At 54.6% G+C, this 281,939-nt stretch overlaps 1 protein-coding gene and 1 long non-coding RNA gene across 7 annotated transcripts; one reads left to right on the forward strand and one right to left on the reverse strand.

The window, feature by feature from the left end:
• Positions 1-31,950: 31,950 nt before the first annotated feature.
• Positions 31,951-197,351, forward strand: SEPTIN9 (septin 9). Of its 5 annotated transcripts, XM_027080813.1 has the most exons (12): positions 31,951-32,001; positions 48,037-48,093; positions 117,441-118,082; positions 183,565-183,756; positions 186,232-186,360; positions 186,742-186,823; positions 187,091-187,228; positions 189,059-189,176; positions 190,176-190,271; positions 190,569-190,665; positions 194,337-194,388; positions 195,478-197,351. In XM_027080813.1, the coding sequence occupies exons 1-12, from the start codon at positions 31,983-31,985 to the stop codon at positions 195,611-195,613; spliced, it is 1,758 nt and encodes a 585-aa protein (XP_026936614.1). In that variant the 5' UTR covers positions 31,951-31,982; the 3' UTR covers positions 195,614-197,351. The 5 variants fall into 5 exon arrangements, with proteins under 5 accessions (XP_026936614.1, XP_026936617.1, XP_026936616.1 ...); XM_027080816.1 differs by lacking the exons at positions 31,951-32,001; positions 48,037-48,093 and adding an exon at positions 56,392-57,212; XM_027080815.1 differs by lacking the exons at positions 31,951-32,001; positions 48,037-48,093 and adding an exon at positions 92,283-92,717.
• On the reverse strand, positions 88,982-92,225 carry LOC113606491 (uncharacterized). Of its 2 annotated transcripts, none has more exons than XR_003427576.1 (3): positions 91,716-92,225; positions 90,306-90,506; positions 88,982-90,168 (listed from the first exon to the last, which is right to left on the reverse strand). It is a non-coding gene; the product is annotated as an uncharacterized LOC113606491 (long non-coding RNA). The 2 variants fall into 2 exon arrangements; XR_003427577.1 differs by having other exon boundaries at positions 90,306-90,519.
• Positions 197,352-281,939: the final 84,588 nt, after the last annotated feature.

Raw genomic sequence — 281,939 nt, forward strand, 5'->3', positions numbered from 1 at the left:
CAGATGTTGGTTTCTATGTAGTGACTTTTGATTCATCTTCAGTGACTCTGTAGATTCAGCCGCTGCAGGGCCAAACTCGTTTCCAGCTCCTTGAGACACTCGTGAGAAATCCTTTAGGGACTGGTGCCGAGTGGCGGGTAGGAAGGGCGGGGAGAAAGAGGCGGACGGTAGCAGGTCCCCAGGGAGGGCCAGGGCTAGCTGGGCAGCCGCTTGTGGACAGACAGTTTGAAGGGTTGAAAAATCTCAGTGGTAATGCCAGTCGGCTCAGGTGTTGACCGTGGACACTTTCCATACCCAGCGGCCACAGTCGTGATCACCCTCACGTGGACACAAAGCTGACAGCATCCCTGCGTCAGCGCTGAGTCCCAGAAACAGGCGGCCAGATAACGAACCAGCTGTTGTCTGAGGACAAGTGATTTCCTTTACCGCCTCATTTTATTTATTTATTTAAATTAAGTGGTCTTTTTAAAAAAATATTTATTTATTTATTTGGGCTGCGCCGGGTCTTAGTTGTGGCATGTGGGATCTAGGTCCCCAACCAGGGATTGAACCCCAGGCCCCCTGCATTGGGAGCACGGAGTCTTACCCACTGGACCACCGGGGAGGTCCCTTGCCTCATTTTAAAACATTTCAGTATGCTTCCCAGGACGCTGTTTGGTTTGGAAAAATTACAAGAGAAAGCTGAAGAGAAAATGCAAACTAGAGACAAGTGGGGAAGGCTTTGCCCCGAAACCTTGGCTCTGCTCGGCTGTGGGTCACCTGTTAGGGGTCAGTTTTGCGCTTCTGGAGCAGGTGGCTGTTTCCTGGGCAGGGTGTGATTCCCAATACAGATCTGAAAGAGGCACATGGGCTTTTATCAACCAACATAAAGAATATTGCTTCCACTGCCTCTGGAAATAGGCAGGGAACATCTGTCAGGTTAAAGGGGTGCCTACCTGTCTCTGAAGCTATTAGGAAATGAACAAACGAAGGCAGGATGGAGGAGAGAGGGCAGGCCCAGGCCTCGGTCACCCTGTACTCTGAGCCCCGAATGTGACATTTTGACCCCGAGTTCCCAGGGTTCACTGTCACGAGCTCCAGGCTCGGCTGCCAGCTCCTCACATCTTCTCTGCTGCTCCCAGAGCTGGAGGGAATCCCATAGAAATGTCACCAGATTCCCTGGAAACCCTCAAGGACGGGGGGAGAACTGGGCAGTGAGCCTTCTCCGCCTCCCCGGTCGAGTCCTGCCTGGCCAGGGCTGGCTACGACCTTGGTCCTGCCCCGTCATCCTGACAAATGTCATCAACTTCGGCCCCACTGACATTCTGGGCGGGGTCATTCTTTGCAGTGGCGGCTGTCTGTGCACTGTAGGGTGTTTGGCGGCATCCCTGGCCTCTACCCTCCAGGTGCCGGTAGCATCCCCCAGTTGTGACAGCCAGTGATGTCTCCATACGTTGTGCACTGTACCCCTGTGGGGGTGAAACCATCCCCAGTTGCTGTTCTAATCCAACACTCTCATGAGTGGGAGGAAGAAACTGAGGTCCAGAGAGGTTAAGACATTTGCCCAAAGTAACACAGCGAGTCCATGGAGGTGGAGCTGGAGCTTGGCTTCTGGTCCTGGGCCCCCAGATTGGTGCTCTGCCCATTGCAAGTGCAGCAGCCGGTGCGAGGAGTGTGGGTTTTTTGTTTGTTTGGTTTTTTTTTTTGCGGTAAGCGGGCCTTTCACTGTTGTGGCCTCTCCCGTTGCAGAGCACAGGCTCCGGACGCGCAGGCTCAGCGGCCATGGCTCACGGGCCCAGCCGCTCCGCGGCATGTGGGATCTTCCCGGACTGGGGCACGAACCCGCATCCCCTGCATCGGCAGGCGGACTCTCAACCACTGCGCCACCAGGGAAGCCCAGGAGTGTGGTTTTAATGAAGGGTGCAACTCGGACTCCTCCAAGGTCCAGTTCTCCCACGGCAGTCACTGAGATTGCAGATGCTTGGGACGGGCAGAAATTAGTCTCCTTGGCTGGACCAAGAGCCAAGGGAGTTTGAATTCCAGGCCCCAACATGGACCCTCCCCTGCCTGATCCTGCACGAACACAGCCTTGCAGATCCAGGCCGGGACATCTGGACCGGACAGTAACGTGCTCACCTCCGGACAGTGCCCGGGCTGTTCTAGCTGTTGTGCTCAGCCTCACGGACCGTCTTCATCCTCCTAATCATCAGTAGCTACTCACTGCAGACTCCAAGGTCCAGACGTGACTGCAGGCTCCTCAGGAAACACCTTCCCAGTCGAGCAGATCAGATTTGAAGATGTGCTCTGGGAAAAGGGTGTAGAAAGGAGCCCCCAGCAAGAATCCTTTAGGGGCTTCCCCGGTGGCGCAGTGGTTGGGAGTCCGCCTGCCGATGCAGGGGACGCAGGTTCGAGCCCCAGTCTGGGAAGATCCCACATGCCGCGGAGTGGCTTGGGCCCGTGAGCCATGGCCGCTGAGCCTGCGCGTCCGGAGCCTGTGCTCCGCAACGGGAGAGGCCACAACAGTGAGAGGCCCGCCTACCGCAAAAAAAAAAAAAAAAGAATCCTTTAGTAATGCCAGATTCCCCTTGTGGTTACTTCCTGATTTTCTGTTTAATAAATGAAACTAGACACGGTGGGGAATTTCCTTAAATCACGAATACAGTTATTTGGGGGCAGCGATAGAAGTGTGTGCGTGTGCTGTGGGGGTCAGACATACCCTAAGGCCTGAGTCTGTCTGTCCTAGAACAGGGTGTGTGAGTCCAGGCACGCATTTGACGTTGTCATCCAGACGGGGTCAGCGGCTCCCGCACACGACGCGCACATCCGAGGGAAGTCGCCCCAGATGAGCAGAGCCTCGCTCCTGTTTTCAGCCTGTTCTCCCGACTCCCTTGGGACGGCCTCGGTCAGAGCCAGGTGGGGGTTTCTAATCTTCATCCAGGCACGTCCCACAGCCCTGGGGTCTGCGTGTGTCCCGTCTCACGCCTGCAGGCTGGACGTCTGCAGACCGAGACACGGGAGCCCAGGTGTCAGGGAGCCGGCGAGGGCTCGGGGACTGCGGGCCTCAGCTCTGCCACGGGCTACCTGTTCGGCATTGGGGAAGCTATGGGACCTCTTTAAATCTCAAGAGGGTTGTTCTCCAGGTGGAATGAGCTCACGTGCATGGTGTGCTTAGCCTCGAGCCTGGCACATACACAGCAAGTCTTTTACAAATATTCAGCACTGGAGGAGGCCCGTGATGACGCTGACTCAAGGTGACCTGAGGACCTTGTGGTCACACTCGGGGTTCGGTTCCTTCCTCAGATGTGATCAGAGCTAGTCCGAAACTTGCAGGGTCTCGGCTGCAGCAAGGCCCCGAGAGCCATTCCGGGCTCCAGCGCAGCCCAGCCGGGTGTTGTCACACACGGCCAGAGGAGGCCTGCTTGGTCTCAGAGGGAAGACAGAAGTAGGGGAGCAGAACACGGGGTGAGGCCCTCCACCAGGCTGTGCACGCCAGCGAGGGCCGCCGGCTGCTTCTGCGCCTGTGGTCCTGGGAACACGGCCACACAGCCCCTCGGGGTCCAGCAGCTGAGGCTCCTCCAGGCAAAGGACTCAGACCCACCTGAGGGTCCCCTGAAACTTGAGAGACAAGCTGATGAACATAATAACATGGTAGAAGTCTGCATTCTCCAATACCTATAGCTGGACTACGTTAGTTCTTAGATGTCAGCAAACCTGACCCCATACAGCAGCGCTCCTTCCTGGAGACCTTCCCCTTGATTTGGGCCGTCTCGTTATGCCTTGGGCCTTTCCAAAGGGCCAACTCCAGACTTGCCCACTCCCCAGGCGGCTGAGCCTTCGGGAGAATCCGGGTAGATGCATGGCCCCCGAGCTGAGCCAGGGCTGCTAGCGCGTGTGCCCACGACACTCCCGTCCTCAGATCTGGTTCCCGGGATGGCTGCCTTGGGGACAGCTCGCTGTGCCTCCACCTGTGGCCGAGGATGGCTGTGCACACTCCAGGGCAGTGACCTGGGGGCACCCACGGACCAGCTGGGCCGCTGCATTTGCCGCAGGGACCGGTGACCTTTCTCAGAGACCGCAGTTTCTCAATACTTTTCCTGGCGAGACTCCTACACCCCCAGCCCCCTGGAAACGAATTGAGAGGGTAAATAGCACCTCTTCCATGAAAGTGGCTCAGGGAGAGCCTGCAGCGCACGTCACCAGACAATCCTGCCAGCCTCACACAGGCAGCTCCCGTCCAGAAACAAAGCAAATCCTCCCAATGGGACGATGAAACTGGGGGTGAGTCAGGGGTGACCAGAATCCCCCAGGCAGGGCGCGGACTGGCCTGCGAGGGCCTGTGGCTCAAGGAACACTTTGAACTGGCCAGAAGCCTCAGCAGGTGCTGTGATTGGTCGGAGCGGAGGTCTCAGGTGGAGGCTGTAGTCTGAGCACCGGGGCTTCCCCACTCCCATGCGCCTATGTTGCTCCTTCACTACGTGTCCCCAGGCTGCCGTGCTCTCCAGTTTGTAAAATTGTTGTTCAACGCTCAGCTCCCTCCCCTACTAACGATGTGGTTTGTGACAAGTCATACAATTCCTCTGTCTCCACTCTGGCCGTGGGGTGTGTGAGCCATGGACCGGGTGCTGAGCCCCGGAGAAGGTGCCCCCGGGGCCCCCAGGGCTTTCGTCCTCTGGCACCTGTCCCCACCTCCCAAGCGCCCACGTGGAATTGCCAACACGGCCACTCCCTGTACGTCAGGGCCATCGACGGCACTTTATTGTTGCCACTATCATTGTGTGCTATCCAACGCCCACGTCCCCCATGTGATCTGTACTTGATCTTTATTGAAAGTTTAAAAAAGACTATTATGAGAAATTTCAAACGTATGGAAAAGTACAGAGAGTAGAATTACAAATGCCTATGCATCCAGCCTTTAGATTTAGCAGTTGCTAACATTTTGCCATATTTGCTTCATCTGGTTTTTCCAAAATTATTTTAAAGTAAGTTGCCATCTTTGTGACGTTTCCGCCCTTAGTATTTGAGTACACGTATCTTCAAAAAAGGACATTTTCGGGCTTCCCTGGTGGTGCAGTGGTTGGGAGTCCGCCTGCCGAGGCAGGGGACACGGGTTTGTGCCCCGGTCCGGGAAGATCCCACATGCCGTGGAGCGGCTGGACCCGTGAGCCATGGCCGCTGGGCCTGTGCGTCCAGAGCCTGTGCTCCGCAACGGGAGAGGCCACAACAGTGAGAGGCTCGCGTACCACAAAAAAAAGAGGACATTTTCGGGAATTCCCTGGCGATCCAGTGGTTAGGACTTGGTGCTTTCACTGCCGGGGCCTGGGTTCAGTCCCTGGTCGGGCAACTAAGATCCCACAAGTCGTGCAACATGGCCAAAAAAAAAAAAAAGACATTTCCTACTTCAACAATGCCATTCTTGGACTTCCCTGGCGGTCCAGTGGTTAAGACTCCACGCTTGCACTGCAAGGGTTGCGGGTTCGATCCCTGGTCGGGGAACTAAGATCCCGCATGCCACACGGCGCAGCCAGAAAACAAAACCAAGCAAAACAAGAATGCCATTATCACAGCTAACAAAATTAACAGTAATTCCTTAATGTCATTGAGCGCCTAGTCCATGTTCACATCTGTCCAGTTATCTCCCAGATGTCTCTCAGAGCTGACTTGTACAATCAAGATGTGATCAAGGATGGTGCCTTGCACTGGGCTGTTAAGTCTCTTATGTCACTTGTAACCTAGAACCAGATCCGCCTCCCCTTTTGTTTTTATGACACTGACTGTGGAAGAGACTGGGCCGGGTGATTTGCAGAGTGTCCGACCTTCAGGATTTGTCTGTTTCCTCTTGCTGTTACTCGCTTTGTCGCCCCACATTGGCTATGACATGGGTGTCAGATCTGAACGAGGTGTGAGCAGAAGGTTAGACGTTTGGCAGGAATGTCTTGTAGGTGATGCGTCACATCAGGACGCACGTAGTGGCCAGTGGTGACACCCCTCTCGGGGATTCTGAGGTTGGTCCCTGGGCTCGGGGGTGAGAGCTGGCCCTCTCCGTTCTTGAAACCACGGCTCCCCTCTTGGGGGCCATCGGGTAACCCATGGGGGACACTGTGGCACAGGGAGAACATGTAGTTCCCTGCCAGTCCGTCACCAGCACCTGCTGATGACCCTGCTTGAATCAGTCGTTTCATTCAGAGTTACAAAATGGGAATTTTCTAGTTGATCCCTCCTACGTTTATTGCGTGACGTTCTTCTGAAAGAAGAATTTGCCTCATCACCTGGACCATTCTGTTGTCCTTAAATGCAGTTCCTACTTGAGTGGCAGTGTTGACACTTGACTTGTTCTCTTTATATCCTGTTTTCAAATTAAGGAGTAAGTGTAATAATTTCCAAGAAAGGCAAGGAAGGTTTTATTTGTTTGTTTTGTCTTTGCTTTTGCTTTGTTGATTATAATGGACTCATGGATTTTTATATATCCGGTGTGTTTCAATCATTATTCTTTCTGATGCTCAAATGGTCACCGCTTTGGCCAGGGGTACCCTCTTGGAGCTGGTTCCTGTGTCCTTTTGACATGACCCTATTAGTCTTGGAAAGCTTCCTTGCTTTCTGGCACAAGATGTCCCATGATCACTTTGTACGTTCTCTGCCCCTAGACCTGGAATCAGCCATTTCTCCAAGGAGCCCTGGTTCCTTTGAGTAGAGACTGGTTTTAGAGACCAAAATCTGAGCACGGGGGTGCTCATGGTCTGCAAAGCATGGACACTCCCATCTCTCATCGATTCCTGGTAGTTGCACGTCCTTCTTGAGCCTGGGGTCTGGCTGCATCACACATAATGTCACTTTTCCAGACCCGAGACATTGGGCCTGGGGAGCTGGCTGAACTCCAAGCCTCTCGGCCCATGCCTGGGGGTAGAATGCTGGCCCAGAGCAGGTGCATTGCCCTAGGCAAGGAGACCCAGTCATAGGAAGAGTAGCAGCGGCGTGGTTCAAGTGGCAGTGCTGGTCACCGTGTGGCTAAGTGACACAGGACGGGTTTTGTCTGGCTCTGCGATCTTTCCTTCCCACCTGTAACCTGAGCTTCCCAAGGCCTCACTAGGCCAGAGTATCAGCAAAACCCCCAAACGTCAGAACCTCTGCCTCTGCCATAAGCCCGTATCTCCCAAGTGATTCATTCACACCTGTTTACGGCAGGTGTGCAGGTGCGTTCTGTCCAGCTCCACTTCTTAACGTCTGCAGGTGAAGGAAGGGGGCGCACACCTTCATGGCTGTGACTCACCAGACCAGAGTGCACTGCCCCGCTTGCCCCTAGCTGCGTCAGGGCCGCTCTGTGTGCCGTATGGAAATGGGAGACCTCCTACCCGCCGACGCCAGGGGACACTTCTCACCTGTGGCGGGAGCAGAACCATTTGTGCCCAAGTCTCACTGATTCCTGATGAAATCAGCTCATTCACCTTTGCCTCCAGCGCCAGGCTCTGTGGCCGTCAGACCCGGAGCCTAAAGTGTCCTCTCTGCGTCCTCACCCTGTCTCCCTGATTGTTTGTCCCTCCTGAGAGATACTGTCTCTGACCCCAAATCTATCTGAGGTAACACGGCTTCAACAGCCCCTCCCCTACACTCATCAAGCTGGGGTCTGAACCTGCAGACCCCCCACTGCATGGTGACTGTTCCCCCTGAGTTTTCTCAGCGGAAGGATCTCCCCCAGGGTATTGGCAGCCTTGGTTCCAAACCTCAGGCTAACCTGTTCATGATCTCCTGTAAGCTTGGTTCCTAAGAATCCACTTCAAACTTTTGTGACCCACTTTGGGTGTGAACACTGGGGAATCTGAGCCGATCAGAACAGTGAGAGTGGATGGTGGGCTGGGCAGGGAACTCAGCCAGGAGGGGGCAGTGACAGGACCCAGGGCAGGTGCTGAGCACCAGCTGTTGATTACAGGGCATCAATCAACCTGTTGATTACAGGGCAGCTGTAATCAACACTGTGCGTGTGTCGGGGGTCGGGGTGGGGGGTGGGGGGAGGAGTCTGAGGGGAAGGAGAGCGGAAAGTTCAGAGCTTTAGGAAGGAACTGTGGCGGGGGACTCGAGGCCTGAGGGGAGTCTGTGCAAGGGATGGGCGGTTAAACTCTGCAAAGTTCAGGGGAACGAGGGGAGCAGAGACTCTGAGATAGCGCATCACAGGGAGACAAAGGCCGCCCATCCCAGGCCATGATTTTCTAGCTGCGAGGCCTTGGGAGAATGAATTTCTCAGAAGCTCATGCCTCTTTTTTTATTTATGTTAAAAGTTTTAAAATATTTATTTATTTCGGCTGTGCCGGGTCTTAGTTGTGGCGTCCGTGACCTTTGTTGCGGCGTGCGTGGTCTTCATTGCGGCATGCACGCGGGATCTAGTTCCCCAACCAGGGATCGAAGCCAGGCCCCCTGCATTGGGAGCATGGAGTCTTACCCACCGGACCACCAGGGAAGTCCCAGAAGCTCATGCCTCTTCTCTACAAAAATGAAGAGAACAGTGTCCACTGGCCAGCACTGAGGTAGAAGATTACACTTGCCGATGCCTGGTCTCTTGTACGAACTTGGTTTTTGTGCAGCTCACCACACCAGCCCTGCTCATCAGCTCAGCCTCTTTGCAGACCCTCTCCCCTGCCTCCCTTCCCTCAAGTCAGGCTGGTCTCTGCCCCAGGGCCTTTGCACCTGCCATCTCTCCCCCAGGTCTTGGCCTGATGGCCCCATCTCTGACCACCTGATTTAAATGGCACTGCCTGCTCAGGTACTCCTGCAGTCTCCTCTGAAGTGACCCGCAGACTCGGGCCCCATGAGAGCAGGGGCCCCATGTGCTGTGTTCAGTGCTGTAGCCCCGGAGTCTCACGGGTGGGGATGGTTGAATGGAGGATGAAGATGGATCATCAAGGTCCTTACTACAGGAGAGGGCTGCAGGGCAGGGAGCTGGGGTCTCCAGGCCCTCCCAGGGTCTCTGGGCTGCAGACTGCGTGGTCGAGAGCATCGGGCTTGGGCTGGTGGGGTCAGACTTCCAGCCCTGCCTCCTAGTCACTGGCTGTGAGTTTCTCAGCCTCTCTGAGACCCGACCTTCTCACCTGCCTGACGAAGGCCTAAGAGTAGAGGGAGGATCCCTCTGAAGGTGAAACCAAAGCCAGCTGAAGGCACCTCAGCCCCGGATGGAGGGCACGTGCAAAGGTCAAGGAATGCCAGACGGTTTGTTCCATGTGTGAGACCTCGAAGGCTCTTCTCAACTCCAAATTCCATGGTCCCAGGATAATTAGAAACGAAGCACTTGAAAATGGGCTTGAATTTTCAGCTCCCTCTTATCTGTAGGGAGGGACGACAAACAATGCTCTCCCCACTTTGCAGATGAAGACAGGCCCGACCCCGCCTCTGTTCGGCTCTTGGTCTGGTCCGCGAGGAGGGAGCCCCGGGCCTCGGTCCGACGGGCAACAGCGCCACCTGCTGGAGTGAGGCCGGCGGGCACTGGGCCATCTCCCAGCCTCTGGCGAGGGTGCTAGGGGCTCACCTAGCCCTTCCCACCCGCAGACGCTTCCGGAAAGACCAAGGCCAGGAGACTGCGCGACACGGGGAAGCGTCTGACACCCAGAACTGGGCCTTGGGACCTTCAGTGGACATTCCAAAGGTCAGCGGGGACTGGGCCTCCCTCCTCCCTCGCAGGGCTGGTCCTCACTGAGCCTCATTGCACCAGGCGGATGACACTGCACTCCTCCCCCCTAACCCCCCCTCCCCCGTTGCTTCTCCATCTTAAAGACAGGGAAACTGAGGCCCAAAGAAGTCACAGCCTGTGGTTGGGCAGAGGGCCTGGGATTCCGACCCAGGCTGGTTGGCTCCACAGTCACCTGTGGCTCTCTGCCGGGAATGTTCTCTCCCTCAGCCTAACCTAAGGAACTTTACCTCCAGGAGGCCACCTCCTCCAGGAAGTCTTCCCTGATCATTCCACGTTAGGGTGGGTACTCCTGCTCTGTGCTCGCCTAGCAGCCTGTTTCCCATCCTAGCTTTCGCCAGGTTGGACCATCATTGTTCATCTGTCCCATGTTCACCTTATCCCAGTCTGTGAGCTCCTGAAGGTGTCACCACGTCTGTTTTGTTCACCTGTCCACTGTAATGAACCAAACCTTTAATTGCATAATTTTAACTTAATTACAAGAGGGTGGAGAACAGTGAAGGAGGAGGAAGGTCAGAGGACGCACCAGAAGCCCATCTCCTGCTGGGTTTGGCTGGGGGTACCTCTGGGGTTTGCCTCCAAGGAAGATGCTGAGCTGGGCTCTGAGCAGTGCAGAGGCAGGACCTGTGTCTGCCGAGCTCACAGATGGGCACCAGGACCCTTATCCCCCAGTGAGGTCCAGGGGCAGCCCCATAGCTGCTCATATCTCAGATTCGGTAGGAGCATCTTATGGGCGCTCCTTGCGGGGTGCTGACCTGCCACCCCAATTCCCATCCTCCTCTGCCCTCCCCACCCCCTTCTTTTTTTTTTTTTTTAATAAATTTATTTATTTTTGGCCGCGTTGAGTCCTTGTTACTGCACACAGGCTTTCTCTAGTTGCGGCGAGCGGGGGCTACTCTTTATTGGGGTGCGCAGGCTTCTCATTGCAGTGGCTTCTCGCAGAGCACAGGCTCTAGGCGCGCGGGCTTCAGTAGTTGTGGCACGTGGGCTCAGTAGTTGTGGCACACGGGCTTAGTTGCTCTGCGGCATGTGGGATCTTCCCAGACCAGGGCTCAAACCTGTGTCCCCTGCATTGGCAGGCGGATCCTTAACCACTGCGCCACCAGGGAAGCCCCCCACCCCCTTTCTAACAGGCAGCACCTCTGGCTCCCACACTGCTTCCAGGCCTGGTCTTCCCCCTCCCCCTGCCCCACTGAGGCCAGGGCTCCCACCTGACTCAGCCCCCACTGCCACACCCTAGGGCTTCGGGCCCTGGTTCACTGTGTTCCTTTCACCCAGATCCTGCCATCTTGATAAACAGCTTCAGTATCTGTGACATCTTAGCCGACACCCTCGGCTGAGTGACAACAGCCTCCTCCACTCAGTGACAGCTGAGGGCAGACTTCCAAGATGCCCCAGGATTCCCAGCCCCACCGTGTGCTCACACCTTCTCCCGGTGATTCGCTCAAATGCCAGTCTAGACGCTGCAGTGAGGGGATTTTGCAGGTGTCATTAAGGTCCCAAGACAGTTCACCTTAAGGTAGGGAGATTATCAGGTTGGGCTAATCCCATGCATCCTTTAAATCCGGGTCTCCACAGCAAAGGAAATAACCAACAGCGCGACAGAGCAACCTGTGGAAGGGGAGGAAATATCTGCAAACCACAGTTGCCTTGGGGTCAAGCCCAAACTCCTCACCGGTCTTGGAAGGCCCTTTCGCTCTGGGCCTGGCCCTGCCTACCACTGTCTGCGTGCCCTGGCCAAGCTGACTGGGCCTCAGTGGGCCGTGTTCGCCTTTGCCGGGCACTCCTGAGTGTCCAGCTCCCTGATCCCAGAGCTCCCCCTCCCCACTTTAGGAGTCTACCTCATCTACCAGACTCAGCTCAGGATCACCTCCTCTGAGAAGCCTTCCTTGGTTCCCCCAGCCTGGATTTGGCACTGTCTTTGCTCTCTTGGACCTCTGTGCCACCCTCGATGGAAGCCCCTGACCACACTGCATGTGAAATCTTTATGTCCTTGCCTCGTTTTCATTTGAGTTGTAAGCCCCTTGGGTATTTTTTCTTTCTTTTTTTTTTTTGGCCGCGCTGCATGGCTTGTGGGATCTTAGTTCCCTGACCAGGGATTGAACCCATGCCCTGGGCAGTGAAAGTGTGGAGTCCTAACCACTGGACCGCCAGGGAATTGCCCCTTGGGTACTAGTAAGCCCCACTGTCACCCCAGCACCAAGCACAGGACTCATCTTCATAAACACTTGATTTGAGACTCCCTTCTTTTTCATGTAAGCATCCAGGGTGATACATTTCCCATTCAGCACTGCTTTAGGTACATCCCACATGTTTTAGTATGTGGCATCTTTATTTTTGCTCAGTTTTATGTATTTTAAATTTCCTTCTAGATTTCCTTTTTGACCCGTAGATTATGTAGAAGTGTGTTGTTTAATTTCCAAGTGTTTAGAGTTTTTCCCATTGTCTTTCTGTTATTGATTTCTAGTTTGATACTATTAGGGTCAGAGAACATACTGTGTGTGATTTTAATTTTTAAAAATTTGTTGAGGTTTATTTTATGGTCCAGGATACAATCTATCTTGATGAGTGTTTTCTGGGCACTTGGGAAAAAAAATGCCGGCATAGGGAGAGAGGGAGACACTGATGAGGGAAACCCCACCACGAGAAGCACCGGCCCGGGATCCTTCCACCTGAGCAGAACCAGCAGAAACCAGCGGGAGCACAGAAGCACCGGATAAACCGGCCCAACCCAAACAGCACTGCCAAAGCTCTGAAAGTGAGACTGTCATTGGAATCATGGCCACAAAAGTACTGAAATAAAAGAACTGTCAACTGTGAATTTTAAATCCGGTGAAACTGTCCTTCAGGAATGAATGGCCTCCTCTGATAAAGGAAAACGAAAAGAATTTTTGCTAGCTGACAGATCTAAAGAATGGCTAAAGGAATTTCTTAAAACAAAGGAAATAATAAAAGAAGGAATCTTTTTTTAAAATAAATTTATTTATTTATTTTTGGCTGCGCTGGGTCTTCGTTTCTGCACGCGGGCTCTCTCTAGTTGCGGCGAGCGGGGGCTACTCTTCATTGCGGTGCGCGGGCTTCTCATTGCGGTGGCTGCTCTCGTTGCGGAGCACGGGCTGTAGGCGCGCGGGCTTCAGAAGTTGTGGCACGCGGGCTCCAGTAGTTGTGGCACATGGGCTCAGTAGTTGTGCCTCACAGACTCTAGAGCACAGACTCAGTAGTTGGGGCGCACGGGCTTAGTTGCTCTGCGGCATGTGGGATCTTCCCGGACCAGGGCTTGAACCCTTGTCCCCTGCACTGGCAGGTGGATTCTTCACCACTGTGTCACCAGGGAAGCCCCAAGAAGGAATCTTAAAGCATCAGGAAGGTATAAAGAACAATGGAAAGAGCAGAAATGTGGGTCCATACAATAGACTCTCCTCCCCACCAGCGTTCTAAATCAAATGTGATGATTGAAACAAAAACTATAGCACCGTCTGACACCTGGCCACTTAACGTCAGGGACTCCCAGTCGGTCCTCTTGCTGGTTCTGCCTGGGGGAGCTTGTGTTTTCTGGGACTCTGGGTCAGTCCAGGAGAGCAGTGAGCCTGCTGGGACTGCCTCCTGTTTCGCGGTCAGAGCTTGGGAAATGCACACCCCAGGTCACCTGCTTCCATTGGGTTGCGGAGGGGGAGGATCAGAGGTGCCCTGCTGTTCACTGTCCTGACCCAGCCTTGGGGTCCCTGACCAGCTCGCCTTCTCCTTCCACTCGTCAGAACCCCCTCTAGTTGCCTCCTGCATCATCCCAGGGTTTATAGCCGTGCTTAGCAGAGAGGTGCAGGAAGAGACTAGTCTGCACCGTCCTATCCAGGCTGGACGTCCCTAATTATTTGTCCGAGTGACGGAGCATCTGTTTGAAGGAAAGTGATGTGTACAGGACCTTGTCCCAGGCAAGACCTTCCTCTGTGAAAGGTGGACGAACTGTCTCCTGCGGGACCCATGAGACACAGGCTGGACTCGCAGGCTAGCCAGCTTCTCCCACCGTCCCACCCCCGGAGGGGCACCACTCTGGAGTGATGGGCGACGATCCCAGGCTACGGGATGTGTCCTGAAGGACCCGCTGCTCATCTGCCCTCCACTGAAAGGCACTGGCCGGGGGGAAGCAGCCAACTGCTCCCCAGCTGAGGGATGGAGAGAAGCAGGGAGAGGTACACCTGCAAAACCACCTCTGCCCCAGATGAGGGTCACCCTTTCGAGTGGAGGGTCTGTGAGGATGGGTGTGCAGCCTTTTGGAGTGAGAAAGAGAAAAGCTGGGTGGCAAGCCCCACGAGTCCCTCTGAGCCCAGGGACCTCTTGAGACCAAATCTCCTTTCTCTGCTCCTTTCCTACTGCCCCAGTGCCTGAGCCTGGGCTCAGGTGGGAGCTGCACAAACCTCTAGAAAGTTCTGTGGGCCTAACGAAACTCAGAGCTCCGTCACGGGCCTTTGTTCCAGAGGGAATGGCTGCTGCCTTTCAGAGCCCGCCAGCTTCCCAGCTCCTTATCGCGTGGAATTTTGGCCACTGAGTCAGTGTGTAAACAGCCCCGCCGGGGTGGGGGCCGGCGGGGAGGCCGTGGAGGCAGGTGACTTTGGGGGGATTAGGACAGGAGGAAAGGGAGACCCCAGAGGCCAATCCTTTTTCATTCTTTTCCATTTCCTTCCAGAAACATAGACAGTCCCTTTCTGTGCGCAACTCCGTGCTGGGAGAGAGGCAGGCTGTGGGGAATGGGCACACAGATGAATCAGACCCAGCCCCGCTCTCCATGCCAGTTCGCAAACCCTTAATCCACAGCCTAGCCCTGGAAGAGCAACGCAGGCTCAGGAATGCAACGAAGTGAGAATGCTTCCCAGTCCTGCCCTAGGTGGTCGCAGTTCAGAGCGCTGGAAGGTTCCAGATGCCAGCGTTCGGACAGAGCCAATCTCTCTCGGTTGCCACCTGGCTGGGCGAGGGGTCCCCTCCATCACTGAGGGGGAGCTGAGGCCCAGCCCAGCCCCCAGTCACTGCCCCCAGGCCTGTCCTGTGCTCCCTCCCCTTCTCCTGCTGGGGCCTGTCTTGCGGGGGGTGGGGGGTGGGGGGGCCCGCCCCCGGTCCTTACTGTGTTCCCGTCACCTCCCTTTGCTGGGGCCTGTCTGTGGCTCCCAGAAGGTGTGACCCGGGTCGCCCTCAGCAGAGGCCCTGCCCCACCCCGGCTCTGCCCCGCTCTCCTTCCCCCAGCCTGTATTTAGGCCCCTCTTGGGCCACCTCCTCCGACAGACGCCCACTAATCCTCGGAAGCCTGTAATTTCTGAGGGCTGAGTCACCGCCGCCTGCCCAGAGCCGGGTAAGCGTGCCGCCTAGCATGGGCGCTGCAGTGGGCCGCTGGGTCCTGGGCCTGCGGTGGGGAGCCCAGAGGCCTGTTCCCAGGAGGCCTTGCCTGTGAATAAGCCTTTAAATGCTATGAGTCCAGGCTGAGAATAGCCACTCCTTTATTCCCTCACCCCGCCCGCTCAGGCAGCGCTGGGCCCCCCATATCCACTGGGCTTTCCCCGATGCCCCCGGGGTCTGGATGAAGCCCAGAAGCAGAGAAGAATGGACAAAGCCTGCACATCTCAGATGGGGTGCTGGCCACGCCGTGCAGGACTCGCCAAGAGATGGCAGAGTGGTCAGCAGAGGGCCAGACAGGACAGCATAGTGCTTACGAGCACAGCGCCAGGAGGTGTGCTGCCTGGGATGGCGTGAAGGCTGCACTGCTGAGCAAATGTGTGGGTGACTTAACCTCTCTGTGCTTCTGTTTCCTCATCTGAAATGGGACTGTGATGAGGCGCCAATGAATTCGTGCTTGTAGAGCACAGACAGGGCGTGCCCGAGCCAGGGCCGTGAGAGCACAGAGGATGCTAGAGTCTGACGGTGGGCTTAGCTGGAGGCCAGGTTTTAGGAACAGAGGTGGGGAGTGGGGAGGGGGAGGCGTGCTCCCCCCACCCAAGCCGAGAGAGGGAGTCCTGAGGGAACCACGCGCAGAGGTCAGATCCTCAGCGGGGCGTTTGCTGAGCTTCAGAATTGGGCCCCGGGATGTGAGAAGTGGGGCGTTCCTGGGAGGCTTGGCCGGTGCGAGTGGGGCTCCTGTGTGCAGACAGGCAGAGCTGGCTCTTCGTGCGTCTGGAGCGATCTGAAGGCTGCCTGGGTGGCCACGCTCTACATTTCCACGATTCTCCTCGTGGCACCGCGGGGTGGACCAGGTGGGGAGTCTTTGGAGGGCTGGCTGCCTGAGTGCGGTGAGCCCCCAGCCAGGGGCTGCGGTGGGGCCTGGCGTGGTCCCTGCAGGCATCTGCATGTCAGAGGCTCTGCTGGGACACCCCCCGACCCAGGACTGGACGGGCAAGAGAACTGCGCCGGCACCAGCTGAGTGAGCCTCGGCTTCGCCCCCCTTTCCTTCTCCCTCCTGCCCCACCAGAGTGAGGGGAGAGGAGGTGTGTGGGGGGTGGAGGGGAGCCCGTAGGTGAAGGGCAGTCAGCCTCGGGCCCTGCGGCTTTGCATGGAGTGTGATGTTGACATTATGGGTTGGATCAGTCTGGTTATTTGAATATGCGACAGCGAGTCTAGATTAGCAAAGATGAGATGGTTCTTGGTACTGAAGATGAAGGAAAAGCTTCTCAAACGGCCTAGTGAACAATAGTGATGGAGGAAAAAATAAAGCGCTTTGCTTTATTTTCAGTAAGCTGGTCACCCTTCCCATGACGTGGACTTCAGCCTACAGTTGTGGCCTCCTTCAACTGCCTTCCCTCCATCCCCACCTCCTTCATCCTGTCACCTCATGCATCCCATCACCTCCACCACCCCATCTCCTCCATCCCATCACCTCCTCCATCATCTCCATCCTCATCACCTCCACCATTCTCATCACCTCCTCAACCTCCCCCATCTCTATGACCTCCTCCATCCATATCACCACCTCCATTTCCACCTCCACTTCCACCTTTGCATCTTATTTCTGGCCTGTTTCATCATTTCCTGAAACCATTCCCAGCTCTGTTTCCTGACCTTGCCATGCTCCTCTCTGGAAGGTACCAACCCAAACCATCTCCTAATTGGAAAAGTCAGATCAGCCCCAGTGCCTGTCCCTGCCACGCCTGACATCCTGGGAAAGGATCAATGCTCTTGGCCTAGGCGTGGGCTCCTGCCCCATAGGTGAGGGGTGTGCAGTGGAGGGGCAAGCAGCAGTGTTGCCAGGCAGGAAGGCGCCCCCAGGTCCCGAGTCTCGCACCATCACTGAGCACCTCTTACTCGGAGCCAGGCTCAGCGCCAGACCCTTTCTTGGTCCTTGAAGCCACGTTGCAAGGCAGGAATTGTCTTCTCAGTTGACAGCCGAGGCTCTGAGAGGTCCAGCAGGTCCTCTGAGCTTATTGGTCAGTGAGGAGCTGCCTTCCCAGGAGCCCCCCTGGCAGCCTGGAGACCCAGGCAGGGGCCTAAATAGGGGCTTTCTCCTTTGCCCACCACACTCAGCCTTTGCCCCCGGCAACAACCACAGCTGCTGAGTGGAGAACCATGTAACAAACGTGTGTCCACTGCCTGGAGCTAACAAAGGTGAACATCTTGCCATGTTTGATTCAGACCGCGCCTCTCTCCCTCCTTCCCCTCCAGTAAATGTTAACAATAAGATGTTACACATAAAATTGAAGACCACTCTGTACCATGTCTGGGACCCCATTTTTCCTGCTTTTGCAAGGCTAACTACTTTCCTAATGTCTTGACATTTATAATTTTATATATTTTTTAACATGTATAAATATCCGTAAGGAATACCTAGAATTGTGTGTCAGTCTTGCTGTTTGTATCCTTCTGCATTATTGATATATTTGGACTTTGTTGTTTAATTTTATGTTTCCTATTTACCGTGACACTTTGTCTCCCCTTCCTATCTTCTGTTGGATTGATAAGGGTTCCAACATTCTCTTTTTCTTTTCTGTTTGGAAGCTGCAGGAAGCACCCTTTTGGTAGGAATTAATTAATTATTTAATTGATTATTTTTGGCCATGCTGCACAGCTTGTGAGATCTTAGTTCCCCGACCAGGGACTGAACCCACACCCTTGGCAGTAAGAGCGTGGAGTCCTAACCACTGCACTGCCAGGGAATTCCTGCTAGGTATTTAAATATAGATATTTAACTGTAAATTTTTATAACAAAGTGGAAGGTTATTCAGTATTTCTATCCTTCTTTGCAAGCTTGAACTTGCCATTGAACATAATCCTTCATAGTCTTTCTTACTGTTTTTAGAATTTCAGTCCCACTGTTTATAACACGTGAAATTAGTTATTATTTTCACAATCAACATGTACTAAATCAACCAGTATGTTTCTGTGTTCACCCTTGTTTCTTGCAGTCTTCTCTTTCCTCCTGGGTTGACTTTTCTTCTTGCTAAAGTTCACCCTTTGGTAAATCTTTCAGGGGTGGTTTGAGGTAGGGGAACTCTTTCTTAGACTTTGCATGTCTGAAAATGTCTGTTCTCTACTCTCACTCTTGAATGATAGTTTAGCTGGCTATAGAATTCTAGGATGACGATTGTGTTCCTTTAGCCCTTGGAAATATTTCTCCAGACTACAAGAAATCTGCTGAATTCTATTCATTCCTTTGTGGATAATCTGTCTTTTTGTCTCTGATACCTTTTTGGATTTTCTCTTTATCCCTGGATGTGGTACAGTTTCACTATTCAGTATCTGAGTGTGAATTGATGTTTATTTATTATGTGCTGCATTTTGTGTTCAAAAGATTTTGGCTGTTATCTTTTAGAATATTATTTTTGCATCATTCCTTCTATTCTCATCTTCTGAAGTCCCTGTTAAACATGTTCGGAAGCTTCTTGATCCACCCTTGTGTTTCTTACCTGTAACTTCTTATTTTGTCTGTTTCATTTATTTATTTCTGGGCCACATTCTCAGTAATGTCTGCCAACTAATTCTCTCTTCAGTGTGTCCAACCAAGTGTATTCCGTTGAGTTTTTAATTTCAATAATCACACCTTTTACCTCCGGGATTTCTAGTTGATTCTTTTTCAAGACCACCTATTTTTGTTTCATTTAAGCCAGTTTGGGTTTCATAATTTAAAAATTTTATTTGATAATCCTACATATTTTTATTTGAAAATCATTTTCAGGTTCCTCTGTTATTTCCATTTCTCATGGAATGATTTCATGTCTCCATGGTTGATTTTTCTTGATTATCTTTATTACCATTAACTGTGCCCAAGTTTGGGGGGTCAGGTTTGTAGGCTCACCTTGAGCAGATGTTTCTTTCTCTTCAATCCTCCCCATTCCACCACCTTCCGCCATTTTCCAGTGGCCTCCACTTGGCCTCCTGGTGGTCACAGTCCAGAACAGCGAAGTCATTTCCTGTCGGCTCAGAGAACCCATCTCCTGGGGGGATGTTGGGCATATTGGAGACCCAGTCGCTAAGTCCCTGGGTGTCATGGCTTGGAAGCTAGGGTTGCCTCCTCCTACTTCTCCAGGTACACAGCTGAGAGCCCCGCTCCAGCCCCTGTGCCGAGCGTGGCTCCAGTCCCTGCTTCCTTTAGTGTCTGTTATGTGGAGATGGGTGTCTTATTTTTTATTATGGTTATGTCTTTTAAGTTTCTCTTTTTATAGTTTATGTGTCTTTCTCTGTCTCTTATGTCTATATGGGATGACTTGAAAAATGAACTTAATGTGCCATCTGGGTTTTTTTGAGCTTTAAATGTTTCCTTTTATTGTAAGGCCATTAAAAATGGAAAACCAGTGTAAATTTTTAGTGTCCTGGAATGTAATAGGTTTGAAGGTTAATTTAAAAAAATAAAACCTCATTAAACTGACCCAAATGTGAGCTCAGCTGAACATTTTTATTCCATAGTGGTGGCCTCTGCCAGCTACATGCAGGCAACAAATAATAAATTACTATTCCCACTTAAAAGTTGGAGGTAAGGGCTTCCCTGGTGGCGCAGTGGTTGAGAGTCCGCCTGCGGATGCAGGGGATGCGGGTTCGTGCCCCGGTTCGGGAGGATCCCACATGCCGCGGAGCGGCTGGGCCCGTGAGCCATGGCCGCTGAGCCTGCGCGTCCGGAGCCTGTGCTCCGCAACGGGAGAGGCCACAACGGTGAGAGGCCCGCGTAACACAAGGAAAAAAAAAAAAAAATAAGTTGGAGATAAGAACATTTCCTAGCAAGATAAATCGTGTCAGTTTCTCTCTGTTCGAAGCCTCTTTGCTAATTGAACTTAGTTGTTAATTTTTAATACGCGATTTTATTGAATTATAGCATCGACACTAGAAAAGTGCACAGATTATAAGCGTACAACGTGAAGAACACAGCACGTGGATACACCTGTGCAGCCTCTACCCGATCCTGAGCAACCCTGTGGCCTGGGTCATGGTCTCCATCCCAAGGGCAAGAAAGCAAAAGGTCAGAGGGGTCAAGGGCTTTTTCCAAGGTTCCCAGCTAGGAGGGCACAGCCAGGCCTCGTGGCTGGGGGGTGGGGGGGAGGGGGGAGCGGGGGGAAGGGATGGAAAGGTGGGAAGTGGCAGCTGCGAGCAGAGAAATGTAACTTCTGACAGGACCTGGGGAGGGGTGAACCCACCGGACTCTGGTGTGGAGACAATCATTTTACTGCCCCTGGCTTTGGGATTTCAGAGTCCAGTTTTGTTTGTTTTTTTAATTGGAGATTTTAAGATGGAGTGGCTATGTCTTCATTTTGCCAAAAAGATAAATTTTATTTTGTTTTATTTATTTATTTATTTATTTTGCGGTACACGGGCCTCTCACTGTTGTGGCCTCTCCCGTTGCGGAGCACAGGCTCCGGACGCGCAGGCTCAGCGGCCATGGCTCACGGGCCCAGCCGCTCCGCGGCATGTGGGATCTTCCCGGATCGGGGCACGAACCCGTGTCCCCTGCATCGGCAGGCGGACTCTCAACCACTGCGCCACCAGGGAAGCCCCAAAAGATAAATTTTAAAAGACACACACTACTTCCTATTACCATTATTTTATTTTTTTAAATTTATTAATTTATTGGCCACACCATGCGGGCATGTGGGATGTTAGCTCCTGGACCAGGCATCGAACCTGGGCCCCCTGCAACGTAAGCAGAGTCTTAACCACTGGACCACCAGGGAAGTCCCACCATTGTTTTATTTTTTTAAGGACTTTTTCTCATGTAGGACATTTATACACGTAGGAAGGGAAAATTTCAGAATAAAGACCAGTCCTTTGAACATCTGCAGCTTTACTTGAAAAAAAAAAGGCAAAAACCAAAAGAGCCAAAAACAAAGCCCAGAACCTCACCTCTTTGCATTGTGCTCGCTTGTCTCATTTTGCCTCTGACAGGTGAGGACTTGTCACAGGCTGGCTCCCGTCCCCAGCCTGGTGTTTGGGAACCCTGACTGTGGGGATGGTCAAAGCTCCCTTGCAAAGCTACTAGTCTAGGTCTGGGAGCTGAGGCCACAGTGTTTCCGGCTTCAGCAAGGAAAATTACAGGATGACCGGTTAAATTCTAATCTCAGATAAACAATCATTTTTTAGCATCAGTATATCCGAAATACTACATGGGACATACTTATACTACAAAAATTATTTGTTGCTTATCTGAAGCTCAGAGCTAACTGGACATCCTGTATTTTGTCTGGCAACTCCATGAGGGACACTTAGAGCACAAGAGGACTGTAGGTTTGCCAAGGAGAGCCAGAACGCACTGTGGGGATGGTCATGTCCCCTCCCCCACCGCCTCCCCTCCATGACCCTTGGCCATGCTCAACTGCAGCCCCTGAGGGCTGCCAGCTCTTTCCCAACACTCCCACTGGCCCTGTTTGGCAGGCCCTGTATTTATTTATGTTTTTAATGAAAGTAAATGAAGATTCGCTTACTCTGGGGAACTGTACCGCGATTGCTCTCATGATAAGTGGAGACACCTGGCCTTCCTCTCGGGTCCTGCGTGGGGTCCGTTCCCACCGGCTGCCCTTCACCCCACCATCAAATGTGTACCAAGCGCCTCTGCACACCTGGCTCACCGTCCACTTGGGGACGCAGGGGCATCACCCAACCCCAGGACGGTCCAGGACAGGCATCTTTATCCCCACGGAGCAGACGAGGAAACTGAGGTACAGAGGTTTGGGGTTGTGCAGGAAGGCATAGTGCTGAGAGCCAGCGGTGCTGGGATCTCAGCCCAGACCTCTGGCTTCCTGCCACCAGGCCCGCGGGCTCAGCCCGGGGAGCGTTGTAAAAACTCCGTCCCAGAGATTCCGATCCAGAGATTCTGATCGAATGGGCCTGGGGCAGGGCCTGAGTGGGTGGTTGTCAAAGCTCCCTGGGAGATTCCAACGGAGGGAGATAACTAGCTTCTCCCTGCGACAGAGATAAGCCCAGAGGAAGCCTCCCCACGGGAGGGGAAGCCCTGCAGAGGAGGCGGACAAGGAAGAGGAGGAACTCCATCCCGTTCCAAAGACCAGATTCGAGTCCCTGGAAAGGGTGTTGCCGGGGGAAGGGACAGCAGGAGCAAAGGCACGGGGGTCAGGGGGTGGTGGTGGGAATGTGCTTGCCGTTGAGTGAACAGGATGGGCCGTGAGGAAGACGAGACCCAAGATGGGGGGTTGCCTGCGCTGTCCTCTAGATGCTTCTCGGGGATTCCGAGCTTCCCCTTGAGCCAAAGGCGCTGGTGAAATGTCAGTCCCTCCCCTTCCTCATTCGTGGGATGCAGTTTTCCCATCAGAAAGGTCATCCTGACTCCTTCTCCTGTGGGATAGTAGAGGGATAGAGGAGGAGTAGGCAAGGCCAGCAAGAGGGGACAAGGGCCAAGGTTCAGAAGAGTCTTCTAAGGTGTGTGTCCAGCCCTGGCTGAGATGTGCCCTCCCTGCCCCCATCTGACCGAGTGTGGTGTACAAGCATCCTTTCCCAAAGGACATCCCACAGAACGGTAAGGGGCCCCGTGATGAGAGCCCTGGAGTCCAATGAGCTTGGGAAATGCTGCATGCTGCAACCCTGAGGTGGAGACTCGCAGCATCTATGAGCATATTAAAGGCTCTGAGAAGTCCTGCAATGAAGAGCAGCCCAGCAGGATTGTTTAATGTTAAACAATCAGAGCTTTGTAGCCTCAGAGCTCTCTTTTCTGTGAACATCATGGATTATGCCCCCTCGCACCACTGCCCCTGACACCCCCCCCGCCCCTGGAGGCAGGCAGTAGCTACATGAGGCTAGTTAGTGGTTGTTCCCGGGAGTGCCACTGAAGCCTTCCCTGAAGAAATGCGGGCAATGGGGGCGTCATCAGGGTCTGCGCTGCCCAGGCTGATCTTCCAGCAGAGCCGCCCCTTCCTCAGGCTGCTGGTGAGGGGGGGCAGCGTCTCCTCTGAGGAAGCCCTTTGTGTGAATCCAGGATGGAGCTCTCCCTGGAAGAGGCTCAGTCACTGTTTGAGGCCTGATCTGGGAGGCCAAGGGAGTCTGAGTCCCAGGATTTGGGGGTCAGCCCTGGCTTGCATGGTCTGTGGGACTCAGCCAATGACAGGCCCAGACCCCTGCTTCACGGGGACGGAAACTTACTGTGTGTGCACTGGGTAACCTCAGACTCCATGTCACGGATTCTCTATAATGAGGACTTACATGGGAACTGCCCATCTGAAATGAGTGGTTAAAGGTGCTTTGAAAACTGGCAGGCCAAATGGCCCAAATCTAGAAAAAAGAAGAACTTGCTTTAGGTCCTAATAACAATATGTTTAGTTGTAAAGGATTTCAAGATAAAACAGAGGCTTTTACAATATACCAACATTGACCTCAAGAAAAGGTGTCCATGGATAAAAATAATATTGTCCATTGATATGTTCCTGTCCATATGTGTATACATAGCATGTATATCTATTTTTTTTTAGATTATGAAAGTAATATATGTTCATTATGGAAAACACAGAAAAACGCAATAAAGGGAACAAGTCACCCACAGTCCCACGACTGACGGGCAGTGCTGTTGGCGCTCAATGTATTGCTTTCCTTTATTTTTATGTTTTTCTTTTATTATTATAAAATTATATGTTTTATGTTTCTGTTTTCTACACAAGTATAATCTTTATGTGCCTATAGCCCTTGTAGCCTTCATTTAAAAAAATAATTTCTTGGACTTCCCTGGTGGTCGAGTGGTTAAGACTCCACGCTCCCAACGCGGGGGGCCTGGGTTCGATCCCTGGTCGGGGAACTAGATCCCACATGCCGCAACTAAGATCCTGAGTGCCACAGCTAAGACCCGGCGCAGCCTAAATAAATATTTTAAAAAAAATTTCTTGAGGTGAAATTCACATAACACAAAATAACCATTTTAAAGTGAGCAATTCAGTGGCACCTAGAGCATTTACGGTGATGTGCGACCACCATCCCCCCCGAGTTCCAAAACATTTCCTGAAGTCCTCGTTTTGCACCCCTCAGAGTTGTGTCTGTTCTTCTACCAACTAAGAGGACTGTTATTATTTAAATCTCAACCTGTTCTTGAGCACTAGCTTGTTTTAAACTTCCCGGTATTGTCAGTAAGACTGCTGCCAGCACCTTTGGGTCTGCCTTTTGTTGGCGAGTCTGTTTCCATTAGGCAGGGCCTGGGCATTCGTGTCCCCTCCCGCACTTCAGTTCCCAGCTCTCCCCAGCTGAGACCCCACCTCTGACACCAAACCACACACCCTGAAGCCTTGGGTGCTTTGGTGTCTCCTCAGCACCACGTACCCAGAACCCAGCCAGTCTTCTCTCATTCTTTCCTCTCTCTGCCGAGGACACCACCTGCCAGCCTGCTGTTCCCGTCAGAATCCTGAGCCACCCTGTCACCTCCCTCCCTCTTGGCCTCCCACGCAGCCCGTCCCCAGGTCCCGGTGATTTTCTCTTCAGAATTCCTCTTGGATACTCTGGGATTTCTCTCTTCACATCTGTCCATCTCCCTATCACGGTCCAAGCCACCATCTCTTCGTGCTGGGAACACTGCTTTCAGGCACCCAGCTGGACTCTCATCCCCTCCTGTCGCTCCCCCGTTCGTCTATTTTTATTTTTTTATTTGTTTGTTTACTTATTTATTTTTTTAATTTTTTGGCCACACCGCGCGGCACGTGGGATTCTTAGTTCCTCGACCAGGGATCGAACTCCCGTCGCTTGCAGTGGAAGCGCGGAGTCGTAACCACTGGACGGCCAGGGAAGTCCTCCCCACTGTTCATCTAGAGCCGCATTTTCAAAACGCCAATCTGGTCATGTCAGCCCCACTGTTCCCCTCTCAGAACCTTTCCATGATTTCCCTTTTCTTTTAGGATCTTTATCCTAAAGATAAACCCAAGACCTTGATGTGCCTACCGGGCCTGGTTCCTCCACCATCTCTCCAGCCTCGCTGGGCCCCAGCCTCCTGGGTCCTCTTCCGGTTCCTTGTATGGACTATATTTCCTCCCACCACATGGCCTTTGCTGTTCTCTGCCTGCAATCTCTTTCCCCTTGTTTTTCCTGGTTAATCCCTGTCTGTTCATCTTCCTGGCCTCAGCCCAATCTGCTCTTCTCCAGGGAAGCCCTCCCTGACCCCAGACCAGCTGCGAACCTTTTAGTGTATACCCTCATTGTACCTTCTTATGTGGTTATTTGGTTCATGTTTGTTTCCCCTACTAAAGTATAAGCTGTAGAGGGCAGAAGCCATAATGAGTAATCAAGAAATATATGTTGCATCAACCAACGAGAAAACAGTGTAATTACTGGAACAAAGCACGTGGGCACTTTTTAAAAGCCATTTAAATTTTATTGCCGAGTGCTTTCTGGAAAGGTGGGAGCAGCGTACATTCCCACGTTACATAGGAGAACGTCAGTGCGGCCACACCTTTACCGTAAATTGTACACATGCAGCAAGGCCTCAGTCATCTGACAAGTTCAAGCTTGGGGACTACCGCAAGTCAGAGAACAGTCAGCAGAGATGCCCAGTCAGGCAGGGGAGAGAGCGGCTGAGCTGAGCTTAAGGAGCAAAGGTGGCCACACCCCCGGCATGAGCCGGCCCCTCTTGGGTCAGGAGACAAAAGCATTGCCCGCAGTTGGCCCACGAAAGCCAAATCTGACCATTCAGGTCTGGAAACCTGAGGGATCAGCTGGGGAAAGGACTAGAAAGAAGTGGACAGAAGAGAAAGAAGAAAAAGTGAGCCGAAGCAGCAGAGCTCAGAAACGGAGGCAGATGGCAGAGGCCGTGGCTGGGGCAGGAAGCCTCAGACCCGCTGACCATGGGAGAAGGTGCAGTAAGGGCACCCGGGAAGGCCCTCTGCTCTCATTTCTGGCGTCTGGGCCGGGACGACTCAAAGTCCAGGACTGCCCACCAGGGCGGCCACTGTGGCCTCCCTGTGGCAGGTTGCTTCTGAGATGGTCCCAGTGAACTCTGCCTCCTGGTACTCTGGGCTGCCACTTCCACGGTCAGGTCATGAGACTGTAATGTCCATTTTGCCAGCAGACCATCTTTCTTACTGGCTTTGATGTTGCTACGCCTGGCAAGGAACGGAGTTCTAGTCAGCTAAAAAGTGAGGCTTTCCAACTAAGAGCGTTTGGGGAGCTGAGTCTGCCAACAGCCATGTGAGCTTGGACGTGGCTCCTTCCCCAGCTGAGCCCTCAGATGAGACCCAGCCTCCGCCAATACCTCGGCTGTAGCCTGTGAGCTACTCTGAAGCTGATAACCCAGCTAAGTTGTCCCCGGATTCCTGACCACAGAAACTGTGCGACGATAAGTGTGTGTCGTTTTAAGCCACTAGGTTTGTGCTGACTTGTCATGTGGCAATAGATAACTAATACACCGCAGTGCCCTGGCTTCCTTGCAATACGGAGGTCTCTGGGTGATCAGACCCTTACGGAGTGGCTCAGGGCTCCAGGTTCAAGGGTTACAATCAAACAAAAAGCCCTCCCGGATTCAAAGGGAGGGAACACAGAGAAGCATGCCAAGCTCACGTGTGGGGGAGGAGGACGGGTGGGAGATATTGTTGGGACTGTTTAGGGAAAGCAGTCTGACACAGCCCGCCCTCGGCCACAACAGCTCACATCTCTCCCACGTGCAGAATACGCTCACTGGACTCCAAGACCCTGAAAGTCTCACCCACCGTGGTGTGCGTGCTCAGACCCGAGATGCAGGGTCTAGTCCTGTAAATCAGTGCAGATGGGTGCTGGGTGAGGGGCGCGTCCTTCAAGGCCTTCACCCCGGGGATTGTTCCCCCTGCCTCGGCTCTGCCTCTGAGTCATACTTCCTTTTTCATAAGAAAACGGAGTTTGCAACCAAACGGCTTTCCCAGCCTGCTTCCTTCCTCGAATAGTTCGAGTCCAAAAGCCTCTTTTTCATTTTGTCCTGTCCTGAGTCCAAGAACCTAATTAATTCCTCTCAAAACCTGGGGGGTGCCTATGCGTTCATTTAAAATCCGTTCTATGAGATAAAAACCTTACCCACAAACCTTTTTCGTTTTTTTAAATAGACTTTTTTAAGAGCAGTTTTAGGACTTCCCTGGCGGTCCAGTGTTTAGGACTTGGTGCCTTCACTGTGGGGCCCCAGGTTCGATCCCTGGTTGGGGAACTAAAATCCCACATGCCTCGCGGTACAGCCAAAAAAAAAAGAAAAAAGCAGTTTTAGGTTTATGGAGAGTCAGAGAGTTCCCATATGCACCGGCCCCTTGTCATCTCCCCTCTTATGAACATGTTGCATTAGTGTGTCATATTTGTTACAATTGATGAGCCAATATTGAGACTTGGTTACTAACTAAAGTCCGTAGTTTACATCGGGGTTCACTCTTGGTGTTGTACATCCTGTGGGTTTGGGCAAATGTTTCATGTCATGTATCCACCATTACAGTGTCATACAGAGTAGTTTCACTGCCCTAAATATCCCTGCTCTCCACCTCTTCACTCCCCCACCTCCCCCCACCCCTTGGCAACCACTGATAACTGTCTATAGTTTTGCCTCTTCCAGAATGTCCTATAGCTGGAATCATACAGTCTATAGCCTTTTCAGATGGGCTTCTTCCGCTCAGCACCACAAAACTTTTTGCATTAAGCCCTCTCTACCCTCACATGAGGACGCAGCAGGTGGATCCCCCTGAGAGTTTAGAATCTACTGCAAGGTGTGCTCTGAAGATCCTCAGAGAGCCTTTGTGAAAGCGTTTATGAGGCATCTCGACATTTTTCTCTGAAGTCTCAACAAAGGATCTTCTAGTCCCATTTGGACTTCTTTGTTCTGAAGCCTTTGACTTTGAGACTCCTTTGCTGGCTGAAAAGACTGTCCTGGTCCTTTGCATTCTCTCCTAATTCCACTTGGAATTTTGCTTTTAGCTCATCCCCCTCCTTTTAAATTTTATTACGGTGCCTTCAACATTCTGCCTGGAAACCCTCTTAGCTAGATCATCAGGTTTGCTGCATACACTTGGTGTCTATTTTCTGTGCTACTGCAGGCAACAGTTGTGCTAAACTTTCTGCCAACAAATTATGAAGGTTTCCTTTCTTCCCACGTCCAATAGCTTTCTCTTTGCTTCTCTTCAAGCTCTCGCCAACTTCCTCCAAGACAATCAGGCTTCTGCCCACCTTGCACTCTCACAGGCGATGCCACACGGTCTGAGCGACAGCAGCACAGCAAGGCACTTAATATACATCACTTTCCTAATCATTACATCCGCCTTGCAAACTGTGTAAGGGATTGTAATCCCCGTTTACAGGAGTGGAAATGGAGACGGAGAAACTATATGACTTGTCACAAATCACACAGTAGGTGAGGGAGCTGAATGTTGAAAAACAATTTTAAAAATTGGATAGCATGGTAGCCTCGGGACACTTAGTGAAGGAGCAACATAGTAGTATGTGAGTCTGTAATGGTTAAACATGTCATTTAAGATGATATTGGGACTTCCCTGGTGGTCCAGTGGCTAAGACACCGCACTCCCAATGCCAGGGGCCCATGTTCGATCCCTGGTTGCGGAATTAGATCCTACATACATGCCACAACTAAAGATCCCATATGCTGCAACTAAGACCCAGTGCAGCCTAAATAAATAAATAAAATAAAATTTTAAAAAAAATTTACTTTATTTATTTTTGGCTGCATTGTGTCTTCGTTGCTGCGCACAGGCTTTCTCTAGTTGTGGTGAGCCGGGGCTACTCTTTGTTGCTGTGCGCGGGCTTCTCATTGCGGTGGCTTCTCTTTGTTGCAGAGCATGGGCTCTAGGCACATGGGCTTCAGTAGTTGTAGCACGCGGGCTCAGTAGTTGTGGCACATGGGCTTAGTTGCTCCGTAGCACGTGGGATCTTCCCGTACCAGGGCTCAAACCCGTGTCCCCTGCATTGGCAGGTGGATTCTTAACCACTGCGCCACTAGGGAAGTCCAATAAAATAAATATATTTTTTTAAATGTGTAAAAAATAAAAATGATCTTGAGCCACGAGAAGAAGGGTCACTAACATTTGGTATACTCTACTCATTGAGGCAGGTGATTACATCATACAGTTTACAGAGTTGTCCATAAAATTAAAATTTCGTGCTTAAACAATTTACCTGCATGCATCCTGAAAAAGCACTCATTCCCCCTCCTTCCCTCCCTCTCTCTTGTCTTTCCTTCAGATTTTTGGCAGTTTTTTACGTGCAATATTACTACAACACAGGTGTCTTGATTCCTGGGTGCCCAGGTACTTGTGAATTACGACTCACAGGCAGAAATGCTAGCATTGAGAGGCCAACCAAACACAGAGGACACCCAAGGGTCCTCCATGACTCCAGGATCCATCTACTCAGAGGATGGAAGTGTACCAGAGCACCTTTGACTTGAGCTAAGTGAAACAACCAACCCCTAACGTGCCCATTAGACAGATTCCTTTTTTAAAATTAATTAGTTTTTTAGGGCTTCCCTGGTGGCGGAGCGGTTGGGAGTCCGCCTGCCTATGCAGGAGATGCGGGTTTGTGCCCTGGTCCAGAGGATCCCACGTGCCGCGGAGTGGCTGGGCCCGTGAGCCATGGCCGCTGGGCCTGCGCGTCCGGAGCCTGTGCTCTGCAGCGGGAGAGGCCACAACAGTGAGAGGCCCGCGTACCGCAAAAAAAAAAAAAAAAATAGTTTTTTGAATTTTATTTTATTTATTTTTTATACAGCAAGTTCTTATTAGTTATCTATTTCATACATATTAGTGTATATATGTCAAGCCCAATCTCCCAATTCATCCTCCCACCCCCCCATCCCCCCACCACCCCCACTGACCACTTTCCCCCCTTGGTGTCCATGCATTTGTTCTCTACATCTGAGTCTCTAATTCTGCCCTGCAAACCGGTTCATCCCGTTAGACAGATTCTTGAGAGGTAGTTGGGCCTTGGGAAGCTCAGGCATCAGTATGGGGCTGCTATCACCATGCCTACTGGCCAGAATGAGGACAGAGCTCAGCCTTCTGGCTTGGCCAGAGCGACATTTGCAGGAGCTGGTACGAGCAGCGCTTGGGGGGGTGTGTGTGAGTGTGGATATCCCAGAACCCAAGGACAGCTGTTCACAGTTCATCTCCGCTCCGCAGGCCTGTGGCTGCTCTCCTCCCTTCACCTCCTCCCCAGGTCCCCAGATAAGGAGTTGGAGGTTGGCCCAGGTGGAGTCCAGTGTCCACTCTGGTCCAATCAGCTCTAGCCAGGGGTTAGAGGAGGTCACGTGGCTGGGCTGCTCCCTCTGCAGGTCTGTGGCTGGACAGATTTCTTTTTTTTAAAGGAGATAATTTTATTTATTTATATTTATTTTCGCTATGCCGGGTCAGTTGCCGCTTGTGGGATCTCTGCTGCAGCACGTGGGCTCTTAGTTGCGTCATTCGGACCCTTAGTTGAGGCATGCGGACCTCTTAGTTGTGGCATGCATGTGGGATCCAGTTCCCCGACCAGGAATCCAACCTGGGCCCCCTGCATTGGGAGTGCGGAGTCTTACCCATTGGACCACTAGGGAAGTCCTGGACAGATTTCTTAGGAAGGGTAATAGGAGAGACAGACAATCTGACGGAACCACATGTGCCTCGGTTCTTATTTATACAGGTTTTCTACTCTCTGGCAGGAAAGGAAAATGCTGCTTAGACCCCCAAGGAAAGTAAAGGAGAAAGAAAAGGGAAGAGGGTGCTTTGGTGACGTTAAGTCTACTTTCGGTCTCCTGTACACTCTTTGGATTGTCGGGCAGAAGGCAGCGTTGCGCCCTTGCTGACAGTTTGCGGCGCTCCCCGACCCCTTTGTTCATCTAGGGGCCTCGCTGCCCCTGCGTATCTCTCTCCGCAGGTTCTGGGATACTAAGCGCCTCTGGCTCGGCCACACCCTTCCCTCTGCCAGGAACGGCCCGCCTCCCCATCACCTTGGCTTCCTGGCAAATTCCTGCTCATTCTTTAAAACCTTGTTTTGAATCACCTCAGTAAGACTCTGACAACACCCTCTAGACAAAATTCATCACTTTTTCCTCTGTACATTAAAAAAAGTCGTTTTATTATGGAAAATTTATTTAGGGTACAAAGGCAGACAGAATTCTTCTGTACAATTTTTGCTCAGGAACGCACACTCTCCTCACTGCTTATATTACCCGGGCTGTAAAGACGCGTGTCCTTGTATCTGCTCTCCTCGGTCGAGGCCCTGAGCGCGCACAGTACCCTGTGCAGGGGAGGTGCTCAATATTTCTCAGATGCAACAGAAATTATCATCTGGTCCAACGCACCCATTTTACAGATGAGTTACCCGAGGCCCCAGTTCAAGGAGTCAGTGCAGTCGGCCCTCTTGATTACCAGAAAAGTAGTGGGACAGATATGGTACCTCGCCTGCCCTGCTCTGCCCTTCCCTGGTCCACTAAGCCGGCGTCCGGGCTCCGACCCCCGGGCGTGTGCCGGCGCGCTACCGCCCGGCCCGGCGGCCGCTCCCTCCGCCCTCCTCCCGCTGCCACCTGGCGCGGCCCCGCCCAGCCCGGACTCCGGACCAGAAAGTGGCGGCGACGCCCCGGAAGGAACCATTCGCGCCAGGGGGGTGTGGCGGCTGAGGACGGCTGTCGCCTTGGCGACCCCCACCCTCGGACCGCTTGCGTCGCGGCTGCAGTGCAGGGGCCGCGGGGACTGGCCCGGGCCGAACGGGGTCGAGCGCAGGGCCGGGCTCAGGGCTGCTGCCTCTCCAGGCCGGGCGTCGGGAGGCGCGGCCCGCGGGGCTCCGCCAGGTATGGGGCTGCGCGGGGCGGGGCTCAGCGCTCACCTCCGCGCGGCGGGGCGGGGCCGGGGCCGGGCAGGGCCGCCCGTCCTCCCCGCCCCCATCCCTCCCTCTCCCGGCCCGGGATTTGCGACCTGGGAGCCCGCGCCCCGCGGCCTCGCCGCCTCACTTTCCTGGGAGCGGCAGCCACGGCGGCACCATGAGGAAGTCGTACTCAGGTGGGCGCCGCGCCCGGATTGGGGAGGGGTGTGTCCCGGGGCGAGCCCCTCTCACCTGAGCGGAGGCGGTCGCGGGGGCCCGAGTGGGTCCTCGAGGCGGGGACACTGCGGGGCTCCGGGCTCCCGGGGCAGATTTTGATGTGTGGGGCGTTCGCGCCGGCCAGTTGACGCAGCTCCACCCCGCATCGGGATCGCGGGGTCCTGGAGGCATTGAACCCCTCGACGGACTTGGCTTTCTCCTTTGCTCCAAGCCGCCGCTGCAAGGCAGCGGGGCCCGCGCGCTGGTCCGAGACCACAGGTGCCTGGGGGAGACCGGGTGCTCGAGACCTCCGACCCCTGCACGGTTGGGCCCCGATTCTGACCTTGGCCGAGGGTCTCCTGCCCCTGTATGTCGGCCACTACTCGCTCAGGTGTCTGGAGGGGCCACTCTGGGAGCCGCTGCCCTGGGCCGGCCGGCCTTCCTGTTCGCCCTCCTTCCCCCTTGCACCTTCTCTGGAATTGCTGACTTTACAGGCGCCGAGGGTGCAGGCGTTTTGTGGTCCACCCCCGCTCCCCGCCCTGCAACCTCCGCGGGGCGTAAGTGTGCGTGGGTGGGGGCTGGGTGGAGGATTTCCTTGGGGTCAGCCTCCAGGACTGGTGGTCCAGGTGACAGCATCCTTTCTTCCCGTGAACTCCTGTTATTCCTCTACCCAGTGGAGAATGGGAACTTCGCCAAATGGGACCATCCAGCTGCACCCCAGCTTGGCAACTCGGATTCACCTTTTAGGTATCAAGATGCCGTCAGGTGTGCTGGCATCCTAGGTCCACTAGCTGGCCTGACCTCACATAGGTGGAGGGGGCCTGACCAGTTCTTATCATGTGCACAGGATCCTTTGTAACCATTTTCCCCTTGGGTACTCTGAAGTTCCATTCTATGGATGGGTAAACTGAGGCCACGAGCCTTGAAGGGCAGGTTAAGGGTAATCCAGATCTCTGTTCTTTTTTTTTTTTTTTTTTTATTTATTTATTTTTGGCTACCTTGGGTCTTCGTTGCTGTGCTGGGGCTTTCTCTAGTTGTGGCCAGCGGGGGCTACTCTTTGCTGCACTGTGCAGGCTTCTCACTGCCATGGCCTCTCCCATTGCGGAGCACGGGCTCTAGGCGTGTGAGCCTCAGGAGTTGTGGCTCGCGGGCTCCAGAGCGGAGGTTCAGTAGCTGTGGCGCACGGGCTTAGCTGCTCCGCGGCATGTGGGATCTTCCCGGACCAGGGCTTGAACCCGTGTCCCCTGCACTGGCAGGCAGATTCTTAACCACTGTGCCACCAGGGAAGCCCTCTGTTCTTTTTTATTTCCCTTTTTTTCTTTGTGATTTTTTGCCCCAAAGGATCCAGGCAGGATCTTTTGTCTTCCTCAGTTGTCGAATTATAAACAGCATCTCTTCTGCTAACCCTGCAAAATTTCTCCTCATGTTCCTCCCCTTAATCTATTTGGACATGAAGTTTTCTGCCAAGGACTCATGAATTAATTTTTCTTCATAAGAGGACAGAGTCATGGTACTTAGTTGGAGCTGAAGAGGTCATTTGGGCCATTTTGGGGGTCATTTTTTGCCCCTTCCTTTGGGTCATTTTTTTCCAGTCTCCTCCTGCTTTCCACATTCAGAAAGGAAAACAAGAATAACTCGTCTCAAAGAGGGTTACTCAGAACTTCCCCTAAAATGGCCTTCCGGGCCAGTGGCATAGAATTTCAACTTTCACCCCCTGTTGCAAACAGCATGGCCCTCAGACACCCTGCTCACAGCTCTGTCTCAGGAGCGTGGGAGCGTTGATGTAATGGTGGGGGAGGAGGGGGCTTCCAGGTGGCATACGCTGGGGTTTGGTGCTCAGCCTCCCTCCCCAACATGCTCCAAATACTTGAGATGGTTGTGGGCATCACTGCCCCACGCGGCCCTTTCCCTGGGTTCTGCAGCCCAGTGTGGCCCAGGGACCCCAGCTGGCTCTTGCCTTTGGGTCTCAAACTTTGCCTCCTGCTGGTCAGTCTGGACAGTGGGGGCCACCAGGGGCCCCCCTCCTGCTCACTTGGCCTTTTCCTGGGGGGACTTTAAGACCCTCCTACACAGATGCCAGAGGGCCCCTGGGGCAGGCTCAATGTCTGTTCTCCTCCACGCCTGCCCCCTCCTGCCCTGGCAAATTAAAAAAAAAAAAAAAAAAAGAAGAGGAAGGTTTTTGCAGTAGTTAGAAGTAGAGTTCATGGGTGGGTAGGAATCAGCTCTTGTAAAGGCAGCCTCCGTGGCTCCAGTGTTTACCTGAAGGGGCAGGGCCCTGGAGGACGGGCCTGGAAAGGCTTGGACCTCTTCCAGCTTGTTCTCCTCCTGGCGATGGTCCAAGGCGAGCTGGGTCACTCTGTTGCAGTTGTATGGGGTCGGGCTGGAGGGGGCCGGCCCAGGGGCGGGGTGGCCACTTGGCCCCATTCTGAGGGGCTCCGGTTCTCTTAGTGCCCCCCCCCCCCGCACCGCCCGGTTCCGAGGAGAGGCATTTTGCAAAAGTCAGACTGACCCCTATGCAGCATCAATGCCATGAAATTAAGGAAAGCAGCAAACTGTGAAAATTTCCCAGTGTCAAAAATTCAAGGCCAGCCAACCAGGACGGCTTTTACTTTTCACCTGGGTTGAGTGGGATGATTGCTTCTGGACCTGTTTATGGGCTCCAAAATAAATCAAATATGTTCTCGGTAGAGCTGGCTTGAACACTCATGAGTCTCTGAAAAGCGGGGAATTTTCAAAATGTTTGAGGGGATCCCTAGAGCCTTAGGTCTACATTCACTGGACACACATTATGTGTCAGGCCTGTGCGGCCAGGGCCTCAACGGTACAAAGATGATGGAAAGACGTGGTCCTTGCTTTGCAGGGAAGCTGCATTCTCATTGGGGAGGCAGGATGCAGGGGGGGGCCCCGGCCGGTTCACACCCCCCAACCCCCTCCCGAGCAGTACAGGTTCCAAATGCCCAGGTGGGAGGTTTCACGGGGAGGCAAGATTGAACTGGGCCTTGAGGAGTGAGCAGCTCTGAGAAGGTGGAGAATAAAAAGGGCCCTTCTAGGTGGGGAACAGAGCGAGTGCCCAGCGGGGCTGCGGGATGCCAGGTGGGTGTGCGGGAGCTCTGTCTGGTGGCTCCAGTTCTGCTCCGCGCTCCTCCTGGATCTGCCTCACCTGATGCTCCAGCGGGGCAGAGCTGCAAGCGGCGTGGCCCAGTGGTTCATAGCACGGGCTCCTGAATTCAACCGTAGGCTGGTACCTCCTCGATGTGGGGCAAGGTGCTTGATCTCGGGTGTCTCCTTTGCCTCATTTGTTAAACAGGGACGGATGCCAACTGGTTGTAAAGATGAAATGAATTGCTGCGTAAAAGGCTTGAAAATGCCTCTCCATCCGTAACTTCCTGCTGTTGTCTTCACTGTCCTTATCAACAGCTGGAAGGACGCGTTACCGCCTTTGCCAGGATGCCTGGGGGCTGCCGGCACCCTCCCTGGGCCTTTGCTGGTTTGGAGGCCAGGAGGGTGGCCTCTCCCCCAGCCCCTTGGTGTCAGAGCGGGCTGCTCTCTGCACCCCTCCGGTGTCCTGAGCTTGGGGCTTCTGGTTGCATCCCAGCTCACGTGGAGCCTGCCTTTCAGTGGCCCTGGCTCTCCTGGGAATTCTCAGGGGCGCAGACGCTTACAGCCGAGGCCCCTGAGCCACAGAAATGGGGAGTAGAATCAGACCAGTGCGCACCTGGGAATTATTCGGAGATGCCTGGTGGCTTTCGGGAGATCCCCGAAGAGGTACCTGGCCTACCAAAGGTTAAAAAGCTCTTGCACTAGCGACTCAGAGGCCTGGGCAAGGCGGGAGGCTGCACCCAGAGGAGGCGGATTAGACAGATTAGCCAGCGAGAGGCCTTCCCCACGCCCGGCGCTCCGGGAGCTGAGTTCTGGGAAGGAGAGGAGAGCACGTCCCCAGAGCGCTAGCCCCGGGTGAGGGCGAGGAGGGGAGTGTGCTGTGCGAAGGCCGGTTCCTTCCCCTTCTCGCCCTGCGCCCCCTCCTGCTGGCCCGCCTCCCTCTCCTCATGCCCCAGCCTGCTCGCTCCGGTTCCTGCAGGGACCTGGGCGGAGACGAGGAGCCACCTGTGGCAGGCAGTCCATGGCCCCCTTGGACTCGTGCCCAGGATCGTGGACCTCGAGATCCCCCAGTTCTGGGGGAGCTGGCAGAGCCTGAATCCTTCCTGGCCTGTTGCAGAGGAGGGAGGCCAGCTCCTGTCTGCCCAGCCCTCCGGCTCACCCCAGACCACAGTCGCCTGCCCGTCAGCCTATCCCCAGCCTGCCCAGAGGGGTTCCGAGAACTGAGTGCTACGCACCTGGCAACGTGCCTGACTTTGAGACAGCCCACCTTCCTCCTGGAACCCCCCGGGTGACCAGTTCAAGCCAGGACAGGTGCAGAAGGGACACCGGCTCGCTGCTCAGGAGCAGCGGTCTGGAGTTTACGTCCAGGTGGAAGGGCGGGCTGGCCACGTGCCTGGAGCTCCCGTGTGGGTGTCAGCAGCAGAGGACATCTCCCCAGGGACCCCAACAGCAGGAAAAAGGTACTTCCTATCCTCCATCCAGCTTTTGGGGCTGCCCTCCTCTGAGACTCATCCCACATGGATGGGGCCCGGGAGTGGGACCTCGTTTCCGTACGCCCTGCTGTTTGTCCGTGAGCCGCGTTGCATGGGCTCTGAAGTTTGCTTAAGATGTACTTGATAAGAAGCGTTCAGCAAACAGCAGTGCAGGGCCCGGCCCTGGGACGACAAGTGAGTGCCAGTTCCTGGGCGGATCCAGCTGGTGGCCTTGCGGGGAGGGGGGCTGGAGAGAGAGACCCCAGGCCTGGGGGGTGTGAGCGGTTGGGTGGGGAGGGAGGTGACATGCTGAGCTCCTACACCCTTGTTGAAGCTATTACTTTGGGACACCCCGGCCCTAGGCATTGCTGGGGGATTTATGGGGGACCGGTGGGTGCTAGTGGCCGGGCGAAGCCCCCTGCGGACCTGTGTGGGCGTGCAGCGCACAAGATCACAGCCCCCACTGTGCTCCAGGAGAGACCTCGGCCAGAGAGTCCCAGTGGCAGCTGCCAGAGGTTGCCTGGTCCAGAAGCACTAACCAAAGGAAGCCTGTCCTGGTGGGCACAGGGCCCTGGGGTCGGGGGTACTGCGGTCAGGCCTGGGACCATGGCGCACTGAGCTTCGATGGGAGAACTGAAGTGTCCCCGAGGCCGCTGGGCTGGTTGTCCCTGCTCCTTCCCTGTTGGGCAGCTGTAACTGGGCCCAGAAGCTGCAGCAGCCAGGTTGAGCTGGGGGGCGCCCATCTCCCCAAGGTCCCTGGCCTGTTTTGAGTCTCCCTGTAGGTTCAGTCATTCATTCCAGAAGTGTCTGCCGGGTGCCCCTGAGTCCTTCCTGCATGCTGGTGGCTCTCAGCACTGCTCTGGAAGGGTGGCCTGGCCTCGGGTCTCCTGGGCTGAGTGTGGCACTCTGCTCCCAGCCCAGATTCTCTCTGTCTTATCTCCCTGTGCCCGCCCTGGGCCTGGGTCCCTTTGCAGCCCACGTGAAGGGGGGCATTGAGCCGCTGCCCACAGCGGGCGAAGCGGCTCCAGGTGTCCTGCTGTCAGCGGCCTCTTGGAAGCCTTGCAACAACTGAGCTTTGTTCCAGGCCTAATCTGACCTGGTTCTGCGAAGCGTGACTGCTGGCAGCCTGCAGGCCTCCGGGACGGGAAAAGGGGCATCGGCGGGGAGAGTAAGATGATCCCGGGTCGCAGGGCGGCCCTTGGCCCAGGCTGCCTCTGGCAGGAATGAGAGTCACGGTCATCCTCTGAGCGATGCTGGCTTTGTGATGGGAAGAGGAACCCTGAACTGCCGCTCCGGCCTGCATGTGTGGACCCCAGCTTCCCAGGGGCCCCTCGAAGTGCTGGGTGGGGCGAGAAGGGCCAGATCACTCTCCCTGGGGAGTAGTGCCCTCCCTGGCCCAGTGTTTCAGAGGCAGGGCTGAGGGAGGAGTCTTCCTTTCCTGGTGAGGGATGGGGGGTCCTTACCCTCTTTCTGGCTCCTGGGGAGGGCTTGCTTCTCCCCGGACTCTTAAAGGGCATGCAGTGAAGCCTTGGCTGTGACTGGGCCCCCCGGGCACCCCAAGGCTGCACCTGGGAACTGGGGGCTGGCCACATCCACCCTAGATCTCCCTGAGAGCCGTGCCTGGGCCCCTTGTCCCAGCAGGGCCAGGCGTGTCGGGGCAGCAGTGGAGACTGTCTGCCCGGGCTGGGGATCACTCCCAGCGAGCGTGGTTACCGGGAAGACCTGGGAAGGGGCAGCTGGCAGGCCGCCTCGGGCTTGTCCTGCAGATCAATCTGATGTGATCTGCATCCTGGGGCTTTCACAGCCCTCCCCGGACTGTGCCTTCTGTTTCCACCAGGATCAGGGCCCAGCGGGAGAATAATGCTTCTGTAACCCAAGCCACTTGGAAGTGGGTTAAATCCAGCCCCTGTCATCTTCCAGCCTGAGGACTAGGCTAATCCACCTGGAGGGCTGTGGAGGGTAGTTTGCAAAACTCACTAATGAGCACGTGACTTTGACTCTAGCTACGGGGTCCAACGTGTGTGTTGAAGGACAGGTGGTGGGTTTTTGCGCAGAGGTGACCCGGTATAGACACCGTGGGGACACCAGGTGGTGGAATAACAGCCGAGTACACGCAGTGGCGGCGGCATGGGACTGGAGGGGAGGAGGTGGTGGATCTCTCGTCAATGTTAGGCGCCTGAGGCGTGGTCAACAGACCCTCAGCAACGGGGAGTGGGTCGTCCTGGTGGCAGCGCCTTCCTGGTAGCTGGGGATTGACACTCTAGCCGCCAAGCCTGTGCTTTAGTTTTTAAAGGAAGGCTTTCTCAAATACACCATGTATCTCTTCTTTCTCTTTTGCCTTTATTTATTTGGTTGTTCACTTTGTTCATTACTCGTTACCAAACAGTGTGAACAGGTAACTAAAAGGACAAATTCTCCAGTCGCATCGGTTACAACATTGCTTTTTCTGTTCCCTTTAGTGCTTGTTTCCACGTGCACAGGGCGCATCATTTGATTTATCTATCAAAGGCGTATAAGTTTTTTTTTCACAGAGTTGCGTATTCTCTGTACACATCGGTTTTTTTTGGCGGTACGCGGGCCTCTCACTGTTGTGGCCTCTCACGTTGTGGAGCACAGGCTCCGGACCGGGGCACGAACCCGCGTCCCCTGCATCGGCAGGCGGACTCTCAACCACTGCGCCACCAGGGAAGCCCTGTACAAATCGTTTTTAACTCTGCTCTTTTCACTTGGAATCAGATCTCACACGTGGATTCCCTGATCACTGTTTGAACGGCTCTTCAGAGAGGATGTTCCCGAATTCACTTAGCCCTCCTCTCACCAGAGCTCTTAAACGTTCTGCTGACGTTGGCGCTCTTCCTTGGTGATGTGCACCCGTGACCCTGACGGAGGGCGCCTGCCGTGCTGAGCCGCAGGTGTTGCAGCGGCCGTGCTTATAGCTGTGAGACATGAGCTGGCTGGATACGTGTTCTTTTATTTTCTCCAACCAATGTTGTTTATTTATTTTTTAGATGTTGGGGGTAGGAGTTTATTAATTAATTTATTTATTTTTGCTGTGTTGCGTCTTCGTTTCTGTGCGAGGGCTTTCTCTAGTTGTGGCGAGCGGGGGCCGCTCTTCATCACGGTGCGCGGGCCTCTCACTGTCGCGGCCTCTCCTGTTGCGGAGCACAGGCTCCAGACGCGCAGGCTCAGTAGTTGTGGCTCACGGGCCTAGTTGCTCCGTGGCATGTGGGATCTTCCCAGACCAGGACTCGAACCCGTGTCCCCTGCATTAGCAGGCAGATTCTCAACCACTGCGCCACCAGGGAAGCCCCCCAAATAAGTGTTCTTAACACAGCATTCTATTAAGAGGTTTAAGGAACAGAAAACGCCATTTGCCCTGATTATCAGCCTGCTTAGAGCCACTGAGAAGTCCCAGGGTTTACTTGTCCTTTAAAAGATCTGCCCGTTGCCCACGGTCTGTGATTTCTCTCTCTGACTGGTGTGTAAGGCCAGGGGCTCCCCCCACCCTGCCCTGCCTCTCCTTCTCTCCCTCTCTTCTTTGGCCCCTACTGGATGCTCATGTACCCTAGGAGGTGTCTCTTTGCTTCCTTGGGCCAGCCTGAATGTTCTAGTCTTGGCGATGGGCCACCTGCCCCCAGGTGACCAGCCACCTCTCCTGGAGATCATTCGTTCTGCTGCCGGGTTACCTGGGCAGTGGTTTCTTCTGGAATCTCCAGGCTCCCCAGGCCAGTCAACAGTGCTGCCTGTCGGGCCGACCCTCCAAGGCCGCTATTTTGTTTCTCTCCCCTCCCCTCCCATCTTCCCTCCCAGGGCCTCTGCCCCTCAGTCCCTAATTGCACCTCTCTCTATGTATTAATATATCCTTGCATTATAATCTCACGACCGTCGACAGGTTGAGTGAAACACGTGTACCTCTTTGGCGACTTGGTGCCCATTAAACAGAAGGGCTTGAAGACTGATGCAGCCTTTCCCGTATTCTGGGGCGTCCCCTCGCGGCGCCCTTTGCTGTTGTCAGCTGTGTCTGATCGCTCACCTTCCTGCACCTTATCCACGATTTCCCCCTTGGTCCATTGGCCTTACTTTGTCAGTCTGCTCGTCTTTCTCACCTGTGCGGTCTGTTCATGGCGTGTGAACCGGGGTCTAACCAGGAAACAGAAACCACTCCAGGATTTAGAACAGAAGGACTCAAAGGTACAGATAAGAAAAGGTACAGATAAGAAAAGGTACAGATAAGAAAAGCCAAACCAAGCATAAGGAGGCAGCCAGGGTTGGGTGGGGTTTATACAGCTCTTTGAAGGTACGAATGGGATTATTTGTTACGAGTGAGAAAAGAAGTAACAGCAAATTATAAGTTTTAAACAGCGGGCAAATTTCATAAGCGTCCCCAAATCCAGAAAAATAACAATGTTTTTTATCAATCAACTACTTGTCCGATCTCCAAAGTAATTTTTTTCCCTACATTTTTTTGGCTGCATACTCTTTGATCACTTCTTTATATGATGACTATGTAATATCATTTTCTGTTGAACGAATAGAAAGTAAATTCATCTTCCTAGTTAATCAGAAGTTAACTTTTACTTTTGGTAGTTGGGATGCATGAAAAAGTGTGGCTTAACTCACGAGTTTGTGGTACTGCTGCTGGTTTTCACCCTACAAACACAAGAATTCTGGTAAATTCCATTTTATGTGATTCCCATCCAGAAAGAAATAGACAAGTATGGGCCATTTGTAACTGCACGTGATGCATTATTGCATTTCTTTCTGACCAGAGATACTTTCTGTTTTGAGTCGACATTGAAGAGAATTGAATTCTCTGCTTACAACTTTATATCTGGTGATTGGAATCATTTCCCATAGCCTAGCTTCTGGCTCCATGCGTTTCAAATCTTGCTGTCCCCCACTGCCCACGTCTTTCCAGCACCAGGTACTGCAGGACACGTTCATCTCTTACCCCTTCAGATTCTGCACAGTAGACAGATTTGGGAAAGTACATGGAAGGAGTACTCCTGGCCTTGCAATTGGGGCGACGAGCCGTCACTTAACTCTGCATGGAAATAACTGTGAACTATGTAAATAAAACCCAACTACATTCAAGCTAAATATCTTTCCAGTTCAACTTTTCCTTAGCAGGAGCCCCCAAACGCCAACAACCCCTCCACTGGTACCTTACACAGGAGAAAGGGTGATGGCCAGGAACTCAGGGAAGAAAGAGACAGCAATCTTAACTGATGGGGGTTAAAATATCTTCTGTGTTGCCAGTTTTACAAAAACGCTGTGGCCCTTCTCAGTGCCTTGAAACGGATGCACATGTGCCAAGGGCTCTGGTGCTTGAGGTTCCGTAGCTTCCCAGGGACGCCCAGAGATGAGCCTGGGGGAGCCACTACCGCACCCCACCACCTGCAATCAGAGGATCAGAGAGAGGAGGGCGTGTTATCAGAATCCAGGGACCAGGGTCACCCGACGGGAGGCTGGACAAAGGTGGGCCTGCCTGGCAGGAGCTGCAGCTGCAGAATAGACAGAAACTACTGCTGGAGAAACCTTCCAAGGCAGAAAGCGGGGGAGAGATCTACCCTGGTTCTCCCTGGCTCCCACCTTCCAGTCTCGTCCTATAGGTTGAATCCAGCCGAAAGGCTACAGACCTGGGGACCTGGAGACCTCAGCCTGCAGAGGTCCGCTCTTCTGCCACTAAAGAGAGCCTGGGAAGGGTGAGGAATGCGGGGTGCACTTATGCTTAAAATTATTCATTGTTTTTCTGGAATTCAGATTTACCTGAGTGTTGTGTATTCTAGATGGCAATGTCTTTTATGGGTGTGGGACCCAGAGTCCAGACGCCCAACTGGTGAACCTTCACGGGAAGGGCTCTGTGGGTCCTTGGTCAGCGTTGATGTCATGTGATGGACTTGGCCGTCTGGTGATGCCGCTGCCTGCTGGGCAGAGCCCTCCACATGCAGGAGCTGCTGGTGCTTCCCCGGCCTGAGAGTGGGATACCAGTGCTGGCTCCCCACTGGCCTCAGGAGAAAGGAGAAGACTGTGGTCCTGGTGGCAGCCAGAGAGGCAGGAGGCTCCTGGCCGAGGTCCTGGTGACCCTATCCTTTCTGGAGGGACTCTCAAGATTTTTAAGAAAAAATTGAGAATTGATTCCTTTCTGTAGATAAGCTCCTGTCATTACTGAAAATGGGTATTTGTGCAGGAGTTTGCATAGCACCCCTTCCTGCAAAGCTCCCTTTTGAGAAAATGGTGACTTTCTGGCTGGGAAGGGCTGTCCAGCACCACTCATGGCTGGCACAAGAGCAGAAGGGTGTGTGTGTGTGTGTGTGTGTGTGCGTGTGTGCGTGTGTGTGTGCGTGCACGTGTGCGCGCATGGGGCCGAGTCACCCTCCACTGGAGACCACCTGCTTCCTGTTCTGCCCCTGTCCTGGGGTTAAGATGTCTGGGCTGTGTGAGGCCCCAGGAGGGTTGGGGACGGCCACCCTGATTATGGGTGGGGACAGTGACTGCGACTCCAGTAGGAGAGGATGATGGTGCGTGGGTTCCCCATCATTAACGTAATAATAATAATCCACTAGCTCTGGAGTCTAGTTAGATTCTCAGTGCTCGTTTAACCTTGTATTTTACAATACCAGGATCTAGCATAAAAATTTGGCTGAAAGGAAAAGACAAAAGGTCTTCTCAGTAACAGTATCCTTCTCTCTCTTCTCCAGGCTCCCCAAATTATATGCTCAGGGGAACACCCATGAGCTGGGCATCCAGGCTCCTAGACGTGGGGCCAGCACAGGTCTGCCAGGCTCCTGTGCCTGGTGGGGCCCATCTGTGGCGAAGGGGCAGGGAGGGCATGGGACTGTTTACCTGGAGGTGGGCCCTGCCGTCAGGCTGCAGTGGTGGCTCCCCACCCCGAATGCTGGTTCTACCAGGAAATGCTCCCCAGGGCGTCCTAGGTCTCCTCCCCCTGCCCAGCATCATCCCCTTTCTCTCCAGGACCAAGGAGCCCCATCTCTTTGTCTGGCCATCTTCTTTCCTATTTGAAATGCTGCCTTTTCATTCTCAGTGGGACACCAGCCAGCAGGGACTCCCCACTCCCTTCTCCTGTCTTTTTTGCTTCATCTCATCTGAAGTGTGTTTTAATCTCGTGGCCTCCACGTGGGAAACCTGACTGGTGTTTGTCACTGGCCTGTAGTTCATGAATATTTGTGAAATGGCCTTTGCCCTGGCCTAAGTGAGCCCAGACACCAGTTGGGGAGTTTCTGGTGTGGCCAGGTGTGGGAGGGCACCGGGATTCTGAGTCCCCCCAAATCCTCACTGTTTTCTCTGGATTGCAGAAACTGCCCCCCACCACCCCCCATCTTCCTGTAATGTGCAGTCCATCCTGGAGGCTGGGAGGGTTTTCAGCTTCCCGTAGTTGGGAGGGAGTCCAATAGGACTCCTGGTAGCCTTTCTTGGGGTAGCAGCATCCTGGCTATAACATGCAAGGTGCCTTGGTTATAATTACATTTGGTCTAATGTGTCAGCACAGGGCAGCCAAGCTTTGTTAATTTCCGATTGTAGATCCCTGGGTCCAGGCTGGTGTATGTGGCTGGCGTATAATAATAATTTATATTAGTATGTAATATATAATATGCCAATAGTGATAATATCTACTGAGTGTTCATTTTGTGCCAGGCACTGTGCTACGTGCCTACCATGTGTGACCTCGTTTAGTCTTCGTCGCCTGTGAGTAATCCCCATCTCTGGCCCCATTCTGCAGATGGGGAAGCTGAGGCTTGGAAAGGGGAGGTCGTTTCCTGGGGCCTGCAGGGAGCGCCTGGCAAGGTCTGGATCGAACCCTGTTCATCTGACTGCAGGCTTTCCTGCCTCCTTGGCCTCTGAGAACTCCAATAATTTGGTCTGGGATGTCGCCAGAGAGCTGAACTTCAAATCATCTCCTCTCTTTCCGAGTATGTTTTATTTAAAAATCACATAAAAATAACTCCGTTCTCCACTGGAAGGACTGAGCCTTTAGATGTCTTGGAGGCTTTTCTGGCTACCTCTTCGCTGGTCTCCGACACAGACCTCAGTAGTTAGGTCCAAGGAACTGAATTGCAGCTGCTCTCGTTCTGGGGTTTCTCCCAGGGCTGCGGTGGAGGCGGCCCCGGGCGGGACGCTGGTTGGAGCGCGGGAACCCCGGGCGGCTGCTTCCCATTCTTTAGTAAGGGAGCAGGCTTGGCGTCTTCTCTGTGCCAGGGGCTGCCTGGCACCAGCTGCACGTTTTGGGAAATCTGAAAAATAAACAGTGTAAATAAAACTTAACTCGACCGGAGAAATCTGAGACACATGCTGTTTTCCTCATCACCGTGTCTCCACCCCGGCCGTGGCTTTGGTTCTTAGGGATCAGATGCCTGGGGTTGGGGTTTAACCTGAACAGACCCTCTTCATTTTTATCTTTGTCCAGAAGCCAGAGGCGGGGGCGAGGGTGGGCGCCCAGCTGGCCTTGGGGGGATGCGCGGCCGGAAGTGACTGGATCCCCAGGAATGTGTGGCCGATCCTTCCCCATTCCTTTGCCAGGCTGTTTCCATACTGGGGACTCACTGGCTTTATGGGCTCAGCTGTCGCTCACTGGTGCCACTTTCAGCCCAGACAGCTGACCCCTAAGTAGCTCATGGTGCGCATGTGTGGCGTCGGGGGACAGATGTTGAGGGTTCTCATGTATCATCGTATGCAGTGCAGATCCCAGTTAGGCGTGTGGAGGGAGGTCACAGCCATGGTGGAAGTGAGGCTGGAGCTGGGGCCGGGGATACCCACACTCACTCCTCTACCCTCTCAACAGCCCCGGGACCTGTGCCTGTCCCCACCTCCCTCTCCTCCCCAGCCCTGGGCAGCCCCACCAGAGCCACTCTGGACCTGCCCTCTCCTGGTCTTAAGGGGCGGTCAGTTCTGGGAGCTGGGCGCTGGGCCCTCCTGCCCCCCGCAGGTCTGAGGCTGTGGTCCATCCAGCCTGTCTCTCTGGCAGGACCAGCCTGGAGTCACCATCCTGGTCTTAAGGGGTGGTCAGTTCTGGGAGCTGGACGCTGGGCCCTCCTGCCCCCCGCAAGTCTGAGGCTGTGGTCCATCCAGCCTGTCTCTCTGGCAGGACCAGCCTGGAATCACCATTCTGGTCTTAAGGGACGGTCAGTTCTGGGAGCTGGACGCTGGGCCCTCCTGTCCCCTGCAGGTCTGAGGCTGTGGTCCATCCAGCCTGTCTCTCTGGCAGGACCAGCCTGGAGTCACCATCCTGGTTGGACTTTTGAGGAAGGATGGAGCTCTCATCGCTCAGCAGGGGGCAGACTTCGCATCAGTGTCAAGTGGGCGCTGGGGAAGGATGCTCCCATCTCTGCCGTGTGGGGCCGCTGATAGTCAGGGTTCGTCAGAGCAACAGAGCCAATAGGGGAGAGAGAGGAAGAGACTTATCCTGAGGAATTGGCTCATGAAATTATGGAGGCCGAGGAATCCACCATCTACCGTCTGCAAGCTGAACGCCCAGGGAAGCCGCTGGTGGATTCAGTCCAAGTCTGAGGACTGAGAACCAGGGGAGCTGGTGTTCAGTCCTGGGGCAGAAGATGGGTGCCCCAGCTCACGTGGTCAGGCAGAGAACTCTCCCTTCCTCTGCCTTTTGTACTGTTCAGGCCCTCCAGGGACTAGAAGATGCCCACCCACACTGGGGAGGTGACCTGCTTTACCCAGCCCACCAATCAAACGTTCATCTGATCCAGAAACACCCTCACAGACGGGGCCAGATGTAGTGTTTAGCCAAACATCTGGGCACCCCATGATCCAGTTAAATTGATACGTGCAGTCCACCATCAGGGTCCCCGTCGTGGCTGGGTGGGGCTGGGGGCTTTGTAGGAGGCTCGACGGCTTCAGGGCTTCTGAACCTCTCTTCCCTCATGTGTGAAATGGGGGTGGTGGCCCCTGCCTCATGGGATGGTCATGTTGAGTGAGTGGGAGAATGGATGTAAAGCCCGTGGTTGTCATGGAGCCTTGGCATTGGAAGTGGCTGTGAGAGCCCCGTGTCCACCTGGCCCTCCTTCAAGGGTCAGCTTGCTACCCCCCTTCCTGGCCCCCCGTCTCCTCGAAGCCTCGCCAGTCACCCCGGGCCCCGGTGTTCACCCCCCCATCAGAACCGCATGTCACATGCATCTCTTGCAGTGTCGTTTACATGGTGGGTGAGTTCAGCTAAAACTGGGGCTGTCTTGGCGTCCTCCCCAGCCTGGAAAGAGGCCAGGGCTTAGTGGCAGGTATCTGTCAATACCAGGCCCTGAAGGATAGACCTCTCCCGTCTTGTCAGCTGTTGAGTCATCCTGCAGATGTGGAGAGCACGTGTGTCCCGGGGGAGCTGGACGGGAAGACCGGGTCTGCAGGCTGCCCTGCTCAGGGCTCTGGAACCTTTTGAAACATAGCTGACTGCATTCACTCCTGGTTGGTCATAGTTTAAGAGTGGGTTTGTGGAATGAATGAATGAATGAATAATCTGTCTGGAGGACTGCAGGGGAGGAGCTAGCACAACTGACCCCAGCGTTCTGGGTGCATGTTGGATGACGGAGGCTGCAGGCGGGTCCAACCTGGGCCCCTCTGGCTCTGCAGGCTCTTCTCCACTGTGTCTTGCTGTCCATGGGGAAGGCCTCTGCTGGGCCAACGTGGGTGTCCCTGCCGTCCTCTGTAGGACGGCCTGGTCATCCAGGCAGCAGACCCTAGAGCACCGTGACCTGGCAATGATAGGACGGCCGCCTGCCACTCCCTCTTAGAAACCTCTTGAGTCTGGCCGGCTTAGCACCTCAGCAAATCTGCTCGAGTTGGGACTTGCCTGCCCTGAGCCTCCCCAGGCATTGAATGCTGGGCCGAGTGGTGTGTGTGGAGGGGCACGAGGCCGCGTTAATCTGGGGCTCCCTCCTGGTGGGTGGGGGAGAGAACGGCTTGTCCTCCATGTTCCCCAGTCCAGCCCAGCTTCCTCCATGTTACAGACCCCGGGACAGGGAAACCCCAATTCCCAACAAGGTGGATGCAGGTTATACGGGGGCTGGCCCGTGCCTGACCTGTGCCAGCACCTCTCCATCCCGCAGACAGTCCCGGCAGCCCAGCACGCAGGAGCCGAGCCCAGGTTTTGGAGTTTGAGGGACTTGTCTTTATCCTGGGCTCAGCTCCTCATAGCTGTGTGGCTTCAGACAAGTGACTCAACCCCGCTGAGACTTGGCTGTCTTATCTGCAAAATGGAGTACTGAGGGTTATGTTAGGTGGGGGAACGTGTGTAAAGGCTTTGACCCGGTACCTGGCGCGCATCCGGACGGCGGTGGCTGCCGGGGCCAGGTGTTACCTGGGAGGACTGGGGCCTCTGGCCCCACAGGGGACTGATTTCTGGTTCTGGAGCCCCTGGCAGGAGCAGAGGTGAGAATACGCCCAGTGGCCTCAGGTGACCTTTGCCCTCTGCCCTGTCTTTAGGAGTCATGCGGACCTCCGGCGGCCGTCTCCGGAAGCTTGGTGACCCGACTGGCCCGGGTAAGTGGCTAGGTCAGCCTTGGCCCCCTTGGTTTGTCTGGGGCAGGAGTTACTGCTCACGTGCTCCAAAGAGACTCTCCCGACCACAGCCTGGCCTGGGTGGGCAGAATGGGGAGGGGGTGTGGAGCTCTGCCTCTCGACCTTGGTGCCTCGGGGGTGGGGCCTGTGCAGCTCCTCCCCACCGGGCGGGCGGCTCTGGCCTCCCAGACCCCGGCGTGGCCAGCACGGGAGCCTGCTTTGTGTCTTTGTTGTCAGGTCCAGCGGCCAGGCCCAGGGGCTGTGCCTGGTCCGTGGTCTCTCGTCAGAGGACATTGGGGCCCAGAGGTGAAGGGACTCGCCTCCCCTAGGAGGTGGGAGAAGTGTGTTGAGGACCTGCTGGGTGTCAGACCCCGGGCTGGACGGGCAGAGGGGCATAATGGCGACGTAGCAGCTGTTCTACAGGAGGGGATGTGCCCACCCGGAGCCCACACCCCACCTTCTAGACCAACCCTGTCCAGTAGAACTTTCTGTGTCAGTGAAGTGTTCCCTGTCTGCATCGTCCAGTACGTTAGCCACTGTCCACACGTGACCATTGAGCACCTGAAGTATACATTGTCTATGTTATTTATTCATTCATTTGCACAGAATTAACTAACTTACGATTCCCACTTAATATCTACTTGTGGCTAGTGGTTATGAAATTAGACAATCCGAGCCCATGCTGGCTCTCTGGGACCCCAGAGTTCTGAACCCGAATGCCCCTGGGGCAGCCCGACCTCTCTCCAAGTGTGTCCTCCAGAGGCAACCCCCGCCAGTGGGCTGGGCACCCTCGGGCCCGTGTGGTGGCCGATGGTGGCTCTTTGCTGCGAGTGGTGGGGTGGGGGGCACGTGATGTGCAGGCTGGACGTCCACATGAGTGTGTAGGAGGCCCTTGCGGTACAGGACGGGCCGGGTGTGGGAAGGGAAGGGTGACGCCGGCTGGAGGCCTTGGGGTGGTGAGTGATTCACGTCCGTGGTTAAGCGGGAGCTCCGCCCCCTGCAGACACATTGGGCTGCTAACCACTGCGCTGCCCGGCTGCTGCTCTGTTCCTGGAAGCCTTTCTCGGAGCCCCTGGCCTCTGCCGCTGTCTGCCTCTCCATGTCCCTCCCTTTCAGCCGCTGGGCTGCGTCTCCGGGCCCCTCGGCGTGATGGGCTGGGGGAGACGCCTGCGCTCCAGGAATGAGGTCTCAGGAGGCCGGCGCCCGGGGCTGCAAGAACACAGCCTCCCTCTGGGCATTACTTCCCTGTGCTCAGAGAGGCCAGTTCTGTGCCATCAGCACTTGGCAGCCATGACCACGGCTCTGCTTGGAAGCCTAAGGCATAATTTGCCCAAGCTCAAAGCTGTGATCTGGGTTTCGCATGGGACCGCCTGCTGACACACGAAACCCACTCTCTGGGGGCCTCTGTGGGCTCCGGCCCAGACACCCCTCCTCCTCTTCCTGCCTCCCTTTTCCAACCCCTGCTTCCCTGCGGCCAAGACCTTGGTCCAGGCAGCCTTCTTTCCTGGACCCCCAGTCCCTCTGACCTCACAGAATGCCCCCATTCGGAGCTGCCGTCCCCTCCCCTCCTCCCAGACACCTCTGTCCCGTGTCTGGACCCTGCACCCCGTCTCCTCCCCAGAAGGCCAAGGGCCCTCGTCGTGGTGTTTCCTCCTTTATTTCAGATTTTCACGAGGCTGGGTTTGGGACTGGGCTAGAGATGGCCGTTTCCGCTGTGAGCCACAGTCCGTCAGCCCAGACTACACCCACGGTCACCCTTTGACCAGCTCACTCTGGCCTTTTTTTTTTTTTTCCCCCAGAAATAGAATTGTTAGACATATAAAAATATGTGAAGAATATAGTAAGATACCTGTACACCCACCATCCTGCTTAAGAAATAAGGTGTTACAGGTGCAGCCCGAGAGCTTGGGTGACCCTGTTCCGGCCGAGGTGAGCAGCTGTCTGAATGTAGAACTGCTCGCTGCCGGGTGTGTCTGTACCGTGCGCTGTGTGTCTGCAGACGACACGCCGTCTGCTCCTGACCCCGGCAGCATCGCATCATGTGTCCGAGGGGAGTCAGCTGCTGCCCTTTGCTTTTTCACGGGACGGGTCGACTGAGATGTATCCACGCAGCTCCGTGTATCTTAGTTCATTTGCTCTGACCTCGGGCAGGCGGGGATTCCTCTGCGCAGGGGGGCAGAGTTTTCGCCCCCTCGGCCTGTTGCTGGAGGCCCTTGGAAGCTTTCCTCTCTTACAGACACTGCTGGACCCACTGTCATGGGTCCGGGGCCTGTGTGTGTTCCCCTGGGCAGACTGCCTGGGCTCTGGGACGCTTGCCCCGGGCCCTCCCAAGTGACCTTCCTCTTTGCTCACCCACCCTCACCCCCTTTCCGTGCGATGAGCAGCCACCCCGGGCGCTGCTGGCCGACCTTTGCCCTGGTTCCCACGGCACCCATGGCATTTTCCCTGCATCTGCTTCCTCACCTCCTTGCTGCCCTGCCCAGCCCAGCCCGTCTGTCCCCTGGCTGGGATCCCTGGGGCCTTCTCCTTCTGCCCTGACAGCTGGTGTGTGGCCGGGTCCTGCTTTACATCCTTCAAGTACCTCTGGGGGGTGGTGGCCAGAGCCCCAGTCCCACCCTCATCCCTTGAGTGGTGGGTTCAGCAGTGCCGAACCACACCCCCGCCACCAACTCATATTTGCTCAGAACCTCAGAAGGTGACTTTAGCTGGACATAGGGCTTTTACAGGTTAGTTAAAGGCCTGGAGATGAGGTCATGCTGGGTTAGGGTGGCCCTAAATTCAGTGGCTGGGGTCCTTATAAGAAGAGAGACACAGAGGAGGCCACGTGAGGACAGAGGCAGAGATTGGAGGTTTGCAGCCACGTGCCACAGGATGCCTGGGGCCGCCAGAAGCCAGAGAGGCAAGGAGGGATTTTCCCCAGAGCCTCTGGAGGGCCCGCGGCCCTGCTGACACCTTGATTTGGGACTTCGGCCTCTAGAACTGTGGGAAAATCGATTTCTTGTTATTTTAAGCCCCTGTTTGTGGTGATTTGTTACAGAAGCCGCAGGAAGCTAGGGCCCCTTCCCTCTGTGATCGACACCCCGCCCACACAAGGAGCTCCCTAGTACGCTGTCTGCGCTGTGTCCCTGCCCTTACGGGGGGTGCCCCCGTGTCCCCCTTCCCCACCCCCGCCTTGGGTCCCGGCTCACACACCCCTTCCTTAGGGAGGGGCCCTGCTCCAGGCCCGGCTAGGGCCCCACCCCAGTGTCCTGTCACTCAGCTGTACTCATTGTCGTCCCCCGTGGACAGTAGGTGCCGGAGGAGGGGTAGGGCCCCTCCAGCTCGTTGCCCACCCTTTCTCCAGGGCAGCACAGAAGAGCCGCTTGCTCTGTCACTGAGGGAGGGAAGGGAGTGTCCTTTGTGGAGGAGCTGGTCCAGGAAGAGGCCGCCAGAGTTTTGGCCGCTGTGCACCTGACACCCGGGCCCCCGCAGGCATCCCCAGCTGTTACTCCCCCTTCCCACTGGCACGCCCCCTCCTCCACTTCTCTCACGTTTCAGCCTCGCCATCCACCCAGGCACTCAAGTGACAAGTCTCAGTGTCGTCCTTGACCTCTGTCCCACCCCAGCCCCCCCAGGTCAACAGGTGGCCAAGGTCTTGTCGACTCACCATCCCCCCAGGTGGCCCTGGGACGGGCCACCCGTGATCTTGGCCGTGTCTCAGTCAGGCCTCTGTGTCTCCCCTCACCCCCCACCCCCTTTCTCCCCACCAGAGGCTCTTCCTCCCTGTCCAGTTGGTGTTTGGGGGGCTTTACTCAGTCCCGCCTGTGTGCCTGGGCCTGGGTGATAGCCTCCACCCACGGGATTCTTTAAAACAGACCTGGTTGTCCTCTGACCAAAAGACCCCTTGCTTCCCTTCTCCTCATAGGATAAACGGTAAACCCAGCATGAGGCTTCCATCCCCTGTCTAGCCTCTCACCCCTGCTCTCCCCTCCCTGCTCGGAGGGGTCACAGCTCTGGAAGCCATTCTCTTTCCAGGGTGATTTGACCCAGACTGTCCATCCGTGAGCAGGTGGGTGGCGGGGATTCCTCTATCCTCCCCACCCCGTGCTCTATGGCACAGGGCAGGCAGCCAGTAAACATCGTTGAATTGAACTTGATAGGAGAAGCTGGGGGGGATTGGCCAAAAAAACAAGTTTAAAATAAAAATCCCAGCCTTCTTTTGCCTTGGTTGACAAGGAGGCTTTCTCTTTGCCTTCTGGGGAAGAAATTTATGGAGAACTCCGCGTCTCCAGGGAGGACGAGGAGAAGAGGCAGCCAGTAGGCACGGTGGTCTTTACATTTAAATTATTTATTTAATACAAATGAAAAACGCAGTTCCTCCGTAGCAGGGGCCCCACGGTAGGCTCTCAGCGGCCACACGTGGCTGCCGTATTGAACGCGGCAGGTCCACGGCATTTACGTCAACGCAGAAAGTTCTGCTGGGCAGGACTGGTCTGGATTGGCCCACACGCTGGATCTTCAGATTCATCGTTCATCCGGAGAGCCTTTACTGGGTGCCGCCGAGCAGACAGAATGTTGGGATCCCAGGAGGAAGTGAAAGACACCAGCTCTTCGGGGAGTTTTCGTGTATTCCGGAGAGTTTAAACCCAGGGGCCTTGGGGCAGACTCTATCGAGGACGCTGCTCTCCACGGCCCTGGACCCTCCTTGCTCTGTACGGGCAGCCGGGGGCCTTTAGGAATAAAGCGGCAGCCCCCAGCTCCGGCAGGGCCGCAGCCAGGGATTGATGGCTGAGCACGAGGGCCGTTAGCGGTGGAATTTGGCCCTGTCTGGGCCGCCTCTCTCCATTGTCTAGATTTCCTTCCACACTGACCTGGAAGAACTCCCAGAGCAACAGGCCGGCCCAGGCTGTTTGCACCAGTAAACCCTGCAGCAGTCCCCAGGGCAGAGAGTAGCTGGATCGTATTTATTTAGGAACAGCCGAAACTTGAGGCGCAATAAAAAGTGGAGAGAAGATTCCGGAGAGGAATGCAGCAGGCCCCGGGCCCGGAATTCGTCTTGCTCTGGAAGGCTGCTGGCGGCCAGACTGGGGCCGGCCCTGGAGGGTCTCGGCCGGCTGCCCGCCTTGCTGGCAGGTACAGTAGCAGTGACTGCAGGAGGGTCAGCGGGAGGGGTCTGGGGGATGCAGCTTCTTTATTTTTAACTCAGGGAAGCAAACTGTGTGGTGGAGTTTGGGGATGAGCAGGAAATGAACGGAAAAGTCTTTTTTTTTAGGTGAGAGGCGGGCATCCCCTATAGCTTGGAGCTAATTATGGAGGATTCGCAAGTACCTGAACGAGGGGAGGGGGAGGGGAGAGGTGGCAGAGATTCTGAGCTCAGAGCCTCAGAAAGTGTCCTTTCAGCCGAATGCCTCTTCCCCCACCTCCTCACAGGCCCCTCCCCAGAATGTACCCCAGGAACAAGGCTGTGCCCCTCTTGTCAACCCCTTCCTGAGGCCCCTGCTGCCTGTGTCAGATTCACCTGGAGCGCTTGCCCCCTTTCCGCATGGCTGGGCCAGCCCAGGCCTCCTGGCTTGTGATGGGAGTTCAGGGGTCACTGGGATTGCCTCTTCTGTGTCCCGTCCCAGCCAGGCGCTGGGGCGCGCACACGCACTTCGTGGAAAGGGGCATAGCAGTGTCTTTAAAGATAAAACAGGCCTCACTCTTCCTCCTTACCCCGCACTGGGCTCCTCGCTGGTTATGGTGACATCAAAAAGAAGGTGGCTGGGAGTATGCAGATCACGGGTACAGGTCTGTGGGGCTCAAGGGTAGAGATACTGCCTTTAGAACTGTCTGGAAGGGGCTGCTGGGCAACAGTACCCATCCCAGGACGTGGGCAGGCTCCGGTGGCTGGGGGCTTGCTGGCTGGCACGAGCAGAGTTCCCAGAACTGTGGCCCGGGGGGCGGGTCCTGCCTCCCCAGGGCATAAGGCGTTGGTCAATGTGGGGATGTGCTGAGTTCAGAAGCCAGCCCCCTCACTGGGGCTGCTCACGGGTTTACTATGCTAATATGCTTGTTGAAATCAAAGACCAGGACAGAGTTTTTCGTAACCACAGAGCCCTGTCTTGTTCTGCTAGAAGGAGAAGCCACATGGGGAGCCCTGACCTGCTGACCAGTTGCCCCCTGAGTGGCCAGTGCTGAAGCCAGGACTCAGTGAGCAGCGGGGGTCGGCCGCCCCCTTCTCCCACTGCCTGGCCTCACCCCACCTCTGTGCCTGGCCTCTTCGCGGCTCATGACTAACACGGCCCCGTCGGAGCCAATCGGTGCTGCCAGGTTTTCGGTTTCAAATTATCCCCCGCTTGGGCCAGAATGTTTGGAGTTTTAGGCATGGTTGGGGAAAGGACGCTGAGCCAGACTATGCCGGAGAAAAACCGAGGGTCAAGCTGTGCTCAGCAGCTGCGCCAGCCGCAGCAACAAAACGCACAGCGTGTGCAGCCGGCACCTGAAGCAGGTGGTCAGGATGGCTGAGGCCACGGCTGGGCTCCTCGTCCTGGTCCAGCCGCCCCCCAGCTGGCCCGGTCTGCCGCTCCGTGGGGCCTTCCTGGGCCTGCTCACCGCAGCGGGAATTGGTGTCGAAGAGTGCCCTGTGGCATTAAAGGGGTTTCTTTTTTCATACGTTTTCTGTAGTTGCTAAATCTAATACAATGAACATATAGTACGTTTATAATCAGAGAGAAACAATAAGGAATATTTTTTTCAAAATCAGAAAGGAGATTAAACAAACAAATCAAAAAACCTCCAAGATTCCCATTGTTTCCCACTGTTCTAACTTAATTGTTGGTGGTTGGCTTACTGTTATGTGTTAGAATGAAATATAATCACCAGAAAACATCGTTCAGGGAGCCCTGGCTCTTAAGTCTGTCTGTGGTGTCTGTTTGAGTGTCCTGTGGCTGATGTAACAAATTACCACAAACTTGGGGGCTTAAGTCAACAGAAATTTATTCTCTCACAGTTCTGGAGGCCGGAAGTCTGAAATCCAAGTCTCGGCAGGGCCGGGCTCCTGGGGAGCTCTAGGGGAGAAGCTGTTCCCTGCCTGCTCCAGCTTCTGCGGGCTGCCAGGCTTCCTGGGCTTGTGGCCGCACCACTCCACTCTTCAAGGCCAGCCTCTTCACATCTCTCTCTGATCCGTCTGTACATCCCCTTCTCTCTCTCTGTGTCAGATCTCCCTCTGCCCCCCTCTATGTGAGTACACGTGATGGCATTTAGGACCCTCCCAACCCCCTGATTCAGGATAATCTCCCATCTCAAGACCCTTCACTTAATCCCACCTGCAATGACTTTTTCTCCAAATAAGGTCCCGTTTACAGGATCCAGGGATTAGGGTGTGAGATCTTTGGGGCCACTGTTCAGCCTACCACAGTGCCCACCTTCCGTCACTGTGCAGGCAGCCACCTTTGGAGCTGTCCTGCAGACTCTGCTGGGGGTGGGGTGTTGCTATTTGGTGTCTCCCAGAAGGTGTCACCCCCCAACCCCCAAGAAGATGCCCTTGCTACCTAGGAGACTGCATTTGGGGTCCTGCCCTGGGCAGGAGGGGACGGGGACTTTGTGACATCCAGCAGAGAAGTGTGCATGGCCCTCTTGTGTTGACATGTGGCTCATGTGGCCCTGTAGGGCAGGATTGTAAACTCAGAGGTCACCTGGAGGAGGGGCTGGCAGATAACGAAAATGAGTGATGGGGCTGTGGGGACCACAGCAATCCAGAAAACGCGGTTTCATCTAAAGAGGGTAGCAGTCTTCAAGGCGGCCCCTTGGGCCAGGCAGGAAGGCTCATTCCGTGTGGCTATATGCCCTCCCTTTTCCGAGAGATGAGGAAAATCTGGAGTTCTCGGTGAAATTGCCCGTTTGCAACATTGGCACGAATACACATTTTCTTTAGACAGGGTCAGTTAGGCATACAAAACCTGCTTCTGTGTCTTGGGTAGAGGGCTGCCAGTCTGAACCCTTGCGGTGAATGAAGCTTAAAGGGCAGAGGAGGTGCCCCCCAGCCCTCGCTCTGACCACGTGCTGTCCCCCTCCACCCCTGAGTTGCCAGCTGAGCAGTTCCGGGACCCCAGGTGAATAGCAGGGAGCAGTGCTGAGCCCCCAGCCCGGCCAGGCCCCGTGTCCTCTCCCAGAGAGGCGCTGAGTCTGGGGAAATCAGTGGCGAGGAGCTGCGCTCCCTCCCAGGGGACAGCTGGAGACTCACTGACTCATGAGTAAGTGGTAGGACTCTTCCAGGAAGTCTCCATCCCGCGCTCCCCTCTCGGCTGGGGTGGGACGGCCAGCTGCCTCTGTCTCCGCAGGCGGACGGCACACCCGGGCGTCTGCAGGGGTGACTTCTCCGGGCTCAACCCCGGCAGGTGTTCCTGAACCTTCCCTCGGCCCCTGCCTGGGGCGCCACTGCCCCTCCTTCCGGCCGGGTCAGGGTGGGAGTGAAGGGCCGGCAGAGGTGGAGGGAAGGGAAGGCGGGCAGGCAGGAACCAGGATTTTCAAACGCTCCAACCAAAGGAAATCGCAGCATCGCGGGCCGGGGGAAATGAAAGACTCTGGAAGTCTCCAGGAATTTGATTCTGTGAGCTGGTTTCCAAGAGGCTAAGTTAAGCTTCTCCAAGTGGATATTAAAAAGGAGCAGCGAGACGAGCCCGGGCGGAGGGGCTGGAGGGGGTGGAGAGAAGGCACCGGAAGCCGCCGCACGCTGCACCTCGGGAGCCACCGCACAAAGCCCCGCCGGCCGGTCCTCGGCCCGGAGGACCCTGGGGACCGCAGGAGCCTTTCAAGGCCCACGTCCGGCCCTTGCTCCCGCCTCTTCTTTTATTTCTCTCCTTCGCTGCCTTTCCCCTCCCGATTCCAAGAGACAATGCTACTTCAGTTTGGAGCACAAACATATGATCAGCACATGGAAATGTGGTAATTTGGATGCATTCGTGATTGCAACAGATTGAAGAAATTAGACCAGACAAAGAGTGTTTTTGGAGGAGGAGGAGAGGAGGCAGAAAGAGGGAGGGCGACGGGGTGAGAAAGGGGAGGACGCCTCTGGAAAGGGGGACGCCGGGACTCCCGCCTGCTGCTAAATATATCCGTAGTGATGGAGAGAGACCGGATCACAGGTAGGCAAGCGGCCCTCCTCCCCCGGCTGCCCCTTCCCCTTAACTCACAACTTTCTTTATGCTTCGGGAAATAAGCACCCAAGGGTCACTTTGACTCATTTTTGTGGACATATTTCTTTTCCTCTTGACTGTTCTGAGGTCCTGGGACGTAATGTTCCAAAAGTGAAGCTTCGCTAAGCCGGGCTTTTATTTAAACTCGGCTCTCCGTCCCCTCACTATTTCTCTTTCATTTCCCAATGTGCCACTTTTGCATCTTAAGACGGCCGTGAACGCTGAGACTGTGGGCGCCGAAGTCTGGGAAAGGGTGGGGGGACCTGCTTCTGGCGCTGGGGTCCGGGGTGGCGGCACCGGGATGCCGACTGTGGTTTGTCCGCTGTGTGGTTTGTTTGTTCGCTGCCAGCCAAAGTCCGTCTTCAAGGCCGCCTTGGTCTCCTCCCTGAAATAGCATTTCGGTGCCTTCCCGGGAGTTGATTACAGGGCCGGGAGCTCCCGGTGCCCAAACAAGATGTGCAAATGCCTGTGTGTGTGTGTGTGCGCGCGCGCACGTGCGCGTATGCACACGTACAGCGGAGAGAGCTTATTCTATTCTGCCGGAAGCTTGGGGGAGTTGACCAAGGTGACTCCCACTTGGAGGTGCTGGTGTCATTGGGGTCCTGTACTCACCTGGGCACCGTGGACAGAGAGGGGGTAGCAATGATCGTCCACGTGGTTGGATGGGATTGATTTAGGACGGGAAGAGCGGAGCTGTGGGCTCTGCTCAGATTCTGGGGCAGAATCACTGATCAGAACATCAGAATGTCACGTTGGGGCAAGGAGTGAGGGCAGATGGCTGGTCCTCGGGCTGGAGGGACCTTGCAGGTCCCTGGATCGGTCCCCGCACCCTGTGTGGGATCGAGGCCAAGTGGGTCACTTTGGAGCGGGCTCAGACCCATCGGGGCAAGAACCAAGCAGTGGAGAGAAAAGAGGCCGCCCCTCCTAAGTCACCCCGGTTAGAAGCCCCTCTTTCTTGGGCTTGGTGTCCCGTGTCAGCATCTGATATCATCACGAATAATTCCCATTCATTATGGGGTCTGCTGCTACGGCACACCCCTCAAGCCAGGTGCTGGCCTGAGACGTCCTGGGGCATCAGCCTCTGGGCTTCAGGTGCTCCAAGATGACCCCTGGGTCAAAGTGAGGATAAGAATGTTGCTCCCCAAGTGCCACTGGCTTGGTCTGTTGTTTGCCACTGTGTGTGTTGCAGGGGGGGCTCCCCAAGAGGCCAGAGGGAAGGAAGGCGCATGTCAGTGTCTCCCCTGAAGATAGCCCCTTGCCTGCTGCTCCAGGGGCTGATCAGATCCCAGTGTGATGTCAGGGCTGACGGGGCAGCCACAGGCAGGGGAGCTGCCGGCGGGGTGCGTGTGTGCGCGCGCACGTCTGTGCTGCAGGGCACACAAACGGGCACTGCGACTGACCACAGGAGGTGGGGCAGCCATGGAGACTGGCGGAAGGCACGGCTGGTGGGACCGCATCTCATGTGTGTTTGAGCTCAGTGACGCGGGCCAGCTGGGGCGGACGGGGCGCTAGCCAGGGTGCCTTGCTCTCCGGCTGGCAAGGGCTGCAGGCTGTGGGACCAGGGAGGATGGTTACTCCATTGGCCTGGCTGCCAGGGGCCTCCGGCCCAGCCTTCATTTAACAGATGACCAAGCCGAGGCCCAGCTGGGTGACCACAGGGGACCAGAGAGCCAGGGCTCGGAGGCTGGAAGGGGGTCCTTGGGGGAATCAGAAGCAGTGGCAACGTCTTGCAACCTCCTGGGCTAAGTGAACTTGAGGAGCTTTTCATGAACTGAACAAACAGTCCGCTCTGTGCCTTTATAAGTGTTGAGCACCACGCCCTCGGCCGAGGACAGCACGGCGACGGGTGAAGTAGGGACCTTCTCCCAGGACGTGCCTGAGGAGAAATTGGTACTTTCTATGAAATCCTCATTTGGATGCATTTTCATTAAAAAATACTTCTTTCAAAGCTCGGTTAGAAACTGGTTCCAGAAGAGAGAAGTCCCCAGGCTGTCTCCCCATGTTTCTCAAACCTGGTTAGACCTTGACCTTCGTCTTTACTTGTAACTCAGAGCTTAAGCAGTCCCTGGGCAAGTCTCGCTCTGCAGCCCTGGGCTCAGTTTCCCAACCTGTAAAGGGAGGGAGTTGGATCAGCACGGCCTTGAGGCCGCATCCCCACAGCCAGCGGCGGGCTTCTGAGCCTGTTCTGGGGACCCCGCCGGCTGCGGGCCTGCTTCTCAAGGGCACTGCCCCTCTGTGACAGCGTAAGACAGTTGTGGCGGCCTCAGTCCGCACCGGGCAGCTGGGGGGCTGGGGGCCACGATGCTGAGCGTGTGTGTGGACGGGGACCTGTCTGGCCAGACGCCCCACCTGCCAGCTTCCAGAAGTAGCTGTCACTGCTCATGGCCCACTGGGCTGGCATTTAAGGCGTGTCTGGCTGACTCTGGGCCGCTGCCCAGCAGCTGTCCAGGAGGGGCTGGTGAGGAGGGGGCTTGGGGCAGGTGCGGGCGGCCTCAGGAGACCTCAGCTCTCCCTCCTCCGTCTCTCGCGAGCACCTAGCTTCCACTTGGTTTGGCACGTGGGCCCTGGGTCCTCTTCTGCAGTCAGGCAGCCTCCAGCCCTCTCGAGGCTGCGGCCTTGCCCTGGGAAGATGCCGGAGGGCTCGTCAGCCGGGCGGGGATGAGTCACGGAGCAGTGACTGGCCGCTGAGACACAGGCCGCTTCTTCCAGCCAAGGGTCGGCCTTTTTTCCTTGTTCTGGACTGGCTTTATGGCTTTTACAAATCGAGCAGTTTTATCTTGTTCCAAGTGCTTGTGTTTCAGCAGGGAGACTCTCCAGGAAGGGAACTTTCCACTGAGGGGCTGTGACTTAGCTCAGCTAGGCCTCGGGGAGGGTGGGAAGGGCCACGCGGTGAGCTGTCTGCAGAGAATGTGGATGTTTCTCCGCTCGGTCAGGAAGGTTGGCGCGGGGGCCTGGAAGGGCCGGGCTGCACTGCACCCGGGAGGAGAGAGCTGGCACTCTGCTCTGCTCGGGGGCGGGGGGGGGGGGTCCTGTGTCACGGTCATGGGAGGGCAGGGAGCTGGACAGCCCCCACCGTGGGCGGCGTGCCTCAGTCCTCACTCTGCTGCACCCTCTTGCCTCTGGGTCCCGGGCATTTCATACTCTTGGCCTGGACAGCTGCTGCGGTCATCAGCTTCCTGGACCCTCTCTGCCAGGGCTTCACTCTCCTCGTCTCCAAGATGAGAAGCTTGGCCCGAGGCCCTCCTGGCCCTCTGCCTCTTCCACCTCTGACTGACGAGGGCCTTGGTTTCCTGGGGCTGCTGTAACCAAGTACCACCGCTTGGGGAGCTTACAACGACAGCAGTTGATCCTCTCCCGCTCTGGAGGCCAGAAGTCCAAATTCAAGGTGTCCGAGGCTTGGTTCCTTCAGGAGGCCCCGAGGGAGCATCCCTTCCAGGCCTCTCTCCTGGCTTCTGGCGGCAGCCGGCGCCCCGTGGCATCCTCGGCGGGTGGATGCCTCTCTCCAGTCTCCGCCTCTGTTGTCACACAGCCTTCTTCTGTGTCTCAAATCTCCCTCTGCTTCTCTTATAAGGACACTTGTTCCTGGATTTAGGGCCACTCGGATAATCCAGGAGGACCAAAATTCTAGAACCGTATCCTAATGACATCTGCAAGACCCTTTTTCCAAATAGGTCCACATGCACAGATTCCAGGTGAACATGAATTTGGGGGGCGGGGCACCATTCAACCCACTCCAGTCCCCATGCATCCTGGATGCACAGGCTGATTCCATGTCCCAAGATCACTTGCCATCCCCCACTCTGGCCATGGGGTCCCCTACCCCTGGTGGGGTGTGGGAAGCTCAGCCCCATGAGAACTGCAGAAGCCTGCCCACCCCCCTTCCAGGCACCTTCTTGCCGGAGTTGCCTTGTGTTCCCTGCTGGTGGGGGTGAGGCCTGGGGCAGGCCCTGGGGACAGAGTGGACCTAGGATGGAGGGCTTTGGTACCTGGGTCTGCCTGCCCAATAAGGGCACCTTCGCCTGGTGCCTTGTAATTTTTTTTTCTTTGAGCTCCAAATCGGTCTGTCCAAAACTTTTCCTGATTAGAGGATTTATTTCTATGTAAAGTCTTACTAAGGAATGGCATGACAATCACGCTGTTACGCATTAAAGAACCACCTTCAATAGCATCATAGTGTGAGACTGGGACTGTCCTGAGTGGTCACTGCAGCCATTCTGTACTATAAGGACCTGGGGTGCCTGCGGCTCTGGACTCCTTTTTAAAGCATCGTGGTAAAATGTACACAACATAAAATGTACCTCTTTTAAAAAAAATTTTATTGGAGTATAGTTGATTTACAAGGTTGTATTAGTTTCAGGTGAACAGCAAGGTGAATCAGTTATACATATACACATATCCACTCTTTTTTAGATTCTTTTCCCGTACAGGCCATTACAGAGTACTGAGTAGAGTTCCCTGTGCTCTACAGTAGGTCCTTATTAGTTATCTGTTTTATGTATAGTAGTGTGTATATGTCAATCCCCACCTCCTAATTATCCTTTTCCCCATTTCCCCCCAGTAACCATAAGTTTGTTTTCTACATCTGTGACTCTATTTCTGTTTTGTAAATAAGTTCATTTGTCCTATATTTTAGATTCCACATATAAGCGATATCATATGATATAAAATGTATAAAATGTATCTTTTCTATAATTTTTAGGTGTACAGTTCAGTGACATTAAGTGCGTTCACATAGTTGTGCAACCATCCATCCATCTCCAGAACTTTTTCATCTTCCCAAAGTGAAACTCCATTAAACACTACCTCCTCTTTGCCCCCTCTGACCTGACCCTGGCAAACACCCTTCTGCTTTCTGTCTTTATGAATTTGACTATTCCAGTTTCCTCATACACGTGGAATCATGCACATTTGTCTTTTTTGTGACTGACTTATTTCACTTAATGACTTCATGGTTCCTCCATGCTGTAGCAGGTGTCAGAGTCTCCTCCTGTTTAAGGCAGAATAATATTCCATTATACGATAGACCACATTTTGTTTATCTGTTGATCTATGGGTAGACATTTGGGTTGTTTCCACCTTTTGGCTATTATGAAAATTGCTGCCATAAACATGTATGTATAGGTATTTGCCTGAGTCCTTGCTTTCAAATATTTTGGATATATACCCAGAAGCAGAATTGCTGGACCATATGGTAGTTCTATGTTTAATTTTGGGGGGAACCACCGTACTGCTTGTCACTGCAACTATACCATTTTACATCCCCACCAGCAGTGCCCATGGGTTCTAATTTCTCCACGTCCTCCTGAACACATGTTATTTTTTTAAATATATATGTAACGGCCATTCTAATAAGTGTGAGGTGGTACCTCATGGCAGTTCCGATGTGCATTTCTCTAATGATTAGTGATGCTGATCTTCCCATGTGCCTCTTGGCATCTGTATGTCTTCTTTGGAGAAATGTCTATTCAAGTCCTTTGTCAGATTTTAAATTGGCTTTTTGTGTGTGTGTGTGATTGAGTTGTAGAAGTTTTTAAAAGCATGTTCTGGATATTAATTCCTCATCAGACATACGATTTGTAAATATTTTCTCCCATTCCGTGTGTTTCCTTTTCCTTCTGCTGAGAGTCTCCTTTGATGCCCAAAAGTTTTGCATTTTGATGAAGCTCAATTTATCTACTTTTTCTTTTAGTGCCTGTGCTCTTAGCGTCGCACCCAACGTCACAAGCCTTTCCCCCTGTGTTTCTTTCTAAGAGTTTTACAGTTTTAGCTCTTGCGTTTAGGCCTTTGATCCATTTTGAGTTAACTTTGTACATGGTGTGAGATTAGGCTCCAAGTTTTCGTCCTGGGCTCTTGATTTTTTTTTTTTTTTTCACACCCAGGCTGGCTTCACTGGGTGAGGTGGCAGGAAGTGGGGAAATCCTGGGTTGGGCTGGCCTTGACCATCCCCTCAGGCTGGCCAGGGAGCCTCAGCTCCGGCCCTGGGCATGGCTGGACATGTGCTCTGCCCGGGGCAGCCCAGGCCTGTGTCCTTTTGGACTGACGAGGAGGCCAGCCTGGGGTCTCCTGGGGTCCACTCTCAGGTGGGCCTCCTATTCTCAGTGGTTTCAGTGCCCAGCCTGCGTGTGAGACTGACTGTCTGTGTGTCAGTGTCTGTTGGTCTGTCCCCATGCTGCATCTCAGGAAACCTCCTCCAGCCCCATTCTCCCTCTTTGCTTCTGCGATCCTAGACTCCGTCTGCCTCCTGCTCGGAGCTGGTCATCCCCATTGTCTCCCTTCCCATCCGGGCACAAACCTCTGTCCGGAAGCTACCACCTAAACCGCCTTGCCCGAAGTCCCCTGGACCACCGTCCCGCCTTCACCGCCCTCATGTCAGTTCTGCTCCCATTGGGCTGGGCGCGGGGTGGGGGTGGGACCCAACGGAGAAACTGGACAGATTTCCTCTTAACCAGAGGCTCATGTTTGGAGACTGTTTGGGGCCCCAGGCCTCGTATGAACTCAGCACAGATAGCAACGCAGATTTCAGCTCCTGGAGACCCCTCTCTGCCTGTGGGCTTGGGACCTGCCTTAGATCTTCTGATCTTCCCTCCCTCTTCTTTCTTTTTTCTTTTTAAGGTATGTACGTATGTATGTATTTATTTATTTTTGGCTGCGTTGGGTCTTTGTTGCTGCACGCGGCTTTCTCTAGTTGTGGCCAGCGGGAGCTACTCTTCGTTGTGGTGCATGGGCTTCTCATTGCGGCGGCTTCTCTTGTTGCGGAGCACGGGCTCTAGGCGCGCGAGCTTCAGTAGTTGCTGCGCGTGGGCTCAGTAGTTGTGGCGCGCAGGCTTAGTTGCTCCGTGGCACGTGGGATCTTCCCGGACCAGGGATCGAACCCGTGTGCCCTGCGCTGGCAGGCGGATTCTTAACTACTGCGCCATCAGGGAAGTGGGGCAGTAGTTAAGTTTTTTTTTTTTTTTTTTTTTTTTAGCAAATGAGGAAACTGACTTGAGCAAAGCTGAATAAACAAAGCAACACACCCCTTGGAAATTAGCAAAGAGGCACCAGCTCTGAAACTTTTCTATGAAAAGTTGAAAATGCTTTGGGGCTGGGCCTGTCTGCTGGAGCAGGTAGGTGGGTGTGAAGAGCCGCCCAGCTCTACGTGGCAGGAGCCCACACGCCCAGAGCCCGTTCCTCTGCGTGGTCCCGATTCTCCCTCCCGCCAGCGAGTGTGGACAATCAGTGACCTCTGTCTCTGTCCTCCGCTTTACGTTCACCTCAGGTCCTGATGTCTCCGGGTGGCTGTTCGCAGGACCACTAGACACCTGTCGTCCCAATTATCTGGCAAATATTTATTGAGGTCGTACTACGTGCAGCCGAGACGTCTCCTGGGTTCTTGACCTACAGTGAGGAGCCAGTACCCTGCTCCTTTGGGGCTGGCAGTCTGAGCTAGATGTCAGACAGCTAACCAATAAACACATCAATTGATGACTTTAGATGAAGAAGCAAAGAACAGGTGATGTGATGTGATTGTTGGTAGGTGTGTGTGTGTGTGGGTGTGGGTGTGTGTGTGGGTGTGGGTGTGGGTGTATGTGGGTGTGTATTAATGGACACCTTCCTTGAGGGGGTGACATTGAGCTGAAACTTACGTGTCCAGAAGGACCTGACAGGTCAAGATCCAGAGGAAGGACATTCAGGCAAAGGGAACAGCAAGTGCAAAGGCCCTGAGGTTAGAACATCACGGAGGTGCGAGTGGCTGGACTGCATTGTTGGAGGAGAGGGGCAAGTCTGAGACCAGCAAGATAGGCGGGGCCAGGTCATGCCAGGCCTCGGAGGCCCTGGCGAGAGTTCGTTTCTCTCCTCAGTGTGCTGGGTGGAGAAAGTGGCAGGACCTGAGTGCCCCGTGGCCACTGAGACTCGCCTGTAGCAGGCAGGGAGGAGAAGCACTGGAACCTGGAGGGGTGGCCATCACCGTCACTCTATGCAGCTGGAGAGGGAGGACCTCTGATTGCTGGGTGGACCCTGGTGGTTGAAGAGGCCGCTGGACGCCCTGACATGTTGGCCAGCCCTGCCCAGTCCTGCCCCGTGGGCTGCTATCTTTAGAGGGGAGTGCTTGCGGCCTCTGAGCACAGAGGCTGTGGTTTGGTGCGTGCTTGGCCGAGGGTGGGGTGGCCTGAGTCCTGGGAAGGTGACCCGAGGAGCGGACAGCCTCAGGGGAAGCATGACTCGGGGCCTCCTCGCTTTGTATCTCCTGGGTCCTGACTCGCTGGCAGGGATATCACACATGCCTGCTCATGCCCCCAGGTGGGGTAGTGGCCAGTGTGTCTGAGGACACCGTCCCATCCCACTGGGCCCTCTGAGCCTCAGGTTTCTCCCCAGCTCTGGGCCCCTGACTCTGGGGGAGGCCTGGAAGTACAGAATGTTTTCCAGGGCATCCCACTGGCCCTCAGAGCTGGGGTGAGTCAGAGCCTCTTCCCACAATGGAGCAGTAGCCGAGGCCCGGGGATTCTGGCCTGGTGCCCGGTTCCTGGGGCAGGAGAAGCGAGGTGGCCAGGCAGGCAGGGCTGGGGGCTGAGCCTGTTGTGACCTTGGGCTGCGGCTCCTCCCCTCCCGCTCTGTCCCAGCTCCGGGTCCCACTGGAGCTCCCTTTGTGCCTCCTCCACTCGCTGGCCTCTGCATCCCTTCTCTCCCCTCTGGGGCCAACCCTCTCCTCTGGCCCAGACTGGCCCTCCCAGCTGCTCTCCCTACCTCCTGCCTCTTCTCCTTCAGACCCTGCGCTGCTCCCCCGGGGCCCACCGTGTCCCCTCCGTGTCCCTTGCCACCCAGCGAGGCAGGTGCAGGGAAGTTCAGGACGCACGCACCGTTAGAGTGCCCGTGTGTGCCTCTCTGCTCTGGCGCTCCCTCGAGCTTGTGGCCCCTCCGCACAGAGCCTGGCCCTGTCCCGCATCCAGAGCTGGTGCAGCAGGAAGGAGCTGCCCAGGGAGCCTGGCCTGCTCTGCTGGCTGCAGCCCCCAGGGCTCGGGTGTCAGAGAAGAGGTGCTTCTGGGAACGTGTGACCATGATGTGGCTCATGGGTCAGGGCGCCGACCCTCCCCTCCTGCCGGAGTGGCCTGAGATGCTGCTTCTCCGCTCCCGTTTCCGGGGCATCTTGAAGTTGGCCCTTGGGCAGCCTGGATTCTCCCTCTGGCCTTTCCTGGCACTGTTTCTGCTCACCTGGAGAAGACTGGGTGGGGCTTGGGGACAAAGGAGATTCAAGGGCTTCCCTGACAGGACACCCCACCGCACAGAGGGGACGTTTTGGTCAAAGCCCCAAGAGCCCTGCTTGCTACTCAGAGAGCAAGACCTCAACCACCTGCAGGGCATCTGGTGGGGGCAGTACAGGTGTGACTGTCAGCACAGGGGCTCAGTGCACAGCCCGAGGCCTCCCCTTCCATGGCTCTGCTCAGGCCCGCGTCCTTCTCTGGCCCTGTTTTCCCTGACGTCCACAATGGGCAGCCCTCAGTCTGGACTTTGCCCCCCACCATCCGCCCAGCTCAGCTCTGGCCGGCTTGTCCCTCCCCTGGGGCCCAGGTTCCTTCTCCAGGTGGCGTATTCCATCCAAGGATGCAGGGCCCTCAGCCATGCCCGCCCTGGGAGATGTCGGTTTATTGTTATCTGATAATAACTAAAGAACTATAGCTTTAGAATGACTGTTTTCAATGTTTTTCCAAGTTCAAGGGTCTTTAGAGTGTCCTAATCCTGATGTCGCCGTGTCCGAGAGAGAGGGAAGGGACTGGGGGTGATTGCGGGCTGGGGGCTTGTTCCCCGCCTGGATAGGGTGGTCTTGGGCTGTGCCTCTGTGACGTGTGTTGGGGGGGGGTGCGTACCTCCAGGAATGCCCCGTAGCCCTCGCCACCCTCCAGCTTGTAGAGAGCAGCTGGGAGCGGAAGGGGAGCCTGCATCCATCCTTCTGAGGAGGTGTGGACAGAGGGGCCCGGGTTCTCGAGACGTGCATCCTCCATGCATCTCACCCGAGGATTTACTGCAGTTGGGGCCTGACTGAGCCTTGGAAGGGAGCGAGGGGACCGCAGTGAAGCCGAACCCCCAAAAGGGGCAGGAATTCAGGTGCAGGAAGCCTTTCTTCCAGGAGGTGGCGGTGCAGGCCCTCAAGAGCCCAGCGCCTGCTGGGTTTTCATTTTCGCTGAATTTGTGAGAAGAGGCTGCCCAGGTGTTATTTCCACTCACTGCGTCTGCTGCAGCGACGGAAGTGACAGGTGGGGAGCACGGGAAGTAGGTGAGGACGGCACCTCCCCTGGCACCGGGGCTGGAGCTCTGCAGACCTCGCCCGGGGTGGTCCTAAACCGGGCCAAGAAAGCGAGGTTTGGGCTTCGGGGAGGGGTCTCCTGCCACCTCTTCTTTCTTCCCTATTTCTGGTTGATATCTCTCAGTCTCTTTTAAAACTTCCCAAATTTTTACTATGAAAACTTTCAAACACACAGGAAAGATTACGGTGTGAACACTCCCACACCCACCACCTTGATTCTGCGGGGCACATTCTGCTCTCTGCGTCCTCACACTCCCCTCCCTCTAGCCACCAGCACTCCGTGTGGTATTTTTGCATGAGTTTCAAAATCAGTTGCTGGCATCTGTCCACGTTACCCTGTAAACACTTCAGCTTGCTTCTCACTAACCAGAGGCCAGTCTTTGTTTATGGTTCTTTTTCTTTCTTTGAGGTAAGATGTATGTACCCTGAAACGCACAGATCTTAAGGGTACCGCTCTCTGTATCCCGGCTCCTATCAGAGTGTAGAACATCACGATCACCCCTGCGTGCCCTTTCCCGATCGGTGTCTGCCTCCGCTGCCCTGGGAGCAACCAAATTTCTGATTTTTTTCTACTATAAATGAATTTTGCCAGTTTGACTACGTATATATTTTTCAGATGTACCCATGTTGCCCCAGGTAACAGTAGTTGTTCCATGATTGCTGTATAGTGTTCATTGCATGACCTTTCTCTGGGTTTTTTTGTTTTAGCTCTTCTCTTCATGGGCCCCTGGCTGTTTCCATTTTGGGGGTCTCCTGAATAAAGATTCTTATACAAGGTTTTGTGGACATATGCTTCCATTTCTCTTGTGTAGATACCAAGGAGTAGAATTGTCGAGCCAGAGGATAGGTATCTGTTTAGATTTGTGGGAAAACGCTAGCTCTTTTCTCCAAGCGACTGTATCAGACACTCCCACCAGCAGCGTCTGAGCGTTCTGGGTGCCCCGCATCCCCACCAGCGTTCGGTGCTGTCTCTTTCATAACGTAGTCACTCTGGTGGGTGTGTGGCGATCTCATTCTGGCTTCGATTTGCATTTGTCTGATGACCCATGCTGTTGAGCACATTTTCATGTTCTTATTGGCTTTCCGTATATTTTCCTTTGTGAAACGTCTTTTCAAGTCTGTTGCCCATTTTATTTTATTTTATTTTTTAAAAATCCCTTGCAGCTCTGACAATCTTATTCCTTTAAAAAAATTAATTAATTAATTAGTTTATGGCTGCGTTGGGTCTTCGTTGCTGCACGTGGGCTTTCTCTAGTTGCGGTGAGCGGGGGCTACTCTTCGTTGCCGTGCACGGGCTTCTCACAGCGGTGGCTTCTCTTGTTGCGGAGCACGGGCTCTAGGCATGCGGGCTTCAGTAGTTGTGGCTCGTGGGCTCTAAAGCGCAGGCTCAGTAGTTGTGGTGCACGGGCTTAGCTGCTCTGCGGCATGTGGGATCCTCCCAGACCAGGGCTTGAACCTGTGTCCCCTGCACTGGCAGGTGGATTCTTAACCACTGCGCCACCAGGGAAGCCCCCTGTTGCCCATTTTAAAATTGGGTTGTTTGACTTATTCTTTCTGGATACTGGTCTTTTGTTAGATACATGAATTGCAAATACTTTTTCCCAGTCTGTGGCTTGCCTACTCTTTTCTGAATGATATAGCTTTTGGTGAGCAAAAGTTTGTAATTTAATTTTGACTAAGTTTAAGTTAACAAAGTTCTTTCTTTGTGGTTACCACTTTTTGTGTTCTTTGTAAGAAAGCTTTGCTTACCCCCAAGTGGCGGAGATATTTTCAATGATTTCTTCTAGAAGTTTTACAGTTAGAGCTTTTATGTTGGATTTAGAATTGAATTAATTTTGAATTAATTTTTGAATTAATTTTATTAATTAATAATTTTGAATTATTAATTATTTGAATTTTGAATTAATTTTTCTGTATGGTATGATGTAGGGGGTAAGGTCTATTTTGTTGTTGTTTTATCTGTATGGACATTCAGTTGTTCTAGAACCATTTATTGAAAAGACATTCTTAACCCCATTAAATTGCCTTGGCACCGTTGTTGAAAATCAGTTAATTTTGTATATGTGCTTCTATTTCAGGACTCTTGTGTTTTATTAGTATTTTGTCTGTTCTTTTGCCAGTACCACACTAACTTGATTAATGTGGCTTTATAATACGCTTTGAAATAAGATATCCTAATATATCCAAAACATTGCTTTGGGTATTCTTGGTTCTTGGAATTTTCTTATAAATTTTAGAAGTAGAGTATCAACTTCTGCAAAAATGCTATGTGAATTTTGATTGACTGCACTGAATCTATAGGTCAATTTAGGGATAATTGGCATTTTAATAACATTGAGTCTTCTAGTCTTATAAACATGGTATGTCTCCATTTTTTAAGTTTTTTTTTTTTTGTATTTCTCTAATCTCTACAGAATTATGTTGTTCTGTAGTTTTCAATGAAAAGATATTCATGTCAATAGTTAAATTTATTTCTAACTGTTTTTGGTGCTATTGTAAATTGAATATGTATTTTAAATTTCATTTTCAATTGTTTGCTGCTAGTATATAAAAATTATATAAAAATACAGTGGGTTTTGTGTATAAATCTTATATCCCATGACCTTGTCAAGTTCATTTCTTAGTCTAGCACTTGTTTTGTAGATGTTTCATGATTTACTAAGTAAACAGCCACGTTGTCTGAAGATAGGCAGTTTGACTTCTTTCTTTCTGATCTTGACGCCTTTATTTTTCATGCCCTATTTCACAAGCTAGAACTGCCAGTACAATGTTGAATAGAAGTGGTACATGGACATCCTTGCCTTGTGCCTGAAAGTATCATGTTAGATATAGGTTTTCCATATATGCCTTTTGTCAAACTGAGGAGATTCCCTTCTATCCCTAATTTTCCAGTTTTTCATAAGAATGGGTGTTGACTTTTGTAAATACTTTTTCTGTATCTATTGAAATGGTCACTTTTCTTCTTTATTCTATTAATAAGGTGAATTACAATGATTGACTTTTTTTTTTTTTTGGCCGCGCCGCACAGCATGAGGGATCCTAGTTCCCCAACCAGTGATCGAACCTGCGCCCCCTGCAGTGGAAGCACAGGGTCTGAACCCCTGGACCGCCAGAGAAGTCACACAATGATTGACTTTTGAATATTACACCAAGAAATAAGTCCAGGAAACTCAATTTATCTATTGAGCTTCCTTTTTATATATTGCTGGATGTGATTTGCCTAGTTTTTCTGTTAAGGATTTTGTTTGTGTGTGTAGATTCATGAAGGATATTGTGTGGTATTTTCTGTTAGTTTGTTTTGCTATTGTCTTGGTCAGGGTTATTTTGGCCTCAAGGTGATCAAAGTGTTCCTTCCTCTCTATTTTCTGTAAAAGTTTGCATAAGATTGGTGTTATTTCCTTCCTTAAATGTTTGATAGAAGTCACCAAGGAAGCCATCTTTCTCTAGAGTTTTCTTCTTGGAAAGTGTTTTTTTAAGTTACAAAATTAATTAAAAAACGTGTGTTAGGGAATTCCCTGGCGGTCCAGTGTTGAGGACTCAGTGTTTTCACTACCGAGGGCCCAGGTTCGATCCCTGGTAGGTGAGCTAAGATCCCTCAAGCTGCACAGCGCAGCAAAAAAAAAGATGTATTAAATATATTAAATAAATATTTAATTAAATATATTAAATATAATTTAAATATATATTTATTTAATATAGAGAGAGAGCCATTCAAGTTTTTTACTTCCTCTTGTATCAATTTTGGTAAGTTGTACTTTGAAGGAATTTGTCTGTTTCATGTAAGTTGTTGAATTTATTCATATAAAGTTCATAATATTTAGTATCATTTTAATATCCATGGGCTTTTAGGGAGAACCCTTCATTCCTAATATTGGTAATTTATAGTCTTCATTTCTTTTCCTCGCTCTCTTATCAGTCTTGCTATGAGTTTGTTGATCTGTAGATCTTTTTAAAGGACCAACTTTGGGCTTTATTTTGCTTCTATTTTCCATTTCCTTGATTTCTGCTCTTATCTTCATTACTTCCTTCCTTCTACTTACTTGGTGTATCAGTCGGGGCCCAGGCAGGAAACAGAAACCACACCAGTAATTTGAACAGCAAAGTGAAGTATAACGAATTATTAACTGGTAAAAAGTGTTTACTGCAAGGGTGAAAGAGGACTCTGAGGAACACAGAAACAGCAAAGACGAGAAGTAACTACTTTAGAAGAAACCGTAGGGGAAAGCTTTGGAACGTTGCATTTGGCAGTGACTTCTTTTTTTCTTTTTTCTTCTTCTTTCTTTCTTTATTATTTACTTTTGGCTGCGTTGAGTCTTTGTTGCTGTGCACGGGCTTTCTCTAGTTGCGGCGAGCAGGGGCTGTTCTTCGTTGCGGTGCAGGGGCTTCCCATTGTGGTGGCTTCTCTTGGTTTGGAGCGCGGGCTCTAGGCACGTGGGCTTCAGTAGTTGTGGCACGCAGGCTCAGTAGTTGTGGCTCGTGGGCTCAGTAGTTGTGGCTTGCGGGCTCTAGAGCGCAGGGTCAGTAGTTGTGGTGCACGGGCTTAGCTGCTCCGCGGCATGTGGGATCTTCCCAGACCAGGGCTCGAACCCGTGTCCCCTGCATTGGCAGGTGGATTCTTAACCACTGCGCCACGAGGGAAGTCCCTGGCAGTGATTTCTTGTATAAGACACTGAAAAGCACAGGTAACAAAATAAAAAATAGGTAAATTGAGCTTCATCAAAATTAAAAACTTCTGTGACTCAAGGATGGCTATCAACAGAATGCAAAGGCAACCCACAGAATGGGAGAAAATATTTGCAAATCATATATCTGATAAGGAATTCATATCCAGAATATATTAAAAACTTCTACAACTCAATTACAAAAAACCAAACAACCCAATTCAAAAAGTGACAAAGAGCCTCAACAGACATTTCTCCAAAGAAGACATACAGATGCAACAGGCAATGGGAAGATGCTCGACATCACTAATCATTAGGGAAACGCAAATCAAAACTGCAATGAGATACCGCCTCACACTCATTAGAATGGCTGTTATATAAAAACAAAAACAAACCCAGAAAGTAACACGTGTTGGGGAGAACGTGGCAAAATTGGAAACCTTGGGTGCTGCTGGAGGGCATGTCGAATGTTGCAGCCTCTATGGAAAACAGTTTGGCTCCTCAGAAAATTAAACGTAGAATTACCACATGATCCAGCGATTCCCCTTCTAGTTATATACCCAAAAGAACGGAGAGCAGGATCCAGGGCAGGTGCATGTGACCGTGGTCACCAGGGGCTGGGGGAACGGGAAGGCGGGGGGGTTCGTGTTTAATGGGGACAGAGCTTCAGCTGGTAAGATGACAAAGTTCTGGAGACGGATGCTGGGGATGGTTGCACAACAATGTGAATGTATTAATGCCACTGGAATGTACACCTGAAAATTGTTAAAATGGTACCTTTTATGTTATGGGTATTTTACTGCACACACAAAAGAAGCAGCTACTCCCTCCGGGGCTGAGGGAAGGTACATGAGGAGAAATGAGGAGCTCGGGGTGTCATCCCCGCCTTGCTTCACCTTGGGCTCAGGCCTTGTTGGAAAGTCTGTGGCTGCCACAGACACCTGCGGCCTGCTGGTGGCAAAAAAGTTCTTGCGGGAGGGTGTGGATGGAGTTGGTCTCTAGCAACAGTTTACTGGGTGGCTGGGAAACTTCCGGAGGGGATGTGCAGGTTGGAGCTGGCGCACAGGAAGTGCGCTTGGACCAGGTGTCCCAGTGTTGGCTAGGTGCGGGGGCACTGGGAGGGGGGGATAGAGCTGGTCCACGGGAAGGGGCCTGCTGGCTGCTAACTCCGTGGCAGTTGTGCCAGAGGCCGAACAAGGCCCGGGACCAGGAAGAGAAGCCCCTTCCTCCGCTCGGCAGAGAAAGCCTCCCTCTCTGCTCCCCCCAGCGCTGTGCGCATGCGCGTGGTGCAGAGGAAATGGTTCACAGCCAAGTGCAAGGGTGACGGTCAGAGCAGGCGGCCCAGGGATGGAAGGAGCCCGGAGGAGGAAACAGGGTGGGGTGGGAACAGGAGACGCAGCAGAAACTGGAGAAACGCCTTCCACCCCTAGAAGGACCGATGGAGGTTGCCGGGATGCTCAAGACAGATCTTCAAATTCCTGACGTCCGGTCCTGTTTCCCAAGCCCGGAGATCCTTCGAGGCGAAAGGAAAGGAAGCCCTTCCCTCTGGGGGTGTGTGTGTGTGTGTGTGCGTGTGCGTGTGCGCACACGTATGTGCCCATTTTCCGTTTTTCCATCTTCCTGACACCAGAAAGAATTTCCGTGAGCTTCTCCACCCTTCCCCAGGCTGCATGGGGAGGGGGACACACACATACACACACACACACACGTGCACTCACACAGACTCACACACACACACACACACACACACACACACACACACACACACACACACGGAGCGCTCCTGCGGGTTGTACCTAGGCCTGACAGGAAACTGGACTCTGGGAAACTTCAGCCCCACCTTTGGCACAAAATCATGTTTTTTGTTGCTGTTCATTCAAAGGAACAGAAAGTGGGGTGGGTGGGGACAGTTTATGTTCAGAAGAGGAGATTTTGCCAGAAGTGTCCGGTGCAGTTGAGAGCTTGTCCTGGCGTTGCGTGCCCCAGCTCTGGGGGGCTCAGGAGACCCACCTGTGCCCCAGGGAGTCTCTCAAGGTCGGGAGGGTCCACACTCCAGGTCGGCCCTTGTCCTGGGGTCCTGGGCCAAGATCACCTGGTCCAGAGCCCCCCAAGCTGGCTGATGAAGTCACCCGGGAAACCTGCTAAAATGCAGGTTCCGGGCCTACCCCGGGGCCCCAGGATGAGATGGGGTGCAGGAAGGGCACTGGGCTGCCCAGAGTGAGCCGGATGAGGGGCACCAGGATGGCGGGAGACCCCTGACAGCTGGTGCTCGGTGAGCGGCTGGGCTGCCTTTACTGGGGGTGTGGGAAAATCCACGGATACTTGCTGACCGGAACTCGGGGTGAATGGCCGCTTGATCTTGCCAGTGAGACAAGATGACGGATGAAGACTTTGGCTGCAGGGGTTGAGGGGCGCGGGACACGGTGCCAACTGGGCCACCCTTGCTCAGGCCCTGGATCGGTACTGTGGCTGCCGTAACAAATGACCACAATCCAGGGACTCAAAAAGCCGAAATCAGGGCTTCCCTGGTGGCGCAGTGGTTGAGAGTCCGTCTGCCGATGCAGGGGACGCAGGTCCGTGCCCCGGTCCGGGAAGATCCCACATGCCGCGGAGCTGCTGGGCCCGTGAGCCATGGCCGCTGAGCCTGCGCGTCTGGAGCCTGTGCTCCGCAACGGGAGAGGCCACAACAGTGAGAAGCGTGCGTACCGCAAAAAAAAACAAACAAAAAAAAAAACAAAAAAAACGAAATCAGGGTTGATTCCTTCTGGAGGCTCAGAGGGAGGGTCCTTCCCATGCCTCTTCCTGGCTCCTGGGGGCTGCTGGTGCTCCGTGACCCGGGGCCACATCACTATAGTCTCTGCCTCTGTCACCACATGGCCTTCTCCCCTGTGTGTCTCTGGGTCCAAATCACCCGCTCCTTTCTCTTATAAAGAGACCAGGTACTGGATTTAGGGCCCCACCCTAACTCGGGGTGCCCTTATCTTGATCACATCTGCAAAGACCTGATTTCCAAATAAGGTCATGTTCACAGGTTCCGGGCAGTAGGGTTCCAACATATCTTTGGGGGAGCACAGTTCATCCTGCAGCAGGGCCTGCCTACAGAGGGGCGTCTCCAGGGCTCAGTCCTGAAGGAGGATGTGGATGGACAAGTGAGGGCCCCAGGAGAGGGGCCTGCATGGCGAGAGGGCTGGAGACGGGTCAGAGAAGGGGACTGGTGGTTGCCTGCACAGGAGACGCAGAGAAGAGGAGAGCTACAGTCACTGTCTCCAAATAGTTGGAGAGTTGTCACGTAGAAGAAAGAGAGGGCTTATTCTGAGTTCCTCCAAAATACAAAACCATAACCAGATACTTGGAAGGTAACAGAAAGTGGAGTTTGACTCATTACCTAAAGAGAAGTTTTTCTTGCAAGTTTCACTTTCTGACAGACGAGCGAGCTCTTCTGCAAAGTAGTGAGTTCCCCATGCCTCGAAGTTTTCAAACAGGGACTGTATGGAGATTGTTCAGGATTGCAGTACAAGGGACCTCAGGTTCTTGCCAATGCCAGGCGTCTGTTATTTTATGAGAACTTGAGTTGCAAAGTGTAATATTACTGAGACTATGTCTGTGACAAGGGCCCTCCACCATCAGGCTCCACGCACTCTGCTTTGTCTTTAGGGCAGGGGACCAGGCTGGGCTCGAGCCTACCACCCTTTCTCCCCTGCTCTTTCTCTTTGGCTTCCTGTGCCGACCAAAAGCTCGCTTCACCTGGTTCCTATAGAAATGGAGCCTCAGCCCTGTGGCCCACTCGCCTGGCCCCGACATCATGATTCAGAGCTATGTCGGACGGGTTCTGGGTAAGCACGTGAAGGGAGTCATGCGTATGTATGAACAGACACGCACCCATGCGCTTGGAGGCTTGAGGCGACTCTAATCATAGAGGCAAATCCCTCTAGGTAGAGACCCTCGTGTTCAAGGGTCCCTAGAACAGAGCTCAGCATGGCTTCTGGTTCAAGTGGGAGAATTCAAGAACGCCAGCTCTGCATGTGTAGGATATGCCAAGCTCTGTTCTAAGCACATAATAACACGTGTCTTTTGTTATTTTCTTTTGGCCGTGCCTCGCAGCATGCGGGATCTTAGTTCCCCGACCAGGGATCGAACCCGCGGCCCCTACGGTGGAAGCGCGAGTCCTAACCCCTGGACTGCCAGGGAAATCCCACATGTGTCTTATTTTTACTTATTCAGCAAACCTAGAGCAGTGGTTTTGTGCCAGGCCCTGTTCTAAGCATATTATAAATGTGAATACGTTTTCATTTCATGACAGCTCTTGGAAGTAGGTAGTGTTAGCCCCATCTTACAGATGAGGAAACAGAGGCATAGAGGGGTACAGGGCCTTACCCAGATTCTGTAGCTCCCTTACCCACACCCACCCCCCATTCATAGACACTCATACACACTCACACGCTCACTCAGTGGTTGCTGTTTCTCCTCTGATGTGAAGCAGGGCTCCTGCCAGCCAGGGCCCTGGTCAGTGTGTGGGTCTCTCTTTGGCCCTGTCGTGCTTCGGGCACTGAGGGATATTCCGGCAGCCTGGTCCCTCTGGTCTGGCCCAGCTCCCAGGAACTGGATTTCTCCAAATGCCTCTGCCCAGCCCGGAGCCTCCCTTCCAGCTGGAGGAAGGGCTGAACGACCCCCTCCTCCCTGGAGGTCACTGATCAGGTTCAAACCCACTCCCGCAAGCCCCTCCTGCCCCATGGAGCCGGCTGCCCGGCCAGTGGGCTTTGCTTGTGGATCCAGGCAGCTGTCAGGGAAGGAAATGGCACTTGAGGCGATAATTTCGCCTCTGGGGGAGGCTTTGGGAGAAGCAGCTGAGGGGCCTGGCCTGCCTCCTGCTGCGATTTCCCTGTGCCTTAGGACGGCCATGGGTAGATCACCCCTGGAGTATCTCCCACGGGGAGCAGAGCACAGCACAAGTCTTGTCCACAAGGAATGGATCTAGTCCTGTGACCCAGGCCAGTGCTGGGTGTGTGCAGACATCACATTTCTGACACCAGCTGCGGCAGGCACGGGGACTGTTTTACGAGGGAACAGAGGCTCAGAGACGTTGAGTAACTTGCCCGGACTCCACCAGCTAACAGTTTAGCCAGGAGTCCTCTTTAGGTCTGTGTGACACCAAAGGCCCAGTTCTTCCTGTTACAATTAGGCCCAGGAAAGGATCGAGATGTTTCTCATGAGCTGGGTTCCCCGGATGCTCTGGGCTGCTGGGCTCTTCGTAGTTGCTCAATAAAAGTGCTAAATGAATGGGTTTGTGCTCCCCCGTTGACCTGCGTGACTGACAGCTGATGGCTTTGGCCCAAGTGCCTGTCTCCATCCTCCGATTCGGCATTTCCCTTTGGGGTGTGTGACCTTGAAAACAGTGACCCTCTCCTTTCCACCTTGGACAGCGTCTCCGAGTGGCGTCAGGAGAGCAGCTGGGGATTACCAGCGCCCTGATGCTGGTGGGCTCTGGGCCAGACTCCGCGCCACGGACGTGGGGGTGATTGTCAGCCGCATGTGTACGAAGAGCTTGTGCAAACGCTCCCCATCCCCCGACCTCCCCCAGCCCCGTCGGCGGGGGTGGGGGGGGTTGGCTGCCAGGATTCTGTTCTGGAACACTAGCCAGTGGGGGGTCTTGCCTTGTGTCCTGGCTGCTGTGCCTGTTCATTTGTGTCACACAGTGTGTGCAAAGAGCCTGAAGGTGGCTCGTGGGTCACGTGCCCACCCCATGTTCCTTCTACCTGGTAGGTGGAGACCCGCGTCCCACGCACAATGGCTGCTGCGTCTGAAAGGCCTTCACAATGAGGGATGTGTCCCTGGAGCCTTCAGAAGCACTCCAGGCTGCTTCCTCCCATGTCGAGGTGCTGAGTTTTCATCCTCAGAAGAAAACCAGCATCTGAATCTTCCAACGATGCAGGGTGGGGTCCTCGCAGGGTGGAGGTCATTTCCAGACCTAGAAGTACTGCCGTGAACAAGGACCCCCATCCTGGGGGACTGGAGTGCCGGCTGCCCGCCGTGGATCGTTTGGGGGAAGCCGTGCTGCCTCTCGGCCCGGTTATCCCTCTGCTGCACAGACACTCTGAGCACCCACCACACCCCCTCACCCCTCCAGCTTCTCCGGAGCATTGCGGGGACCTTGCACCTGGCCTGGCCTCCAGTCTGCTCTCCCTGGCCTTTAGGACCTCCTGCAGGGGCTCAAAGCCATGGCCCCTGCTGCCCTGGAGCCTTTTTAGGTCCACACGGATGGATGTGGGAGTCGGACAGGTGGAGCCCATGTCCCAGAGGCCCTACTGGTACCTGGCAGCCTCAGCAGGCCCCCATCCTCCCCGCACCTCCACTCCTGTGCAGAAACGGGGTACTGGGGAGCCTACCTCCTGGGGGTTCGTGAGGATTCAAGGAGATAATGAATGTAGGAGAGGGCTGGCTTTCAGAAAAGGTCCTCCTCCTGTTTTTCCTCTTGTTCTTATTCCCCCTCCATCTTTTTCTCCCCCTCCAGTCTCACTTTCAGAATTTCTCACCGATTACCTAGTCTTTATACTCATCCAGGACAACATCTTACACAGCAAGGGCACTGCAGGAGGAGTAGGGACTCTGGGTTCTAATCCTGCCTCTGTCAGTAACAGCTGTGTGACCCTCAGCAAACCACTCTGCCTCTCTAGGTCCAGTTTTCACACCCATAAAAAAGAAAGGGGGTTAAACCGTATGTTATAGATAATAAGAGCTACACTGACCAAGCTCTTGTTTTATGTCAGACACTTTCCACTTATGATCCCTAATCCTTTCAATCTAGGTATTGTTGTTCTTAACATAGTCACTGGGAGCTCGGAGAGGTGAAGTAACTTGCCCTCTATCTCATGGCCTGGGGAATGGCTGCCCTGAGTCTGCACCCACCGTCTGGCCGGAGCCCAGGCTCAGCACCCCCTGATGTTCTGGGCACGTGCTTTGTTCCTGACGTGGCTGGTTCCTTTATTCCTTTGCTGCTCTGTTCTGTCCAGCACGCGTCTGACTGTGTAGGTGACTTTCAAGATCTATCCCAACATCTAACTCCCTGGAGCAGTCCCAGCCTACTCTGGGCATGTTTATTGGGTGTCCTCTCTGCTTTATGTTAGCTAGTGTACGTCCTCAGATCTTCATGTTCCAGTTTCAAGTACCAAAACAAGCCAACAAAACAAACCTTGGGTGAACTAGACTGTTCATCGTGCTTTAACTACGCTTATCGTATCAGACTCCGCTAGGGGCTCAGTGCATAATGCTAAGAGCCTTGCCCTGCCCTCTCCTGCCCAGATTGTTGGGATGATGGGCACATACCTTTTCAGTCAGGGTGCCGTCTGGCTGCATAACAAAGACTAACACAACAGAGGCTTAAGCAGGAGAGAAGTTCATTTCTCTTCCACTTCCTAATCCAACTGTGAGCAGTCATGGTGGCCCAGAGCAGCAGGGACACAGTTTGTTCCTCCTTTGCTGCTCTGCCATCCCCAACAAACAGCCTCCACCTCATGAAATAAGATGGTTGCTTCAGCTCCTGCAATCACATCTGCACTCCAGCCAGGGGGAGAGGAAGGGGCAGGAGTACCTTAAAAGTTAAACATTTCAGCTCCCCTCCCGATGGGCAGAACCTCGTTACATGACCACTCCTAGCAGCAGGGGTGGCTGGGAAATGTATTCTTTAGCTGGGAAGCCATGTGCCAACTGAAACTTTTGTTACAGTAGAAGAAAGGGAGGTCAGATGCTGGGGGAGCAGTTAGGGTCTGTGCCACACACACCAGTAACTCCCTTTGTATGTACAGAGTGGTAGTAAATTCTGCAGTAGGGATTACTCAGGAAAAAGGTGAGACTGGGAAAGAGTTCGCCAAGGAGGTGACCTTTGCACTGAACTTTAGAGGAAGAGAAATGTCTTAGGTCAGGAATGGCAAGTGGCAAATACGTGCACCAATCTCCCATGCTGAGGCTGGGGCAGACATCATCAGTCAATTATCATCGCATTCTTTCTCCCCGAGCACTGAGGCAGCCTCAGAAACCTCCCTCGCATCATGATGGTGGGCCATTGATTGGGTTGGCCTGCTGGTTGAACCCTATTTGCTGTTGCTGTTCTGCCTAGCAAAGGGCTTCCTAGACTTCTCACCCTCCCAAGAAGAAAGAATAAGCTGTAGTGATCTGAGAGTTTCAGCTAGTGGTGTGCACATCTCTTGCCAACTCTGTGCTCAGGGAGGTCATGTTGGTAGCCTGAACTCAGCCATGGTGGGAGTATTGACATCACGGCAATTGGCAAATGTTATAAATCACTCTTTCCCTCGTCCACCGGAGCAGGTTGTTAAACGTTTATGAGCACGCCACTGTTTCAGCCTGGTCTTTCAACCTTTCTTAACAAAAATCTTGCTGAAAGTTGAGTACTGATTTCTGTTTTTATGAGGGTTCCTACTGAGCCCTCCTTGGAAGATCTTGCTTTGTCTTGGGGTCACCATTCTGAACGTCAGTCCCTGCTGAGAACTAAAGGTGTAGTGACAAACGGGGGAGATTTGGGAGACCTGTAGGATTAACAACGGTCGTTGCTGTGTTGTGTTCTGGACGACTGACGCTTCGGTGGCAGATGGGATGAGAGGGCGGCGCTAGGAAAGTGACATGGTTCTGCAGAAAGGGGACATATGTTCTGAGATTTTAGGTCACCAATTGGACAATGCTGGACTTTTTCCTGGATAAATGTTCTAGATTATTCACAATCAAGTGGTCAAACCTCTCAGCTGCTGGGTTGCACACCCTGCTGACCCAGAAGACCACATGCACCATATGTAAGCTGCGTCAGTTTCCTTTTCTCCAGTGATGGGGGATGGGCCCACGGCCTGCCCAGATGTGCAGACATTTGGTGATTCACTGGCCTAGAATGTCTTCGTTCACCTCCTTGGAAGTGATGCCCGGGTACCAGAGTCTCCACTTGGACCTGTGAGCAGGTCTATTCTCCATTTGTGTGGCGGCTTCAGCTAACCAGGCAGATTCCCTGCCCTGCCCTTTGGGCCGTGCAGCTCCAGATGTGTGCTCACTTGGGCAGAGCCAGGTCCGTGGCCACGTGGATGGAAGGAGCCACGGAGACCCAGACTCCATGGTCCCTGTTGACCAGACGAGGCCCCATCTGGAATGTCCCCACCCTGTTCCCGAAGGGGAGAAGTTTCTCTCTGCTGAAGAACAGCTGTGCTGAGAAGGTGGCCCATCTGGCTGGCAGGACCGCTGGGGCGTGGGAGGGGCGATGCTCGTGGCTTCCTTCCTCCTTGGGCTGGGGGCTCCCCGTCTTGCTTCCTGCCCTGCAGTGTCACTCCCTGGTGCTGATTCTCTGCTCCGGGAAGCCCACCTCCTGATCCCCGCTGCCTGGCTTCCCCCTCCAGCGAATGGTCTGGGTCAGAGGCTGACCTGGCCACTGGGAAAACCCACAGTAGGGCCTAGAAGGGAGTCCCCCCCACCCAGGGGTTCCAGGGAAGCTCCCTAGAAATGCCAGGGAGGCACCTGCAGAAGGACTGAGAATAAGCCAGGTCGAGGAGGGCGGGAGGGGCCTGCCAGGCTGAGGGAACAGAGTCGGACAGTCGCAGAGCTATGACGCCCGGTGCGTCCAGGAACCGGGAGCAACTGGGCATGAGCAGAGGCAGGGGTGGCCGCCGGAGGTGGAGGCCTGGTTGTCAGCCCTGCCGGGCTCCCACTGTATCTGGAGGGTCGCCGGTCACATTTGCATTTTAGAAAGGCTTCAGCTTGGGGGGAACCAAGACCCCGGGCAGGGAGGCCAGCTTGGAGTCTCCCTCCCCAGAGCCTAGGGCTGAGTGGGTGAGAGAACCTGTGTGTTTAGGTTAAGAAAAGCCAGGACACAAACCCCCAGACCTGCTTCTCAGAGGTGGGAAGGGTGGTAACTGGCGCTCAGCAGCCTCGGCATTCTTGCTCCTGATCACTGTGGCCGGTTCCCACGTGAGTTAACCTCTCAGCTCCCTGCCTGCAGCAGTCTGCCGGAAGACGGTCTGTCCGCAGAGGGGAAGGGGCATGGCTGCCAGGGTCCCCAGGCACCAGGGAGGCACAGAGGGACCTACCCCTGGCTTCGGGGGCCCGAGGTATAGACAGTCCCCGGGAAGCTGTGTGAACCCCGGGCCACTGGCCTCCGGCTTGACAGCCTTTGTCCTCTGTGTCTCCCCTCACACGGCCCGGCCAGAACTGACAAACCCCTGGCAAGGGCCCTGCCGGGCCGAGTCATCTAGGCGAGTGACTCATGCTGGAGGGGGAGAGGGGAAGAGCGGAGGCGGGTGAGTTAATAGGAAACCCATTACGTCCCGGAGGTCACTTCACATGAGGGACAAACGGTCCATTGAGGTTGGTTGGCTGCTGGCTGGCTCTAGCAGCACTTGGGGTAGGAGAGTTTATTATCCAGAAGAGCAATACCAGATTGTCGGGAGGGGCCCCGCCAGCACGCCCCGCTCTTCCTCCCTCCCTCCCACGCAGAGCTGTCTGTTCCCAAGGCTGCCGGCCAGGACCCGGAGCCTGCATCTCAGGTACCCTCTCCCGTGGGGGTCACGGCGGGCCAACGGGCATGTCCAGGGGCACAAAACATCCTCTCGAATTCACGGTGGACTGGGAATGGGCTGGAAAAAAATCCGGCCCCCAGGGAAACTGCACACACATTTTGGCCATGAAGAGGGTGGACACCCCTAATTCCAGGCCCCCAGAAAGATCTCGCAGTAAAACTATAGTCCATGCCCCTACATCTCCTTTTCACTTTTGTATTCTGGAGAAAAGTAAAGTAGATATCTCTTCCATGGGCAAAAGCTGTGGTCAGGCAGACTTTAATTCATTCCTTCCCTCCCCCAACCCCATCTCTTTTAAATACCCCAAACTGGCTAAAGATAGAGTGAGCAGCATTGATAGGTACTGAGCTCCCCGTCACTGGAGGTTTGCAAGGGTAGGTCGATGAGCATTTAGGGGGCAGGCATTGGAGGGGATTCCAGCAGGGTCTGTGGTTGCAAGATAAGCCTTGAAGACACTTCTGAAGTGTGCAGAAGAGGCGGGGAGGGAACCTGTTTCCCTGCCCTTTCCATGCTGACCGGCCACCGCTCCTGGCAATGGGCTGGGGCATTGTCAGAGCATGTGGCCGCAGTCCAAGGGGCCAGGCCGGCTGGCAGCTCCCTGGGGACAACGTAGCCTTGGTCACTGCGGTGCTTTAAGCGTGGCCACAGAGGCACTGTTGTCCCCTCTTCTCTGCTTAGATCCCGCTCGGATCCCGTTGTTCCCGCTGATGTGGAACTAGGGCAGGCTGGTGACTCAGCCTCGTCCCCACACTGCAGCAGTGGCAAGCGGCCTTCAGCTTTCGAGCCCTCGGAGCAGGGTGCCTGCTTGAGAAAAGTGGCGAAGAGACCAGGACAGTGATGGCCCCTGGGGACCTGGGAATGTCCTGTCCCCCGGGAAGGTGCCCTGGCCAAGTCTCCTGGCAGCCTTGGGGGTGACGAGTCCACAGCCTGGCACAGTCACTCGCTGCTTTGAGGCTGGGTCGGTACCAGGCCGGCCACTCCCCTGGGGCCCCTCGTGTGACTTTGCAGAGCCATCGGGAGGGCCCGAGGGAATTTCCCATCAGCTGGGGTGTGTGGGAGGCTGAGCGTCCGCCACCCCATCTCTGTACCTCCAGCCTCTACTGGTTGCTAGGAAGTTGGGGACTTCAGTCCATTCCAAAGCCCTGTCTAGGGGGCTTGGAGTGGGAACGGAGGGTTGTGGGACTGTGTAAAGAGGGAATAATCAGGAATAAAACATGAGTCATCAAAAGAAGAGACTTCCTCCTCCCCCATCGTATCTGGGTGATCACTCACCAAACCAGAGTCCCAGACAGCAGCCAAATTTGCCAATCAAAAGCCCATTGGCCGCAGGAATAAACAACTGAGTCTCCAAAGCCACAGCCGGAGTTCAGCTGGTGAGTGGTCATCTTGCAGGGTCCTAATTTCTGCCCTGTCCTTCTGCCTTCTGTGTTAGGGGCCGCTTCCCCCTGCCCTGGCTCCCAGGGTCCCGTAGGGTTTAATATCATCGCAGTAAAGTTTGCAGCGAATCTGAAAGATGGGAGGGGTGGGCAGTGCTGCCCCCCTGGTCATGCTGTCCTAGGACGCAGGGAAACTGCAGCTGATTCAGGCCTGAGCGTCTGTCAACTGGAGTCCAGGGCTCCGGCTCGCTGGGGGTGGGGAAGCCTGTTGGCTTGGGGCCCGAAGGCCAGGAGCTTCCTTTGGTGGCTCAAAAGCATGATTTAGAAGAGAAAGATTTTGTTTAAAAAGTCCCCTGCCTCCGAGATAAGGGCCAGGCCGCTGTGGTCAGAGTTTGCTGTAAATGTTCCGAGCAGAGCAGGCTGGAGCGAGAACTGGGAAGTTTGGGGAACAGATTGATCACGTGCTAAGAGCACGGCATTCCCCTTTGAAGTGGAACCTTCTGGCTGCATTTAAGCAGCCAGGCAGATGGCGTAAGGGTGTTTTGTAGCCTACGCACCGGTTAAATGTCAGCCGTACCCAGACGGGCTTCAAGGGAAGATTCAAAATCAGGCTGCCTGAGAGACTCAGTGGTCTGAAGCATGGTCGCTGCTGATTTCACAGGGTGATAAAGGGACACGGGTCCTGGAGGCCTGGTCCAGTACAGGCAACGCCCCTGCCTGTCACCCTGAATGCTGGGGCTGGGGCTGGGCTGGTCTGTGTGAGGCTGGCAGGAGCGCAGGGAGTCCAGGGGAGTCCCAAAGGGCCCTCTGCCCCTTTGGGCCAGTTCCCTGTCAGGAGTCCCCGTGACCCTGCCATCCCGCAAAGGGAACTGAATGAACTCTGTCATTCCACAGGCTCTAACAGGGCCTCAGGGGAGTCTCAGGGAGTCTCCATTGCAGGCCTGGAGGCAAGGAAGCAACTGGCTCAAGGGGTCTCCTGGGGGGCCTTGGGGTGGTCGCTCTGATATTTAAACGGAAAAGACAGGCAGGGAGCCATCAAGGGCAAGACCTGGGGGAGGCCGTCCAGGCAGAGAGGACAGCTATGCAGGAGGAGGCCGGGGGCGCCGAGTGAATAGGTGAGGCTGCAGCGGCGGGTAGAGGCCAGGCACCTGGGACCTCGGCGACCTCGGTAAGGAATCTGCACTCGACCCTTAAGCTGTGGGAGGTGACGTAGTCTGATCCCACTTTTAAAGCCTCGCCGTGATTTCTAGGGCGAAGGGAAGTGAGAGCAGAACAAGCAGGTCAGTTGGGAGGATTTGCAGGAATGCAGGGGAGAGGGGACCACGGCAGGGCACGAGCCAGTTGTTAAGCACAGTCATTATTAAAATTTTAATTATATATTAAGTGTATACAATAGAAAATACGTGATTTCCATTTCATACAATGTATGTTTTATGAAAAACATATGCTCGAAAATAAATTATTTAAAATTAAATTCTGTGGAATTATCGTACAATCCAGCAATTCCATCTCTGAGTATACCCCCAAAAGAATTAAGTGCAGAGACTCAGAGACATGTTTGTACACCCATGCTCGTAGCAGCATTATCCGCAATAGCCAGAAGGTGGAAGCATCCCAAGTGTCCATCGATGGATGAATGGATAAACAAAATATGGTATATGCGTACCATGGACTACTATTCAGCCTATAAAAAGAAGGAGTTTCTGACACATGCCAAAACATGTGTACCTAGGATAACAAAAGTTGAAGACATTACACTAAATGGAATACGCCAGACACAAGGACAAATATTACGATTCCACCTTACATGAGGTACCTTGTGTAGTCAAATTTGTAGAGACAGCAAGTAGCATGGTGGTTGCCAGGGCCTGGGGCGAGGAGGGGGAAATGGGGAGTTACTGTTTAATGAGAGTAGAGTTTCCGTTTGGGATGATGAAGACAGTTTTGGAAATGGACGGGGGTGATGGTTGCACAACAGCGTGAATGCACTTAGGGCCACTGAACTGTACACTTAAAGGTGTTTGAAATGGTAGTTTTTTTTTTTTTTTTTTTTTGCGGTACGCTGGCCTCTCACTGTTGTGGCCTCTCCCGCTGCGGAGCACAGGCTCCGGATGCGCAGGCTCAGCAGCCATGGCTCACGGGCCCAGCCGCTCCGCGGCATGTGGGATCCTCCTGGACCGGGGCACGAACTCGCATCCCCTGCATCGGCAGGCGGACTCTCAACCACTGCGCCACCAGGGAAGCCCCACATTTTATATTATATATATTTTACCACAATAAAAATGCATCGCTCTATTAGAAAAAGTTATAAAATTAAATCGTAGATGTATATGGTATGAATTAAATTACTTACAAGTAATTATATTAAGAACAAAGATAATACACAGAGCTCACCCCTTCCGAAGTATCTTACTGCATTTAACCATCATCTTTGTTCTTTTTTTCTTTTTGAGTTAATTTATTATTTATTTATTTATTGGAGTAAAATTGCTTTACAATGTTCTGTTAGGTTCTGCTGTACAATGAAGTGAATCAGCTATATGTATACCTATATCCCCTCCCTCTTGGACCTCCTTCCCCCCACACACACAGCCCACCCATCTAGGTCGTCACAGAGCACCGAGCTGAGCTCCCAGTGCTGTATAGCAGGTTCCCACTAGCTATCTGTTTTATACATGGTAGTGTATTTATGTCAAACCTAATCTCCCAATTCGTCCCACCCTCCCCTTCCCCCTCTGTGTCCACGTGTCTGTTCTCTACATCTGTGTCTCTATTTCTGCCCTACAAAGAGGTTCATCTGTACCATTTTTCTAGATTCCACATATATGCATTAATATATATTTATTTTTCTCTTGCTGGCTTACTTCACTCTGTATGACAGACTCTAGGTCCATCCACATCTCTACAAATGGCCCAATTTTGTTCCTTTTTATGGCTGAGTAATATTCCATTGTATATACGTATCACATCTTAACTCCAGATGGATTAAAGACCTAAATTTAAGACCGGACACTGTAAAACCCTTACAGGAAAACATAGGAAAAACACTCTTTGTCATAAACCACAGCAAGATCTTTTTTCACCCACCTCCTAGAGTAATGAAAATAAAACCAAAAATAAACAAATGGGACCTAATTAAACTTAAAAGCTTTTGCACAGCAAAGGAAACCATAAACAAGACGAAGACAACCCTCATAATAGGAGAAAATATTTGCAAATGAAGCAACGGACAAAGGATTAATTTCCAGAACACAAACAGCTCATGGAACTCAATATCAAAAAAACAAACAACCCAATTAAAAAACGGGCAGAAGACCTAAATAGACATTTCACCAAAGAAGACATACAGAGGGCCAAGAGGCACTTGAAAAGATGTTCAACATTACTATTAGAGAAATGCAAATCAAAACTACAATGAGGTATCGCCTCACACTGGTCAGAATGGCCATCATCAAAAAATCTACAAACAATAAATGCTGGAGAGGGTGTGAAGACAAGGGAACCCTTTTGCACCATCGGTGGGAATGCTGATACAGCCACCATGGAGAACAGTATGGAGGTTCCTTAAAAAACTAGAAATAGAACTACCATATGACCCAGCAATCCCACCACTGGGCATATACCCTGAGAAAACCATAATTCAAAAGGACACATGTACCCCAGTGTTCACTGCAGCACTATTTACAATAGCCAGAACATGGGAGCAACCTAAGTGTCCATCGACAGATGAACGGGTCATCTTTGTTCTCGAGTTCTTCATCTCTGCTGTATCTCTATGGTAGAAACACTGTATAACGGCAGCTACTGCAATCTCTTCCCAGCCCCAGTTTCTTTTTAATTAATTTTTATTGGAGTATAGTTGATTTACATTGTGTTCGTCTCAGGTGTACAGCAAAGTGGTTTGGTTATACATATACACATATCCACTCTTTTTTAGATTCTTTTCCCGTACAGGTCATTACAGAGTATTGAGTAGAGTTCCCTGTGCTATACAGTGGGTCCTTAATAGTTACCTATTTTATATATAGTAGTATGTATATGTCAATCCCAATCTCCCAATTTATCCCTCCCCACCCTTCCCCCAGTAACCATAAGTTTGTTTTCTACATCTGTAATTCTATTTCTGTTTTGTAAATAAGTTCATTTGTACCATTTTTTAGATTCCACATATAAACGATATCCAGCCCCAGTTTCAACGGTGTCTCATTGGTAGCCCCAAACTGGCCAAGATGGGAATACTTAACACCACAGAAATAGGCCAATGCTACACATCAGGAAGAGTTGTTTTGCCGGTTGTTAAACCTTAGGCAGCATACCTCTGGCAGAGGGGGTGGGCTGGAGAGGGGGAACTTGAGGAGGGACGTAGACTGATCCACGGATATTTGAGGCAGACACTTCCTGATGGCTTGGACGTGGCGGGGAGGGAAAGGGAGAACTCGAGGGTGACGCCTTGATATTTGGCTTGAGCGGCTAGGTAGATGCTGGTGCCGTTTACCGAGATGGTGGGCTGAAGGGGCTTGAGGGCTGTGGAAGGCTCAGCAGCTGATGGACCCGAGGCTCTGGGGCTCAGGGAGGCCCTGAGGGGCGCTAGGTGCACGTAGAGCTGAGACCATATGGCCCCTGCCTCAGAGGAGCCAGATGGTCCACTGCATGGGGTGTCCGGTCCAAAGGCCTGGTTTTGCTGGGCAAAGAGCCACCATCCTCCCTCTGCTCCCCATGCCACCCCCCTGGAGCGTGGGGTCAGGGGTACTGATGGGTGAGCCAAATGGCTGTTTCCGCCCATCTACTTCCTCCTCCCGTTCTCCCCATGCTTTGCAAGGGTCACTCCACCTGGGCTGGACCTGTGGGGTTTCCCTTCAGGCCTGCTCCTTCCATCTCCAGAAAGGCTTCATATTTATACCTTTCTCACCCAGCCCTGGCCTCCAGCTTTTCTGATGAAAACTTGCTGAGTGCCCCCGAGCCCCCTCGGGACTGCCACCTGCTGGCCAGCGTTCACTGCCGACTGCAGGATTTGGGGCTTTGAGACATCTTTGGGAGAGGCAGCTTTGGCCTGAAGGGATGATTCAGATGGGAGTTTAAGGTCTGTAGGAGTGTCCTGGGGCTGCCGTAACAAAGAACCACAAACTGGGAGGGGCTTAACAGGACAAAAAATTATTCTCCCTCAGTTGGAGACCAGGAGCCTGAACTCAAGGTGTCAGCAGGGCAAGCTGTCTCCGGAGGCTCTGGGGAAGCGTCCTGCTGCTTCCAGCTTCTGGGGTCCCAAGTGTTACTTGATTTGCGGCTGCGTCACTCCCATCCCTGCCTCTGATTTCACGAGGCCCTTTTCTCTGCGCCTCTGTGTCTTCTCCTTTTTGGTCTCTATAAGGACACTGGTCATTGGATTCAGGGCTCACTCTAATCCAGGGTGATCTTGTCTCAAGACCCTTAGCTTCATTCGTCTGCAAAGATCCTTACACCAAGTCAGGTCTCATTCTGAGGTTCGGAATGGACATAGCTTTTGGGGGGCCCACCATGCACCCCACTACATGTCTTATGGTGGACCTGTGAGGTAGGTGGCCCCTCTGATGTTCCCCTGATCACACCTTCCCCTTGGGCCAGGCCTACAAACGGTCTTGCCTTCCCCCGTGGCCTTGGGAGAGCGCACCATCACAGAATTTGGACGCATTGCAGTTCTTTTGCTCTCGCCAAATTTAAGCTCATTTTCTTCCCTTTTCTGCTGCTGCTGATCTTATCTGCCCAGCGCCCCTACCAGGATTGTCTGTCCAGACCCCGGCCCTGACTGCTCATGCCCTGGGACAGGGGGTCAGGGCACCCTCCCCATCCTACAGGGATCAGGCCTTATTAAAGTCCTGGAGCCCCACTTTGGACACAGTCATCAGAGTGATCAAAGGATGGGGGATGATTAAAGGGCCGGGGACAGATGATTTAAGCTGAGGAAGAGAAGGCCAAGGAGCAACTGGATTGTCTTCGAGTTTGGAGGAGGTAATTATTACTCGAAGGGTGGTGCCCAGCTGTTTCCCATCTCCTCTGAGGACAGAAAAAAAGAAGAAATAAATGATGTACAATTAGAGCAGTTGGTTAGATACAAGGGTGAACTTCCTGGCTGGGAGTGTGGCCAAGTGCCGGGGTCGGTTTCCTCAGGGAACAGGGGGGAATCTCCTTACCTGGAGGTGTCTAGGCCTGGCAACGGCAGCCTCAGTGGTTAAGTGAAGGGGGGCCAGAGGCAGGCAGGGGGATGGACTGGACGGGGTCTGGAGCACAGTCCGGCCAACGTTCTGGCCTCGGAGGTCCGCTCCCTCCTGCCATTGTCCTTTGGGTTCCCACAGGGGAGCATTTTGGTGAGGCATGCACCCTGGCTGGGCTCCCTGAGGAGATAAGCTTCAGTATGTTTAGCTCCACTGTGAATGGAAGTGAATAATGCACAATAAGCCAACCTATTCGAATCTGGTAGAACTCCAGGCCAGCGCCCTGGAAGAACAATCGCATGGGTGTGTCTACGCGCACCAGGTGCTTTTTATAAAAACACTGGAGAGAAATGCTGTGGCCCAGGCTGGATGCTGTCCTGTCTCTGAGACCCAGCATCTTCCCAGGGGGTTATGGCATTAGGCTGTTTCTTAGAGGCAGTGGACCACCAAACCCCCAAATACTGGGTGGGCAGGTGGCCAGAAGATTGGACTATCGGGTGGGCCCAGGTGCTGGTTTTCAGACAAGAAATGCCCCGGGCTGGTGTGGAAGCCACCAGAGGTGCTATTAATGACAGTGGCGACTCCATTTCTGAAACCCCAGCTCCCAGGCAGAGGGTGTGTGCACATCTGAAATGTCTGTGGTTTTGCAGTTCCTTGTCCACAAACTCACTTGGTTGAAAATAGTTCAAAATATCCAAAGCATGGGGGAGGGAGAGACTGCTTTTCTTAAAAAGGAAGGACTCGATTTCATCAACTTAAGAAATCTCCTCATGCCCAGCGCATTGCACTCTCCGCAAGAGGCCCTGATTAACCGGGATGGCGGTCAGGCCTCAGCATCCCCTGCGCATTTGGGATCTTTCAGAACTGGGGGCGTGGGGGCTGGGAGGGGAGTGGCAGTGACCAGTCTGAGACCCAGGACGAGCTCTCGGGCACTCGCATGCCACCCGGAGGGCACCGTATTGCCGAATTGCCCACCAGCTCAGAGAGCGTCTTTCCCTGCTGTTCTCACACAGGCCCCCGACTTGGGGCAGAGGCCCTGGGTCTAAGAAAATGGGAGGATAGGCAGGAGTGCGTAACTGGCTGGGGGGATTGGAAGAGACCCCCTCCCCCCATTGTTGGTGCCAGACCTGGAGGGCCCTTCCTGGCTGCTCTTCAAGTTCCAGCCCATCCTTTTGTCCCCAGCCCTTGGGACCTGACTGCCTTGTAGGTAATAGGGCTTAATCAATGTTTGTCGAATGTACGGAGAAGGGTAGAAATTAACTGGCCGGGAGGGCAAGGCCAGGCCTGAGGTGTGGGCCAGATGGGGCCGAGCCTCACCGGCAGGCCCCTTCCTCCCCGTCCCCTCCCCCAACGCCTCCCTTCAGATACTTTGAAATATCTGCGCCTTACCAGGGAGAACACGGGGTCTACGCTCTGCCTTCAGGAAGCCCCTTGTTGTGCAGCGTTGGAGTGGCACGTGTCCCTGGCGGTTCTGACAAGGGTGTTCCGTCCCTGCCCCGCGTCCCCGGTGGGCCAGCGCCTTTTCTGACACCGCCCCCGAGGGTGCAGCAGCGACCTCGGGGGCGGTGGGCTGGGGGTAGGGAGCAGCTGGAGAGGTGCCCCAAGAGGGTAGGATTTGGCGCCCCCCTCCCCGCCCCGGGTCACGTGACTGGCGCTCGCCCCTCGGCTCTTGGCCAACAGGCTGGGCTCCTGCCGGCCGCCAGTCCGAGCGCTTAACCCTTGGAGGCGCTGCGCGCGGGAAGGCGGCGGCGAACTTTGTTTGGCTGCGTAAATAAAACCTCCCGCAGAAGGAACCCTGCGCCCCAGGGAAGGGGAGGAATCTCTTCCCCCCTCGGCGCCGCCCCCGCGCCGCCGCCCGACCTCCACATCCGCCCACATCTGGCCTCAGCGGGGCGTCGAGGGGGGAGGGCGCCGGGGCCGCGTCCGTCGCCGTCCCCTGGGCGCGGGCCAGGCGGGTAGAAGGGGGGCTCTCGGGTCGGGCGCCCGGGACTCGGCCTGTCCCCGCGGCGGCCGCTCGGGTCCCAGCCCCCCAGGCCCAACCTTGATAGGCGGGCGGAGCAGCCAGTGCGAGAAGTGGAGGCCGGGCCGCGGGTGCGGGAACCTGATCCGCCCGGGAGGCGGGGGCGGGGCGGGGCGGCGGCGCGGGGAGCAGGGAGCGCCGGCGCCCGCCCGCCTCCCCCATTCATTCAGCCGAGCCCGGGGGCCGAGGGGCTCCGGCGGCCAGCTCTACACGGCGGGAGCGCGGGCGCGGCCCCCCAGCCAGCGCGCAGGGCCCGTGCCGGCCGGGGCGCTTCATTGCCGCCGCCCTCCGCGCGTCGCGCCGCCCGCGAGCCACCATGTCCGACCCCGCGGTCAACGCGCAGCTGGACGGGATCATTTCGGACTTCGAAGGTGGGTGCCGGCCGGCCACCGCGCCGCGGGCGTGCTCGGGGGCCCCTCGGGGCGGACCTCAGGCGAGACGGGGGCGCGGACGGGGAGGGAGGACCCCGATGGGGTGCCCTCCCGCCGCGCCCCCCGCCCCGCGCCCGCGTCGCCTCCGTGGAGCACCCCGTTAGGGGGACACGGGGACCGCGCGCCCTCGCTGGCCCCTGCGCTCGCCCTGCGCGCTGCCGCTGGGTTTCCTTCCTTTTATTGTTGTTTGTGTTTGCCGAGCGACGACAGTCTCCTCGAGGGTTCGCGGGGCTTCCTCAAACGGCCCTGGCGCGCGGTTTCCCTCTCAGCTGTCGCTCAGTCCTATCCCTCCCGCGCTCCCCGTCGGCCTCGGGGCCCTGGCCCTGCGGCGGGTTGGGGGAGTTCGCTACCCGCCCCCGCGTCCCGCCCGCAGGACAGCCTCCTCCCCCACACCAGTTTCGGAGCCGGGGCTGAGCCGAATCCGGGCTGGGCAGGGACCCGAGTGGACACGGCCCAGGCCGCGGCGAGTGTAGAGGAGGGCGTCCCATCGGCCCCCATCCGGGCCTGGGGACATTCTCCTCGTCCTCCCGGAGTCCGGCTGTGGGGGGAGGAGGGGCCTGCTTGCTGGTTGGGAGCGCGTTTTGGTCCCCTCTCCCCTCCTGGGTTTACAAAGTGTTGAGAGACTTGGGGGGCTTCTCCCGCCGGGTGCGGGAGGGCATCCCGGTCCTGGGCTCGTGTGTGTGGCTTTCGTGCGTCCTCGTGACTGCCTGTGGCCCTGCGTCCTGCGTCTTGGGGAGTAAATAAAGCGGTCGGAAGGGAAGCGCACACAATAGTCTCCAGCACTTAGGGGCCGGATTTCTGAGGGGCGGGTCTGCCTCTGCTGGGATCTGGAGCCCCCGCCCCTCGGAGGGGCTCCCAGGCAGCCTTGGGCAGAGCCCTCTGGTGGACCTGGCCTTGGGAAGGCTGGGTCGAAAGGAGTTAACAGACGTCCAGGTGCCAGGCCTTGCGGGGAGGTGCCCCTCCCCCAAGGGCAGAATCAAGACTGGGATCTTCTGGGGGTCCAGAGCCCAGCCATGCACGTGGCCCACCGGAGGTCAGCCCCATCTGCGCGGGGCACTTCTCCGGGACCAGAGCTTGGCTGCGCCCCCAGCAGAGCCCCAGAGGCGGTGATTCTGGGCTGGGCCTGGACTGGCTTAGCAGGGGGTGGAGAGACAGGAGGGGGTGGGGTCAAGTGGCCGGCTTGCCCTGTGCGAGGGATGGGTCTGCTGGGGGCTGGCTCTGTGGTTGGAGCACTTTTCCGACTCTGACACTGGGCACTGAACAAGGGGAGTGTGGGTCTGCAGAGCTGTGATGGCTTGTACCCGAACATCAGGACCTCTTGGGGCGCCTGCTCATACCCAGCATGTTCCCCGAGTCTCCTTCCTTCTGTTTCGCCTTCTGCTTGCCCCCAGCAGCCCTCCCGCAGCTCCTCAGGGGCCTTTCATCTCCTGAGTGTCCGAGCGGGAGAACTGGCCCATCTGGAGACTGCTGCCGCCTTCAGGTTCCGCGCTGTGTGTGCTTTTCTCCTGTGGCCTGTGGGAGTTAGGCTGGCCTGCGGTCCCTGACCTGGAAGCGGAGCTTTCTGGGGATGAGATGGCAGCCCTGCAGCAGGATTGGCAGGAGGAGGTTTGGGGGTTGTGTGGTCTGTCACAGTTCGTGCCACGTAGGTAGTTAGTGCCCCTCCCTCCCGGCCCCGCGTGCGACTCCATCCTCACCCCGAAGTGCCCCATCTGGAGCCGCTGGTGGCCTCTGCGGCTGCTTCCCAGGCGGCTTCTCCAGGCTGTCATTTAGCTGGAGACAATGGCCTCATTGAGACTGTCCTGGTGCAGCAGTTGGCAGCCCTGTGCCTTCAGGGGGAGGTTTCTCACTCTTAGGGAGCGCGGCCTCGGACCCCCACCCCCACCCCGGTTCCCTGTGTGTGTCAGCCTCTCCGTTGTGTGCCCTGGAGAGCCGTTGTGCTCTGAAGACAGGAGAGTTAGAGCCCCCCAGTGCACCTGGGCATGCGCGCGCGCGCATGTGTGTGTGTGTGTGTGTGTGCGCGCGCGCGGGCTCCGCACGGCCAGCTTAGGGACCAGAAAGGCGGCCTCCCTAAGAGCCCCAGGAACTTGGAGTGGAGTTGGGTTTTGGGGCTGATAGCCTCAAACAGAGAGACGTGGGAAGGAGCGATCAGGAAAGGAGGCGAGTGTCTGACCCAGAGCAGCAGTGGGTGATACAGGCTGGCAGAGCCAGGGCAGAGGAAGGTCGTGTGGAGGAGACACAGTCTGACTGCAGCAGAAGGAGGAGCGCGTTCAGGCAGCGACAGAAGCGGGGGAGGCCGGAATGAGCTGGTCCATTAGGACTGGGACATAAAGAGGGGCCAGCTTGCCACAGTCGGACGGTGAGGCCACGGAGGCCCAGGTGTGCCCATCCCCCGGGAGCCCAGACCGTCCTGGGGAGGCAGCCGGAGTGATCGAGTTCGGAGCCGAAGTGCTGGTCTGTTTCTCTGGGGCCAGTGGGGGGCCTCGGCCCGGGCTGCCCACTCCGCGTCTCAGTTTCCGCGAGGTAGGGTCAAAGTCCCGATAGTTCCTGAGGCTGGCGGACTTGGCCCCGTCTCGAAGCACGTGTCGATGGCCGAAGGATGGAGGCCCCAGGGGCCACCACCAAAGCCGGGCGAGTTCTGAGCCACGGCGTTGCTGGGGATGACAGTACGTCTGAGCAGACTGGAATCCTGCAGCGGGGGTCGACGGGCTCTGATGGGGTGTTTCCTGGAGGTTTGGGGCGACGGCAGTATCCAGGCTGGAGCAGCGTGCCCTGCAGGGCAGACAGATAGCTGCCCCGGGTGGATATGCATGTGGGGGGGATGGAGCGGGCGCCCACCGTTAAATTCTGCTGATGCCCCACATCCCGGGCACATCCACCCCCTTCCTTGAGGAACGCTCTTCTCTTTTCGTCCCATTATTCCTGCCCATCTCCTTCCCCACCCTGGAGAATTGAGGGCGAGATCTTTAAGCTTCATCCCATCACCGAGGTGGCGCGGGGATTCATCCTGTCTTCTATTTTGGACACGTCTGTGGATTCAGGTCTCCCGGGGGACTGAGAGGGTGGCAGTGTCCTCCATGGATGCAAACCTCCCACACTGGTCTTTGCTCTCGCCCTAAGGAGGATCTCAGGGCTCCGTGGAGACCCTCATATTAGGGGCAAGAAAAGTATTTTGTGTTTTGCTGATGCGATTTTTTTTTAGAGAGTCTCCTTTTCCGCTTCCCCCTGTTTGAAGATGGGCCTCAGGTGGCTTCCGCGCCCGTCACTCCCTGGGTGATGGGGTGGCCCGAGTGGTGACGTAGTCCCCTATCTGGCTGCCAGGCACAGAGCAGTGGAACGGCGTGTTCTCTAGTGAACTCAGGCCAACTCTGCTATCGCAAACGCTATTACAACCCTGGTCTTTGTGTAACAAAAGCCCTTCCAAGTGCTAGCTGTTGGCCTACTTTCCCTAGCAGTGTTTGCTGTAACCAGATTTGCACACGGAGAAAGAATCCTAAAAGTCCTTGATGTTGGTTGAAACACAGTCTGGCCCAGGACCCAGGAGCTCCGGACCCAGAGCCTTGTTCTCCCGCCTAGAGGACATGTCTGCCTTTCTGAACCCTCTAATGTCTTCTCGAGGATCCTGCCAGCCAGGTCCTGGAGCCCAAGCAGGCCCTAGGCCCCAGAGCATGAGAATGGGCAGAGAGCAGGGAGAGGGGTCTCCTGGGGAGACGAGACCATGCAGATGCACCTGCTTGTCTGGGAGCCCAGACACCTCCTGGACAAGGGCTCCCTCGATGGCTGGATTCGGGGGCCCGTTTCCTCCCAGGAGGACAAGGCCTAGCTTTGTGACAGGTGCAGATCTGCCCCTAATTAATGCCAGTTGGCCTCTTGAGGGATGAGTCCTGCTTTTCAGCAAGACTCGAGATCTCTTGTGAATTCAGCCTCCCGCAGTTCTCATCTGGTGGCAGGAGACAGGATCTATGGCGGCGTGAGGTTCCTTGGTGGACCGGAGGAGCCGGCCTTGCCGGCATTCTGCTGGACTTTGGGGGACGAGTCCCGCTTTTCAGCTACGGGGGGACGGCTCTCTGATGGCTCTGACCACCACCGGCTTCGCTGGCCTGCTGCTCTCGTGTCCCGGGCCTGGGACTAGGCTCACCCACCGTCCTGATTGTGAGGCAGAGGGCGGACACACACGTGCCAGGTGGCAGAAGCGTCCCCGTCATCGGCTGGGCTGAGGGTCAGACGTGGGCCAGGGAGGTGGGTCCAGCAGGGAGGACACCCCGTGCTGTGGGGCGTCAGTCTGGGAAGGCTTCCTGGAGGACATGGATCTCTAGGAAGGTATTTTGTTGTTTTGGTTTTTTTGGTTGTGCCACGTGGCTTGTGGAATCTTAGTTCCCAACCAGGGTTCGAACCTGGGCCCTCGGCAGTGGAAGCGCGGAGTCTCAACTGCTGGACCGCCAGGGGAGTCCACGTAGGAAGGTTTGAAAGCGACAAGTGGGCAGAGTTTGCCTCCAAAGGGAGAGGGCCTTTGGGGGAAGTGATGGGTAGGGCAGCTGGGAGCCCCGCGCGGTGTAATGCTTAGGAGGGCAGGCTCGCTCTGCCATTGGACAGCTGGGTGGTGGAGGGTGTCTTGGCCCCTGAGCCTCAATTTCCCCTTCTGTTGAATGGGGTCATAAACACCACTGCCCACGGGTCGTCTTGGGGAGACAGCCGACAGCCTGAGCCTGGTGCCTGCTCGCGGGAGCAGAGCTTGAGGTGGGGGGTCAGGTATTTGCAAGAAACGGGTGGGCGTGGACGCCTAAATGCAGGAATCTGGGTGACGGAAGGGAGGGGTTCAGAGGCCACCGGCAAGGGTCTCCCTGAGTGGTGACGGGGCGGTGAGTGAGACCGTGTAGCATGGTCAGCACAGCAGATTCGGAGCCTGCCGGGGGGTCCCCCTGAGTCCAGCAGATACTTGGGCTGCCGGCCAGCGTGGGAGCCCTGGCCCCGGCCCAGTGGACATCCCATCACGCTCTTTCACTGTCAGAGCTTGGAGGCTTGGGTCAGGTGGGCTGCAGGGTTCCTTCACTGGGGAGGTCATTCCAGTCTCCTCTGCATCCCCCCACCCCAGAGCGTCCCAGATGGGTGGACCAATGGCCCATTCTACAGACAGCGACACAGGCGTACGCTGGACGATCTGACTTTGAAGACAGTGGGGTGTGGCTGCCTGCCCATGGCTCTGCTGGCTGCCAGCCTTCCTGAAAGGGAGTTGTAACTGGGAGCTGGTTGTGTTGCAGACCAGGAGCTAGGAGGATGATCCCATCTGGGGCCGGTGGGGAGAGCCAGCGCTCAGAGGCCAGAGCTTTGTGACTCGAGCTCGCCCTGGGGGCTGGTTAGGTCTGCACCCCTGCACCCGCTGAGGCTGAGGGCCGGGGGCAGGGTGCCTGGGCACGGGCTAGGGCTTCTGTGCCTGGAGGAACGAGCCCACCAGAGTGTGAGCCCCCAGGCTCAGTGGCAGCCACGGCCAGCACTGTGCCCAGCACATGGTGGGTACTTGCTCAGGCCACGTGTCTGGGCGAGGCTGTCCTGCTCGTGGAAGCAGTGGCCTGGCAGCTCATTCGTGCTGGGACGTTGCCAAGGAAGTACTAACGTGCAGGTGGCATGCTTGCCCTGCAGGGGCCGGGGACTTCGCAGCTCGGTGACTGTGGCCTTGGCATGCCCCTCAGGGGTGCTGCGGCCCTCATCCTGGCACTGGCTGAGCAGCATGGGGCCTCCCCTTCTCTTTTTCCTTGAATGTTCAGAGTTCAGGGGTGTTGTCACATTCCGAGATCAAGCCCCCTACCACGGTTCAGCTCAGCCATCACTATTACTGCACACCCCCCGCCCCCCATTTCCCAGCTGAATGTCCCTCACTCGTTGTGCTGGGGGTGGGCTGGCTGCTATCAGAAGAGTCTCCTTGGGGTACAGACAGGACCACGGGGCCAGCAGCAAGGATCCGGGGGCCAGGCTCAAGGGACCCATGATGGCCCCCAAACCCAGGAGTCCCACCTTCCTGCCAGGCCAGGCACTCCCGATGGGCATGAACAGTGGGTGCATGGTGCTGTAGACCTGGTGGTGTGTGTAAGAAGGGTGGGCTGGGGTAGGGGGTAAGGGGTGCCGGGCTGCAGGTTTACCAGAGATGAAGGCCTCAGGGGATGTCAGAAACCCAGCCAGGAGACCAGTCCCTTTGCTTTTTCTTGACAAAGCCACTGAGGAAAAATGGTCCCACAGTGGCTATCTTTCCAAAGTTCTCTCGGTTTTTTCCAAATTTGGAGGGTGAGTTGTTATGAGACCAAACAGGCTGGAACTCTCTGGCACATGGTTCCAGAGGGCTGAGGACTTGTCATCTCTCTGGCCAAACAGACCCAGCGCTTGGCCCCTAGACACCCCCGGCGCCTGGGGCATTTCTGGGCTCCGGCTGTTTAATTTGGTCTGGACAGAGCCCGGAGGGCTCCGTTCAGCCTGGACCAGGAGATGGTCTAGAAGCTTCAAGTTTGTTGTCGTTTTTTAAAGTGCTGCCAATGCCCAGAAATTTAGGCGAAGGGTCAAGAGGATGGTGGCCTTGGAATATACACAGCGAGCCCCCCCACCCCCCCACCATAGGACAGAGCAGGGGCTGCAGGGGAGGCGGGGCAGCCCCTGGGAATAAGGCTCCAACCTGCCTCTGTCATCTTTGTGTTTGGTGTTCTTCTCTGTTGACGCTCTGTCTCATGTTCCTGAGTCTCTGACAGCCCCTCCCGGGATGCTGAGCGCCCGTAGTCTCCAGCCTTCTCTGCCCGCCAGGGTCTCTGGGCCAGCTGGGGAAGCCCATGTCCGCCCCAAGTTGCAAAATCCAGAGATTTTGCAAGGGGCCTGGCCTTGAACACATTAGTGTGCCCTCCCCACACACGGCTTAGAGCTTCCTGTGTCCCTGTCCCCAAGAGCGGGAGCCTTTGCCTTCAAACACTGGGAGGGCCAGGTGGCATGGGGGAGGGGAGGCAGGAGAGGTAACCCCCCCCCCCCACCTCCTGTCCATTCTACTTGTCCTCTGGCTACAGCCTCCAAGGGACCATCTGGTTGGGGGTTCGATGGGTGTTCCCTGGGTACAGATGGGGGGCAAGTGTACCTCCAGGGCCTCAGGAGGGTCTTGCGGGGGATGGGCCGGGGTAGGGAGTCGGGTTTGCCTTGCCTCCTGAGCCTTTAGAAGACCGAATTGGGAGTTCCTGCGTCTGGTTTTTCCCTCTCTCAAACAAGGAGAGATTGGAACTCTGAGCTTTTTGCAGCCAGTGACCGGTCATTTTTGATAGTTCTGTCTGGCTTTCTACCCCTCCAACCCGCAGCCTTCCCCTGCCTTACGAGGAGCGCCGGCTTATGGCTCTGCTGGCCGCTGGGGCGGCCTGGGGATCCCGGGCACCTCCTTGTGGGAGGTGCTGTGGCTGAGGGTCCCCCTGGGAATGGGGAAGGAAGCCACTGGAGCACAGACAGCCCCCTCTCTGCGGGACATTAACTGATGGAACTTTTGGGCAGGAAGGGGGCATGGTGTCCTAGGCAGAGTGGGGCAGAGTGGGCCTAGATCGGGCTGCCTCACCGTGCCCCCTCCCCCGTCTCCTGTGAGATGGAGATGTTTCTGGTTCTGCCCATCAGTGACCAGCAGTCTCTGGCTCTGCAGACTCTCCCAGGCAGGATCTCAGCCTGGACCCTGCTGGCCCCTCCCTGGGCGCAGAAAGCCGACCTTGGGCAGGGCTGTCTCTCTGGCCCTCCTTTCCACGTGGGTGGGCAGTTTCCCTGTGAGGGGTAGGCCAGGCCTCTGCCCTGAGCCCCCGGAGACTGATATTATCTACAGTGAAAGCATACCAGTTTTCCTGGCTCCATCCCAGGCCCGGAGGGGTGGCCTTCTCTGCTGTCCCCTGCCTCCTGTCCCCCATCACAGATCAGGGGAGGAGTGCTCCGTGGAGTAGCTGGGTTTGGGTTTTTCCTTTCAGTTCAAAGTGAAGTAAGTGCTGGAATCCCTCTGTCTCTGGTGGGCCAGGAGGAGGGTGGCCAGGGTGGGGGAGGCAGCTCATTCGTCGGTTTATTTAACAGCTGTTTGTGGGCGCCAGCTAAGTGCTAGCTCTGTTCTACGTTCTGGGGGTCCAGGCATGAGCCCAGGAGAGGGGTAGGTTCAGGAAGGCTTCCTGGAGGAAGGGACACCCAAGCAGAGTGCTGGGTAGGAGTTTACTAGGTAAGGTCTCCAGGCAGATGGTGCTGGCTGGCTCCCATTGCAACTTCTGTCAACTTGTAGTTTGTTTGGAAGACACTGTTATGCCCACACCTGGCACAGGTGCCCTTGGCACCGAGGTGGAAGGTGGTGGGAGGGGCCTATGCTTTCAAGCATAGGTTGGGGCATGAAGAGGCTCCAGACTCCATCTTTCCTCCTGGTCAGAGAGCTGGGAGGGACTTGGGTGGTGCGTATCCGGGTGGGAGAGGGGCCCGTGATGTATTCCTGTAGCGAGGGTGGAGTGGGTCTGGAGTGGCGAACTTTACTCCCCAGGCCTCCATCAGAAGACCTAAGAAAGGGCTGCTTTGCTTTTCTGCTAAACTACAAAAGAAACCCTGGGGCCCCTTGGGGGTGAGAATGGGAAGGCCCCGTTCATACCTTTGCAGGTGCAGTGCAGAGGAGAGGGGAGAGGTGGGGTTGTGTCCCCTCCCTCCCTGGTAGCTGTCCCCACCCCGGCTCCTGGCCCTGGAGGAGGAGTTTGAGGGCAGCTGGGGGAGGGGTGGGGACACTGGTGAGCGCAGAAATCTTGCCCCTGCCCTGGCTGCAGCTCCAGTGAGGCTGGGCTTGGCGGGGTGGGGGGCAGCGGAGGAGAGTGGCACTCAAATATTTACATCTCTCCTAATATTTAGAAGATGGAGCCAGGCTCCTGCGAACAGCTGCCCTGGAGCCAGCTGGTGGGCTCTGGCCTCCCTCCTGAATTTTTTATCTCTGACCCAAGTCCCAGCCCTTCCAGCTGTTCCCCCTTCTCTCACAGGTACTTCCTTTGACTGTGCTGGTTCTTGCTCTTCGTAACCGTCTCCTTATTGAGCACCTACTACATGCCAGGCCCCGGGCTGGGCACTTTGTATCAAGGGCTCTTGGTCCTCCTGGAGCTCAGCAAGGTGGACAGGTCATGCAGGTCATGGCTGGCCCGAGGCCACGCTGGAAGGCAGACCCCGGTGCACCTGCCCCCGGCCCTTGCCTCTGCCACCTCACAGGGCTGACCCTGCCTGGCCGGGATGGAAATCTCAGTCTACCTGGCAGTGGTGGGTGGCGACAGCTGTTTGTCCAGAGCCTGGGGTCTGGCAGGGGTTCCCTCTGCTCCCATCCCTGCCTCATTGCTTTCCAGCTCCATGACCACGTTTGTGACGTGGGAAGCCCAGGGCCCATCTTGCAGGTGTGTGTCTGGGGCTCAGCACGGTACAGGTGCAGTGCTGGTGTGTAGCAGGCGCTGTACGATTTTAGAGCCTGGCTTTTAGGGGGCGGGGTGGGGTTTGGAGGCAGTGCGGTGGGATGGTTCAGCATGCTGGCTCAGTTCGGCTTCACCCTTGCCCACGCTGTGATGTTGGGCTGGTCGTTAGGCTCTCTGTGCCTCGGTTTCCCATCTCTAAAATGGGGATGAGAGTGAAATCTCTCCGTCTCCTGGAGATGATGGGAAGTGAATGAGCTAATGTAACAAAAGCCCTTAGGGTGGTGTCGGGTATGTGGTGAGCACGCAGTAAACATTGACTATTAAAGATTCAAGGCAACAAACACTTTTTAGAGACTCATTGGACATTCCAGGCAGGGCCCAAGGCCCTAGTGGAAAGTGGAACTGTCTTCGTCTGTAGCAAAAAGACCACGGACTGGGCGGCTGACACAGCACACGTGTACTTCTCTCAGTTCTGGAGGCTGGACATCCGAGATCAAGACTCCGGCAGATTCATTTCATAGATGGCATCTTCTCACCGTGTCTGCACAGGTCGGAAGGGGAGAGAGAACTCTCAGGGGTCTCTTTTATAAGAGTGCTAATCCCATGACGAGGGCTCCACCCTCGTGACCTAATCACCCCCAAGGCCCCCACCTCCTAATATCATCACCTTGAGGGGTAGCATTCAACTTGTGAATCAGCGGAGAGCACGTTCAGTGTGTAGCAGGGGCCGACCTGGACGAGCCTGGCTCCTGCCCTCAGGCGGGTGAGAGCCTATTGGGAGGAATGTGATGGCCATTCTAGGGAGGAGGGGGAGGCTGGCTGGAGGCTGGCTGGGGCACTGGACGCTAGCGCTGGGCCTCTCTCCTGCCTGTTTCCTGGGGCAGGTGAGTTAGCCTGGAGGCCCTGGGTGGCTTTGACCTTCTCTAAGGTGCACGTACTGCGGGCCTTGGGCAGGTTTGGGGGCCTTGTGACTGACATGCCCCCTCGTCACACGGGCCTTTGCCCCAGCAGAGCCCAGTATACATCCTTTGGTCTCTGACCGACCCAGGGGCTGAATGTGGCAACCGAGGCTGGACCTTGGGTGCCTTGGGGGAAGGTGGGGCGGGCAGAGCTGCTGGCCTGGGGTGCTTAGGGTTTCCTTCTTGTAGGATTCTCAGGAGGGGGATGGAGAGAAGGCTTGTGAGCCCACGGGAGGGCAGAGGTCCTCACCCACCTGCCCCCCAGACATACCCTGGGGTGCCAGGCCCACCCATCCTTCCTGACAGAACCTCCAGGAGGCGGGGACAGTCTTTTTTATTTTTTATTATTATTATTTTTTGTGGTACGCAGGCTTCTCACTGTTGTGGCCTCTTCCGTTGCAGAGCACAGGCTCCGGACGCATAGGCTCAGCGGCCATGGCTCCCGGGCCCAGCCGCTCCGCGGCACGTGGGATCTTCCCGGACCGGGGCACGAACACGCGTCCCCTGCATCGGCAGGCGGACTCTCAACCACTGCGCCACCAGGGAAGCCCCGGTCTATTTTTTAACAAGCTCCAGGAATGATTCTCATCATCAGTTGGAGCTGAGAATGATCTGGAACCAGAACTTTAGAACCACAAAGGAATTTGGATAACGAGTGCAAGAATGTATAGAGATGTGGGCTGCGGGATGCTGCAGGAGAAAAGCCTGGAGCCGTGTCTCCACGAGCCTGCTTTCAAAATATTTATATATATCCTCAGTGAAAAGATTGGAAGGACGTTTGCCAAACTATTGATGGTGGTTATCTGGGTCATGGGTTTATATACGTTTTTCCCTTCGTTTCTCCGTGTTTTGCAGATTTCCTGCATTGCACATACATTTTCTGTATTGCTTTTAGAGTCAGGAAAAGAGCAATAGATATTAGTTTTTAAAGTTCATTGTCAAAAAGAAAAACAACTCACCCAACCCGATCTCCCAGCCCAGTATGAGAGACTCAAAGTGACTAGTCCCCTGGCCGATGGTGGCCGAGCCAGGACCCCTGGGTCCCACTGGCTCTTTCCAGCTCTGGGTTGGGGTGCTGGGTGGAGTGAAGCTTTTGCCCAAGCGTGCAGGCTGTGGGACCACCTCTGCAGGCACCGCCGGCAGCTGCATGTTCGGCTGCAGAGGAATGTGGCCAGAGCCTTGGTCCTCGACCTCGACCCAGATGGGAGGTGGGCTGGCCGGGCCCCTCCAGCTCTGCTGAGTGTTTGGAATTGCTGGGCCTGTGTCGCAGGAGCGATGAGAGAAACTTGGAGCTGGTGGCAGACCCCAAAATGGCCCTCATGGGGTCATTCGGTGTCCCAGCTGGAAGAGACCAGGATGCTGAGGCCGGAGGGGTCAGCTGCCTGGCTCGGGTGGGGCGTAGACGGTACTCGTGACAACTCTGCATCGTCTGGCAGCCCTCAGCTCTGGGCTGTCTGCAGAGCCCCCCGCGCACTGCCCCCCTGCCCCCAGACCCTCCTACACCTAGCAGTTCTGCTGAGGACAACTTGGCTGAAATTCTCCATTTTTTGTTAAGAAAAGAATTACTCCCACCTGCAGCCCTGTTTCCTGAAGGCGCTTTCTCTCTGCTGCTCCGGACCTCCCCCACCCAGGAGCTTTCAGGCTGGGGGGTTGGTTGTGTCCCTGGTGACGTAGGGGACCCGGGCAGTTTCCTGGTGTGTGTATGAGGGGCGGCTTAGCCCTCTCTGCCCCGTGGCCCCTGCAGCTGGTGGCCGGAAGGGCCTGGCTGTCCGGGGGCTTTGCAGGGTGGGAATTGGGGAGGTGGTGATTGGCAGCTTGGGCCCCGCGTGGCTGGCAGCCAGGTCAGAGGTTATGGGGCTGAGTTGGTGGTACTGGGTGGTAGGGGCGGGGGTGGGCCTCTCGGAGCACTCTGTGGCACAGCGGGTTTGGAGTTTACTGTATACAGCTCTCATCTTTTCCCTCTCCCTCAGGCCAGAAGCAGAACTGAGAGGTGGTCAGTTTGGGGCTGTGGCTCTGCGGGGTGTGGGTAGTTCACCTGTCCACCCGCAGCTGCGCAGGCCGGTGGCGGAAGGCTCCCACACTGCCTGCCCCGGAGGCCCTTCCTCTCTTGGGAAGAAAGTGTGGGTGGACCAGAGGCCACCTTACAGGGTCATACTTAAGGCTGGTCACCCTCCGAGAATGGTCGGGGCACAGTGCCCACCCTGCCCAGAAGACAGGTCTGTTCTGACTTTCGGGAGGTTTTTGCCTAAACCTGTGGGGGGCAGGTGGACACTCAGAGGCTCAAAGAACAAACGTAAAGAGAAAAGAATAAGTGGGTCGCTGCCTGGAAGCCGCGGCTGGGTGGCCCCTGGAAGGTGCAACAGAAAAACAGAACAGCTGTGTGGCCAGTTCAGAGGCGGGGGGCAGAGGTGAGTGAGGGGCTGGGAGTCCGAAGGAGCATGGGAGTGTCCTGTGGCCGCAGCAAAGACCACAGGCTGGGGGCTTAAAGCACAGTTCTGAGTCCAGAAAGTCCAAGTTCAAGGTGTGAGTGGGGCTGGTTCCTCCTGCCCAGCCTCTCCCCCCAGCTCCTGGAGGGGCTGGCGAACCGTGGTGCCCTTGACTAGTAGACACATCCCCCCCAGTCTCTGCTCCCTGTGCCTCCGTGTCTCTCTCTCTGCCTTTTTTTAAAAAATAAATTTATTTATTGACTTATTTTTGGCTGCATTGGGTCTTCGTTGCTGCGCGTGGGCTTTCTCTAGTTGCGGCGAGCGCGGGCTACTCTTGTGTGCGGGCTTCCCATTGTAGTGGCTTCTCTTGTTGCGGAGCACGGGCTCTAGGCATGCAGGCTTCGGTAGTTGTGGCACGTGGGCTCAGTAGTTGTGGCGCACGGGCTTAGTTGCTCCGCGTCATGTGAGATCTTCCCGGACCAGGGCTCAAACCCGTGTCCCTTGCATTGGCAGGCGGATTCTTAACCACTGCGCCACCAGGGAAGCCCTGTCTCTGCTCTTATGAGGACACTCACTCTCAGATTTTGGATCCATCCTAAATCCAGGGTAATCTAATCTCAAGGCTCTTAATTATATCTTTAAAGACCCTATTTCCAAATAAGGTCACGTGCACGGCTTCTGGGGGTTAGGACACGGAACAGTCTTGGGGGGCCCCATTTGCCCTCTGCATCAGCCCTCCTTGGGGGCAGCAGAGTGTCTGGGTGTGAGTCGGGAGACCAGGCTTGGACGGGCTTAACGGCGTGACTTTGACCGATGGTCTCCGCGGGCCTCGGCCTCCCCGTCTGTATCCCCCGAGCGTGAGGGTGCCCCGTCTCCGATCCTCTGCCTGGTGGTGCAGCCGGGCCTAGAGGCCTTGCCTGGCTTGCTTTCGGTTTCCAGGGTTCTCCCCGAGTTCCAGGTGGCTGTGTGGAGTCGGCCAGGATCTGGCCGTTCCTGGTGAGAGCCCGGTAAGGCCTCGAGAGGAGCCCTGGAGGTGGCCTCCCTCAGGCCCCACCAGGGCTCTTTGGAACAGCTGGGCAGCCCCTGGGAGCCCCTTCCAGAATGTCCTCAAGGTCCGGCCGTGGCCTGTGTCACACAACAAGCCCTCTTCCTCCTGTCAGGTTTCTGGACTCTTCCTTCTCTGCAAGCCCCCTCTACCCCTGTGTCCTGAGGGTAGAGACCAAGCCCTCCTGGACCCCCGAGTCGGCCTTCGTGCCTGCAGGGCTTTGCGGTCACGGAGGCTCCGTCCTCTCGCCCAGCGGAGCTTGGCTACTTTGGGGTCATGCGCTGTGACCCGCTCCATTCCTCGGGAGGCCTGGGGAGCAGCTGGACTCCTGGCTGCTGCTCTGACCGGGGCCTGAACTCTGCTCTCTAGGGTCACCGTCCCCTGTAATTAGGCCAGAGCTCATATGGGCCTGGGCAGCACCCGCCTGCGCCCGCCCTCAGGCCACAGCGCAGAGAGCTGCAACTGTCCCTCTGGCGTGATGAATGGAGGGCTCCAGCTGGGCCCAGCAGCCCCTGGTATTAGGGTTTTGTTTTGGGTGGTTTTTTTTGCATTTTTAAGTGTTTCTACCATTTCTTGCAGCAGTCAGCAGGATGGTTCCTCTTCCTGGTGGATAGGGAACAGCCGCCACCCGCTACGCTGAGAACAGAGGAGGGAACAGCAGCTCCACCAGGAAGGACTGTCACGCTGACCAGCAGCCTGGCAGCCCAGCCCGGTGCCGTGGAGCTGAGACCACCGGGTGCACCCGGGGGCTCTGGGCCCTGCTCTGCGCCCAGCTCAGTCGTGTGGGAAAGAGCCAGCAGGGGCGCGGGCGGCTGAGAGCAGGCCAGCTTGTTCGCAGAGTCTTTTCGTGGATGGGATGATCCTTGCTCTGTGGTCGGTGGGGGGGCGGGGCTGGGGAGCGGAACCCTCCTGTTGGGGGAGGGGCTGTGCTCCAACCTGGAGCCAGGGCTTCCGGGGCAGCCCAGAGGGGCGTTGCGGATTAAAGGGCCCTGTAACCTTTGAGCCCTCGGAGCTGCAGCCTGTGGCTTTGGTTTCGAAGTCAGTCCCCTCCCAGGGGCTCCCTCCTGCCCTCCTTCGCTGCCATTTATCAGGGGACCTTTGACCCTCGGAGGCCAGAAAGGTCCTCTGTCCCCTCCTCTCCCTGCAGGCTGGGCTGCACCTAGGCCCTCCTCCTCGGCCTTTCAGGAAGCCTGGTCACCACCACCCCCAGCGTCCCCACCCTGGGTCAGGAAATTCTTCCCCTATCTGGCCCGCATCTCCTCACACGCGGCCCCGTTCCGAAGCCCCGTTCCGTCTGTCCTTTTAGTGGAGAGAGCCCACAGCTGGCCTAAGAGGGGGAGGACAGATGGGTCTAAATGTGCTCATGTTCCCATAACTTTAACTTCATCAAGGAAAGAAGGAAGTCCAGTGTCTTAGGGTGACTGTTAAAGTCTGCCCGGAATGACCCCGGTGTCGCCAGAACCAGGGGGACCGGTAGATGGCCGGAGCGAGAAGAGGTCCCAGGCTGAGAAGTGGCTTCCTCGGAGCGTTTGCTGTGGTTTTTCTCTGTGTTGAGAGATTTCCTGAAGCAGAAGTTGCTATGTGGCTGTCCCATGGTGCCTGCCAGGGCCTCCACTGTCAGGTTGCTCCCTGACCCTGAGAGCCGTCACCCCAAGACCCTTCTCTGACGGCAGGGAGGGGAACACGGGTAATGAACCCGCCTTAGGTAGGCCGACCAGATAATTCATTGCCCCGATGGGGACCCTGTTGGGAATGAACAGGGCGCCCTGATGGATGACAGTGGAACAACGGGTGTGAGCTGGGACGTCCCAGGTGGGCTGGACGCAAGGGCCCTGCCCCAGGAAGATGGGGGCGAGGCTCCGAGGCCAGCGGGCAGCCAGTGGCAGGAAGGGGCTGCTGGCCCAGGCGTTGGCAGCTGTGAAGGTCTGGGGTGACCTGATGGCTGACGCAGGCTGAGCGGGGAGAGGTCCTTCCTGCCAGCCAGCCCAATTCCAGGGCACCCATGTGCCCCTCCCCGAGCTGGTGAGTCACTGCGGAAAGTAGCTTTGGCATCAACAGAGGCTGAGGAGGCTGAAGAGAAAGGCCACGGCAGCCGAAAAATCTGTTCTCTTGATGCGTGAATTTCCTGCGGCTGCAAAGTGCCGCAGACTGGGGAGCTTCAAACATAGCAGTGTGGTTGGTCGCTCCCAGGTCTAGAGGCCAGAAGTCGGATGTCGGGTGTGGGCAGCGTTGGTTCCTTCTGGGGACTCCGAGTGAGAGCCTCTTCCAGGCCCCTCTCCCAGTTTCCAGTGACCCGAGAATCCTCGGCGTCCCTTGGCTTGTGTACGCGTCCCTGCATCTTCACACGGCCTTCTCCTCTGTGTCTTCCTTTCTGTCTCTTACGAGGACACCTGTCATGGAGTTAGGGCCCACCCTAATGGGGGATGATCTCACTTCGAGATCCTTGCCTTAATCACATCTGCAAAGACCCTTTGCCCACATCACGTTCACAGGTTCCGGGAGTTAGGACTCAGACCATTTTGGGGGCCACTGTTGGACCGGTGTCCTCTGCAGACGGCATGAGGTCTGGAAGCCCTGGGAAGGAATTGGACAGGACCCATTCTGGGTGGATTACACTGTGTAGCTGGGCTGGGGAGGGCTGGTTCTGCCTGTGTCCTTGCTAGCCAGGGCGCTAGGGAGCTTTTTCCAGGGAGAAGTTAACGTAATGAATTTGGGGATTAAGAGAAGGTCTGGAATCCGAGGGCTGGCTGTTGACCACAGCTGCCACTGGGCTCCCTGCTCGTTGTGAGGGGTCTTGTTCGTGTCCTGAGTTGAGGGGGCCAGGGATCACCTTTGCGCTCTTTTTGTGCCTGGAAATGTCATGGGCGGGAAGGGCTGCGCGGAGGGTCCCCCTGCGGTGAGTGGCAGCCTGGGAAGGGAGGAGGGGGCCTGTTGCTTTCTCTTGGCCCAACTTGGGAACCCAACTGGCAGGCACGGCAGACCTCCTTCCCACGTCGCTGTTCCAGGGTGGGCCGTGGGCCAGGGCTCCTGAGGGGGAGGCTGTGAGAAGCAGGAAGGCCCCCTGGGGTGCCCGTGTCCTAACAGCCGAAGTAAAAGACAATCCTCAAAATAAATTGCAGGGTGGAGGGATGACCTCACATCTTTCACCTGGGCGCTAAGACCCCCCGGGGAACCTCCAGTTCTCAGGGACACTGGACGCGCCCCGCACGGCCCCTCAGGGCCGAGTGAAAGTGGCTCATCTCAGTGCTGTCGTCCAGAGCGCGCCGGCCATCCCTGCGGGACTGTGCAGGGTGCTGAGATGCAGGCCTGCGTCTGGTCAGGGCCCGGAGCAGGGGCTGTGTGCCGCCTTCAGCCACGTGTGCAGCTGAGCCCAGGGCGGCCGGTGCCCTCGGCCAGCACGCCGGGACCCGGAGCCGGAGCGGGAAGCAGGACGGGGCTGGCACTGGACAGGGTTCGCAGCCCAGCCAGGCCTGCCCAGGGAGGGCAGGGGAGAGGCCCAAGGGGAGGATTCTGAGCTGTGAGTGCCAGGCTGGGCCTTGTCTCTTCCTTTGTTTGGGCTTTGGCTGGTTTCTTGTGTTTCTCAGTGGGAAACCCAGGGCCACCCGCTGACAGTGCTGTTTACTGGTGTCCCTGTCCAGGCTCTGCTTAGCCACTGTGTCTATTTTAAGCCCTTCCTTTTGGACTATTTTTCTTCCTGAGGACACCCCCTCCCACTTTCCCCATCTGCATCCTCTTCCCTGCCCTGAGCCTGCCGCCCCCCACCTGCTCTCACCTGCCCTCTCAGCCCTGCCCCTCCTCCACTGCCCACCCCCAGGCAGTTCCTGAGACAAGGATTCAGGTGGGAGGTGATCCCAGGTGGTCCCCAGGCATGGGAGTGCTGGGGGACCCTGCACCAAGCCCCCCAGAGTGTTGAACCTCCAGTTACTGCCTAAAGGCTGTGTGCCAGGGAAGCACTGTTAACCCCTTCCTGCCTTCCGGGCCTGGGCACCACGGGGGGCGCCGGGGGAGGCCCTCGAGCACAAGGGAAGATACTGGCCGTGGGTGTGATGGACACGGGTAAGGCACGTGCAGCCTCGGCCACCAGTGGGGTGACCACACATGCACGTGTGCACACCCACCCCCCGGGGTGCACACACACAGGGCAGTTATACCAACAACAGTCGTGATAGCTGCCCGGGCACCACTGTGTCAGCGCCTCAGCACCACACGTGGGGAAGCAGATGCCCGGAGGTGGCTGTGGTTGTGCCGCCCCCTGTTTGAGCCCCTGCATTAGGCCCTGAAAGTAAGAGTCCGATGTGCATCCAGGCTGCAAGGCCCCCACGTCCGGCCAGCTCTCGGCTCATCCGAGGCCCGCAGGGCCTTTGTCCTGCCCTGCCCTCTGCCTGGGATCGTCCCCCTTGCCCTGCCCTGCCCGGTTTTCCCCAGTGAATTTGTTCTTTCGCCTGGACCAGATCTTGCTTTTGTGGCCTTGGGCTCCTTTCCTCTGGAGGATTGTTATTTCAGGGACCGGCCCGTTGGCCCACCGATTCCTGTTCCATCTTCCCTGCTGCCCTGGAGGGAGCTTGTCCGCCCAGCTGCAGCCCCAGCTCCCTGTCCTCACGGGAGAGCAGGAACTGGGGGGGTTGCCTCCAGCCCACCCCAGGGGTCGCACACGCTCCGGACTCATTCTGTGAGTCTGATGGCCCGTGCACTTAGCTTCGGGGTTGACTTTTCCTGTGACCTTTCCCTGCAGCCTCAGGCCAGGGAGCAAGGAGGTGTCCTTCGCCTGGCACCCTGTGTTTCCTGGGTGTCTCACCCTGGCTTCCAGGTCGCCATTGTTTCTCAGGACAGAACCTGCTCTGCTGCCGCCTGGAAGAGACTCACTTTCACCAGGGCCATGCTCCTGGAGCCTGAGCCCAGAATCAGACCCCTGAGCTGGGCAGTGGCCACGTTGCTCCTCCCACTGGAGCTGACCCTGGCTTTGTTTTGACCTTGTTCTCTAACGTTTCTTTGCGTGACATTTGTCCCAGGCTGGAGCAGGGCTTTGTGGCTCAGCTCGTGTCCCCTCCCCAGACTGAGGCCCGCGGTGTGATCCAGGAAGTGTTCCTGGAGCGGGGAGAGGTTTGCGGGCAGGCAGCGTGCCTGTGGTCAGAGCGGGGGCCCTCACAATGGCCTCTTGTGTGCGGCGCATTCCTCCTTAAACAGGCCCAGATCCAGGTTGCTCCTGCCTCGACCCCCATGCGCACGGACGACGGGAGGTTTGCATCTGGCCAGGCGGCCTGGCCTCTGCAGCGGCCGAGACTGTAGGTGTTTGATGGACCGGGAGAGGCCGGGCCGGAGGTGCAGTTATCCACACCCTCCCCCTCTTCGTAGCGAGGTTTGTTTTTTAAGAGCAGCGCTGATGGTTTTATCCCCTGAAAATATGAAGTGACCCACATTAGCATAGGCACCTTGGGAAAAGGCAGGAAAGTGTAATGAATTAAACGGCCACCTTAATTCCATCCAGAGGTGGCTGTTTTCCTCGAATGTGCGTGCACCCTGCACATGTGTGTGTGCGATGAATCCAGGCCCGTGCATGCAGCTTGGATCCTGCTATTTTTACTTAGTATTCTCAGCATTTCTCAGCTTCAGAACCGTGATTTTGATGACTTTGCAGGACTCTGGCATATGGGTTCAGAAAACTCTACGTAAACTCGAATTGTTTCCAGCATTTGCTGTTTTAATGCTGATGCAAACATCCCGTACATAAATCTTTCTGTACGTCTGATGATTTCCTGGGGGTAAATTCCCAGCAGTGGGCCAAAGGGCACGGCAGTCTTCAGTCTCATGTGCTCGCGGGGAAGGGCTGACTGGGGCCGAGGAGGGCTTTGGGGAGCAAGCGGTGTTCAAGCCCGGCTTTGGGGGTTCTTGACTTCACGAGAGGGAGAACGGGGGCGTTCTTATTTGGGAAATGGTGTGAGGATGGGTGGGCCCCCCGTGCCCTGTGGGAGATGTCAGTCCTTTTCCCTCCCAGCGGCAGTTCGGGGACCCTCCCAGTACAGCCTGGTCCCATGTTTGTTTGGTGCCCCGCAGCCATGCCGTTTGTCCTGTCCAGCTTCGGGGCGGGGGTGTGGGGGTCTCTTGCCTGCCCTCTGAGGGCATCTAGCATCCTGCAGACAAAAGAGGAAGCAGCACAGCGCCACTCTCCACTGCCCTGGTCCAGTGAAAGGCCACTTTTCTGCCCGTCGGTCCCCCATCAGATGCGGTTACGTAGGGGCCTCCAGTCTGCACTCTTGCCGGCTTCCTCGGCCGCACTTGGACCCCCTGGGCTGCCTCTCCGCAGGGAGAGGGGAGAAGAGTAAAGTGGAAAAAAGCACCCACTGCCGTGGTGGATTATAGCCATTCTCCACGGAGGAAGTGGAAGGAGTTTCCAGGGTGAGTCTGACCCTGGAAAGGGAGGGGTGGCTGTGCGTGTTGGGGCAGGACCTGGAGCGTGTGTTTAGGACTTCCGTTGGGGGACGGGATGCTGGAGGACCCTGTCCTGCCAGCTTCGTGACAAGCCGTCTCCTAACTCTTCCCAGCTGGGTGCTAATTGTGTCATGACATCCTCTGTATAGAGGCGGCTGCTCCTAGGGCATCCCTCGCACAGCCTGCCTTAAAAAATGATCTTTGGTTTCATCACCAAATATTCCGGTGTAAATCGAGAGCAATGTTATTCTCGTGACGACTTCTCCCACCGTCTGGGGTTTTGTGTGATTCCTGAAGGAGTCAGCTTTTCCTCCTCTGGGTGCCTGATACAGCAGTTCTGGAGCTCGGCCACGCTTCCATTGGTCCATCCGTTGGACGTTTCTACTTCTTCTTCTTCTTTTTTTTTACGTTTTGGCCACACCTCGCGGCTTGCGGAATCTTAGTTCCCTGACCAGGGATTGAACCCGGGCCCACGGCAGTGAAATCGCTGAGTCCTAACCACTGGGCCGCCACGGGAAGTCCTTGGACATTTCTTGAGTGGGGCTGGGTGCAGAGTGGGCGTGACAGCACCAGCGGGAAGGGCCCCAGACAATCTTGTAGCCCAGAGGTTTCATCCCTCCAACGGTCCCTGTGTTAACTCCCTGTGGCTGATGTAACAAATGACCACAAACAATGTGGCTTAGACAACAGAGATTTACTCCCATGGTTCTGGAGGCCAGATGTCCAAAAGCAAGGTGTTGGCAGCACCACCTTTCTCCAAAGCTTCTAGGAGAGAATCCTTCCTGGCCTCTTCCAGCTTCTGACAGCTCCAGGCATCTTTGGCTTGCGGCTGCATCACTCCAGTCTCTGCCTCTGTTGTCACATGACCTTCTTCTCCGTGTCTCTCAGATCTCCCTCTTCTTTCTCTTATAAGGACACTTACCGGACTTAGAGCCCACCCTAAATCCAGGCTAATCTCATCTTGAATCCTTACCTTGATTACATCTGCAAAGAGTTTTTCTAAGTAAGGTCACATTCACAGGTTCTGGGGCTTAGGACTTGGACGTAGCTTTTAGGTTGGCGGGGGGACACTGTTCAACTCCCTACAGAACCTTAGAGGAAAGTGAAACTTCTCAGGCTGAGATGGGGTTGAGGGCCTGGTACCTCCCTGCTCTGGGCCCACAGTTACAAACCTATGATCCGGTCTGGCCTTTACATTGTGAAGAAGAAGCACCCGAGGCCCAGGAAGGGCTGGAGGGCTGGCTCGTGGTGTAACAGAGGAGAGGACTCCGGCTCTCTTCCCAGGGAGCCCCCCTCCCCCGAAGTCAGTCCCGGCAGCCTGGGACGATCGGGATGACACGGGAGGGAGTGGCGTGAACTGCACGGGGCCACCACGGCAGGCTTTGGGAGGAGGCAAGAGTGAGCCTGGCTTTGGGGGGGGGGGACTTGAAATCCTTGGGTGGGGGCAGCGCTTGTTTTTGGGGATGGCGTAAGCCATCCAGAACCCCCAACAGCCCTGCATGTTTGCTGAGCAGGGACCGTCCTGATGGTGGGAACAGCCCTTGTCCTCTCAGAGAGAACTAGACAAATGGGGGTGTTGGTGCTGGCCGGTGAATGCCTGGATAGACGATACAGCCGAGGGCTAAGCATGCGGACAGTGTGGGCCCAGGGGGTGGCATGTGTCAGGAAGAAGCACAGAGCAGCCCAAGAGAGGAGGGGGTGGCGGATGGGGCCGGGTTTGTGCGTTCTGTGTAGACTTTGTGTTCCGGGGAGCAGTGATCTGTGTGCCGGCCAGTCTGGTTCCAAGTCATCGCCGAATCGGGCCTCCCGACTCAGGGAGGCCTTTGCTTTGGCGCAGGGTCTTAATTCATGAGTTGCAGTTGGAGGTTCATTCAAATGGGCTCCCCAAGAAGGGGGCTCTCCAAACAGGGGCACAGATCTTGTCGGGACTCCCAGGAAAAGGTCGTCTTATTCCCGTGGGGCAAACCTGGGAAAGAGCCCTTACCCACCTAGGTCCTGTTCTCCCAACTTGGCCCCAAGGAGCTAACACCAAGTACTCTTGGACGTGCACATGCCTAGGCGGGTGGGGTGTGGACCCCTCCTCGAGGGAGCTCACAGACAGACAGGAGCCACTATCGGGGACAGTTTGGACAGTGCTCTCGGGGCGAGGGTAGACCAGATGTCTCGGGAGGCCCTGGGAACCATGAGAGGACAGAGTTCCGGGCACTCAGCCCTGGACTTTCTGGCCAGTTTAGCAGGCACTTGACCTCTCCCTGGGCACTTGAGGCTTCTTTGGACGGGCAGTTTGTACCCTGCGTATCTTGCTGGACAGCCCCCGGTGAGAGGCAGAGCTGCGCCAGCTGGGGTCCTTGCACAGGCACACCCCTGCCGCGCTTGGCCGTCTGCCTTATCAACCTGAGGTCACGGCAGGGCCCACTGGCCGAGTGCAGCCCTTGGATGTGATTTCCTTTGACCGCACAGTGTTTTTAAAGGGGTTGTTTTGCTTTGTTTGTGCCAGCATTTAAAAATCAGGAGATAACATATTAAAAAAACACAGATTTTCAGATTCTCTTGAATCCGGAGCTCTGGCCACATTGCACACACATGCCTGCTTGGCCGCAGCGAAGCTGGACAGCAGGTGTGTCCCTGAGTCAGTGCGTGGTGAGGCGCCCGCTCCCGAAATCTGCACATTTCCCATCCCTGCAGGGCCTCTGGGATGGTCGAGCTTTGTGACCCGGGGTTTTGTGAAGGAGGTGTGCCCAGGGCTTAGACAGGGTCCCCCAGGGGTGTCACGTTTGGGAAACTGGTAGTTCCGGCAGCCAGGTATCAGGGTCTGGGGTCTCCTTTGCTTCCCTACATCCAGTGCTTCAGAGCACACATGCCCCTGGCCACCCACCCACTCAGCCACCCACTCCACCCTGGTCTTCTGAAGGAGGTAATGTCCACGGGGAAGAGACGAGGGCTGTGTTGGAATTTGGAGGAAGGAAGACTGGAGGGAAGGGCTGCTCAGAATGGCCCTGAGAGCTGGTGTGGGGGGCTGGGGAACAGCTGCGGGCTGGGGGAGGAAATTGTGGGGGGGATCCCTATAATCCTGGGCTCCTGGGGCTGTGAGGTGAGGTGGGGAGGGGGGTGGGAGAGACACTGTGGGTCGCTGAGGGCGCGCCGTGGGCCCGGCTGGGAAGGAGCTGGGGCATGTTCCTGCCCCACGGGCCCCTTCCCGCTCTGGTCCTTATAACCGGGAGCAGCTGGTTCTCGTTTGCAGCATGGCTGCAGGAACCGTGGGGATAGTGGCTTCTCAGGCAGTGTCCCCACCGCCTTGGAGGGAGCAGATCCTGGCGGAGACGGTGGGTGGACGGGTGGAAATGCTGGGCTGTGGGGTGGGAGTTGGGTGGTCAGTGTGCTGCGTGGGCCCAGGTCCGGCTGGGGCAAGTGGTATAGGATGGAGGCAGAAGCAGCCGGTGTGAGGACTAAGAAAGGCAGCGGTGTGAACTTCGCCCAGGATCTCCATTATTCCACCAGAAAGGAGTAAGAACCCTGGGCCTGGGAGTTAGACACATCTTCCGGCTCTGCTACTCACCCCACGCCACTGGGCACTTTGCTTAAGCACCTGGGCCTCAGTTTTCCCATCTGTATCAGGGGATTATAGCCTCGTTTACACCATGGGGTTGGGGGGGGTGGGTAAGTGTGGTTATGCACAGTAAGCCCAATGCCTTGCCTGTGTTAAAAGTTCCAGCGTTGACTGTCCTCGCTGTTACTGATATGGTGGTGACATTCCCATTGAGATTCTTTTCTTTTTCTCTCGTGAATTTTTGTATTTATTTATTTATATTTATTTGGCTGCGCCGGGTCTCAGTTGCGGCCCGCGGGATCTTTTCAGTTGCGGCATGCATGCGAAATCTGGTTCCCTGACCAGGGATCGAACCCGGGCCCCCTGCATGGGGAGCGCAGAGTCTTAACCACTGGACCACCAGGGAAGTCCCCCCATCGAGATTCTGATTGGTTATGGTTGTGGCTGTTATTACTGGGGACGTCTCTCCACCGCTGCTGCTGGTGGTGGTGTTTGCTGCTGGTGTCTGGGTTGGGCGGAGGTGAGGAGGGAAAGAAATCAAAGGCCCCTCCCTTGAGCCAGAACATCCTTATAGAAAATGTAGCTGGCGGGACCATGGCCACGGCAGGACAGAGAGGACAGAGGGCGTCCTCCAAGCTCTGGCCTTTTCTCTCTCTCCCAGAACACGTGGCTGCGGGTGCCTCAGTCCCTTCGGACAGTGGGGCTGTCCTCTCTTCTTCCTGAGAGGTGAAGGGCGCAAGAGTCTTCCCGGGGGCCCCTTGCTGTAGCGTCCCCGCCAGCTGCCCTCTGGTGTTCCCCGTGAGCGGGATGTTCCCAGGGGCTCTACTTACCACGTTCTCCTCGCTTTCTCTTTCAGCCTTGAAAAGATCTTTTGAGGTCGAGGAGGTCGAGACGCCCAACTCCACCCCAACCCGGAGGGTCCAGACTCCCCTGCTCCGGGCCTCTGTGGCCAGCTCCACGCAGAAGTTCCAGGACCTGGGTGTGAAGAACTCAGAGCCCGCGGCCCGCCATGTAGACTCCCTCAGCCAGCGATCCCCCAAGGCTGCCCTGCGGAGGGTCGAGCTCTCGGGCCCCAAGGCCGAGCCTGTGTCTCGGCGCACCGAGATCTCCATCGACATCTCGTCCAAGCAGGTAGAGAACACCGGCACCGCCGGGCCGTCCCGGTTCGGGCTCAAGCGGGCCGAGGCACTGGGCCACAAGACGCCAGAGCCCACCCCTCGGAGGACGGAGATCACCATAGTCAAGCCCCAGGAGTCAGCCCACCGGAGGATGGAGACCCCCACCTCCAAGATCCCTGAGGTGCCCGCCATCCCCACCGCTGACGCAGCCCCCAAGAGGGTCGAGATCCAGGTGCCCAAGCCAGCCGAGGGGCCCGCCTCCCCCATCCCACCCCAGACCCTGGAGAATTCGGAACCCACCCCGATGTCTCAGCTGCAGAGCAGGCTGGAGCCCAAGCCCCAGCCGCCCGTGGCTGAGGCCCCACCCAAGAGCCAGGAGGGTGAGTAGCAGGTGCCGGTCATCCGTGCTGCAGTGATTTGGGGGGTGGGGAGCTGGCTTTGCCCTGGAGTCTTGGAGGAAGAAGCTGAATATTGAGGAGGGGGGCGCGTATACTTCCGAAGGCTCAGGGGAGGGGACTGGCAGCTCTTTCTGTCCACGGGGGATGGACCGAGATGCAGCAAGTTGGATTTGAGTTAGACTTGGCAAAGAATCTCTGGGTTGTGGAGGGCCCCTGTTAATTGGTCCACAGGGCCGTGGTGTAACCTCTGCTGTGAGCCCAGGACTTGGGAGCAGGAGCCGGGGCAGGCTCGTGTCGGGGCTGGATGGGTTTGAGACGCTAGCACAGGCTGTCACATTCTTGGTGGCTGGCGGTCACTGGGCCGTGGGGAGGCAGGCTCCTGCTCAGGAGGGGACTGTGACTGCCCTGCTGGTACCCCCGGGGCAGGGGGTGAGGAGGGGTTTTCTGCACAGGAGGGTCTTCCTCTTCTTCCTTCCCAGGTAGGGAGGGTCGTGGCCAGATGCAAAGGGAGCATGAGAACGCCTCATCTCTGCATGCTAATATTTTCAGGGCTGCCTGGAGGGGGTCCCAGGCCAGGGAGCCCCGTGATTCCTATTCACAGCTCCGTTTGGGGGTGTTCTGCTTGGCTACCATCCTCGGAGGGTCCAGACCCGGACTTGTGCTCACAGCGAGCTCACAGGGGAGGCAGTGCCAGTCCCGTGGGACGCTGTTACTGCCCCCGCAGGGAGGCTCTTGGCCCCATGGGCTGTGTTAAGGTGCCGGCTGGCTTGTAAGCCCAGTGGAAGCTGGGTCCAGTTCTGATCCCGGGACTCGGAGCTCAGTAAATGTTCAGTAAGTGTCCTTTGGGTTGAACAGGCAGAACATTCTGGGATTTTGATATACCTTTTAAAAATGATTTTTAATGGTGGTAAAGTACACATAACAACACTGACTGGTGTAGCCATTTTTAAGTGTACAAGGCATGGGCGTTAAAAACATGATGTTGCTGTCAGCTGCCACCGTGATCCATCTCCACGACTTTTTCATCTTCACCACCTGGAACTCTGTCCCCATAACGTACTAACTCCCCTCCCCCCATCCCCTGGCACCCACCATCCTACTTTTTGTCTCTATACATTTAACTACTCTGGGTACCTCATGTAGGTGGAATCCTAAATATTTGTCCTTGTGTGTCTGGTTTGTTTCTCTTTGCACATCTTCAGGGTTCATCCATGTTGTGGCAGGTGTCAGGATTTCCTTCCTTTCTAAGGCTCAGTAATATTCCATTATGTGTAGAGCTCACTTTGCTTATCCATCCATTGTTGATGGGTACCTGGGGTCCTCCTGCTGCTTGGCTCTTGTCAGTGGAGCTGCTGTGAACGTGGGTGTGCGAGTATCTCGAGTCCTTGCTTTGAATTCTTTCAGGTTTTCCTTTTTGAATGAGAGTTTTCCTGTGGTCCGTGGACTTGGGGGCTTGGGATGGGGTGGGGTAGGGGTGGTGGTGGAGCAGCTGCGTTCTGCCCAAGTGCACATCTGACCGAGCAGGTCTGGTGGGCCGAGGGGCTGACTGAACTTCCTCTGACGCTGGGCCACGCTGTGGGCAGCAGGGGCCAAGAGGTCCCTTCCAGCCCTGGTGTGTGAATCTGCATCTCCCCAGACGTGACCCTGCAGAGCCACGCCACCCCCCAGGTGCGCTGGTGCCAATGTCAGGACGCATGGCTGGTGTTTAGGGAGCGGCCAGGAGGCTGTTTCCTCATGATCTTCTGCTGGTCCAGGGCTTTTGCTGCCGGATACGGCCCCGTCACAGGGGTGAGGTGTTCGCGCTCAGCTGAGTCAGACGGCATGTGGCTGGGGAGACGATCGTCACCGTCCAGATCTTGATGACAGTTGGCACTGCATGCCCGAGGAGGTGGTCCTGCTCTGGGGGACCGGCAGGGGGTGTCTGCTCAGTGTGGCACCGCCCTGGGTTGTCAGGGCGGGCGGGGCGGGGCGCAGCCTCGGGCATGTCTAAGAACATCTTCCTCCAGCGGCAGCCGCTGGTCGGGTCGGACCGTGGGGACTGGTCAGGTCAGCTCTGCCTCAGGAGCGGGATGTGAACAGCGGCCGTGGAACCAAGTGGGCGGGGCTGTGGGAGAGCCCCCGGGGGCCCGGGCCTCAGCAGCTGAGTTTTGGAGAGGGTGGGATTTAACCAGGGAAAGACGGGGGAGGGAAGAGCATTCCCAGCTGAGGCCGCAGTCCAGAGGTGTTGGGGACCCTGGTTTTGGGCCTGTGCGGTTTTTCCAGGGAAAAGGATTTCAGTGTCTGAGCTGGGCGCCAGCACCGTGGACCCGCAGCCCCTCTGTGCAGATGGAAGTCCAGCTCTTCGTGGAGAGGTCCACGGGCCGGGGGGGAGGGGTGTGCTGCCTTCCCACCCCTGGAGCACGAACTGGGGGTCGGCGTATGTGGCAGTCATGGGTGTGCACATGTGTGAACTCACAAGTGTGCTGAGCCCGCCTCCTGTAGGTCCTATTGGCTGGATGGGGAGGGGCTCTCTGAGACCAGGGCTCACAGGTTGAGAACCTTTGGGTGCATTTGAACCAGGCGGGGGCGTTGGACAGAGACTGCAAAGAGGAAGGATGCTCGGGTTTGGAGGAGGTGGGGGCTTGGATGACTCTGGGCGGATTCTCTTCATTTAAAACAGAAGTCACTGTGGGCTGAGCCTGGAAGTAATGCGGGGTGAGAAGCGGCTGGGGGGGGGGGAAGGCCCTCTGTGGGCTGGGAAATTCGGCCTTCACCTGCTCGCCTGCACGTCCGGTCCTGAGGTCCTGGGCAAGTCCAGGGTCTTCCCGATGGAGGGGTGTTCCCTGCATCTATTGCAGTGGCTTCTGCAGAGCCCCGGGTCTTAGCTCCCCCCCACCAGCCCCTGTTCTGAGGCTCCATCCGCTTCTCCCTCCCTCCCCCTCCTCTGGTCTCGGCCTATCCAGCCCCTCCAGGCACAGATCGGTTGTCCCTCGGCCTCATTTCCTGTCCATCTTTCCTGCAGACCTGACACTCCCATCCCCTTCCGCCCTTCCATGGCGGGGCTGGGTTGGGAGCTCCCAGGAGCCCCCCAGCCTGCAGGGCCTGCTCTGACTGCCCTCCATGGGCTCACTATCCCTTACCCCTGAGGGCCAGCTGGCGCTGCGGGGTCAAAGGATCAGGGAGGTAGGGAGCTCTGTGCCCTCTGATCAGACTCAGCCCTTTGCCTCTACCTCCAGGAAGCCCTCCAGACTGTGACCGTGGGCACAGGACAGGGTGTCCTGGGACCTCAGCTAAGTTGTTCCTAGATTGACCTCCCTAAAGCACAGCACTGATGAAATCCATGCTCACTATGAGCTTTCACTGCTCACCCGCCGGGGCCCCCGCCCTCCACGGTAGATTCACCCTCTTGTCCAGCTCATACCTCCCTGCTCCCCAGCCCCTCCTGCTCTGGCCCTTTCGTGGTCTCCCACTGGCCACCTTTCCTCACAGCGGTTCTGCACTGATCTCCTGATCCCCAGCCCCGCTCCTCTTCACATCACTGCTTTTCAAACTCCTATGCATCCTTCAAAGTCCTGCTCAAATGGCACCTCTCCCACTAACTGGAAGTAGCCTCACTTCCTCTGATTCCCGTGCCTTTTTGCATCTTTCTCATGTATAATATTGTGTGTTTGTCTTGGAATGTAAATTATTTGTGTATGAACCTTCTTTCCTCTGCTAGATGTTTTTTTTTTAATGCAAAAACAGTTTTTCGCAGTACTGTTTCTTTAAAATTTGGAAAATATAGACATTAGAAAGAAACTATAATTCACCTGTAAGCCAGCGATACCCACTCTTAACGTTTGCTATGTCTTCTTCAGAATTCCTTCCACGCCCTGAACTGGATTCCAGGTTACTTGAGGCTGGGGCTGTTGTCTTTTTTTTTCTTTTTGAAAGACTCTCATGAGATACCGAGTGACTTGGACATAACAGGTGCTCAATAAAACAATGTTGGAGGAGTGACATGGGGATGGCTTTGTGGTGGCTCTTGTAGGCAGATGCAGGGGCTGCAGGGACCCCATGGGACTCTCCAGGGATCAAGCAGATACTTTTCTGGTCAACCAAGACCCCACAGGTCTGATCCGCTCACTCTGGCGTTCTGGGTTCTTGGTTTCCAAGGCCCCTGGACCTGGCAGCCTCCAGCCCTGCTCCTCTCTCAGGCTCTTGCCTCCCCTTCCAGGTCCCCCTGCCCCCACCTGGGTGGCTCTGGGTGGGGCTGGGCTGCAGGACCCAGAACCATGTCTGTGTGGCAGGCTCGTCGCTCTCCCTCCCCCCGGGAGCCACCCCCCTGGTTCCACCGGCCAAGTTTCCCCGAGGCTGCCTTATAAGGCGGGCGCTGGCCGCTCACTCGTGGGTCTGGTTCTTTGCCGTCTCTGAATGCTCACTGGAGGCCGTGGGGGAGGCTGGGGTGACCGGGCCATGTGGCGAGCGCGGTGTCCCCGGACTGGCGCCCAGCTGAGTTCTTGGGTGTGTCCTGGCTCCACCCCACTGGCCGACTGGTTCTGAGCCATCGCTTCGCGGCCCCCCCAACCTGCCCCCCACTCCCCAGCCTCAGTTTCTTGATCTGTCAAACGAGGGAGGCGTTGGGCTTGCTGGCCCGAGGCAACAATGGTGGTAGGGGGTCTGAGCTGTCCAGGTACAGCTGCACCTACCCAGCCCCCAATAACCAAGACAGGTATCCAGTCCACGGTGGTGCCTGGAGTCCCTGGTGATGTGGGCGTGACATTGGGGTGGGGCAGACGCAGTGAATGTCTTCCTCCGGTTTCCCTACGGCTAAAAACATCTAGAGATATCTTTGGTCGTGGGTAGAGCCTTGAGGAAGGTGGACGTCAGGCCCCCTTCGCCTCTGGTGGTGAGCGTGGCTTTTTGGCAGACGAGGTGAGCCTGCCGTCTTCCGGGTGTACCTGGGTGCCGGCTGCACAAGGCCTGTGTTAGGGGCTGGGGCAGAACAGGGAAGATGTCACTTCCACGGGGAATCATGGGACGCTACAAGCACAGGGACATGGGGACAGAGGAGGCTGGGCAGAGAAGGCTTTGGGGAACGTGAGATCTGAGCTGAGTCTGAAGGGTGGGAAGGGGTCAGCCAGTGAAGTGGGGGGACCGTGACGTGCCCCAGAAGTGTGTGTGGGGATCAGAGAGCGTGAAGAGGGGGGAGAAGGGGACCGCCATCTGCTTAGGGAGGAAGGGCCAGCTCTGCAAAGGCTCCCTAGACACCCCCCGTGTTCGCAGGACGACTCACTAACCAGGGTCCGCGCTGGGCCTGTCCCTGGACTGTGAACTCCCCGGTGCCGGGCTCTGCACCTTGTCTGCCCTTTCATCCCAGCACCTGGCGTATGGCAGGAGCTTCTTACATGTTGAGGGTCTCGTTTGTGTCTGGCCAAGCAGAGCCGTGAACTTGAATCTCTCTGGGCCTTTGGGCCCTCAGCCCGGAGAGTTTTCTTCTGTGTGGGGCTGCGTGTTTCTATGCTGGTGGGAAAAAGGCTGTACCTCCTGCAGGGATGCTCCCACCTGGCTGCCTTGCCCGACAGACCCCTCTGCTCTGGGCTCCTCCCCGTTCCGTCGTGACCCCAGAGGGCATCCAGGCACCCTCTCACCTTTGGGGATTGGGTCCCTTTCTCCTTCCGCCTTTTAAGAACAGACGCTCTTCTCTGGGTTGACCCTGAGGCCCGTGCACACCTCGGTCTGAAGCAGGAAGTCCCCATGCATGGGGGGACAGGAGGATGTGGTGGAGGGGTGGCCAGGCCCAGGTGTGTCTCCTTCAAGGTGGGGCAGAGTAGGGGGCAGGGAGGACAGAGCGTGGCTCCAGGGCCCGGGAGAAAGCACTCACCGCCCCCGCTGGCCCTCCAGCTGTCTGCCAAGCCCAGCCCAGTGGTGAGGAGGGAGGAATGTGGGCCCATCCAGGGAATGCAGCCGAGCAGCTGCGGAATGCCTTACATAGAGCTGGGCACAGCTGCGGGAGCGGGCCGGGCCGGGCAGGGAGGCCGGCGCTGCAGGCGGGTCCCCGCGCTGCCTCCCTGCAGCTTGGGGGCTGCAGCCCTGACCAGGGACAGAGCCCGGGCCCCAGACACGTGGTGCTGGGTGAGACCTCCTGGGTGCCTGACCTGGGAAGCCGAGCAGCTGCCTGGAGAGGGGCTGTGTCTGCAGCCGCAGCCTCTCCGCCCAGGACAGCTGCTGGCAGCCAGGGTCGGCACAATGGGGCTGCTGTCCGGGGGACACGCCTGTGCGGACAGCCACGCTCTGTGGACAGAGGGCACATTCAGCACTGGAGGAGCGGCTCGGACCCCCGCCTGGCGCCCCGAAGTGTGGGCGGCCCTGCCCAGACCCTGGGTTCCAGCAGGCAGCCTGAAGGATGATGCCACGTGGTTCCCACTGGCCTGATGTGGCTAAATGTGGACCTGGGGCCGCATGTCTGAGAGCTGTGGGCGGTGAGGAGGGGACCCTTCTCGGGTCCAGGCATGACTTCCTTTCCACGTTTTATCCACTTTGGCTTTCCCTGGCCTGGGCCTTTCTGTGGGTGTCACAGACGCCCCCCCTGGAATCCCAGGGGCTCCCAGAGTTACCAGTTGTAGCGAATGAGCAAAGGCAGCTCGTGGCCAGGACTGAGCATCCAGTTCTCTGAGCAAGGAGGCCTCCTGTCCCCTTTCCCATGCTGTCACCGGGCACACCGCTGTGGAACCCCAGGGCCTAGGGAACCTGGTTTGGAAATCCCTGGTCTGTCCAATGCAGTTCAGAGACCCCAGCGCTGGTCCCAGCAAGGAATTGGGAAGTGGAAGTGGCCTTGGAGGTCACCTCTTCCATCTCCCTCCTTCTAAAATATAACACACAGAGGGTACAGCTCAGAAGCACAGAATGTTCCAGCAGGAAACCACTCGGGAGGCCTTGCCCACTTGTTCGTGGGGGAAATGGCCCTCAGACTGCCCTGGCCTGATGACCTATGCTCTCTGAGTCCTTCTTCTCATCATCGCAATGGACCTCATTCCTCCTGCACAGCGTTGTTAGAACGAAAGTGCTAACATGTGAGGACCGCCAGGGCAGGCCCAGCACCCGGGAGGTTTTGTTAAACAGGCTCATAAATGAAAACCAAATGCAGCCTTATTTAACGAACGGGCTCAGCTTGGCCATTGCACGGTGCCTCTCCCTCCCCGCGCTTGTAGTCTGTATCCCTGACTCCCTCGGCCCCGTCTGCCCCATTGCCTTTTTCTCTTCTAATTCTCAAAAGCAGTGCGTGACCATTGGGAGAAGAGAAAAAATGCAGGTCACATGAAATGTGAAAAGGAAATCTGTCTCTCCTGATCTCCCAGCCTTTCCCCAGGATAGCCCATGCGGGTGGTAGGGCGCGCTGTGTGTCCTTCTGGAGTCTGCGTGTGTGTGTTTTCCCCATTTAACGACACTGTGGATGTAGATCGGGCACATTCCTCGTAACAGCTGCGTCCTCGGCCCTGACATGGTCCTGCCATTCTTGTCCGGCTTCCTCTGTGATAAACGAGGCTTCCATGAACATCCTCTGGCTTATGTATGTGCACATGTTGGATAAACCTTTAGGAGTGGAATTTCTGCACCAGAGGATGTGTGCGTTTAAGATTTTGATCCGTGTTGCCAAATTGGCTTCTAAAACAGCTACATCAGTTTCTGGTCGTGACAGAGAGAGGTACTGTGTCCCTTGCCCTGGGTGGAGAGGTAGAAAGCTATCTGATGGGTGTTTTATTTTGTGCATCTCTTATTAAGCTGCGGGGGGGGGGGGGGGGGGGGGGGGTATCTTTTCCTCTGTTTACAGGCCAAGGGCCCTAGGTTCCCTGGGAACTTCTCATTCCTGTCCTAGGTTCCTTTTTTCCCCAGTTGGGTCGTTAATCATTTTCTTGAATTTTTTTGTTTGTTTGTTTAAGAGTTCTTGGTACACCTTTGTCGTAGCTGTTACAAGTGCTTTTTCCCAGTTGTTAACTTTTCATTGTGTGTCTAGTGTGTTCTTTTTTTTTTTTTTTTTTTTTTTTAGTGTGTTCTTTTAAACAGAGATTTTTAACCCTTAGGTTGTCACGTTTATTCTTTTTCTTTTCTCTTGTGGAGGTTTATGTCCTGCTTAGAGGCCGCCTGCATTCCAAAATCATAGCAAAAGAATTCACTCAGGTTTTCTTCTGGTACTTTTATGGTTTCATTTTTATGTACTGAAATCATTAATCCATTGGAATTTACTTGGGTTTAAACAGCGAGGTAGAGACGCACAGCTCCTGCATGGCTACGCACGCGTGAGCCTGGTCTACAGCGTGTTGGGCATGTGTGCGTTGCTATTTTTATCAATTTTGGTGTCAGTGTCGTGCTGGCTTAGCGAAAATAATTTGGATGCGTTTCTTTACCCCCCTCTGTGTTCTGGAACATTTTTAAGCGGCTACACGATCATCTCTGTGTTAAAACGTTTGAAGAATTCACTAGTGAAACCATCTGAGCTGGATATTTTTGTGGGAGCCTCATCCTTTAAAAAGTTTTTTCCATAGGTTTGTTTGAGTTTAGCGTTTGTTTCTACCTATGTTATACCTTTTTTTCCTAGAAAAATCATCCTGTAAGCTATTTAAAATCCCTCAGATCATTCAGAGGTAGTGGTGTGTAGAGGGGGTGGTGAGGGGCCAGCCCCCCATGATTGCCACCATCAATCTGTGCACTTGAGTCTCTGCCCTGGGCCTGGCACTGTTCTCAGAGGAGAATATGCGTCGGTGGCCAGGACACAGCCCATGTCCTGGGAACGCTCCCTCCGAAACATGTGTGCAGTGCAGTGTGACAAGTGTTCTGAGAGGGACGAGTCCAGAAGGCCTTGGCACCCCGAGGAGGGAGCCCCCCCAACCCTGCCAGCAGAGACCTCTTGGAGGTGGGGGGTGGGGGGTAGGCCCCTTGGTCTTGAAGGGGGCAGAGTGGTCCAGGCAGGTGAAGGGCTGTTGGCTTTCTGGAATCCTGAGTTTGATGTTGCCCAGAGAGTGGCTTTCAAACTTATTTTGGACTGCAGCCCCCAGTAAGAAGTACGTTTTGCACCACAAACCAGGACACACGTACGTGTAGATGTGTGTGTGTGTGGTGTGTATACAAATGAAACAGTATTTCCACGGAGTACTTCTTGCCTTTATCGCGTGCCTGCTACACCTTCATACTCGCTGTGTGTGCTGCTTCGGATGGGGGAGCTTTTCTTATTTTCTAAAAACAGCTCTATCGAGATACAGTTCACATAATACCATTTAGTTCTTCCATTTAAAGTGTACAATCCAATGGTTTTTAGTTATTTACAGGGTTGTGAAACTGTCGCCACATCCAATTTTAGACCGTTTTCATCACCTCAGAAAGAATCTCTGTCCCCATTAACTGTCACCTCCTGTCTCCCACCCCCGTTTCTCCCAGCCCTAAACAATGACCGTAGATTTGCCTGTTGTGAACCTTCCTTAGAGATGGGATCATACAGTGTGTGGTCTTTCGTGACTGGCTTCCTTCCCTTTGCATCGTGTTGCAAGGTTCCTGCGTGTTGTAGCCTGGATCAGGGCTGCATCCCTTTTCCTAGCTGAGTAATATTCCATTTGTGGACTGAGCACATCATGTTTATCCATTCATCAGCTGAGGGACATTTGGGTTGTTTCTACCTTCTTCTTCTAGTTCTTCTAGTATGAATGTATTCTTTTTAAATGTGAAAAAATAATGCTGGTTATGACCTGCTAACTAGTCTTCAGGACCCATTAAAGCGTCAGGACCCACAGTTTGGGACACACTGGCCTAGGCGGTGGGCTGAAGGCGGGCCGGGCCAGAGGTGGGCTGGATGCTGTGTTACGGCCCGATCCACCAGAGGTGTTTCACCAGGGCCTGATCAGATTTCCTAGAGATGATCATGCCTGGAGCGTTTGTTTATTCAGGAAGGGTTGAGCGTTGACATGTACCAGGCACTGTTCGAGGCGCTGAGGAGTTCATCCGTGCTGAACGTACAGAGAAAAATCCTGTCCTCCTGGGGCTTATGTGCTGATGGGAAGAGGCAGAGGGTAAACCAAGCAAACAGTAAAACACGGCCGTTAGCCGTGGCGAGGGCCGAAGAGGAAAGTGAAGCAGGCGAGGCAGCTTGGGAGGTTGTGACCCTAACCAGGGTGGTCCTGGGTTCAAGGTCGAGCTTGGGTGTGGACCCCTGGAGGTTGGTGGGTGAAAGCAAGAAGAACACGCCCGAGATTAGGGCACGTGAGGCACTCCTCGGTGGGCACAAAACTTAGCGGAGGGGTGGGGGAGCGCCAGAATACTCAGGAGTCAAGAGAAGTAGTATTTTTATGCAATGCTTTCAAAGATCAGAATTGCGCCCCCCAAATCCTTGATGAACAAATAATGCACATTTTCAAGAAAGATGGGCCAGGCACGTGCACAGCCCCGCTGCACTCTCCTCGCCCGAATCCCGCCCTGTTGGATTGGAAAAAATCATTACGGATTTTCTGCAACAGTTTGATTTTCAAAAAATATTGCATTGACATGTTATGTATCTCGATTCCCGAGGTATTTGGCGGTCCCTTTGAAATTTGCACTCCCTGGTCTCCGCCCCAAGAGCGCTGAGGTTTGAGGGGCTTTGAACTTGCAGAGCGAAGCACCTGCCAGGGATGGCAGTGGGGAGGGTGGGGAGTGCCTGGGGGCAGGAAGGCGCTGCAGCGTCCTCCTCTAGAAAGCTCGGTGGGGTGGGGATGGGGGGGAGCTGTACAACCACCCTTCCGGCCTGTCATTTTACTGTTGGACGTCTGGCGTCTGTGCCGAGGCACTGTCCCCCTAAATGGAGTGTGACGGGGAGAGGAGGGTCCCTTGCACACCCAGAGATCCAGTGGGAGGAAGAGGCGTAATAAAGGGGGTCCAGAGCTCGAGCCTGGGCTGGGCCTTCCGCTGACGGTGGAGAGGCAGCCCTGCCCACTCGGACCTGCTGCGCGGCTGGCCTCCAAGGCCCTGAGGATGCAGCAGGGCCTCCTTTCCTGTCTATCCCAGTGAGGTCCAGGTGCTCTACCCAAAGCGCTCTCCTTCTGGGGGCTCCCTGAGCTGGCCAAACAGCATATTCGATTCCAGGCAGCCTCAGCTCGGCCAGGCCCTGGCGGGAGCACAGCCCTGACCATCATCTGAGACCTGTACGTCCTGTTTCCCGTGCAGGGCCGTGGGACCGGCTGCGGGGGGCGTGTCTGGTCTGCGATGAGGCCCTTGTGGCCTGGGAGGAGCTGGAACTTTATAACCGTGGTGGCCGCAGCTTGGAGGTGGGGAGGGCTGGCTGTCAATTCCCAGGGAGCGGCCCGCCCCTCCCTTCCTCTGAGCCCCCCAGTCGCCTGGTCCCTGGAACGAGAAGGCCAGCCTGACAGCCCGTTCTCCTAAGTCACTGTCTCCAGGCCCACTTCCTCTCATCTGTAGTCACCCAGACTTCACGCCTTGCCTTACCTCTGACAGGGCAGAAACGGGAGATCTTGGGGGACATCCGAAGGATGTGAGGAGACTGCTGTGTGAACAGAGGGGCTCTGTCCCTCCCCGGGGCGGGTCGCCCTTGCAGACGCAGCCTCCTGCCCTGGCAGAACTTGCTGTGTCCACTCCCTCCTCTGCACGGGGATGGGGAGCCCAGCTGGGGGGTGGGTAACACCCACGGTCACCGTTGTCACTGGTGACCCCAGGGCATGCCTGAGTCATGATGTGACCCCTGCCCATTCCCCTGGCAGTCGGGTCCACTTCTTTGCACAGTGCAGTAGCCCAGCCCAGGAGGGGGGGCTCTGTTTTCACCCCTGGGATCATGCCCCCTCTCCTTAGTGCTGGTCTAAGGCAGGCCTTCCTGAGGTCTGTGGCTCCCTGCCTGTTTACCTGCTGACTAATGCCTGTCTGGTGCCTGATGGGAAGAGCTGGCTTGGTGAGGCGTCCAGGGCTCAGGTTACAGAGGGTTGGGGCACCTCCTGAAACAAGGCCCTGCAGTGTGGCCTCCACCGCCCGCCTGGGTTTCAGGCACCTCTGTCCCCAGCCCCCACCAGGTGAGTTCGTCCTGGGGCTCCCAGGCCGTGGCGGGGGGCTGTGGTTTTCCAGTGGGGGGCAGGGCTGGGGAGGCTGCGATGGAAGAGGCCGAGCGGGGAGGCGCAGCCCCACTTCTTCCTGTGGCAGCGGGGGGCCTGGCCACTCCTGTGTCTCTCAGGAGGGTGACAGGCGGCTGGGCAGAGGCTGTGGGGCAGCTGTAGGGACCAGCTGGTGCAGGAACGGTGGGCGGACCTTGAATCCCAATCCCAGCTTTTCGGGAGTGGGCTGGTTTAGTCAGTGGCTCTGTCAGTGGACTTTCTGTTCAGGCGAGAGAGCCTAGGTCAGTGAGTCGGAGCTGAATTTCTTGATATTTAATTTAGTAGCAAGTTTGCCTCCCCGCCCCTGCCAAGCCCTTGCTTATTACCCTGTGCTCGTTCGGGGCAGGTATTTGCGCTCTGCTCTCCGTGGGTGGCGTGGGCCTCCCGGCCTTGGTGCCTGCCCCCGTGATGCCTGGGTAGCCCCACCTGGGCCTTCAAGCCAGTGACACTTCTGGCTCCGGTGGTGGGTGGCTCTGTTTGGACCGAGAAGGTCCGGGACCGTTCAGCCTCGTATCCAGATGAGGCTTGAGGGGGAGGGGAGTGTTCTGAGCCGCCTTCCCGCTGCGTGGTTGGTGCGGCCTTGGTGGGGGCCTCCCTGTTGGCTGTTCCCTTCTCCTGCACGCTTCACTCCTCCCTTGGAGTTCCCCTTCCCTGGCCCCTGCGCGGGCCAGCTGGCACAAGCACTTTGCGGATGGAACTTTGAAACTGGAAGACTTTCCAGGTCCATCCAGGTCCAGATCCCTGTGGCAACAATGAGGGAAATCCTTATCTCAGCCGGAGAAGGAGGCCGAGTGGTTGATAATAACCACCAGCAGGATAAGGTTAGCTTTCAGGCGCCCTAATTACCCCATTTTCCAGATTAGGAAATCAAGGCACAGGGAGCTCCAGCCACTTGCCTAAGGCCCCCAGTGGTTAATAGTCTGAATTTGAACCCTGGGGAATGGAGCTGTCTGCCGGCACTGGGGACCAGGGCTGAGGCATGAAGCTGGGTCCCTGCCCCGAAGCTTGGGCTGGGGTGCGGAGCCGCCTGGACTGGCTCCCTCCTCTGGCCCCTTTCTTTCAGAAAGTACCATGAGATGATGAAATGAAAGAAAAGAAAACTCCAGTTAGAAAGGAGGGACTCTGGTACTCCCCCCCTCCTCCAGTCCCTCAGCTGCCCTGGACTTTGGAGCAAGATGCTGTTTGTCCGGGGTGAGTGGGAACAGATCGGAAGTCCCGTTTCTCCGCCGATCACAGCTGCAGGGAGCCTGCAGTGGCTGCTGCCACCAGCCCAGCCCAGCCCAGGCCGTCTCATCCTCTCTCCTCTTTTTCCTCCCCACCCCATTCCTCCTCACAAGACCAGCGTGAGTGTCGCTGAAGAACCAGCCAGAGATGTGCTGGCTGGGCTGGGGGCGGAGCAGAGGGGCGGTGTGCCTTCTTGGCTGGGAGGGGCTGAATTAAGACCCCTGGTTGTAGTCTCCTGGTCGGCCCTGGAAGAGGGGGAGACCGTGGTCCCTACCTGCCAGGTTTGCTCCCTCGCCCTGGAGCAGGTCCCTGCGGGTCCCAGAGAGGCTGTCCTTACGTACAGCACGGCTTCTGTAGGCTCGCCTGGGCTATTGATCCTTCTGGGGCTTGGAGTGGTTCCCCTGATTGGGCTGAGCAAGGCGCTGAGATGGGCGGAGGAGGGGTCCCGTGAGTGCAGGCGTCTCTGCCTGGGGCCTTCCTCTAACTAACCTCCCTAGGGCACAGGTCTTACTCCCAGGGATTGGCTCAGCTCTTGATTGCCATGGCTTTGGACAGCCCAGCCCTGTCCGTGCTTGCTGGACACCGTGGCGGGGGGCGGTGCTGTGCCCTCAGGGCATCAGAGAGACGGAGAGGCAGGTGGAGAAGCAGCTGGAAACACAGCATCTTCACTCTTGTCAACGCTGCGTCGGGCCTGGCAGGGCGGCCAGGACAGTAGCGGCCACCGCCCGGCTTTCTGGGAGGTCAGCCCATCAGCACGGCCCAGGGGATATGAGGAGGGGAGCTTCTGTCCCCAGTTCCCCTCATTTCTGGCCTGGGCTTCGGGAGCAGGCCCCCAGAGTTCTGCCTGGGGGCCTGAGGTAGGAGCAGCTGAGTGAGAGTAAGGGCCTGGAGGAGCCAGGGCACCCTGGCAAACTCTCTCCCCCCACCCTCGCCTACCCCTGCAGCCCTTCCTTCCCCAGGATTCCTTGGGGTTGGTCCCAGGGAGCGAGGCTGCTGGCCACATGGACGTGGGGAAGCTGATACCCACGGGGTGAGACCCCACAGCAGAGGGCACTCTTATTACCTGTTGGGTCCGAGCTCTACCCTCCAGGCCTGCATTTCCAAAGCACGGTGGGCACCTCTGAATCTGAAGGCAGCTTCCTGGGCCCAAACCCAGCCTTTTGGGGACCAGGGTCTGTGGGGGAGGCGTGGGGACAGCTCTGCAGAGAAAGTTACTAACGTGGCTCTAACCCCTCCCCCGCGCCTTCTAAGGCTTTTCCGTCCTCCCTCTGGGACCCTGGTCAGGGCTGGGCTCCAGGGTGGGCACCAGGAAGACCTGTGGGCTCTGAGGTCACATCTGCCTCCTGGCTACGCCGTGGGTAGAAGATGAGAAGCTTCAGTCGCCCTGAAAGTTCTGCTCAGGAACCTAACCCTAACCCTGACCCTGAGCGGTACCCCACCCCCGAAAATGGCCGACTTGACGTAGCGTTTGTGACCAAGTGTGTGCAGTCTGCCCAGGAGGCTTTAGAGATGTGGCCCCAGGCCAGGTCCTAATGCGGGGGGGGGGGGCTGGGGCCTCATAACCCCCACTGTTCCCCACACCACCCCCCCGCCGGCCCCCAGTCCTTGGCTCTGCAGTGAGGAGGGAGCCCTCCCAGCACCACACCCCCTGCAGTGTAACTGCCACCCGGTCACGCTGCAGAGAAACTTTTCCAGGGAGCCAGCTGTCACATTTGGCCTCGATTCTTTGTTTTTGAACAGGAATGAAAGGAGAGAGTGAGTAAGAAAGTGTGTTGGGGGTAAGTGAGTAGGGGAAGGTCAGAGAGAGGGGAGGAAAGATCTGGAAAGTCCAACCATGTGCTTGCGAAGCCGGTGCCAGCTCTGAGATTATCTGAAGGTGGCGTCCTGCCCTGGGCCCTGCCTGCAACCAGGAGGGAATGTTCTGCAGGGGAATTGCCTGACGAGCTGGAAGCGAGACCTGGGAGCCTGCCCTTGGCTTGAGTTCTGCTGCTCTGAGAGCGGCACAGATTTGTTTCCATTTGAGGGACACCGCGGGGAGGCTGTCATTCCCTTCCTAGCCTGTATTAATTTTTCATTAATCACAGTGACCGCCTCCTGCGCACTTACACGCTCCAGTGCTGGGCTGGAAGCCGCTATATGTGCTTCCTGGGGTGTTTCTGCACAACGACCTTAGAAACAGTTACCGTTACGGTTTGTAAAGAAGGTACCAAGGCACAGAGAGGCTGAGTAACTTGCCCTTGGCCACACAGCTGGAAGTGGCTGATCCAGCTTTGAATCTGAACACAGGGCCGTTTGACTCCAGAGCCGCGGCTGGTTTGTAACTAGGTGTGTGGTTTCCGTGCCCCTGGGGCAGCCAGCTCGGCCGAGGCTCCTTCTGTGTACAGGCAGCCACCGGGGCAGCCCCCCCCCCATGGCTAAAATGGGGCCAGGAGAGGCGGGGGCTGCAGCCAGAGTCGCACCCCGGGTGGGCAGCCACCCTGGGGACACAGCCCCATCCCCCCTCCTGGCTCTCCGGAGCCTGCAGGTGTGGGTCAAGGGCTGCCGGCTGCAGGCAGAAGAGGGCCCCACAGCAGCAGACCCTGGGAGTCCAGCCTGCGAAACCCTGAGGCTTCTGGAGGCCTCTGGCCCGGCTTCCTGTGCAGCTGGGTCCTCCTGCACGCTCATTCCCCAGGCAACACGACCTCCCACAGCCGGGTCCATCTTCCCAGGCCCGGGTCACGTGGTGCAGGTCAGCCTGCTCTGGGGGAGGGCAGGGCGCCAGGAACAGCTGGGGGCAGGATTGGGGGGTGGCGGGGTCACACTTCCCGGGAATGGAGGGAGAGCTCACTCGGGGCAGAACGTCCACTTTGCACACTGCACTTCCACATGCGGTCAAGCAACCTCCCCAGCCCTGCGCATCCTCCAGTTACGCACAGGTCCACCCCCACCCCGTCCTTCCCCCTACTCCCCCGCCCTTCCCCCCCCCAACCCATCCAGCAGACATTTGCACCATGCTCAGGGTGTATGCATGGAGCACAGCCCTCTGTGTAGCTCTGCTGGCCCCCGGTCCTGTGATCTGGACAGACCCAGGTCTCCTGCCTGTGTGTCCTAATCTAGGGGGAGGTGTGACGTGAGGGGAGGTGTTCCCTCTGAGAAGTTACGGTCTGTGTTCACCCAGGTGGGCGTGGCACAGAACAGTGAATGGGGCTGAGCAAGGGGTCTGGGGATGGGGGGCTCCAGAGTCGCCTCCTCAGGCCCACCCCTCCCTGAGCTGCACTAGGCGCCTCCCAGCCTTCTCAGCCCAGCACAGCCCAGCTCAGCCATTTCCTCCTGAGTCCACACCCCAGGCCGCCTGCTTCGGAAACAGCACCCTCTCCGCCCACCAAGTTGCCTGGGCCTCAGAAATTTGGGAATCATCCACCAGCCACAGCCATCTCCAAAACAGACCCAAATCTGCGTGCGCCTCGTCCGCCTGCTCCAGCCCCAGGCCTTGCCTTGGCGGACGGTCCGCCCCGAACTGCCCCCTGCGGTCTGCTCCCCGCAGTGGCCTACAGGCCCCTACACCTTCCCCAGGAGCGTCCACACCTGTAATGTGTGTGAAGGACGCCCCCTGGAGGTGTGCGTTGGCTGGACATGGTGAGCCTGACAGTCGCAGTGATTTCCTGGATGGAGGATCGGTTCACATCACTCCCTAGCTTAAAGCTCCCCGTGGGTGCCTCCTGTGCTTGGGACACCTACTCCCTGCTCATGGGTTTGCAGCCCCCTGGCCTGGCTGCTCCTGGGGACACAGACGTTTGTCCCCAGCAAGCCTGTTCCTTCCTGGGATATCATTCCCCACATCTTTTCCTGACTGCCTCATTTGGGTCCCTGCTTATACACTTGTCTGCCTACTTATATGGGATCCCAAACTCTTACCACTGATTTGTTCACACGGAGTGTGAGCTCCAGGAAGTCGGGGGAAGCTGGCTGTGTCCCCAGGGCCTGGCATGTCGGCGGTGCCCAGTTCATGCCTGTCGGGCACCTACTGAGTGCTAGAGGAGCACCGAAGGGCAGGCTCTGTCCAGCTGGAACAATCAGGGAAGACTTCCTGGAAGAAGTGGTGTCTGGGGGGCCTTGGAAAGTGGGAGGTTTGGTGCCAAATTAGGACAGAGGGCAAAGGGGCATTGTCATAACTCAGCAGACAGCCTTGAGCAGCGACGACTGGCACAAGTAAGAGGCAGAGAGAGAAGTATCTGTGAATCGGAGTCCCCAGAGAGGCTGAGCTCCCGGCTGAGCAAAGGCTGGAGGTGGGAACGACACCTGTGCATGCAGCTCAGTGTGGAGTGGGCCTGTCTGTTCAGGCCACTGGAGCCCTGTCAGATGAGGGGTGGCCCTAAAACCACCAACCAACTAAGGTGCCTCAGGAAGGATGAGGGGGGTGTTTCTGAGGGACTAATCTAGCGCAGGTGGACAGTGGAACAGAAGGGAAGGGACGGGAGCGGGCCCTGAAGCCTGCCCAGCCTGAGGCTCTGGGAGGCTGAGTGAGGGTAGAGCCATGGGAACTGAGAGGGCAGGCTGAGTTCTGGAAGCCCCCAGAGGAAGAAGTGGCTGGGGCGGGTGTCCTACTCCTTATGGGGAATATACCGCCTCACCTCCCCTGGCCAGCCCGGCTCTAGCTCTTGGTGAAGCTGGGTGAATGCGTTTGAAGTGCAGGGCTGGCTGCAGTCCCTGGGTCGTGGCTGCCTGAAGCACTGTGTTGAGAAGGATTCTGAGGCCAGGAGGAAAACCTTCTCTCTGGTTTGGCAACGTCTGCCTTGGGTGAGGGAGAGACCACGGGCGGCCCTGAGTGATCCCATTTGCAGAATTTGAGGAGACCAGGCAGACGAGGGGTGGGGAGAGGGGGCCCTGGACAGCACCCAGGGCCTTGTCCTCCCAGGCCCTACCTCGGTTACCGTTTGCAGCTCTGCTTGACATTTCAGAGTCCCGATCAGCTCGGCTTGGTTTAATCAGTGTCCCACCCCAGGCTCGTCTGCCTTTTTGGTTTGATCCATTTATCCTAGTCGCTGTCATCCCTACCCCACACCTGCCATGTGTCCAGCCTTTCCAGGGTGCCAGCCACTGGGCTCATTGCTCTCCATGCATCTCCTGTAGCCCTCATAGCATCTCAGGAGGCACAGAGAGGCTGAGTTGCTGGCCCATAGTTGCACAGCAGGCACCAGGATTCAAGTGGGACCTCTGACCTCAGGGCCTTTGCAGGGCCCCGGGGGGATATTGGTGAGGAAGTGTGAGGTATGAGAACTGGCCCCACCTCTGAGCACCAGCAGGCCCAGCTGATGCAGTGACTGCAGTGGGCTGGTCCACTGACAAACAGGAGTGTGGGCTCTGAGCTCCGTGCACCCACTTGCAGCCCGGGTGACCTTGGGTGCCTTCCAGAACCTTTTAGCTTCCTTATCTAGAAAAAGGGGAACGAACCGTCTCTACCCTGCAAGGTGGGTAGGGGCAGCATACGTGGGGTTCAGGAAAGCTGTGTGCCCTCAATGACCTTTTGAAGCAGTCTGGTGTTGCTGTGTCCTCATTTTCAAGATGCAGCCCGGAGAGGTTAGTGCACTGACCCCGGTCACACAGCAAGAGCCTGGGCTGCAGACAGCAGTGCTGGAAGGGAGAGTGCTGGAAGCATGGGGGCGGGGGTGGGATGTCAGTGGAGGGAGGGAGTGCTTCCCAGCAATTCACGAATATTTAATAAGCGCCTACTTTGGCCGGCGCCTGGTGGGCTCAGACGGAGGGAGGCTGGAGCCGGGCCTGAGTTCAGATTCTGGTTCTACTGACTCTTTCAGGCTGGTTGTTTACTCCGAGTTCATCTCATCGTTTGCAGATGTGGGGGGGACACATGTGGGGATTTAATGGGATAATGTAAGAGGTGGCCGTGGCGCAGCCCTGGGCATACAGTCAGCGTATGATAAATGCTAAGTGTTGCCACCATTGACATAATCGGCCACGTTTCACGGGCGCGTCCTGGCAAGGCCTCCCGCTCCGTGAGCCTGCTTCCCAGGGCTGAGCGTGTGGGTTGGTGGCTGTTAGCTGTGTGCACCCGCGGCCTGATCGGGCCAGTGGGCACACGTGGAAGGCTCGCTGTCTCTGCCGCTGCCGCCAGCACTCACGGACCGTGCCTGGGCTGCCCACTGGCTCCTGCAGCCGCCCGGCGGAGCGCTGGGCTGGCACCGGCATGGGCTGTGTGTGGAAGTTGCCGGACGCCTGGGCGGCCGTGGCTCCGTTGGTGGAGGAGCTGCGCGATGATTGCATCGTTGGGGTAGTGGCAGAGAATCCGAGGGGACCTCAGAAAAGGCCGTGGCACCTTGATGTGGATGGGCTGCTCTGGGCTTTGGGCACCCAGGTGATGTCTGTCCTCTTGGAGGGGCCAGGAAGGCTGGAAGCTGCGTTTCAGTTTTCTGTGATCAGAAAAGGGTAGCTTCTTAAGGGAAATGTCTGGGGACAGTCTCTTTCCTGGAGGAGGAACGGTTTGGGGAATAAAAGGCTGGAGACAGGGGCTGGTGAGGGAGGGAGCTGGCGAGGGAGGCTCGGCAGGGTTTGGTTGGCATTCTAAGCAGGGAGGGCGGAAGCCATGCAGAGATCCTGAGAGCTGATGGGAACGCAGGTCCAGAGGGGGAGGGGCGTGCAGTGGCCACACGGCGGGCGGGGGCAGATTGGGGGCAGGCTTCTGGGACCCACTCTGTGCTGCCGTTTTGGGGTTCGCCTCCAGAGTCGTGGGCGGTCTTGGTGTGCCAGCTGCTCGTGGGGCCAGGACCACTCACCTGTGAGCTGGGCTTCGTCCCGTGACATGAGCACCGTTCGTTCCCCCGTTGTTCAGGAGGAGTGAGGCTGCGACATCACGGGGCCCACCCAGGGCTGTCGCTGTGCCTGACTGTCCCCGCGCAGGGCGAATGGAGGGTCTGAATATGCTGGCTGCGGCCTGCCTTCCCACTGAGGCTCGTAGCTTGTACGTGCCTTGCAGGAGCCTGGCCCATCAGGGTGGTCCGGGCCAGCCTGGAGCCGTGAGTGTCTCTAGGACAGTGGACGGGAGCTCTCCTTGCCTGCTTTCTCGCCTGCTGCAGAACTGTGACCACCCCATCCCATCCCCCCACCACTCACCGCTGTCAAATCCTTTCCCGGCACAGCCCGGGGACCGGCTTGAGCATGGGCGCTTCTGGGCTCTGTCGATGCCCCACATCCTCTTCCGCGGCAACAGCAGACCCTGGGAGCCTGCTCTGGAGGGCTTGGCCGTGGGGTGCACTGCCCAGGCAGAGCCGGGCTTTCTCACCCGGGAAGTCGGTGTACCACCCCAGGCAGCCTCATTTCGTGGCGAGAGAGAGAGGGACAGTGACTTTTTTGGAGACAGGAGCTGGTCCAGGTAAGAAGCTGCCCTCCCAGTGCCCCCAGCGCCACTCCCTCCCCCGGTGGTACCACCATCCCCCCAGCTGTGGTCTCACAGGGCACTCCACCTCCAGCTTCCTCTCCGAGCCTCGGCTGGTCAGTAGGGGGCAGTGGAGGCCTCAAGTCCTCCTAGAGGACTGGGCACAGTGGAGTTTTTACAGATCTGTCCCTGCAAAGTCTCTCGCATCACACCCACAGTGTCTTCCCTCCCTGCTAACATTTCTCCCGGGGTTGTCATGCCGGGTGGAGTGTGGGGGGGCGCCCACCAGGCTGTGGGCAAAGCAGAGCTGTGTTGACACAAACTCTGGTTGAACCCATATCCTCCCTGCAACCCAGCGGAAGTAACCTCATGGCAGGGCCGGCAGAGCTGGGACCCAGCTCTGCACATGGAGGAGGGTTCAGGCCCCTCGGAGCCCCCCGGGGAAGACCCAGCCCAGTGCCTGGCTGACAGATCCTTAGACTGTTCCATCCACTTGTCTAGGTGATACAGGGGGCAGGTGTTAGCACTTCTGAGAAGCTAAGAAGCATCTGTCTTCCTGGTTGAAAAACAATTTTGTTGCGATTTTAAAAATTATGCCTCCTTACGACAAAAATAATTTACTTAGAAAGCCATAAATAAGACAATCGGTTATAACTGCATTCTACAGAAATAAGCACTGTTCACGTTTTGGGGTTTTCTTCCAGTCTTTTCCCTACACATATACTTAATACAAATGATTTTTTTTTTTTTTTTTTTAAAGAACAAAAGTGGGATCTGACACTTCTCCCTGCCACTGACAAGACTGCCCCTCACTGGGAGATTTTCCTCACTCTTGGCCCAAGCCTTGCCTCATAAAGGGATGGGGATAAATTGCCCTAGGAGGGAATGGACAGTTGAAGAACCATCTCGTGGCTGGTGGGACTTGGAAACAGGCTGAGGAGTTTTGGCAGAGGGTGGACCCCAGCCCAGGGTGGTGGGCAGGGAGGGGATGCTTAGATGCTTTCACTTTTTATTCCGGGGGTTATCTGGAATAAAATAAGGGTGTGAGTGAGAGTGTGGCCAGTGTCTGGGCCATGACCTTTCCTGGCAGCATGACCTTGGCCAACATGCTTTGTTTCCCTCTGTAAAATGCGCGAATAGAGACGCCCGCTCAAGAGACGGTGTGAGGAACAGGCTTGCTCATACACACAAAGGACTTAGGGCGGGCCTGGCATCACCGCCGCCATTGTGGTAAATGGTACTTTCACTGTGTTCTGTCTGTATCCCTGTTTCTCTCCTCCGTGGTCAGGCTCTCATTCGTTGGTTCATTCATTCATTCACCTGCTGAGCCCTCCTCTGTGTCAGGCCTGGAGCTGAGGATGACGCCCTACTCCCTGACCCCAGGGTTTCTGAATGGGAATGTGATGATCTTGGAGACTGGCCCAACAGGCTGCCCATTGCCCCCTCCTCAAGGGGGACACTGGAAAGCTAGCAGGCAAGGGGGCCAGCTCTGGAGGGAGCCAGCTCTATCCCTTCTTGCTGTGTGACCTGGGGCAAGTTGCTTAGCTCCTCTGTGCCCGTTTCGAAATCTGTTAAAGGAGGAGAGCCATAGGGAGGCTTGAATGAGGCTGCCCTGAGGACCTAAGGGGGCTGCGTGTGAGGCTCTGGGAACAGGGCCTGCACTTAGCGAGCACTCACTCCGTGTTAGCTTTGGTCATAGCTGCTGTTCTGAGAATATTCTTGGATCTCCGGACACTGACAGCTGTGGATGGAATGCTGTTTCTGGAAGCCATCATGGGGGCCACTCAGCGGCTGCAGGAACAGTTACTGACTTGGGAGCCGCGGCCCAGAGCACAGTTACTGTTCTCGAGAGGGAGGCTGGCTCCGCTGGAGTCCCTCCTCCCAGAAACTTCTGTCCTCCTCCGCTTGAGCAGGGGGCAGTGGGGGCTGGTGGCGGTGTGCCTGGACGGCCCTTTGCAGGAGCCTGGTCATCTCCTGCTCTGATGGCCAGGGCCTTTCCTCCCTCGCTGCTCTGGCCTGCTGTGCGCTCAGCTGCTATGACAGGAGGCTTTCGAGTAATAGAAACCCCAACTCAGAATGGCCTGAGCTCCAAGGAGAATTTGCTGCTGCACAAAATGAGAAGTCCGGAGCCTGGGCAGCCCGAGAATGCTATGGAGGCCCCTGCGTTCGGCCATCCTCGGCTGTGGCTTTGTTCCCGGCTGGCCCCCACGGTCACAGACGCTGCATCATTTGCCAACACGGCCGCATTCAGAGGAACTCGAGCCCCCTTCCTGTGGGCCTCGTCCGCAAGCCGGGAAACCTTTCCCCCAAGCCCCCGGGTGCCCTCCCTTAGCCCCCGGGCACAGGCTGAGCCCCAACCTGATGGCTCCTGCCCCGAAGCACGCAGTGTTTCCAGGCAGCTCAAGGAGGAGAGTGAGCCCCTGAACCAAATTAGGGTCGGCCGGGCAGAGCGGGGCCGGAGGAGGGAGGGACCGCGTGTCCTCTGTGGCCACTGTCCCTCGGCAGAGGGAGCAAGGAGGGACAAGGCCCTTTGACTAGCTGGGGTCCGAGTAGAGACAGTGCCATCACGACCGGTCCTTCCTGGCCAGGCGTGCACAGCCACCACAAGCGGATGAGCCAGGCCCCATCTGCCACCCCAGGCTGAAACGGGGGCCGGCCGGCCACGCCGGAAGCAGCAGCTGCGGCTCACGGCACCGACCGGCTGGCGTTCTGGGGCGAGAGGGTTGGCTCGGGCTGGAGCCTGACCTCTGAGCGGAATCCAGCTGTCCCAGCGACAGGCTGTAGCTAATGAAACGCTGGGACAGATCGGCAGACGAAGGGGGCGGGCTGCCCCTCTGCATCCCCTTCCCTGCGGGGTGGGCACCCTGCTCTTTCCGGCCCCCCGCCTGCCCTCCCTGGGCCCTTCGTGTGCCTGTCGGCTTCCTTCCCTGCCCCCCTCCTGCTCCCTGCACAAGCGTATGGTACCGATTAGGGCCTTCCACCCCCCTGCTCCGTGGACGGCCAGATCGGGGCTCGTGTGGTACCTCCCCGACCAGCGGGGCGGGGCTTCCCCAGCGCACAGCCCTCATCTTCTGGGCTTAAAAACCAGACTGTGCGTGTGTGCCCGCGTGCGCGCGTGTGTGTGTGCGTGTGGGGCAGGAGAAACACTAAGCTGCAGCCCATCTGCGTGTGTTTCTCGCTTTTCCCGCTTGTTTAAGGGCCTTTGGCTTGGTGTCTGCAGGCCGAGCCGCCCGTGCTCGCTGGGAGAGGCGGGCCCCTTCCCCCTTGATCCGGGCTGTTCCTCTTTGGCCTGCTTCCTATAGGAGCTTCCCTAGAACAGGGCCACGCAGCGTGGTGGCAGGACCAGCTCGGGCTCTGGGCTCCAGCCCGTTAGCCGTGTGCTCGGGGCTCCCCCGCACTTCCCCTGCCTGGGCCATATTCACTGTGTCCTCCCGGCAGGGCTGCTGGGAGCGTCGCTGGAGGGAGGGGCAGAGGGGACAGGGAACATGCAGCATAGAGGGAGCGGCGTGGCGGGCAGGGGTGGCAGGGCCCCATCGGCCCGCGGGGAGACCCTCCACGGCCGCGGGCATCTCCGTGCCGCCCTGGCTTACTGTGGCAGCCTCAAGCCCGAGGCATCCCTGTGTCTCCCGCGCCAACCTCCCATCACACACACACATGAAGTAAAGACTCGTTGGGAGGAGGGAGTGTAAGGCGTGGGTTTAATGAGGGCGAGGAGGGATGGTTTGATCTAGACCTGGCGGGCTTGGGGCCTCTGTGACGGCTAATGCAGGAGGGTGGCGGGTCACTGGGAACCACGGCTGGGCTCCAGCTGTGGCCGCCGTCAGCAGAGGGCCTAGAAGACAGGAGGGCAGCAGAGGACCAGGGATGCTCCGCCTCCATTCTCCAGGTCTTCAGGTTGCCAAGGCCGGACAGGATCCCTGATGGCCGGGACAGCCGTGGTCAGTAACCAGGGCTGCCTGTGGAACCTGCACGGTCGCAGGGCTCTTTACCTGGAGTAAGTACAGTACCTCATTTAATCCTCTTATCGGCCCTGTGAAGTCCATTCTGTCATTGTTCCCATTTCACAGATGAGGAACCCAGGGTGCAGACAGGTTAAACAACATGCCCAAGGCCACACAGCTGGTGGGTGTGACAGAGGAGGCTTGGAATTCAGCAAGCCTGACTCCAGAGGCCCTAAACCTCCTCAGACCTCTGGTTTCACTCCCTCTTGTCTCTGAGGCTCAGAGAGGGGGCTGGTGACGTGGCCAGGGTCACACAGCGGGTTAGTGGCAGAGGTGGAGTCCCGTCTCCCAGGCCCTGATGCTGCAGCCTTTCTTGAGCCGGTGCCTCTTTGGATGGCCCACCCATCCTTGGGGTGGGGCCAGAGGTGACAGCAGTGGCTGGTCTGCACAGCCCAGTCTCCCACATGTCGTTCCAGAAGGACGTTAATACCAGATCGATGGGGCAGCTGGGGGGAGACGGACGCCTTCGCGCTAATGAACTGTTACAGTTCTGCGGGTGCCTTTGCGTCTCACGGCTCTTCACCTCTTGCATTTGCTGCGTGTGTGCCTGAGAGCAGCACACGTTTGCAGGCAGCTCCGTGGGTGTCTGAGCCCTGCCTTTGTGTAATCGGTGAGGCGCCGACCTCTTGGCGCTTCCTTTCTTCCACCTGCAGAATCCGTGCCCTGCCTACCTTGTGCAGGGCAAGAGCAGAAAAGCCCTTTCCCCACAGAGCGTGTGTCCTCTGAGCCCTGACCGCGTGCGCTTTCGTGCCTGGGGCGTCGGGGAAGGGTGGCGGCCTCTGCCGTCCACGCTCCCACCGGCCCTGGCTGCCTTCCTGCCCTGCTGGCCTCTATGGGGAGGATGCCCGCGGGAAGTGAAAGAGTTAACAATGGATCCCTCTCCAGCTTTCCCAGGAAAAGGGCAGGAACCGCGAGGCCTCCTCTTCAGAGGAAGGGGTGGGCGGGGGATGCGAGGAGAGCTAGCTCCTCTGCTCAGGCACCTCCAGCCACCCTGCATATTCAGTTCCACCGACTTCTGCAGACCAGCTGTTCAGAGCGAACCCAGAAGGCGGAGGGAGGGTTTCCAATAAGCAAAGAGGAACGAATGTGGGATTCATTACTGGAATTTGGCAACGCAGAGAGCCTCACTTTCTCCCCTGAGATAGGATGGGGGCAGGGTCCTGCAGGAGTCGGAGGCCCTGGGTGGGAGCCAGGGGGTGGGGGTGGGGGGTGAGGCCAGAGTCCCTTCCCTTCCCCCACAACTGAGCTCCGGGGCCCCTGCTTCCCTTTGCTGCGGCTCGCCCTTCCCCTGAGAACCGCAGGCTGGAATCACGTGCCTGCTTTCCTCCACTTCCCTCCTGCCCCTGCGGAAGAGAATGGCTTGGCCCCTTTGGCCCCTGCCACCTACCGCCTCCTGTTTGGCAGAACTGGCCTTTCTCTATGGAGGCTGGGGCGGGCGTGGGCAAAAGCCACTTCCCGGCAGCCAGGCCAGGTCCTGGAAGGAACCGCAGGCAGCCGATGCCCCTGCAGGGAGGGCTGACTGTCCTGGTGTTGGGAGGACACCAGGGGAAAGGCCAGGGGGCCACTACGGGGGGGGGGGGGTGCCACTGGGCTCTGGAAGCTTTGTCTTCCAGACCAAAGCTGGAAGGGGCTGGTGAGCTGTTCTCTGTCCTCTGGATGCAGGAGGCAATTCATGGGATTCCCCTGGCCCCGATCCCGCAGTTTATGGAGGAGGAAATGAGAGGCCCAGAGAGGCAGAGTGACTTCCCCAAGGCCACACAGCCCAGCACCCCTCTCTCTCTCTCTCTCTCTGTGCCTCCCCGTGTGGCAGCTACTGTGATGCTGTGGTTTGGGGCCCCTCGGCCTGTCCAGCGTGGATGCCTGATGCAGCAGTGGTTGGAAAGTAAGACCCCTGGGAGAGAAGTGAGGCCTGTGGTTCGGGCTGTCAGGAACCAGTGGCCTGGTTCCCGGGAGCAGAGCACTGACGCCTCGCCCACATCCCGCACCCCACACCCCCGGGACCTCTCTGCCACAAAGCCGGAGTGACCTGGGCTCGGGGATTCCAGATTCATCTCGCTGGACATGAGGCTGTCTTACTGTGACCAGTTATCTCCGGGGGTGGAAGGGGGCTCTCTGTGCTCGAGAGGGTGCCACAGTGAGGTGGGAGGAGCTTGGCATCCAGGGAGCCAGCGAGGGAGGCGGACTGCACTAGCTTCCAGTGGTTCTGGTGAGGGAGGAGACCGCAGACAAGCCGGCTGCCACCATCGCTGTGGCCGTGGCCTGTCACCCTTCTGGGGCGGCCAGGCACCACACTGGGAGAGCCCAGGTGAACCCCAACATTGTCCTGGAAGAATCATTGGTCACGAGCTGAGGATGGAATTTCTGGGGAGGACCTTCTGCAGCCCCCGGCCCCTCTTAGGTACATTATCCCATTTTACAGATGTGCATAACTGGGTCCCTCAGCTACTAAGTGGTGGGGCCGGGATTTGAACACAAGCAGTCAGCCTGCTGGGCATCCTCCCCTTCGTCTCCTTTCAGGACCTGGGTTAGTGGGGTCGGCAGAATGATGATTCCTAAAGATGCCCGTGTCCTAATCCCCAGAACGTGTGACAATGTCTGGTCACAAGGCAAAGGGGAATCAAGGCTGCTGCTCAGCTGGCCTTAAAATAGGGAGATTATCCAGGATAATCTAGAAAGATTATCCTAGCTAATCCACACAGACCCAGTGTAATCCCAAGGGTCCTTAGAAGTGGAGGGAGGAGGGAAGCGAGTCCGCATCAGTGATGGGGTGTGGGAGAGATTCCACTGGCCACGCCGGCTGTGAAGATGCTGGGAGGACCAGGAGCTAAGGAATGCAGCGGCCTCTAGGAGCTGGAACAGGCAGGGAGACAGATTCTTCCCTGGAGCCTCCAGAGGGAACCAGCGTTTGGTTTCAACTCGGTGAACCTGTGTTGGACTTCCGACGCCCAGATCTGTAAGATGAGGAACCTGTGTTCTGAGTTACCACGCTGTGGTGATGTGTTGTAGCGGCAGCGTGAAGCGGATACAGTTAGGAAGCGGTGATCCTCTTCTGGAAGGATTCAGGAGGAATTCCCTCTGTATCCTGAGCCCTGGGAGATTCTGGGTTCCCCTAGACGCTCCCAGCCCTGGAGTGCACAGGATGCTCCCCCAGGCAGGGCAGGAAAGAAACCAGTTGTGAAACTGTTTCCCTTTTATACAGATGAAGGGCAAGGGTGTGGGCTTGTGCACCTGCCTCCTTTCTGTGGCTTTTTCCCGCCCCCCAGACTTAGCATTCTTTAGCGGCAGGAGACCCCAGGGTTCATCTGCTTGATTTGCAAGTGAGGAAACTGAGGCCCAGAGAAGTGAGCCTGCGTGGCCAGGGCGTGCCTGGTGGTGGTGGAAGGTTGGCGGGTGTGGACTGCCAGGGAGAAAAGCAGATTGGCCTTGGGGGGGCGATGCGGGCAGCTGGAGGAGCAGCTGCTGCAGCATCTTCCAGGTGCCCCTGCCTTGGCAGCCTGGGAGCCCCGGGGACCAGAGGATGCCCAAGCTTGGAGGCCGTGGCCTGAGATAACACGTGGGGAAGTACCAGGTGTCCTGCCTGGGGTGGAGGCTTCCTCTGCAGGTGCCGCCCGATTGCAAGCCCCGCCTTTCCTCATCAGCACCCGTGGCCGGCAGCTTACAAGAGTTAGGCTCCTGTCTCTGGCCATGAAATAGTCATTTTCTGAGCTGCTTAGGGCCCAGGTGAGCAAATCTCTTCCCCCTGACTGCTGTGATCATCCTATCCTGGGGTCTGGACAAACAGTCCAGATGACACTTAGTGATAGTTTTACAGCCCCATCACTTGCCCCTCTGCAGCTCACACCTCCCCTGGCTTCCTGAACGGCTTCCCTGAGGTTCCCCCGAGGCTTTGCTGCCAGGCCTTTGCCTGCAGGTCCCTCAGCCTGGAAGGTCTGCTTTCCCACAGCGGTGGGGCCTCATTTCGGATTCTCTAAGAACAGCCTCAGCGCGCTGTGTTCTCAGGCGCCGCTGGCCCTTGCTAATTGTTGCCAGATTCCTTGCTTTGTGTCTTCTCCCTGAGGCCAGGATCTGAGTGGGCAGGGCCTCTGTCTGTGAGGCTCAGCCCCATCCCCATACCTGACGAGATGCCTGCACGCACTCCACGTGTGCATGGGATGAAGGAATGAACAGTTAGGTTGTGAAATCATCCAATTCCCATTTCTAACTGGTACATCATGATAAAATATGTGTGGCATTTCACATTTTGAATATGCTTTTGTGGGTGTGAAAGATCGAAGCGGTTTTATTGTGTGATTCATGAATCAGGCAGCAGCCCCTTGAGCAACGAGTCGGGAGCTCCCTTGAGTGTACTTAAAAACATTTTTTTATTTTGAAATAATCTTAGACTCACCAGAAACTGCAAAAGTAATAGGAGCGGGTTCCTGTGTACCCTTTTCAGCTTCTCCCCTAATGACATATCACAGTACATGTCAAAACCAGGAAGCTGACGGTGGTACAAGAATGTTAACTCAGCTACACACGGTACTCAGTTTCCACCGGTTTTACAGGCGCCCCCCCACCTTTTGGGGTGTATGGTTCTTTGAAATGCTATCACATACGTAGGTTCATGCAATCACCGCCACAATCAGGAGACAGAAGTGTTCCATCACCAGTGAAAGTTTTGCCTGGTTCTGAACTTTATCTAAATGTTACCATACAGTATATACTTTTTTTTTTTTTTTTTTGCGGTACGCGGGCCTCTCACTGCTGTGGCCTCTCCCGTTGCAGAGCACAGGCTCCGGACGCGCAGGCTCAGCGGCCATGGCTCACGGGCCCAGCCGCTCCGCGGCATGTGGGATCCTCCCGGACCGGGGCACGAACCCGTGTCCCCTGCATCGGCAGGCGGACTCTCAACCACTGCGCCACCAGGGAAGCCCCAGTATACTTTTATTTTTGGCTTCTTTCACTGAATCTTATGTTTGCAGGATTTGTTCCTTTTTTTTTTTAATGTACTTTTAAAAGAGAAATTTCCCAGAAGATCGTTTGGATCCACCATTAAGGTTTTGAAAGCACAGTTACATGAAACTCATCGGTAATCCAAACTCTTCATGTCCATCAGTAGTCTCTGCTGATTCTTCTCTGTGCTTCCGCCGGGGAGCTGGCAGACACTGCGTTCCTGCAGGCTGTCTTCCCTGCTCCCACGCCTGTGGAGGTACCAAGAAGAGGCAGGGAGGCATCTTTGTGGAACGTCTGCTTGGGTGCCAGGCTCATCGCCAGTCTGTACCATCTGTACTGGGCTTAGATGGCTCAGTGCCGTCTCTTTCCTTTTCGTCTTCCTTGAATTCTGGTGAGGGAAGAACCCCTTCCCCCCTTCGACAGATGTGAAAAATCACTCGCAAGAGATAAAGAAATTTACCTAAAGTCACTCAGCTGATAGGTGGTGGAGTCAGATTTGAACACCATCCTTCTGACCTCTAAGCCTGGGTTTCCTGGATAAAATGGGAACTTGGGTGGCTTGGACTGCAGGCCCTGGAGTGCTCGTAAATGGGACTGCTGGCCCCTGGGCAGGGAGGGTCTGGCACAAGGAGATGCCCAGGTTTGTGGAGCCAGCTGGGAAGGGTCAGTGTCCCCTGTCTGAGTAAACAGCCGGAGGTCATGTGCCCGCTGTTTCACAGCCTTGAATTTCCTGAGCTGCCAGTTCTGGGAGGAGAGAAAGGAGAGGAAAGAGCTGGGCTGGGCTGGTTTGGGCCCAATTCCCAATTAAACAAGCTGCTTAGTTTCCCATGAGGGGCGGTTGTACCTGCCCCAGGGTCTTTGCTGAAGGGAAGAGGGGTTTCAGGCACCCCAGTTAAAAGTGGGTCTGGGGCTCACAAAACCTCATATCATACGCCCTAAGCAGCCGCAAAAGCCCTCAGCCCTCACGTCTGACATCCAGGCCTCCGCCCCGAGGGAAAAACAAGGCTTCCTCGGCTGGGGCATTTTCTGCCAGGTCATGAAGACAGGCCTGGAGTCGCCAGCTCCCCTTGGTTAGAAGCTTCATGTGGTTTTCAAAGCACTTTGACATGGTTAGTTCAAACCACCCTCCCCAAAACCCCACAAGGGAGGGCAGGAAGTTTGAGCCACCCTCCTCGCGAGCAGCCAACTAGCAGGTGGGTTCATTGCCCTCGGACTCAGTTGGGTAAATGGAGGCTCAGGGAAGTGGCGCCTCGTCTCCGGGGCCACCTGGCCAGTTAGTCATGGGTAAGCTCAGGGCTTTGATTCCCCAGTGCCTGCGAAGATTGCTTGCATTTAAAAAACACAGGCACTGTCTCAGTGACCGTCTGGGTGCCTCTGTCTAGCCTGAGAAGCAAACATTTGACAGTCCTGTTTCCTTCCTCTCACCAAACACGACCTGCGTCCGTATTTATCTATTTATCGTTCCCATGTTGACTTTAGAACTTTTACTACGCGCCTCTGTTTCTCTCAGTGACGTATGCCATTGTTTTACACGTTGCAAAACGACGTAACCAGGAGCATGTTCTGTGAGTAGCCTTCTGAAGCTTACTCTGTTTGTGAGTTGAGGTCATCTGCACCAGTGCCTGTAGTTCTGGCCTGTGCGTTTTCTCTGCCAAATGGTAGTCAGCGGGCAGACACACTATAGCTTTCTGTGCTCCCCTTGATGGACATCTGGGTTGTTTTCATATTTTTTTGCCTTTATAAACCATGCTGCTCCGACCATTCTTGTGTCCCCTGGTAATTTAGGAATTTGGACTTAAAAATCTTATTCCAAGACCTGTGGCTGCCCCAGGTAAGCTACCACCCTCCCCCTCTTTGGGACTCATGTTCTCCACTCCCACCCCTCCCTAACCTGTGTCCAGAGAGGCTGGATTGGTCCGATGTCTGGCCTAGAGCAAGAGCAGAGAGCTGATGGGCTTTTAAGTCTAAACCAGGGTTTCCCAAACTGTGTTCTCTTCGGGCTCATTAATACGCATTAGAGAGGCAAAGGGGGTTCCACAGTCCAGTGAGTTTGGGAAATAGTTAAAGACTTTGAACTTTTAAAAAACTCACATTGTAGAATTTAGTTCAAAAATATATTGAAACGTATTTGTAAATATCCAAAAGAATGACTGTAGAGGGTAGCAATTGCCAAGTCTGTTTGACTGCGGAAACCTTTTGGGATGGGAGCACCCTGCAGAGCAGGCTGTCCTGCTTTAACAGACTTTGAGAAACGGGTCTAAAGTGCTGGCTGGGGGTGGGGAAGGTGCCGGTCTGCAGTGAAGAGGGTTTTTTTGGGTAAATGTTGGGGAAGGAAAACTTTTCCTCTACCCTCTTAGATTCAGTCTTTGGGGGTCTGCAGATTAAACTGACAAGAGCCATGTTAGCAAGAGGAACGACAGACTTAAGCATGTACATAAGGGAGTTCACAGAAAACTGTGACTCAAAGGGGCGTTAGAATTTGGGGCTTATATACATACCTTCTTAGTAGGGGAAGGGGAGGGGGAGAAGAGCACTTACTGGAAAACAAAGGACTCTGGAAAGGTAAATGGGCCCTTAGGAGGAGAGATGGGATATAGGGTAGCATTGTGAGAGTATCTGGTAGGCGTGGTATGCAGACTTCTCTGCTGTGATAGAGGAGGGGAGGGGATTGATGACAATTGCATTCTTCTGGAAGGCTCTGCGTTTAGGCAGATAAGATTTAAGGAACTCACATGCCTTCTCTCCCACATCGTATGCCGCAGTAGTGTATCCCGGACCCCTTTCTGGGTGTCCTTCTCTTGTTCTCTTCCAGGTGCCAGCCAGGCAGTGGGCAGTGTGCAGACCCTTAATAAAAAGGCCAAGTCTTACGCAGTGAATTGGCCGGGGCGCCTCTGGCCCGGCCCCCGCCCCCGCCCCTGCGGGAACTGTTGACCCTCCCACTCCCATCCCACTCACCACCACCACCCCCCCACCCCCCCGCCCGTGTGTCTCTTGGGCACACCCAGCTCTAAAATGTTGTCAAGATCTCACCAAATCTCAGGGCTGTGTATGTGTCTGTCAGTCCTAAGGGTAGTTCTCAACCTAGGCTACCCACTGGAGTCCCCTGAGAAATCTTTTTAAAATTACCAACCCCTAGACGAGTTAAATCAGAATCACTGGGGTGGGGTCCGGGCATCTGTATTTCCTAAAAGCTCCCCTTGGAATGGTAGTGTGCCACCAGGCTTGAGAACCTCTTTTCAGAGGCCAAGCAAATACCCTGCCCTTTCTGCTTGCTTATCCCCTACCCCCCGGTAGAACCCCAGTCCCCCTCTTCTAAATACTAAACCATGTATTGTTTGACTCAAAAATTTACCATCTTAGCTGCTAAAGCTTTTGTTTCGGTCCTTATTTCTGTGAAGGGTAAGGAGGTCCAGAGTGTCACACGTAATGGCAGCCTGGAGCGCCCCCGCCTGGCGGTCCTCCCTCCTGACACCCTGGAGAAAGCCTTCAGGGTCAGACACCCCTGATGCCATAGACGTCCTTGGTTTCTGTTTGAAATCAGTGCAGGATCTGATTATTTTGTTGCTGGGTGTTCAGAATTCTGGAAGGGGGATGGGGTGGTGGGGTTGGAAATGTGCCGGGGGCTACTGCTCAGCTACAAAGTATCTTTCACACCAGAGTAACAGAGTTGGCTGCCAAGGAGAGTTAAGATATCATCAAATAATTTCTGACACATTGTTGATTTAATGATAGCTTTTCAAGAGGAAAAAAAAATGTGTATTGAAGGTGCAGCCTGGCAGTGGGGGTGGGAGAAGCACTTCTTACAAAGGAGGAAATGGGGCCTTCCTGCTGCTGAGTTCCACAAACATTTATGGGGCCACTACCTAGGAACCCAGGAGGAGGTAAGTCAGCCAGGCAAGGGCTCCGGGTCAAGATGTGAGGTGGGAAACACGAAAGGGGGCGGGGGTGGTCACATCTGATGGAGAAACATCCGGAGGGCTTCCTGGAAGTGATGACTTCTAACAGGGGATTTTAGATGGGGTTTAGGAGACTACAGGGCCTGGATGAAGGGCATAGGGTCCTTAGAACACAGTATGTTTGGAGATGTGGCTGGCGGGAAGGTGGTCAGGGCCAGAGGCGGCGGCAGTCTGGGTGTCGTGGCTGAAGCTGGTGATGGAAGTAAGGCCGGCCTCTCCTCTCCTCGCATCTCAGAGGAGACCCCCGGGTGCTGTCTAAACCCCTGCCTTGAGAGATGAGAGAGGAAGGTTGCCCGGAGAAGTGCCCTTCTAGGAGGGGTGCTTAATGCATGCCACGTGCTGCCTCTGAGGTCAGATGGGACGGAGGAACTGGAGGCTGGCCATGAGGATTGTTTCAAGAGGTCGGTTTTAATGGTGAAATGGGCAGAAGCCAGATAGCAAAGGTTAAGAAGCGAGTGGGTGGTGGGAGGGTGGAAGCCGCCGTGTAGACCAACTGTTAAGAGGCTGGATTGTTCAGGGAGGAAGAAAGCAAGCCTACAGTGGAGGAGGGAGCTGGGCCAAAGGAAGGGGGCTGGCCTTATTTTTGAGATGAGGGGCAGCCTGAACGTTCTCCTAGGTCAAGTTGAGAAGGAACTGGAAAAAAAGAAAGATGTCAACCCAGTGTGACAACTCGCCCCTGCAGGCATTGCTCTGCTGCAGAGAGCAGCTGTGCGCTAGGGCCCCGCTCTCCCCATGCATGCCTGGGCCTTCGCTCTGGGGTTTTGGGGGTTACCCCCAGGGACGGTCGGGGCTTGTGTGTGTGTGCCAGCACCTCTCTGAGGCCTGCCTCTAGGCAGGGGGCTCCCCACCCCCCCACCCCTGGGGGCATGTGGCTGAGATGCTCCCTGCCCACTGCAGCCCCCAGGCCCACACTTCCAACCCGCCCAGCCCTTCCCCTGTCCCCCTGTGGGGGGGGAGCCCAGCGAGCTGCCCACAGAGGAGAGGGAGGGATCTTTTTCTTGGCAGTTGACAGGAAGCATCTGCTGCCTCCCATGGGGTCTGCCCGGGGTGGGTGGGAAGAGAGCTGGCAGGTGGGCTGAGCTGCTCGGGCTTTGGGCTTGGCAGGAGGAACGTTCGGGACCTGGGAACTGGGGTGGGGGGGCAGTATGTGTGTGCATGTGTGTGTGCGTGAGTGTGAGTGTGCATGAGACAGGGAGGGAGGGAGGGAGGATGCTGTGTAACCACTTCCTCCCCTTCCGCCGCTGCTGCATGCTAGAGCAACCGTCTCAGGCGTCACATGAGTGCCCCTGTCCTGCAGGGCGGGTGACTCCCGCAGAGGCTGCTGTGCTCTTCACCCAGTTGGCCCAGCTGCAGGTGGGAGCCCCGACTACCCCTCTGTGGCTTCCAGAGTAGGATCCTGCTGCAGGACATCTGATCAGTGCTGCCGCCCCTGGCGACCTTTCTGTTGGGGGTTCCCCAGGGGGGATGGTGGGCTCTGCTCATGGGCAGGTGGAAACGGCCCACAGCATCCTTGTCCAGGACACCATGGGACCCCCCTCTCCACTGCACGTCAGCTGGTGCCCAGTGAGGGGAGCTTCCTTAGTTTTGTGGGGGTGAGTCCAACTCCCTCCCCCAAAACCTGACTTAACACCCCATCGGGTCTGGGAAGGGTCCCGCTCATGGATGCATGGCCTGGAGTAAGTTCCCTCCAGCTCTGAGTGTTTGTTTCTTCATCCTAACATATACGGGTCGAGTTCCAGACTGCAGGGCTATATGAGTTTCCTGTGGCTGCTATAACAAATTACCACACGCTCAGTGGCTTAAAACAATAGGATTTATTCTCTGGCAGTCCTGGAGGTCAGAAGTCTGAAATCAGGGTCACTGGGCTAAGTCTAGGTGTCAGCAGGGCTGGTCCCATCTGGAGACTCCAGGGGAGAGTCTGTCCTCACTTCCTCCAGCTGCTGGTGGCTGCCGGCACTGCTTGGCTTGTGGCCACATCACTCCACTCTGCCTCCAGCATCACCCGGTTATCTTCTCTATATTCCTCAGTTTTCCCTCTGCGTCCCTCTCATAAGGACCCTTGTGATTATGTTTGGGGCCCACCCAGATAATCGGGGTAATCTCTGCATCTCACAATCCTTCGTCACCTCTGCAGCGTCCATCCTGCCATGTAAGGTAACATTCACAGGTTCCAGGAAGAGGGGGCGTGATTCAGCATCCCCCAGGGCTCCTGAATTGTCTCAGGACCCTTCTGGTTTTAAGGTCTAAAACGGGAGAAGAAACTGGCTCAAGTGAAAAAAGGACACGTTAAATTCTTTTCTCTTTAATCTACCGTGATCATATTCACATTGTTGTGCAACCGTCACCACTACCGAGTTCCAGAACACTTTCATCACCTCAAAAGGAAACTCCATATCCATGAAGCAGTCACTCCCCGGCCAACGCCTGCCCCCACCTTGGCAACCACTGCTTTCTGTCTCTATAGATTGTTTTTTTGTTTTTGCGGTACGCGGGCCTCTCACTGTTGTGGCCTCTCCCGCTGTGGGCCACAGGCTCCGGACGCGCAGGCTCAGCGGCCATGGCTCACGGGCCCAGCCGCTCCGCGGCATGTGGGATCTTCCCGGACCGGGGCACGAACCCGCGTCCCCTAGCATCGGCAGGCGGACTCCCAACCACTGCGCCACCAGGGAAGCCCTACAGATTGTTTTTTAATCACTGTAATTCTGTGTGACTTTGAAGTCAATAAAAAGAAGCATGTTGAGGTACTTCGGGGAGGCCGGTGCCTTAGATGCCTGTGCACGGAGGAGCACAAGTTGCAGTAGCTCGGGTGTCTGGAAGGGTTCCTGGCTCCACGCTCCCGGGGAAGTTCCAACAGCCCAGCTCACTCGTGAGCCGCTGCTTTTGAGTCAGGGGTGCATCCTGGCCTGAGCACCTGTGAGCCAGGTAAGTGAGGGAACCCTGGAAAGGGGGGGTGTTGGCAGTCGCAGGAACCGACATCTTTGGAACCGTCTGACGGACGCTTAGCGCTCATCTGGCAAAGTGACTGCTTAGGAGAAACTCTGTTCTTTCTGACGGTCGAATCTGAGAGTAATGTCCCCGTACGTTCCCAGAAAGGGGACACTGTGATGTAGGGATCAGTGGCCTCAACAGTATCTCACAGTAGATGCTTCTGTGTGTCCTGTACCACCCCCCGCGTGGCTGCATACACGGTGCTAAAAATGATCCAGATAAACGGCCCTCCAAGGATCTGGTGTCATCTCAGGATGAAATTGAGGCTATCGAGAGCTGTACTGTCCAGGACATGTGGCTCCTGACCACTTGAAATGTGACCAGTCCCAATCGAGAGGTGCTGTAAGTAGAAAATGCATGCTAGATTTTGGTACGGAAAGAAAAAAGAATGTAAATATCTCAAAAGTTTTTATGTTGATTACATGTTGGGTTGATAATATTTTAGCTCTTTAGGTGAAGTAAAGTGCTTTAAAATTAACGTCACCTGTTTCTTCTTACTTTTTTACCGTGGCTACTAGAAACTTTAAAATTATGTGTGTGGCTGGCCCGTCTGTGGACGGCCTTCCATTTCCGCCAGAGGATTGGATGGGCAGCTGCGCAGGCGTCGGGTTGGGTTGCTCTCTCTAGATGCCGAGTGTGTGCTGAGCGGCAGTGGGCTCTGAGCGGTTCCGGGGGGCAGATGTGCTGTGTTGGAAAAGCCCCTGGACTGGGGGGCTTGTCAGGCGCGGGGATTCCCTCTCCTGTCCTCTGGGGGCCGCCGTCAGTGACAAGTGAGGGGAAGGTACGAGAGGAGCTTGTCACGCATACAAAGCACCCAGGCTGCCTCCTGGGCCAGAGATCTGGGGGTTGGGGGAGACGGCGGGCAGGGCGAGGGCTGGGCTTGGAGAGCAACTGGTTGGCGCCCAGGAAGGGGTGGTGGGCCCTGGGAGTGGATTCTGGGGCCAGAAAGCTGGGGGACAGAGTGAGGCCAGAGATGAGAAGGAGGCTCCAAGGGGAGCGCTGGGGGTCAAGGCGTCTGCGGGGGCAGGCGTGGAGCGGAGGCTCTGTGTTAATTAACCCTGACACCTGGCCTGGCCTCCTTTGTGCTGGTTCCTGGAGCTGCTTTTTCGGGCCCAGTGATGAGGGCCCAGCCCACTGGGCAGGGGTGTCAGGAGGGGCTGGGCCTTCCCCACTCTCTGCCTAGGAAATCACCTCCTTGGAGGAAAGGGAATTGTATTTTTTGAGTGGCCGCCCTTCCTGTTTCTGGACACACATCTCACTTTAATTCTTGCAGCTGGAGTTGATTACACCCATTTTACAGATGGGGAAGGTCCAGGCCAGCAGATGTTGAGTAGTGGGCCAAAACTAGTTCGAGTGAAGGGGCCTCCATCTCGTTTTGACTCTGAGGCCCATGTCTCGGATCCACCACGGCCTCCCGCCCACTGAGGTGCCCACTGAGATGCGAAAGAGGGCTCCGGACATGCAGTCCCTCCCGCGGACATTCCCCCGGCTCTGGCCAAGTGCCTGGAGACCCATGGCAGCAGCTCTCCATGGCCACTCCACATGCGGGTGTGGAAGGGTGTGGGACACAGCCCCCTGAAGCCTTTGTGACAAACCCCAAGACCTCAGAGGCCACTGGGGAGCAAGTTGGCTGTCAGGGGTGGGAGTGGCCGCTGCTGGGGTGAGCTGGCTGCTGAGGGACATGGTGGTGGACGTGGTCAGCCTGCCCATTTGACTGGTGGGGCGGGTGCCCTGGGGCCTTAACCACCCACCACGCGGGGGCATCTGGGAAGGGAAACCCTGGGTGTGGCCTGGCCCACGAGGGCCAGGCTGGAGGTCTTTATCCCGGAGGCAGGAGGATGGACTGGCTGGTGTCACTGGCCCTAAGACAGACCTCCCAGGTGTCACTCAGGCTCTTGTGCACTTGAAATAACCACTCCCTGCCCCAGGAAGACCCCCACACTGGCCCCCCCGCAGCTCTCTCCTCCTGTGGGAGTCGGCCTGAGCGCAGTCAGCCCCGCCTGTGCCTGGGAGTGACTCACTCCCTCGGGGTCAGAGGTCGTGACACAGGCTGGATTTGGCAGATCCCAGCGTCCAGGCCCAGGCCCAACAGGGTCGATCCCAAGCTCCCTCCTCTGGGGACCACCCAGCCCATCCCCTGAGGGGGTCTCGGCACTTCCCAGGGGCTTGCAGGGAGGGGAGAGAGGAGGAGACTCCGTCACTCATTCCCAGGCCCTGAGGGGCTGGAGAGGCAGGAGCCGGATCGGAGTCGGAGCTCTGAGGCTCCAGGAAGAAGAAAGAGCTCTGGGTGAGCTGGCCACCACCTCTGCCTCCCCAGCCCCTGCCCGCTCCTCTCTTCTCCCTCCCGGGGTCATTGCCACCTCCGCACGCACAGCAGGGCTGGCTGTGCTCCCACCCGCAGCTGCCAGGAAGCCTGGACCTCCTGGGGAGGGCGGCCTGTCATCCGAGCTGCTCGGGGTCAGGACCAGGTGGGGGGGTGCACCTGGCAAAGAGGGAGCGAGGGCGGGGCGGCGGGGAGAGAGGGTGCCCGTGGGCAGCGTCAGATTCTTGGCATCGCCCTGAACGCACGGGCTGGGAAAGCAGGGCAGCCTGGCTGGCTGGCCAGGTGAGCCTCTTTCCTTTTCTCTCTTTCCCGGACTCCTTCCCCGGGGACCGTGTCACTCCCTTTGGGGGTGACTCAGGCAGGCTTGGGAACTGGGCTCCTTGGCATTTCCTAGGCACCCGGGGGCGGGGGTGATTGCCGGGGGCGCCCCTTCTCTCCGCCTGCCCCCCTCCCTCGGCAGCCCCTCGCCCTGCCCCCTCCGCAGGGAGGCCGTCGCGGTCCCTCCCTACCTCGGGGCCCGCGCTCTGGGAGGCTCCTTGTTCCTCGGCCACAAAGCCTCTTTGATCCTCTGCTCGGCTCCGAGCCATGTGACCCGGTGGGCGGGCCGCGCTCTCAGGCGGCCAGCGCAGCCCGACTCAGCTGCTGGGTGAGTCCTCGCTCCCTTTGTTCCCTCCAGCCTCGCACCGCTTGCAGGGGCCCCTCAGGTGGTCCGGCTGCCCGGCAGCCCCCTCGAGGGCCGGGCGGGAGCGGCGCCTCCCCGGGGGCCCCCGGGTCCAGCCCCCCGGCCGGCGGGACAGCCCCCGGGCCCCAGGAGCGGGACGGTGGGATCTCGGTCTTCACTCGGGGCCCAGATTTTCGGGCGCGGAGCAGAAGAGAAGGGCTTTGTGTGCCACAGCCGTGTCTCTGTAAATATTTGGCCAGCTACCCGAGTGGTTAAGTCCTTCTCGGCCAGGAGTTTCTTGGAGCCCATTTCCCTTTCGCAAGGGGCTTCCCTGACTTCCAGGAGGGCTGGGAAGATCTGCGGATTGGCCACCGCTGCCTCTTAAAATCGTCCCGTCCAGATGGTCAGCCGTTAGGGGTAGGCGGCTCCGAGGACCTGCTGGAGATTAGTTTCAACAGATGCTAGAAATGCCGGAATCGGAGATCTTGCGGCCGGCATTGCGATCTGGGGAGTTTCTGCTGCAGCGTGTCTGGATTCCTGGGAGGTGTTTGGGATGTGGGCGATGTTCCTGGGAGCGGGCCGGGGGGCGGTGGAGGGGTGGCGGTGCGGGGGGCTGGAATGCGAGTGCTTTGCTGGAGGATGGAGCGAGGGCGTCCACCACGTCGTCACGCCGTGCTGAGGAGCAGGGGTGAGGAAGCGGCTTCTCGGGGACGTGCCTTCCGAGGGGCTTTCCGGCCCGGCCAAGAAGTTGGGAGAACCCCCAGACTCAAATCCCACAGCCAGCCCGGCACGTCACCCTAGGCACCAAAGCTGGAGGGCCGAGGTGCTTCACCGGCAGTGCCATCTGCTCTGAAACTTCATCCCAAATGTCCCCTGGGTGTTGACTCAGCCTCCAGGCTGCTGCCCTGCGTCCTGGTCTCCCTCCTTTCCTTCTGCTGTGAAATCTGCTGGCATTTTTGTCCGAGGTTTGGGGAAGCATCTCTGCTCACCAAAGAGACGTTTGAAATTCCTTTCCTGGAGAAAAGTGTGCTGCCCGGCAGAGGTGCATACAGCGGGTTTCTGGCCCATGGGGACAGCACCCTCGTTGGGATTCAGTTTGGATCCCGCATGGAAAAACCTGTTGGGAAGGAGGGAGAGAAAGGCCCTGTGTCCTCATAACTGTGTGTGCTTTCCCCGCCCTTCATTCATTGTTGTTTTGCCTTGAAACTAGGGCCTCCATGGGTGTTTACACAAATGTCATTTCTCTTTGGCAACCTGGGGGCTCCTTTTCAGGAAAGAGAAAGAAGAACAAGTTTGTTTAACCCCCTGGGGGTGGGGAGCCAGCATCCGCATGACGCCTCTTTGGAAAGGGGGGATTCCCACCGCTCTCCCCTTGGGTCCCTTCTGGGTGAAGACATGGCTGGGGAAGGGGGCCACTTCTGTGGCTGACCTCTCTTTACGCCCGTCTCGGGGGACCTGCGTTGGTCGCTGACCCTCGCCCACCCCTCCTGGGCGTCCCTGCTGCCCCCATCATTTCCGGGTTGTGGCACCTGCGGTACTATTGGGTCTACGGGTTTGTGTCTGCATTTCCGCCAGACTCCGCACCTCGTGGCCGGCACCGTGATCAGGGTGCTGTCCGGTTTAGCTGGCACGTGGGGAGGATCAGGGCCCCGGGCATCTGAGATGGAGGAGACAGAGCCCTGTTCTGATAGGAAGGGGGAAGGCAAAAGGCAGAACACAGACAGTGCTGTCATTGGGTCCCACCAACCCCAAGCCTTGTGGGGCCCGTGGGGTTACCCCCCGAGTGCCAGGCCCACTGCCCCAGGCCTCCAGGACGGGGTTCACAAGGGCTTTCACCCCAGAAGCCCAGAACCCCTTAGGGTAACCAGGGTCCCTAGGGCGCCTTGCCTCCCCACCCCCTCCCTGATCCCCCGGGCCACCGTGCCCGCCCCACTTCCTGTTGTGTCACCACCAGCCTGAGCTGCTCTGGTCAGATAGGGCAGCTTTGCAGGAAAGAGGTTTCCTAGGGGCTGAGATGCATTCGGCAGAAGGAGAGACCCCCACCAGCCTGGAGCAGTGCCAGCTTCCTATGGTGTCAAAGGTCTCTAGGCTGTTTTAGGAAGCCTGTCACCCCCTGCACGGTTCACTCTTGGGCTGGCTTTCCCATACCGCCAGTGGCTCTGGGCTCCCTCACTTTCCCGTTGGCCAGGTGTGTAGGAAGGAGGACTTTATTTTAGCGTGTGAGAGTGAGGACAGACGCTTGCTGGCCACCCCAGGTCCCTGGCCAGGGTCCTCTGCAGTGGCCTTCTACACCTGCTGTTCCCGCCCATCCCTCTCTTCAGCCCTCCTCTCCCCAGCCCTGGTTTAGACCACTGATACCCCCGGGCTTCAGAAAGCTGCGGGGTTGGATGTGGCCTGGTGCGGAGATCCCGGTGGCCCAGCTCCCCACAGGAGGGGAGTCTCGGGGAAGATGACTCCATTAGAACTCTTAGCCCGTGGCCGGGACGCTCTTCCCAGACTTCCGCCTCCCAGCGCCGGGCTTTGATTTGTTCACTGTGTGCCAGCCTGGCTCCTGGGACAGGTAGGGACGTGTTCTCAGAAGCTCAGTGGAGCCTTCTGACGCCTTCCCAGGAGCACTCCTGCGGTGGCAGCCGGGCACAGCCAGCTCCGAGGGCGAGCTTGCTGGGTGAGCAGACTGGGGGCCCGGCGACGGTGCAGGTCTAATCACAGCCGGGAGGGCGCCTTGCCCCACCTGGCGAGCCCTCCCCCTGCCCACCTCCCAGCGGGCTCACCAGGAGCCCTGTTGGGGGCTGGCAGAGGTGGCGGGTGGAACATCTCGCCCTGGGCGTGGGTGGATGGGTGGGGTTCGAGCCTGCCACTCTCTTCTCTTTTTATCTGTGTCCTGTGGAGAAGGGCTGAATCCCGAGAGGCCCACGGAGCTTTGATTCCAACTCTGCAGGGGCCTGTGTGGCCACTTGTCCTCATCTGGACTCAGCGGTCCACCTTCAGAGCAGAGTTAATGATCAGCTCGTGGGGGCAGCTTCACCCCACCGCCCTTCTGGGGTGCGGGGCTGGGCTGTGGTTTGGAGGGAGGCCGTTCCAGCTTAAATGCGATTTTTAAACCCTTTAATCTGGGTTTGGTAGCCGGATCATAGCAGAAACACCAAATTTCTTGTCGCTCTCCTGAAGCTGGGAGTGGGGTGAAAGGTCAGCTCCTGAGCACCCAGGCCGCCCTCGGAAGCTCCGGGTTGGGGTTCAGTCACCGACGCTGACCCCCACAGGGAAGGAGGTCCACCAGCCGCTGGGGTGCCCCGCCCTCTGTTCCTTTGCGCCTGGTGTGCAGCACCCCCTTCTGGGGCCATGTGCCCCAGAAGGGATGCCAGCCCCTCTCCTGCTCTGTGAGTGCCAGGCACTGAGTGCCCAGTGAGGCAGTCACTCCCATGGCATTGGAAGAGCGCCCTTGCTGGTGTCCCTGGTGGAATGTGCCCGTACCTCCTCCAGCCTCCCAGGTCCTTATCGCTTATCTTATCTCCCAGGCCTGTCACCAGGCCTGTCACCGGGCTCTGACAGCAGATAAGCTTTTCCTTTCCTGGGAGCAGGAAAGTGAGTTTCCCTCCTGCGTGGAGGACATCCCACACCAGGTGGGGACGTCCGCCTCCTGTCCGTGTGTCTTTCCCTGGACTGTGCACTTGGGTTGTGTTTTCTTGGTCTTTGTGGTGGCCTGGACGCCCCAGGTGCTTGCTCGGTTGCTGTCGGAATAGATGCGCGCACCGCGTGGTTGCAGCGTTTCATCTTTTGTCCAAATACTCTTGTGGTTTCTGTGAGACAAACTCGAGAGGGCCTTATAAGAACAGACATTTGTTTTGCTCTCTTCATACAAGCTCTCCTTGGAGCCTTTTTTTTTTTTTTAAAGATAAAGGACCAAAGAGCAGCATTTCTTCCATGATTTGAATACATTCTCCCGGGGCAGGGGACTGGACCAGATGACCCCAGGCTCGCCCCCATGCTCTGGTGCTGGGGGAGCCGTAGGGGAGTGAGGACAGGATCCCAGTCTTTTGTTCCTTGTCTGCCAGGGACAGAGGAAGAGCTGCCCGTTGCTGGGGGTCAGCTGTGGGCCCCGGAGACAAACGGCCGCTGGATAGCGGCCCCGTTGAGTCAGAGGGAGAATCGTTGTTGACTGTAGCTTGGGGGTCGGTGGGGGCCAAGGGTGGGCAGGGGGTGCAGAGGGCGGAGGGGGTGTCACAGACCCCATGGGGGAGCAGGTGGGCAATGCACCACCTATTGGCCTCACTCATCTGCCCCCGGCCCTGCGGTGACGGAGGGCCCGGAGCAGAGGCACTGCGGCCACTTTGCAAACCGCATGCTCTGCTGATGTCACTCTGGTCACCCCGGTGGCTTTGCAGTCAGCCTGCCAGGCCCCAAACCCCACAACCAGCGCTGTCTGGCCAGGTTTACTCTGGCCAGGTGCCCAGGGCCCCCAGTCTTAATGTCGAGGAGTTTCATTGAAGCGACCTTTGTCACCAACTGCTGAAGCTGCCTCCCTCCCTCCCTCCCCACGTGACGGAGGTGGGGACCAAGGCCGAGGCGAACGGTAGGTCGGGACGTGTCCACGACAAAATGTCATCCTCCCAGACTTTTCCTCGTGGGAAAAAGAACACGTTTTACGAGGCTTTTGTTTGCCCTTGGTTTAAGTGTAGCTGTTTTAAAAAGTGGGAAAACAGAAGGATCTCCACTGTGTCACCTGCTGCCCGGGAGGTGCTGAGGGCAGGTGGGAGGGGCCTTTCCGTCGTCTCTGGCCGCTTGCCGTCCACCCCGCCTCCACGGCCACCCTCTGGGGCTGGAGTGCTAGTGAGGAGCGCGGTCGGGGCAGAGGAGGGGACCCGGGGGGTGTGGGGCTGCGTGTCCAGGTGGCAGCGGGGGGAGGGCCGATGTGGCGGCTTCTGCTCAAATCGCTCACCTCCGGCAGGGCCACCCCGGCACGGCACCCGCTCAGCAGATGCCCGCCTCCTGCTTGCCTGACACAAAGTTCCTCAGCTGTCCTTTTCCATCTTTCCAAAGTCTTGCCTGTCTCCCCAGCCTCCTCCAGGGCTCGCTGTGAAACTGGATGGCCTGGTCCCGTCTCCCCGAGGCTCCTGGGACCCCCCTCCACCATGCGCCAGCAGCCACCTCTGTCCCCATTCACTCCTTCACTCCCTCGTGCGTTCATCCACCAGTGCTTTTGGGGGCACCTGCTCAACAATCCTGTGCGGAAGGGGTGCCACTGTGCTTGGGCGCCAGGTCCCCCGTGGGCCACGGAGGGAAGGACGGGAGACCTCTGTGTGCACCTCAGTTTCTGCATTCAGCCTGCTGCCAGTTCGTCGGGTTGTGGGGAGGCATGTGAGCTGGGGATGGGGGGGGTTGGTCCTCCGGTTTTGTGGGGTGGGTGGAGGAGAGGTAAACCCCCCTCCGTGGGTGCCCCCTGAGCTGGCTCCTCGTGGGGCTCTCCGACGACGGCTGGGGAGTAAAGAGCTGATTCACACCACGGGGCACCCGGAGACCCGAGTGTGAAAGTTATAATTAAAGTTGCTCTTGAGCAACGCAGAGGCCCGTCTCCCTCTGCGGCCTGTGCTAATAACCCTGTAAAAGTGGGACTGAACTGAATTCTCTCTAGTTGTGGCTTGTTTGGCATCCTTAGGGCTTGGGAAGGGAAAGGAGAGGACTTGGGCTTCTAGCAGATTTGGGGTGGCTCCTACCAAGAGGGCCCAGGAAATCCGGCAGCGACCCCCCCAGCAGCTCCGGCTCCCCCCAGTCATTTCCTCCGGGCCTGCGCTGAAGTCGCTGACCAGACTCAGCCACTGACCGGTCGGGCGGGACCGCAGGTGGGTGCCGGGCCTGAGTTCTGCTGCCGGGGGGCCGCTGCACCCCGCTGGTTCAGGTATGTGGAAGGGGTCTGAGTGGGTGTCTTGGGAAGCAGAGGTTTTCCCCTCTTGTCCCTCCTGCCCAGGGATTCAGGATGAGCCAAGTTCAACCTTTCTGATTGCTTATGGTCTGTGTTTTTGTCTCCACTTCCCCCTCCTTTCAGGGTGAGGTTTACGGCTTCCGTCTGTAAAAGGGGCCTGCTCCCGGGTCATTCTGTGACTTGACAGGTTCCAGCCCATGACACCGAGGGCCCTTTTTAAAAATTCACATCCTTATGAGCACTGGTGGCTTGAGGAGCAGGCTGGGCAGGTATAGAAGTCACCAAAGTCACCTGGGCTGCGGAATTGTAAGGGGCCGGGGCGCCTCGCAGGCCAGATGCTGGGTCAGTGCTGGGGGCTGGCCATGGACCAGAGGACACAGTCCCTGCTCTGATTCCCTGGGGAGCTCAGCCATCAGCCTTCTTGTTGTTGATAATAGCTTTATTGAGAAATAATTCACTTTCCAGAAAATTCACTCTTTTAAAGTGTACAATTCAGTGGTTTTTGTATATTCACAAAGTTAGGCAACCATCACCACTAATTCCAGAATATTTTTATCACCCCTTGAAGAGATCCATTAGCAGTAGCTTTCCATTCCCAGCTCCCTGCTCCCAGCCCCTGGCAACCACGAATGTGCTTTCTGTCTCCATGAATTTGCCTATTCTAGGTATTTTGTATAAGTGGAATCCTATAGGAGGTGGCCTTTTCTGTCTGGCTTCTTTCACTTAGTGTGATGTTTTCAGGGTCCATCCATATGTAAACATGGCCATGTTCCATTTCTATTTATGACTGAATAGTATTCCATTTGATGGCTGCATCCCATCCTGTTTATCCATTCATCAATTGATGGACATTGGGGCTGTGCCCACTTTGTAGCTCTTTAGAATCACGCTGCAGTGAGCATTGGTGTCCAGGTTTGGGTGCGGGTGTGTGTTTTCATTTCTCTTGGGGTCACTGGGGAAAGCTTGGCTCACCAGCACTGAGTCGGGGGTGCCCTGTTGGTCCCTCGGGCCCCACCCCCAGTGGCTGTGAGCATCTTGCATATCATGTCTCGAATCTGTGTGTCTGTGCAATTTGCTGGGGGTTGTTTTGTTTTCACTGTTGAGTCCAGAGCCAAGATCCGTGGAACAGGATGAATCGACGTGGAATCAATGCATGGATGAGTTGGGGGGCGGGGCGGGGGCAGAGAAGCCCGTTGGGTCCGCAGCTGGGGCCTGTCGCTGACTTCTAGTTTCCTTTGCCTGCACGGGGCCCAGAACAAGGCAGAAAGGGGAAATGGAAGGCTTGTGTGTCCTCTTCCAGGGAGATGGGGAAGCATGCAGCAGTGAGCTAGTCGAAGTGTGAGAGGAAGTGGGTCGATGGAAGGAGTGGGTGGGTTTGGCGTACCCTCCCCCAGGGGGACCTGCCCCTCTCTCCACCAGCCTTGGCCCCGAGGGGGCGTGGGGGGGGTAGGAGGCGTTTCCTTCCTGGGAGGGTGGAAATGTAGGGTGGGGGGCTGCCTCTGGGATCCAAGGAGGGGGTGAGGGTGGCCGCAGTTCTCCCAGATCTGCAGGAGCTACATGCTGCAGCGTTTCTGACGTTCTGTGCATCACATGCAGAAAAGGTAAGCTGTAGAGAGAATGCATGTCGGTTGTCTTTTTAAACCACCGCACAAGTGCATCCAGGAAAGGCCCACCCCTGCACACGTCTGGGCGCCCGCTGTGTCCACTCTCAGCTTCGCAGCCGGGGAGCGCGCTGGGGAGGGCCCACAGGCGCGGTCTCGGGTCTCGGGAAGGCGGTCTCGGGTCTCGGGAAGGCGGCGGAGCGGCCGGGCTCCCTCCCTCCTCCTCTGGGCCCTCCCCGCCCGGCAGCTGGAGGGACCTCTGCTTCTCACCAGTTCTCAGGCAGAAATTACCATATGAATGTGGCTCCTTCCCGGAGCCGCCGGCTGGGGAGACCTGGGAGGGGACAGGCTCCCACCCTCGGGGCCCTCCTGGTTCTGTGCTGACCGTGGCACAGATCGATCTGGTGGAAGACGCCGGGCGTTTTCGATCCACAGTAGGTCCCCTCTGGATGCGGAGGGTGCGGGGGGTGGGTTGGGGTCTGCCTGCGGGCAGGGCAGAGCCTGCTGGGTCCCAGCAAGTGTGGGAGGCCCTGGAGACAGGCGTGCTCCTTCCTTTAGCTTTCGTCTCAACTTGTAGGAGAACGTGTTGTTACTGTAGCCCTTGTTATTTTGGTCTGATGTCAAAAGTCTCAGCTAATTACAGCAGGAAATGTAGACTCTAAGGAAGGATGTGAGGACGAGGACAGGGAAGGACAAATCTGAGCGCTCTGTAAACTGTAAAGTGCTGTGCGCAGGCCAGCCCAAGGGTCAGCCCTCCTCTGATGGCCCAGCCCGGCCCCTACTTGTGTCTCGATTTAATACCCTTTGGCAGTTGGCCAAATCACTCTTAAGTTTGGGCTGGTGATATGTCACATTGAACTGCTGGACAGCAAATTAACGGATACCTAGTGACTGGTAGCCTTTCCACTTCACGTAGGGGACCCACTGCTCGCCAAAGCCCCAGCCAGGCAGGCCAGGCCAGCTGCAGCATGGGTGCAGCGTGGCTGAGGTTTCAGAGTCAGCACAGAGCCCAGGGCGGGTCCAGGTGTTCGGGCCTGAGCTCCCTGCACACCAGCCCTGCCTGCCTCAAGCTTCTGGGAGAGACCCCACGTGCCTTGAAGCCCCAGTTAGGGGTGGGTGAGGCAGGTGGTAGGGATTAGGGACCACCCAGTCTCCCCGCCCCAGTGGGCGCCTCCATCCCCCCACTGACTGTTTCCTGAGCAAAATGTCCTGAATGGGCAGGAGCTGTCCCAGGATGTCCATCCATCCTTCCGCTGAGGTGCTTTGTGACTGCAGAAGGAGGACGGAAACCGGAAATTGTTCACATCTCATTCACACGCTGCTGCACACGGAAAGCCGAATGAGGGGGAAGCCCATGGGAAAGGATGCAGGCCAGCACTGCGGGAACCTCGCGGAGGGGCCAGGGCTGGAGAGGCGCCACCTGGATTGACCCGGGAGCGGTGGCCGGCCCCGCGATGCTCTGGGAAGAGAGGAGGGCAGGAGGAAAGGGCAGTGAGCTCACCTTTCATTCATTCATTCATTCATTCAACATCTTACTTACTGGGCGCTCGAATGTGTAAGGTTTTGTGAGCAGCAAAGGAGACAGACCCAGGCGTTCAGCAGAGGAGGATAAAATCTGCAATTTCAAGTTGTGCGCAGGGCCACTCCGGAAGAGAACCACGGGACCCAGCGGGAGCCCCCCTGAGCAGTGCTGGGGGAGAACCTCTCTGAGGAAGCTTGTTTGAGCCGCAGAAAGGAGCCAGGGAGATGGTGCACATATCAAAACTGGAGAGGTGGGCATGTGCTTGTATTTTATTAGCAAATTAGAGCATTTACAGCGCCAGGCACCATTCTCTGTGCTTTGTAAGTATCTGGTTTGGTCCTCATAGTACTCTTACGAGGCAAGTATTGTTATCCCATCTCACACATAAGAAAATTGAGGCACAGAGAGGTTAAGTTACTTGCTCAGGGTCACACAGGGAGTCTGGGATGGAACAGGATCCCAGCCCCAGGATTCTGGGGCCTCGGGATCTTGTGTTTTCCCAGGTGCAGGGAGAACTAGTTAGGATTTCAAGCCAGGGGGATGATGCAATTAATTTCTTTTAAACAGGCCTTCCTGGTGCTTTGAGCGGTTGGACTGCGGGGGAGGGTAGTTGATGGCGATGGTTTGGATTGTGGGAGCCATGGAGGGAGGGAGGCAGGGCGACTGCCTGCAAGATGTGTGTTGGATTCGGATTGATAGGACTTTGGGGTGGATGATTGGATCTGGGGAGATGGAAGCGGCGGGGGGACCAAGGCTGGCCCCTGGATTTCTAGCTGTCATAAATGGATGCATGGAGATGCCATTACTCACAGGGGAGGGGGTGGGGTGGGGAGGGTAGGCTCGAGGTCCAGAGTTCAGTCTGGGGCATGTTCAGTGGGAGACATCTAGACTTCCCTAGGGCAGGGGCCACAGGTACCCAGTTCTGGGCAGGGGGCCTGCCATAGCGGGACATCTCTGCTGAGTCATGATGGACTCAGGGGACCGGTCAGGTTGGCACTGGTGTATGAATCTGGACAGAGTTTGGCATTCGATGCCCAGAGGATGGGCGATAGGTAGAGGAGGAGCCAGCGAGGCGGCTGGGAACCAATAACCAGAGACAGAGGAGAATCAGCAGAGGAAAAGCTGGGCCGTCAGGGCTGCATCCCTGCGAGTTGGGGTGAGGGGTGACCCCTGTGCGTTTGCTCTTCAGAGCGTGGGCGGCTCCATCTGGCCAGAGCCCCAAGCCCAGAGATGCACCCAAGCTTCACGCACAGCGGGGGCACGCAGGGGCCGCAGGCAGCTGGGCCCTTCCTGCTTCGCTCTGGTGTCCAACCCGCAGGGGGCTCAGGGGTGTCTGTGCACCCTGCCCGCAGCCAGCTTCTCCCCCGGGCAGTGGTTCAGGGGTGATGAGCGTGTCTCCCAAGGGGTGTCCAGGGAGCTGTCCACACACACTGCTTTCTTCTGGAGTGAGCCTGTGGTAGGCGGAGGTGTGTGTCTCTGAGGCTGCTTGGATAGGCGGGCCATCCATCCTCACCCTCACCTCAGAGAGCGTTTGAAGTCGTGGCTCAGGGTGTGTCCTAAGATTTCACAGGCCTGCTCTGGCGCGTCCGCTCCCCTGAGTGGCTTCCTTGGGAGAACAGGGGCTCGAGGTTGTGTGGGGCGGGGAGCAGTGGGGTCTTCCCGCTAGGCAGGGCTCTGAGCAGCCCTGCAGGCAGGTGGGCACAGTCCAGGTGGGCTGTCTGCAGAGCGCACGCGGAGGGAGCCATGTCAGGGGCCTTGCAGGTTCCCAGGCCATGAGCACACTTCCTGACCTGCTGCCCGGAGTTGGCTGGGCTGGTGGTGGTGGTGGGGGGACATGACTCCAGCTCCCCCCAGGTCACATCAGCCCGGAGCTGGGACTGCCATTGGATGGCTGACATCGTTCTAAATGGTCCAGAGCTGCTGACCCTTCGTTTCTTCCCCCCCCCACAACCTTCCCAGACCCTCCAGCCAGTGGTACGAAGTGTCCTGCCTCCTTAAAGGGTCATGGGTCAGGCTTCCACTCCTGTCCCAGGAATTCCCCCCTCCCCGCTTGTCCCCCTCCCTGGCCCTGCCTTTAGCCCCTGCCTCTCTGAAGGGACCAGGACCTGGGGAGACCTTAGGCAGCATCCCGGAGCCTGAGTGGACGGATCTGCACAGGAGAAGGGCATTGCTTGATACCTTTGAGGGGAAAGCTCTTTTCCTACTTAGCCCCTGGCAGCAGGACGCCCTGTTGCACCCCAGAGACCCCTGTCTAGTTCGTGTTATTTTAAATGATCTCATCAGTTGCGGGAGGTGGAGCCCCCAGCGCCCCCAGCCTCCCCAGCCAAGGAGCTCTGGTGTGCATCTGCTGACAGTCCTGCTGATAGCAGAGGGGGCTGGGGGAGGGATGCTCTGCCCCTCCCCCCCCCAGGGGGACATCCCTGATAAGAGGAAATTCCACCCTGTGACAAATGGCTACTTTCCACCCATCAGAGGGGGGAGATCTTTTCTTTCTCTCTTTAACTTGGCAAGCATTTGCCAAGAATCAACGGAGGAATCTCTGTGGCCGGCCGCTTTGGACGCGGTGGGCGGGCTGGCCAGGGCCAGATTCTGGGTTTGCCTTGGGGCAGGGGCCCATCACGCTGGAAGGTTCCCTGGGGTGGGAGGCGGCTCAGGGGCACATTCCCTGATCCTGCGAGGTGAGTGGGCGGTGGAACAGGAAACGAAAGATAAATCCCTTGACACAGGAAGTCGGAGGCCTCTTCCCTGGCCTTCACTGCAGGCCGCTTTTTAGGAAGTGAATGGGATGGAGTGCAGGTTGGAGCCTGCTCTGACCAAAGATTGATGTCTCAATAGGCCGCTGAGCCCGGGTGAGGAGCTCTGCTGGAAGAGGAGGCGGGAGGCGGGCTGGAAATGAGAGAACAGAAGGGGCCTCTTCCAGAAGGGGGGGCGGGCTCGGAGTTGGACGCTGTCCAAATCTGGCTCTAAAGACCGACGCCAATTGAAACCGTGTTGGCAGAAATGAAGAGCTGCTTGAGATTCTTTCCTGGACAAAAGAGAAGAAGTTTGCTTCAAAGGGTTTGGCGAGAGAAAGGGGCAGGCAGTAAGAGTGGAGAACGCCCCCCTCCAGGACTTTGGGGCGCCCTGGGCCCCTGAATGAATAGAATCGGGTGAGAACGGCGCTGTTCCTGCCGTGACCTCTCCCAGGTCCTGCAAAGGGCGCAGGGTCGTGGGAACTCTTTCCACCCAATCTCTCCTCACACAGAAACCGTAAAACTGCAGTTTCATGTTGGGTCTCCTCTTGGGAAAGAGCTGGGGCTCCAGCGGGGAGAGATGCAGCCCTTGCATTTGCAGAACCCTGGCTTTCTCTGCAGAGGCCTTCACCTTTGTGCTGGATTTCTAAGCTGGGTTTCAGGCCAGAGGGCAAAGTCTCAGATTTCTGGCCTCACGCTTACCCATCAGACTTCGGGGAGACGCTTCCTGCCCTGTACAAAGTGTGAAGTGTAATTCGATTTGGAATTAGTTACCAAATTAGATGAGCCATGTGCACTTTAAAAATTCACGCCTTGATCCCTGACTGCACAAATTTGCAAAATTCGGTCGTTTATAGTCAGTTTCCATCTTTAGAAGGGAACAGGAAGTTCCCCTGTGACATTTATGGGGAGTTTGTAGTGGCTTGGCCGGCTTAACAGGGACACAAGGAAAAGCGGAATCCGGTAAATGGGAAAGGATTCTGTTTCAAAGCCCTGCAGAGAATGGCACCCCTTACATCCCTGAGCCACCCCCACCCCCCCACCCCTCCCCCACCCCACCGCACCCCCCACCCCCACCCCCGGCTCGCAGCTTTCTCCTCCGGCTCAGGAGTGGAGACCAGCTGTTCATAGCCTCTTTTCCCGCCTTTGATCGTTTTTTAAATTTTTTATTATTTAAAAATATTTTTTTTTGGCTGTGGCACGTGGCTTGTGGAATCTTAGTTCCTTGACCAGGAATCAAACTCATGCCCCCTGCAGTGGAAGCTCAGAGTCCTAACCACTGGACCGCCATGGGATTCCCTGATTTTTTTTTTTAAATAAATTTATTTATTTATTTACTGATTTATTTTTGGCTGCATTGGTCTTCATTGCTGCGTGCAGGCTTTCTCTAGTTGCGGCGAGCGGGGGCTACTTTTCGTTGCGGTGTGCAGGCTTCTCATTGTGGTGGCTTCTCTTGTCGCCAAGCCGGGGCTCTAGGCACGTGGGCTTCAGTGATTGTGGCTCGCGGGCTCTGGAGCACAGGCTCAGTAGTTGTGGCGCACGGGCTTAGTTGCACCGTGACATGTGGGATCTTCCCGGACCAGGGCTCGAACCTGTCTCCTGCATTGGCAGGTGGGTTCTTAACCACTGCGCCACCAAGGAAGTCCCTCCCTGATCATTTTTTTAAACTCTTTCTCACCCTTCTCTCACCATGGAACCCAGAACATCTTTGTATGTTGAGAAGTTCAATTCAGAGATAATGTGATTAAATTCTAAGTTCTCATTAGACCAAATTAATTTCATCAAGAAAGCTAGGGTGGGCTTCCCTGGTGGCGCAGCGGTTAAGAATCCGCCTGCCAGTGCAGGGGACACAGGTTCGTGCCTTGGTCAGGGAAGGTCCCACAAGCCACGGAGCAACTAAGCTCGTGTGCCACAACTACTGAGCCTGTGCTCTGGAGCCCGTGCTCCACAACAAGAGAAGCCACCGCAATGAAGAGTAGCCCCCGCTCGCCGTAACTAGAGAAAGCCCGCCTGCAGCAACAAAGACCCAACGCAGCCAAAAACAAATAAAAATAAAATAGAAAAATAATAAAATAAAAGAAAGCTAGAGGTTCTTTGATGAATCCCCCCAGATTGTCCAAATTTATTTGCATGTGTCTGTCTTCATGTGTATTTTTTTTTTAGGGAGAGTGTCCTTACCTTTCAACAGCTTCTAAAACAGGTTTGTGATACATACACAAAAGTCCTGAATTGCTGTGCCAGACTGGCTTCCTTGCATGTAAGGGACTACTGTGAATCTGCCTGGAAGTTTTAGGCTGATAAACATTTGAATAAATGAACTTCATGTTCCTATGTGCCACCACTGTTTTCATTCAGACTGATTTTAAGCCTATAGTGTTTTCTTTTTGTTTGTTACTAAGTAATAGGTACTCAATAAATATTTGTTGAATGAATCATTGTTGTGGTCCTGGTCCCCAGGACCCCAGGATCTTTTTCAACCATTATCGTTTATAGCCATTTTTAAAAATGGAAGTATTGTTGATGTACAATATTATATAAATTACAGGTGTACAATATAGTGATTCAGTTTTTAAAGGTTATACTCCATTTATAGTTATAAAATATTGGCTGTATTCCCTGTGTTGTACAATATATCCTTGTAGCTTATTTTATATGTAAGAGTTTGTACCTCTTAATCCCCTACCCCATCTTGTCCCTCCCCCTTCCTTCTCCCCACTGGTAGCCACTGGTTTCTTCTCTATATCTGTTTCTGCTTCTTTTTTGTTATATTCACTAGTTTGTTGTATTTTTAGATTCCACATTTAAGTGATATCATACATTATTTGTCTTTCTCTGTCTGACTTATTTCACTTAACATAATACCCTCCAAGTCCATCCATGTTGTTGCAAATGGCAAAATTTCGTTCTTTTTTGTGACTGAGTAGTATTCCATTGTGTGTGTGTGTGTGTGTGTGTGTGTGTGTGTGTGTGTGTACACACACATACACATGCACCACATCTTCTTTATCCATTCATTTGTTAATGGACACTTAGGTTGCTTCCATATCTTGGCAGTTGTAAATAATGCTGCTATGAACGCTGGGGTGCATGTATCTTTTTGAATTAGTGTTTTTGATTTTTTCAGATATACACCCAGAAGTGGAATTGCTGGGTCATATGATAGTTCTATTTTTAGTTTTTCAAGAAACCTCCACACTGTTTTCCACAGTGGCTGCACCAGTTTACATTCCCATGAACAGTGTATAAGCGTTCCTTTTTGTCCACATCCTCGCCAACATTCGTTATTTGTGTTCCTCTTGATGATAGCCATTCTGACAGGTGTGAGGTGGTATCTCACTGTGGTTTTGATTTGCATTTCCCTGATGATTAGTGATGTTGAGCATCTTTTCCTCTGCCTGTTGGCCATCTGCATTTCCTCTTTGGAAAAATGTCTATTCAGTTCTTCTGCCCATTTTTTAATCAGGTTTTTTTTTAAATGTTGAATTGTATGAGCTGTTTGTATATGTTGGATATTAATCCCTTATATGTCATTATCATTTGCAAATATTTTCTCCCATTCAGTAGATTATCATTTCATTTTTTTTTTTTTTTTGGATGGTTTTCTTTGCTGTGCAAAAGCTTTTAAGTTTAATTAGGTCTCATTTGTTTACTTTTGCTTTATTTCCTTTACTTTAGGAGACGAATCCAGAAAAACATTGCTACCATTTATGTCAAAGAATGTTTGGCCTATGTTTTCCTCTAGGACTTTTATGGTTTCCGGTCTTTTAGGCCCTTAATCCATTTTGAGTCATTTCTGTATATGGTGTGAGAGAATATTCTAATTTCATTCTTTTACATGTAGCTGTCCAGTTTTCCCAGCACCACTTATTGAAGAGACTCTATACCCCATTGTATATTCTTGCCTCCTTTGTTGTAGATTAATTGACCATAAGTGTGTGGGTTTATTTCTGGGCTCTCTATTCTGTTCCATTGATCTATGTGTCTGTTTTTATGCCAGTATGGTACTGCTTTGATGACTGTAGCTTTGTAGTATAGTCTGAAGTCAGGGAGTGTGATTCCTCCAGCTCTGTTCTTCTTTCTCAAGATTATTATTATAGCCGTATCTTTGACATCTTCTCCAGGGCAGTTTCTTCTCCAAGGTCTACCCGCCTCTGTACGTGTATCTGGTTTCCAGACCCATCGCTGTCCTGTTCTCTTTTGTTCACCCACATTTCCTGAGCTGGTTAATAACAGTGTCTCCGTCAACTTAGTCACTTGTACGAGAAGTGGGGAGTCATCTTTGAGGCCCCTGGGGGTTTTGTCAGTTCTAGCTGGGGCCTCGTGGAGGTGGAGGTTTAGGATGAGGATGGACATTTTGATACGTGCTTGGCATCAGTCCACCTGGAACCTCTGGCTGGGGCACCAGGTGTGTGGGCCTCTGATGTGCCAGGGTTTGCCTTCATCAGCAGCGGTGTCTTGAGGGAGCTGTAGGTAATCCTGAGAGGGCCCTGGAATCCTGGACCCCATGCTGAGCCTGGCGGCTGGAGTTGAAGAGCTTGGCCTGCCAGGCTTGGCCTGCAGGCTCCTTTTCTCAGGAGTTTATGGAGACTAAGATGCTAATGCACTCAACAGGCCTTTCCAGATGGCTGGGTGGGATCCCCTCCCAGCAGCTCCTGGGGAGAGCACCCAAAGGAAGGAAGCGCTGGAGCCCTGAGGCCTCAGAGCGCTACCCCAGCACCTGGCGCTTTCTGGGTCTTTGCTCTAGGAAACCTATACTTCTTTTAGCCTTTTCTTGGCCTGTGGAGTCACCCTGCCTGCCATTCACTAGCTCTGTGACCATAATAAGTGACAAAAGCACTGTAGGCCTCAGTTTCCTCATCTGTGAAATGGGGAAACTAACAATACCTGACGTATAGGGTTGTCGTGATGTTCCCTAAGTTGGTGCGCGGAAGGCATTTAGAATAGCGCCTGGGGCAAGCAAGCCCAGCAAACGCTGGCTGTTGTGATTTGCGTCATTCCTTTGTTTGTTCCTTCGTTCGCTCAGCAAACATTTAGTCTTGGACTTGCCACGTGCCAGGCCCTGCTCCGAATGTGGCAGCACAGGAGTGAGCATAATGGCTGAGGTTTGTGGCTTCGTGAATCTTACGTGGGGGGGACACGTGGTTAAAGTAAACCACACACATCACTGTTCGGTTATCTTTTTTTTTTTTAATTTTTATTTATTTTTGGCTGCGTTGGGTCTTTGTTGCTGCATGTGGGCTTTCTCTAGTTGCAGTGAGCGGGGGCTACTCTTCGTTGTGGTGCACGGGCTTCTCATTGCAGTGGCTTCTCTTGTTGCGGAGCACGGCCTCTAGGCGCACAAGCTTCAGTAGTTGTGGCACGCAGGCTCAGTAGTTGTGGCTCGCGGGCTCTAGAGCGCAGGCTCAGTAGTTGTGGCACATGGGCTTAGTTGCTCCGTGGCATGTGGGATCTTCTCAGACCAGGGCTTGTACCCGTGTCCCCTGCACTGGCAGGCGGATTCTTAACCACTGTGCCACCAGGGAAGCCCTGTTCAGTTATCATTGTTGAGACTGTATAAAGTGGAGCGCAGGCCCAGCAAGAGAGCAGTGAGGCCAGCTAATCTGGGCGCCAGGCCGGGCCCTGCAGGCCTGTGCAGCACCCAGGGAGGTGGGAGGGAAGGAAGGGGCAGCTCTGGTCACTCTGTCCCCCTGGCACTTCCTCCATCAGGGACATGCCCATCTTTAAGAAGCCTCTTTGCAGGGGGCAGGGAGCATCTGCTGTCTGGTCCTGGCCATGGGCTCAGGTGCTCAGGTGGGGGCTGTGACTGTCCCCTTAGCCTGCAGTGCTGCCTTCCCCGTGGTCCCAGAGGGTGGGCTCCAGGGCCGCTGGGGATGGGGGCCCCTCTGCTGTGTGCATAGCTGCCAGATGAAGCCGGGAGACTGCCTGGCTGCGAGGAGCACCTGGGCGAGGGTGGGACGGGGAAGGAAGGCTTCACTGAGGGCGGGGTACTGGCTGGAGACACAGTTTCCTGCAGGAAGAGTACGTGGTGGTCGGCTCCCTAGGACCCCCAACATCAGACCTCTGAGTGGGTCCACCTGGATCTGCCTGGTGACACTGGCTTCTGTTGGGTGGCCTCGTGGGTGTCTGTAGACAGGTTGGCTCGGCCACTGTGGGCGGTGATTGAGCAAGGCCTGTGCGGGTGTTGGCGCCGGTGTGCCTGGGGAGGGGCGGGGTGAGATCAGGAGCCCTGAGCTGGCTTTACCCTGAGAGCTTTGTCCTGGGCTGTGTCCCTGCCTGTGACACGCGTACCACGTGGCTGCCCCCTCTGGCTGGGCGGCCCAGGGGCCCTTTTGCTCCTATAGAGCCACCTCTGCACTGGGCAGATGGGGCCGATGCTCGGGGAGGATGGAACCTGTGGGGACGTTTCTGGGCCGCAGGACAAGCAGCAGGACGAACGGGGAGGGGGCGGGTGGAGAAGGGTGACCCCTGGGTGTTGCAAGCCTGCCATGCCGAGCCCCCTCCCACGGCCGCCTTGGGGCTGCGATGAAGTGTGAACCCCCCTGTGAGGCGTCGCACCCGGGAGCAGGCTCCTCTCTGGGCGGTACCTCCCAGCCAGACGTGTGTCCCACCGCCCCGGTCCCGGCGAGCCGCAGACAGCGATCCCCACCCTGGGGGCAGGGGGAGAATTTCTCCCTTGGAGCAGAAGTCCGAAGCTGGCGCTGGTGACTTACAGCCCCCCACCGTCAACTCCTAGAACAGGCGGCCCAGCAGGCCCCTGTGGGGAAGGCGAGGGTGAGAGGTGGGCAGCCCCATCAGCGGCGGGACCAGATGCCACCAGCCTGTGGGGACAAGGGCTCCCCACCAGGGAGGCGGGCCTGGGCTCAAAATGGTGGCCTGCGGAGAGAAAGCGCCAAGGTTTCCTCTGGCTGGTCTGGACGTCCTTGCTGGGAGATGACGGGCTGCTTCCACGGCCGGACAGCACGGGGGGCGCGCAACAACCTCAGGCCTGAGTGGGGGCGTCTGGGCCTCAGCTGTCCTCCAGTCGTACCGCTGGCTGGTGGGCACTCATGGGCACAGTGGGTTCTTTTCAATCCATCTCTACCAGCAGCGTCTTCGTTTTTGTCGTAACGTAACAGCTCATTGAGACATAATCCCCACACCATGCAATTCACCCACTGAGCGTGCGCGTCCGTGGCGCTTCTTCCCAATGTTGAAAAGCCGTCATCGTTACCTAGTTCCAGAGCGTGTTCATCACCCAAAAGGAAATCCCACAGGCATCATGGCGCAGCCCCCGGCAGCCGCGCATCCGCTCTCTGTCTCTTCTGGACATTTCATTTAAATGGCCTCATACCGTATGTGGCCTTTCACGTCTGGCTTCTTTCATTGTGCGTAACGTTTTCAAGGTTCATCTGTTGTAGCCTGTCAGGACATCAGTGCTTTTTTTTTTTAATTTTTTTTTTTTTGGAGTATGTTTAGTTTACAATGTTGTGTTCGTTTCTGGTGTACAGCAGAGGGATTCAGTTTTTACATAAATATATTCTTTAGCATATATATACGTTCTTTTTCAGATTCTTTTCCATTTTACTTTATTACAGGGTATCAAATATAATTCCCTGTGCTCTAAGGTACGACCTTGTTGTTTATCTATTTTATTTATTAGCCGTTTGTATCTGCTAATCCCAAACTCCTAATTTATCCCTGCTTCCCTCCCCCACCCTTTCCCCTTTGGTAACCATAAATTTGTTTTCTGTGTCTATGGGTCTGTTTCTTTTTTGTAAGTAAGTTAGTTCATTGTATCATTTTTTTAGATTCCACGTAGAAGTGATATCATGATATTTGTCTTAGTCTGACTTACTTCACTTAGTGTGATAATCTCTAGGTCCATCCACGTTCCTGCAAATGGCATTATTTCATTCTTTTCTTATGGCTGAGTAGTATTCCATTGTATACATATGCCACATATCCTTTATTCATTCATCTAAGACATCAGTGCTTTTTTTTTTAACATCTTTATTGGAGTATAATTGCTTTACAATGGTGTGTTAGTTTCTGCTGTATAACAAAATGAATCAGCTATACATATACATATATCCCCATATCTCCTCCCTCTTGCGTCTCCCTCCCACCCCTCTAGGTGGTCACAAAGCACCGAGCTGATCTCCCTGTGCTATGCGGCTGCTTCCCACTAGCCATCTGTTTTACATTTGGTAGTGTATATATGTCAATGCCACTCTCTCACTTTGTCACAGTTTACCCTTCCCCCTCCCCGTGTCCTTAAGTCCATTTGCGTCTTTATTCCTGTCCTGCCCCTGGGTTCTTCAGAACCTTTTTTATTTTTTTTTAGATTCCATATATATGTGTTAGCTTACAGTATTTGTTTTTCTCTTTCTGACTTACTTCACTCTGTATGACAGATTCTAGGTCCATCCGCCTCACTACAAATAACTCAATTTCATTTCTTTTTATGGCTAATATTCCATTGTATATATGTGCCACATCTTCTTTATCCATTCATCTGTTGATGGACACTTAGGTTGCTTCCATGTCCTGGCTATTGTAAATAGTGCTGCAGTGAACATTGTGGTACGTGACTCTTTGAGTTATGGTTTTCTCAGGGTATATGCCCAGTAGTGGGATTGCTGGGTCATATGGTAGTTCTGTTTTTAGTTTTTTAAGGAACCTCCATACTGTTCTCCATTTACATTGATAAACCCTCCAACAGTGTAGGAGGGTTCCCTTTTCTCCTCACCCTCTCCAGCATTTATCTGTAGATTTTTTGGTGACGGCCATTCTGACCGGTGTAAGGTGGTACCTCATTGCAGTTTGGGTTTGCATTTCTCTAATTACGTCAGTGCTTTTTATGACTCATATTCCATTGTGTGGGTTTACCACACTGTGTTTACCCTTTCATCTGTGGGTGGACCTTTTAGATATTTCTCGAAAAGCTACTTTTTGCCACTCCCTGGGCTAGGATTGGGGGTACCGCTGAGTGAGCCATGGCCTCGGGTTTGAGGAGATTGTGGGGTAGGAGCTGGGGGGGAGTGCAGGGCAGGCTGGAGGGACCTGCAAAGGACCACGTGGGGCCAGGACGAGAACCTGAGGCCCCTGGTTCCTGGCCTCGAAGCCTTCAGGGGGGCGCTGCACCTCACTTTGACTGCGGGATGACCGTGTCGCCTATTGTCCAAACTGCAACCTTTCTGAGCACCACCTGGGTTCTGTTAATAATTAAGCTGGATACCAGAAAAATTGAAAGCAGGGACTCAGACACATGTCCACCCATGTTCATAGCAGTATCATGCATCATAGTCAAAAGGTGAAAACCACTTAAGCATCCATGGACAGATGAATGGATAAACAATGAAGTACTATTCCGACGTAAAAAGGAACGAAATTGTGACACAGGCTGCAACAGGGAGGAACCTCGAGGACATTATGCTCAGTGAAAGAAGCCCGACACGAAAGGACAAATACAGCATGACTCCACTTTTCTGAGGTTCCTAGTGGAGTCTGATTCACAGAGACAGAACGTAGAACAGAGGCTATAGGGGGAGGGGGAGTTAGTGTTTGATGGGCTCAGAGCTTCTGTCCAGGATGATGAAGGCTTTCGGAGGTGGGTAGTGGTGGTGGTTACGTGCCATCCTGAATGTATTTAATGACGCGGACTCAAATACTTAACATGGTCAGAATGGTCAAGGTTGTACGTTGTGTCTGTTACTGCAGTAAAGAAAGTGATTAGGAAGTGGAGGGAAGGCGTAAACTGGCGTGTTAAGGTCACCACACACACCCCAACCCCAGGTGGTCACTTGGGCTTTTCTTCCCCAGAGGAGGGTGGTGCTGTGGTGGGCAGGGATGTTGCCCTGGGCCTGGGAGCCTGGGGAGAGAGCGACTGACCCAGAGTGGCCGACCCGGTGGAGCAGGGGTGAGGCTGCCCCAGGGGTCACCACCCCCACCACAAACCTACATTTCCTCCTCAGACTGTGGCTCTGGGAAGGAGGGGATATGGTGGTCCACACACCGCCCCCCCACCCCACCATCCCCTTTCCCAAGGGGTTCCCAAGTAGGAGCAGTGAAAAGTAGCAGCAGCTCGTACTGTGTGACCTTGGATAAGTTACTTAACTTCTCTGAGCGTGAGTTTTCCACATTTAAAGACCAGGGCTCCCTCTTGCTCTACTTGCCTGAAGTGAGAGTCACCTTGGACATAAATGTGAAACCTCTTATTTTTCTAGTAAGAACTTCCCTTTCCTATTAATAGCATTTGATGAAGTTTAGGTGTGAAACAAAAACAGATAACAGGGCCATGGGGAAGAGGGTGAGGCCTCAGCCGCAGGCAGCTCACTGGAGGAGGTGGATTGGACACAGGTCTGGGGGGCGAGTCAGGAGGTGGCGTCTGGCCTTCGTGGAGGGTCTGCAGGCAGCCTGGGGCAGCACAGCCCTCCTCCCTGTGCTCCCCACCCCACGCTGAGGGGAGACTCCTAAGACCCCATTCATTCAGGAGTATTGGTTGAGTGTCCCCTCCTTGTAGGTCTCTGGAGGCTCAGTGGGAATCCATACATATCACTGCCATAGTCACTGGAGCTCACGGTCTGTGGGGGGACATGGATGTTAATCAAATATCGCAGGAGTGAATGTGAAGTTACAGGGCTGATTAAATTCAGTGAAGGTCTCAGGTTGGCCAGACCGCTTCCAATGCATTTCAGAAAAACATCACTCTGGGGACCTCAGTTTCCTCATTTGTAAAATGAGTAGGTTGGACAAGAATTCTGTGCTGTCCAGTATAGTTGCCATATACCCTGTGTCATTCTTTATTTGAAATTAATTAAAATTAAATTAAATAAAAAATTATGATCCTCCGTTGGACCAGGTGCATTTCAAGCACGCCAGTCACATGTGAAAACAGTTGGTGATTCTCCAAAAAATTAAACATACGATTACCATTTGACCCAGCAATCCCACTTCTGGGTTTACACCTGAAAGGTTTGAAAGCAGGGTCTCGAGGAGATATTTGTACACCCATGTTCCCAGCAGCACTATTCACAGGAGCTGGAACATAGAAGCAACCCGGGTATCCATCAAGGAACAAATGGGGAAGCAAACTGTGGTCCATCCACACAGTGGAATATTACGCAGCCTTCAAAAGGAAGGAAATCCTGACACACGCTACAACGTGGATGAACCTTGAGGGCATTAAGCTCAGTGAAACAAGCCAGCCACAGAAAGACAGATACTGTATGACTCCACTTAACATGGGCTACCCAGAGTAGTTAAATTCATAGAGACAGAAAGTAGAATGGGGACTGGGGGGTTCGTGCTTAATGAGGACAGGTTCAGTTTTGCAACACTCCTGATCTGCACACTTAAAATTGGTTAAGATGGTACATTTTGTGTTATGTACATTTTAATCACAATTTTTGAAAAGTCACACGTGGCTGCCACACTGGATGGTACTGGAGTCGCTGGTCTCCGCCGTCCCATCCAGCCGACTGGAGCCCCGGGGGCCTGCAAGGGGTCGCACGCAGACAGCGTCTCTGGGCGAGCTGGCCTGCCAGGGCCTCTGCTCTCGCCCGCACGGTTCTGAAGGCAGACCCCAAAGCCTCCTGGCTGGGTGGGCATAGAGGGAGGGTCCCGCGTCTGTGGGCCATCTGGGTGGGTGCAATTGGGGTTGCCCACCAGGGGGCCTCCCAGAGGAGGAGGGACCTTGCAGGAATGTACCCTCACCTGTGCAAAAGGCCAGGCCTTTCCCTCAGCGGGTGGGGTGGTGCTTGTCATGTTTTTATGATTATTTCTCAAGCAGGGCCCTGGTGGGCAGGATGTTTGCTTTGGTTTGAGTTTCTGCAGTGGTTGTTGGTGCCTGTGGAGGGGCCGGCTGGAGTCTCTCTCGCTCTGCTGCTCCCAGGGCCCGTGGAGGGAAGTGAGGGGGTTCAGGGGACGCCCCCCACCCCACCCCCTGTGCTGCTCGGGAGGGGGGGTGAGGGATGGAGGGAGATGTAGGGGTGGGGTGGGGGGCTGGCCCAGTCCCGGGCAGAATGGCTCCCAGACCCGCAGACAGATGGAAGCAATTTTCGGTCACGTGGGGCAGGGCTGAACTGCCGTCCTGAAAGACAAGGCCCCACGTCTGTCTCCAGGAAACAGCCCCAAAGCCACACGTTCAGGCCAGATGCAGCTCTGGTCTTTGTTTATTTAAAGATGCCGGAGCCCGGGGCAGAGTGTTTCTGAAGAGGGAACAGAGGCACAGACCTTCCAGGCCATGCAGGGAGGAGGCCCGCGAATGGCGGTTGAACCCCCACTGGGCCCTTCGCCTTTCCCTGGCCTAGGGCGGTGGTGGGGGTGGACCTGGAACCGAAGCCTCAAGCATCAGCCTGTTGTTAGGAGAGATGCTTGCGCCCCTGGCAACCCCTGGCGCTTTTATCTGCGTTATGTTCCTTGCTCAGCACCCCCATTGTGGGAAGCAGGAATGGCTGTGCTTGGTCAAGGGCAGAGGAGATGGGGAAGTTACTGGCTGACTTGAGGATGAACCAGCAACACCCCAATTTCTCGGATTTGTAAGCAAACGGTGCCCATCATCCTTCCTGTCTTACTGGCCTGGGCCTCGGCGTGGGAGGAGAGGGTGCTGGCCCCCATCTCGGCTCCTGAAGACAGATGTGTCTGCAGAGGTGCGAGCCTGGGGACGGGGTAGAGTCCGTTTTTTTCCCCGGGAAGTGGAAAGGCAGTTTATCTGAAAGCCCAGCAGTGACCTTCCTGACCTGGCGACCTGGGTCCTGCTGCTTCCTGGGGCAGGGTCGGAGGGGGTGGGCAGGAGGGCACGTTTGGGAAGGCCGCTTGCCCACCCTGGCGGTGGGGCACGCCCCCTGGAGCATGGGGCACCCGGAGCCGATGCCCAGGGAACCGACAGCCTCTCCCCAAGGGCTGGCGGGAGGGGCTCGCGGGGCCGGGGGAGGCATCTGGACTCGCTGTGTGGTCGCTTCCCATGAGCTCAGGGTGCCCCAGGAGGAGAGACGGTGATCCTTCCTGGGAGGTAGGATGAAGCCGAAAATGCTTCTTAGTGGGAAGAGCTTGGACCCAAGGGGGCAGGGAAGGGGAGCTGGGGGGCCAGCCGGGGAGGGTGTGGCCTGGGCATGTGCCACGTCGGGGGCTCAGTGGGACGCGGCCAAAGTGCTCCACCCGGACCCTGGTGGGGACCCTGCACTGTCCTGAGCGCCCTGACCAGCCCTGCTGGCCGGGTGCACCTCAGGTCCCCACTGGGGGGCTTCTGGGGGGCATCCCCCCACCCCCAGACCTCCAACCTGGGCATGTGGATTCTTGAGGGCAGCACGGGAGGAAAGGAGGAAGGCTCTAACCTATATGTAGACCGCAGAAGCTTGAGGTATTTCGAGCAGCTCAGCCCGTTCGCAGACATGAAAGCAAAACCTCCTCCTGGCCTGTGGGTGTGAGGCCCACAGGTGCTGGGCGGCCAGAGAGAAGATGGCCACCTGGATCTAGTCCAAGGAGGGGGGAGGCGGGGGGCAGTGCCCCCAGGTGCTGCCCGGGGCCCTCTCCTTCCTGCCGTCTCCCAGGAACGCTGGGCCTGGAGGAGCTAGCACTGCATCCAGGCCCTCCTGCCTCGAAAGAACGCCCCTCGTCCCAGCACTCCTGCCGCTCCAGGGCTATTGGCTGGTACCTGGGACTGAGCCAGTGCCGGCCCCCTCCATCCTTCCTTCAGAGGGCTGTCCTCTCCTTTGTCCTGGCTCATGGGTTCACCCAAACACTGGCTGTTTGACCCCCAGGGCCCCTTCGGCCGTCAGGCTGCAGCAGGTGTTGGGGCCAAAGGTGAAGGAGATGGGGGGGGCCCACCTGGGTGCCCCGGGCAGGGCAGGAGGGTGGGGGGCAAAGAGCGCTCCCCGCCGTGCGCAGGCTAGTTCTCCTGGGTGCAGCTCAGGTGAGATAGAGGAGGGTTCAGGGGTCAGCCCTGCCCTGGAGGGGAGGGCCCCAGCCTAGGCAGGGCTGGCGGCTTCAGATCTGGAGTGAGGCTCTGTGGGCCAAGCTGAGTGGCTGCAGGACAACCTGGGCCTCCGGCTCCAGCTCCGGGGCATTTCTCAGGGGTCTCCCGGGCAGCTGAGCCTCAGTTTCCCCACCTGAGGATGTGGGGGCTTAGAGGACACCTGCACGTGTCCCCCGTGACCCCCTAACGCGCCCGCTCGTCGTCCCGCAGCCACCGAGGCAGCTCCCGGCAGCGTTGGCGACATGGCCGACACCCCCAGAGACGCCGGGCTCAAGCAGCCGCCCGCGCAGAGGAACGAGAAGGCCCCCGTGGACTTCGGCTACGTGGGGATCGACTCCATCCTGGAGCAGATGCGCAGGAAGGCCATGAAGCAGGGCTTCGAGTTCAACATCATGGTGGTCGGTGAGTCCCCGGTCCCCACCACTGCTCAGCCTGCCCCCGGGCCAGCCACACAGGTTCCGGGGCATCTTCTCTTGTAAAATGGGGGCGACAGACCTGGCCTGCAGGACAGATTGCGAGTGGCGTTGTGTGTGTGTACGCGTGCCCGCCAGGAGGGTCCCAGCCTCCATCAGCTCCTCAGCAGGGCCTCTGCCCATTACATTAAGAACCCCGGAGACAGCTCGGCCCCGGGCCGGGCAGGGGCTCAGGAGACGACAGCTCTCTGACCAGTGGCCTCCACCTTCTGCTTTTACCTTCTGCTGAGGCATCCCCATCGCTGTGGCTCAAGCCCTGGGTGGGCTGTGACCCCCGCACCCAGCAGGCCTGGCTGGAGGGTCCCCTGCGGCCTCTGCAGAGCTGGATGGATGGTCACGGGGAGGGGGTGGTCATTGATCAGCCCAGCCCAGACAGGGTTGGGGGGCTAGGCTGGGGGAACAGTGGGCAGCCCTTGTTCCCGAAGACTCTCAGGTCCTGTTCAGTCCTCACAGTAACCCTGTGAAGGGAGCGCCCATTTTACAGGCGGGCATGATGAGGTCATTCAGCTCACAATGCGGGCTCCACGTCTCCGCCCTCCTTCCCACAGCAGTGCCCCCGCAGAAGATGCAGCCAGGGTGGAAGGGCGCCTGTGGGGGGGTCTGCAGACAGGGGGAGAATCCCAGCCTTGCCCCTGCTGAGCTGCCTGATGCTTGCCCAGACTTCCCTGGGGTTTGTCTCAGCCTCAGTTTCCTCATCCATAAAATGGGATAGTCCTGGCCCCCAAGGGCCAGGAGGGGCACATGGGAGAACGTGTTCGGTCCCTGGCATGGTCATGGGCACTCAGGAAGATTTCAGAAGCAATTATGAGGATGGTGGTAATAAAAATAATAATAATTACAGGATAAACTTTATAATATCCTGGTTGGCATCTCCCAGGTGTCAGGGGCCATGGCTGGAATATTGGATGTAGCCCCTGGCCTGAGCTTGGTGGGGACACAAAACCATCGGGCAGAAGGGGAGATGGTGGAGGAGGAGGGCCAGTCCTCGGGCTGGTAAAGAGCTCAGGCCAGGGATTCCCGACGCCACCCTCTGGGGGATTCACACTTTTCCTTGAAAGGTTATCAAAGTTGGAAAATCAGTGTGATTTAATTTTTAAAAATAACTTTGGTTACCATGGCCTAAGGCCAGCTCAGCGCAGAGGCAAAGTGATGGGGCTGCCAGTCTGGAGTGTGTGAGCCTGTGCGCATGCGGGTGCGTGCATGTGTGTGCACGTGTGCATGGTGCTGGGGTGTGCCCGGTGCGTAGTAGGCATCTTATAGGCGTCAGTGGCCATTGCCGCTATTAACCCCCGATGTGGAAGGTCCTGGCCGGGGCCGTGGAGCTGGACTGCTGCTTCTAATCCTCAGTCTGGACTTGGCCTCAGTTTTCCTCATCTGTCTGATGGGCTAATGACAGCACCTGCTTGTGAGGGTTAAACTGCCGCTCTTAGGACAGTGCCTGGCGCACAGCGAGGGCTGCGTGGGCGAGACGTGGGGCAGCAGCAGCGAGGCGGACCCTAGGTTCAGGGTGATTTAGAGCAGGAGGGGGGGCCTTCCAGTCACGACTGAGTCCAGGTCCCCTCCCTGTTGTGCCCTCAGCCCTCGTTCTTCTTGCTGTAGGAGGGGACTGTGGGTGACGTGAGGTTTGGGCTCACAGCCAGGCCAGAATCGCTGCTGGGGCCACACCGGGGGGCGGCTGATGCCCCCGGGGCTCACTGGCCCCTCGGCCCCTCAGCTGCCAGGTCTGTTGATGTGGGCACTGGTCAGCGCTGTCCCTGCCCTTGGCAGTGAGGCAGAGCTGCCCAGTGTCCAGGGGCCCGGTCAGGCCTCCTGTGCCAGGAAGAACTGCAGCAGTGGCCTTTTACGGAGCCTGGCGGTCACGTGGCTGCAGGCTGTGTGTCCTGAGTGTGCCAACTCTTCAACCGAGATGATCCTGGGAGGCGGGGAGCCCGGCCCCCAGGGCTTTGGACTGGAGCCCCACAGTGTGGGCAGCCCGGCCCTGGGGGATGCAGACCCTCCATCCTGAGGTCCCAGGGTGGGGGGCTCTGTAGGGCTTTTCCTTCAAACCCCATGTCGATCCCAGTATGCCCAACAGCTAAGAGTGGATCTGCACTGGAGGGGCCAGCCCCGCACTTTGCCTCCCCAACACCGTTCTGCATCTCAGCTCCTCCCGGGCACCCCAGGACCTCGCATGGGGCAGTTTGACCATCCCTGTGGTCAGAAGGCGAGGGGTCCGTGTCCTGCTCTGCCACAACGCACTGTGAGAGCTCGGCCACCACCCAGGCACCCTCCTGCCTCCTGACCTCCCCCTGACCCACCCCCAACCAAGGTGTGCTGGGGGGCGACGCCCAGGCATCACTGCATCGCAGGCCCGTGACCTGCCCTCTCTGGAGCGCCACGCCAAACAGCCCCGTTCTCTCCCCAGGGCAGAGTGGCTTGGGAAAGTCCACCTTGATCAACACCCTCTTCAAATCCAAAATCAGCCGGAAGTCAGTGCAGCCCACCTCGGAGGAACGCATCCCTAAGACCATTGAGATCAAGTCCATCACACACGGTTAGTGCTGGGCGGGGGCTGGGCGGAGGGATGCCAAGTTGGGTACCTCAGGTCCCCTGAGCTGGTGACTCTCGGCAACACCTCTGGGCACATTGACGAAGGGTGAGGGGTCGGGGCTGCTCTCCGGGACCCCTGCAGGCCCTGGTCAGAGCCCCCGGAGATAGCTGAGTTTTCCACCAAAAATCATGGGCAGGGGGTGCCCAGGATAAGTGTCATCAGCTCTGCTGGACTTTACTGCTGCAGGCTGTCATCTCCCTGGCATCACCCTGCGGGCGCCCCCAAGTGGGCTTTTTTGGGGCAGGGTGGTCAGGGAGCCTGGCTGGGTGTCTGTACGGGTCCTGGGTCTCCCCCTGAGCTCGGTGGGGCTGGGATTCTGTGCAGATATCGAGGAGAAGGGCGTCCGCATGAAGCTGACGGTCATCGACACACCGGGGTTCGGGGACCACATCAACAATGAGAACTGGTGAGGGGCTCTGGGGGCCGCTTCCCCGGGTGGAAGAGCTCTAACGGGGCTGCTGGGAATCTTGCCCCTCCCCCCGACCCATGAGGTCAAAGGTCAGCATGGGAGGCTAGTGCGGGTCTCTGCTTGGAATGTCAGACACCTCCACACGTGTACGGGCGTTGGGCTGGGACTTGGGGAATTACGGACCTGCGGGTGGGGACGGGGGCCTGTCCCCCAGCTTGGGTGGTGGGTGTCCCGCTGCAGGCTGACTGGGGCCTCTCGATGCAGCTGGCAGCCCATCATGAAGTTCATCAATGACCAGTACGAGAAGTACCTGCAGGAGGAGGTCAACATCAACCGGAAGAAGCGCATCCCAGACACGCGCGTCCACTGCTGCCTGTACTTCATCCCCGCCACCGGCCACTCGTAGGTGCACACAGCCGAGGCCCGGGGCTGGGCTGCCCTGCGTGCAGAAGGGCTGGGTGGGCTGTGGTCAGCAGCCTGTGTGCCCCAGTCTCCCTCTGCCCCCGTACCACATCCCACCCACTTGTCCACCATCCAGCTTGCCTGGGAGGGTGGAGGACCAGGCGGGCCCAGGATGGTTCGGGGCCTGGGACCTGCCTTCTCAGGCTGGCCATTCGGGTAGGCCTGGCAGGCGGGTTGAGACTCTGGCTGTGTGTCCTTAGCACTTACCCGCTCTTCCAGGGTGGCTGCCGGTCCCTAAGGGGGGTGATGATGGTGTGATAACAGTCCCCGGCGGGGACCACCAGGAGGGTTTAAAGCACAGAGAATGGGTTTGGCCCCCGGCAGGGCTGGACGAGGGCTGTCGGTCAAGGCCACCTTGGTGAGAGCTGTTTTCTCCTGCGGGTTTTGTCTGCAGCTAGAGGTGCACGCACGGGTCAGCGAGGCTGGCCTGCGCTGGGTGCCCCGGAGCCGGGGTGGGGGGGTCTCCTTGCCTCCTGTGAGCAGGGTGGTCTCCCCCGTAGGGCAGCTGGGCTCCTGATGGCCTCATAGACCCTTTGTCCTTGGCTCCCTGCGGCTCTGTCTGCACCGGATACCTTGGTGCCTCTCTGCCCGCTGGTGGACACCCTCGGGCTTGTCCTGAGTCAGGACGTGGGGACGAGGTGGACCCAGCACCCAGCGGGCAGCAGGTGCAGTGGGGTGGGGAGGCAGCGTGGGTGGACGGAGAGGGAGAGCTGGGGCCCGGCGTCCTGCTGGTCGCCACGGCCTGAGGCTCTGGCTCTTTCTAGCTGTTCTACTCTCGGTTCTACTCGGAGCAGGGAGCCCAGGGGTTGGGGGCCTCAGCCCCACAGGCACGTCCAGGAAGGAGCCCGGCAGGAGGCGGCCGGCCTCAGCCGGGGCCTTTGTGGGAAAGCAGGCCGAGTCCCCGAGCTGCCCGCAACGAGGGTCAGCTCAGGGGTGAGCAGGCCCGGCACCAGAGCAGGGACCGTGGCCGAGCCTCTCCCTCTGGGGGACAGCGGGCTCAGCCGCGGGCCCCATGGCAGCTGGTCCAGCTGGTCCAGGCTTTGCTCCACTGAGGCCGACGCTGGGAAGCAGAGCCGGCCGGCGAGCTGAGGGTGGGCACTGCTGCTTCCGCAGGGACCCAGCTGGGCGCTGCGCCGTCCCCTCCCTCGGGTCCCGGGTCCGTGGGGCTGGGGTGGCCCCTCGCCCTCCTCGTTCGGACCCCCTCCCGGAACCCGCCTCAGCCCCACCCCATGTCTGCGACTGACTGACCCTTGACGGGGGGAGGAGAGCAGACACAGCTCTGCTCATGGTGGGGACGTGCTGCCCGCCATTCGGGGGTCCTGTGGCCCTGCCCACACACCTGCTGAGAAGAGGTTTCATGTCGGTGGGGGGCAGGGAGGGGCTGGAGGGTAAGCCTCTCTCCACATCAGATCTCAGGCGCACTGGAGCCTGTGGGCGGGGGGCTGGGACCGCCCCAGAGAGCAGCCTCCCAGCCCGTCCCGGGAGTTGGGGCCGAGTGAGCTCCCATCCCTCCTTCCTCTCCCCCGTATCGAGGACCCACGGCACGATGGCCACCTGAGCCGGTGGCAGGGGCAGCACTTCTCCGAGTAGACACACTGGGGGCTTTGGGAGCTCGTGCACGAGGGTGCTCGGAGCAGGCCTGCCCCTCCGCCCCCTGCTGCCCGGACTCAGTGTGTCCCAGGAGCCCTTTTCCTTTTTCTGTCCCTCGTTCCTGCCCCCCACTTCCCACGTCCCTCCAGCCACACCCTCAGCCGTGTCTCTCTGCTCCAGCCTCAGGCCCCTGGACATCGAGTTCATGAAGCGCCTGAGCAAAGTGGTCAACATCGTCCCCGTCATCGCCAAGGCCGACACGCTGACCCTGGAGGAGAGGGTCTACTTCAAACAGCGGGTAGGGCTCCGTCTCTGCCCAGCTCCCTGGCCCCCTGCCCCTCTGTGGGAGCGAGGCGGGTGAGGGCCAGTCAGACAGAACAGGCCAGGTTTTTATTAGATGGAAGAGATGGTCCGGAAGGGACGGGCTCTGCCAGGGGACAGCTGGCCGCTTTCTTCTCTGCCACTGTCCCGCTCTGGGCCGCTGTCCGAGCAAGAGGGTGAGCCCTGGGCCGCTTCTTCCTAACAGGGCCGCATGTCAGAACCACCTGGGGAACTTGAAAAACCCAGGTGTCTGGGCCCCCGCAGAGCCTCCGCCTCAGTGGGCGTGAGCAAGGAGGCCCCTCAGTCTAATCCCCAAAGCTCCGCCCTCCTCACCCCCCCCCCCCCCCCCCACCACCAAACCGCCCCGCGGGCCTCCGCTCACAGCCCAGGTGCCAGGGATTTTCCCAGCATGCTCAGGGGAGGACGGTGTCCTGGTAATGGGTGTGTCTGGAGGAAAAAGGAACGAGAGAGCTCCCAAGGCTGCACACAGGCATTTGCGCTCAGGGCAGAAGTGACAGTTGTTCACAGGGATGTTATCACTGAACGTCATCCATGTGGGTAGCTGTCGCTGCAAAGGGTGGTGATGGTTTAACACAAGCAGGTGCACCTGTGCAGGCTGGTGAGCTGCAGTGAGAGGTAGAGCTCAGGGAGGGGAGGATTCGGCAAGCCTGAGTGATTTTCTTTGGGGTGTGATGAGCTGGGGGACAAGGACAGGGAGATACCCGGGACAGAGACCCGGGTCCCTTGGGCGGCTGCGTTCTCTCCTGGCAGGCAGGTCTGCAGCTGCCCTTCCTCCACTCGGGAGGCACAAGAACTGGAGAGTAGCAGTGTCACCAGCCCCCCAGAGCCCACCCCTGATCCCGAGCCTGGGGCCACTCACTTCGTGGAGGTTGTGGCATGAGCAGATCCCCCAAAGCTGGGTTTGTCCAGCTTGCTGCGTGGACGGTGCCCGCATCTCTCCCCTCTGGACCCCCAGATCACTGCAGACCTGCTGTCCAACGGCATCGACGTGTACCCCCAGAAGGAGTTTGACGAGGACTCAGAGGACCGGCTGGTGAACGAGAAATTCCGAGTGAGTGGACTGACCAGGATGCTGTTCCCAGAGGCCTCTCACTTCCTGCCAGAGGACATGGGTGGGGGTCTTCTCACCCCATCCAGGGTGTGCTGGGAAACGGGTGGTAAGGCCTTGAGCCATGAGAACGTTATTTTCTGGGCTAGGAGGAGTCGGTGCCAGTGTTCACATGCAACCTTCTCAGGCCAAGGGTCTTAGTGCTGGGGGCCTGGACTCCGGGCAGCTCCACCCAGGGGCCCAGGGAGTGGACTGGCCTTTGCATGCTCGCGTGACCAATGCTGCCTGCCCTTCCCCCAGGAAATGATCCCGTTTGCCGTGGTGGGCAGTGACCATGAGTACCAAGTGAACGGGAAGAGAATCCTTGGAAGGAAAACCAAATGGGGCACCATTGAAGGTAATCGCTGAGCTGATGTCTGGGGCCTCCAGACAGGTCAGAATAAAAGCTGCTTCTGCTGACTGGGAGCTGCGTTCATCTATTGCATTGCCCACCTAGCCATGGCGACGGGTCCCATGGTTACCGCTCGGCTGGGGGGAAATGAGGGGGCAGGTGGCTCGTCTGGGGTCCACAGCCGTTAGCTGACGGAGCTGCACCTCCACTCCCATCTCGCATGGGCGGGGAAATACCCAGGGAGGAAGGAGGTATGACGGGCACTGTCAAGTTCTAGGTCCTGGTGCTGGGGTTTCACAGGCGTGCTGTGTGACCCTGGACAAATCACCCCGCCTCTCTGGGCTTAGGAAAGGGCTGGGCTATAGCTCTGTCCAGCTGAGAGCCAGATGCCCTCCCCACTTCCCACCCCCAGAAGTTCCTGGGACCCCCGTCTTGGTGTTCTGGGGCTGCTCTGACAAACCAGCACAGTCTGGGTGGCTTAAAACAAGTTTATCCTCCGAGTTTTGGAGGCCCTGAGGGAGAATCTGTTCCTTGCCGCCCTCCTGGTGGCTGCCCGCTGTCCTTGGCATCCCTTGGCTTGTAGACACATCACTGCAATCTCTGCTGTGTCTTCACACAGCCTTCCTCTGTGTGCCTGTGTCTTTCTTTCCCTCTTCTTGTAAGAACACTTGTCACTGGCCTTAGGGCCCACCCTAAATCCAGGATGACCCCCTCTTGAGATCCTTAATTATACCTTCAAAGACTTTTTCCAAATAGGGTCCCATTCACAAGTGCCCAGGGTTGGGAGTTGGACGTTGTTTGGGGGACACAATCCAACCCACTACGGTGGCCATGACCCTGGGTGGGGTGGACCTGGGCATTTCTTTACCCCCCACCCCCCACCCCGTTCCGTTCTCCCTCTTGAGAACAGAGTAAAAGAAGCCACTTTGCTCCTTGTTCACTTGGCTGAAAGGCCCAGCGTAGAGAAGGAAGCAGAAAATCCAGCAGTTGCTTTCAGCTCCAGCTGCTGCCACCCCAACCCATGCCCAGCTCACGACCTTGGGCATGTCCCTTCATCCCCCAGGGCCCCTGTTTTCACCCTCCGTAAAGTGGGTACCATGTGCCAAGAGTTTAATAAAATGAGAGAATGTCTCAGGGACCATTGGAGCTTTGGGGCAGCAGATACTTTTAAGTAACTGATATAAGGAAAATGATACAATGGAGCGCTCCCAGCCTGGCTCATTTTACCTGGGTTAATTGTTAAGTTCGTTTACCTCCCTGACCCACCTGGGCCGTCTCAATGAGGCTTCACCCTGGGCTCATCCCGCCTTGGCCCCACCTCTTCCGTTTCCTGTCTTCCTGAAATCTTGCTGTTTAGGAACCTTTTTGTGAAGGTATGTTTTGGAGGGTGGAGAAGTTCGGGATAAGAAAGGGCCAATGGGGGCGGGGGGGACTTCCCTTGTGGCCCAGTAGTTCTCTGCGCTTCCACTGCAGAGTGCTCGGGTTCGATCCCTGGTCGGGGAACCAAGATCCGGCAGGCAGCCCCCAAAAAAATAAAAAAAAAAAAGAAAGGGCCAATGGGGACCTGGGAGGGGCAGGGAAGGGCAGCCCGGCAGCTGACAGGCCTCTGCTGCCCCCTGGCGGCCAGCTAGGGCCCTGCAGGCAGGCGGTAAAGGAAATTGTCAGGAAATGAGCGAGGCTGGTTATCTGTGTCCCCCTCTCCTGCTCTGGCCGGGATACCACGCATTGAATGACCTGTGCGTTGTCGTGGTGCCACCAGCTCACGTTGAGGGTGGTGATGAGGAACAGCCCCGTGGAACCTGTAAAGACAGTGGTGGGGTCGTGGTTCTCACATCCCAGCAGCTTTCATGAGGCCCTGGAGGGAATTTCTGCCCTATCTTAGAATAGTTGAACTTCCCCAGGGCCTGGTGGACTTTTTTTTTTTTTGATCTCTGGGACCTTGTGAATTGGGAGCTGGCCAGAGAGCTGGCCACTCTGTGCTGGCCCTCAGCCAGAGTTATTAAGTGCTTCTCCTCATCCCCACCCCCACCAGTCCTAGTTCTTTGTTCTTCCTCTGACTTGGTGTACAGCAGCGTCCTGAGGTACTTTACTCATCCTTGGAAGCCTCCTGAAATGTTTTAAGAGGTAGGCGGGTGTCATAAAGCACACAGTTAACTCATTTAATCCTCTCGTGTCCCTGAGAGGTGGGTGGCATTATTATCCCCATTTTACAGATGAGGAAACTGAGGGTCAGAGAAGCCAGAATAACTTACCTAAGCCAGGAGGCGGCAGAAACACACTCACGCCAGGTTCAGAGCTCTGTTCTTCCCACCAGCTCTCACTGGTTCTCCAAGTTAGATTAAAAGGCTGCGTCAGGGGCTTCCCTGGTGGCACAGTGGTTGAGAGTCTGCCTGCCGATACAGGGGACACGGGTTCATGCCCCAGTCCGGGAAGATCCCACATGCCACGGAGCGGCTGGGCCCGTGAGCCATGGCCGCTGAGCCTGCGCGTCCGGAGCCTGTGCTCCGCAGTGGGAGAGGCCGCAGCAGTGAGAGGCCCGCGTACCGCAAAAAAAAAAAAAAAAAAAAATGAGAGTCAGCTGGCAGAAGATTCTAGTGTGGGCACAGCCCTGCAGGGGCGGGGGGGGGGGGAGAAAGGAGGGCAGGGGTGTGGAGGGCAGAGCCCAGGCAAGAGGCAAGTGAAATCCAATAGGAGCAGTGGAGGCCCTGCCTGCCGCCTCATCAGCCCTTTAAGCTTCAGAAAGGCCCTGCTGCTCTGGGATGGGGAAGCCTGGACCAGGGAGCCAGGCCTCACGGGCTGTGGAACCCGGGCAGATCTCTTTTGCTCTCTGAGCCCCATCTCCCTACAAGCACAGAAGAGGAACCTTAGTCGCTATCCCGTAGGGTGTGTGAAGGTCGGATTAAGTCCTCCGGGCTGGACGCCTCCACAGAATAGCAGAGAATAGCCTCTCCTTCTGCCTTCTCTGCCCACCTCCCTCAGTCCAAGTGATGCCACTCACCACCCTTTAAAAGGTGTGCTAGCACCTGTTGACCACACAGCAGGCGGAGTGTTCCCACGTAGTTCTGGACTGTGGCAGTAACTGCCGCAAGCTTCAGCCCCAAGGCACTACCTGCACGCTCCAGGGTACCCGTGGGGGCCTGGGGACCCCTCCCTGCCCTCTTCCCGCGTCCCCAGAGCTATCCGCTGCTCTGCAGCTTGTCGGTCTGGGAGGCTCTCGTGTGTCCTCGTGCGCACCTTCCCCAGGCAGCATACGGCTCAGTTCTGCTGGTTCTTGACCTCAGTGTAAACAGTCACCCCCGGTGCCTGGCCTGTACACGGCTGTCCTTGTGTGCGTCCTGAGCATGTGGGGGAGAAGTCCCAGCCCTGATTCCTGCCTCATTCCGTTCCCAGCCCCCCTCTCGTCTTCAGGTCTCCCCTGGGACATCCCCCCCCCCCCCCCGTCACCACGGCATAGCAGCCGCCCCACCGCCACCGCCTGCTTAGCCTAGCGCTCCCCCCCGCGGCCCTCTTGGCCGGGTTACTGTGCCATCTCCCTGCTAGAGCAGAACCCTCCGGAGGGCAGAAGCCAAGGTGCCCACGGCTCCCCTGTGCGCGGTGGACCCCTCCTCCGCTTGCCTGCCCAGCACTGGGGGAACGGGGCTTTGCCTGACGTTAAAGCCCCTTCTGTCTCTCCGCAGTCGAGAACACCACGCATTGTGAGTTTGCTTACCTGCGGGACCTCCTCATCAGGTGAGCGCCGGAGGGGCCTCCATCGGGGCCGAGGGAGGGGCGGGACCGGGCGGAGGTCTTGAGCAGCAGCCGGCATGGCCGCCCGCGTCTGCCTGCCTTCCCGGGAGGGACCTCGGAGGCCCATTTCCTAAAACACCTTCTTGGAAATGAAGCAAGAATTGAAATTCTTTTCTACTTCTACTTGGAAAGGGTTGAGTCTGCATCGCCGCAGGCTGAGCCCATTAGATTCAGGGCCCCCGGAGGTCTCGTACGCCGGGCGTGTGTTAGGGGGTTCCCAGCTCCCATCCCCGCGTCCTCTGACCTGGTGGAGGCCCCTGTTCAGTTTCCTTGAGCCCAGGCAAGGAGTAGCCTGTCCTCCGCCCATTCGCGAGGGTGCCAGGTGGGTGGGTCTGGGCCTGGGCAGGTGAACAGAGAAGGTAGGGGCTCCCACCAGGGTACCAGGGGCTCCCAGCTTTTCAGCCAGCAGGATGGATGCTAGGGACAATGTCAATAGGAGGGATGGGACCGTCTCACGGCCTCCAGGTTGGGGGGCTCTGGCTTCCAGGAGCAGCCCTGCCATGCTGGAAAGCCTGGCTGAGGAAGGAAGCCCACCTTGGGCCCTTTTGACGCGCCCTTTCCAAATCTCTCCTGCTGAGCTGCAGAGAAGGGAAGGTTGAACACAGGACTAGCGGGGTGCCAGCGTCCCCAACCCCGGCCGCCTGCTGCAAGCCGCTGTCCCTTACCTGCCAGCACACCTGGCTGCCGGCCTGGCTTTTCTAAACGGGAGCAAGGACGCTCCAGCCCTGCGCACTGCCCGGGGGCCTCTGCACTCAGCCCCTGTCCCTGGACTGGCCACTGGGTTGACACAGAAAGGGGGACATGTTAGAACACATGGTCCCGAGAGCAGCTGGGGTTGCCCTGGAGACCCCCCCCCCCCCCCCCCGCCACACATCCCTGCCCAGGCTTGGTCTGTCTTGGTCTATCACTGGGGGACCCCCGGGGAGCCAAGCAGTGGGGATTGGGGGTGGGGAGGGCAGGCCGAGTGAGCAGGGCCAGCCTCCTGCCCTCGCCCGTGACCCTCCTTGAGACCCACCCCCCGGCCCCTCCCAGGACACACATGCAGAACATCAAGGACATCACCAGCACCATCCACTTCGAAGCCTATCGCGTGAAGCGTCTGCACGAGGGCAGCAGCGCTGTGGCCAATGGTGTCGAGGAGAAGGCTCCAGAAGCCCAGGGGATGTAGACACCGCCTGTCCCGGGACCCCGCCCCGAGTCTTTTCCGTCTCCCCCCACCCTCCCCCCACCCACCTGCCCCGTTTTATTTTATATAATTTTCTCCATGTGTCCTCCATCTCCGCCCCTTTATACCTGCCAAGTAACAAGATGACGAGTGCCCTCTGAGTATGTTTGTCATTAGCCCGCTGACTATGGGGACCCGGGCTGGGGGGGGGGTCCTCGGAGTGGAGGCCGGCTCTCTGGCCGTCCCTGAGGTCCAGGAGGGGCGGGAGGACCACTGACTCAGTCCTGACCCTGCCCCGGGGCCGGAGGAGTGGCCTCCAGCTCTTGGTGCCCCTCGGACACAGCCTCTGCGGCGTGGCAGGGTGGTGCCCGTGGGAGGATGGAGCCATTCTCGTGGACCTGGAGCCCCTGCCTGCCCCTGCCTCCCCACATGGCCCTGGCCGCAACTCAGAGCACCCCACCCCGCCCCACATGGCCCTGGCCGCAACTCAGAGCACCCCACCCCACCCCCAGGGGAGAGCAGTTCATTCCACGAGACCCAAGTTGCCAATTGCTTTAGATGCAGCGAGGCCATTGGCTGCTGCCCGCCCACCTGCCTGCGCCCCTGTCCTGGAGCAGGAAGTGCCTTTATCTCAGCCGTCCTCGCGAGCCAGCAGCTCTCCCCCGCTGTCCCCTTGGACGAGAAATTGGGACAAGTTGGAGAGAGGGAGGTGTGTCTTCATCTCCCCTCATGTCCCACCCCCCCCCCACTGGGATTTGATTGAGGATTCAAAGGAAGAGGAAAGGTGCACCCCACCCGCCTGAGTTTTGGGGAAGGTCCGAGTGAGAGAATCTGGAGCAGAAGCTAAGGGAGGAGGTACTGGCAGGTGCCCAAAGGAAGTGGGCCACGGGGACCATGGCTGGGGACGCTCAGAGTGGCCCTTGTGGCCTTGGTGGCTGCCCTGCCCCACCCCGTGTGACTGGGGAAGCCTGTGTCTGTCTGTCTGTTTAGACATCCATTGGGCCCAAGATGCTCTGGTTAAGTGAATGCCCAGTTGGGCACCCCAGATGCACACTCAGCCCTCCCGCCCAGGCTGTGCTGATGCCGCCTCCAGGGAGGTGGGAGGCCAGGGAAGCCTGACTTTGTGTTGCCCTAAGTTTGCCTGGGCCTCTGTTCACCTCCCCCCCGCACCCCGGAGCCCATCGTAATGACCCCAAGGAGGGATTGGCCAGGGGTCGGGTGTGCATGGCCCACTGCAGGGCTACAGAGCAGGCTTCACGTCTGCACGGCTCAGGCCTGTGAGCTTAGACACGGGGAGATGCACGGCCATCTGCAGACCCCTGGCTTGGTGAGAAATGTGGTGGGAGGGGTGGGTGCAGACTGACCTGGCATGTGCGCGCGTGCGTGTGTGTGCACACGTCCGCGTGCGTGCGAGTGTCATCGCTTTGCGTGTTTGCTCCCTCCCCACCCAAGAGAGGAAGGACCCCTTAGCGAAACAGTTTACTTGCCGACTTGCCATTTTTGCCAAAACCAAGATGTTGAAAGACGTGTCTGTCTCCAGCGTCGGGGTCGCAGCCTCTGTCCCGGGATGCCTTCGCTTTCCTTGTCTGTAGCCAGATTTTGAAACATTGTTAGTTTCCCTGGGATCTGTTCCACAGTGGCCTTTCGCTATGTGCCTCTTGAGAAATTCGTCTCTTTTTGTATAAATAACAAAGTGTTGAAAATGTATTTCCTGAAATAAATGTTCCAAATGCAAACCCAGGAGGCTCTGGAGTGGGGATTTTTTTTCTCTTTTCTGACCCTGGAAGTTCAGATGAACGTGAACATAGCGTGAAAGTGATCGCTGGGGAACTGTTTCATCTCCTTTCCCGGGGCGGGGGGGGAAGAAAGGTTTCAGGGACTCAGAAGCACTGATTTAAGGGGATGATTGAAAAGAGAACAGAGAATCTTAACTTATTCATTACGAGGAGGCTTTGCAGGGTTTCCACAGGGCAGTGCTGTGAGCTGTTTCTATCACTGTATCCCTGGAAATGTTTTTCTTGTTAAAATTGAAATCTATTGCAGTGAGCTCTATGAGCGGGTCGATATTTGACAATAATTTCATACCAATTTATTCCAAGAGAACTTGGCCCCCAAAAGACTAGACTGTAAGAGGCTACCACGCGAGGTTTTCTCTGCATCCCGAGAGCCGGGGAGCGAGGCTGGGGGTCCGGGTCCGGATTCTTAGCTGTGCGCAGGCCTCACCAGCCCCTTTCTCCCTCGTGGCGGAGTGGCCTGGGGCTGCTGTCCCAAATCACCACGAACTGGGGGGCTTAAAGCAACAGAAATGGATTCTCTAATAGTCTGGAGGCCAGACGTCCAAGGTCATGGTGTGGGCAGAGCCGGGCTCCCTCTGAAGGTCCAGGGAGGAGCCTTCCTGCCTCTTCCAGCTTCGGTGGCTGCGTCACTCCAATCTCTGCCTCCTTCACGGGACCTCTGTGTCTCTCTGTCTCTCATTGGATCTCGGGCCCACCCTAATCCAGGGTGACCTCATCTCGGTCCTTATCTTAACATCTGCAAAGACCCTGTCTCCAAATAAGGCCTCATTCTGAGGTTCCAAGTGGACATGAACTGGGGGAGTCAGGGGTCACTGTTCAAGCCACGATACCCCCCATGCCTGCCCCTACCCCGTCTCAGGCTTCAGGACAAGGCAGGCAGCCAAGGTGGGGAGCAGGAAAGCCCTGAGTTGGGACTGGTGACTTGGGTTCGAGGCTCTGCCGCCAGCAAGTCAGGCCGCCTCAGGATCGTCTCAGCCCCTCGGGGCCCCCCGGGCCCTTTTGTCAGGCAGGTTGGCTCCTTCTGGAGAAGATGAGTGGATTTCATCTCCAAATGAGCCGATGGGCAGTGGCCACACGGAGCCTCTCCTTCCAGGATCCGAGGCATGTCATCGACGCCCACGTCTGCTGTGGGCTCAGGAGGGGAGGGGAGGGGAGGGGAGGGTTGGCCCCCGCGCGGGGCTGCGACCCTGCTGGCCAGCATCTGAAGGCGCTCCTGGCTCTGCCGGCTTTGCCCCATCCCTGGATTCCTCGGCTGTAGCTCTTGGCAGTTCCTACACTTGAAGCCCCCATTCCTCCTCCAGACTAAGACCATCCCCGTTGCCGCCCCTGCCGGCCATGCCTGTCCAGCAGCTCCTCTCTCTGTGGCCCTGACCCTCCGGGGCTGACACCGGCTCCAAGCCGTGCGCCTCCTCCGAGGGGCCTGCTTACCATGTCCAGCCGGCTCCCTGCCCCTTACACTGCTGTCACCTCGATAGCCCGCCTGAGTCCGGGACCAAGAAGGGCCCGGGCCGTCATCTCCGCCCAGCTCATCTGCACCTCCCATCCCAGGGCAGCCCAGGAAGGCCCAGTGATGAGTTCTCCCGCCTTCTACCCAACCAATCAAATCCCCTGCTGTAGGTCCAGGTGACTGAATGTCCCAGTTTGCCTGGGAGTGAGGGGTTTCCAAAGACACAGTACTTCCCGTGCTGTGCTTCCCAGGGGGATCCTGGGAAGACTAAGCGAGTTCGTCCCTGCGTAGACCCCGCACCACCTTCTCCTGACCCTCGGAGCCCCAGCCTCAGGCTCTCTGGCCCAAGGGGCTCCTAGAAGACCTCAAGATCCAGGCTGGGCTGTCACCAATAAGTCCCGGGGGGGGGAGCCACAGCCTCCTGCTGGCCTGAACACCTGCTTGGCGGGGGGGCGGTTGGGTTGAGATGTCCCAATGGGGCTGCAAGTCCCAGGTGTCCTGTGTCACCTCCTCCCCTGCTCTGGGCTGCAGTGTTTGGACAAGTCAGAAAATCAACAGGTAGCCTTTGGGTTTGCCCAGACCTACTTTGCCTCGTGTGCATCCGGCGCGGACCCGAGGCAGGTAGGCTCCACCTGGGGAGGAAGCCAGATAGAAATCAGCCGACTCGGGGCTCTCCCTTCGGATCTGTATTTATGGGTGCGGCCCCCCCATTTGTAAACACTACTTTCTGCCTACAGAGTTAGCACGTACAACATAGGCCATCCGGAAAATGCCAGACACGGAGGCCCCGAGGGCCCGATGGTTATGTATTGTCTGTGGTGCTAAGTGCTGGATGGAGAACTTCGGGGCTGCAGGGTCATATAATGGGGGGACCCAACCCATTCTGGGGCGGCATCAGGAAGGTCCTCCTTTGTGCAAAGGTCTGAGACACGAGGGAGCTCAGAGTTGGAGGAACCAGGAGGCAGAGAGGCTGGAAGGTGGGGAGAGGTCGGGGGCCAGGCCACGATGGGGGCTGATTCTCTCCCAGGCCAAGCACTGCAGGGTGAGCGCCCGCCTGCACCAGGCTCTCCTCCCCGCACCCCTGGAGGTGGGACTCATCCTCTCACAGGTCCGGCCAGCCAGAGCCTCTGCCCCGCGCTCCCAGGACTGGCTCCGGGGCCACGCCTGCTACAGGCCATCCTCCATGCTCGGGGGCCCGGCCAGCCCTTGAGGGTCCTGTGGGCAGCGCTGTCCAGTTGCGCAGCCGCTGCTTCCCCGGCAAGCAGGGGGTTCCGCTGGGCCTTGGAGAAATCACAGCTGCAGGAATGCCAAGACGCCGGCGGAGAAAACATCTTCCTTCCAGTTCAGAGAGGACGACTGTAAATGATGAGAATAAAAAGGGAGAGTAAATAATTAAACCTGCAGAGTGAGTGGGTCTTGAACCGTCTGCATGATTTAAAAACTAATTACTTGGAGAGTCTGCCCTGCCAGGGAGCTGCTGCCCGTCGCCCACAGCGCCGCCGCCTCCTCTCCATCCACCCCTCCCCTTTACTCCCCCTCTTCCCCCCTCCCCCTCCCCCTCCCCGCTCTTGGGTAGCAGGGGCACAGGCAACAGTCCCGGCACATGGAGAACAGCTACAGCCTCTCCACCTCCCTGATTAGTAACGTCATCAGAGCCCGTTCCATGGAAAAATATTAAGTCCCCTGAAGGACACAGCCATGTGGAGTGACCACATGGACGCCATCCAGGAGGGGCTGAGTCTAGGGCCAGGATACTCAGGAAACCCCAGGGGCGACTTCGCCGGCCCAGCCAGTGTGGGTACTACTTAGAATCAGCCTCTGCCTCCCATCAGGGGCCCCACGGGGGGTGGGGTTTGGGGATGCGCACCGGATGGCATCCTTCTCAGCCTCGTCCTGGCTGGACATCTTCAGAATTTCTTACCCTCAGAACATCCTTGGTTAGGGTGCCAGGGGCTGGGGCAGCGGGCAAGGGGGAGTGTTTAATGGGGACAGAACTTCAGTTTGGGAAGAGAAGAAGTTCAGGAGGAGGATGGTGGTGATGTTTGCACAACAGCACAAATGGGCTTAATGCCACTGAGCTGTACAGTTTTAAGTGGCTGAAATGGTAGATTTTATGTTATGTGTAGTTTACCACAATTTGTAAAATGAGTGTTAAAACAAAATGTCTGTGTCTCAGCCCCACTGGGCCTGGAGCAGGCCCGTCTCTCAGCGGCGGATGTGGCTCCAGGTGTACCCCTTGGGTGATGGGGGTGCAGGGAGGGGGCCCCTGCACCTCAGCAGGATGTGGTGTGAGAGCGGAGGGGGGCCTGTCCCAGAGTAAGAAGCAGCCCAAATCCATGAGGGCCTTGGGAGAGGCTGCTGAGAGCAGGGCTGGCCAAACCACGGGGTCCCTGGAAGGCACAGAGAGATTGAGGGAGTGGGAGGGGTGACTGGGTGGGGTGTGAGGGGTGGGGGGTGAATAGGCACCTCCCAGCCGAGTTCCTAGGGCTGCCAGATTCAGTGAACAGAAATGCAGGACGCCCAGTTAAATCTGAATCTCAGGTAAGTCACACATGATTATTATTATTTATTTTTTTTTAGTATATGTATGTTCCAAATATTGCAGGGGATTTACACTACTCTATTATTCATTATGTGTACAAAGTTCAACTTTAACCGGGTGTCCTGTGTCTCGTGTTGCAAACCAAGTTTTGGGTGTGATTCTGTGAAAAAGCTCTGATAAGAGGGGTGAGGAGGTCTGGGTTCTGACATGACAGAGGGCTCCTGGGGGACGCTGAGCTGGCTGGTTTGGCCTCTTGTGACTATAAAGTCATGTATGTGCAGGAAAGACAGTATGTATTGGGTGCGGGTTAAGGTGTGTGTGGGCAGTCTCTCTTGTCCTGAGCTGTATCTAATGCTGGGTTTTAAAATAAAATGTGGGGCTTCCCTGGTGGCTCAGTGGTTAAGAATCCGCCTGCCAATGCAGGGGACATGGGTTCGATCCCTGGTCCGGGAAGATCCCACATGGCGCGGAGCAACTAAGCCCGTGCGCCACAACTACTGAGCCTGCGCTCTAGAGCCCATGAGCCACAACTACTAATGCCCACGTGCCACAACTACTGAAGCTGCGTGCCTAGAGCCCGTGCTCTGCAACAAGAGAAGCCACCACAATGAGAAGCCTGCGCACCGCAATGAAGAGTAGCCCCCGCTCGCCGCAACTAGAGAAAAGCCCACGCGTGGCAACAAAGACCCAATGCAGCCAAAAATAAAATAAACAAAAATAAAATAAATATTTTAAAAAGTTAAAAATAAGATAAAATGTAACCCACAAACCTGGTTATAACACACAAGAGAACTGGAAAACAGTACAGAGGTTCCTTAAAAAACTAAAAATAGAGCTACCATATGATCCAGCAATCCCACTCCTGGGCATATATAACACGTATCTGGAAGAGACGAATGCTCTAATTCGAAAAGATACATGCACATCAATGTTCCTAGCAGCACTATTTACAAAAGCCAAGACCTGGAAGCAACCTAAGTGTCCATCAACAGATGAATTGGTAAAGAGGATGTGGTACATATATACAATGGAATATTACTCGGCCATAAAAATGAATGAAATAATGCCATTTGCAGCGACATGGATAGGCCTAGAGATGATCGTACTAAGTGAAGTAAGTCAGATAAAGACAAATATCTTATGATATCACTTATATGTGGAATCTAAAAAATAGTACAAATGAACTTATTTACAAAACAGAAACAGACTCACAGACAAAGAAAAACTGGTTACCAAAGGGGAAGGGAGGGGAGGGATAAATTGGGAGTATGGGATTAACAGATACACACTACTATATATAAAATAGATAAACAACAATGTCCTACTGTATAGCACAGGGAACTATATTCACTATCTTGTAATAACCTATAATGGAAAAGAACTGAAAAAAAAGAATATAGATATACACATATATGTGTGTATAACCGAATCACTTTGCTATACACCTGAAACTAATACAATATTATAAATCAACTATACTTCAATTAAAAAAAACAAACAAACAAGAGAACTGAGCTGCCTGGTGGAAGGAGGGGACAAGGGCCCAGCCCCCCACCTGCCTGTCCCTACCCAGCCCACCCGCCCCGAAGGCTCTAGGGGAGGATCCTTCCTTGCTGCTTCCAGCTTCTGGTGGCTCCTGGCATCACATGGCTTGTGGCAGCGCCGCTTCAGTCTCTGCATCTGTCTACGCTGTGTGTCTCACCTCTTCTCATAAGAACACCTGTCATTGGATTTAGGGCCCCCGAATCCAGTACGACCTCTCTTGACTTAACTAAGTACATCTGCAATGACCCTATTTCCAAATAAGGTCACATTCTGAGATTCCGGTAGACGTGAATTTTGGGGGACACTGGCCGACTACACTCATCATAGGCCCCAAGACTCCCGCACTAGAGCAGAAGCCTCATGAGGGCAGAAGCCTGTTGGACCCGTGGAAACGTCATAAGATTTCATTTAAAGGTGCCTAGAAGGCCACTTCCTTAGGGGCTAGGATGGTTTAGAGGGGGCCGACGTGTAGGCGCTAGTCTTGAGAAGCAGGCAAGGACCCAGTGTGGGGCTGGGCTCCGCTTAGCAGCCCTTCAGGAGCAGCTGTGACCTGAACCTCTCCCCCACCCTCCCCCACGTGACCTGCTTCCTTGCATGTCATTTATTATTTTTGACCACACCAGGTGGCATGCGGGATCTTAGTTCCCTGGCCGGGGATCGAACCCATGTCCCCTGCAGTGGAAACGCGGAATCCTAACCACAGGACTGCCAGGGACTTCCCTGCATGTCATTTTTTATTTACTCCATATATCGTGTGTAAAAAAACAGTAGTATGTAAAATAGATATATTTTCCCTGGAAAAAGAACCTGCCCCTTCCTCCATCAGGCCATGACTGTGAGGGGCTGTCAATCTAATATGCAGGTGAGCTGCGTCTGGACTTTGACGAAGTTTTAGGTTCACCTCCCCACTCACTTTAAATGTTTTGAAGGTGGGATCAGGTCTTTCCCTTAAGTGCTTGGAGACAGCGTGAAAAGCATAATGTGTGTCTATATGAACAATGTAGGTGGGACACACCTGTATGCAGCTGGCGTGTCCGGAGCCGCCGAGGATATGAACATGGTATGTTGGGGGGGGACGTGATATTCAACAGGAGACCGCTGGTGTGCAGAGATGGGTGGTAATTCTCAGGGGAGGAGAGAACTTCTCCTTGAAACTTTAGATGGTACAGGTGGGAATGCTGAAAATAATGATGGAGACCGGCCTGAATCCAGTGCCTTCAAAGACCCTGGAAAAATTCTCAGTATTTCCAAATCAGTTGGCTACAGGCCACTGCTGCTTCCACGTACAGGAAGTCCGCTACATACGAACCTTCAAGTTGCGAACTTTCAGAGGTGCGAACGTGCCTTCGCATGTCCAATCACGTAAGTTAGTTTACATGTCCGGCCCGCATTGTCACTTGTGGGCATTCTCTACAAGTGGTTGTGCTTTTGTGTACTTACTGTACAGTGCTGTATAGAGTACAGTAGTACAGTATCTTTATTTCAAGCCCAAGATGTTGGAAGCAAGCTTAAAAGCAGTGGTGATGTAGCTGGTACTACTGTACTTTTCAAGGTACAGTACTGTACTGTGAGATTAAAAATGTTCTCTTTATTTTTTGTGTTTGTTTTTTATGTATGATTTGTGTGAAGAGTATTGTAAACCTATTACAGTACAGTACTATATAGCCGATTGTGTTAGTTGGGTACCTAGTCTAAATTTGCTGGACTTATGAACAAATGGAACTTATAAATGAGCTCTCGGAATGGAACTTGTTCGTAGGCAGGGGACTTACCGTAGTCGAAAAAGGCCGACATCCCAGTTCTGCCTGCAAACCCCAGCTCAGACTGCACTGTCCCCCACAGGAATTTGCTATTACAGAACAGAAACTTCACTGGTCCCGGCCCATCTCTGCATTCCAGCGCTGCCCGTAATGGGGGCTCCCGAAGCCCCCCTCAGCTCCCTGCCAGGCTTCCCACAGAGCTTTTTGGCTTTTGTCAGCTCGAGACAGCCCTTGAAAACTGTGGAAGCTGAGGGGGTGTGTCTCTAATAAAGTTGCAACTTTGTAATTTAGCAATTACTGTAACCCACACTTGTAATTTAGGGGGTTCTTGTAATTCTTCTTCGTACTCGCTCTTCTAAAAAATATGCTGCTTTAATAGTTTTCTCTTTAACGCTGCGAACCAAGGCTGGCATTTGCCATCCCCACCCCCAGTCGGCTGCAGAGCACACGAAAGTGCAGATCGGGGTCTGTGCTGCTTTTCGGAGATTAGAAAGGTTAATTGAATGTTCAGCAGCTCCCAAAGGAAACCGAACTTGCTCTTTGCAACCGTGCCTTCCTCCGAAGGTCTGAATTCACCTAGTTTGATCATCGGTGTGGATGGAAGCCCACTGAAAGGTGTAATCTCCCCAGGTTCTGTTATTCAGGCAGTCCCTTTACTGCTCCCTGACGCACTGAGTGCCCCACTTTTGTTCCTCTCTCTCTCTCTCTCTCTTTTTTTTTGGCTACGCCACGGGTTCTTAGTTCCCCAACCAGGGATTGAACCTGCACCCTCGGCAGTGAAAGCACAGAGTCCTAACCACTGGACCTCTAGGGAATTCCTGCTCCTCTCTCTGCATTCATGTGATTAGCTGTTTATTTAAAAAAATTTTTTTTAGATTTATTTATTATTTTTGGCTGCATTGGGTCTTTGTTGCTGCACGCGGGCTTTCTTCAGTTGCGGCGAGCGGGGGCCGCTCCTCGTTGCGGTGCTTCTCATTGTGGTGGCCTCTCCTGCCGCTGAGCATAGGCTCTAGGCGCACGGGCTCCAGTACTTACTGCGCTCGGGCTCAGTAGTTGTGGCACGTGGGCCTCAGTAGTTGTGGCACACGGGCTTAGTTGCTCCGTGGCATGTGGGATCTTCCCGGACCAGGGATGGAACCCATGTTGCCTGCATTGGCAGGCAGATTCTTAACCACTGTGCCACCAGGGAAGCCCCGCTGTTTATCTTAGAAATATTTTTGGGGGGGAAACTCCACGTGCCAGACACTATGATCCCTATGGGGAGCCTAAGTCCTAAAAGATGGGACTTTGTTGTCTGGTGGGGAAGACAGGTGACTGTATCATGACTACAGTTCCAGATGGAGTCGGCATAGAGGGCTGAGGAGCTGAGGGCATGGCACCCAAATCAGGTGGAGCTGTGCTGTGCAAGGCAGTGACGTGGGGATGCAGGAGCTGGGTTGTGAAGGATGGAAAGGGGGTGAAGAGATGAAGCAGGGGAGGTGGGAGCAGTCAGTTGAGGGGAAGGTGAGCCTTAGGACCTGAAGGCGTGAAGCAGCACAAGTGGATCAAAGGTGAGTTAGGAATTCCATGGAGCTGGAGGGGCGGCTGGAAGCTGGCAGGTGTGGGCGGGGGGCAGACATAGGCAGGGATCATATTGTGAAAGCCTTGAGGGCTCATAACAGATACGGAAGGAACCTTTCTTGTGCGCTGTGTACTTCTTGTGATTCTACTGCGATCAGCTCAGAGAACATTTCACAAAATAGTCAAACCAGTCTCCATGACTGGGGCTGCCCTTCCCCTGGAAGTGGGCATAAGGGAATGTCAGGGGGCTCACCGGGGAGGTCCACAGATGGGTGGGAGACATCTTGCTCGGAGCCAGATTGCAAAACTTTTGCCACCTGCATTGCCACACCTAATGTCACCTTCAAAAGCATTCTTTTTTTTTTTTTAACAAATTTATTTTTATTTTGTTTTATTTTTGGCTGCGTGAGTCTTCGTTGCTGCACACGGGCTTTTCTCTAGTTGCAGAGAGCGGGGGCTCTTTGTTGCGGTGCACAGGCTTCTCATTACGGTGGCTTCTCTTGTTGCGGAGCACGGGCTCTAGAGCGCAGGCTCAGTAGTTGTGGCGCACGGGCTTAGTTGCTCCGCAGCATGTGGGATCTTCCCAGACCAGGGCTCGAACCCGTGTCCCCTGCATTGGCAGGCGGATTCTCAACCACTGCGCCACCAGGGAAGCCCTCAAAAGCATTCTTGACCGCATATATTTGCACAGGTGTTCAAATGTTTCAGCAGCATAGGTTCCAGATGGTGGAATAACTGGGCCAAAGGGCATGCATTTATAATTTTGATGTATATTGCCAAGTAATCCTCCGAAAGGTGGACCTATATATATGCCAAAGATGGATAGGACAGATCATCTTCCTATATTCTTACTGCACTGGATGGTCTCGTTTAAAGAGTAATTTGCCAAAAAAAAAAAAAGAAGAAGAAGAAGAATTTGCCAAACTGGGCTTAAACTCGTATTTTGACATTGAGATTTATTCTGTGGGAGTGCGATATAAATAGCCCTTGGGTCTTGGATGACCGGGGACCTCTGTATAGACTGAGAATTCATGAAGCCCATCAGAGCAGCTGCCATGGGATGTTCACACTGGTTATAACCGCTATTGAAATTCTTTATGGAGTTATTTTATTTTTGGTACGTTTGACCTGCCCGTTCCTGAGATGTGTGTTGAGGTTTCCCACTGTGATTATGATTTTGTCAATTTTGAAAATTTCTAATTATATTTGCTTTACGCAGTCCATGCTATGTCATTCAGAAAGTGAAAAGGCATGTCACCAACTGGGAGAAAATATCTGCAAAACATACATCTGACAAAAGGCTTGAACCCAGGATACATAAAGAATTGCTAAAATTCAATTAAAAAACAATCCATTCAAAAATGGGCAAAGCAACCAAAGCAAATATTACACAAAAGAAGATAACAGGCTACAGATACAGGTCAGTCGGCACGTCAACACCTGGGCAACCTCATTTGCCATCACATTGTAAGTGAAAACCACAAGGAGATAATGATTCACATCCAATAAAATTCAGGCTCTGATCATGGTAAGTATTGGCAAAGATGTGGAACAAGCAGAACTCTCCTAATTTCCTGAAAGTTCCTTAATGGACTGAAACATACGCCTGCTCTGTAAATCAGCAGTCCCAGCTCTAGGCAGTTATTGGTTGTTTCTATGATCTCAGATCTGCCGTTGAGCCCATCTTGGGACTTTTTCATTTCAGTTATTTTACCTGTAATCTCTAGAATGATCATTCCTATTTCTCTACTAAAACTATTTGTGGAGTGGTCATCACGTTTTCGTTAATTCTTTGAACGTAGTTTCGTTTAGTTCTTTTTTTCCCTCCCACATTCAGGTTAAAAATAGTGGTAAAAGATACATAACATACAATTTGTCATTTTAACAGTTTCTCTATCCTTTAGCTCTTTGAACAGATTTCTAAGAGCTGCCTGGAAACGAACCGCAGCGTCAGGGCACAGAGCCACTGCTGTGTTTCCCTGGATGTGGCTCGTGCTTCCCTATTTGTTTGCCTGTCTCATAATTTTTTATCAAAAGTGGACATTTAAAATAATACAGTGCAGTAACTCTGGATTCTCCTTCTTTTTTTGTTTTTGGACACACCATGAGGCTTGTAGGATCTTAGTTCCCCAACCAGGGATTGAACCTGGGCCCATGGCAGTGAAATCAGAGTCCTAACCACTGGATCTCCTTATTTTTCTGAGTTTTGTTTTTGTTTTTGACTCACCTGTAGCATCTGTTCCCCCAGGTGCATGGCCGCTCATGTCTGTTCTCACATTTTTGGCTTTTCAGCCTGCCGTTCTCAGAGTCACCCCTGAGTCTGCATTGCTTAGTGGGCTGCCAATGATTTTTTTTTTTTTTTTTTTGCGGTATGCGGGCCTCTCACTGTTGTGGCCTCTCCCGTTGCGGAGCACAGGCTCCGGATGTGCAGGCTCAGCGGCCATGGCTCACGGGCCCAGCCGCTCTGCAGCATGTGGGATCTTCCCGGACAGGGACACGAACCCGTGTCCCCTGCATCGGCAGGCAGACTCTCAACCACTGCGCCACCAGGGAAGCCCCAGCCAATGATTTTGAGTTCGTGCTCGGACACCCGGAGCCCCAAGCCTCTTCCCTCTGGAGTGGACTCAAAGCCCAGCCTCCCTTGGCTCGTCCTTTATGGCGGCCTCCCTCTGGCCTCCCTCAGGTGCCCTGCGTGCACGTTGTTCCCCATTCAGCCAGGTATTTTGGAAAACTGATTTCAGGGCTCCCAGAGCTTTCTCCTTTCCAGGTTCTCCCTGGTAAATTTCTGCCTGGTTTGCTGCTTGTCTCAGCTCAGAATGCATTACAAAACTGTGGTTTTCCCCCTTGTCCCAAATCAATCCCCACCCCTGATACAGCTGTACTGCTCACCTCACGCAGGGAGGGTGGGGTCAGCCCCAGGTAAGAAGACCACAGCCCTTGCTATTCTCACCTGAAGCTCTAGCAGTTTTCAGAGAACAAGAGCTTCTCAGCTTATCGTTTGTCTTTACTTGATTCCCAGTGTCCCCAAAAGGTTGATTGTTCGACAATTTTGTCCGGTTTACTACTTAAAGCCCAGAACCCCACCCTAGCCCAGAAGTACCTCCAACAGATTAAGGTTTAAACACCATAGGACTAGACAATCTCAACAGATACAGAAAAGGCACATGGTACAATTCAGTGGCCACTTTTGAATCATAATAATGAAGTCTTAATCTAATAATAATGGTGGGCTACCCCAAACTGACAGCAAGTGTTGTACTTACTGATGAACTGTTAAAAGTTGTGACTTTAAAGTCAGAAACCACTCTGGGTGTTTCAAGCCAAAAGGGATTGAATATGGGAAAGTAGGTGCTTAGAAGATTCATGGAAGGTGGAAACAGTGGGAATGAGGAGGCATCACTAATTTCAAGCTCGTGCCCTGCAGCTGTGATCCAGAGGTCCTGGCATCACCACTGCTTCAGACCAGGCAGTGAAAGGTGGGCTCGGGAGCGAGAAACTCACTCATGAATCTCCACCACCACAGAAAAGAGTTAGGATTTCTCTGTTCAAAGATTACACGAGTGCATCTGTTGGCAGCCCCTAAATCACCCTCATGTGGTGTTCTACAAAAGCCAGGCTGTCTGGGAGATGTGGCTCTTAGCGTTCTATCTCCCCTGACACAAAGTGGTAGGAATGGGTGCTGAATGAGAATACCCAGCGCAAACGGGCAGAAAAATTCTCCTTTGGTCTTTGCAGAGAATAATGGGATCTGCTTTACCTCTAGATGTGTCTTGAGTTTCCCTGGGTCCCCAGCCCAGGTGAGGTAAGGGAAATGGCTTGTGAACACACACGCAACGTCTGACGTTTTACAGATGGCGCTGCAGAACATTTAAGCCTTGGTTCCGTCTGGCAGAAAGAATCCCTCTTAGGGATTTGGGCTGCTTTAATAAAAATACCTTAGACTAGGTGGCTTCTGGACAACAGACACTCCACTCACAGCTCTGGAGGCTGGGCGTCCAACAAGATGCCGGTGAGAGGCTGCTTACTGTTCATAGAACGCACCTTCTCTCTGTGTCCTCACGGGGCAGAAGGGGCAAGGGTGCTCTCTGGGGTCCTTTTTGTCAGAACACTAATTCCATCTGGGAAGGCTCTACCCTCACGACCTGGTGCTCTCTCGAGGCCCCACTTTCTAATACCATCACCTTGGGCGCTGGAATTTAACAAATGAATTTGGGGAGACCACAGACATTCCGTCTACAGGGAATCCCTAATATTAAATAAAGCAGAAACCTCGTCCCTAAGCATGATGTTAGACTCCAGCATCTGACCAATGTTCATATCAAGGAGAGGGAAAGCCGAGGGGGCTTCCTGGAAGAGGAGGAGGGAGGATTACAGGGGACCGGTGTGCTCTGCTCCTCCCTCTTACTTCCCTGCCCCCACCTGGTGACTCAGTAGTTTCCACCTGCAGCCGCAGGCCTGTCCCTGCAGTGACGGTTGTGACAGCATTAGTGCAAGAGTCCCTTCAAGCGGGGAACCTCTCCAGCTGCGTCAAAGCAGTACTTGCTGCAGGCGCTCCCCTCCCCTGGACTCAAGTCTTGCTGCCCCCTGCTTCCCTCACCTTCCAGGTGGACCTAATTCAGACGGACCTAACCCCACTGCCTGCACCCACAGCTCATGCCTCTGGGGGGGGTCTCTGGACCTGACCTCTGGCTGCCTTCTCTGCACCTGCCGTGTCTCTCCCCATCTGGCCCGGATCCTGCTGGGGGCCCCCCGCCCCGCGGGTCTGCTCAGCTCCCTGAAGAAATCTCCTGAAGGTGTAGGTGCTCAAGTTGGAGGTACTGGGAGGGGTGCCAGTATCCAAGAGCCACCTGGGAAGTGGCCGCTGACAGCCGAACGGTTTAAAGCCCAGGCTGCAGCGTCCCCCTCCTGATTTTCAAGTTCAGTCTTACATTTCTCCTCAGAAGTGTCTTTTTTTTGGGTGGGGGGAGGTTTCTGTGGCAGCGGCCCCGACCCCAGGGACTCAGAGTTGGAGAGGGAGGTTTAAGAGGCCCCTGCAAAATATTTTGGAGAACCGTCTTCCTCTAGCCAGGTTTTTCTAAACGGCTCTTAAAAAGCAGTGAAGACCCTACTTGCTTGAGCCTTGCGGAGCTCAGGGCTGGGAGCAGCCGGTTTAGGACATATGAAGTGGATGTCGACCCCATGCTGGCAGTGAGAGGAGATGACAGCCTGTGCCAGGGTCCTCCCTCCCCTCCCCCCTCCTCCACGTGGATGTCACCCCCGGTGCCCCCGCTTTCCTCCTCTGTAACGCAGCCAGAAGCTTTCAACCCTGTGGCGATGGGCTCCACGTTCTTGAGGGAGAAACAATAAGTACGTTTATGCAGCATTCCTTCCTCCCCAGGATCTGCGGGGCATCCCTCTCCCACGTGGATTTTCATGTAATTAATTAATATCACATTCATCAGAGCTTAATTCGTGTTCTTGTAATATACAAGGATTCAAAAGAAATCCTACCAAGAGAGCAGTCCCAGGCTCTGGCTTTCTATCTGGGCTCGAGGCTAACGAGCCCCTGTGATAATATTCTCACATCCCCAAGCCTCCCCATCCCAGGGCGCGGAAATGTTTACCACCGTGAGTGCCTCCCACGCTCAGAAGCACCACAGCCTCCCCCTGGAGCCGTGGCCACCCTGGGGTCCTTCCTGGGGATGCAGTCAGCAGCCGGCAGCCAGCCGCGGGCCCCGGGATGCTGCAATGCCGGGCGTGGCAGGGGCGCGGCCGTTTCTGGTGGAGCTGCTCTGAGGCTGGGGCGGCCCTGCACCTTGCTCCCACCCTCCCCGTGCCAGGTATTTTTCAACCACTGTTTACATTACCCTGCAGCCTGAGGGCTCCTCTGTGCCTGTCACTCCGCTGGATAACGGGAAAAGGAGAGGTGGCATCCTCAGGGTTTAGATTTTGCTTTATAATTAATTGCGGGCAAATGAGCTTAGAAGACCAGCATGGTGTGGGCTGGGCTGTTGAGGGCGACTGGACGGCGAGTCCCGTCTGTGTGCCCAGGGGCAGCATCTGGGCACCGGAGCATCAATGCCTGAGTCGTGCCCGTGAGTGTGTGCACAGTCTGGGGGGAACCCGAGGGGCTGTTCAAGGGCTCTTGCTTCAACCAAGCCTCTTCCCGATGTCCTCCAAGCAGAAGACCCTCTGTCCTGTGCATGGTCCCTGCGGCCCTTGTCCCCACTTTATAACAAAGCACGGCTACTTTGGGAAGAGAAGAACAAAAGCTGGGAGGGTGGCACTCTGAGTGGCAGTGGCCAGGCAGCGTGCCCCGTCGTCGCCCAGGAGGCAGGTGCGCCAGGCTGTGGGCAAGCTCCCTGGGGGTGGGGAGGGCAATGCCAGGGCCCTGCCTTGGTTTGCCCCTCTGCTCCTCTCTGGGGCTCAGTGTGGCCAGAGAGGATCTCCTCTTCTTTCCCCACTTCCCACCCTGCAAGCCCTTCCCTCTTCCCTCCCCTCTGCTTTTTAACTTCTTGCAAAGTTTTTGTGTCAGCGCCCTGGCCTCCAAGTTGCCTGTCCTGGGTACTCGGGGCACCCCTCTTTCCTCCACCCGCTGTACACGCAGCCACGCTTGGTGCCCGTGAGCTGTTATTTCTTCCCTCCCTCTGCCCCTTCATTTCACCATCCTCTTTCCCACAGCTTCCCAGGGGGCGGGGCCCCCAAAGGAGAGAGGGGATGGGGGGCAGAGGGACCACTGTTGGGAAGGAAGGCCCGCCCACCTGCCCTGCCGTAGCAGCTGCCAGGACGCAGAGCACCTGGTTGCCCCTCCAGCTGCCCGTGCGAGGGCCAGGGCCCGGCTGAGGAAACTTCTGAAAAGCCAGTTCATACAATAGCAGAGAGCGTTCGGGAGTGGGCCGGGGGCACGCACGCAGGGGCTGGAGCACGCGTCTCTGTCCTGGTGCAGAGTTTGAAATGCCAAGGTGGCAGTGATGATAATAGAATAAATTCAGTGACAATGATACAGGAAACAGGGCCGTGGGCTGCACACACAGGTGGGGGCCGCTGTGGACCGGGGCTTCAGAGGTGCTGCAATGATGCAGTCCCCTGGGAAGCGGGTCCCTCCTTTTCTCTTTGCAGCTTGGAAGTGATGGGCCGGCTAGAAAGCGAGGGTCCTCGCCCCTCCAGCCACGCCGCTCTGGGTGCCCCGCTTTTAGCCATGCTTTGTTCTGAAGTGGAGGTGTGGGCCCCAGGGACCGCGCTCTTCATGGTGACTATTCCTCTGGTCTTTGGGGGGCCAGGAGGACAGTGCTGTGGGGGCTGCCTGCCTGGCATCATTAGGGGGGCTGTCTGTCTGTCTGTCCCCTGCTGGTGTGGGGTGGCTGGAGGCGAGGGTGACAGATGAGGAAGATGTTTTCAGGAGAGCTGGTGATTTGACCTGACACATGTCAGATGGGCACTGGTCTGCCTGCATCCCCGCGGGGAAGAGCCGCCCATCCTCCCAGAGCAGGAGAACGGCCCCCAGGAGCGGGGACGGCTGCTAACGAGGCTACAAAGGGGCTGCCCACGGGGGCGAGGGCTGGCCTGGGGGTGCCGCCTCCTGCTCTCTGCGGCCGGGCTGCCCTTCCCCCCGCCCTCCTGGCCACCTCGTGGGGCATCTAAGGTTGACTCTGGAAACCAGCTTCTTGCCTCTCTTATCAGGACAGTCCTCCAAGACGGGGATTTTCTGGAATGTTCCTTCTTCCTTTGAGGCAGTAATTTTATTTATTATTATTTTAAAATCACCCTCTGGCATATTTCTCCTTAAAGATAAATAAAGCCAGTGGTCAAAACCAGGAGAGCTCTCGGAACTGTGCCCCACACCATTCCCAGGAAACCCTTCCTTCCCTGAGCAACGCATGTTTGCAGAAGGACTCTGTTACAGGCTGGGCCATGTTCCCCCCAAGTTCATATATTCATGTTGTAACCCTCAGGACCTCAGCTGTGAGGGTATTTGGAGAGAGGGTCTTTAAAGAGGTAATTGGGTTAAATGAGGTCCTTAGGGTGGGCCCTAAGGCAATAGGACTGCTGTCCTGATAACAAGGGGAGATTAGGACACACACACACACTCACGGGGAGGATCATGGAAAAGGAGGAGACGGCAGTCTACAAGCCAAGGGGGGAGGCCTCAGAGGAACTGACCCTGAGGGCACCGTGACCTTGGTCCAGCCTCCAGACAGTGAGACGATACATTTCTGTTGTTTGAGCTGCCCTGTCCTGGTGCTTTGTCATGGCAGCTGAGCCAACATGTGCAGAATCTGTTGAAAAAAAATGAATCCAAAATGTATTTCTAAAGACACATTCCAGGTCCCTAAAAACCTCTGCTCTGATCGGAGGGGAAGCGCTTCACAAATGTGTGGCCGGGAGACACCACGATGCTCTTAGGAACAGTTTCCACGCCCCACGCCCCTGACCAACAAGCTCCCCCTTAACGACGGCTCCTTAAAAATGTGGCCTTTTAAAAAGTTATCAACCCAGGGACTTCCCTGGCGGCGGTCCAGTGGTTAAGACTCCACGCTTCCACTGCAGGGGGCACGGGTTCGATCCCTGGTTGGGGAACTAAGATCCCACATGCCACGAGGTGCAGCCCAAAATAAATAAATTAATTAATCTAAGAATAAAAAAATGGTATCAACCCAACAGATCAACATTTCAATACACGTTTAAAAAGCAGTTCTGCATCTGCCCACCTGTCAGAGGGGGTTGCCAGTTGGTTGCATAAATAATCAGCTTTTAAACCTGCTGCCTGCTGTAGCTCTGTATTTACCTTTATGATCATGTCACATCACCCTCAGTTTTAGCTACTAATGGGAATGAAGTTATTCCAGTAAAAGACAGAGGAATGAATTTGATAGAGGACAGACCTGCTTCCTGCCCACCCCTACCCCGACACGCAATGTTTTGTTTTCCCAAACCCTGGGGAGCAGTTGAGAATGTTAATGTCCTTCCTCAAGCAGCTTTTTGTGTCTGTGACCCACTTCCTGATGGGGCCTCCAGTGTGGGAACCAGAGGATGTGGCCCTGCCATCCACGCGGTCACTGGAGAGGGAAGGGGGCCTGTGAGACACAACCAGGCGTGGCTGCTCTGGGGGCCTGGGGCAGCCGGCCCTGAGTCCCATCTCCAAGCCTCTCAGAATCACATGATCTCAACTGGTCCTCACAACCTCCCTCCTTTCCTCACGGAGGATTCCGTGATGGTGCCACATCCAGAGATACCCTTGCCTTCCTTCCAATTTCCAAACCACTCGGGCTCTTGTGCCCTTACCTCTTACCCTAGACTCGAGCGCACCTGAGAGCTGGGGAAGCGGATCCCACTATCTCCGCAGCCCTGGCCGTTCAGCACATCTGCCCTGCGTCCCTGCTTACTGTAGGAAACGAAAGAGGTCATATCATGCCCATTTTACAGACGGGGAGAGAGAGGCAGAGAAGTTCAGGAACGTGACCCTGGTCAGGCGTTTGTGATTTTTATATCTCACATATTATCTGGTGCTTTTCCAAGAAATTCCACGTTGGAGATTTTGAGACATGAAGCCATTTGACAACGGGGTCATCGATCTAGGGAGGCACTAGTGCTGTAGGTGTCAAGAAACTTTGCTTTAAGAGAACGTTCAGCCCACATCTACTCACCAAGTAGCTCAGAGATGGCTGCTTCCATTAAGAAAGCGTATCTCTAAGATATCTCGGAAGGATGCATTCCTTAATGTACTTCAGATGGCTGAGGTCACACACAGCCCGCTGGAGGGAGTGCCCTCCTGCTTGGCAACCTGCTAGCTGAGCTTGTGTGTGTGTGTGTGTGTGTGTGTGTGTGTGTGTGTTTGTGTGTGTCGGGGGGAGCACAGGTGAGGTGCTGTTACCTGGGCTTTCACAGGCAGAGTGATTGTGATATGAACCAGGAATGCTAAAGTCAAAGGAAATGGGGGAAGTGTTTTTCTCTAACAGCAAAAGCAGGCAGGAAAAAAACCTCCAAAGTTTTACTTCTTAACTAGACGTTTTTAGCTAAAGGAGAAAAACACCCAAGTTGGAATCTAAATTCCAGCCAGTTTGGGGCCTGGGGGAATCTAACTGAAGGCTTCCTGAGTGGGTTTGGAAAGTCTCACGAGATGAACGTGTCTAAGTGTCTGGCCCTAGTCCCAAGGAGGGCAGGAGAGATGGCCAGGCAGCAGGCTAGGCTGGGAGTGGCCTGCCCAGCACCCACAGGTGGGCTCAGCTGACAGCATCTCGAAGGCCAGGGAGCAAGTCCTTCCCTGACCATCACACCAGCCAGGTGTCTCTGAGGACCTCTGGGGCTTTCACAAATACTCCCAAAGTCAAACTCATCACAATGGGACCCAGGTCACTCAACAGCATTAGTCATTAGGGAAGAGTCCGAATCGAAAGGAAAATTTGATGTTGCTTCACACGGACCAGGATGACTTACTATTTACAAAACAAAATGACAAGTGTGGGAAGCGATGTGGAGAAATTGGAACCCTCATGCATTGCTGGTAGGAAGGTAAAATGGTGCAGCTGCCGTGGAAAACGGTTTGGTGGTTCCTCAAAAAGTTAAATATAGAATTACCATATGATCCAGCAATTCTACTCCTAGGTATATACCCCGAAGAATTGAAAACAGGGACTTGAATAGACATCTGTACACCCATGTTCATAGCAGTGTTATTCACAGTAGCCGAACGGTAGAAACAGCCCAAGTGTCTATTGACGGATGAATGGATAAACAAAATGTGGTCTATAGATACAATGGAATACTATTCAAATATAAAAGGGAATGAAATTTTGGCATATTTACAATATGGATGGACCTTGAAAACGTTATGCTAAGTGAAATAGGGCAGACACAGAAGGACAAATATTGGGTGATTTCACGAAGGAACTGAGTCGCTAAAATCGTAGAGACAGAAAGTACAGTAGAGGTTCCCGGGGCTGGGGTGGAGGAAGGGGAGGTGGTGCTTAACAGGGACAGAGTTTCAGTTGGGATAACGAGAAAATTTTAGTAGTGGTGATGGTGACACAACATCGCGAATGTATTTAATGCCAGTGAATTGCACTTTTTTGGGGGGCCGTACCCCACAGCTGTGGGACCTTAGTTCCCCCACCAGGGATCGAACCCGTAGCCCCTGCAGTAGAAGCTTGGAGTCCTTACCACCGGGCTGCCAGGGAATTCCCTGAACGGCACTCTTATGAGTGGTTAACGTGCTAAATATTATGTCATGTACATTTTACCAGAACTTTTTAAAAAAGGAAACAAAAAACCCTAGGTCAGTGATCTAGTGAGATCTCTGGGAGGGGTGGCTCGATGGGTGGATGGGAGAGAGTGAGGTCAGGGGTCCGGAGACCCTTTGTGCTTGGGTACGGGGTTTGCTCTACCTCCCTGCTGCCGGTCAGGGTCTGGACAAGAGCCAGCCCCTGGCAGCGGAGCCTGGCAGCTCTGCCCCTAAGAACCTGTAGTCTTCGGAAGGAAATGACCTTGATGTTTCAGAAGCCCAGGAGTCCCTGACACCCTGCTGCCCACTCAACACCCCCGATGTGTTCCCAGGTGCCTGGTGCATCAGAGCTCATTGTTCCTCAGGGCCCAAAGCCGGTTTACCCAGGGTTCAAAGTGGACCATTTACACTTACCCTGGGGAGCGCATGGTAGAAGCAGCTCTGAGATCCTTTCAGAGAGATGGGCTTCCAGTAGAGGCTGATCGTCAGAACCAGCAGAAGGGCTTCCACATGCAGATTCCCGGGCCTGATGCCAGCCTGCTAGACAGGAACGGCAAGGTAGGGCCCCGGGTGCTGCCCCTGAATGCATCTCTGCTGACTGGTGCACAGCTGTGGTTAACAGGGAGGCCTGAAGGCGAGCTGGACCGGGTGAGGGTGCCAATACCAAACCCTGCCCGGGATCCTCCCAGGAAACTCGTGGCTTGGGTCTCCCCAGGGGGGGCTGGGGAAATCTGACCTGACTGAGGATGCCGGGGCTCCCATAGCTGCCCCACCTGACCATGGCTAGTCTGAAAAGGCAGGGAGTCTGTGGGCAGAGATTATTCTTATCTCTGAACGCAAAACTTATTCTCTGAACACAAAACTCCTTGGGCTGAAAGTCGGAGCCTGGGGAACCATGGGCGTCGGCACCGCTCACCACCCCCGGCCGCTCCCCTTCCAGGCTCTGAATGAGGCGGCCAAGAACACAGCACCAGAGGGCCGTGGCCTCCACGGTGCCCTGGTCTCCGGGAAGCAAGGAGGTCGCTGCTCCCATCCCCCTGGAGCAGGGGGTGCTGAGCTGGGCGAGTGGCATGTACCGTTTGGGGAGCGTGGTCTGGGGGTCGGGGCAGCAGCCCCGTGAACACCCACCCTTGGGTTCCAGCCTAGCTTGAGGGGGGGTCTGATTGAGGAGTCCTTTCTGCTGTGTCTTTACATTAACCACTTGAGGAGAAAATGTAATTTGTAATAAATCTGTGTTACAGTGGAAGTTCCGCTGCTCCAGTGGCTATAAAAGTTAATTCCCGATTCTAAGCATTATTATATGGCTTTAAAAATGAATTGACCTGTGGTTGAGTTCCTGGTTTGGGCCATTATTAGTAATTAGTGTAATCAAACAGCATCTCTGTCATGTCCCCCACTCCCACATCCAGCCCTTTGCTGACCTCACCGCCGTGTCTTGTCGCGAACTGGTTTCTGTGAAGTAATCAGACCTGGAAATGGGATGTGATGGGTCGAAGCTGCCTGCTGACTTGGATGGCCAAGAAAGATGTTTTCTTTCTACTCCCAAATGGTCAGTTTTGCTCACTCCTTTTTTTTTTCTTTCGAAGTACTGTGTATGCTTGGGGATAACATGACAATTTTCCTGTTGGAGGGAGCTGCTGAGTGGAGAAGGACCCTGACGTCTGTTTAAGGAGGAGGGCTCCTTATTCTGGGGTCTGAGCAGGGAGTCTGAGGGTCTGCGGACCACATGCAATTGTCTGGCAAATGTTGTGTCCACGCACATGGACAAGCATTTATGTTCCCCTAAGGAAGTAAGTCAGTCGTCTTCAGCAGAAGTTCAAAGGGAATCCACGTCCCAAAGACTAGTAGCTGACGTTCACTGAGAAGCAATAGAGACCTGTGGTCCCTGACCTGGAGTTCATGACCTATTAGGGTCTGCAGAAAGAATTCAGGAAGTCCAGGAGCTTGGGTGAGGCAAATTTACATCTTTAGTTTCAGGAAACTTCTGAAATCGAGCATTTCCGTCAATTGTAAATGGAATTCAACACAGCACCGTGGCGTTCACAGCTATTTCTCCACTGTATTAAAATTGTTGCAGATATCTCAAAATATTCTTACGCTCGTCATTACTAAGAAATTATGGTGGTTTTAAACCAGCAGCTATGCCTTATTTAATGCATTACTAAAGAAGAACATATATTATAATATCTTGCTTTTTAAAAAATCTTTTAAGAACTGGTATTCAGTATCGTTGGTTACCATTATAATTCTATGTCTTTAATTTTATACATTTAAATGGGTCCATAGGCTTCACCAGATGTCAAAGGGGTCCACGGCAGAGCCGTGTTAAGAACCACTGGTGTGCACTAAAGCACGTATGCCCATCTGAGGGGGTATCGTATCTGGGTTTGAACTCTACTCTCCCACTGCCTAGCTGCCTGATATGGGCTCTGATCTCTCATCGCTCACCGTGAAATTGGAATGACAGCCACCACACAAGGTGGTTGGGGTGATTCAAAGAACTAGTCCTGGTATCAGGCACTACATCATACTCTTTACATGGGTTATCTTATTTCATCCTCCTGCAACCCTATACATTTTGTCCTAGAATTATTCCCATTTTACAGATGGGGAAATTGAGGTCTATTTTAAGTAAGTGCCCGAGATCATATAGCTAGGGAGTGGGAGAACTGGGATTAAAGTCCAGCCCATTGGACAACTGGTCCCATGTGCCACACTGTACGGCCTTCCAAAAAAGCCAAGCGCTCTGGGTCAGTGGAGATTATCATCTGGGCCACTCAGAGTCTGGAGAAGGCCAGGCTAGAGTTTCTAGGCTCCTGAAGCCCTTATTTGACCTTGAGCTCTAACTAGGTGCCCACAAACAAGTGCTGTTGTGTGAACCTGAGGTCCAGACCTGCCCCTGATGCCCAGCCTCGTCTCCATCCACTGTGCTGTGTTCTCTGCCCTCTCCCTGACCTGGTTTCTCAGTAGTTCTCAGGCAAGCCATGGGATTTGAAGCCTTGCCGCTTTCTCCAAGGACTTGCCTGTCAAGGGGAATTAGTTTGAGAGGAAAGGGAAATAAGGACTCGATGTGAATTTAAGGTAAAAATCTCCTGGATCTGAAGACAGTGGGTGTGACAGCCAGCGTGGGCCTCAGGGACCCCGAGGGAGATGCTCACACGGGTGCTTCACTGTCGCACTGTTGTGCTGACCGTGACCAGGGAAACACCTGCTGGGACCAATTAGAATCCTTCCTTCTGGACTGGGTTCATTTGCATAAACCAGAAGGCCTCCTATTCTTCGCTGAATGAAAAAGGTTCTTTCTCTTTCCCTAGCTGTCAGCTCACACATGGCTTCCCTGGGAAGCTTTCGCTGGCTCCTCAGACCAGGTTCTCCTCGTTTGGCTGCACTCATCACCCCCTCCGCCCTCAACGACACCTCAACTCACTCAATAATTCATGTTTACTTCCAGACTCCAGCACCAAGGACAGGGACTTTGCATCGTGTTGTCACCATTATACAGCCAACACCTAGTGCATAGTAGGCATTATTTGCTCAAAGAACACATGGATTTCATTACACGACACCCGTCTGTCCCCATGTGAGCCAGACGCTCTGCAAGGGCCACTCTCGGGCCATTCAACAGAAGGCCTTGTCGGTACTTTCTTTAGCTCTTACCATGGTTTAGTCTCTCTGCTAGTTTCTGGGCCCACCCCTTAAGGAGCTTACAGCTGAGCTGGGGAGATAAGATGTAAGTCCTTGGAAAGATTCTTTTTAATTTGGAAAGTTGAACGTTTGAAGCCAGCATCCCATGAGACTGTGGGGTTAGGTTAGAGGTGGACCATGCTTATCCAATTTGGAATCACTGTAGAGTTCCAGAAAGGGCTTAATTCTCCATCCATTAAAAATATATATATTCTGCAGAGATTCTGAGATGCCGAGGTTAGGCTTGGGAGAAAAGCGAATGTCGAAGTGTCCAATGATGTGTTGGAGGGAACGAGTGGGAACTTTGGAGATAACGCCCGAGGGGTTGGGGCTGTCTTGGGGTCTAAGTATTTGGTAGAGCACGGCTTGTGATTAGCTGTGTGCACGTCCTGGCTCCCGACTCTTAGCTGATGGTGCATCCAGCTGCTGGAATTCGTGGTATAAAGGGCACACAGTTGACAGGTTCTCAGGCGCTGCCTTTGTCCCCAGAGCGTAGCAGAAGATGCTGGCACATCTAACGAGGAGCGAACCGCCCCTAAACTGGAGGAGCGTGAAGACACCGCCCCCACGGCGTGGAGAACGCAGGTTGCCGGTGTGCGAACTTGAAGACACCAGCTGAGGCTTGTGTCCCAAGCGAGCGTCTGAAGGAGCTGGGGCAATTGCGCGGAGTGGCCATGGGGTGGCAGTGTGGAGCTAAATCCCTGATTGTGTTCAGGAGATAACACTGCTGTCTTGAGTTAGATGCTCCCTCCTGAAGCCAGGCAGGCTGGGAGCTGGGGCAGAAGCCGGGAAGGTTCTCCCTTAATTTAATCGACCTGTGCACTGAGCTGAGACCGTGACTGCCATCCTCTCAGGCTGGGTAGCTGCCCTTGTACAGAGGCTCCCGGGTGCTTATTCTGGGCTGGGAACACGCTGATAAAAAGTTAATTTCTATTTGCTGTTGCTTGGTAATTGGATGAACATGAAAGCAATTAAATATTAAAACATACAAACAAATAACTAAGTCACTGTAATTAGCCAAAGTTTGATCACTGTCATATTTATTTAAGAAGAGGTGATATGTCTCAGCAGGTGACATTTTAAATACCCTGGGCCTCTCTGGTGTTGTCTTTGGAGAATGCTGAATAATGTACTGAGAATTTAATTAAACCCTGTTATAAATCAGCTATGATGACAGGGAAATGACAGCCACATGTTGAAATGAGAATTAGTCCACAGCAAGGGATATTAATTAACTCCTTTTCTGAAGGCCTTTGGCACAGAGTGGCGTTAAAAAAAAAAAAAAAAGTGGCAGCCAGCGCTTTGACACGGGGAGGGACTGCGCCTGTTATTTCTATAATCATCATTATTATTTATGGCTGGAATTTCTTCAATGGCCAAAGTGCGGCTAATAACCACCACGCCATACAACGAGATTAAACAATTCTTTCCCCGGGAGCTAGGAGATACAGGTAGAAAATCGCAGCATAAAAGGAAGCCGGGGAATGAGAGAGTGTCCCTTTGGAAAACACGAGCATGCGTATTATTCTCTTCCAGATTTGGACTCAGGGAGAATATACAGAGAGGTATTAGACATGGATGCACAGACCGCAGAGCTGGGAGACACCATGGAAACCAACTAGCCTAACCCTGCTCCCCTCACAGAAGAGGCTCAGGGAGATGTAAGGATTTGCCCTAGGTCACGGGCTTACTGGGGCTGAGTCAGGGTGCGCTGTGACCCTGAGCCCAGGTCAGTGGAGTTTCTGTGAACTCCTCCCCTGGGTTGTTTTTTTATATATATAATTTTATTTAGTTAGTTAGTTAGTTACGGCTGTGCTGGGTCTTCCTTGCTACACGCGGGCTTTCTCTAGTCGCGGTGAGCGGGGGCCACTCTTCCTTGCAGTGTGCGGGCTTCTCATTGTGCTGGCTTCTCTTGTTGTGGAGCACGGGCTCTAGGCGCACGGGCTTCAGTAGTTGTGGCGCACGGGCTTAGTTGCTCTGTGACATGTGGGATCTTCCCGGACCAGGGCTCGAACCCGTGTCCCCTGCATTGGCAGGTGGATTCTTAACCACTGCGCCACCAAGGAAGTACCTCCACTGGGTTTTGAAAGGCAAACTGCACAGGATGTGGATGTGGTGGGAATGGAAAGATGCTTCTGAGAAGGACGAGGCAACAGAGATGCTGTGTTTGTTCCTGATGTTGAGACTACTCGTGCAAATTGGAGCAGGTGTCTCCACACCCATGAGGACGGCGTGAGGTCTCTCCCACTCGGACTCTGTTGGCCTTGGCCCCCGGAAAGGAGGTTGGGTTTGAGGTGTTGGTTCAGTCATTCTTTGCCCAACTGTGACTACAAACACTCAGCAAATAGGAGGTGTCTTGTGCAGTCCCTCTGTGGGAACAGAGACCTCATCAGTCAGAGAAGAATTGGGGCCTTCCCTGGCAGTCCAGTGGTTAAGACTCTGTGCTTCCTTTGCAGGGGGCATGGGTTTGATCCCTGGTTGGGGAACTAAGATCCCACATGCCCTGTCATGTGACCAAAAATTAAAAAAAAAAAAAAAATCAGAGAAGAAATGGACCCTTCACTGAGGGCCGGGCCAGTGAAACCACCTGTGCATCCCAAGACCTTAACAGGAGCCACGTTACTTGCTCCTTTGGTGAATGCGAACAGGGTCAGGGAACGTGCACTTTCCTTCCACCAGGAATTACGTCACGCCAACGTATATCTAGAGGTGTGGATGCTACGTCTGTGTGGAGTCCTGGGCACTTGCTCCAGGAGCCATTAGCCACAGCAGCCACACCTGGACTGCAGACCGTCACCCTATTGGCTCCCTGGGTTGGTGATGGACAACTGTATCAGCCAATTAAGAACTCAAAAGACTGGGCGGTCAGTTGCAGTAGAGATGGTCGTAGGTGGTCCTGACCTCACGTAGAGGTCGAGGCTTCCTGAATGGCTAGAGCAGCAGTCCCCGACCTTTTTGGCACCAGGGACTGATTTCGTGGAAGACGAGTTTTTCCACGGACGGGGGAGGGGATGGCTCAGGCGGTAATGCAAGCGATGGGGGCGGCAGATGAAGCTTCCCTCGTTCCCCAGCTGCTCACCTCCTGCTGTGCGGCCTGGTTCCTAACAGGCCGTGGACCGGCACCGGTTGGGGACCCCTGTTCTAGAGCATCTCCTTGGGCGTCCCACAGAGATGAGAATCTGGCCTTGAGGAAATTATCAGGACACAGTCTTTACAAGATTCCCCAGGGTCGAAAGTGGTTGGTTCAGACAAAAGCCTGGTGTTTCAGAGAGCCGGCTGCACTGACTCCAGCCTTTCAGGTGTGTGTGTGCCTAAGTATGTCCCCAGACGGTGGGACCCCCACGGGTGCTCAGAGGAAGAGTGGCTGACAGCAGATGGGGAAGGTGTGCTGAGAGCTTTCTTGGCGGAGTCTGAGAAGCATTTGTGTGCAGCGGAGAAACACAGATGTCCCGTCGGTTTAGTTTGAATGATGTTATCTGGAAGGTCAGGGACTTAACAGAAGCTGAGCTTAATCCCCGGAGCCCTGCAGTCCTTGTGTCAGAGTCACCGACACAGAGGCCCAGGGTCTTGGCTTGTGGCGGGAAGCCCATCTCATCTGGGCCAGCCAGAGCCTACAACACAAGGCAGTAGCGTTTCTGCCGCTTCCACCTTAAGTCTGACCGGCAGTCAGAATTAAAGGTTCAGGTTACTATTTTCACCCTAAGCCGTGGTTCCCATCCCGGCTGATCCAGAACTCAGCTGCTGTGTGGCCTTGGGTGACATCTCACTGGGCCTGGGAAGGCTGGCAGGAGGGGAGCACAGGAGGAACCGGACGGGTGAGAGAGTCCCACTCTGTGTTCCTGACCCCACTGACCTGCAGAGCTCCGTCATGGAGTGCCAATAGTTACGGCAGAAAAAGGGATTCTGGGGTCACCGGTGTGTAGCCATAAATCTGCCCAATGCCATACACTATAAGTCTTTCTTTGAAATTTGGGCTTCCCTGGTGGCGCAGTGGTTGGGAGTGCGCCTGCCGATGCAGGGGACACGGGTTCGTGCCCCGGTCCGGGAAGACCCCACATGCCGCGGAGCCGCTGGGCCTGTGAGCCATGGCCGCTGCGCCTGCGCGTCCGGAGCCTGTGCTCCGCAACGGGAGAGGCCACGACAGTGAGAGGCCCCCGTACAGCCAAAAAAGAAAAAAAGAAACTTCCCAAGCTCATATGCATAAGAAAGGCCCTGAACAGTCCTGCAATTGTGTTAACTTGGATTAGTAGAGAGAGTCACGTTTAAATGAGCACCGAAGCAGCCCCACCCGCTTTTGTTGTTGTTCGTAGTACACTGTGATAGGCGGAATAAAGGCCTTCTGAACGTGTCCACATCCTAATTCCCCAGAACCTGCGAATATGTCACCTCATATGGCCAAAGGGACTTTGCAGATGTGGTTAAGGACCTTGAGATGGGAGGTCATTTGGATTTTCCTGCCCCCTAATCAAATTATGAGTCCTTAAAGGCAGAGACCTTTTCCTGTCTGTGGTCAGAGGGAGACGTGGCGACCGAAGAGTCAGAGACATGCAACGTTGCCGGCTTTGAAGAAGGAGGAAGGGGCCAGGACCCAAGGAATGCTTGAGAAGCTGGAAAACGCAAGGAAATGGATTCTCCCCAGAGCCTCCAGAAGGGGCACAGCCCTGCCGACACCTTGATTTTAGCTCAGCGAGACCCACATCAGAATTAGAACCTAAAGAATTTGTAAGATAATAAACTCATGTTATTTTAAACCTCTTAAGTTTGTGGTGATGTTTTCATGGCAACAATAGAAAGTGAATACACGTACCTACAACACGCTGTTGCACGCTGACATCGTTCTGAGAACGATGCCTGGCTGGTAATCCAATCGAGTAAGTACAAATGATTGACGGCTCATCACCTGGGTACTGGACACTCTGGACCAAACCAAGCTGCACAAGACACACTGCCTGCCCCTGAAGGGTTTGCATTTCACTTGGGAAGTCAGGACACACGTGTACAGAAGGGAAATTCTGTTTGGTTTCTAGGGCATGCTGACTCAATTACACAATACAGGGAGCTAGGCAGGGAGCAGACCACACCCACCAGGGTGAAGTGGGGTGGTTTCCTGGAGGAAACGTCAGTTCCAAGTTCCTGGGGTGGGGCTCCTGTCCATCCACCTGGCAGGAGGGGCTCTTGTCTGTCCACTTGGCATTCTGTCTGTTGGCTCCTGGAGCCTCACCTGTACCCAGGGTTGCTGTGAGTCAGGCAACCCCCGTGAGTGTTAACATCCTCCCCAGGCGAATGTGCATCCACTCAATAAAAGCAAGATGCCGTGTTTGGAGACGATGGGCCCCCAGTGCAGACCGAGATCTGGGTCTCCCTCCTGCTTGTTCCCCCAGCACCTGCACCCTGGCCGGTCACCTGGGCCATAGGGGAGTCTGCTCCTCTACGTGGAAGGAAGGAGGTCTCTTTCAGGGCTCTGGGCTTTGCAGATTTTCCTTAAACAAACAGGAGAGCTTATTTGTCTTTGGTCAACATACACGGAGGTCAAAGGGCTGGTGACCCCTTTTAGTTGGAGTGACAGGGGCACGAGGTTATATGCTCCTGGGCCGGGATGATCCCCAGTGGGGGGAACTGGCTTGTGGTAGATAGACCTCAACTCCGCCCGCTTTGCTCATGAAATCCCGGTGAAGGAGACAGCCCGGGGCGGGCTGCTGAGTGGCTTCCACCTGTCCCCCCAGCACACTTCTCAGCCACGGTCTCTCTTGTTTTAAGTGTCCCCTTCCCCTCTGCCTTGTCCCTCCACATCTGGCCCCCAGCCTGTTCACCTAGGCTTCCACCAATCCTGGGCCCTCAGTGGGTCTCTCTTGGCCCGATGGATAACCTTTAGGATGTTGGCAGGCGAAGACGCCCCTTCCTCCCCTGCTCGCCCCATCTCAGTGGTTGGCACAAACCATCACCGCCAGGAGTGGCACGAAAGATGCTGCTCCGGGACATCCGCCTGCGGCCCCCACCATCCGTCTCCAAGTGCAGAGCCCGCCTGCCTTCCACATTTGCACGTGTGAGAAAGAAGAAAGCCTGCAAGGCTGTAGAGACCACACAGTACAACTGCAGGGTAAACCGTTTTGAAAATAACCTGAGTATCGCTAAGGTTAATTATTTGACTCAGTGTTAGCACCCTGACCTGATCACGTGCCATATTTATGGATAATAACTTGGTAATATTCCTGTTACAAAGTTATATTTTAATGTGGTCAATCTGACCTACTGGATTCTTTTTTTTTATCTGGCAGGGTTATTGGGGGTCTAATTTGCATACAGTAAAATTTACCCTTGTTAGTAGACAGTCCTGTGAGCTTTTATCTTTTTTAATTAATTTATTTAGTTTTGGCTGTGTTGGGTCTTTGTTGCTGCGCGTGGGCTTTCTCTAGCTGCGGCGAGCGGGGGCCGCTCTTCACCGCGGTGCGTGGGCCTCCCGTTGCGGTGGCTTCTCTTATCCGCGGAGCACGGCTCTAGGCGCGCGGGCTCAGTAGCTGTGGCTTGCGGGCTTAGTCGCTCCGCGGCATGTGGGATCCTCCCAGGCCAGGGCTTGAACCCGTGCCCCCTGCATTGGCTGGCGGACTCCTAACCACTGCGCCACCAGGGAAGCCCAGTCCTGTGAGCTTTGATGAATGTGTTGGAACCAGCAGCACAATTAAGATGTGTAACCATTAATTCCCTTAGCCCAGAACATTCCCTCATGTTCCTTTGTAGTCAAGGGCTGCCCTCCCCTTGGTCTCTGGAAACAAATAATCTGTTATCTTTCCCTATAATTTTGCCTTTTCCAGAATGTCCTATGAATGGAATTAGACAGTATGCAGCCTTTTGAGTCTGGCTTCCCTCACTTAAAAAGACATTTGAAAATCAGTCATCTGTGTTGTGGGCATTTATGGGTTGTTCCTTTTTATTGCTGAGTAGTATTCCATCGTGTGGATGTACTATTGTTTTTTACATCTGAAGGATATTTTGGGATGTTTCCGGTTTTGGATGATGGTGAATAATGCTGAAGTAAACACTCACAGACAGGGTTTTGTGGGAACACACGTTTCCAGTATGCATTGCATGATAAGTATATGCTTAACTTTATAAGAAATTTCCGCACTGTCCTCCAACGTGGCTGTACCATTTTGCATCCCCACAAGCAGTGTGAGAGTTCCACATCCTCACCAACACTTTGCTATTGTCAGATTAAAAAAAAAATTCCAGGCTTTCTAGTATCTGTGTTGTGATATCACATTGTGATCTTAATTTACATTTCCTTAATAATTAATAATGTCGAACATCTTTTCGTGTGTTTATTTGCCATCTGTGTGTCTACTTTAGTGCAATGTCTTTTCAAACTTTTTGCCTTTTTTTTCGAATTGGGTGGGTTCTTTGTCTTTCTGTTATTAAGTTTCGAGAGTTCTTTAACTAGCCTGGATACGAGTCCTTGAGCAGATACGTGTTCTGCGAATATTTGCTCCCAGTCTGAGGTTTGTCTGTTTTGTTTTCTTAACGATGTCTCTCAAAGAGTGGAAGATTTTAGTTGTGAAGAAGTCCAGTTCATCCCTGTTTTTCCTTAACCAATTGTGCGTTTTGTTTTATATCTAAGAAATCTTCCCCTGATCCAAGATTTTCTCCTATGTTTTCCTTCTAGAAGTTTTGGCTTGTGTTCCATTAGGAGTTAGTTTTTATATATGGTGTGAGGTATGAGTTGAGATACATCTTTTTTGCACATGGATGTCCAGTTGTTACAGCACCATTTCTTGAAACGACTGTCCTTTCTCCACTGGAATGCCCTCGTACCTTTGTGGACAATAAATAAACCATAACTCGTTTGTTTGGAAAACGTTGGCTTAATGCTGAATGTGATTTGAAGGTCTACTTTATTTTTTTTTTCTTTTTTGGCAGTGCCATTACAGATTGTGGGATCTTAGTTCCCCGACCAGGGACTGAACCCAGGCCCCCCGCAGTGAAAACACCTTGTCCTAACCACTGGACCACCAGGGGATCCCCTGAAGGTCTACTTCTAAACTGTTTATTGAACACTTATTTCATGATGATCATAGGTGAAAATGACACCTCACAAAGGTGCAGATCCAACCAGAAGAAGCGAGTTGGTGGCTGGAGCTAATAAACGAAGACAGTTGTTTTTCAATCCCATCTGACAATCGTGTAAAGTTTTTTAAAATGGAAATTTGATGGTTTAATTTCTATCTTTCCTTATGTCAACCAGTTGTTCTTGCAATCTTGGGAAGCGTTATACATTTCATATCTTTAATAAGTGAGTTCAAAACCCACAAAACTCTTCATATGAAATATTTTTAAAAATGTATTAGGAAGTTGCTTCCAGGTCATATATGCAAGCATGAAATAATCATATATGCAAGTATGAAAAACCTTTTAAACAGGTGATGCATTGCTTTCGTAATAATGATGTCAGCCTGACTCTATTGAGGACTTTCTACCTTTCCTTCAGAACACTCAAGACCATGCAAGAAATGCAGCACGTGGATAAGGCGAGATGCTGATGCCTGAGCTCTAATCAATAACAGTGATATCTACGTTCTCTACAAGTATAACCTGTTCCACACCTGTAGCGTTTAAATTTTCTATTCAACACATGGCCTTTTAAAAAAAAATTATTTATTTATTTAGGCTGTGCTGGGTCTTAGTTGTGGCTCACGGGATCTTTTTCGTTGCAGCATGTGGCTTCTTAGTTGTGACATGCATGCGGGATCTAGTTCCCCGACCAGGGATCGAACCCGGACCTCCTGCATTGGGAGATCGGACTCTTACTCACTGGACCACCAGGGAAGTCCCCACATGGCCTTTTTATTTTTCTAACCTGTTAAATGTTGACGGCAGGTTGAGTCTCCGCATTTGGAGACTGGGGGTCTGATGGCCTCAATTGTATCTCCCAGGTTCCCTGCTCTTCCTTCCTTGGGACACTATGTGTTCCTGAGGCTCTTGCTTCTCTGAATCCTGCTCTGTTCCTCCTTGCGGTCCCCTAGAGCCTCTGTTGAACATGAGCGAGTCTGTCTTTGAGCACTGAGTGAAATGCATCAGGCAGTACTAACTGCAGAGGCCCTTTCTCTCACCCAGCAAGCACCGGAGAGCTATCAGTCCCGCAGGGGCAGCTCTGAGCACTCCAGCCTGGTGGCCCCTGTGGCCAGCTTCACTGAGAGCCACACCCTCTGCACCTGGGTGTCTGGGAAGTGGAGATGGAGCTCCTCAGAGAGCCTAACTGTGAGCACGGGAGTGATGGGTCTGCACATACCCTCCTGGATTTCCTATATGTCACATCCTGAATTGAGGGTTTGCAAACTTTTGCAGCATCTTCTCACAGCCCTTGGGTGGGAGCCAGTAGATTTCACAACACCAAGTGCAAACTTGCTTTTCTCTGGATCCTTTCCTCCCTCGGACAGCACCTCAGTTCTTGGAAAGGCGCCCTGGGGATCTCACTGTACTCTGGCTCTCCTGAGTTCTGCAAACCCCCGTGAACTTGTCAGTGTCCAGCAAGCACTTGAGTGTGGACTTCTACGAGCTCTGCAGGCTTAACGGCTCAGGTACCCTGGAGAGCGGTGCGGTGTGGCCAGAGGACACAGAAATGAGGCAGGGAATGAAGAGAACTTGGTTCTCCACTTGTGGAACCATCGGGAGGCTGGGCTTTGCTTTGGAGGGGGCAGCCCTTGGCCTCTCCTTGCCAGGGGACGGGAGTTCTTCCTCAGGAGGCCTGTCTGCTCCAGCCTGTCTAGATGTCTCCTGCTGCTCTTGAGCACAGAGAACGGATCCGGGAGCTGCCCAGCTTTTGAGGAGCAGGCTGAACTGGGGCCATCTGCTGGCCACTTTCCCCAAGGGGGTCTGTGTGTTCTGCAACCAGGACCCTCTGATGCACGAAAACCATGGCAGCTATCATGGGTGTGTGGATGCCGGGGGGGTTTTCATCTCTAAGTGCTTCCGTCAGCAGGTCCCAGATGGCTGCTGGCAGCTCCTCAGGGCTCCCTATGCTTCCTTGATCATATCCAGTAAGGAAGAGCGAGGCTCTTGTTCTAACATTCCAAGTAAAGGTTCTGAGTTTGCTTTAATTAGGCTGCATTGGTTAATGAACCCATATTTGGACCACTCGCTGTGGCAAAGGGATGGGAAACACTCTCGTTGGCTTAGCCTACATCATGTGCTTTATCCCTGGACACAGGAATGGAGTTGGCTTCCTGGGACTGGCATAGACCCCTGACTTGAGAGATGGAGGCTGTTGGGGAGAGGGGATATAAGTGCCAAGGAGGCAACCAATAGGTGTCTGTCTTACTAAGGTTAGGGAGACCAAAGTTTGCTAGTCAGGTGATGACAGGAGTCGGGGAAGGGTCACCTCAGGAGAGTGGACATTGGTGAGCTTGTGATGTGCGAGGCGGGTGGTACCCTGGCCCCGGGCTGCTGGCATATCATCCATTCAATACCGGCATAAAGATGGCCTTGGTCCAGTGACCTTGTGCAGGTGGGATGAGGGAGAGCACATACATGGAAGCCAGGCTTGTCTCAAGGGAGCTCATCCAAGGTGCCCCAAGGGGAGATGAGACTTCCTTTTCCTGGGCCACTCAGATCCACGGTTCCGTCCGATGGCAACGTGGCTTCTAGCAGTCCCATCTCTCCATGCTGAGAGGGTGTCTTTTAGTCAAAGCAGTAGGAACAAATCCCAGTGCGGGGGAGCCCGTGAGGAGAACACAGCCCCCTGCCGCTCCCCACCTGGAAGATTTACTTCTTCAATATTTCCCTCCATGGTTCCAAACTGGATGCCGAGCTTCGCACATCCGAAGCGTGTCTGTGGATGACGAGTTTTTGTCCATCTCCCACCCAGTTCTCTCCACATTCCTTTACCATGTTTGACGGTTATCCTCTCATTCTCCCATGGTCTGTCTTTGCAATGAAAATGTTCTACCTGCTGACATTTCTCTGCTGCTTATTTCACCAGCATCATGTCGTGATACTGGGATGGATAATGCAGACATCCGCTGGGCATGAGATCAGACTCTCTGATTTCAAATCCCAGGGCCTCGGTGCTCTCCATGTGAAATGGAACTAGCAATCCAAACTACCTCTGGGGTTGTTTGGAGGATTCGGTGGGCACACTGTCACGGGCTGCTATAACAGAATACCATGGACCATGGAAATTTATTTCTCATACTTCTGGAGACTGGAAAGTCCAAGACAAAGGTGCAGGCAGATTCGGTGTCTGGTGAGGGCCTGCTTCCTGTTTCATAGCCGTCTTCTTATTGTGTCCTCTGATGGTGGAAAGGACAAGGCAAGTTTTGGGGGCCTCTTTTATAAAGGCACTAATTCCATTCATGAGGGCTCCACCCTCGTGACCTACTCACCTCCAGAAGGCCCCACATCCCGATACCACCACATTGGGGGTTACAATTCAATCTATGAATTTTGAGGGGGGACACAAGTATTCATTCTATAACACATGTCAAGGGCTTAGCTGGGGGAGGGGGCATGATTTGAGCACAGGAAGTGGAGCCACTCCACTGGCTACTGCCAGTCCCTGGGACCACAGCCCAGAGGAGCAGGGTGAGCAGGGCAAGCAGAAGGAGAGAGAGGGGGAGGGGGAGAGAGAGAGAGAGGGAGAGAAAGAGAGAGGGAGAGAAAGAGAGAGAGAGAACCCCTGGGAGCCGGGAGCCCGTGCATACTTACCCTGTCCTCCCGTGTACCTGATACAGCCACTGTTAAAGACAGAATTGTAGTTTGCTGAGAGAGCCTCAGATGACACCCACCAAATGCCCATTAACTCATCAAAGTGGTGATTCCAAATTGATTACTTCAAGTATAAGACATAATATCATGTTCATCATGGAAAATAATTAGCGGGGGAGTGGGGCCTGCTGCCTGCCTGCCTGGCTCCCCAGCCCTGAGGCTGAGGGGCGGGGAGAGAGTGGGTATAGCGCACTGCTGGCTTTCACTGGGGGGGGGGTTGGTTGGTGGCCGAGGATTAACCTTTGTCCTGTGACCCTTCAGCTCCACGGGCCCAGCCAGGCCCTCTCCCCGGGGTGGGGGGGGTTAGTGCTCCCCGGCCCCTGGCCCCTCTCCGGCTCCGCTGTAGGCCGGCCCCTCCATGTTCTGCTGTACCAAGTGGGCAGTAATTGGCTGGGCTCCAGCTGGGAGCCGGGGCTACCGAGAAATGCATTTCTCACTCGCTGAGCGTGGGCAACAGCCTGTGCACCTTCACACCGTTTCCTTGGAAACCAAATTGCTCTGGCAGCATTCCGCAGCGACACATGTGCACACACACGCACGCACGCGCACACACACATGCATGCACACACACTCCCCACTGGAAAATCAAGTGCCACAGAGAACTGTCACTGACCAACCCCCCCACCCCCCGCCCCGTGCTCTCCCTACTGCCCCCTGTGCATCCCCACCCCAGGCTCAGACCCCACAAAGGGATGGTCAGAAATGCCCACCCCCTGGGGAAGGGAGATAAACAGGGCTGGCATCTGCTGAGGTAGCAGATTGAGGAGGATGTTTATGGGCTCTTGGATGGGAAAATGGCTCCTGCTGGTGCGGAGATGAAACAGGTCAGACTCTGGAAGAATCCCCGCTCCTCTGGGGGCTTTGGTCCAGAGCTGCATCCTCTGGTGGGGAGGGCAGGCAGTGAGACTTGCACAGGAGGGGTCTCTGCAGCCATCCTGCCCCCCCGTCCCTTACCCCCCTCCCTCAGTCCCTCACTGCATTGCATGCCTCAGGCAGAAAGCCTCCATAGCAGTAAATATTTGGGAAGAGGCTGTCCTCCCCACGATGGGGAGATACCTGCAGGGAACGTGGGTTTGTATAGTAGATGCTGTGGTCCAGGCCCCGGGGGGGCTGGGGGCTCATTCCCCCGCTCAGGCTCTCAGCTGATTCTTTCTCCTGGACTTGCCTTCAGCTGGAGAGTAGCCTCTGCAAAGGCCCGGGCCTACCTGGGGCAGTCTGTATCCCAGTCCTGGCCAGCATAGGGGGACCAAGTCCAGGCCACCTTGACTCAGCTGAGAAACTCTGGGGGGCCGCCCAGCTCAAGCTCCTAGGATGGAGGGCCGGCTGAGGCTTCGCTAGGGCTGCCGGGAAGCTCCGAGGTCCGAGACCCAGCACATAAAACTCCATCTCCCGGCCAGCTTCCTGGACCCTGACCGTGACCCTGACCACAGCCGCGTGTAGGTGTGTGATTTCTGAGCACCTTCTTTCCTTCCATCCCCCCTTCCAAATTCTGTTGGATTTGTGCCAAGCACTGTCAGCCAGACAGGCACAGTTTCTGCTCTCGTGGAGCATCTATGCCAATTGGCGAAGACAGAAAAGAAACACACAGTAAGAAATATCCCACCCCAATGCTCATAGCAGCATTATTTACAATTGCCAAGATATGGAAGCAACCTAAGTGTCCATCGACAGATGAATGGATAAAGAAGATGTGGTGTGTATATATATATATATATATATATATACACACAATGGAATATTACTGTCGTAAAAAAGAATGAAATAATGCCATTTGCAGCAACATGGATGAACTTGGAAGGTATTATGCTAAGTGAGATGAGTCAGACTGAGAAAGATGAATACTGTATGATCTCACTTATATCTAAATCTAAAAATACAACAGACTAGTGAATATAACCAAAAAAACCCAGACTCACAGACCCAGAGAACAAACTAGTCATTCCCAGTGGAGAGAGGGAAGGAGGAGGGGCAAGATAGGGGATGGGGATTAAGAGGTACAAACCATTATGTAGAAAATAAACAAACTACAAGGATATATTGTACAGAACAGGGACTATAGCCAATATTTTATAATAACTATAAATGGAATATAATCTTTAAAAATTGTGAATCACTATGTTGTACATCTGAAACTTATATAATATTGTAAATCAACTATACCTCAATAAAAAATCAGTTAAAAAAAGAAAACTATCCGGTAGAGAAATGTGTTCTGTGCAGTTAAAATAGGGTGATGGGCTAGAAAGTGGCAGGGGTGGGACTACGTTATATAGGGTAGTCAGGGAGGGCCTCTCTGAGGAGGTGACATTTAAACTGAAATTTGAGTAACAAGAAGCCAACCCTGTGAAGAACTTTCCAGGTAGAGGGAACAGCAAATGCAAAACAGCAAATGCAAGGTAGGGACAAGCTTGGCACATTCAAGGGACAAAAAGAAGTCTCTGGGGTGGAGCAGGTGGGGGAGGGGAAAGAAGCAGGAGAGGAAATGGGTGGGGTTGGGGCCAGGTCTCTGAGGTTTTGTCCTCCAGCAGAAGGAGTTTGGGTTTCCTTCCAAGTGTCATCCTGGGCAGGCACTGCAGGACGGGGCTAAGTGATGTTATTGAATTTGTGTTATTTAATTTTTTATTGTGGTAAAATACACATAATATAAAATTTACTATTTTAACCATTTAAAAAGGTATAGTTCAGTGACATTAAGTATATTTACATTGTTATGCGACCATCACCCCCATCATCTCCAGGACTTTGCATCTCCCAAATGGAAACTCTCTCCCCATTAAACACTGACTCCCCTCCCTATCCGCCTCCCCCAGCCCTGGTAAGCTCTGTTCTACTTTCTGTCTCTGTGAATTTGATTATTCTGGGCACCTCATATAAGTGAATCATACAGTATTTGCCCTTTTGTCACTGGCTTATTTCACTTAGCTTAAGGTCTTCAAGGTTCATCCATGTTATAGCACATGTCAGAATTTTCTGTTCACTGAGGTCTCCAGCCTGCAGAACAGCATGAGGCACATAGTAGGTCCTCAGTAAACCAACAGGAAACTAATGGGAGCAAGGAGATGTGATCCTCCCACCCCCTCTCTCAGACCCCTCAGTTTTTGCCCATTTTTAAGAATTGAATTATAGTTGATTTACAATGTTTTGTTAGTTTCAGATATACAGCAAAGTGATTCAGTTATATATATATATATATATATATATATATATTCTTTTTTCAGATTCTTTCCCATTATAGGTTAGTATAAGATACTGACTATAGATTCCTGTGCTATACAATTAACCCTTGTTTATCTATTTTATAGGTAGTGGTGTGTATCTGTTAATCCCATACTCCTAATTTATCCCTCCTCCCACCTTTCCCCTTTGGTAACCATAAATTTGTTTTCTATGTCTGTGAGTCTGCTTCTGTTTTGTAAATAAGTACATTTGTATCATTTTTTAGGTTCCACATATAATAATATCGTAATATTTGTCTTTTTCTGACAGACTTCACTTAGTATGATAATCTCTAGGTCCATTCAAGTTGTTGCAAATGGCATTATTTCATTCTTTTCTATGATTGAGTAATATTCCATTGTATATATATATATACACCACATCTTCTTTATCCATTCCTCTGTTGATGGACACGGGTTGATTCCATGTCTTGGCTATTGTAAATAGGGCTGCCATGAACAGTGGGGTGCATGTATCTTTTCAAATTACAGTTTTCATCTTTTCTGGATATATGCCCAGGAGTGGGATTGCTGGGTCATATGGTAGCTCTGTTTTTAGTTTTTTAAGGAATCTCCATACTGTTCTCCATAGTGGCTGCACCAATTTACATTCTCACCAACAGTGTAGGAGGGTTCCCTTTTCTCCACACCCTCTCCAGTATTTATTACTTGTAGATTTTTGGTGATGTCCATTCTGACCGGTGTGAGGTGATACCTCATTGTAATTTTGATTTGCATTTCTCTGATCATTAGCGATATTAAGCATCTTTTCATGTGCTTGTAAGCCATCTGTAGGTCTTCTTTGGAGAAATGTCTATTTAGGTTTCTGCCCTTTTTGCCCATTTCTTAATGCCATGGAAACACAGTCTATATCAGTGTGGAAATGGGAGTGAAATTGGATGGGGGAAGACTGTATCTCTTGACTTCCACTTACGGAAAATAGAATTGCTCCTGGACCACTGTCTCTAGCGGGAGTGCCTGGACCACCCCTGCATGAGTCCCATTGGGCTTCCGGAGCCTGCTGTGGGTGCCGTGGGTTCCGCGGCTGTAGAGGATCCTGGCTGGCGGAGATAACACTTGATAAGCAGGGAGAGCGGGCCGTCCCCTCTGCCCTCTTTTTGATATCCAGCGTTCTTTATAGCTTTGCTCAGGTAGATCATTCATTGCCATAAATTTTCTTATCTCCAGTGCTTTTCCAATTATGGATAACAACAGAAAAGCAGTCATTGGTTTCTAAAAGGTCATCAAGATATAGAGCCCACTGGGGAAGGGAATGACATGCAGCTGGCTGTATAAATCTGGAGAAGTTTTATGCACAAGTCAGACAAGAAATGTAAGTGAGATTCATAAAACATATAAAGATTTATGGTGTCTTGGCTGACGAAAATTGCCTCCCCTTTTGCTGTTTGTGTGGGAATTATTTGTTCCTTCCAAGTGTTTTACATATGGTACACGAGCCAACAAGTCCTCATGAAGCCCCCGTGAGTGGCTAGTGGCATCCTAAGGGCATGGTGACAATTAGTCACGACATCTTTGAGCAGCAGGCTGGAGGGGATCTTAGAAGCCATTGCTCCTCTGAACGCCAAAGATGCTCAAATTCCTGCAGGTAGCTGTTGCACTTTTAGCGTCTGTGGGCAGAGAAAACAAATATGCCCATGGATGCCCAACTAGCAGGTCATGTCATCACTCCCCTGAGATCTGGGGGGTGGGACACGTAGGCCTGGCTGCCTGGCGTTTCCCAAAGTGGTTTTGAGAGTCCCGGGCTTGGACTCAATGCAGATTCCCAGCCTCACCTCCTGAGAGTTGGATTTTTTTTTTTTTTTTTTTTTTTTTGCCATGCTGCGTGGCTTGCGGGATCTTAGTTCTCCAAGCAGGGATGGAACCCGGGCCCCCTAAAGTGGAAGCATGGAGTCCTAACCACTGGACTGCCAGGGAATTCCCAAGAGTTGGATTTTGTTAGCTGAGGTTGGTCTGGGAATCTGCATTTTTATTTAGCAAGTTGCCCAGGTGTTTCACATGCACGCTAAGGTTTGAGACGGACTCGTATAGCTGCCTGTCTTCCCTTTTATGGACATGGGGGTGAAGGTCCAGGGAAGTAAAGTGGCACAGTTAGGACCTTCTGCCTTCCAGGGACTCAGAATATTATACAGGAAAGAATTACCAGAACCTGCAAAGCTCTTCCATGAAAAAGATGCAGGCTGATTGCAAAACACCATTTCTCTGGGAAGACCCTCTGACCCAGCCCGAGGGTCTCTCCCTTGCCCTGCCAGATCAGCAGCTCTGCTCACCCTGAGCCTGGCACAGTGGGAAGCTCGCTAGCATCCTGTATGTGTGGTGGCGTGTTGCTAAGTCTCTTAACAACTGGCTCTCGGCAGGGCCGGGGGGGAAGCCTTGACGTTTGCCAATTCCTCTGGTGTAAATACTCCCACCACAGCCAATTTCAAGCTTAGGAATAGGACTTCACTGATGGTGGAGTTGGGAAGAGATGTACAGATCCAGCTCTCATAATGGTCTGAGCCACCTCCAGCAACCACTGCACCTTTGTGTCCCAGGAAAAGAGTTGGATGCAGCCAGAAATGGATCAGGCCCGAGGAAGGAGGAGACCAGGCAGACGAAGGGTTATGTCCAGGAGGCTGTTTACCCATATGCTCGGGGTACCTCCAGGGGACGGGTACCTCCAGGCCCAGGATCCAGGGGAAGCTAGGAAGCCCACGTGGCACTGGGGCTCGGGATCCAATGCTCCCCCAGGGCACAGGAGGGTGACAGCCCTGCTGCCTGACCTCAACCACAGGGCTGCTGGTCACCAGGTCACGGGTGTGGGCGTCTTGTGCTTCCGGCCCGAGAGGCAGGGAGAGGTCAGGGGTTTCCTTCCAGGTCAGGCTGGTGTCCCCCGCGGGTGTGAGGCAGAGGTCAGAACCAAGTGCTAGCCCCTCCGCCTTGCATTTGAGATTACCCCTTCCACGAACTGGCCCCACCCCTGTTCCATCTGGTGCCCCCGCCCTTCTCCGCCCACCCCACACCCTGGCGAGAAGCCAGGGCCCAGTGAGCCCCCCGGCAACGTAGCGGACGTGTGCCCATCTCCTGGGTCTTGCTTAGGCTGTGGCTTCCCCTCACAGTATCCTCCACCCCCTGCCTTTTGGTCTGTGGAAGTCCTGGGCTTTCCCAACAGCCCTCTGCAAATACACTGTCCCGTGGGTCCTTCCCGTCCCCCTCCGCCATGGAGAGCCCCTCCCTTCTGTGACCCCAAGACACTGTGTGCCTTTCCAACAGCATCAATGACATCGATGACATCTGCACTGCATGGTCACATGGCCTTTCCGGGGACCGGCAAGGCGGCTGTTTATTTGGCCAAAGCCTCTGGGACAGGCAGCTGGCCCATCCCTGTGGCCACCACAGCCCTCGCCCTGCAGCCTGGGACCTTGCTAAGGTTTAGTTTTACCCCCTAAGGACCCAAAACAGTTTGCCGTCACTAGCAGTGCCTGCTAAGGTCCTGGATGGCTGGTGGGACCAGGCACGTCTATTTGAATCCTCATGACCCCCCCAAGCCCTCACGTGTGGCTCCTCCGGGTAGCCTGTCCTGCTGACCAGTGTCCGAGACTCACCGTGATGACGGCTGGGGGCTGCAGTCCGAGGCTCGGGCCCGTGTCCACCTTTCTCCGGAGGCCTCTGGTCCACCTCCTTCCCAGCTCTCCTTTCCTGAGATGCTGACGTCAGGCTAAGTGTGGGTTGTCAGAACAGGTTTTGGGACCAGCTGTGGCCACGTAGAGATGACCATGGCCCCCGTCACCAGCCAGAGCCTCTTCTCGAAGGCCAGGCCCGTCCCTCCCACCGCGGCTGCTGGACGGGACCCCGTGACCGGCAGTGCCTGTTGATGCCATGTGGTCTGAGGTCACCTTGGAAACGGTCGGTCCTCGGGCTGCGAACTCCTTTCCTTCTTCCCTCCCTACTTCCTCTCCTCAATCCATCAGAAGGAATAGTAGTTTCATAGTTAAAAACTCAGGCTCTGGAGCTCAAATCTCAGCTCACTCCCTTGCGATCTCTGTGACTCTGGACAGATTCTCAAAACTGTGCTCAGTGACGTCATCCACACAGTCAGTGTTAACCGTGGTATCTATCTGATCGGTTTCTGTCGGTCTTAAGTGAGACAACACAGACGAAGCAGAGCCGTGCCTGGCACACAGCAAGTGCAAGGTGCGTGTTATCCAAGAGTATTGTCCTTATAACGACCATGACCATCACCGTGGGGCAGCCCAGCCTCTGATGTCAGTTTCGCTCGTTGCTTCTCTGCTCCGCCTCTTTTTTTCTCTAGCTTTCTCACGTGTGCGTCTTATTACTATTTGCTGAAATTCAATCAGGACACACAGGGACGTGCATAACCCTGCCGGCACAGAGTAGGCACCTTATAAATTACTGTTGCTTTCCAGGAGTCTTGGCACAGCCTCCCCTTGGTACCTAGCACGGTGCTGGGCGTGTAGTAGGTCCTCTATGATGGAGCCGAGGGGTTGGTCTGGCCACCCTCTCTTCCTCCTGTGCCCCGTCCTCAGTACCCGGACCCTCACCCGTCATCAAAGCAGCAGCGCAAATGAGCTCTGTGTCCCACGGGGGAGTGTGGCAGGGAAACATGCTCTCGGTTCTGGGGGTGAAGGGGCTCATTTTAGCAGAAACGAGGGGATGTGACTGTGTCTTGGATTGCCTGCCTGTTTTTTTTTTTTCGGTACGCGGGCCTCTCACTGCTGTGGCCTCTCCCGTTGCGGAGCACAGGCTCCGGACGCGCAGGCTCAGCGGCCATGGCTCACGGGCCCAGCCGCTCCGCGGCATGTGGGATCCTCCCGGACCGGGGCGCGAACCCGTGTCCCCTGCATCGGCAGGCGGACTCTCAACCACTGCGCCACCAGGGAAGCCCCTGCCTGCCTGTTTTAATAACGGGCCCAAGGGGACTTCCCTGGCGGTCCAGTGGTTACGACTCCGTCCTTCCACTGTAGGGGGCGCGGGTTCGATCCCTGGTTGGGGAACTAAGATCCCGCATGCCGCGTGGCGTGGAGTGGCCAAAACTAAAAATAAAAAAAATACCGGGCCCAAGGTCAGGAAGCAGCTGGGTGGCCCACCCACTCAAATGAGCCCTTTCACCCCTGTCCGACACTGGGCTGGAGTGAAATCTCTGACTGATGCGCCTTCATTGGATGCAGGATGGAGGGGACAAGCTGTCCTCACCAGGCTCTTCCCTGGGACAAAGTCCAGCTGCGAGGCTGTGTTGGCCAGCAGGCAAGACCCTGGGAGTCAGGTGCAGGGGCATTTTTCACATTGCAGAATGACAAAGAGGAGGCAGGTGTCTGACCTGGGATGACAAAAACACAGAGCAGTGAAGGCCCCCCCCCCCCCCCACCGAGGGGGGAAGGAGCAGAGACCCAGTGTCATTTTTCAGCACGATTTTCCTCCATTTAATGTTCCCATAGATTATGGGGCCCGATCATCCGATGGCCTGTGGAGATGTTTTATGGTGTCAGGGTGTAAGGTTTTAGGAGAGGGAAAAATTAATAGTGAACATTCTGTTCTACAAAGACCCTCATCATCTGTAGAGTACAAAGTTGATTTGGTTTTGCTTTTCTTAGAAATGTAATCAAGGTGAGAAAGATAAACAGAATTTACAAACCTCCTTCTGCATGTAAAAAAGATGAAAAGGAACTTCCTCTCTAGAAACTTCCTTTCAGCTTGGAAGAAAACAAGGATGTGTCTTCTCACACTCATGAGTGGGAGGTTTAAGAGGTTCCTGGAACAGCAGAGAATTTGATGCTAAGTCTTTTTCAAAACCTTCAGGTCTTCTGTTACAGTTCTCTGTCCTGGTTCTGTGATCAGGAAGGTCTGAGGAAAGAGGCAAAAAGTTCTCTCTCTTCGATGGACCCTGGTCTGGGCCACATGTGCCCCAGGGTCCAGTTTGTGGTTCTTGACCCTGTGAGTGAAAATCTTTATTGAAAAACCACACTTCTTCTTTACAAAGGAGGAAAAAAAGAGAAACCAATATCACATCCAAGTGGGGACCGGTGAGCACATGAAAAGATGCACAACGTCATTAATCATCAGAGAAATGCACATCAAAACCACCCACCTCACACCCATTAGGACGACTAGAGTCAAGACAGATAATAGCGAGGGTTGACCGGGATGCTGAGACATTGGAACATTTCACATTGCTGGCAGGGATGGAAAATGGTGCGGCTGCTTTGGAAAATAGTTTAACACAGAATTACCCTAGGACCCAGAAATTCCACTCCTAGATACATACCCAAGAGAACAAAAGAAATGTATTCAAACAAATACGTATATGTGTCTGTTCATAGCAGCACTATTCACAAAAGCCAAAAAAGGTGGAAACAATCCAAGTGTCTGTCAACAGATGAATGGATGAACAAAAAGTGGTCCATCCGCATAATGGAATGGTGTCCAGCCATAAAAAAGGGATAGAGTTCTGATACATGGTAAAGCTCAGAAACATTATCCTAAGTCAAAGAAATCAGTGTGATTCCATTTATGTGAAATACCTGGAACAGGGAAATCCGCAGAGACAGAAAGCAGGTTGGTGGTTGCCAGCGACTTGGCGGGGGGGGGGTGGGGGGGGGGGAAGTAACTGCTTAATGAGTAGGTGCAGTTCCTTTGGGTGATACAAATGTTCTGGAACTACATAGAGGTAGGGGTTGCACACCACTGTGAATGTACCAAAAACCACTGAATTGCTTGTTCACTTTAAAACGGTTAACTTTACGTTACGTAAAATTCATCTCAATTAAAAATACACATATAAAAAATTGCAAGCGGGGCCCTGAGAAGTAGCCTCAAAGGGCGAGGCTGACTCAGGGGGAGCTGCCGTGAATGCGCGAAGAGTCGGCTGTTTTCTCCTCCAGAATTTCTTGCTTCCTGCATCTCAGTAGTGGCGGTTTGGGGATGGTGTCAGGTAATAGATAAACGTTCCCTTGGGAGAATCTTGGGACCCAGGCTGGACAGAACCAAGAACCCAGGGGGACGCAAACTGGCGAGCTCCCCAACCCTACTCATTTCCCGTGCAGCTAATTGCCCCCCACGACCCCACACACATACAAGCACCTGCCCACACTGCCAGACCTTTCCGCCAACCCCGTCAGTAAGAACCAGTAAGGTGAGTGTGCTGGCAGCGGGTCAAGGAGAATGACTCCAGGAAGCTGGGCACATGGGACACAGGCTCGGCCAGCCGGGGACTGCAGTGCCGCTATCTCTTCGCATCTGTGGGCTCCAGGAGGGTGGTCCGCTTTACCTGGTTCCCTCCCTGGAGCTGGTACAGGGCTGGCCCACAGGCAGGCTCCGTAAATGGTGTCTTGATGGTGCTTGGGTCCCAGGCAGCCCCTAAGCTCTCCTGGAGGGACGGTGGACGTTTTCCCGCCTGCTCATCGCCCCTGCCCTCGGAACATTCCTCAGAGGTCTCCTTCTGGCTTGGTCCCAGGATGGCCTGGAGTTCTGAGCCAGCTCCACCTGAGGGTCCAGGGGGAACCGCAGGTCCTCAGTGGGGGCTGGGCGGGTCCCGGAGGCAGAGGTCACTGAACTGCTGGCACCTGCAGGCCCTGATCCACCCTGGATGCCTGACTCCCTCCTCCCCCGCCCCCCCACCGGCTCCCATCATCACCCCCATCTCGGGACTGCCGAGACTGCCTGTCCCCTATTACAGTCTTTTCAAGTGGCTCCTGGTACCCTGGGGACTCCCTCTTTCCTCCACTACATTCCTGCGTGGCGGGAGGGAGAGGCAGGTCCCCAACTCCCAGGCCTCAAAGAAGCCTCTCAGAACAGAAGTGGCTCTTGAGGGTCGTGCTAAGAGCCCACTCTCCCTGCATTAACCAGTGAAGAGAGAGAGGCTACAAGGGACGCTGCTACCCCGCAAGCTGGAAGACCCAGGTACGGATACAGAGGAAAATCGTACCTTATCTTCATCTGCTGCAACCCCCGCCCCACCCCCTCTGCCCCTGGCATCGGAGCCTGAGTTATCCGTGGCAAGAGAGGATAATTAATTCAGAAAGGCCCACATTCCCGGGCCTTGGCCCTTTGACAGAGAGAGGAGGGGAAGCGAGGGAGAGGGGCTGAGAGTCTGTTGGAATAATCCCTGTCTCGGGGCTAGATCGTTCCAGTCCTAATGAGACCCCCAGGCATTATCCCTGCGTGTATTGTCTATCTCGGCCAGGAACAGGGCGAGACCAACTTTATTTCTGAATTTGGACTGACTTAAAGAAGCGGCATCGCATTTGAAGGGCACCCAATCAATCTGTTACTCTCACTGCATGAAATTGTATTTGCTTGCCACTTCCTATCTCGCTGGGCGCAGCTGGGCTGTAAGTCATTGGTGATAACATTCTTTATTATGCCATCCTGTTTATGAACTGTGCCTGGGAAGAGGGATAGAAATATGCAGCAATATGCAAAGGGATGGGGCGGGTGGGGGAGGAGAAGAGGGGGGCAAATGCTAGTTGCCAGGGCAACAGTGGGGCTATTTTGGGCATCGGATTTTGCGGATGATGAAAACCATTTTCCTGCGAAGGTTGGACTCTCCCTTCCCCCCTCCTGGAGGCCATAAATGCGGAACTGAATATTTAGGAAGGGGATGGCTTAATTTCTTAATTAAAAATTATTATGTATATTTTTTCTACCTCCGTTAAAAATGGATGAAAAATCTAAGGGTGTTGGTAAGCATTCTTGAGTGGAAGGTGAGCTTTCGTCTTGGTAGAAAGAGATGCGTGAATAATTTACTAATCTTCACGGATCCCCTGCTGCCTCCCCACCACACACACTCACCTCTTTTTACCTACAACGGACTTAGCTCTGATAAACTCCCCAAGCAAAATCCCGAAGCCCTGGACCTCAGCAAAATCTCAAAACCTGCAGGTGTTTACGAGCAGCCTGAATTCCAGTGAGTCGCAGCCAACCTGGCTGCCAAGGAGACGGCTGGGGCTGGGCAGATTCTCCAGCTCTGGGCACACATGTCCCCGAGAAACAAAGGCTTGGGAGCATGCCCTCCTCCTGCCCGCTCCATCCAAGTCTAAGATTTCCTGGAGGACTGGGATTTCTTCAGTGGTTCTCCAAGTGGGGTCCCCGACCAGCAGCAGCAACACACTGCCTGGGGACTCGTTACAAATGCAGATTGGGGGGTCCTCCATCCAGGCTTGCTGAATGGGAAACTGGAGGTGGGCTCGGTGCCCTGTGTTTTAACGAGCCCCCTGGGAGATGCTGAGGCCGGTCCGGTGTGAGAAGTGCTGTGTTAAAGAAAGGCAGTGACCGGGTATTTCATATACCAGCACGCAGCACGTACGCACCACGCGGTTGTAGGTGCCCAATAAGTAGGGGCTGGGTGATAGGAGCTGGGGAAATGCTCTTGGAATCCGCCCTCTTCCCAGCGGATGTGCAAAGCGACAAGGGTGGTGAGCAAACAGCAGGTGGATTTCCGGTACTCCCAGTCCAAGATCTGGGACTGAAGGGAGGTGGCTCACAGCAACCTCTTTCTTTCTGATCTGGGCCGTCTTTGGCTCATCCAGCTCTCCATGGCCAGGCCCCGCCCCCCTCGACCCTGCCCGCCCCACCCCGGGCAGGGGACTTATCTCTCAGGGGGACTCCGTGGACTGGGACACCCAGATATGTTCTCCCTGCCTGTTGAGCTCTGGTATCAGGTCTAGGACATGCTCCTGGACCTGGGGAGCATCTTGCAGGGCTGGTTGGGTTCTGGAAGACTCTATAGGTGTCAAAGTTGGTGGGATGGGGCTCTTATTCTGTCATTGAAATGGGTTTGTGCCATTAAAGTACTTTTGTGCCCCTGGCTTTGCGGCAGTGAGCCATGCGTGTTCTCCCAAGTGGCCCCTTCTGCCCACTCCTGCTAGCAGAAAGAAGTCCCGTGAAGATGTCCTTTGTGGGCTAATCTGGGGGAGGTTCTTTGTGATAAATTAGGGGAGAAGGTAGCTGGGCTCTTCTTGTGGAGATATAACTTATAAAAGCATCATTGCCCTAAGCCTGAAGAGAGAGAGAGGATTTAAGCTTTCTTTTTTTTTTCTTTTTTAATTTTTATTGGGGTACAGTTGATTTACAATGTTAAGCTTTCTTTTTAAAATGATCTTTTAGTTACATATTATCCAAGTAACATAAGTGGAAAAATTGGAAAATGTAGAACAGTGCAAAAAAGTAAACAAATTATACTTTTTCTGTCTGGAGATAAGAGATAATGTTTTTTTTTTGTTCTATGCTTTCTTTTTTCTCACTCTCTCCCTGTTTATTTTTACAAACTTGAGATCATATCGTATTCTGCTTTTTTTTTTCAGCTAACATCCTAATGTGAGCATTTTTCCATTTCCTTAAATAGGCTTCAATGCCTTTTTTTTTAGTGGCTGCATACTATTTTATAATGAGGATGTATCATAGTTAAGCTTTTTCTGCGAATAAATTATTTTCCACGTCTCTTTCAGGACGGGGAAGCGGCAGCTTGTGATTTTAATAGTAAAGGAAAAGCCAAAAGCGCAGAGAGGCAGAGGTGAGTCCCTTTGTCTCTGACGCCTGGCATTCGAGTCGGTGCTGAAGGAGGAGAAACCAATCAGTCAGTGGCGTTTGAAGTGAGTTTCTGGGGTGACATTCAGGGTAAGAGATGAAATTACTTCCCCCGGGGCAAGTGGCAGCATTTGGCATTTTGAAGGTTGGCAATGAGATAAATGTAGTAAAATCGAAGTTCACGCAAAGCTTCCTTTTAATGCACTGGAACGGGGCTGTCACGGGAGGGAAATGGGAGAGGTGCTGGTCTGGCAGGGCCCGCGCTCCGCGGCGCGTGGACCACCTACGCCCTCAGGGACGGGGAGGCCCTCGGCTGGGCTCTCTACCGGGCTCTCGTGGACCTGCTAGCAGGTCCTGTGGAGAGAGCAAAGATCTGCTCAGAGTTTCCTGTGGTCTCACATCTGTTCCGTATTTCCCCTCTGCTATGGCATTTTGGGTCCATACACCTGTGAATAAGAGTGGGACAAGTGAAATCCCTTTCATAAACAAAATAATGGGTGTCAGCCTGCAGAGTCAAATTTCCCGCCCGCTGACTCTCCCTCTGCTCCCCAGTCACGCCTCTAACTTTTCATGACCCTTCGCAGCTCTGCTTTGCAAGAGTTTGGACTTGGCGTCGATTTCCACAGCCCTATCAGGCCGATTCCCCTTCTTTCCATCATGCCCGTCACAGCCACCTCTGCTAAAAGGGAACCCCCAAAGCCAGTTGCTGTGGATAAACGACACTCGGGCCGTGGGGACTCTTCTTTATAAGCAGTTATGTCGGCAGAATTTATTGCAGCCCAAGTGCAAATACTCCCTTGATCCTCGGGGCAGGGGTTCTCAACGGTGGCATTGTTGACCTTTGGGACCAGATGGTTCTGCATAGTGGGGATTGCTCTGTATACGGTAGGATGTTGACAGCATCCCTGGTCCCCTCCCACTTCGTGCCATGGCACCCCCTCACCCACAGCCGTGACAACCAAAAAGCTCCTCAGATATTGCCAGATGTTCCCTGGGGGCAAATCGTCCCTGGTTCAGAACTACTGGTCTAGAACAGTGTTTCCCAAGATGTACTATGTGAAACCCAAGTTCAGTGGGATACCAATAGGTATTTTCTGGAAAACAGGGTTCCAAGATGAGCTAACCCTGGCCAACCACCGACCTTTTTGCTGTCTCCATAGAGAAAGAGCTGCCTTTTGCAGAATGAATCATACAGTATGTAGGCTTCTCGTATTGGCTTCTTCCACTGAGTAATATGCATGTAAGTTTCTGCCGTGTCTTTTCATGGCTTGATGGCTCATTTCTCTTTAGTGCCAAATAATATTCCAGTGTCTGGCTGTGCTACAGTTTAGCCATTCACCTATTGAAGGACATCTTGATGGTGTCCACGTTTTGGCAATTATGAATACGTTGTTACAAACATCTGTGGGCAGGTTTGTGTGTGGACATAAGTTTTCAGTCCCTTTGGGTAAATACCAAAAAGCACGATTGCTAGATGGTACGAGTATACTTTGTTTTGTAAGAAATTGCCCATCTTCCAAAGTGGTTGTACCGTTTTGCATTCCCACCAGCAATGAATGAGAGTTCCTGTTGCTCTACATCTTGACCAGCATTTGATGCTGTCAGCGTTTTGGATTTGGCCACTCTAATAGGTGTATAGACCTCATTGTTATTTTTGCCTTCCTCTGATGAAATATGTTGTGGAGCATCTTTTCATATGTTTATTTGCCATCTGTATGTATATCTCCTTTGATGAGGTGTCTGTTAAGGTCTTTGGCCCTTTTTTAAGTTGGATTGTTGTTTTCTTTAATCGTTGAATTTTAAGTGTTCTTTCTTTACTTTGGATTACAGTCCTTTATCAGATGTGTCTTTGGCAAATTTTTTTCTCCCAATCTGTAGATTGTCTTCTCATTCTCTTGACATTGTCTTTCACAGAGCAGAAGTTTTAAATTGTAATGAAACCCAGCTTCTTAATTATTTCTCTCATGGATCATACCTTTGGTGTTATGATATAAACTTTTTTATTTTGAAATAATTTTAGATTTATAGAATGGTGTCAAGATAGTACAGAGAGTTTCTGTTGACCAGCGATGTCCCTCACGGGGCATTTGGCGGGGTAAGGAGACATTCTTCATTGTCACATCTGGGGGGTGGGGGTACTTCTGGCATCTAGTGGGTAGAAGTCAGGGCTGCTGCTCAACACCCTGCCGTGCACAGGGCAGCCCCCACGACAAAGAATGATCTAGTTCAAAACACGCCCTTCATCAGCATCCCTCCTGTTCACATCTCACAGTAACCATGGCGCATTCACTAAAACTAAGCAACTGACATGGGTGCAATACTATTATCAATTGGCTTCTTTCTTTTACCCTCTTAACAAATTTTTAAGTGTACTGTATATTATTGTTAACTGTAAGCACAGTAGCTGTACAGTGGATGTCTAGAACTTTTTCATCTTGCACAACTGAACCGTTATACTATTTGATCAGCGACTCTCCATTCCCCCTCTCTTCTCAGCCCCTGGCAACCACCATGCGACTGTCTGCTTCTATGAGCTTGATTACTCTAGGTTCCTCATATAAGTGGAATCACACAGTATTTGTTCTTCTGAAGCTGGCTTATTTCACTCCAACTAATGTCCTCAAGGTTCATCCATGTGGTAGCATGTATCTTAACTCCCTTTCTTCTTAAGGCTGAACAGATAATATTTCTTGTGTAAGTAGACCATATCTTCTTTATCCATTCATACATCAATGGACATTTAGGTTGCTTCCACATCTTGACTATTGTGAACAATGCTGCAGTGAACACAGGAGTGCAACTATCTCCTCGAGGTCCTGATTTCAATTCTTTCAGATTAATTTCCATAAGTAGGATTGCTGGTAGTTTAATTTTTAATTTTTTGAGGAACCGCCATACTGTTTTCCATGGTGGGTGCAACGGTGAACAGGGGTTCCAATTTCCCCACATCCTCACTAACACTTGTTATCTATTCTTTCTTTTTTAAAGTGGCCATCCTGACAGGTGTGATGTGGTAGCTCATTGTGGTTTTGATCTGCGTTTCCCTGATGATTAGTGGTGTTGAGCACCTTTTCATGTCCCCGTTGGTTGCTTGTATGTCTTCATTGAAGAAATGTCTGTTCAGGTCATTTGCCCATTTTTTTAATTGGGCTATTTGTGGGGTTTTCTTTTTTTTTTTTTTTTTTTTGCGATACGCAGGCCTCTCACTGTTGTGGACTCTCCCATTGCGGAGCACAGGCTCCGGACGCGCAGGCTCAGCGGCCATGGCTCACGGGCCCAGCCGCTCCGCGGCATGTGGGATCTTCCCGGACCGGGGCACGAACCCGCGTCCCCTGCATCGGCAGGCGGACTCTCAACCGCTGTGCCACCAGGGAAGCCCCTATTTGTGGGTTTTTTGTTTTGTTTTGTTTCTTGCTGTTGAGTTGTAGGAGCTCCTTGTGTATTATGGATATTAATTAACCCCTTATCAGTCTGTGGTTTGCAAGTATCCTCCCCTATTCTTAGGTTGCTTTTTCTCTCTCTTGTTTCCTTTGCTGTCAGTTGGCTTTTTAACACTTTTGATTTATCTCTTTATGCCCCATATCCTTCTGCTCTCAGTTCAGCCACTGGTGGCCTGAAACAAAATGTAAGCATGTGAAGGAGGCTTCTTCTGGTGGGAGCAGGGGTGCATCATTTCATCAAATAAAACCTCTGTCACATGGATCACTTTGCATCATGGGTTTGTTTGGTAAAGATCACCTTAGGTCAGGTTTTATGAAATAGGAACCCAGGTGTACTTTCCATGAAAACATCAACACACCTGCATTTGGGAGGCGAGAGATCTGAGTGGCAAGACTTGGAGTGGCTGGACCTTCTCAGGGACACAAGTCCCCTCTCTTGAAGACAGGCCGTCATCTAGAACTGGGGCCCACAGGGACTCTTTGCATCCGTCAGGATGTGGATGTGAAGGACCATCCCGTAGTAATGACCAGCAAGCTCACCCCAATGGATATTTGCTGAGTGTCCCTCAAGCCCTGGGCTCAGAGGGGGTCATGGTGAGGGCAGGTGCTCCCTGACCTTGACTGATTGGGTCTCTGTGGTGCCCAGTGCAATAGAGTGAGCTCTCAGGACCCCCCGCCAGGCCAGGTTGAAGAGAGATTTTGGGAGAAACCACCAATGGCTTCCATTGTTTTCACTGGCTCTCCGTGGTCCCTGGTGCCACTGCAGATCCCAGAGAAGCAGAGCCCTGAGCCCTCGTCCCAGGGACCTGACGCCAGGAGGGCCAGAGAGAAGAAAAGCTCATTCAACCGGACAGCATATAACCCCAGAGAAAAAGCGCTATGGATCAGGGGTCTCAATTAGGACATGCACATGGTCCCCCGGGGTTCTTGTTTAAGGTAGATTCTGATTCAGTGGGGCAGGGTGGGCCCGAGAGTCCGCATTTCCAACACGCCCGGTGAGCGGTGCTGCCGGTCCTGAGCTGCACGTTGAGAAACTGAAGGAAAGAGCACGGTGAGCGGAGTGATCTTGAGATGCTGCCCTGGGCCTTGACGGATGGACAGGATGGAGGTTGTACTGGTTGTACTGGGACAACCTTGCAATTTCCGGGAAGCAGAGGTCTGCCTTGTGTGGACCCAGAATGTGAAAACCAGAGCAAGGTGGGGTGGGCAAGCTCCTCCTTGCTTGGTTCATCGGGAATCACCTGAGACACTCAAGTGTCTGGCAGAAAAGCAGCGGAAAGTCGGTGGCTACTTAGGGACTTCGCGGTGCGGTGCGGAGGAGGGCTTTTCCAGCCAGGCAGGTTCCTCACAGCTGGAGGGTGAGGATCCGGCTGTGTGCAGCCCAGACCTGTCGGCATCATTGCCTTCGGGCAACCGGTGGGGCCACGTGCCATCCAAGGGCAAAGTTTATGCTTTCAGAAATTTCTTTCCAAGGAAGCGATTAGCCAGACAGACCTGTTGTCCTTTTGCAAGCAGCAAATTACCCAGGAGAATGTAATTACCCGTTTGCTTTGTTATTAGTGCACAGCTAAGAAGATTGAAGCAATCTCCCCTTTCATGGTATTTCAAAGCTTACTCACATGATGCATCCCTGATATTAAACACAATGAGACTTTTTTGAATTCAATTAAGCATTTGCCTACTGTGACTCTTTATTCATTGCAAATTGTCTCAGTAAATAATCTTCATCAAAAGTCAGAACCAATCCCCATTAGTTGTTTAGATTAATTAATAGGTCCCCCTGGAGCCACCCAAATGAATTCAATTTGAACGTCAACAACTTGACGATGGAGTTTCCCAGGTTGGCATTAAGACAATATTAAACCTGCAATAAGTCACATTTAAAATGTTAATTCAGAGAAGCTCTCCATTTAGAGCATTTAATTAAATCCTTAAATAAACTGCATGGGCTCAGTACCAGATGGTTCTGCGTTTTCACTGCAGCACCGAGCAGGCTCAGTGAAGATAACCAGGATATATAGAGTAATAAAATCTAATCTCGTTTCTAGCGGGGAGATTCAGTGTATGTACACAACCCGGGCTCAAATTGTAAGTTAATTACATTAACCCTGGTGTACTCCGGGATCTGAGCAGCAGAGATGAAATTAGTCTTTTTTCTATCATAAGATTCTTTTCAACTTCACTATATTAATTTTTAGCCAAATACTAACTCATAAGGAAAATTGAAGTTAATGTAACCAAAGATAAAGTAATGCAGCCTTAATATTCTGAAGGGATTATGGAGACCCGTGAAAATACACTCTGCAAATGTCATCAACTTGGAATGGATTTATGGAGGGCAGGAGAGAAGAGATGAAGATGCTAGGCAGCCTCTTGTCTCCACCCATTTCCCCCCTCCCAACCTGGGGTTAATAAAGGACCTAATCTAGAAAATCCAGCCCTTGGAATCAAACAGTCTCACAGGGGTAGTGGAGAGTGTCTGTTGGGGGAAGGGAAAAGTTGCTCCTTCATCTGAGATGCGGGCGTTGGGGCCCAGGGGTCCCCCAGCAGCAGGAGTATCTCTGCCTGCCCTGCGAGCTCCGTAAATCTCCACGGCTCAGCCTCTTAATCTCCCCGTCCTGAGAGCATCAGTCCTCAGTGAGGAGGGACTAGGAAAATTGCTCTTGCTAGCTTCCTTTTCTGACCATTGGTCCCCCATTTGGCAGCCCAGAGACCCTCGGGATCACCCTGAGTTATCACAGCGGTGTTTGGTCATGTGGTGACTGCAGATCTGGGACAAACCTTCTGAAGGAGTTTCCCCCAAAAGTCTATCAATTCTCAAACAACTAAGAAAAGCCCTCCACTTCATCCACTTGGCCCTGGGAGCCTGGTGTTCTCGAGAAGCTATATCTCGAAGGACACTCTGCCCCCTACAGGAGTGGGGAAACAAGGACACCCAAGACCTTTAAATTTGTTGTCTCCAAAGCACAACTTTCTGCTCCTAGGGTTCCGAGAAACACAGCAGGAAATGTATTGAATTTCCAACAGCCTCATCCTCATCCTAGACCATCTCTGGTCCCCACTGATGGGCTATCATAACCCTGCACCCGCCTTGCATTTGACCTTCCTTGATTTGAGCTACTGAACTTCCATTTAGCTCCCTTTTTCCTCCTGACCTTGACTGTTATCCTTATAGCGGAAGGATCTCATACTGAGATGACTAGTAGATTTCATCTGAATGCCCACTGTAATCGATAGCGGCTGTTCAGAGGGCTGTGTTGAGAAGGATGCTGAGCCTGAATGCAACCTCCAAGGGGAAAAGAAGGCTGCGTACTATTAGCAGCATCTGTCATGTACGTGGGTGTGTTTGTGTTTATATTATGAATAACTTCCAATGTTTTAGAATATCATTGAAAACATTTTAATGGCTATGTCATAATTTATCTTGGTTATATCCATTTGGGGGGTTATTTTTGCCTTTTATCTTTGCTAGTCAGGATAAATGGCTCATCTTTGTATATGAGTCTTTGTCTCAATGCCTCACCCTTTGTTCAGACTCCTTGAAGTGGAATTACTAGATCAAAGATAATAAAAAGAGAACAAATTTGTTTGAAAGTTGAGCTCTTTATAATGACCAGCATAATAACTTAAACAGATATCCCTAATTATTCGAATGAAGAGATCACACTGGGAGAGCAAGATTTAAAGAAATAAGCAGGCAGCCTCATGTGTTCTTTCTAATAATCCTTATTTTCTGTCTATTCCTAGTCATCGAATTAGATTTTAGAGCTGGAAAGAAAACAGGAGGTCAAGTCCAGCCATCTCATTGGACAGAGGAAAATGAAGCCCAGAGAAGTTAAGTGACTTAACAAAGCCACACAGCCAGGCTGTGGCAGCCTGAGTCCTACTTCGGTGTCCCGCCACCTCAGCTTGCTTCCAACCATGCCTGTTGGTTCTGCTGCATACCCGCTCGGGGTCCACAGCACCCGCTTTTCCTTGCGCCTCCAGCTGTGGACACCTCACTGCCCTGCCTCTCCAAGTTGGGGCCGAGCCTAATGCAATTGTCCCCACATTCCTTTTGCTCTGTCTCTCTGCCCAGTTCTACATGGCAAAGTGGGAAGAAATAGATCCTGGTCACGCTGTGTTTCCATGAAGGTAGTGTGTACCTGCTGCACTTTTTAAGGTAAAAAAAATAAACCAGGCTTGGCGTGGATTGGTTTTGCAGAGAGTGTCATCTCCCCACTCCCCTCCACAGGGACCACCATGAAAGGAAATGGCAGGCACTTTGCAACAGCAACCTAAGTGTGACCGGAGCTGCAGTAACAAAGATGCCCTCTTCTGCCAGAAACACTTTTCTGAGCAGTCAGGGCAGCAAAGGGGCTGAGCAAGAAGGGGTGCTGGCAATGCAGGTTCAAGTCTGGGGGGCTGCGCCTGTCCTGGGTGGGGAGGATGGGGGCAGCTGGAGGGTGAGACACAGCCTCCACTTTAAGCTCTAGTGTCCTGCATCGTGGGGGAGACTCTTCCTGGGGGGACTCAGCACAGGGACCGCTCTTGTTCCACCCAATCCAGGGCAGCCCTAGAAGCTGCTTGTGGCTGCAGGGCCTCTCATCCCAGCCCCGCACAGGAGGAGGTTAAGTACAGCAAGAGCTAAAGCTGCAGAATTATCATCGGTAACGACACGGGCAGTGGGACTTCCGCAGTTAGTACTGAAGAGCAACATCCCCCCGCCCCCAAGGCAAGGAGTTGGCTGTTCCATTTCAGGCCAAAGTGAACCCAGCACAGCTAGGACCCCAGAAGGGGACCAGCAAAGAGGGCCGCCCCTGCTGTTTCAGGATGAACCCCAAAACCGTTTCTCTGATCCCACTGGGCTGAGGTTTCACCAGGCGCCTGGTGCGGGAGGCCTGGAGAAACAGTGGTGGCAACCTGTCTGTAGTTTGGGGTGGACTGATTCTACCCCGAAATGAACAGCTTGGCATCCAGCTCTCTGGATAAACGCTGTGGGAGCATTTATTTCGGAAGCAGCTGTCCTGGCTCTGTCTGTCACTGATTAAAGATGACGATTATTACCCTGTCACCTTTTCTGCTCTAGGGAGACTCATTCCCTCCTTGAATATTCTCGCCCTCAGCAGCCTGTACCTGCGTCTGTTGCTGGAGGAGGTGCAGGAGGTCCTCCTCGGTCACATCAACGCCTCAGCCTGCAGCCCGGGCCGCGTCTGCATGACAGTCTCCTGCTCCCGCTGCCAGCCTGCGTGGGGCTGGGGAACTGGGCACCCCTGGCCTGCTGCAGGGCTGGCCGAGGCTTGTGGTCCTCTTTTTTTTTTTTTTTTTTTTTTTTGCCGTACGTGGGCCTCCCACTGTTGTGGCCTCTCCCATTGCAGAGCACAGGCTGCGGACGCGCAGGCTCAGCGGCCATGGCTCACGGGCGCAGCTGCTCCACGGCATGTGGGATCCTCCCGGACCGGGCACAAACCCGCGTCCCCTGCATCGGCAGGCGGACTCCCAACCACTGCGCCACCGGGGAAGCCCTCGTGGTCCCTTTTTGCGACTTCAGTCCTGCTGCCTAACAAGCCAGCTGGAGCTAGATTAGCTGGCAAGAAAGAGAGCAAAGGCATAGATAGGTGTTTTTGTTTGTTTGTTTTGTTTTTAAAATATAGAAAAGGCATGAGACTCAAAACTTTTTTTCTCCTCCTCTTTCTCCAAAGAGAACACACAATCAAAGTGTCCATCCTGTGGCTGGCTCAGGCCTGAGGCTGACAGCTGATGAGGTCTCTTGGGTGTGGTTCTCTCCGGCTGCCTGTCCCCAGGACACGTCCTCAGGTCTGGGTGGTGGGGGCAGGCGGGGTGGGCGGTCACATAAGCCCTCTGTCCCCTGGCATTGTTCTGACTGCTTCTCCCTGAGCTGGGGGACACCTCCAGCCGTCGGACCTGGCGTCCTGGTGACAGGTGGTAGAGACAGAGGTGAGCAGTTGGTGGAAACCATGAAATAAATGCTGCATAGTTTTTATGAATTGAGCCTGGATGTAGGCTTCCCAGGAGAGCAGGGCCAGTGGTCTCCTCTGGACGAGAAACAGGAGTGGCGGGTGGCCCTGGAATGAGCCAGTCTTCAGGAGGCCCCGGATGGAGGCTTCCCAGCAGGGTTGTGTGCTGGGATCATTTTTGCTTTGGAGCAGAGTGGGCTGTGCTTCCCTCTCAGACTCCACCTGCTGGGAGCAAACCTTCCCAGAGTCGCAGAGTATGTTCTACCTTTCCCGAGGCTCCGCCACGCCCTCTGCTCTGTTGTATCCTAGGCCAGGTGAGTCTCGGTTCTGGGCAATACCATGCGGCTCTCATTCCCCAGCAAAGAATGACCCCCTCGGTGATGGGACCACTGCTCTGTCAGGATGCAGCATCAGGAGCTGTCTCTTCCTGTATCCTCGAGTTGGAGGGAGGCTGCTCTAACCCGCAGGGTGGGCGCTGCAGTTCGGGTCCCCAAGCTGAAGCAGCTTCCGGGAGCTGCTCCAGTCAACAAGTGTTAATTGAGCGCCTCTGGGATCCGCTCCTGGTGACGGAGTAAATAGATGATCTGGCCGCCGTCCCCCAGGGCCTTGGGCACAGGCGAGTTTGGTGCCTGGAGTTGGAGTTCCAGCTCCAACCTGTCGCCATGGCTGTCAGGAGGCCTCTCTGCACAGCTGTGGCCCCGGCGTTGTCAAGTCAGGCAAGCGAGTCTTGTCATCAGGGGCTTTAGGACCAGAGGGAGCTGCAGAGACGGTGCCAACCAGGGACAGGCTGGGCGGAAGCAGATTTTGGTTGCAGGAGAGAGTCACGCTGAGGGCAGATGTTACCAAAGATGTGCTTCTCCTTCTAGGAGAGCTGGGCACCGACAAGGTGGATGACAAGACAGAGCAGGGGCTGGAGCCAGGCTGGGTGCTGAGCTCACGTCCTTTGTGCTTCCGGTGGCCTCTTGCTGCAGACACCTTTGCTGGTCCGGATGGTCGTGGGAGGATTCGCCCCGGGATGGTTTAAAGGGCTGTATGCCTGACATTGCTTTCCCTCTTGGACTGTATCTGCTGGGGGCAAACTTCCCTCCTTTCTCCCCCGCAGGGTGCACCCACACTTCCCGCCAAGCAAGGCAGGATTCCCTTATTCAAGCGCGTGGGTCTCAGACAGCTTGGTGTGGACTGTTCCTGCGCAAGGTTGATGCCACTTGCCTGGTCCCCGGAGGCCAACTCTGTTGGGATCTGGGACCTTATCCCCAATGCAGTGGTGCCTGTTAGAGACCCAGATGTCGGGGTAGCCACCAGCAAGGGATAATAACACCTCAAGGTAGATGGTACTTGATCTTGGCTTTTTAATCAGAATTGTGTTGCATTAAAATAAAAGAGATGCCGAATAAACAGTAATCACCTACAGTCACTTACTGACAGTGGGAAAAAGCTAAGATTTTAGGAATGTCCCTCTTAGGCTGAGAGCAAGGCAGCGCCAGCCTTCCTCTCTTATTAGCTATTTTCTCAGCTTAGCCCACATGTGGAGAGTGAGAAAAACGGTCACGAGCTTTTGAATTAGACCAAGCCTGAGTTCTGACCCCAGCTCCATCCCGTTCTTATCAAGGGGATTTAGTCAAATGATGCCTGTGGAGCTCCTAGTACACAGCAGGGGCTTGTTACTAATCAGGAGGCTTTGGTTGCAAGGAACCAAAATACCAAACTCAAATAAGGAAAAGGAAAATCATCATTGACTCCAATGGCTTCAGGTACGGCTGGATCCTGGTGCTCCAACAATGTGGTCAGGAGCCGGTGATGTCTGTCTCTCTCTGATCTCTGTGTCAGCTTCATTCCCAGGTGGGCTCTTTTCCCATGATGAAACCTGGCAGCTCCAGACCTTCACCCTCCCACCTCTAAGACCACCATCCTTTCCAAAAGTCAGCTGTTCTTTCCCAACAGGTCTTTGGGGAGACTTTCACCATCACAGAACCTGCCTGACCTATGCGGCCACGTGGGGACAGGCAGGTAGCGAGGGAATAGCAGATGCTTTCTGGGCCCAAATCCTCTTGGCTCACCTGTGAGTTCAGGTGCAGCTGTGGAGGCAGGTCTCACCTGCCCCCTGCCCCGCCCTTCTGCCTCAGGGCATTTTCCCAAAGGAGTTAACATTCCCAGGGGCAACCATTTGCCAATGTTAGCTGAGTTAGTTCCCGTCTTGGCCTCCCCGTCTCTCTCAGGGTGAGTGGGTCACGTCCCATCTTCCTCTGGCCTCCACATTTCTAGACCAGATCACTCTGACCTCTACGGGCCGTGGCTGCCTCTCCTGTTTACAGGTTGGACAGAGGTGGTTTCCGTGGCCTTTCACTTCAGGGGCTTTTCCCAGGAATCACGAAAGGGAACACAGCTAGAAGCGCTAACCTCCAAACCCCAAGAATGAAGGGGAGCCCCAGGTTGGACCTATCCCATGTTTGGGTGTGTTTTGTGGTCCCCTCTAGTTCCCCAGGTGATCGGGTTACTAAAACTGCGGTTTGGGGAGCACTCTGGGAGATGTGGGCGGGGCGGGAGTGAACCTGGGAGAAGATAGCTGCTGAAGCCCCTCTCACTCTCTCCCTTCTCAGGATGGTTGCTGACTCCTGCTGAGTCCCATTTGGGGAATGAAATTGAGATGAAATTGTTTCCCCCCTTTGCGTAAGTTTCCTCTCGCTGCTGTAACGAATTACTGTCCACTTGGCGGCTTAGAGCAACACAGACTTATTCTTTCATAGTTCTGGAGGCCAGAGTCTGAAATCAAGGCGTAGGCAGGACCAAGCTCCCTCCAGAGCCTCCGAGGGAGGATCCTTCCAGCTTCCAGGCATCCCTGGCTTGTGACTGCCTCACTCCATTCTCTGCCTCTGTGGTCACAGAGCCTCTGTGTGTCGCTGTTTCAACTCTCCCTCTGCATCGCTCTTATAAGGACATTTGCAGTGACTTTCAGGGTTCACCCAGATGGTCTAGGGTAATTGCCTTATCTCAAGACCCTTAATCACATCCGCAGAGATCCTTTTTCAAAATAGGGTAGCATCGGGCTTCCCTGGTGGCGCAGTGGTTGAGAGTCCGCCTGCCGATGCAGGGGACACGGGATCGTGCCCCGGTCCGGAAGGATCCCACATGCCGCGGAGCGGCTGGGCCCGTGAGCCATGGCCGCTGAGCCTGCGCGTCCGCAGCCTGTGCTCTGCAACCGGAGAGGCCACAACAGTGAGAGGCCCGCGTACCGCAAAAAAAAAAAAAAAAAAAATAGGGTAGCATCACCATTAGAACATGAACGCATCTTGGGAGCAGGTGGGTATTTTTCGACCTACCACACCCGTCTACAGCACACTTCCCAGAGCTGTTTATAACTTGCAGGCCAAATTGCCAGTCGAGCTCTGTCTCCCATTTTCTTTGGGGATCTTGTTTTTCATCTTTCTGGAACTTTCAAATATAATTTTAACTGTAACCAAATGTAAAGCCCCTGGCAGGGTGCATGGCATGCCCCCCCCCGGTATGTAAATGAGTTGGGCACGCCCCCCGGTATGTAAATGAGTTGGGCTTGTCCAGCTTTTGTGGAGTATCTGCTCTGTGCCAGGCTCCCTCACTTCTCACAGTGACCCCATTTTCTAGATACAGAAACAGAGGCCCGGAGTGTAAGGAGGTCACCCAGCTGGTAAATGGCAGGGTGGGGACTGGGGTCTGGGTCCTCTACCTGGAAGTGCAGGCCCTTGTTCTGGATCTGCTGGGCCTGAGCTCCCTCGCTGCACTGGACCCATGTGAAGCGTCCCTTGGTCTCCTCCAGTCCAGACTGGACTTTCTATCCAGCACTGGTCACTTCCCTTCCCCTGGACTTTCCAGCATCAGGCTGGGCTACGAGATCCCCAAACAGCAGACATATCTCCCTGTATAGGCACAGACTCCCCTGTCCCGAAGTCCCTGCTGGCGTGAGGCTCCCTCAGTGGCAGATGTGTTGACAGCTCTTCCCCTGCCCTGCTCGCTGCCCCCTTGGACCCCCCGTGTTAAGGGTCCTCTCAAAGCCACCAGTCCTCCCGCAGCTCTGTCCCCATTTTAACACTCGACAGCATCATCCTTCCCTTCCCCGCTCAAACCCCAAGCGTCACCTTCTAGGGCTGCCCCTGCCCATCCAGGTCTCGTCCCCTGCCAAGAACATGGAAGCATCAACTTCTCCATCCTCATCAAGTATCATTAGCCAGGAGCAAGCTACACATCGATTTTCTTTTACTCCTCGTTCAGGCTCCATGCAGGGGCCTCGGGCCGCCGTCGGGGAGGGCGGGTTCCTGCTCTGAGGGTCTCCGCGCTTCTTTGCCCTTTCTTTCTGGCCACCTCATGCTTCCCACGATGTGATGCTCTGTGCAGTCTCAGGGCCAGAAAACAAGACCGGCCTTGTGCTCCCGGGGAGGGGTGGGCGGCGGGTGGGGATGGAGGGGTAGCTGGGCTGCACGTGCTTGGTCTCCTCCCACTGGGCCCTACACCGAGCCTCTGAGAGGTTTCTCTTATTCTTGTAATGTCCTTTTCCCAGATGTCACCCATGACATACCTTTCCTCCAGGATCTTTTATTGCCACTAACAAACCTATCAGACCGAGTGCCCTCAGATCATTTTAAATTCTCCTTCTGGTCCTTGTGCTGGAGATGAAGGGCCCTAAACTTGCTTTTCTGAAATGCGGCCTGGCCTGTTCCCGAGTCTGGACGATGCCAGCTTTCCGAGAGGTCTGAGGTCTGGCCGTGCTCTTAACTTCATCCTGGAGAACGGGTGCCAACACATATGCGCTCTGTGCCCTTAACCGTGGCGGGCCAGCGGCAAATAAAACAAAATTGGATCCTCTGCTCCGCCAGGCAGCCTTGGCCCTGGGTTTCAGTAAACTTTTTGTCCAGCTGTCACATGCTCCACGTGTAGATTCCGCGGTGGTTCCGAGGAGACCTGTGGGGAGGGCCCCAGGCTGCTGCAGACCGCCTCTACAAATAGCCAGGTTCAGGAGTCAACTAGGAGTATGGGCTGTTTTTCCAGGTTTGCGTCTTTGTTTTTCCAGCAATCCGGCTGAGCGCTCCTGGGCCACAGCCGGGGTAGGGACAACCCCACATCTGTCACAGGCAGACAACAAGGGGGGCAAGGGAAGCTCTTTCCCCGCCTTTTAGGAGGGAAAATTGGAGGCCAGGGCTGCTGTTGGCTCACAGGTCCTGGACTGTCTTTGGCGCTGTGGCCAGCACGTGACCATGGTTATATGGGACAAGCCTTGGTCCCCAAGTCCACATGCATCTTCCCCTGGGCCTGTCCCTTGCTGATACATCTGGTAAGCATCACAATGAGACAGAGAACACTGTGTAACAGGAACCAGCCCTGGGCCCTTCCAGGCATCCCTTATGAGAAAACCCTTTCTACCAAGTCGGAATTCTGCTCTTAAGTAAACTGTGTGAATTTCTTTTAAGCAGCCGGTTGCCAGCCAGCTGTGGGATTTGGGCAAAAACAGTGACTCACCGGGGTTCCTTTCCTCCACAGAGAAACAGGGATGCACCCCAGGGGGTCTCCAGTCCTACTTGGATTCAATTCAATAGCCTTGCTCCGGGCACCAGCCAGCCGGGAGCCGGGACCAGGAGTGGGGTCCTCTAGGCCCTGCAGACGGAAGGTCAGGGGTGCTCAGGGCAGGGCTGTACCTCTCAAAGGAGAAGGAAGTCTGCTCTCTTGTGAGCGAGTGCTGGCTGGCCCTGGAGAGGAAGACTTCGAGGGAAGTGAGAAGACGAGACCCTCCCGGCCTGAGCAGAGGGTCAGGACAGCAGAGTTTTGCATCCGAGAAGAGTGCAAAGGTCAGACAAGGACTTGGGGCCTGGAAGGTCAGACAAAGACGGGGGCCTGCACCTTGGAGCCGTGGGGCCATGACTTGGTGGGAAAGGCCGGTGCACCCCGCGTACCATCCTGACTCTCAGCCTCTGGCCCTGAATCTCTCTCACTCTCTGCCCTGAACTAGTCCTGATCTCCCAGCCCTTGTTCCTTGGCTTCATTCATTCGTTCATTCATTCACTCATTCACTCATCCACTCATTCATTCATTCATTCACCTGTCCACTCAGTAAGTATCTTCCCAGTGATTCCCACTCCCTCTTCATCCTCGACCTGGACCTCAATGCCCACCCCCAAACCCAGTGATGACCCTGGCGTCCCTCCCCGAGCCGCGCTCACCTTTGCCCTTTTGACGCAGCCAGTTCCATGGGGAGACCCCTTCTTGGTCTGGTCCGGTCCCACGGGAGCAGCTGGAGTGCAGGGCGGGCCCAGCAGACGGCAACGCAGGCTGCCGACAGGACAGTGATCTTCCCTATCTCTCCCTCTGGGACCAGGGGAATGAACGGTTTTGGGGTCACGTGGGTTGTGTAGCAGAGCAGCAAGTGATATTAAAGGGGAAGAAGAAATAAATTCAGACGCAGACAGCTAGAGGCTGAGATAAGCCCAATTTTTACTCTGAAGAAGGTCTCCTCCCTTGTTGGTGACCTGTCCCCAGTTCCCCAGGCGCCGGCTCTGCAGGGCCTCAGCCGGCCTCTGGGAGAGGCTCCCTCTCACCCAGCTTGCTGCTTGGCAGTGGTAGGCGACGTGTGACTGCTGTGGATGTAATGGTTGAATCCCGCAAAACAAGGACGGTACGCCGGACCACAGTCATTCACCTTTGCACTGTAGCATCCTCTCAAAAGGAGCCCAGTGGACTCCAGTCCCCGTTAGGTTGCAGAATTATCTAGAAAGCGGCTAAATGTGCCCCCTTAGGGGGCTGAATGCCAGTTCTGCCATTTGCCAGCTGTGTGACCTTAGCCCCTCTCCTGATTAGTGGCGACAGAGGTGGCCACAGTGCAGGGCTGTGGATGGACTAAATGAGATGAAAGGTGGAAACTGTCCAGCACAGGCTGGGCAAGTACAAGCATCCAGTAGGCGACATTTGCCAGCTTAGTAAATGGCTGTCATGGGGGTGGGGCTCTCAAGCACCTACAGACAAGAGGCAGAGGTCCTGGTGAAGCAGGGGCAGAGCATGCCAGCCCAGAGGATGCCCAGCAGGTCCCTAGAGTCACAGGTGTCCCACGGAGGCTGACAGAGAGCAGGAGTGCGTCAAGGCTCTGGGGGCACCCGTACCCCTGGCCAGCTTGGAAGTGAGGTGTCACCCACTTTTCAGAGTGACACCCGTGAGGGCGGGCCTCCTTGACATGCAGGCAGCCCTCACTTCTGGTCGCCTCTCCTGCCTTTGACTAATGGCTGACCTGACATCTTTCAGTGAGTGACCTTGTTGCAGCTGGTAATTCAAATATCTTTCAGTGTCAGAAATAATAAGCACCACCGTGAGATGAACAAGCAGAGCTTAAGCTGAGCGCAGATTAATGGGGTTTTAATATTCCTAATTTAATCACTCCTTTCTGTCGCACTGCGGGCAACATGATGTAGCAGCTAATTATTTTTTTTAACCATGATGGGGATCTTTCCTAATCAATTTTATATTTAACGTGAATGAAGGGAGGGCAGTGATTAATGAGAGAATAAATCTCACCAAACAGGCACACGCGAGCGATCAGTTAAAAATACGACGCAATGATATTTTTTTTCTTCTTCTCATGTAGTAAATTCTTCAGGGATGGGATGGGACACAACTTTGAGTCCATTTCATTGTGAAAAGGGGAAATACATCAAAGTTTTTAAAAACGTGTTGATTGGATGGGATTTCCCTGGTGGTCCATTGCTTAAGACTCCGAGCTTCCACTGCAGGGGGTATGGGTTCAATCCCTGGTCAGGAACTAAGATCCCACCTGTCGTGTGGAGCAGCCAAAAAAAAAAAGTGTTGGTTGGAAAGGAATGTGCACACCTGTGTTCATAGTCTGAACCAATGCCTTCCGGTAAGTAGAGTGGCATTTCATCACTGCTACCTTTTGTAGGGAGCATCGTACAGAGTGGTAAAAGTCACGGACATGCACGTCGGGAAAGCACTTAATATTTGAGTGTTTGGTGCTGTCCTTGACCGTGGGACCGTGGGCCTCGGTTTTCTCATCTTTTAAATGGGTGTCATGGTGTCCTTTCCTTGGAACATTGTGAGGACTCTGTAGGTGAAGGCACGCAGCGTAAGGCCTGGTGTGTACATGCCCTCAGTCTAACTTGAATTCTCATGACCCTGGAAGTTGTGTCCTCGACTGAGATCCCAGGAGCAGGTCCTGGGAGGAGAATCCACACACAAAGGGTTTGTTAGGAGGTGTTCCCGGAAACAGAGCTGTGGAGTGCGAAGTGAGACCAAGGGGAACGGGGCCACATGAGGGCATGGGATCAGGCCAGGCCCACAATTTGGAGGTGATGGTCACAACCAAGAGTGGTCCCCATCAGGGGCTCGGGAGCTGAGGATGTCTAGCTCACCCTGTCAGTCAGGGGCTGAGGGAGACAAGTTCCCAGTCCTCCTGCAATTCAGCCCCCGATAGCTGGAAGACAACCCTCCCAGGAAGAGGCCAGGTACACGGAAATGGGGAAGGGACTCCCAGCGATGTGGGTAGGGGTGGACAGCCACTGCCCGGGTGGTTGGGCCCATCGCTCCAGGTCACTCGGTGGGGTGTGAACAGGCACAGACCGCTGAGCAGGGGAGGAGATGGTTGGGTCAGATGGGAGCTTGCACCAGGTGAGCTCTGTGCCCTTGCAGCACCCTCACGAGGGGCAGACGCAGGACCCCACAGGCCAAAGGAGCCCAGCTGAGCATTTCTCCTAGCTAGCAGAGTAGGAGGTCTTTGCCAGTGTTGTCTTCATTCATTAATTCACTCATTCGTTCACTCATTCATCCATTTAACCTTTACTCAGCAGACGCCTATGCTAACCAGTGACTGTTCTAGACGCAAGTGAGGTACCACAGTGAATAAGGATCAAAAAAACCCCTGCTCCCATGGAGCTGGGGAGAAACTCCATAAATACAGTACATCTCAGAAGGTGAGAGTCTCTGTGCAGACAAGTCCCTCTCTCAGAGAGAGAGCAGAGGGGGCCAGGGATGGGGGAAGGAATGCAGTGTTGAGGTGGGCATCGAGGGGAGCCTACCAAGGAGGTTTGAACCGACACAGGATGGAGATGGGGGAGTTGCTGCGGGATGTCTTGGAGAAGAAGTTCAAGGTAGTGGGAACTGCAAGCACAAAGGCTCAGAGGCAGGAAACTGCCTGGCCCGGGGAGATGGAGGAGGGGGTAAGGGCTTGGTGAATGGGCAGGTCTGGGTGAGGCCTTGGGTCCCCATTGGAGGGTGAATGATGTGGTCTGATGTAACTGGCTGCGAGGTCGGAGAAGAGCCTACAGGGTGGCAAGGAGACCCACAGGAGGCCTCTAAGAGCATCCAGGCGGGAGGTGGTGGAGGCTACACCAGGGTGGGAAGGGCTGGATTCTGGGGGACGGGTGTGGGAGGGGAGAGGGAGCCAGCAGATAGGCTGTGGAGCGTGAGCTACACAGAGCAGTCAAGGAGAAGGCCAAGCCTTCCGGCCGGAGCAAGAAGGAGCGGCTGTTAATCCAGATGGGAAGACCTGGGTGGAGCGGGCTGGAGCGCCGGGGGGACCAGCGGCAGCGTAGGAGTGTGCATGTGTTAAGTCTAAAACAGTCCCACTCCTGGGCATATACCCTGAGAAAACCATAATTCAAAAAGAGTCACGTACCAAAATGTTCATTGCAGCTCTATTTACAATAGCCAGGAGATGGAAACAACCTAAGTGACCATCGACAGATGAATGGATGAAGAAGATGTGGCACATATATAAATGGAATATTACTCAGCCATAAAAAGAAACGAAATTGAGTTATTTGTAGTGAGGTGGATGGACCTAGGGTCTGTCATACAGAGTGAAGTAAGTCAGAAAGAGAAAGACAAATACCGTACGCTAATACATATATATGGAATTTAAGAAAAAAAAATGTCATGAAGAACCTAGGGGCAAGGCAGGAATAAAGACACAGACCTACTAGAGAATGGACTTGAGGATATGGGGAGGGCGAAGGGTGAGCTGTGACAAAGTGAGAGAGTGGCATGGACATATATACACTACCAAACGTAAGGTAGAGAGCTAGTGGGAAGTAGCCGCATAGCACAGGGAGATCAGCTCGGTGCTTTGTGACCACCTAGAGGGGTGGGATAGGGAGGGTGGGAGGGAGGGAGATGCACGAGGGAAGAGATATGGGGACATATGTATATGTATAACTGATTCACTTTGTTATAAAGGAGAAACTAACACACCATGGTAAAGCAATTATACTCCAATAAAGATGTTAAAATAAATAAATAAATAAAATAAAACAGCCCTCGAGCATCCAAGTGAAAATGTTGAGGACAGAGTTGGATGGGGGGAGTCTGGGATGTGTGGGGAGAGTACGAGTGGCAGATATACAACGTGGGAAGTGCTCCTGGTGGGTTCATTTTTGTGGAAAGCGGGGCTGCAGCCTTGCCCTGGGTCCTGTCCTTCACAGCTGTGAAGCTGGAGCATGTCATGGAAACCCTCTGAGCTTATCTTCTCCAGAGGAGGGAAAGAAGTTGGAGTGGAATGAGGAAGGAACAGATGAAAAATAAATAAATCATGGCTGTCATCACCGGGGGCGTCGGAGCACGTGGGCGACACGCCCTCGGCAGGTAACAATAACGAACATTTGCACGGTGTTTAATCATTAAAAATAAATAACGCTTTCATATACATTTAGCTTTCTAAACTCAATATTATTTCACCTTCTCTTCCCCAACATTCCAGATGGGAACTGAGTGACTGCAGTTCGCCTGAGAACAGGCCCGTGAGTGGCTGAGCCTGGAGGGCACCGCAGCCTGCGCCCCTCCCTCTCGCCAGAACATGGGACACTATGGAGGACAGCCTTGAACTCCTCGTTTCCTTCTGCACTTGGAGCTGATGGCTTGTTTCCCATTGGACCTTAGAATTTTTATATAAACATTGTCTTGTGTTTAATTTCCTTTGTTTGGGGAGGTCAATTAAAGGTCTCAGCATAATTCTATTAAAACACTTGTCTCCTGAGTGAATGGTTGAGGCCAAGTCATAAAACTTTGCAAGGGGGAAACCGACATTTGCTTTGAAATCCCTTCCTTCGCCTCAGGGAAAACGAGAAGGAAGAGAGCTTTCTGCAGAGAAAGAGCCCCAGGATCCAGTGGACTTGTCTGTTTCATTTCTTTGTTTGTGTCCCTTTTTGCCCAAAGACAGTCCACATGAAAGCCGGGTCCTGTGTCCCCGCCCGTCCCCCTGGAAATGAGCTCTTTCCTTCTCAACCCCAGGTGCAAGGCAGTGGGTTAGCACGCGATTACCCCAGAGCCCTCCCCCTCCGCCAAGCCCTGGGGGGGTGGGGGAGGGCTCTGGCACCATGGGGAGCAGTGAAATAGCTCTGCCTTCCTTCCCACAGGCCTGGGGATCACAAAACTCAGAGGCGATTCCTCCCTGGGCATTTTTCTCCCTTGCTTTTGAAGCCATTTCTGTTTCAAGGAAATTGAACCCATGTGTGTTTGGATTAATTGCTTCATTCCTAAAAATGTTGTTTTTGTAAGACCAACTCCAGGTCCAGAAAGCTTTTAAGTTGCTCTCCACGTAGCCCCGGTTGAGGCATCTGAGCAGCCCTCTTGGGCCAGCCCTGTGCTTACAGCAGGATCGCGCTAAGGAGGAATTAGCAGCCCAGGCGGTGTTCAATTCACCCCTCAATCAGGTGGGCTCACAAGTCCCACCCTGACATCCAGGAAGTGTCTTGGGTCCTGCTGGGTTTGGGGCTTTGGAGAACCTCCTGTGGTCTCACGTGTCATTGGAAGTTTCCTTTTCTCCACGTCTGATTTCCAGAACTTGGCCGCTTCTCTGGCAGTTCACGTTGCCCTGGAAGAGCTTCTTAACATAGGAGGTGCTGCTAAGTAAGGTGAGTCATGCCTTCTGCTCTAGAAATTGTTTTGATGTTCAGGCTTTGAGACTGATCGGCTGGCCCTCTGTCGTGGGTTGAAGGGGAAGACCTTGGCTGCTCGGGTGGTTAAATCCATAAGGAGCCCGGGGAGTGAATGCCTAGCCGAGGAGCCTTCCTTTGACATCCCTGGGCCTCGGTTTCCCCATCTGTTAAATGGGAATAACTCCTGAGCCCAGGGCTCTGAGAGCCAGTGCTCCAGGCCTCAGGCCAGCCTGTGCCTGCACCCTCCCAGGGGTGCCTGCACCCTCCCAGGGGTGCTTTGCTCAAGCCGATCCCTCCCTCCTGGGCCGTCCGCAGCCCCTCCTTCTCTCTGACTTCCTCCTCCATCTGCAGCCCCACCTGGCCTCTGACACCTTCCCAGATGACTTCACTGGGCAGCCTTCCATCCCGAGCTACCACTGCAAACTGCAAAGATTAGCGCCAGGGTGTTTTTCATTGGCTTCCTGCACGCCCCGTTCTCTTTTCAGCACCCATTCTCTCTCACACCCTCCTACACACACCCAAGAGCGGACCAGGACCTCATCACCTGCTCATTAAATTCCCTTCATTGATAAACTGCTCGGGGGGAGACCAGCCCGGGGTGGGGGGGGGGGAAGGGGGGACGTGATGGTGACACTGGTTTGCCCACCCTCGGGTTCTGAATTCTGACCCAAGGAGGTAAATGCGTACAAAATTCCTCCTAATGACTTGGCCCAAGTTCAAAGGCTTCAATGTCCATCTTTATCTGGATTTCCCCCTCAATCCTAGCCAGGAGTTTGCTTTGTAGCAAACAAGGAAGGATTTCTCAAAAGGGCCAATAGGCATAAAGCATGAGTATCTTCCCCTGCACCCCCTGCCCATCTCACCTACTTCTGTGCAGCTCTATATCAAAGGCACCAGGAAGAGGTCATCTGGGGTGATACCTGTAGTGCGATGCTGACCCCGACTTCCCGCAGTTAGCATCGACTTCCCAGGCCAAGGGGTCAGTCCTACAAGACTGCCCCCCTAGGACACCAGCCACAAGTCTCAGGGGTCTCAGGCCACCCCGCCTCCCAAATCTGAGATGTATTCCCTCAGGTTCAGAACTCGGGAAAGTACTACATGGATGACTGCAATTTTATTACAAGTCTGAGCCAGCCGCAAAAAGAGACACTCAGCATGAGGTCTGGGAGAGTCCCAGACACAAAGCTTCTGTGTCCTCCAGGCACATGGTTGTGTGATCACCGACCAGGAAACTCACCCAATGTCCAGAGCTTCTCCTGGGGCCTCATTACATAGGCAGGATTGATTGAACGCAGTTTCCCTCGAATCACCTGGTTGGTCTTTCTGGCTTGGTCTGTCCTCTCCATGGCCCCACCATGAATAACGAAGGCATGCCTCTCACTCAGGGAATTCCAAGGATTTAAATGTCGCCTCCCGGGAGCAAAGGCCAGCCAATTCTTCGTTATAGAGCAACACACCTGCTTAAGCAGGTGAGACACTCTTACCCCCCTTGTCGTTACCCGTCCTGACTCTTGTAAGGAGGTGCCCCTGAGCCAGCTGGCAGCTGGCAGAAGCAGGGTCCCAAGCGCCCTGCAGAGACAATAATGGAGATCTTGTAATGAGGCTACCTCAAAGGCCAAGAGCTGTGTTCTGAAAGAAGTTAGAGCTCGAGTTCACGTGTCCATAATGAAATTTCAAAAACATGTTGTTTTTTCTAAAAACATGGTTCCCTGAGACCTTCCTGTCAAGGTTGTATGACACTGTGCTTCAGAATTAAAAGTCACTAAAATAGGGCTTCCCTGATGGCGCAGTGGTTAAGAATCTGCCTGCCAACGCAGGGGACACGGATTCAAGCCCTGGTCCAGGAAGATCCCACATGCTGCAGAGCAGCTAAGGCCACGCGCCACAACTACTGAGCCTGTGCTCCAGAGCCCGCGAGCCACAACTGCTGGAGCCCATGCTCCACAACAAGAGAAGCCACCACAATGAGAAGTCCACGCACCGCAACGAAGAGTAGCCCCCGCTCGCCGCAACTAGAGAAAGCCTGAGCACAGCAATGAAGACCCAACGCAGCCAAAAATGAATAAATAAATAAATTAAAAAAAAAAAGTCACTAAAATAGACTGCCTGTACCTCGGCCCAATAGACTAAGGAGTCTTGTTTCAAGCTGGACACCTCTCTGTGATGGGATGGATTTTCAGATCGGGGCAGCATCCACTGTGCACCAGGCAGTGGGTACAGCGTGGGGGTTCAGAGGGAAGCAGACACGAGTCCCCACCACAGAAGGGCTGCAGCCTCCTTGTCATGTGGAGGGTGAGGCTAGGGACACGGACCCTGAATAATAATTTCAGTTTGGTCTGGTAAGAGTTGTGCACGCAGAGCCCTGGGAACACGGGGCATGGACCCCTGGCTCAGACAGGAGGCTAGGGTCGTCTTGGAGGGTCTAAAGGGCAAGGGGGCTTGGCTGGATGAAAGTGAGCTGAGGGGACAGTAAAAGCAGAGAGGAATGAAACAGCAAACATAGGACATTTCAGAATACGGGAGCTTCGAGTCAGGGGCAGGCGTATCAGGAGACAAGTCAAGGGAAGCTTGGATTGTCCTGTAAGATGAGGTGGAGCCGTAAATGGATAAATGGATGAACACATTGTGGTGGACACACGATAGAATGTCATTCAGCCTTAAAAAGGAATAAAATACTGACACGTGCTTCAGCATGGATGGACCTGAAAATATTACGCAAAATGAAAGAAGCCAGACACAAAAGGCCATATATCGTAAGATCCCCTTTACGTGGAAAGTCCAGAATAGGTAGAAATACATAGAAATAGTAAAGCAAATGGGTGGTTGCCTGGGGCTTGGGGGAACAAAAACTGGAAAGCAGCTGCTAGCCGGTATAGGGTTTCCATCTGGGGTGATGAAAACGTTTTGGAACTAGGTGGTGGTGATGGTCGCACAACATTACTTAATGCCACTGAATTGTACTTAATGCCCCTGAACTGTACACATTAAAATGGTTAATCTTATGTTATATGCATTTCATCTCAATTTTCAAAAGAAGGTGGGGGACTTCCCTGGTGGCGCGGTGGTTAAGAATCTGCCTGCCAGTGCAGGGGACACAGGTTCGATCCCACATGCCGCGGAGCAACAAAGCCCGTGCACCACAGCTACTGAGCCTGCGTGCCACAACTACTGAGCTCTACAGCCCGCGAACCACAACTACTGAGCCTGCGTGCCACAACTACTGAGCCCATGTGCCACAACTACTGAGCCCACGTACCACAACTACTGAGGCCCGTGTGCCTAGAGCCCGTGCTCCGCAACAAGAGAAGCCACTGCAGTGAGAAGCCTAGGCACCACAACGAAGCATAGCCCCCGCTCGCCGCAACTGGAGAAAGCCCGCGCATAGCAACGAAGATCCAACACAGCCAAAAATAAATAAATAAATAAATTTAGATTTTAAAAAAAGTGCGGTGAAGCCATGGAAGAGTTTTCAGAAGAGGAGGGGTGGCCACATTTGACTTTGAGAAAGCTCACGCAAGTGGCAGTGTGGGTGACAGGTTCTGGGGGCCGGGGAGCTGTAGGGACATTAGACTGCTCACCCAAGAAACAGTGAGGCTGGCACCAGGGGAGGGTTGTAGGGAAAGGATGGTGTTAAGAATACTTAGGGGCTTCAATGGGTATATATTGGTGATTGATTAAGGAATACCTTTCTTCAGACAGGCCGACTTCACTAGGATTACATTTTTTCCCAATGGGGTGTAAATTGAAACAGACCTAGTGAAAAGCTTTACCTGATGGACCTTACTGTCTGCTCCATGTCAAGCCTTTATCCTGTGTACCCCAAGGGTTCACGCCCCACCTGTAACAGGACCACCTGCCCTGCTCTGCTCTGGCCTGGGGCAGAGCAAGAGATATTCACACCCTTTCTGAGATGCTCATTGGTTTTAAAAGGTATGACCTTGAGAGCAGTTCTTGGAAAGGTTAGATCTTTAGCAACCAACATAGACACACATGTAATTTCTGAGTCTCCCTTACCTTGGCCTCCAGCATCAGAGCTGGAATCATTTCGGCACAGTCAAGCAGCTGTGGCACAATAACGATCCCTTTCTTCACCTTCCTCTGAAACGCCCTCTGTTGTATAGTCTGAAACCTTTGTCTAGCTCTGCCCTGTCTGAAACCTTAAGACTCTTCTGAAGGGTACTTTGTGCTAGTTCTGTGTGCCAGGAGTTTTGAAAATTGAGCGCCAAGCAAGGAAGTTCTGGCCTCATCTTAGTAAAATTGTTCTTAAAGTGGGGAGGGGCAGTATTTAATTATGCACAAGAGACCCTAACTAATTTGAATATCAAGTCTGATAAGAATGTGAACAGGGACTACAGAAAATCTGGTAATGTGTGTTGTGTTTTTTTTAACATCTTTATTGGAGTATAATTGCTTTACAATGGTGTGTTAGTTTCTGCTTTATTGGTAATGTGTTTCTAAGTCAACTAACCCATGATTTGCTCAGTTTTTGCTAGGTCTTTGGCTCTCTTTTGGGTCTTGGAACACCCGAGAGGTGCAGAGTCCTTGACTCTGAGATGGAAAGTTGTCTCACGTCATCTGGTCAAGCCCCAGGTGCAGGGGGCTCTTCTCTGCCCTCACACTCACACCTGCTCCAGAGACGGTCACCTGGCACAGGCCTGGCCAATCAGAGAGCCCCGTCCTCCTGATGTATTCGAGGTAGAGGCATCAGTCTAACATGGGTTGGTCCTGGGACCTCCGTGGAAATGAAGAGGAAAGTCTTGGTCCCTCTCATGGGCTTGCTGGGTCGGTGGGATGGAAGCCTGGGGCCGCTGTTTCTACTTCTACTTGGGTAGGGGCTGCCTGGAATGAGGCTGGCACAGAGGGAAGCAGAGGTGAGAGACAGATAACGGTTCTTGAAGACATGTTTTGCGCATTTGATCCAGCCGTGTGGAACATTTGGGACTTTCAGTTATGCAAGCCAAAGCCTCCTCGTCCTTTTTTTTTTTTAACTTCAGCCAGTTAAGCTGGTCTTTGGTCCTTCCTCATCAAGCATCCCCTCCAACACCTGCATCAGGTGGCGGCTGTCTTCTGCTGAAACCGCGCAGGGATGGATGGCTTCTCACGGGTGGTCCAACCCATCATTTGGATCCCTGCGCCTGGTGTCAGAGGCTTTCCCTGCCGCGGCCTCCTTCTGCATCCTAATTCTCTCTAGGGAACGGCACCAAACTTGGATCAAACCTCTTTGTCAGCTGAACTTTGGAAAAACTTGCCTCAAACTCCCTTTGGCACGTGGTGGGACCCCACCTCCCTCCGGAACTTCCTGGGGACATGGTGGGGGGAGGGGAGGGAGTAGCATCTGTTTCCCCCTCCATCCTGCCTTGGCTGGCCGGGCCCTGGGTATCGACCGTCTCCGCATCCCGCACATTGTCCCCATACAGCCCCGTGACCCAGAAACACAGGGCGTTTCCTCCAAACATTATCACAGGAGCATCTGTGTGCCAGCGAGGAAGGCAGGCAGAGTCCACAGCACAGCACCGCCTGGACTCAACCCAGATTCAAGCTTACTGAGCCAGTTCCTAATCCTCCTATGGCCTCCCTCCGAACAGGGACCCCCTCCCACCCCAACTGCCCCCCACACACGGTGGCCCGAGCACCTGCGTCCCTCTTCCTATGCTGGAGCCCTGCCTCAGGTGGGATTTATCTTCCCACCAACAGGGTTTACACCACCCTCCCTGGGAGGCAGGTCCAGCCACAGTCACGTTGGGTTTTCAATAACCATTTGTTTTCTCTCTGCAGCCCTTGATGTACTCGCAGCCTGTGGTAAAGTCCCACCTGGGCCATCCCTCCTCCAGGTCCGGCTGACGTTGCCTCTTCATCCCTCCTGCTTGCAGACCCTTCACCTTCCAGGTCCTCTCCCTGGAATGCGCTATGGCTTGCTCCTGTCCTTAAACAATGCTGACTTCCAGCTGCAATCTGCCGGGTGCACGGAGTTCCTAGGAGCTGGTTCCATGTGTTAGTAATACAACCCCGGCTGTGCTGGCTTCTCTTCCCATCAGTGTCTCCAGTGACCCCTGTGAAGGCTGCCAGCTCTGTACATCGTCAGCAACTTCCTTCTGCCAGGTCGGGCCTCCCCGGCTTGTAATGAGGCAACAAGAAATGTGAATGATCTTAGCAATGTTTGACCCACTGGTTCTGGGACTTCATGGTCATTCATGTTAAGCATCCCTCCCAGGTTTATACCATTTCCAAATTTGAAGAGCATACCTCTGCTTCTATCCAAGGTGCCGTAGAAGTGCTGACTGGCTCCAGAACAGAGCAGAGCCCTGTGGCCCTCCACTATGGCTCTGCTTCCGGGCTGACTCATTCAGTGCAGTGTTCAACAAGCTATGGATTTCCCTACGGTTCCATCATCTAGTCCTTGTATGACCACCTAATTTACACATGTTTATGCAAATCAGTGTATTGCCTAAGACATTCTTTGCATCCGTCAGTCTGATAACTCATTGAAAATGGAAATGAGATTCGTGGGGTGTGTTTTAGTTGCCGAGCGTTTCCAGTATTGTGTTGTGTCTCCTTCTGCATTCATGAACAAACTCTATAATAGTCTTATCCTTTTCTAAAGATTTACATCACGTTCACTGGCCTATTATTTCTAGAATTTTCTTTTATTCCTTTCTTTTTGAGAATCAGGTCAGGCGTGGTTCATGGCCAGTTTTCCGACACCTCCCTTGCCCTCCATAATTTCTAGAAATTACCAATAGCAGCTCTGAGATGATGGCTGCTGGCTGCTTAAACACGCTGGGATGTGGTTCATCGGGCTCTGGGGAAAGAACGCATTTCTAGCACCTCAGGTTGCTGTGTTTCTCTCTTCACCCGGGTCTGTTGTAATCCCCTCTCTGCATTTAATTCGACGAGCAGTTCCCAGCTCCTGTGAGATGCCTGGCATTGGGCGTTGTTAACCTTGCCAGTTTGAAGACCATTCTTTTTACTGGAACAGGCAGAAACAAGATGAGAATTGAGCGTTTCTACCTTCTCGCTCTTCTTGAGGGGAGGCCTTGGGTGTCCTTGTTCACTTTGATCTGAAGCCTGCTTTAGAGCAGTGGGCCCCAACTTTTTGGCACCAGGGACCGGTTTTGTGGAAGACAGTTTTTCCACAGACGGGGGCGGTGGGGAGTGGCAGATGAAGCTCCGCTCACTTGCCCACCGCTCCCCTCCTGCTGTGTGGCCCTGGGGAGTGGGGGGTTGGGGACGCCTGCTCTAGAGGGTGTGTATTGTGTATTTGTGTGTCGTGTGTTAGTACTTTGAAGGTTCCAGGTTGTTCCCAGCTCTCTGGTGCTTGTCATCAAGTTCACACCCTCTTCTCTTCCCTCCAGCTCTTTGGGTTTATTTTTTAAAAATCACTTTATTGAGGTATGATTGACATACAAAAAGCTGTACTTTTTTTTTTTTTTTTTTTTTTTTTTGCGGTACGCGGGCCTCTCACTGCTGTGGCCTCTCCCGTTGCGGAGCACAGGCTCCTGACGCGCAGACCCGGCGGCCATGGCTCACGGGCCCAGCTGCTCCGCGGCACGGGGGATCTTCCCGGACCGGGGCACGAACCCGTGTCCCCTGCATCGGCAGGCGGACTCCCAACCACTGAGCCACCAGGGAAGCCCTGTACATTTTTAATGTATACAACTTGATGAGCTTGGAGATAAGTGTACACTGTGAAACCATCACCACAGTCTATGCCATAAACATATCCATCCTCTCCAAAAGTTTCCTCCCACCTTCTTTATTATTGTTATTGTTATTATTATTAGAACACTTAAGATCTACCATCTCAGCAAACGTTGAAGTCTACAACACAGTGTTATTAACTCTGCTGTACAGTAGATCTTAGGACTTACTCTCTTGCATACCCAAATCTGTGTGCCCCGTTTCCCTCTCCCCCAGCCCCTGACAACTACCCTTCTAATCTCTGCTTCTATGAGCTTGACTACTTTAGATTTCCTCGAAAAGTGGTTTCATGCAGTATTTGTCTTTCTGTGTCTGGCTTATTTCACTCAGCATCATGTCCTCCAGATTCATACATGTTGCCACCAATGGCAGGGTTGTCTTCTCTTTTAAGGCTAATAATATTCCACTGTATGTGTACAACCACATTTTCTTTATTCATTTGTCTGGGTCATGTTTTACAGGTAGGCGCCTCATATAGCCTCATCTACTTCTGTACCTATGGCTCCCATCTCTCCCCAAAGCAGATTTACAGGTGCAAGGCCAGATATCATGTACAGAAATGTTCCAGGAGTCATGCATCTCGGGAGAGCCTCCGACCGTGGGCCTCTGTCTCTCTTTAGAATCTGTTTTCCTTCAGTTGGGGGGGACAGGGTGGTCCACACCAGTTCCTTTGCTTGCCATTTTGAAATGAAGTGGTTAGAGTCATTTTCTCAAGGTTTCTGTCACTTCTTCATTGCCAGCTAGCCTTATTACACAAGTCATGGGACAGTCCGTTAATCCCATTTACGCAACACTCTGCTAAGTTTGTGCGTGTGTGTATAAATAAATGCAAAGAAAAGTCTGGAAGGATTTACACAGAAGATGTTAATACAAGTGGCTTTGGTAAGGGGTGGGGCTGGGGTTCAGAAGACAAGGAGAGGGGGCCGTTCACTTTTACCGTATATTTTTTAAATTAAACTTTTAATTTTGAGATAATTGTAGGTTCACAGTTGTAAAACACGATGCAGAGAGATCCTGTGTAACCTGTAGCCAGGTTTCCCTAACGGTAACACCCTTACAAAACTCTAGAACCATCTCACAGTTGATAAGGTCAAGGTACAGAACATCTCCAGGGGGCTTCCCGGGGGCTTCCCTGGTGGCACAGTGGTTAAGAATCCGCCTGCCAGTGCAGCGGACACGGGTTCGAGCCCTGGTCCGGGAAGATCCCACATGCTGCGGAGCAACTAAGCCCGTGCGCCATGACTACTGAGCCTGCGCTCTAGAGCCCGAGAGCCACAACTACTGAGCCCGTGTGCCACAACTACTGAAGCCCATGCGCCTAGAGCCCATGCTCCACAACAAGAGAAGCCACTGCAGTGAGAAGCCCGCGCACCACGACGAAGAGTAGCCCCTGCTCGCCGCAACTAGAGAAAGCTGCGTGCAGCAACAAAGACCCAATACAGTTTAAAAAAATGATTAATTAATTAATTAATTTAAAAAAAGAACACCTCCATTAGCACAAGGATCCCACTGTTACCTTTTTACAGCCACACCCACTTCCCTCCAGCCTGATCCTCTCCTTAACACAGCAACCATTATTCTGTTCCCATTTCTGTAATTTCGTCATTTCATGAATGTTATATAAATGGAATCATACAGTATGTAACTGTATGAATCACGTTTTTAATTTTTTAAACTTATATTTACTTATTTTTGGCTGTGCCACATGGCTTGTGGGATCTTAGTTCCCCGACCAGGGATCGAACCCAGGCGCACGGCAGTGAAAGCATGGAGTCCTAACCACTGGATTGCCAGGGAATTCCCTGAATCATGTTTTTTAATTTTTCTATATTTTATGGTGCTTTGACATCTCAGGGCTTTGTGGACCCAGGGAGAGACTGCCTCTCCCAGTGTTGGCTAATTACTGGAGAAAGGGAAGCTGCCTTTGATATGCAAACCAACAAGTCCCGAGTTCATACCCTCCTCTGCCTCCTCTTATCAGAATCCTGCAGTCTGGGATGCTATCTGCTTGCCCTAAATCACCCAGGGTCAGGTGCCAGATGACTAGGGACCACCTCTAAAGCCCAGAGCCCACCAAAATTATTCAAACTAGCCAATCCTGAGACTGCTTCCCATGCCTGCATTTTCCCCCCCAATGGAAACCGCACTAAAGTCTCATGCCCACGCTTCCCCTCGTTCCTTCTGCCTACCGATCGATGCTGTGCTTCCGTGTGTAGCCCTGTGTGGTGCACAGTGCCTCCAATTTCCAGGAATCAGAGTGTAAACTTCTTCCTACACGACAGTCATTGTCATGTCTGCGTGTCTTGCCATACCTGATTAAAACAAATCCTTGGTACATTTTCAACCAGTAACTATTTGGGTTGGCTTTTTTTTTTTTGCGGTACGCGGGCCTCTCACTGTTGTGGCCTCTCCCGTTGCGGAGCACAGGCTCCGGACGCGCAGGCTCAGCGGCCATGGCTCACGGGCCCAGCCGCTCTGCGGCATGTGGGATCCTCCCGGACCGGGGCACGAACCCGTGTCCCCTGCATTGGCAGGCGGACTCTCAATCACCGCGCCACCAGGGAAGCCCAGGATTGGCTTTTCTTACCTAGTATAATTTCTTGGAGATTCACCCAGCTTGTCGTGTGTATCAAGAGTATGCTTCATTTTATTGTGAGTATATCCCACGGTATGGATGTCCCAGTTTGTTTAGCCATTTACTTATTGACATAATCTGAGTTGTTTTCAGTTTTTCACTATTTGGAATATTTCTGCAATATCTATTCATGTACAGGTTTTTGTGTGAACCTAAGTCTTCATTTCCTTGGGACAAATGCCCAGGAGTGCAATTGCTGGGATGTGTGGTAGCTACATATTTAGTTTTTAAACGCAACCACCTGGACTTCCCTGGTGGCGCAGTGGTTAAGAATCCGCCTGCCAATGCAGGGGACACAGGTTCGAGCCCTGGTCTGGGAAGATCTCACATGCCGTGGAGCAGCTAAGCCCATGTGCCACAGCTACTGAGCCTGTGCTCTAGAGCCCACAAGCCACAACTACTGAGCCTGTGTGCCACAACTACTGAAGCCCGCATGCCTAGAGCCCGTGCTCTGCAACAAAAGAAGCCACGACAATGAGAAGCCCCCGCACCGCAACGAAGAGCAGCCCCCACTGGCCTCAACTAGAGAAAGCCCCGCGTGCAGCAACGAAGACCCAACGCAGCCAATAAATAATTAATTTTTAAAAATTATATATATAAAAAAAGGAACCACCAACTGTCTTCCAGAGTGTTTGTACCATTTTCCATTCCCACCAGCAATGTAGGAGTAATGTAGATTCTCTGCATCCTTACCTGTATTTGGTGTTATATTTTATTATAACCATTTGTAAAGGTAGGTAGTGATATCTGATTGTGTGTGTGTTTTTGTTAATAAATTTATTTATTTTTGGCTGTGTTGGGTCTTCATTTCTGTGCGAGGGCTTTCTCTAGTTGCGGAGAGCGGGGACCACTCTTCATCGAGGTGCGCGGGCCTCTCACTGTCACGGCCTCTCCCATTGCGGAGCACAGGCTCCAGACGCGCAGGCTCAGTAGTTGTGGTTTTAATTGGTATTTCCTTAATGCTTAATGATGTTGAGCATCTTTTCATGTGCTTATTTGCCATCTGTATATCCTCTTCCGTGAAATATCTCTTCATGTCTTTTTCCCATTTTCTAATTGGATTTTCTCTTTCTTTTTTTTCCTTTTTTCTAATTGGATTTTCAGTTGTCTTTTTTTTTTTTTTTAACAGTTGGGTTTTGAGAGTTCTTTATATATTCTAATTATTAGTCTTGTGTTTGGTATGTAGCTTGCAAATATTTTCTCCCAGTCTGCAGCTTTTCTTTTCATCCTCTTAATAGGATCTTTCCTGGAGCAAAAGGTTTTAATTTTGATGAAGTCCAAATTATCAGTTTTTCCTTTTATGAATTGTGCTTTTGGTGTCAACTCTAAAAGCTTTTTAGCTAGCCCTAGATCTCTAAGACTAGATCTTAGATCTTCTTTTTTCTTTTCTTAAAAATGTTATAGCTTTACAATTTACATCTAAGTCCATGACCCATTTTGATTAATTTTTGTGTAAAATGTGAGAACGAGGTTTTTTGTTTTTATGGGTGTCCCGTTGCTCCAGTAACATTTGTTGAAAACGCTATCTTCCCTCCGTGGGTTTGCTCTGGCACCTTCGTCAAAAAATCATTTGGGCACATTTCTTTTGGTCTATTTCTGGGTACTCTGTTCTGTTGCATTGATCTGTGTATCTAATTCTCTGCCAATACTACATAATCTTGATTACTGTAGGTAGATAAAAAGTCTCCAAAATAGGGTAGAGTGATTCCTCTCATTTTATTGTTTTTCAAAATTGTTTTAGCTATTCTAGTTCCTTTACTTTTCCATTTAAATTTTAGAATAATCCTGTCTATAGCTACAAAAAAATCTTGCTGGAATCTTAATAGGAATTACATTACCTGTGTACCAATTTGGAAAGAATGGACATCTTTGCTATGTTGAGTCTTCCAATCCATGAACACGATATGTCTCTCTACTTATTTAGGTTTTCTACTATTTCTTTGATCAGCATTGTGTAGTTTTCAACATACAAATCCTACACCAAGTTTTGTTAAGTTTACACCTAAGCATTCCTCTCCCTCTTTTTTTGGAGTGGTTATTAATGGTATTGCTTTTCAATTTTGGTGTCCCTATGGTTATTGTTAGTATATAAAACTATGATAAATTTTCGTATGTTTGTTTTGTGTCTCGTCACTTTGCTGAACTCACTTATTAGTTCTAGGAGGGTTTTTGTTTGTTTGTTAATTCTTTGGGATCTTCTAAGTAGACAATGATGTCATATACAAATAGGCACAGCTTTATTTCTTCCTTCCAGATTTGTATGCCTTTTGTTTCCTTTACTTGTCTTATTGCATTGGCTGGACTTACAGTATTGTGTTGAATGAGTAGTAAGAGCAGACATCCTCACTTTATTCCCAATCTTAACAGGAAAGCATTTGGTCTTTCACTAGTAAGTATAATGTAATCTGCAAAGACTTTTTTCCAAACAAGGTCCCATTCACAGGTTTTAGGTAGACATGTCTTTTGGGGGCCCCCATTCAACTCACTGCAGCTGGTGACTAGCCTTGGTTGTGCTTGGGCCATGGTAGCCTAGGAACTCAGCAAACATATGAGGTGGGCTTGTCTCTGAAGAGACACCATGTCCTGCCAGTACTCAAGGTGGAAGTTGAGACCTAGCTGTGCAAGATGGGGAAGTTTTTCAGGCAGGAGGGATGGGTAGCCTGCTGTCCCAGGGGGCAGCTCCATCTGAGGGGCAGCGACAGAGAAGCAGGAGCCTCCCTCATCAGGTACAAGGGGTGCTGAGCTGGGGCCTGGGAAGGCCCAGGGGAGACTGCAGTCATTCAGGGACCCACCTGGGAGGGCTGTGAGCTGGGCGAGGAGCAGGCTGGGTTTGGGTGGCTGGGCAGTTTTCCCAAATCAAGGTATTTTAAACCGAGACTTAAGTCCTAAGTTGGACACCAAGAAAGACTCTTATCTCCTCACCATCTGTAATTGCTTGTGACCTTATAAATCCCCTCATCTCCGTGGGGTCAGGTTTATCTCATTCCTGTTAGCTGGCTGGAGGCTGTGTTGTCGTCTGCCATCCTTGGCTATCAAGAATTTATTTCGCAGCAGAGATAAACTACAGTCCCTGTCTACCAAAAGTCCCTACCCTAGGGGAGAGAAACAAAGGAAGCAACATTAAAAGGCAGCTTGGGGGCTTCCCTGGTGGCGCAGTGGTTGAGAGTCCGCCTGCCAATGCAGGGGACACGGGTTCGTGCCCCGGTCCAGGAAGATCCCACATGCCGCAGAGCGGCTGTGCCCGTGAGCCATGGCTGCTGAGCCTGCGCGTCCGGAGCCTGTTGCTCCGCAACAGCAGAGGCCACAACAGTGAGAGGCCCGCGTACCGCAAAAAAAAAAAAAAAAAAAAAAAAAAAAAAAAAAAAAAAAAAAAAAACAACAGAAAAGGCAGCTTGGTAAGTGCTGTGACGGAGGCTGCGTGTGGATGGCTGCGGGGTGCCAGGTGCCTTCTGCATGTTGGCTCACCCCCATTTTACAGATGAGGAAACAGAGACTCCCAGAGGCAAGACCTCTACTGTAGTCACACAGCTACTAAGGGGTGGGGCTGGAATTCCACACACCATCTTCCTGACCCCAGAGTCTTGCCCTTTCTGGAACTGCATGCTCGTGAGTGCGAGAGGGGTGATGTTGTTTGGGGTGATGCCTGCCAAGGGAGCAGGATGGGGC

This window comes from Aethalodelphis obliquidens, unplaced genomic scaffold, assembly GCF_003676395.1.
Source record: "Aethalodelphis obliquidens isolate GAN/ISIS:26980383/991018 unplaced genomic scaffold, ASM367639v1 scaffold44, whole genome shotgun sequence".
In the NCBI taxonomy this organism is placed as follows: domain Eukaryota; kingdom Metazoa; phylum Chordata; class Mammalia; order Artiodactyla; family Delphinidae; genus Aethalodelphis; species Aethalodelphis obliquidens.

What these genes read in the sequence shown, in the direction of transcription:
- SEPTIN9 (XM_027080813.1), top strand. An exon ending in CACATCAACAATGAGAACTG is followed by an intron (nt 186,824 to 187,090) that starts GTGAGGGGCTCT and finishes CTCTCGATGCAG; the next exon opens with CTGGCAGCCCATCATGAAGT. An exon ending in ATCCCCGCCACCGGCCACTC is followed by an intron (nt 187,229 to 189,058) that starts GTAGGTGCACAC and finishes TCTCTGCTCCAG; the next exon opens with CCTCAGGCCCCTGGACATCG.